Source organism: Callorhinchus milii, unplaced genomic scaffold (assembly GCF_018977255.1).
Source record: "Callorhinchus milii isolate IMCB2004 unplaced genomic scaffold, IMCB_Cmil_1.0 Scaffold2, whole genome shotgun sequence".
NCBI lineage: Eukaryota > Metazoa > Chordata > Chondrichthyes > Chimaeriformes > Callorhinchidae > Callorhinchus > Callorhinchus milii.
In genome coordinates, this window is record NW_024704743.1 from 72,140,635 (window position 1) to 72,428,992 (window position 288,358).

At 40.4% G+C, this 288,358-nt stretch overlaps 4 protein-coding genes across 11 annotated transcripts; 2 read left to right on the top strand and 2 right to left on the bottom strand.

The window, feature by feature from the left end:
• Positions 1–3,242: 3,242 nt before the first annotated feature.
• On the top strand, positions 3,243–15,570 carry LOC103181227 (lanosterol 14-alpha demethylase). Its single transcript, XM_007897543.2, is given in 11 exon segments — positions 3,243–3,583; positions 5,359–5,457; positions 5,918–6,094; positions 6,845–6,971; positions 8,179–8,292; positions 8,295–8,352; positions 8,805–8,924; positions 10,074–10,269; positions 10,762–10,857; positions 12,043–12,211; positions 14,388–15,570. Coding segments are annotated over 11 exon segments (1,500 nt in total). The 5' UTR covers positions 3,243–3,415; the 3' UTR covers positions 14,564–15,570.
• Positions 15,571–16,111: 541 nt separating this feature from the next.
• On the bottom strand, positions 16,112–134,703 carry akap9 (A kinase (PRKA) anchor protein 9). 5 transcript variants are annotated; one of them, XM_042332270.1, is made up of 53 exons: positions 134,530–134,703; positions 128,092–128,337; positions 116,459–116,503; positions 114,632–114,691; positions 112,107–112,277; positions 108,024–108,179; positions 106,891–107,088; positions 102,697–105,249; positions 99,719–99,772; positions 97,914–97,967; positions 97,495–97,708; positions 96,624–96,700; positions 95,384–95,531; positions 92,854–92,951; positions 92,445–92,556; positions 92,063–92,294; positions 87,023–87,107; positions 85,931–86,305; positions 83,151–83,612; positions 80,713–80,913; positions 79,271–79,411; positions 78,666–78,778; positions 77,392–77,564; positions 74,473–74,696; positions 61,458–61,620; positions 56,287–56,499; positions 51,775–51,810; positions 49,729–49,961; positions 48,890–49,009; positions 47,600–47,776; positions 46,920–47,024; positions 44,312–44,464; positions 42,779–42,958; positions 41,131–42,282; positions 40,391–40,558; positions 39,312–39,752; positions 38,211–38,262; positions 36,790–36,950; positions 35,396–35,584; positions 34,298–34,462; positions 32,486–32,642; positions 30,130–30,352; positions 29,326–29,476; positions 27,186–27,887; positions 24,879–25,129; positions 22,714–22,834; positions 21,951–22,133; positions 20,834–21,037; positions 20,345–20,577; positions 19,622–19,710; positions 18,401–18,545; positions 17,384–17,523; positions 16,112–16,630 (listed from the first exon to the last, which is right to left on the bottom strand). In XM_042332270.1, the coding sequence occupies exons 1-53, from the start codon at positions 134,575–134,577 to the stop codon at positions 16,587–16,589; spliced, it is 12,591 nt and encodes a 4,196-aa protein (XP_042188204.1). In that variant the 5' UTR covers positions 134,578–134,703; the 3' UTR covers positions 16,112–16,586. The 5 variants fall into 5 exon arrangements, with proteins under 5 accessions (XP_042188204.1, XP_042188202.1, XP_042188205.1 ...); XM_042332268.1 differs by having other exon boundaries at positions 77,344–77,564; XM_042332271.1 differs by lacking the exon at positions 114,632–114,691 and having other exon boundaries at positions 77,344–77,564.
• Positions 134,704–134,828: 125 nt separating this feature from the next.
• LOC103181225 (transcription termination factor 1, mitochondrial) lies at positions 134,829–152,495 on the top strand. 4 transcript variants are annotated; one of them, XM_007897536.2, is made up of 4 exons: positions 134,900–135,013; positions 135,976–136,122; positions 145,842–145,915; positions 150,998–152,495. In XM_007897536.2, exon 4 carries the CDS (start codon positions 151,036–151,038, stop codon positions 152,185–152,187), a length of 1,152 nt encoding a protein of 383 aa, XP_007895727.1. In that variant the 5' UTR covers positions 134,900–135,013; positions 135,976–136,122; positions 145,842–145,915; positions 150,998–151,035; the 3' UTR covers positions 152,188–152,495. The 4 variants fall into 4 exon arrangements, with proteins under 4 accessions (XP_007895729.1, XP_007895727.1, XP_042188327.1 ...); XM_042332393.1 differs by having other exon boundaries at positions 145,842–145,911; XM_007897538.2 differs by lacking the exon at positions 145,842–145,915 and having other exon boundaries at positions 134,829–135,013.
• LOC103181271 (leucine-rich repeat and death domain-containing protein 1) lies at positions 141,395–149,202 on the bottom strand. The gene is made up of 5 exons (XM_042346986.1): positions 147,802–149,202; positions 144,326–144,524; positions 143,580–143,741; positions 143,308–143,428; positions 141,395–141,656 (listed from the first exon to the last, which is right to left on the bottom strand). The coding sequence occupies exons 1-5, from the start codon at positions 149,200–149,202 to the stop codon at positions 141,473–141,475; spliced, it is 2,067 nt and encodes a 688-aa protein (XP_042202920.1). The 3' UTR covers positions 141,395–141,472.
• Positions 152,496–288,358: the final 135,863 nt, after the last annotated feature.

The window sequence follows — 288,358 nt, forward strand, 5'->3', positions numbered from 1 at the left end:
TGTGGGGTGGGATGGGGTGGCTGGTGGGTGGGATGGGGTGGGTGGTGGGTGTGTGTGTGTGGGTGCTGGTGGGCTGGGTGTGGGGGGTGGCTGGTGGGTGTGGGGTGGCTGGTGGGTGTGGGGGGTGGCTGGTGGGTGTGGGGGGTGGCTGGTGGTGTGGGGGGTGGCTGGTGGGTGTGGGGGGTGGCTGGTGGGTGTGGGGGGTGGCTGGTGGGTGTGTGGGGTGGCTGGTGGGTGGATGGTGGGTGGTGGGGTGTGTGTGTGTGGGTGCTGGTGGGCTGGGTGTGGGGGGTGGCTGGTGGGTGTGGGGGTGGCTGGTGGGTGTGGGGGTGGGCTGGTGGTGTGGGGGTGGTGGTGGGTGGTGGGTGGGTGGTGGTGGGTGTGTGGGGTGGCTGGTGGGTGGGATGGGGTGGGTGGTGGGGGGTGTGTGGTGGGGTGTGGTGGGTGGGTGTGGTGGGTGGTGGGTGTGGTGGGTGGGGGTGGCTGGTGGGTGTATGGGGTGGCTGGTGGGTGGGATGGGGTGGGTGGGTGTGGTGGGTTGGCTGGGGTGGGGTGGCTGGTGGGTGTGGGGTGGTGGTGGGTGGGTGGGTGGGTGGTGTGGTGGGTTGGCTGGGGTGGGGTGGCTGGTGGGTGGGATGGCAGTGGGTGGGTGTGTGCTGTGGGGTGGCTGTGGGTGGATGGGGTGGGTGGTGGGGTGGGTGCTGGTGGGGTGGGTGTGTGGGGTGGCTGGTGGGGTGTGCTGTGGGGTGGGTGGGTGGGGGTGGGGTGGCTGGTGTGTGTGTGGGATGGCTGGTGGGTGTGCTGTGTGCTGTGGGGTGGCTGGTGGGTGTGGGGGGTGGCTGGTGGGTGGGATTGGGTGGGTGGGGGTGTGCTGTGGGGTGGGGGTGGTGGGGTGGCTGGTGGGTGGGTGGGGTGGGTGGTGGGGTGGGTGTGTGTGGGGTGGTGTGGGGGTGGCTGGTGGTGGGGTGGGGGGTGTGGGTGGTGGGGGGTGTGTGTGGGAGTGGGATGGCAGTGGGTGGGTGTGCGCTGTGGGGTGGGTGGGGGTGGGTGGTGGGATGGGATGGCAGTGGGTGGTGTGTGCAGTGGGTGGGGTGGGGGTGGGTGGGTGGGATGGTTGGTTTGGGTGGTGGGGGTGGGTGCTGGTGGTGTGTGTGGGGTGGGTGGCTGGTGGTGGGTGGGATGGCAGTGGGTGGTGTACACCCTGTGACTGAGGTGTGCGCTGTGGGTGTGTGTGGTGGTGGGTGGGATGGCAGTGTGTGGGGTGGGGGTGGGTGGTGGCTGGTGGTGGGTGGGATGGCAGTGGGTTGGTGTGTGCTGTGGGGTGGGGTGGCTGGTGTTGGGTGGGTGGGTGGGGGTGGGGGTGGTGGTGTTGGTGGGATGGCAGTGGGTGGTGTGTGCTGTGGGGTGGGGTGGCTGGTGTTGGGTGGGTGGGGGTGGGTGGTGGCTGGTGGTGGGTGGGATGGCAGTGTGTGGGGTGGGGTGGGGGTGGTGGGGTGGGGTGGCTGGTGTTGGTGGGGATGGCAGTGGGTGGGTGTGTGGGGGTGGGGTGGCTGGTGGTGGGTGGGATGGCAGTGGATGGGGTGGGGTGGGATGGGGTGGGGGTGGCTGGTGGTGGGTGGGATGGGGTGGTTGGTTGGGTGGTGGGGTGGGTGCTGGTGGGTGTGGTGGGGTGGGGTGGCTGGTGTTGGGTGGGATGGGGTGGTTGGTTGGGTGGTGGGGGTGGGTGCTGGTGGGTGTGTGTGGGGGGGGTGGCTGGTGTTGGGTGGGATGGGGTGGTTGGTTTGGGTGGTGGGGGTGGGTGCTGGTGGGTGTGTGTGGGGTGGGGTGGCTGGTGTTGGGTGGGATGGCAGTGGGTGGGTGTGTGTGGGGTGGGGTGGCTGGTGTTGGGTGGGATGGGGTGGTTGGTTTGGGTGGTGGGGGTGGGTGCTGGTGGGTGTGTGTGGGGTGGGGTGGCTGGTGTTGGGTGGGATGGGTGGGGTGGGGGTGGCTGGTGGTGGGTGGGATGGCAGTGGGTGGTGTACACCCTGTGGCTGAGGTGTGCGCTGTGGGGCTGAGCCTCACTCAATGGCTGTGTCGCTGCTCTGAGCCCTGAGTGGCTGCTGAGCGCCGCCCCTGAGAGCGCCCTTTATGACATCATATAGTCAGACATCAGTAGAGCTCCACTCAGCCAATCAGCGCCCGATGTCATTGCCACGCGGAGATGCCATTGGCTTCGGATTCAAGTCCCGCCTTCCCGCCGCTAAACCACCAATCAGTGCCGAGTGCAGTGGTGCAGGTGAGGAAGGCAGAGCCACTCACTCAGTGAGTGAGTGTTGGGGCAGTGAGTGAGTGGCAGTGAGTGCAGTCAGTGAGTGAGTGAGGGGCAGTCAGTGTGTGAGGGGCAGTGAGTGAGTGAGGGGCAGTGAGTGCAGTGAGTGTGTGAGGGGCAGTGAGTGCAGTGAGGGGCAGTCAGTGCAGTGAGTGAGGGGCAGTCAGTGAGTGAGGGGCAGTCAGTGCAGTGAGTGAGGGGCAGTCAGTGCAGTGAGTGTGTGAGGGGCAGTGAGTGTGTGAGTGAGGGGCAGTGAGTGTGTGAGTGAGGGGCAGTGAGTGTGTGAGTGAGGGGCAGTGAGTGTGTGAGTGTGTGAGGGGCAGTCAGTGCAGTCAGTGAGTGAGGGGCAGTCAGTGCAGTGAGTGTGAGGGGCAGTCAGTGAGTGAGTGAGGGGCAGTCAGTGAGTGAGTGAGGGGCAGTCAGTGCAGTGAGTGAGGGGCAGTCAGTGCAGTGAGTGTGTGAGGGGCAGTGAGTGCAGTGAGGGGCAGTGAGTGCAGTGAGTGTGTGAGGGGCAGTCAGTGCAGTGCAGTGAGTGAGGGGCAGTCAGTGCAGTGAGTGAGTGAGGGGCAGTCAGTGAGTGAGTGAGGGGCAGTGAGTGCAGTGAGTGTGTGAGGGGCAGTCAGTGCAGTGAGTGAGTGAGGGGCAGTGAGTGCAGTGAGTGAGGGGCAGTCAGTGCAGTGCAGTGAGTGAGGGGCAGTGAGTGCAGTGAGTGTGTGAGGGGCAGTCAGTGCAGTGCAGTGAGTGAGGGGCAGTCAGTGCAGTGAGTGAGGGGCAGTCAGTGCAGTGCAGTGAGTGAGGGGCAGTGAGTGCAGTGAGTGTGTGAGGGGCAGTCAGTGCAGTGCAGTGAGTGAGGGGCAGTCAGTGCAGTGAGTGAGGGGCAGTCAGTGCAGTGCAGTGAGTGAGGGGCAGTGAGTGCAGTGAGTGTGTGAGGGGCAGTCAGTGCAGTGCAGTGAGTGAGGGGCAGTCAGTGCAGTGAGTGAGGGGCAGTCTGGAAGGGGCTGCAGGTTGTGTCCTGCACAGCCGTTGTAGGAACAGCAGAGGTTTCACAGCCAAATACCTGACAACAAATGAGAGAGTGGACAGTTGCCCTGTGACACACACACAAACATGTTGCTGACCCTGTTTGAGGCAGGGACATCTCTGATAGAAAATGCAGTGGAGAAGGTTGTGGAGGGGAACTTGACGTCCACAGTTCTAGTTACTTCAGCTTTTATCTTGAGTCTGGCGTATTTCACCAAAAGGACATTTAAACAGACTGAAAATGAGAAGGATGGGGTATGTATGAAAATACACATTTCTGTTATATTTCTGAAAATGTATATTGCTGAGACCGATTAATTTCTGCTGAAAACAAAGCTATTTACAATTTCTAGAAGAGCTATTGATATAATTTGCTGAACATTTTAATGAGAAGATTACCACCTTAAGTTGCTGTTTGATAAAGCAGGAGATCAATTGCAATAATTCATAACTATTTTGCAGCATTATACTAGTTTAGAAATTGGCTCAGATGAAATACTGCATTGATAATATAATGGGTTAATTTTGAAAATAAACACTGCATTTTGATTAACCCATTAATAGCAAGTATTTAGCTGAGATTTCAATAAGAATTAATGTGCTCTGAATTGTTTATTTTGCCTGAAAAAGACAATTTTTGAATGTTGATTTTTTTTTGACTGAGGAACTCAGACAATATTATTTGCTTCTCCTCCTGCTCTCGCATGGTTACTTGCAATGTTCATTGGAGCTCCTTTGGTCCTCTCTTATTCTGCATCCACATGTATCCCCCATCCCCCAGTGCCTTCGCCGCTTCCTCCCTTTCCTCCTTCAAGGCCGGTCTCAAGACCTTTCTCTTCGACCGTGCCTTCAGCTCCCCTCTCGACTCTCTACCCACTCCTCGCTCTCTCCCTTCCCTCCCATCACCCTGACCATTTCCCCACTGCTCAGGTCCTGACCCAACTGTCCAGCGCCTTGGGACGTCCTCCCGACGTGAAAGGCGCTCTATAAATGGAATCTTGTTGTTGTTGTGTATCCTCTGTGACTTATCTCCTGGCATATGGGGTCCACTTCTGTATGTAATAATCATTTTTGCATTTGTATACGTCTTTCACATCGGGAGGTTGACTCAAAGTGCCTCATAGGATTTCACTGTGAAACAGTGCCAATATTTTGTGGTGAACTCAGCAGCTAATTTGCGCAACAATATTCCACAGCTATAAAGAAAGTGACCATTTTTTAAAACCTTGGTGGATTATTGGTCAGGACACCAGGAGAAATTCTGTTTTCTTTTCGGATTTTTAAAATCCACCTGGAAAAGCAGACAGGCCCTTGGTTTATGACTCATCTGAAAGTTAGCACCTCCAACAATGCAGTGCAACCCCGGCACTGTAATACAACAACAAATTACATTTGTGTAGCGCCTTTCACGTCATGAGGACGTCTCAAGGCATTGGAGCGTCATCCTGCACGTGTTCAAAGACCCGACTTGGTACTTGAAACCTCAACTCTCTGAGTCGGAGGCGAGAATGCTACTAACTGAGCCAGGCTGACACCTAAATGTACCCAGACGGTATACAACTATACCTTTTTGTCTCTATCCTTGATTCCAGGACCACTACTTTTCTTACAATTCTGGCATGGCTCATGACCTGGAACTCTTTCACAGTCCCTCTATCTCACTCTCTGCTTTCAAAATCAATCTAAAGACATATTTATTTAACTGTGCTTTTGGCCACAGACAGCCCCGCCCACACCCCATCTGCTCCTACATCAGGACCTGATCCATCTTTGTGAAGCACTTTGAGACAATCTCCTTATGTGAAAGATGCAATATAAGTACAATTTGTTGTCGTTTGTGGTCTATTTAAAGAGAACGTCCATATGATGAAGAAAACTAAAGGAAAGTTATCTTGGTGGTAAAAAAAAAATTGGACCATTAGAATTGATGAATATAGTACAAACATATTGAAGATAAATGAGACTTTAAAAGGAATCCAATAATACTACATGGTACTATTTGTTTATATAATGTGATATCTTTTCTGCAGAAATACCCACCTTATATTCATTCCAACATCCCGTTCCTTGGACATGCAATCAGTTTTGGAAAAAGTCCAATAGAATTTTTAGAAAATGCATACAATAAGGTAAGTTTTTTTTATTGTTTACTCATTTCCACAGCCACCATGATATAGTTACCTTTTTGGCAATTTACTGCTCAAATCAAAGTGACACATGCCTATACTGTAGTTCTTTCCAATAAACTACATCCCATCTGATCTCATCTAGAACACCCACTCACTCTACCGTCCCCTCATCACAGCATCAAGCTGCTTTTTAAATGAGTCCAGTTTCTTGGCCTCTATCACCTCTCCTGACAAACTGTCAACCGGTTTCAATCATTGATGACCCTCTGAGTAAATAAAACAATTCCTGGTATCTGTCCTGAAATTGTCCTTTACTACTTAAAACCAATGTCCTCTTGTTTTATTTTCTTGTTGCATCTTGAAGTATTGATCTGGATGTGAATTTTATTTTAGTGTTAAATGCTGTTTCTTTGTCTCTTTGCACCATTCCTGATCCTGTCTTGTTTTCTCTTGTTTACAGTATGGCCCTGTGTTTAGCTTTACTATGGTTGGGAGTACATTTACATACTTACTAGGCAGTGATGCTGCAACTCTGCTCTTCAATAGTAAAAATGAAGAATTGAACGCCGAGGATGTCTACTCCAGACTTACTACACCCGTTTTTGGCAAGGGTGTTGCATATGATGTTCCAAATACAGTATGTATATTCTGTTCTAGTAATATCAATGTCTCATTTTCTGTATAAGATCAAACTACATCTACTTTCTGTTAAGAGGATTCCCAGTCTGATCCAGGGATCCACCAGCTCTTGGAGTCAGCCATGGTCGGAAGCTTTCCATTTTAGCTTTTTGCTCCTTATTAGAAGTGGCTCAGTTGGTAGCACTCTCAACTCTGAGTCAGAAGGTTGTGAGTTTGGGCCCCTGTTGGGACTTGGAACTCCTACACTCCAATACAGTGATGGTATGGGTGCTGCATTGTAGGAAGTGCATCCTTCGGATGAGATTTTAAACCAAGGTCCTGTCTGTCTGTCCGGGTGGGTGTAAATGATCCCATGACACTATTCAAAACGAGAAAGTTGTTTCCCCCAGTATCCTGGATAACAATCCCCCAATAAATTTGGTCTCTCACTCCATGGTGATATTGCTGTGCCCTTATTTGCTACCACGTTTGTCTCCAAAATACAGTTAGTCCACTTTACAGTATATCCTGTGAAGTGCTTTGAGAGATCTCAACGATGTGATAAGGCCCTATATCAAATGCAAGGATTATTATTATAGTGTCTTTCCATACAAAGATGTATGGTTTTGAACAGCGCTAATTTCTTTTAGGTACTGTCATCTTTCTCCTCACCCCACCCCAAACCATCACCATAAACCTAGTTACTTACATTACCTACACCATGGCTTCACTACTTTGCTAAATAGAACTTTCTGCTGCACCTTCCTAGGTCTTTCTGGAGCAAAAGAAAATGTTGAAAACTGGTCTGAACATTGCCCAGTTTAAGCAGCATGTCACTATGATTGAGGAAGAAACCCACGATTATTTTAAACGCTGGGGTGAGAGTGGAATTAAAAGTAAGTATTGTCCTAGGGAACAGCTCACACATATTCTCAGCCACAGCCAACTTTTTTTTAAAATCAAATGCATCACAGAGGGACTTCATTTGAATAGACCTTTTTTATTTGCACATACTATGTATGCATTTGTTAGATTAGGAGAATGCAACACCTTGTTAGTGGGTTTGTTTGGGTGCCAACTTAGAAGAAATCTGCCACCGTGAAGTGAAATGAAATAGAATAGGTTGGTTCGTCCTCAGGATGAGGGTTGAGAATTAGGTTATAGATTCACTTGGAATCAAACGATTTTGAGTTTTATTTAAGGTTTATACCAATATAGAGTGATTAATTGGAATATCTGTGAATGAGATCCTTTTGGAAACCATAGTTAATGAGCACAGTTTAAAATTCAGTTCACTGCATTCTTGTGCGTTTAATCTTGGAATTTATTTTGCGTTTTATAAAAGTCAGGTAAGTTGTACTATATCTAGATAATTATAATTGTACAAGTGTTTCAACGCTACACGTGTGAAGGACACTGTATAAATGCAAGTTGTTGTATTTCAATTCTTCGATACAAGCTGCAGGGAGGGTGGATGATCAGGATGGATTGAATGATGCAGATCAGATTTTAAGAATGGGCTTAGTAAAAATCTAAAACTTGTTTTGTGAAGTTCTGATTCTTCCTCAGTCATTCGGATGCATCCACTTACACATAGGATTATTAACCTGCCCTTCCCCTCCCCCACCCTGACCCTCAGCTCAGGTCCGTAACTCTGTCTGTCCAGTGCCTTGGGACGTCCTCTTGACGTGAAAAGACGCTATACAAATGTAATTTTGTTGTTGTTGTCCATCATAGCATCAGGTAAAATGATCTGAGAGCATCTGCTTTTCAGAAATGTGCACTTTCTACAGTGAGGGGATCTCCCCCACTCCCCGGTCTAACAATATTTTTTAAGTTGAGAGAAAAATGTGATTTGCAGCAAAAAATTAACCATCCCATCATGAAAATTGGACTTTGAATAGCAATCGTATTGTATCCCAAAATAATCCTTTTTTTCTCTAACCTTGATTTCTATGTTCATGCCTCCATTACCTTTTTTGATGATAGTGAGACTTGAAGAAGTCTAGAATAAATCTAGACTAGAATCGGAGTGTTTTGTTTTAATTTCCGCATGTAGTTTCCATCCACAAATATGCATTTTCCATTTTGTTTTTAATGTAGATCTGTTTGAGGCTGTATCGGAGCTCATCATTTTAACCGCCAGTCGCTGTTTACATGGCAAAGAGATACGAAATCTGCTCAATGAAAAAGTAGCTCAGCTCTACGCTGACCTTGATGGGGATTTACCCATGCTGCCTGGCTACTCCCTGGTTGGTTGCCTCTCCCCAGTTTCAGGTGAATACTGTTACACACAGGGTAACACTGAGATAAATGTAATTGTTAGACTGGCTCGCTTGGATGTCTCAAAGACTTCCACAGGATTTACTGTAAAATATGGTAACTATAGGTGAATGCAGTTTGCACACAGCAATATTCTATAAACAGTCATGAAATGAATGATCAAATTTATCTGGGAGAATAAGTATGTTGTATTTATGAACGGAATGGATTTATAGACAGAGTGGCATAGAGCACTTTTCACTTTGTAATTTGTGGATTACATATGATTCAGCTTTTCCGATTGCATTTTAGGCGCTCTGAGCTGCTATCCTATCTGAGGCACTGCTATATAAATGCAAGTGTTGTGTTTTATCACTTGATTTTTTTTGTTACATGAAACCAGGACATTCTGGATCTGTTAGTCTCTGTACCACACCAAAATATTTTGCCTTTTAATGTTACCGTAGGCGTAGGGATAAAGCACATAGAGAAATCAAGAATATCTTCTACAAAGTGATCCAGAAGCGCAGGGAATCTGGTGAGAGAGATGATGACATGTTGCAGACTTTATTGGACTCCACTTACAAGTAAGTGTTTTTTTCATCTTTGAAAGCATTACCCTTTGTGTCTGGTCAAACATTTGTTTCCAAACTGTAAAATAACTATGTGCAATTCAACTGTCATTTTCAATAGTCTGAGATCAAATTGAATTATGGAAATTGTGGGCTTTGGTCCTGTTGTGTCCTCCAGTTACCAACATTTAAAGAAACATTGACTATTGCAGTTGCCACAGCCAGCCACAGTACGTGATGTTCATAAACTGCACTAGATGAGCTAAGTGGCGCTTCCACCTTGCAATACCAAATGTTCACGAATGGCTATTGGGAATCCCATAAATTGGCAAAGTCTGACTGATTTATAAAGCAGGACAGCAAATTGCAATTAAGTGGCAATCTGTTCAGTCAGTGCTGCTGGCAGTAACCTTTTCTTTTTTTGCCGACTCATCCCTCCCTCCCTCCCTCCCCGCCCAGGCACTTCATCAATTACTTATGAAAAAGGCAGCATTAACTGACCATGAGGTGCAGACACATATTGTGACGTTGATGAGAAATGCATTGAGGAATGTCCTGAGAGCCCAACAGATTTCTGTATCATTTAATATATTTAGATTTATCATATAAAATATATTTTGCATTTCGCCTGCAAAATATACAGTTCATTCACTTTACAGTATAATTCTGAGAAGCGCTTTGAGATGTTTCAACAACCTGATAAGGCGCTATATCAAGTGCATGAATTAGTGTTACCAGACTCATTCCCATCCTGTTTTATGAAAAACTTCTAATTAATTTAAATTATTTGTGTGAACTGCTTCACTTCCTTTAATCATATCTAAAAAAAAAGCCCTTGCCTGTATGTGCTCTTTCTATGGAATGGCAAGGTACAGTTCTTCACCTACTATACTATTGTTAGTTCCTGATCTCTGATCTGTCAAGCAAAGGTCAAGTTATTCTTCGTATATATTATTCTTCGTATATATATATCATATTTATAAGGAGGACATATATGAGTGGAAGTCACTCCATGTTACTCTGCATTTCCTCGTGGTCAGCTTCAGAGAAGTCAAGCAGGTTCTTGGGCAACAAAACCTAGGTTAGTGAGACAAAAAGAAAATGTTATCCCCTAACTGATTCCATTGAAATTCTTTGTATGAATTTTGTGTCTAATGTTTCCAGGGACGGCTCTCCTTTGACTGATGATGAGATTGCAGGCATGCTCATTGGGCTGCTGTTGGCTGGGCAACACACTTCCTCCACCACTAGTGCTTGGTTGGGCTTTTTCTTAGCTAAAGATAAAGTGTTACAAGATCGCTGTTATGCAGAGCAGAAAGCTGTGTGTGGGGAGGACCTGGCAGCACTGCAGTACGATCAGGTACCCATTATAACCTAGCCTGGACTTAAAGTATAAACCGCTGTGAATCAACTTATAGTCGACCATTTATGCCGAGTATCCTGGCATGAGTAGAGTGATTTTTAACTCCCCTCATTTTCTTCTTATCACCATACACTGTGTATAAAACAGCTAGAACATGACTGGAAATTGTTCAATGACAATTAACAACGCTCGTGTTACAATGGAAGAGCCCTTTCACTCAAATCACATTGTTACCAGTTTGTATTTTGACCACTTCCAGACGTTTTGACAGTCTTGTGAGTTTGGACTTGAATCAGGTTTAAAAGTACAGTTAAATAACTGAGACATTGACAGGGAAGTAAAAAAACTGTAAAAATAATGTCCTTTTGTTCTACAAAGGCCCAATTAATTATTTCATTGCAAGAAGATGAAGTTGAATAAGTAGCGTAATGTGAGTCTGTTTGGTTTCCACATTATTGATACCAATCCTTGTTTTGGTTCCTTTTCCAGCTGAAGGACATAAGCTTGTTGGATCGCTGCCTCAAAGAAACTCTGAGACTCCGTCCTCCAATTATGACAATGATGAGAATGGCCAGGACACCACAGGTATTTTATTGTGTGTGGCTGAATCTTTACTTTGAGGGTAATCAACAACTGGAGCAGGTTTCCAGGAAATGTGGTCGAGGTGATGGAACACGAGAATCATTCAAAAGGCAGCTTAATGCTGTGATGGGTGAATGGTACAGTCAGATCTGATGGGCCGATGGGTCTTCTACATCCAAACGTATCTTGTGATTGCAGCTTTTATCCTGTAAAATTTATAACGCTGCACTTATTCAGGAAATATTTCCTTTTCTCATCTGTATCAAATAATATTGGTCAGAAAGAACCAGTGAGTAGTTACTGCTGGAAGAGTAAAGTTTGAGGTTGTAGCTCCTGCTTTCAGATTCCAATCAGCACATTCAGAAAGGAAAGTTTTTCTCTCTGCTTCTCACCATTTTGAGGTTAACTTGTGGCTTGGTTGCAGAGGTGTGTTTAGCAGCCAGCTGTCCACTAAGCTGCTCAATTTTGGTTTTGGTCTGACATAATTTGTTTCTCCATTTTTATTTTTTCCATGATTATGGAACGCCTAGGGGTCTAATTTGTGGTGATTCATAATCTAGTCAGTAACAATAACTCTATGTTGGTAATATCACCTCTCTCTGTATGTCATGACAATCCTCAGGAACTCTGCTCTGGAAGTCGATAGATTTGGAGCTGGGTTCCCACACATTCAGTGTTACAGGACCAATTACTGGAAGGAGTTGCTACTGTGCACTCTATTTACCAATTCCCATATAATGGACTCTTTTTGTGTTTCCCATCCCTCAGTTTTCCCTTCCTTTAAATACATGCTAAAGAGGTTTACAATCCAAGCTCCATTACCTGGGACACCTGTCCTACTCTTTCCAATCATGCACTGTCAGCGCTTCACTAAGGTTTCTGAGTGTAAAAACCCTCCATTTTATGTCACCCCTCGTGGTCAACTTAGGATATTGTATTGGAAAGGTAAAACTACAGAAAGTGTCAATTTAAAAAGCTGTTTGAAGCTTGAAGGAATGGTACTGTGCTTGGATGATGTAGAAACGCAGTCCCTCACCCATAATCCAAATAAGTTTGTCCAATTCACTCAATTGGGCGGACGGTGAGCGTGAATGTTACTTAGTTTGATCAATCCTAGAACCATCAGATTTAATTTGACAATAGGACAAACCCTGGTCCTGTATTCCTGAGCTGCAAACTCTCTTACAGACGGTGGCTGGCTACACCATCCCCCCTGGGCATCAGGTCTGCGTTTCTCCTACGGTCAACCATACACTTCACGATACATGGAGCGAAAGGTTTGATTTCAATCCAGATCGATACCTCCAAGACAACCCAGCTGCTGTGCAGAAGTTTGCATACGTGCCTTTTGGAGCAGGTAAGCCTCTCAGCTTTCAGGGTTCTTATTAGTGAGGGACCAGAAGGCGTGTGTGGTGCCCACTCCAACAACACAGATGTTCAGATCAGTGAAGACGGTTGGCCATCAGTTGGTGAAGTAATGCCCTCTCTTAGCTTTAACACTATTGCAAGTGGGAAATCTACTTCTTGCTCACCACATTGGACAGGGTTGAGAGTTTTGAGCAAGCACAACTAAATGTTAGTATAGACCTCTGCTTAGGAAGGCTACGTTTAATACAGTACAAAATTACATCTTTCACTTTGGGAGAATGTCCCAAGGTACTGAACAGTCAGGGATTGGGACCTGAGCAGAGGGTTGGGATCAGGGAGGGTGGAGGGCAGGGAGGGTAGGAGGGTGGCCAAAGGCTTGGTCAAAGAGGAGGGTTTTCAAACATGCCTTGAAGGAGGTGAGGTAGCGAGGTAAAGGGAATGTGAGATGGAGTTCCAAAGGGTGGGGCAGAGAGGCTGAAGGCCTGATCGCCGAAGTTGTGGCAGGCCGGAGCCCGCTGAGCATATAGGTTGATATGGTGTTAGCAGATCACAGAGGTAGGAAGGAGCAAGGCCTTGAAAGGCTTTGAAGGTGAGGACTTTGAATTGTATCCTCTGTGGGGTGGGGAGCCAGTGGAGCCGGGCGAGAGTGGGGGTGATGGGGTCATGGAGCCTGGTGCGGGAGAGGAGATGAGCTGCAAAGTTCTGGATGATCTGCCACTTTTGGAGGGAAGAGTTGGGAAGGCTGACAAGCAGGGAGTTGGCGTAGTCGATCCTAGATGTGATAAATGCATGTATGAGGATTTTGAGGGCCTGAAGGCAGTGGTGGAGCCGGGCGATGTTGTGGAAGGCAGAGCAGGTCATGCTGTTAAGAGAGAGAGAACCATTTCTGAGCTAAGTGGTGAAATAATTGCACTAGCTGCACTTATAGTGCAGGGGTTGAATTCATCTGCTGTCAAAAAGCCTCTGCTCACAGTTGTTCAAGGGGCACGAATGCCGAACATTCAGCAAACATTGTTTGAGTTGTAGGATTTTGACATTAGTGAGGCTGAGGTTCCAGGCTCATGGGGCTGAAAAGAAATCCGACTTATGAAATGTATCCCAGGGGACTTAGAGACAAGGTAGGAGATTTGTGAACCACTGACTGAGATTGTGAGGGAGTCTTATCACTATGGGTAAGTTGTCAATGGACTGGAAGCAAGCAAATGTGGTTCTCCTAATCAAGAAAAGTAACATAGTTCATACCTGGCAATTGCATCTCAAGACATCTCAATGACCTGTGAGCCTCACCTCAATAATCAGCAAACTGATGGAATTTTTGTAAAGAACAAAGATTAACTATATGAAAATAACTTTAATCAGCATAGCTTCAAAATGTTTTGAGAGGGTGACCAAATTGATTGCGGGAAACTATATTACAAAGTACATGTAGACTTCAGAATCACTTCTGACAAACTATCACAAGACTTCTTTTCAATTAAATTTGCAGATAATAAAAATGTATTATTCTGGCTGTTTGTGGGACATTGATGTGCATAAATTTGCTGCTATGTTCACCCATAAAATACATCACTTTAAATATATCCAGTGAAGCTCCTCAAGACATCTCAATGACATGTTAAGACGCTATATCAAATCCCTGCATTCACTTTTTGAATAATGTCAGGAGATCTCAGTCCACCTGCACAGGCAGAGGGGACCTTAGTTTTTCTCATTTGAAGGAAGGCACTGCCAATGTGGCACACTTCCAGGAATGTATTGGAGTCAGCATAGACTCCCATCGGTTCCAAGTCCCACAGAGTGCTTGAATCCACAACCTTCTGACATGGAGGAGTGAGTGCAACCAACTGAACCAGGGTGACACTAAGTTGATGGGGAAATGTGAAATCAGTGTCACTAAAGGAGAGCTTCAGAGAATGCATTAGGAGCAAAAGTAGGTCTGACTTCTAGGTCATTAGGTTGCCATTGTCATTTCCTGCACATTTTGTGTATTAATATGCAGGAAGTGTGAATGCTATGTACAAGAAGTGTTATCTTCAAATCAACAAACTGAATGTACTGCTTCATTTACCAAATGCAGTCCTGCAAATTTATAAAACCAGTTATTGTTGTGCAGATCCTGGAGTCTTGTATAATGTAAGAATGTTACCTTCTGCTCTGCTGTCTAGGTCGTCATCGCTGTATTGGGGAGAACTTTGCCTATGTGCAGATCAAGACTATCTGGTCCACTTTACTTCGGTTGTATCAATTTGATCTTGTTGATGGATACTTTCCGACAGTGAATTACACAACTATGATCCATACTCCAAATAATCCGATCATCCAGTACAAGAAGCGAATGTAATGAGATGGACAGGACACCATCAATCTGTCTCTGCTCTGCAACTTGCTTGTTTGACATATTGGCTTCAAATTAGTTAGAAGCCTCTCATAATAGCAAATCTGCAATTAAAGCTAACTCATTCCGTGAGTATTTGTAAATTAATAGCTCCACTTTTAATTTTTATGAGTGGAGTATTGCTGTGAATTAGTAATTTGAAGGTAATTTTGTTTTTGTAGATTTGGTGCACAATGACTTAATCGGTGGTAAATTCAGCTCCTTCACATCTGCTACCTATTTGACAAACAAAGCAATTGATTCCTTGCAATAGCAACTATCCCTTTATTTTATTTGGCACCTTAATAAATTGGTCAAGAGTATTGAGGGATATGGGGCAAAGGCAGATAAATTGGAGTTGAGGTACAGATCAGCCATGATCTAATAGAATGTCAGAACAGGCTCAAGGGGCTGAATGGCCTCCTCCTGTGTTTCTGTGAGCTATATGTAAGTAGCTGAGGTAACAAACTGCTTCACATTTGGGATAGTTTCTCACAGCTTGATATTTGTATACCATCTTTTTAATCAGCAGTACATTGTGCCAGCTGTCAAACCCCAATCTGATCTACTTTGGGAGTTGATTTTTCATTGGTCAGTGTGATATACTCCTGGTTACCTGGAAAAATTCTGCCTCAGTGGAATCCAGTTAAGTAAAGACCCATTTGTTTTGTGTTTTGTTTGTATTTCAGAAATATTAACTTGCTGTGAACACCATTGGAACTGTTGTCCTACTGTAATCTGCAAACATTATTCCATTTCTGTATTCATTAACATTTACATGAACCCTGTTTCACATTTATTGCTGCATAGTTTTCTATTTTTCACTGTTGAATGGCCTTTTCTCCTTCCATGGTGTATGTGAAGTAACTGGTTTTACAATACAAAATTACATTTGTATAGCGACCTTCACGTCCCAAGGCGCTGAGTTTAAATTACAAAATGACTGATAAAGCTGCCCATTTGTTTTTAAACAACTAATGGTTCTAAGTATGGTTATTGAAAGGATATTGGTTTTAAAATGAAGTATAAAATACAAACTGGTCCTGTGAAACTTTATGTAAATATTTTACAACAATGCGTTTGGTGTTTATCATCAACATTTTGCATTGAGCCAACTCAGGCTTTCAGCTCATGGCATTTCCTTCTTTACCATCACAACTAAAACAAGTACAGAAATACACTTAGGGGGAATTGCACAGAACATTTTCCAAAAATGTTTTCACAATGCCATGATTTTACTGGGAACACTCAGCAGCTCAGGCAGCATCTATGGAGAAAGGAAAGTGAGTCAACGTTTCGTCAGGTCGTGGACCCGAAACGTTGACTCACTTTCCTTTCTCCACAGATGCTGCCTGAGCTGCTGAGTGTTCTCAACAAATTCTGTTTTTGTTTCAGATTTCCAGCATCTGCAGTATTTTGTGATTTTTTTCCCCCCCCACGAGTTTACTGCTTTTTCAAATAGTTAACCCATTGTTCTCATAAATAACTCAATTGCCAAAATGAAAACTTAAGAAATTTCAACTTCAAATTCATTTTTATTCCAGTACTTTTGTTAAAATACCCATAAAATTCAAAACTTCTACCTTTACAAAAATAATTCCTCTACAAACAGTATACTGTCCACAACAGCAGAGCCATTTGTGGACCACATAGTGTAACCTTAGCAGTCATTTGCTGGACTGCAGTGCACTTGAAGCCATTTTAGTAAACAGATGCCTTCCTTCCACCTTTTAAATAGACAGTATAACTTATAATCATGTTTAAATTAGCATTCCACAAATATACATGTAATTCATTTAGACAAATTGCATTCTGCACACTGGAAGCTGACAATGTATATAAAGGAAAAAACATTTTAAACTCATTTCATCTGGACTTGCTGGCAAAGACTGCTGTTTTCAATATATTCATGATGGTCCCACAGTATACATAAAACAATACAAAAACAAAGCACAGCCTCAAAAGGCAATTTAAATTCCGTTCCAGGACATTATCTTCTGGTTCCGTAGTGGAGTTGGGTATAGGAGGTCGAACCTATGTATAAGAAGAAAAGGTGTTACTTATCAAAAGTCATTGAATACAAGTCTTTTTTTCTCTTGCAAAGGAGGTGGTTAAATAGATGGCATAGCCAGCTTCTGAGGGTATCATCATCATTGCTTTCTAGTCAACCACTGGGAAAAAAGCAAAATGTACAGTAAAGATTATTTCTCCCCCCTCCCCGAGAGGTCAGTAAAAATTGCATGCTAGAGGCCACATCTCTATAGCAGCGAGTCCAAACTAAAAACTTCAAAGAGTTAACAAACTGATTTTTTTTAAACAAAACATAACATACTGTAGATGCTGGAAATCTGAAACAAAACAGAAGTCACTGGGAACACTCAGCAGGTCAGGCAGAACTGACGAAGGGTTGTGGACCCGAAACGTTACTCACTTTCTCCACAGATTTTTTAAATATCAGTTCATTCACTTTCTGATTATTAAAATCCATGTTTGCCACCTAGTTTGATTTATACAGCCCAATGCACACATTAACAGTAGTAATAAACATACTAGATAATCATCACTATACTGCCAGATTGCTTGTACAAAAGATTATTTCTTTACATCAGATGAGGAAGCGGGTACAACTTTACATAGATTTTTTCAAACTTGTCTTGAGCAGCAGTCACCCTGGCTGCGGCACTTCCTAGAGACTCCTTCCCCCTCCTTAGGGGATAATAAAGGGCTTCACTCCTGTTATCCTTTTGAAAGACAGACAGATGACGATATACTGAAAACATGACTTACTTGATTGTACACTTCCCAGTCGTCTCTGCAATGCTTCCAGTCTATTAATATAATCAGTTAATGCTCGGTCCGGGTCATAACTTTGTAGGTGTGACGAAGCAAAGGAACCAGGACTAGAATCGGCTGGAAGGTATTGACACCTGGGAGATAATAAACAATTTACTTCAGATATAAAATCTGCTCATTGTATTGCAAAATATAGAGTCAATATACCTTGAAACGTTTTGAGATGTGTAGAAAACATGATAATGCAAGGATTATATATATTATATACAATATCCTACTAAGTCTAAATGATGTCTTAAATCTAAATACCTAGTCTAAATTATGTCAACAAAACAGAATTTGCAGCATAACGTGCAGATTAGGACTTCTCCTTCAAATGTTTTTTTTGAGGAGTCAGACTGGTGTCTGACACATGCGGAAACCCATCACCTTGCTTAAAAGCATCCAAACTATACGCGGAAATTCCAGAGATATAATGGAATGCACACTCTCCCAGGAGGGACGCATCCTGCTTTCCTAATTTTGGAGAGTATTAGGTACAGGCTGGCAAGGGCCAAGGCTTGGAGACTGCAGAGTGTGTGTTGGGTCACTGCTGGAGTTTATCCAGCTAAAGCCGCATAGCATGGCAATGAGGGCACTGTGGCAAGCTTTCCCGCTGCTTGTCTAGTAGGTACACCCAACTCGTTAGGGCTTTGGCTTACAGGGTTAACAGGAGCTGAGTAAGAAGAGCCCTGGTTCAAGTGACCGCTCTGCCTTTCCAATTCCTGCTGATAAGCCAGCCTGGCCTTGCTGTCATCAGCAGTGCCCTGATCCGCCTGGTTCAGGAAATGGACTACCGAGATACAAAAGGTGGGCTTGATTCTGATATTCCTTTGTCAAACATGTCACCTTGGAGCCAGTTCAACTCCAAGATCTCACTTACCTCCCCCTAAGGAGGATAATCCCAATTGGTTGGAGGGGTTGTTCCAACAAATACTCCTGTTACAGTATTAGCTTTATAAACTCAGTTACCTGGATTGAGAATTTGTGGTTGACCTGGGAGATTCTTGACCAGATCTTTGTCTATTTGCACAATGTCTACGATCCCCAAACAATTCTCTAGTCACAGATGACTCTGGAGACATTCCCCCAGGGCTCAGCAAAGTGACTTCATTACCTTTTTTAAAAAAAAATTAAAAGACGATTAATTGAAGAACTGGGTGACAAGTAATAAAGAACTCCATGACTATAGATCATTGCCTTCATATCATTAGTTTGACCAGTTTTTGGTTGAGCAGCAGGACTATGTAACACTATGGGAGCAGACTTCATCTTTGGGTGGGGAAACTAACATCATCTGCTTCACTCTGATACAATCTACTGCTGCTCTGAAGTACTGTGGATCTGTCTGACTCCGGAACTAGACGACCGAGAAATTGCTCTGACTAGTTATGAAGAGTCTACAAGATTGCTACAAATTTAAACCTGGATATAGATGAGTAGATTTGTGGGCAAATGTAAAGGAGAGTAACAGGCAAATAATACAAATACGTTCAGAGCCCTGAGTGTTCAGCGTCATGAAATGTAATATTTTGAAAGTTAAGTTGTCACTATTTTGTAAAGTGATTTTTAATGTGCAATTTACAAACAAATGCAGTATCTCTGTTTTTTGGTGTTCAGTATCAGCGGCTCCACCTGCTGGTTACAACGATTTCAACATCTATTTGGTGCTGACAGATCAAGGTAAACATGCTGAGATTATAAAACCTTAAAAGGAGAGATCTCATTTGAAAATTTGAATTTTAGCAATAGCATCAAACCTCTCTCACTTGTCAGTGTATAAGGGTAGTTAGCAAACGAGCAAATGGGGAGGTTAGGAGAATTTTTTTTCACGCAGGGTGGTTAGAATATGGGCTGCCCATCTACTTAAGGCAAAATTCATAATAGGTTTCAGAAAGGGAACTTGCTAAATATCTAAAAAGAAGTAAACTACATGGTATGAGGAAAGGGCAGGTAAATGGAACTGAAACGAATGAAACACAGACACAATGGGCCAACTTTTGCGCTATAAATTTCTAAGGTTTCTAATAATAATAATCCTTGCATTTGATATAGCGCTTTTCACAGTAATTTCACTTTACAGTATACTCTGTGAAGCGCTGTGAGACATCTAGAAGACATGATAAGGTCCTATACGAAATGCAAGGATTATTATTATTATTACTCGTCTCTTTGACATTGCTGTGAGCTCACCTGTCACTTGGCTGTGCCCATTCCTATTACTACCAGTCAATCCACTTGACCCAGCAGCTCGCAGCCACCTTCGTACCAAGAATCTCAACCTGCAGAAAAAAGGGAAGAAAAGTGTCAAAAAATATTTAAAAAGCCCAACCTTAGCACATGCACACCACCTAACAATATTCTAAACTAAAGAATATCTTTTATACAGTTTTTAACATCTAACACTGGTTATTATTGCTAAAGAATTTTTGTTGCAATCTATTGATGTATTGTTTTGGGTCAGACATCTGATTAGCTACCTGCAAAAGTGAAGCGCTGAACTCAAACACAGTTAATATATTTAATCCTTATATTTGACCATTTTTATTTAGGGGATTATTGACGAGAACACAAGGAGAAACTCGCTTCTCTTTTTGAATAGTGCCATGAGATTGTTAAAGTCCACCTAAACAGGCAGACAGGATCTCAGTTTAACATCTCAACCAAAGGACGAATATTGTTGTAAAACCCCATAGCATTCACCTCATTAACAACAAAATTACATTTGTAAAATGTTTTTCACGTCTGGTGGACGTGCCAAGGCGCTAGACAAACAGAGTTTCGGACCTGAGCTGCGGGTTGGGTTTGGGGAGTGCAGGGGGGGGAGCAGTCAAGCTACTTAGAAATTTCACCGCAGGTTGGTGCAGTAAAATAGCTCCACCAAATCACACAAATCCTAACATCTCTTCTGCTCACCTTGAGATAGCTATGGAAACCCTGACCGCAGAGCGGAATCTGGTGAATCCCCTAGAACGGTGGGTGATGAGCTGCAGACTAGTGTAAGACGGCTGACCTCCCATTCTTGCTATGAGGGAGAGCGTTGCTTGCTCACACTCTTGAAATCCACCCAGCAACAGTAAAAGGTATTTCTTCTGATAAACCAGTGCTTTTCGGAAACTTTCCGCCCGCAGATACTTTCCATAAATTCTCTGGAAAAAAAATAAACGGCCAATGTTAGAACACTGACTTGCAGACGTTCACCAGTGTTTCCTTCCTTCCGTTTACACATTCCTATAACTTTCACACTAAAGTAGTCGAGGCTCACGGAAAGCCACCTCCCCTCTCCGCGTCACTACTGTCAAAACTAATATTTGAACACAAAACTCCATAGAGAAGTGGAAATATATTTTGTATTTACTGAAACTGCATAGTACAGAACCATCTCCAAATCAACATGAGCATCACCTTTATAGTGATTGCCTCAGAATCTGATCCAAACAGGCTCCTCTGTAAAGCTTCACTTCGGGCTTCTGCTTTCATCTTGACTAGCTCTGCCTCTGCTTGCTTCAGGGCCTGCTGCAGGCCTGCCTTTTCTGTAGCCCAGGTTGTTCTCTCTGATTTTATTAGAGAATCAATAGTGTCCTGGTTATCCAAGGATCTTCTAGTTAACTGCAAAAGGGAAGAAGGCAGTATTATTTATAATGTATGCTGTTCCTGGAAATTAAAAAGAATCAGGATATTAGATGAAATAGATTTGTCAAGGGAATCTTGGAAAATGGATGGTAAAACAGATGGGCCAAACTCCTGCTGCTATGTAATCTGGAGTAATATGGCTAATGCTGATCACCATATTACAGTAGAAAGAAATCTGCATTTTTACAGCACCTTATTACATTAAAACATTTCAAAATGCTCCACAAGCAATTACTATGTCTTTAAAAAGCTTTTGCAAGCATGATGGGCTGCGTGGTCTCCTTCTGTGCTGTAAATTCCTCCAGTTGTACATTGTGGTGGTTCATGAAGGTAAACGCAACAGTCATTTTGCGCAAACCATGAGGTTTGCCATTACAGGTGAACATGGTCCAATCATAACATCCACATGTGTGTATCGTTTGCTGAGATCTCTGGATTTTGATCACACATGCATCACACAATTTGTCCCAACTGCATCACCATGCTCTGGATGAGATCAACCACTGCATTGCAGACCTGGATTCAAACAGGTGTTTTTCTGGTGTGTGTGAATTTAGTGCCACAACTGGCATTGTACCTCTACCAACTAGACTATTGGAGGAACCCAACTTTAAAATAGACTTTTTTTCAAAAAGGCATAATGAATTGCATCAATTTGCTGGGGAAAAAAGCTTCAGTGAATGATTTTCTCATCTTAACAGTATAAACTACAAAAGTTTTGTCTATCAGTGTGGTATGCGCTGATCAGAATGAATCTTGTAGTAACTGCACGCCTCGAGGCTAGTAGCTGTTTCTCATTTATTGTTTATATGCACTGACGCTAATAGCTGATGTGCACAACCTTTGATTATCATCATCTTGAGCAGGCTTTACTGTTCACGGCACATACCTGGTTGCTACTAGAACCTCGTGGGCGGTATTTGCGAACTTGCTCCTCCAGCTTCAGGAGACTATTGCGAAGCTCATTCTTCTCTTCTGTTAGTTTGCTGACGTAGCCCGTCAGGTCTGCATTTTGCCTCAGCAGTCGCTCGGTGAGGGTGCCAGTCGATCCACCAGGTGGAAATGCTATGTTCTACCGGAGAATCACAGATTCACTTTATTTAACAATGAATATTTCCTCGGCTAGTGCACAGCTGTTGACTTGAAAGTCTAACCTTAGGGCTGACCAGACATCCCAAACCTCCCCTTTGGTCTCATGTTTCAGAGCCACAAACTGCATGTAACCAACCCAACACATCAAAAATAGCCCTTCACCCTTTCAAATGGTTGGAGCAGCACTTCAAAACAATATCTTTCTGAGGCAATTAGTTAGTGGGGGATGGGAAGGAGGGATTGTGGGTCTCCTTGCAGGATATAGCTGACAAAGTTAGACAGGTCTGCAATAATCTGTCTGTTGTTGGTTGACCAACATGTTTGGCTAATAAACTGGACAAAAGGAGGGAAGATATTTGCTCAACTCTTCAAACCCACAATATAATAGGGGATTCCCAGCGACTTCTGTTTGTGTTACACAATAGGCGATGCTTGCCGCTCAAATGACATGAAACAAATCAGTGCTTGTTACTGATGTGGTGTGCAGGTATCCAGCAGGGATATACAGTATATGATCCTATTGGATCAGATTATATTTGAATGAATAGTTTCAACCTCACCTCTGGAAGCTCAGAAGCTTGCAGCTGCTGTAACTGAGAAACCACATCCTGAATGCTATTTTGTAGCCATATCAGGTCCTCATCTCCTGCAGTGCGGGATTCAGTTCCCGGCTCCAGCCAACTGTGAATGAAAGAATGTTTCAATGTAAATGGGCAATAAAACCAGCTTTTCTAATATTTGATGTTCTCCATACCGCAGTATACAATACTGCATACTGATACTTTTGTCCCTTGTTTTTAAACATTTTAGTTATTTTTTGTCACCCTGCACCACAGACTACGCCCCAGCAGAGAGCAGTCTGGAGTAAGATATTTTGCAATGCTGTTCTGCAATTGTCTGCTCGGGGAGTTATGTTATACCCATCTGACTGGACACAAATCAGGAAACTTTTACTAACTACAGAATAATGTACATTTTTTTTCCTCTATCTAGTATTCACCTGTTTGTGGTTTAAATGTAATATTATGAAAATTCTGAAAAAGCTAATGGTAAATTATACTTTGTGCAAATTTAAATTCATCTACAAAATACTGTCCCTACACTTTGCAGTAGTACACTTTGAAATGCTTTAAGATGTCCTCGTTATATGAAAGGTGCAACAATGATTATTATTAAATTGCAATATTTAACCATAAATCATAGGTATGACTTGAAGTCATAAGAATGCGAGTAAAGAATAAGTTTGTAGATAAACATATACTCATACACCCATGGTTCCTAGCACGGTTAGTTCAATACAGACCTCAGCAACTAACAAGGATACTTAAATCCCTATAAATTACTGATCTGATAATCCAGCATTAAGGATGATTTTTTTAATATACATCCTTTCAGTGGCTCTTTTGCTAAGCAATCCCAGGCTCTAACACGAGGAAGTCACTTGAAGCTTAGTAAAGATCCCATTGAGCATCACATATTTAATAAACAAATGTACATTGATATAACATGAATCTGTCCCAACCTCAGGTGAGCAGCAGAAGAAAGGAAAGAGGAAGAATTCTTAAACATGGCAAAAACAGAGTAGTCATTGTAGGCATGTTGATATCAAATATTAAAGAAAGTTATTACTATACAGTGAAGTTACTTACAGATCTCAAATTTAAAGTAATCTGCTCTCTTAATGCTACAGGATTAAGCATGTAGCATTAAGACAGCAGGACTGTGGAGTCCTGTAGCTTAGTGGTTAGAGCACTTGCCTCGCAAGCGAGAGGACCTGGGCTCGATTCCTGGCTGGTCGAAATGTTGGGCAAGTTTCCTTACTCTACCCACCTGTTTACCTAGCATTAAGTAGGAACTCTGGTGTTAGTCAATTGGCGGATCGCTTTTCCGTGGATAATAATCCCTTAAAAAAAATTATTTGGTCACTTAATCCACGACTGTTTGTGGGACACTTGCTGTGCACAATTGGCTGCCGCGTTTCTCCCACAAAATATACAGTCAATTCACTTTACAGTATATTCTGTGAAGTGCTTTGAGACATATCAATGACATGATAAAATGCTATATCAAATGCAAGGATTATTATTATTAAGTAAAGGCATTGACTAAAACGCACCAAAAGATCATAGGTTCAACTGCTGTTCCATGTGGTTAGTTAATGTCAGATATGACAGAGACTGGGACCCTCTAGATCTCTGACCCAGATGGAAGGGGATTGGGGGGTGGGTGGTGGTGGGGGGGGGGAGAGAAGACCAATAATCCCCTGGTTAGCGCTACTACTCTTGAACTGGGTGCAGTAATCCCCCTAGGGAAACACTATGCTTGGAGACTGTGGCTGACAATAGGATCATGCTGAGCTATAATGCCCCATTTCCCATATACCAGCCAAGGAAAAACAGCCTTCAGAATTTAAAATAAAAACTGCATTTTGACAGTAACAGAAAACTGCACCATTATTAATTTTTTTTTGAGAAAGCACCAATGTAACCACACAAATTCAAAACCCTATCACTCACAAAGCAGATCTGGAGTTTTGTATTCCACCATAGCTATTAAAAACATCACCACACTTTGTTGGTGTGCTTATGGAGCAGGAGGTTTCAGCTAGTCACCCCATGCACTAGCTCAGAGAATTTAAATAATGCTGTCTATTGTACTGTGGCACTTTGGGGCCCATCCGCATTGTTATGTATAGAGCTGTAGTTTGATTTCTGGCTCTTTTTACCTTCTAGAATCCTTGCTCCCCATGGCTTTTAGTTTGGAAATCATCATCTGCATCCTCTGACTGATGTTCTCCAGGTTCAGGTTTTCCCCAGATGCAGCATCTCCTCCGTTGACTTCAGAGCTGTTCAATGAGCGAGCGTAGGAGTGCTGGATACAAACTGGTGCACTCTTCCCGGTTGCTGGGGCGGTAAGCTTCTGCTGAATAATCCAGTTTCTTGTTCTGTCAGTTGACAATCCAATTTCCCAAGCGTTCTGCCATCATACACAACAAGGAAGTCACTTACATTAACTTATTTAACTTTAAGAAATTACTACTAATTCTAGCTGACATCACTTCCATCTCCAAATGCTAGCAACGGCACTTCATGCATATATCGTGCTGCACAGGAAGTCATGTCAGTTGCAGAAATTAGTTAACCACTGAACAGGATAGCATTGTATTTATCAACGTATCTTGTATCTATTCCTGAAAATATAACACCAGTAAACATTATCAACAATTAAACTAACAGTTACAATGATCATAATCACTGCTGGCTCAAAATCAAGAATAGTTTTGGCACTATTGTTGATTACACACAATCAAGATAAATAGAGATTTAGTATTCTTTGTGCCAGGACACAATTACCGATATGTGATAGCACGAAGGATTAAGATATCCAAGAATGATTTTATCTGATTTTTTTTAATCCTCATTCCATGGGATCTTGTCAGCCTGGCTCAGTTAGTCACACTCTCTGGGACCTTAAACTCATAGTATAGAGTAAAACTACAACTAGACCTACAATCGTAAAATTACAGGTTTACAGGGTCAAATCCTGGCATTGTATGTCTCAGCTAAGATAACAATTGCAACATTGACAATTGACATTGACACTGTCAAGTTAAAAGGGAAAATCAGCTAAGGAAGGTTCTTGATCCAGACTAGGGCATGGATGGATATTAGGTGAGTTTGGCTAGGATGCCCCCATTTGAAGAGCTAATAATCTCAAATCTAAAATATCCATTTGGAGAAATTGAGAAATTATTATTGGCAAGTCAGTAACTACTGGTCATAGATTTAAGGTAATTAACCAAAGTTGTCCTCCATCCAGCAGAAGAAAAAGTGAATTGAACAACTTCAGGAGAGATGAGGAGAAAGAAAATTGAGGAAACAAGTATAAAGTTAACAGACTATGGAACTACTCAAGTTATCGTAACCGTCGCCACTAATTCTATATTTGAACACCTTATGAAACATACATAAGTATTGAAATGAAAACTATTTCATAAAGTCAGCTTTCTTTTCTTTGGGAAACTGGGTATCGGAAAACCCTTATCTGGGTGACAATAACTTGTTAGAAGCTGCAGACTAATGCACGATTGCATCAAAATAATTCAACTGGTGATTAGGATAATGCCCAAACCACAAGAGCAAACTAAAACACCACAATGAGAAGGTTAAACTTTCTTCTAGTTGATCAGTGCTTTTCTGTCTGCATTTATGCTCATCAATTAGGAAAAAAACAAACCTTGTCGAAAGTATTGAGAAATGAAAAAATAGGACAAATTTAAGCTCCTTGGTATTTTTCTACCAAACGTTCCCCTTCCCTCCTCTCTGTAGACATTCAATTACTTTTTTCTTCCACAGTTCTACAGAGGGGTAGATCAAAGTGAGTGAAATAAACTAAGGAATAAAGAAACTTTGAGTAACAACTAGGCAAGCCAAACACCCAGGTCAAATTCTGTGTGTTTTGATGTTTGTAAAGAGACAATTTATGGAGACAGAAAGCATCCTATATTGTTTCCATATATCTGGCTTTTGGACTCCATAGAAAATCTAACAAATTGTTTTATTGTCTTTTTAAATGCTGTCCCAAAGCCAGTGCCCAAAGTGTGATTCTTAATCCAACAAGGCATTCATCATGTGTATGACCGGACAGCAGGTTACTTGACTGTGATCACCATCGCAATCAAGTTTTGTACAGCCTTCCCCTGGAGCTCACTTTAGAGCAGGGGAAACCCTGGCTGATTTTTCAGTCTTTAAAGTAGAGACCCTAAGATCTCCCAAGTTTAAATCAACTAACTCGGTAAAGAGCATCATTCAGCATTACAATACAAGTTACATTTACTAACAGATATAAAAAAATAAAAAAGTATTTCTGAAGGTAATCCTATTCGTGCCTTCAGATCAAATGGATCACTGAAAGGAAACCTATGCGTTTTTTTTTCTTTCGGGGGAGGGGTGAACTTAATGGTCTCTATAAATAACAATAGATTATGGTATATTTGCTGAGTTAAGTAGTTTCACTGGTTTGAAGGGCTTACCGCTGTTTGACAGTCTTTTTCGGTTAAAGCTACATCTCTCTCCAGTTGCTTTTCTGCCTCTCTTTCCATCCTCTCTTGTTCAATTTCCTGCAAGGTTAGAATGGTTTCCTGCAGCCTCTGCTCCTCTCTTTGCAATTTCAAGACCTTTTGATTTTCCTCCGCCAGCTGGTGCAGCAGCAGTTCTTCTTGACTACGCAGGGCGTCCACCTTCTGCTGCAGCAACCTGTGTGTCTCGTGTTCCTTCAACACAGCCTTTTTGTGAATCTGCTGCTCGTCCTCTAGGTGTTGTCTCAACTGAACAGACTCCAGCTTATACCTCTCCATCTCGCTCACCAACTCTACTATACGGTCATGTTTATCTTCCAGCTGGCTCTGCAGTTCCCGAAGCAGTGTTTCGGACATCCTCCCAGATTGCTTGGGCACCCCTGTTTGGTGCTCCTCTGCACTCTGTTGAAGCTGCACACAGAACTGTCGCTCTCGTTCAAGCGCACTATTTAGCTCTGAAGTTCTGGCTTTTTCAGCATCCATTGCAATCTGAAGTTCAGAGGTCCGCCTTCTTTCATGGGACAGTTCAGTTGCGTGCAGGGAGCTTTCAGAATCTAGTTTCTGTTGGAGCTCAGTTACTACCAGTCTTTCCTGTTCCAAAATGTTTCCCAACTGCAAACTCTTCGTCTTTTGATCATCGAGTGCAAGTTTCAAATCCTGAAATTAATCAGAGCATTTTTTCACGTCCCAAAGCACTTCAGTCAAACATAAAAGTTTTAACATTCAAATGTATGCAAGGGTTGAGTTGTTGCAAATCTTGAGGTGTTTGATAATCTACAAATCACTAATAAATAGTTTTAAAAATAAAAGCTGAGTATGGTCTGAATACTCCTCAGCATAGTGATGGGTAAAAAAAAATGCAGTTTTCCTTGGAATATTTGTTTGGATTATTTACTTAATTGAATTTAATTAATTGCGCATCACAAGATCAATTCTCTTGCCTACGACTAATGTCTTTCCAATATGGTCTAAACCAGGATTTTCATTATAAACTTTTACAATTTTCATGTAATTATTTAGAAAATATGTGATCCACTCAGGTGGCAAAAATAAAATTAATACAACTGTAACAATTCGTCGAAGAAGAGATCAAATAAATCAATCACTGAAACAAATACTGTATGAATGGAGTTGCACCATGGTAAACCAGCACTTTACAGTGGAAAAATATGTCTACCCTGGAGATCTTGAATACTTTCCCAGAAAGAGAATGAAATTAAAAATGGGCATCAGTACACACCACTTCTGTATACAATCCGGCATGTGGCTAAAGGGCTACTCATTGTGTTATGAAAAATTGTTACCCAAAAAGACATGGATAGTGTGAGAATTTATTCTTTTTTAAAAAACAACTTGCATTTATATAGTGCTCTTCATGTAGGACAACGGTTTGGAGTATTGAAAGTGACAGGGGCAGACACCAAGCAAAGGTGGGGGAGGAAGGAAGTGGGAGTGACAATAGGCGCAGTTGAAGAGGAGGTAGGTTTTAAGGCAGGCTTGCAGACAGATGGAGAAGGGAGAGATGGAGGGTTAGAGGAAGAGAGTTACAGAGGTTAAGCAGATTGAACTGAAAACTCGTAGTTAGGGTAGGGCAGCAGTAGGTCCGAGTTAGCCAAGCAAAGGGGGCGAGCAGAGGTGATTGGAGAGTTAAAGAGGTGCTAGGATGTCAAGGGATTTGTAGGAGAGAGTGAGGACCTTGAAATCGATCTGCTGGGACGTCCTCCTGATATGAAAGGCACTTTTCAAATGTAATTTGTTGTTGCTGGGAGACGCACAGACATTGGAGTTTATGTGGAGTTAGTTAGGTGTGGTTGAGGATACGTGGTAGAGTTTTGGTAAACCTTTCAGCAGTCACCTGTTCTTGATAAGCACTCTGGGACGCTACCCTGTGTGAGGGTTGCTATATAAATGCAAGTTGTTGTTGTTATTGTTTCTGCTATGGTCAAATAGTAGCAAGAGGTTCAAACACAACTTTATTTATCTTTCAATCCTTTGCAGCTAAATGTTATGATCCAAGCACCTAATTAGGAATGATGGACAATGGGAGAAAATAGTGCCAAAAAAATGAGTCAGTGGATCCATAAAACATACAAACCTCCAGTTGTTCTCGGTCTCTTTCTTCTTTTCTATCTAGTTTGCACTTTTCCTTTTCCAGTGCCCACTGCAGTTCCCGGATCTTCTTCTGTTCATTAGCCAGTGTGTCACTTACCATATCGAGCTCAGCTGCCTTCTCATTTAACTCCATTCTAAAAAAAGTCATTAAAGAACCAGTGAAGTGTTTATTCTTAGGGCCTGAATGTTTAACAGCAGCAATTTAAACTGTGCACTTTTACAGCTATTTGTCCACTCCCAAAAAGCAATCTTTAATGAACCTAGAAACTATTTTTTGTGCAATGCAGCTGTCACTTTATTTTCGTTCCAATAAGGTTCATGCATGAAATGCTAACCTCTCATCCCCTTTCAGATTCCCAACATTATATAAATCATTAAAATGTTTATAGCACAGTAGGAGGCCATTTTGCCCATTGTGCTTATGTTGATATTACCCTCCTCCCTTCCACACCATCTACCCTAATCCCATTCCCTTGCTCTTTCCCATATTCTACAATAGTATTTTCCCCACACTATTTATCCTAATTCTCTTTTGCTATGGATTCAGCTCGGACAATTATTGTAAGGTATTCCATAATCTAAAAACCCTTGTTGTAAAAGAAATTCTTGCAAATTCCGCCTTTATCTTCATTTTATTTTAGATTACCAGTGTTTACACATTTTTGTTTTATGCCAATTTAGTATACTGTTCCAGAGTTAATAAAAATAATAATTTTACAAGTCAAATTCTTGCAGAATTTAATCACTTTTAGAGCAATAAGACTGTGGGAGTTTGCTAATGAATTACCTCAGGGTCTCCTGCTCTTTAAAGTGCTTGTGTTGTGCCTTGAGTGTTGTTTCAAGTTCCAGTTTAGTTTGAGAAAGTTCATTTTTCAGTTCTGCCACCATCATCTTCTCAGAATTCAACTGCTCCTGAACTTCCATTCCCTTCTCTTTAAGTGCGCTCAGCTCAATTTGTAACTCCAGAATCTGAGATTGTTTCTGTTGTACGTTGGGCTCCAAAAGTTCCACTACAAAGGACAATAGGCATTAGATCCTTGTTACAAATACTGGTAAGATGGCATTTATAGTACACACTTTAAATACCAAGTATTCATCCAAGCCCTAGAGACATCCATGAATGTCTACTTCCATTTATTTAAGCTTTGATTCCCTGAACTGGTTGCAGAATATTAAAATGCAGAATACATGCAATAAAAAGAAATCATATGGTTAGTTATCAATAACCATAACCCCATTCTATCTCGTAATGTATAGGCATTTATTTACACTATAAACATGTCCATACTATAGTTGTTCAGTTTGCATTATTAAAATGCAACACTGAAAACCCAAATCTCTCATTTTTTAAATAGTAAGTATTACAATATAAGACTGCTTTTGGGAAAAGTCTTACATTCTTACCAAGTTCTTTTCAAGAATTGTAGAAAATTGGCTTCCTAACCCAGAATTTAAGATTATTCAAAAAATCTGCATATTACATTTTAAGATGAGGAATAAATCCTTAGAAATATTGAAAACTCATATTCAACATCTTAACCATTGCTTTGGCAATATTACCTTGAAAGGAAAGGAAAAAGAGAAATGATGCTTCTATTGCACATCCATACAACATTTTACGTATAAGCACTCATCATTTGGGAGTCATGAAAGTCCATCAGACACAAGAGGAATCAGCAAATTCGTGAATAAAACTAATTCTACTGAACAACAACAACAACAACAACAAGATTCCATTTATAGAGCGCCTTTCACGTCAGGAGGACGTCCCAAGGCGCTGCACAGTTGGGTCATGACCCGAGCAGGGGGGAAATGGTCAGGGTGAGGGGAGGGAAGGGAGGGAGAGAGGAGGGGGGAAATGGTCAGGGTGAGGGGAGGGAAGGGAGGGAGCGAGGAGGAGGAAGAGAGTCGAGAGGGGAGCTGAAGGCTCGGTCAAAGAGAAAGGTTTTGAGACCGGCCTTGAAGGAGGAAAGGGAGGAAGCAATGAATGGAGGAAGTTCTCTTCATCCATTTTCTCAAATTTCCTTCATGGATGACAAGTCTAACTAAGATATCCTTCATTGCTTTTATTATTCCATCCTTGATTGCATAAGCAACCTTCTTTACACTGAAGACAATCAAAACTGAAACAAGTTACCAAGAAAGGTGCTTGACACTAAACCACAGGATCCATTTAGGAAACATGAGTAATGTGGGATGAATACTCATCTAATTGATCTAATTTTTCCCAAATAGCATTCCTACTGTTTAATGATTATTCTTCAAGTAAATACATTTTAAACTTACTATGAACCTATTTAACCTTCTTTTCCTGCTGTCTATCAAATGGGATAACGCGCTTTCTTCAACCAACATCTCTTTTAACATTGCAAACCTCTATTATTCTAATCTGTCCCACGTAGCCAGTAGGGAATAATGTCAACTTCAATGCACTTGCATTTATACTGGTTCTCTATTCCAAACCTCTCTCACCAGAGACAGAGCTCTGCACATACATAACTAAGTGTCTGTGCTGAGCTCTCCTAGCCAGTGCCAAACTGGTTATATTTGTACAATTATCAGAGACAAGAGTGCAACTAATTCTTTACAAAAAATTGACGTTTAAAAGTTTGCAGTCAGTTCATTGGAGAGTCTAAAAATGTTAAACGATCATTTATACTCTGGCAGTGCAAACTGGTGTCCTGGTGTCTTGCTACAATCATATAATGAAGGTGATCTCATCTTAAATCGTTTGATGAAGTGTTAAGATGGATTTATATCTGGTTTCTGGCATTGACTCAGCACGATTTTCACAGTGAATTGATACAATAAACAATTTAAGCTGGACTTTGGAAGACCTGCATTTAAATTTGACCCAGAATCTGCAGTGGGGAGGATCTGCAAACATGTGCATTTTTGTCAGTTAATACATAACAGCACTGATTATAGTTATGGAGAAGTCTACAGCCCACACTAACTTATTGTTCATGCTAAAGCAAAGATTCAAGCATTAAAGCAAATAGAGAAACGAATAGTGAGGGTTTAATTCATTCTGATATCACATAAGCTATATTCCTGATTTGGGTATAGTTAAGCATAAACTTTAATAAACAAACATTTTACTCTGACATAGACACACAAATTACAAAGAAACTGAAATCTACCTAGATTTCTTTGTGGAACCTGTTCCTCTGCTGTTGGAGGCCCCGTCTCACCCTGCTGCATTCTATGCAGATAAGACCACAGTTCCCGAATTTCCATCATCATGCTATTCCTATCTGCAATCATTAAATGTTCCACATCTGCTCTCCTCTGCATTACCTGCAACAGAACAACTAACATTTATATAGTGTCCTTCATGTAGGATAACGAATCACTGAAGACATTAGACACTGAGCAAGGCACAGGTGACCAGAGGTGCAGTTAAAAAGGTCGGTATTAGGCATCATCTGAAGACAGTTAGAGAGGGGTTTACAGAAGGCTAAAGGGAGGGAGTTCCAGAGGATATGGGCTGAAGGCTCAGCCACTGAGGGGATGTGATGGGACAGACTCATAGCAGAGCAACGTTAGTTGAGAGGAAGGGGTGAGCAGAGGAGTGGGATATCATAAAGATAGGGAGCAGCTAAGGCATATAATAAAAAGTATTTCTAGGTGAGGTTGAGAACATTGCATCAATTCATTTGGAAGACAGTGGAGCTTGGCAAGGACTGGAGTGATGGGCATGCAGACTTTGGTGCGGGTGGTAGAGTTTTGGATTATCTTAAATTTATAAATATGGAACTAGCGAGACTGATGAGTAGTGCATTTAAATCAAATGGGAGGGAGCAAAAACATGAATAAGGATTTCAATTTGAAAAAGAACAAATTCCAACATCAGACAATATTATAGGTACACAAGAGATACAGGAGCTAGTTCATTTTCTTGGTTAAGAAATGAATAAAGCATGTAACCTTGATTGAGATTTAGCAAACGGTGATGTTCAATTTAAGCAAGATGTTGAGTAGCTTGCAATTAGAGTACTGTGTGTATTGTAGAAAAGACCATTGTAGAAAGGATACAGACAGTTGATAAGGATGATAAACTATAGTTATGTGGATAAGCTTGAAACACTGGAGCTGTTTTAATGTAATAGAGATTAGGAGATTATCTATTGGAGGTCTTAAAATTCCTGAAAGGATATGAAAGCATTAATAATGAAAGAATATTCCTGCTGCTCAATAAATCAATAATATGTTTAACAGTAATAAACTCAAGATTATTACTGTAAAAGTAATGTTTTCATAGAGAGGGTTATTAGAACATGAAATCCTTTGCAACAAGTAGCTTTTTTAAGGCTGAGACTATAATACAGTGGGGTCGTAATTCGGTGGTTTGGGAAAGCAAGAATTTTGGACGTGATTGGAATAAGCAACTCATATCCTCTTTGTTTAAACAGGAAATAGAAAATCAGTAACCTGTTAGGTAACACTTCTTGATACATTGTTTACTTTATCATCAGCAAATGTCAGCTCTTTATAGGGCTCAAACTGACTACCTTATTGGATTTGTGAAGTACAAATGAAACTTCAGTCACCTACACATTCAAGGACAAGTTAACCTTGGGGAAATTGGAACTGTTCGTTTTATAGCAGTATTTCTTATAAAATAATTTTATAAAATCATTTTGAAATAGTTCCTTCCAGTTCACAATTTTTGGGAAAGAGATTTTAAATGAGAGGACACTGGACTGAAAAGAAAAAACATGCTCGTGAGTTTTATTTATATTGCAATATGGCAAACGGCAACAATATTTCCTGAGAATTTCTCTGCAAATAAAATCTTAAGAGCAACTTACTCCACAGGCAAGGATAAGGTAGACTGAATATTTCAGTGGTTTTAGAGTGAAGAAACAGTATGCATCAAACAATTAAAATGCTCACAAGACCAAACAGACCTCCCAAACAAATTGATCTGAAATTTTAGTTATCAGAGATACCTGTTCTTGCAGTAGGCTCATTAGAGTCATTGCATCTGCAGGGCTCAGGGATGAAGATTGTGCATGAAGTGAGGCTATCAAGACATCATGTTCCTTGTCAAAAACAGCCTGTACAGCCTGAAGAAGTTCCTGGCGCCAATCAGTGATACTTTCAGGAGATGCACCCTGTAAGAGACAGGTCTAACATTTTACAATTTATACCAACTCTTTCTGGCAGAAAACACCTACTACAAGCTGAGAGCATAGATCCTTCAGTTTTGTTTTACCCTAGTCCCTTTCACTAACAGCAGATAATCCAAGATATTTTTACCTGCACAACATCACATAGATTTCCTAACAACTTGAAAGAATTGAAGGGTCTATTTTTCTGCGAACCCTCTTTTTATTGCTTCTCCATTTTATGCAGTCTGTTTCACCTCTCCGTGTCAGACATTATTTGCAGTCTGGAAGCGTCATTGTTGAATCAGCTTCCAGGATACACATGACTACACCCTGCGAAAATTCTTTCTCCGATCTCCACACATCAATATGGCTGACATGGAAACCTAGGGAGTAACTTTCTTCTATTTCTGTGGATGGGGAATAATTCCACCCTCTCTGTAGTACTGGGCCAAAACTTCATTTTACTTTGTTCTTTAGCACTATGTGTGCACAATGTAATTTGCCACCAGAGCAGAAGCATTTGCCAAATGCTTTTTAATTTTTGCATAAATATAATGTGAGTCTCTCTGAGGTTAAGGTTGCTCCAAGGAAGCATTCACTGTTGATAGCTGACCAGCCTGTTTAGTTCATCAGTGATTCTTGTCAGCGTAGACATATCCTCAACAATGCAAGTCAAAATCTAATGCAAATGGTGGTCTAACTCGTGGATTTAACATAAAAGGACTGTCAATGCCACCTCCTTGTGCCACAATAACAACTTGCATTTATATGGCGCCCTCCATGCGGGGTAGCATCTTAGAGCCTTACAGTACTTATGTATTACACTATACAATGCAGTACAGTATTTACATATCTACTGCACATTTGTTATGTAGACCTTGCGTGAATAATTTTCCCAAATCAAGTGGCTGCCTTTAAACATTATGCCTTCCTTACCTTTGTTTCCCCACTGCCTTTTGTTTTGGAAACCACATCTTTAAGTGACTGCACAAGGTCTAAAAGTGCCCGCCTTTCCTGAAGCCAAACATCTGGGTAGTTTAGAAGTTGTTGCGGTCCTTCCACAAAGGGCAGTTCTGTAAGGGACAGCACTTGCATACCCTCCTGATGGACTTCCCGCAGCAGAGTCTGTACAAAGTGAAAAAGTTGGTTAGAAATACAGTGGAGACCCCTGATAACATGGTGGTTGGGTTAAAATCCAAACCAGGCTGCAGAGAGCCACAATCATCAATTTCACTCGACATGTACGTAACTGGCCAGTTCACTAGTTGAACACTGGCTAGTTCCCTCACTTAAAAATTGACACCTAAGTCACCAGTTCGGCAGGAATGTCACATCCCATTTGCGTTGCATGTGTAAAGCAGGAAGGAATTATGTGTAAATCAAACCTGATAAGCTATTTTAGTGTGAATGTTGATCACCCTGTGTGCTTCCATAATGAATGGTACAACAGGGCTACACTATAGGTAGTCTTCAAAAGCAGGTAATTGTTGTTCCTTCATAAGCAAATCTAGGTGTGAACATTTTTAATGCAAGAATATTTTGTTGAGAAGCTTAAGTTTCTTTATGGTTTACAAGCCTGCCTCATTTTAAAATGGCCAGCTGTCCTCGTTTAGATTTCCAATACATCCATTCAGAGTCAGATAAGCTAGTTGCACCTCAGAGTATTGAATGGGAAGCTAGGGATGCAGTGTAGGATCTGTGGATATGTGTTGAATGATTCAGTGCAATTACTCAAAGTTTACTACTGCTTTTATACTTCACCCAGACACCGAGGCCTTCCAAAATAATCCATTGGTTGTATAAAAACAATGGATTCGTAAAAACACAGCAGAGCTTTCCCTCGTGATGCAGTTCCAGACGACTGAGCACTAAAATATGGGACATATGAGGAAGGTCATATCGGAGAAAGGATGTTTCTCCCGGTGTCCTGGCCAACAATGCCCCAAATAAAATTGGTCATTCACTCCACGGCTGTTGGTAAATTACTGGGCGTAAATTGGTTGTCTACAAAATACACACAGTCACACTACTTTATAGTGTATCCTGTGAAGCACATCTAAAAGGTGTCGATGACCAGATATTGGGCAATATCAAATATGAATATGAACCACCCATAAGTATTTAACACTACCAATTTCTACCAATGTAACCTGCTTCAATTAAAATGAACAAGTGTAGCTAATACAACGACTCAAGTATTCTTGTATTAAGCAATGTCATTGTGTTCAGGCTATGTAAGGTCAATCACTACTACGTTATCAGCTACCTAACCAGACTCTTATAAAGAACCTTTTCAGTTCCCTCAGATTATTAGTGCAATTCTTTCTCACCTTTATTTTGTCAGGAAACTTCTCTGTACCCTGCCCAAGAGCTGTATGAGCTATTTGCAACATGTTGCTCTCTTTCTTGGTTCCCTCTGGCATGTTTCTGTATTCTTGTCCTTCAGGGCTAATATCAAAATATGCTCCCTGGCTCCCTTCAGAGCTGCCATCTGGAAAGAGAATTTTAAAAGCACATGTCGAGGTGAATTAACCTCACAGAATTCTTTTTGCATACTATCCAATCCCATTTGGGATGCAAAAAAATGCAAATGCAAAATTCTGTCAGCTGCACAATTTTTTCGTACTAAAATCAGGGTCAATCCCCAGTGCGTGTGTTTTCAGGTGTTAAGTGTTTTAAATCATGCTGTTGTATTTCTCAGTGGATCAACTTCAAGATCCTCATTTGGACATGAGGTCTCACCCACCCAATCCTTCACTCTCCTGTCACTCAGGAATTAGGATGGTAGGGTGTCAACATCCCAGTGAAGCATTTTGTGAAGTTATTCTACACGAAAGGTACTATGTACGTGTATATTATTATTGCTGTTGCCAACACTAAATGTATGCGCTCACACATGTACTCATATGCATGCATGCAGGCACACACAAAACACAACAACAATTATCTCAATGCGAGACTAGGTGGGACCCCAAGCTGGGAGGGCAATTTGGGAGTTGGCTGAAAGCACAATCAAATAAATAGGACTTTGGTTGTGTCTGGAAAGCCAAGAGGGAGGGAGAAGTGGACATAATTTTAAAAGAGGATCCCAAATGGTGGCAGCAAAGTGTCTGGAAGCTTGATTGCTGATGGTGGGGAGGAACAAGATGAAACAAGCCAGAGTTAGCAGAACGGAGGGTGTGGCTGGGTAATAAGGCTGCAGAGATCGCAGGGGAAAGGTGGGGCAAAGCTGTGGTGACATATCGAAGCAAGGGCAAAAAGCTGATTAACTGTGGGACAGAGAGCCAGTGGAGCCAGGCAAGGATGGGGACGATAGGCTCACATGCAGGAAATTATGTGGGCTTCAAGTCTGAAGGTGATAAGAGTATTTTGTCAGTGCAGAAGCTGGAGAAGTTGCTGAGGTGGAGGAAAGTGAAGTTGGTCAGAACACAGACAAATGGTTTGAAGGAGAACTGAGAGTCTAACAGAACACCAGGGTTCTGCACAGGCTCAGTGAGTTGGTGTGAACAACCAGGGAGCTTGATAATAGTCACTCTGAGGTGAGGAGGTGCTGACAAGAACTGAGTAAGATAGCCTCAGTTTTTATTGACACTGAGTTGTAAAACGTTAAATTCATCCAGTACTAGATGTCTGAAAGCCAGTTGGCTGTCGTCCTGGAATCCAGGGTGGAGCCAGAAAAGTAAAATTATGTTTGAAGATTAACAACAAATGACATTTATTAATTAAGTACTAGCATGTTAGAAATTCTTACCACTGTCCCTGAGCTGTGGCCTGCCAGTTGGTGCTTGACTATCTAGATGACCCTGAGTGGACAAAAACACACAAAAAATTAAAGTGCAATGTTAGTTAGCTAATTCCAGAGAGTAATGGCTGCAGATTGACAAGATACAAGGCTTGGGGAGTCCACTTAAGTGTGTTGAGGTACTCCTGGGGTTTAACTAGCCCAAACCACATTGCTTGCCACTGAAAGCATTGTATGGCTAGCTATCTGCTGCTTTTCTAGCTGAGCTCACCTTATACATTAAGGAGTTTGGCTTACAGTGTTAATAGGAGCTGAGTGGGAAGATCCTTGCTTCCAGGAACCAGTCTGGCCTTTCAAGTCTTATCTGAGCATGCTGGTTGGGTCCTGTAGCTCAGTGGTTAGAGCACTCACCTTGCAAGCGAGACAACTAAAACCAGGGGTCACAACATTAAAATCAGAGGCCAGCCCTTTTGCACTGAGTTGAGGAAGAACTTCTTCACTCAAAGGGTGGTGGAGTCCTGTAGCTCAGTGGTTAGAGCACTCGCTTTGCAAGCGAGAGACCTGAGTTCAATTCCAGGCAGAGGGCGAAACCTTGGGCAAGTTTCCTTACTCCACACGCCTAATAATAATCCCTCCAAAAACAATAATGAATTGGTCATTTTTCAATCTACAACTGTTTGTGGGACACTGCTGTGCGCAATTGGCTGCCGCATTCGCCCACAAATATAGTCAATTCACTTTGACTTTTTGCCACAAAGGCTACCTTGATTCCGACATTTGTTGCCTAACAAAGTTACCCTGACGCCAACTGAGCTACAAGGAGAATCTGCTGACGTTCCCCTCCCTTGCATCCCTGGAGGACAATCACTAGTTACTCATTTGATATCTGACAAGCACAGGTTTGTGCCCATAGCAGCTGGATAGAGGATACCAAGACCTCCCTGCAAACTTCCTGGTGAGCAGCACAAATCCACCTCACTACTCGGTACTAGTCTTCACAATATTGTAGCTGTTCATAAGCCTGCACACTCAAGTTTATTCAATCACTTAAATGGCAAGTTTTCATATAAAACATCAAAAATCACCCTGGTGCAAAAAATGAACACTGACCTCTCTGGAGCTACTAATCACTGTTTTAACAGCACCGAGTTCTCTAAGTGCTTCCACCTGTACAGCATACTCTTTTTTCAAGGCCTCAGTTTCAGCAGAATGTCTTGTTTCCATGTTTGTTATTTCAGCAGCATGTAGGTCTTGGAGTTGGCCAATCTTTTCTGAGCACTGCCTTCTGATTTCTGCAGTATCTTCTGAAGAACTAGTGCACAGGGGCTCCAGATCAGTTTGTACTGCTGCATCTTTGTAAGTGCCCAGTGTTTTTATTGGACTTTCTTTGACCAAAGTACTCTTTGGTTCATCAGTGTCTATGTTTTCAATCTTCAAAGATGACTGCTGCACTCCTTGTTTAAAGGAGCCAAGCTTCCCTTCTGCTTGGGCTAAGGCCTCTTTTACAATGCCAAGCTGCTCTTGAAGATTGCTTATGGTGTGTTCTTTTACCTGAATAAAATGATCCCAATTCATGTTTTAACAAAACTTAGCTTGGCTCTTTACACTACATATACTAATATAGTTATTTCTATCTTTGCTAGATTAATTACAGGAAGGCTCCAAAAATTGCAACCAGTTTTCTATCATTAGAATCAATTTTACTATCCTCTCTTGAATTATTTGTTATCACGGGAAAATAGTGTATTTTCTCACAAAAACAGCTTATCCTTATGTATTGAGATAATCTTGCATACAAATTCATATACAATTGAAATTATCCTTAGCCTTAGTTATAATCTGCAGCTAGTTTTTGCTTATTGTTATAACATTATTTTATGAAGTGCTTATTAAGTACTATGGGAAAATGAAAATATTCAGCCATGAATATGACATCTGAAAATCTAAAAGCTGCATTTCATACCATTTTTGAATGGAAAGTACAAATTTTGCTAGAGCAGGATTTTCTAAGTAAGTAAAACCTTGGACACAACAAAGTATACAGTAGTTTGTGCGATCCAATTAGTGCCATCGTGAAATAACTAACTGGTCCTTGAGTTAAGCTAATTCCTATGTTACCGTTTTTAAATAAACTACTGTAATATGTGAAAATCTTTCAGTTTGGAATTTCTCTCCAATTTAGTTTATACCTGCAAGTCTTCTTGAAGTTTCTCTGTCCTTTCCCTGTAGTTGTTTAGTTCTTCTTTGGTGAGTGCAGCATCCACTTTAACCTGTTCTAGTTCTGAAACTAGCTCCACTACTGAGGCAGTGCTTTGTTGAGCAGAAATCTCAAGCTGTCTTCCTTCCTTTTCATTAAACTGCAAGGACAAATTGGATCAATAAATTTAGCAAAACGTATCTGAAGACATTTGTAGTTTATTTCCTGAGGTTGTACAGATCATTCTGCTTATGCACATCAACTACAAAACAAAATCCAACATATTAAAAATACAGGTGAAATTAGGAATTTGTAGCTTGTAATCTTTTCCCCCTTTACTTCATTATAGGATCTAAAAGGTGCTCTTGCGAGTTTACCACTGCAGGACAAGTGCAAAAGATCCCTGCGACTTGAAATTATTTTCTCCAGACAATCTCTCGCACATCACACAGATGTGCTTGACATCAGCTCAGACCTAAGGCCATATCACAATCAATCTCAATACACTAGGAGCCATAGGAATATCACATAAAAGTTCCTCTTTTATAGCTCATCAAAAACAGGTAAATACTCTAGATTTGTATTAGTTTTGTGATTTCTATATACGTATTTAGAAACCAAATTGACTGCAATGCCCTATTCCTCTAGTCTTTAATGCATCCGACTGTGCCTCATTATATTGCTCAAATTGCACATGACCAAGGGATAAAGTTGAACTCTTATCATACTCACGTGGGGAAACTTTGAACTCCCTCTACCAGGATCTTGTTCTGTTGAACTTTTCATCTCCAATAACTTGTGATTCAACTCTATCAACTTTGTTTCTTTCTCTGCAGCTTCTTGCTGAGTACTTGCTACCAGTTTCCTCTCAAGCTCAAGGTTTTTCTGGAGGTCTGTTACCTGCTGCAGCAACTCTGTTAGTCTCGCTCTTAACACCATCACATCTTCTGTTGCCTGATCCTCAACATGTGCTGCCTTGGTTAGGTTTTGTTGACTTCCTTGATCTACATCTTCTGATCCCCTGAAGAGCATCGATGGCTTTTCTTTAAAAGATTCTTCTGGGGAGGGTTCTGCCACTTCAGACTTTTTTTCAACACCATCAATATTTTTCCCATGTTTAATCTGGCTCAGGGGTTCAGCAGAGCTGCTATTTACTTGTTGTTGTACCGCCTTTAACTGGGCCTGGCTCACAAGAACGGTTGCCACTTTCTCTCTGATAGCTTCTTCCAGTTCAAGAACTTGCTTCTCATGCCCCTGCGCTTCAGTTTGGATTTGTTCTCTAAGGTTCTGTATCTGCTGATAACATGCTTCTAGTTCTCTGTCTCTTTTTTCAATAGCTGCTTGCAGTGCCTGAATGCTTATGTCCGCACTTCCTTTCAGATCTTTGGTGTGTTCAACAGGTTTCACTCCATCTTCACTTACTAAGAAACTTGCAGGCTTTTCCTGAATCATTTGCTCACTGGTTCCCTTCTCTAAAATTTCTGCACCAGGGTTTACAGCACCCTGTGTCTGCATATTTCGATATTTCTCTAACAGTGTGCTGTGCTCAGTCTTCATCAACTGCAGTTCTTGAGTTGTTTGCAACATTTCACACTTTAGTTCTTCTAGCTCCTTCTGTGTGTGATGCATGTCCTCATTTCCCTTGTCCATTTGCTGCTGCAGCTTTGCTTTTTCTCCTGTTATCACACAAAGCTGAGCTTTGAAATTTTCTGCATCCTCAGGAGCAGGAATGATTTTAGTTAGCTCTTGCTGCAGTTTTTCTATCACATCATTTAACTGTTCAACCTCTTCTTCATTACTCTTCTTCAGACACACTTGGTCACTCTTAAGACATTCAATTTGTGCTTCCAACTCCCGGATGTGGGTATCTTTTCCCTCAATTACCTAAAAAGGATGAAAAATATTGGTAAATTTCCTGATATGAACTTATATTAAGTTGAAAGTAATGCAACCCCTTCTAATTTCTTGTTTTTTTTTAATTGTCTGTCAGATTTTCTCCTTTTCAAAAAGTGGTTTGTGAAAGACAGAGCCTCACCCTTGGCTCTTTCAAACCTGCACTCTTTGGGTGTGTCCCATCAGAGAGGGAGAGTGCATCCCATTCCCCAGATGCAGAAAAATTTCTATGTGTAGGCGGCATACATGGAACTCCCAGTCTAATTTGGATACTCTTAAACACGATGATGGGTTTCCGCATGTCATACTCGGCTGACTAAAATAAGCCCTCACCCAACTGGGTGTGAAAGTGTGAACACTGGCAATCTGTTGGACCAAAGGGGCAATATCATTGCCAAGCTCACTCTGTCTTTACACAATGTCTGCACAAACAGCAGCAGTTGCTGAAAAGTGATAAGGTTTGGGAATTCTGGCTTGTTTTGCTGACCTTATTGTGAGAAGTGATATGAAGCTGTTGCTGTAACTTTATAAGCTGCTCATTGAGATGTTCTATTTCTTGGTCCTTTTCCTTGAGAGTCTGAGACAACCTCCTAGCTGATGAACGGTAACCATCACCAGATGATTCACTGGAGTCGTGCACAGACTGTTGTAAGCTTTCCACTTCATTCTGGTGAGTAAAAGAAGAGGACGGTTTAAGAACAGTTCTAATTAAAGAAGAAATATTTCACAACTATATGCATGGTTGTACATGTGATGTGTGGACTTTAAACATGTAAAATTGAATACAACAACAAGATTACATTTGTATAGGGTCTTTCACGTCGGGAGGACGTCCCAAGGTGCTGGACAGTGTACAGCATTTCAGACCCGAGCTGGGGTCAGGGGGGAAGGGAGGGGAGGGGAAGGGGGGGTGGCCGATAGCATGGTCGAAGAGGAGGGTTTTGAGGCGGGACTTGAAGGAGGCGAAGGAGAGGCTGAGGCAGAGTGATTGGGGGATGGAATTCCAGAGGTTGGGGGCAGAGTGGCTGAAGGCTCTCCCGCCAATGGTGGGACGGGTGGGTTGGGGGACGTGGAGCAGGCCTGAGCCGGCTGAGCGGAGGGAACCGGCGGGTTGGTAGAAGGTTAGGAGGTCACAGAGATAGGGTGGGGGCGAGGTCATGGAGGGCTTTGTAGGTGAGGACCAGGATCTTGAACTGGATCCTCTGAAGGATAGGGAGCCAATGGAGTCGGGCGAGAATGGGGGAGATTTGTACACTGAATGAGATTAAGAATAACTCAAGTGCCTTACACACCATCCACCACGTTGACCATGTTTTTACTCAGTGTTTTTACCCCAAGCCTTTAAATATTCTAAATGTTAAATAACGTTTACGAGAAGGCAAAGTAACGCTAAGAGATTACGAAAAATTTTGAGGTGATTTTCTTTGTCAGCTTTTCAATACCTTAAAATGGAAGAATTTTACATAATTTTTCAAAGCTGCTGAAATACTGCCACCTTCTTACTTTCTGTGCAGATCCAGTGGGAACCAGTATGACTGATTTGCAGACAGACATTTAGACCTCACAAAATAAATGTTAAAAAATACCTTGGAACAAAATCTTAAAGGGTCAAACAAGATGCATCATTGTGTTATAAAATAGACTGAATCTTTAATTGCCAATCTCCACAATACCTCTTTGGGTATAAATGAATGTCCCAGAGTGTTCAATCATAAAACAGGGGAAAGGGGACCTGATTAAAGTGCAAGCCAGTCTTGACCTTCAATCAATTAAACAAAGGCTGCTTACTCTATGGTTGAATGTAGTGGAAAGTTCATTATAATCATTAGGAGTTAAAATGTGATGGAACTACTGAGCTGTGACAACCGATACCAAGAATGCAGAATATTATACATTGATGTTTACTTGATCAAACAGCACAAACAACACAACTCTCAATTCAATTTTGAACAGGAAGGAGGGTTAAGAATAAAGTACATTTACACAAGAGTTAATGAATGCAGTGCAAGCACACACTAACCTGAAGCCGGCTGTGTTCTTGCTGAGCCTCTTGCAGCCGAGTACCAGATTCTTTTCTTTGAATTTCTAGCTGCATGTGCAACTGCTGAACTTCTTCATGTTTGTTTAACAGTTCTTCTCTGAACTGCTCCAACTGTTCTTCCAGGTTTGAAATCTGTCATCAGAAAAACCCAGGAATTAGTAGAGCACTGCTTCTCTGACCTGCATGTTTATTTTTTCACAAATAGGCAACTACCATGAGTTATCAAGGATGAAATTATACCAAAGTCATTTGGGAACAGTTGACAGATTCGGGGACCTTTTTTCAAAACAATTTATATGAGCTGATTCTTCAGATATAAATATTTATAACGTATTAAAACCATTATTGCATTTTCTTTACTTCTCATTTTTCGCCCACAAATATACGGTCAATTCACTTTAGTCTATTCTGTGAAGAGCTTTGAGACATCGAGAAGATGTGAAAAAGCGCTATATCAAATGCAAGGATTATTATTATATATTATATTATTATATATTTTTAGATCTAACAAGCAACAAACATTTTCTCCAGTCTGCACACTCACAAAATATACAGACAATTCACTTTACAGTATATTCTGTGAAGCGCTTCAAGACGTCTCGAGGACGTAATAAGGCGCTATATCAAATTCAATGAATATTATTATTTTATTAATGGTAAATATTATTAATTATTAATAACAGGTGTGATTTCCTTTATCAGAGAAATGTGGGTTTACAAATACATAATAGGGACTCTCAGCTGTGAGGGCCTGGGCTCTGATTTATCTCTCTGTCCTAACTTGGGTAGCTACCTTTTGTAAGCTGACCCAGTCTGGACCATCTGTTTGTGCGATGATATTAATTTTACTCTCCCTTTGACATATTTAAGCAAATTGCATGGGTTGGGGAAAGGCACCAAAAGCAGTGGGTGGGAAACACTGGCAGCAGAAACCTACCTCGATAATTGAAACAATAGTCAAAGCCAAGATATCAGACACTCTAAAAGTAAAAACATGAAACCAAGAGGCACAGTACATAAAGGAAACTTCTCCAACAGCAAGGTTGATAACAGTGACTTGACAGAAAGGAAAAGCCTCTGGCATGTCAGCTGAAAAGGAAACAATAGTCTGAAAGGAACGGCATGTTTCTTAGAATTTCACAATTGGGTAGGGTGGGTCACATCTTTCAAATGTAGTGAAATGAATGAAAGCAAAACAGATCCAGGGAAACAGTAAGAAACCTGCAAAAAAAAACTAAGATCATGTGATAATAATCCTTGCATTTGATATAGCACCTTATCACGTCTTCTAGACGTCTCAAAGCACTTCACAGAATATACTGTAAAGTGAATTGACTGTATATTTTGTGGGCGAAACGCGGCAGCCAATTGTGCACAGCCACACTTATCATCGTCACTACAAATGTCACTTACCATGTGGAGGCAATTTTTTTTCACAAAACAAGGAAATAAGCAAAACACAAGCATTATCAAACTACATTTCAACTTCTGATTTGTGCCAAAAGTACTCATAATGTGTAGCCAAATTCTTCTTTTCTGAATTCTGATCTCACAAAGAAAATTATGTTAGTAATTTTAGGGGCGTAAGAACATATTAGTCTCTATTTTCTCCTTTAAGGCCTGAATCAAGACCTTCCTTTTCAACCGTGCCTTTGATCATCTTCCCTCCTCCACCCCTCTCTGATCCCAATCCAGAGCTTGGGTGCAAACCCTTCACTGTTCAGCGCCTTGGGACGTTCTCCCAATGTGAAAAGCTCTATATTAATGCAATTTATTGTTGTTATACTGTATTTGGAGTATCAGTCAAACTGGATGGAATTGGGCTTTATAGAAAACTGGGGTATTCAAGGGAAAATAAATCTTTGAAAGATTTAAAAGAGAAAACTGAAATTCCTGCTTTGGCAAAGGAAATGTGAGAAGTCCAATTGTGATCAGAAGACATATTCCAACCAATAATTCAAATTAGATGGAGGTTTTAGAATTGTCAAATGTATGGAACGTACTAGCTGTTGTTTGCCTACAAAATAACCAGTCCTTAAACTTTACAACAATTCCTGTGAAGCATTTGACACATTGTGATGATGTGATAAGGTGCTATATCAAATGCAAAGATTACTATTATTATTGGCTAGATTTGGAAGAAGGAAGAACTGTGCCTTTGAGAACTAAATAAACTAACTGACCCAAAGGGAATGGGTTAATTAGAGTTTAGTGATTCAGCCACTGCCTTACAAGAAAAGTGAAGACTGTGTACATTGGTGGTTGATATGAAGGAAACCGATGAAGGCAAAGTGGAATCATCAGCAAAAGACAGGATAGGGTTGGTAGACGAGTAAAGAAGATAAGGTTTAGATGCAATAATGTGGGAGGAAGTAGAGTATTGGGGAATCCAGGGGTCGGTGAGGGAAAAAAGCTCAGGATGAACAAATGGAGCAACCTGTGAAGAAACATTAAATAGCCACACATATAACTTTACTGGTTAACCATAAGATGGGAAACTCTTTAGAAGTGGTTTGCATCAAATGGTAATGGTATCCACTATTTTGAAGACATTTAGGCGACTAATTATCAAAGGTGTTAAATATACCTCTTTCGCTTTTCGTTCCAAAGCCTCACGTTCTGCTTGAAGTTGTGTTTCAAGATTTTTGCCTCCTTTGACTTGTATGGTTGCAAATGGTTTTCTTTCTTCAACCTTTATAATTGCAATAAGATAATGGAAAACATTTATTCACGAGAAACTAGGTGCAATTTGTATCTGTAAGCTTCATAACTTAGCACATACTATGAAAGATTTTGTCAAACTGCTGATATTCAAAACTGTTGGTACAAATTAATCATAACTTGATTTTTTTCCCCACTGAAGGTAAGAAACACTGATGTGACAATTGTTTTCTAGGTGTACTTTTTTGTTTGTTTTCAGGGAATCCACATTCTAAGCTGTAGATATTTCATTAAGCATTTACCTACAAAATACATTGATTACACTTTCCACCCGACATGAAAAGTGCTATATCATATGTAAGGGTTATTATTGCTACAATAAAATAAACCATTCAGCCTGTTTTACTCCAATAGATAGGGACAACTGTTTTATATAGAAACGTAGTTTAATACCAATAAACTCACCAATGGATTAAAGGAGTCTTGAGCACCAATAAAGAGTAAAATTTGAACCTGCCCCACTAACAAATCTGAAAACAATTATTGAGCATCAAAACAACACGGCTACCCGCTCACCTCCACTTCACAATTAGCACAGCAATTTACCTTCTGTATAGGATCAGTGCTAATGATAAGTGCTTGCTCCAGTTCTCTAATGCGGTTTTCCAGTTTCTCCATTTCTTCATTGCGTTCTTGTACATCCCTCTGAAGTTGTTCTTTAGCAAGCAAAAGTTCACTGCACCTATCAGTCTTGTCTTTCAACTGATCTGACAAATGTGCAATCTGCAAGAATACAAAATCAATGAGAAGGCAAGAGATTTCAAATTTATTTTATTTTAATTCTTGGCTAAACTGAAATTTATTAAATTAAATGGAAAATAAAAAATGGAGAAACAAAACAATGAAAATTGCATTTTTTTCTCAGTATGGCCTAAATATTTGTCCTTCAACAGATATGTTTGGAGAAACATGAAAACAATTAAACTGGATGATGAAAGCGATTATGTTAAAAATGGCTGCTTGTCCAGCTAGGACCACGCTAAAGGTTTGGCCTCTGGCTTGCAGGGTTAAGTGGGAAGAATACAGTAATGCTCCAATGCCAATTCTTTCCACCATAAAAGTACTCTGTAAAGGAATAATAGTCGATATGATCATCTTCACCATAACAAAAGACTCTAACACTAGGTCCTAATGAGGGGAGAGTCATCCGATGATTTCAACTGCTTTTTTTCACTACACTCCTTAGCGGAGTGCGCTGGATAAGAACATTTCTGCAGATGCCACAAAGCATCTTTTAAAAAAGACAAAGATAAAATGCTCCTTGAAAGAGTAGTGTTGAACACTTAGATTATTTGAAGATAGCTTCTTTTAAGGAGTGGTCTGGAAGAAATTTCAAGCTTGTGAATTAAAATCCACGCAAGTACAACATTGTTTCCGATGGAGTAGGAGTTGAAGATATATAATGCATCTTACAATATGATATTGGAGGGATGTCTAGCACTAAAACAGAAAAGCTAAAATAAAGTTCTTAACGTGTGTTCTAAGCAATGCTTACAAAACAAATGCCCTAATTACATTGGAATGATTTTCATGTGCAAAACAAAACCACTAAGTTTACAAAAAGCGATGATGAACAACTAGGAAAAGCCTCTGCAGAAAGAAAAGCCATGAAGTGAACAAAAGCCACGTAGTTTAGCAAAAACAACCTGTAAGGTGAAAGAACTGTCAAGAATCCTTGGGCATCTTATGACTGGAATGAAGTAGATGGTGATAAGTGTAGAAGTGAGTAGGAAAAAAAGAAAGACTACCAAACACTGCAGCAGTAATACATTTGAAATCTCCAATTACTACCCTTGAATCTATGGAAAAAATGGTGAGTTTTATTTCTAAACTTACTTCTCTATTTCGTTGATCAGTAATAGGTTGGAGCCTTTGTGGAGTCTTCAGTTGTTGCTCTAATTTCTGAATCTCGTGCTGAAACACATCTCTCTCCTGTTCTCGATCGATTGCTTGCTCCTGAGTGGAACAAAACAGGTGTATTATTTAGAAAATTTCATCAGCATTCTCTCCATCTGTGAACAAGTTTCCTTTTGTTCTCCTGAACCTCTTTGCTGCCTTGAACACTGATGATCACTCTATCATTCTCCTCCATCTCTCCTCTCTGTACCACCTCCAAAGTTCTGTCCTTTCCTCGTTTCACTCTTACATATCCCACCATCTTCATTTTGTATCTTCCAATCACTTCTCCTTCCACTCACACAGTCATATGCAGGGTTTCTCAGGGTTGTATCTTCGATCCTTTTCACAATCTATATGCTCCCTCTTAGTGACACTGTTCCGGCTACTTGCTCCACTCACTAAACACCATCCTGCATCATGTCTCTCACTGGCTCTCCCCCATCAGTGGTGGGGAGACCTCCAGCCATTCTGCCCCACTCTCTGGAACTCTATCCTGGAATCTCTTTATCTTGCTCCTTCTGGCCCACCTTCAAAACCCACCGTAAGACTTTTCCACCATGCTTCTGGGTATCTACCCCCACCCCTATCCATCCTGTCCTTTGAAACATCCTCCTGATGTGAAAAACGATACATCAATGCCAATTATTCAGAACTTATTAAACCACCAAGTTAAAAATGTGAACATATTGTACTCAAAAAAACATGGTAGATACTGTACTGATTTTCACTGGCATCAATTAGCAGTCTGAATCCACAAAAAGCTAGACAATACATACATCCAGGAATTTCCGGTTCTTCTCCAGTTGTTTTTCCAGAGCAACAATTTGCTGCTGCAGGTCTAGAATCTCAACTTTCTTCTCCTGTTCCAATTCTATGCTTTTGTTCACCTGCTCCTCTAACTCACTTTCCAGCATCTTCACTTGCTTTGCAAAGTCGCCTTGTTCTTTCTCTGCCTGACGCTGCACTTCCCGTTTCTCCTTCATGAGCTTTTCCGTTTCCTCCAGAAGTTCTGAATGCCATTAGAAAAAAAGCATCAAGTGTCATGTTTACAGTAAGAAGACAAACTGTGCAACCACTCCCAAGGTGCTCAATCCTGTAAATAGCATTTCCAGCAGTTTTCCTTTTACTCCCCCATCACCTGCTTCTGCAGCAAGATAAAGAACCACAACCACGGCAAAGCATTTTATATAATCAAACTGTTAGAACAGTGGAAGAAATTTGAACAAATAGTATCCATGTAAGTTAGACTCACAATATGCATCAGTTAGAATTACCCATTATATTTTAGCACTATTACATTGGATTATTTTCTTTTGTTTCCCAATAGTTTTTCTCCTCCAGTTGCCTTCCTCCTTCTCATGAAGCTTCACTAAGGTGGTAGCATTTGAGTCAAAATGTTGAGATTTCAAGCCCCACAATGGACTTGAGCTCATAATCTAGGCTGAAACTTCAGTGCAACACTGAGGGGTGCCGTATTGTCAGAGATGAAATCTTAAACTGAACTTTTGCCTGCCCATTCAGGTGAATGTTAAAGAGGATCCTTTGAAGGAAGTTTCTCTCTGTGTCCTGGCAACCATTTGCCAAATAAAATGGTAATTCACTTCATGGCTGTATGTGGAAACCTGTTGAGTATAGCATGGCTACTACATATAGGCAACAATTACCCATGAAGTTCCTTGACCTATTTATAGCTTATATTAAATATTTATATATATCCCATATTATATATATTGTTTTTAAAGAGTAGACTCCTTTTCTTCCTTCCGTTGGGTTATATTTCACTAACACTGAATGTTCTCTTATACTTCGTCTAAATGGCCATTATCCATATAAGATCCATGCCGGTGATTGTCAACAAGTTATTTGACTGTTGCGAGCAGTTTAGCCATGGCGTATCCTATCCCCACCCAATATCTACACACTTGCACCTTCCAGCAAGTGTCTGGATGTTTGGATTGTGATCAGAGCAAAAGACTTATCTGTCTTATTTGCCCCTCCTTAACGTAGAGTCACTAACTGAACCAGACACATCAACCAAATCAGCTCAGATGAAGATTTGAATCTACGACTTTAGTGACCCATATAGTTTCATGTTCTCCAGGCAGTACTTTTACCGACTAGATCATGGGGAATGGGATACTAAATATTCTATGGTGCCTGAAAAATGGTTGCCAAGAATAGTAGTCCTATGCCACTATTTCTTTTTAGATTTTAATTTATAAAATTCAATTATCCTATATAATGATAATGCTCACCTGTTACAGAGTGCAACTTTGATTATCCATGAATCTCAATTATTGACCGGGAGAAGGGAGCCTCCACTATGGTGGATAATCAGGATTCCCATTTAGAGGCTGTTTAGGTGTTTATAATTTTACATGCCAATGTTAAAATGTTGGTAAAACAAATTCAATGTATTCAAGAAGTTCCTTAGCATCTTGTGGATGTTGTGTTTAAATCATTCAGAGAATCAAAAAATAATGAGAAGATAAGGTTCCTTTAAAATATCCGTTGCGACAATTATTTGTCTTCATCCATTAAAATGCCTGATATTGATCCTTAAGAACCTATGAATTAAAGGCAATTAGTTCTCTCAGAAGCTCAGGGAATTGATTGGTTAGTATAGCATCACGCCTTTCAATTTATTATAGAGCATCTATCAGCAAATCAAAATCTATTGTAATTGTGTTATTTATTGCAAAAGATACAGATTAGTAGCGATCAGTTAGCCAAAGTAGCAAGAGTCCAGTGAAAAAGGATCAAAATTAATAAATCTCCAATCTCCAAACTATGCAACTTGGCCATGCAATATACAAACACACCTGCTTCTGGTGCTGCACCTGCAGCTTCAACTAGGCCTAGGAGAACAAAAAGGCACAATAATTCATATGCCATCTACAAAGCTTCTTTAACTTACAACATGGTGAGCTATACAGAAAAAAGTATAGCAGAAGAATGCTGTATAATAATGTATTATAACATGAAAAGTTATATTCAGCATGCAATATTAAGCATGAGCATTAAACTATTTAATGAACAACTGATTTCGACAATTGACATATTTCACAAAATTACTTGTTTTTGATAGAACATTGATATTTTATAATACCTCTCGACTACCAGGTAGAAACCAATCTAAAATAGCAACCAAATTAAATGATATTTCAAAATGTAATAAATTCCACAGAATTTTAATGTACTGTTTTCTCCAGATTTTTCATGGAAGTTAAAGCTTTCACCAGTCCTTAGTGCTCAAATCAATCAGTTTGAGGGAGATTTTCTCTTTTAGTTTCAACAAAATTATCAAGCCTTTGTGTTGATTTGGGATCATGAACGGCTTGCACAATGTCTGACTTCCACAGAATATTCATACAAATAAGGCCTCTTTTTAATTTCTTAAAATAAATACATAAAATAAATGAATATTAAAACAGCCTTCTTAGAATGCAACACTTATAATGTATTTAAATAACATCCGATATTTGATTCTCAAGTATGCATAAGAAATTATGATTAGATTTTTAGAGCCAAGCAACATTAATATTCCAAATATGTAGTGAATGCTGTACATGAAACAAAAAATCGCATTATTATAGCAGCGTTAAATTTTCATTAACTCTCACAGTAAGGGTTATTAAACAGTCGAGTCACTTTACAATATATTCTGTGATGTGCTTTGAGACTCTCGAAGATGTGATACAGCGTTATATCAAATGCAAGTTTATTATTATTCAAATACTAAAGCTTCTGTACTCATAATATGGGCTGCTGATTTGTAGTCTCAGTGGTTAACATCTTTGGTTGCAGAGAGGAAGTTCTAGTTTTAACAGACCATTCAAAACTGGCTTATAAATATAAAGCTAACATTCTTTAGAGACTGTATCATAGTTTGTGGATAAAATTTTTTACACATTAGCCACCTGAAGTTTAGAATACTCGGGTCTAAAACCAAAGTACACTTTTATGAAAGAATTTTATCTCATTCTTTTGTGTATTCAGCTGGAAAGAACGTCCCACTAGGTTGAAATGGTTGAACCCAGGTAAAATATTATAACGGAAACTGCTCTGGTCAAGGTCAGAAATGACATCCACCATATGCGACCAGGGCTCCCTCTGCCTCCTCATCCTCCTCGACCTCTCCGCCGCTTTTCACACTGTGGACCATTTAATTCTCTTTCACCGCCTCTCCTCCCACCTCAACCTCCAAGGTTCTGTCCTTGACTGGTTCAGATCCTAACTTTCACACCGCCTCCACTTTTTCTCAGCAAACGGTTTCTCCTCCATCCCCTGCACCGTCTCGTGCGGTGTTCCTCGGGGCTCTGTCCTTGGTCCCCTCCCCTTCACCCTCTACATGCTCCCCCTTGATGACATCATCCGCAGACATGGGGAAAATTTCCACATGTATGTGGATGACACTCAACTCTACCTCTCTGCCTCCACCCTCAACTCCAGGACTACTGGCGTCCTGACCGACTGCCTGTCTGACATCAAGTCCTGGACGAGGGGCAAATTTCTCCAACTCAACGTCAGCAAGACCGAGGCCCTCCTGATTGGCTCACGCCAGCGCCTACGCACCTCGGGCACTGGCAGCATCAGCCTCCACGGCTGCACACTCAACCTCACTAAGCCAGTCAGGAACCTGGGTGTCTTGTTTGACCCTGAACTGTCCTTTCTCCCCCACATCCGCGCCATGACCATCACTGCCTACCACCACCTCCACAACATTGCCAGACTCCGCCACTGCCTCACCCCTCAGGCTGCCAAAACCCTCACCCACGCATTCGTCACATCAAGGCTCTATTATGGAAACTCCCTCCTCATCGGCCTTCCCAACTCTTCCCTTCACAAGCTGCAGATCATCCAAAACTCTGCAGCGCGTGTACTCTCGCACACCAGGCTCCTTGACCCCATCACTCCCACCCTCGCCCGACTCCATTGGCTCCCCATCCCTCAGAGGATCGAATTCAAGATCCTTGTCCTCACTTTCAAGGCCATCCTTGGCCTTGCCCCCTCCTACCTCTCTGACCTGCTGACTCCCTACCGACTGCCCGCTCCCTCCGTTCAGCGGGCTCTGGCCTACTCCATGTCTCCCGCCTGACCCGCCCTACCATCGGTGGCCGAGCTTTCAGCCTCTCTGCCCCCACACTCTGGAACTCCATCCCACGGTCCCTTTGCCTCGCTTCCTCCCTTGCCTCCTTCAAGGCCGGTCTCAAGACCCTCCTCTTCGATCGTGCCTTCAATCACCCTCTCACCTCTCTGTCTTCCATCACCCCACCCCTCCCCCATCCTCAGGTCCTGACCCCTGACTGTCCAGCACCTTGGGACATGAAGGATGCTCTATAAATGTAATTTTGTTGTTGTTGTTGTACTGTGGCTCAGAGACTTTGTACAAGGATGTAATTCTTCAAAGTTGTTTGAACTTTCATATTATTCCAAGTGAATACTCTTCAATTATCCTGGTTACCTTATTATTTGCTCATGTATTATTTATTTCAATTGTTTAATCTTCTTAACTCATTGTTTAACTCATCTTGCTTTTATAGGCTAAAACCTGTCGGGATTTAAACTAATTCAGTTTTTTGAACAGACAGGGGCGTATCGTGAGACCACATAATAATACACAATACCATGGATCAAGTTCTCAGATCTAGTAAGAGGATGCTATACTGAAAGGTTTGCTTTACCTGAAAAGGCAAGATCTAGTTCATAAAATGACAGTTTGCTTATGTGAATTATGTGCACATCTTAGTATAAGAAAAGCTCCCAAAAGATTTGACAAATTTTAACAAGAGACATTTTAGAAGAACAATTTGTTAATAATTCAAACCTGAACACTTAAGCTATTTTAGATACTTTCTGAGCAAACAGAAAGTCATACTTCAGATGACTTTCTGTTTGCTTAGAAAATTATTTACAGTAAATCCTGGAAAGCGCTTAAGAGTTATCCTCCAGAAGATGCTATATCTCCATTATAAGGATTAGTTATTATTTAAGATCACACGTGGCTGTTCCCTTTCTGAAAGCACTTCTCTGATCAGAGTTTGTAGGTCAGTGGCTTTGTTCTTTTGTTGATTCATTTCTCAAATTAATTCTAGAGTGATGCTTATCCTTATGGAGTAACTGGCATGGTGTTACTCAGGATATACTTTACAGGACAACAATAACAACAACAAAATTACATTTGTATAGTATCTTTCATGTCGGGAGGACGTCCCAAGGCGCTGGACAATCAGTGTTTTGGACCCGAGCTGAGGGTTGGGATCGGGGGAGGGTGGAGGGCAGGAGAGGAAGGAGGGTGAGTGAAGTCACAGTTGAAGAGGAGGGTCTTGAGATGGGTCTTGAAGGAGGCAAGGGAGAGGGCGAGGCAGAGGGACTGCGGGATGGAGTTCCAGAGGGTGGGGGCAGGATGGCTGAAGACCCACTCGCCAATGGTGAACCTGAAGCAGACCAGAGCCCACTGAGTGGAGGGAGCAGGCAGGTTGGTAGAGAGTTAGGAGGTCTCAGAGTTAGGGTGGAGCAAGGCCACAGAGGGTTTTGAAAGTGAGGACCAGGATCTTGAACTGTATCCTCTGTGTCAATAACCTAGAAACCATGTGTCCTTTGGTGTTCTTTCGCAAGCTAAAAATCCTCCACAAATTATCAGATTTTAGAGTCATGGAGTACTCTAAATATCAAATGCAAGGATTATTATTATTATTACTTAATACGGCCAGAGAAATAAAAACCCTTTGCACTGCAAATTTTGGAACCTATAAGGCACACATTGCTTTGTTGTAACAGTTTCAGTAAATTCCTTCAGAGCTAAACCAAGTCACTTATGAACAGAGACCAACTGAAGCCAACATAGTTAGAGAAACTTTAGGAATACAGAATACATGAATAATGCTGGAATTATTCTGGTAGCAGGAGCCGAAAATGTAACTTATAACAAAGCAACTGAAAGGGAAAGGTAGGTTATCATTTAGAGAGTGCAACTTCACCAGAACTGAAATATATTGAGATGGAGAATGCTGTATTACCATAACAAGCGAAACACAAGGAAGTTAAAAATGTAAATTGGTCAAAGGAGAGAAAAATGTAAGGTAGTCAGAGTTGAGTTATATATACTGTATCATAGAATCATAGAATTATACAGCGTAGAAGGAGGCCAATCAGCCCATTGTTTCTGTGCCGGCTCTTTGAAAAGAGCTATCCAAATCAATCCCACTCCCCCGCTCTCTCCCCATAGCACTGCAAACTTGTCCTCCCCAAGTATATTAAAAGCGTATATTAAAATATATTCTCAAAATGGCAATGAAAAGCCACCTTGGTTAATTTAACAGGTTAATACGTACGGAGCTCCACAGTTCCAGCACTTTCCTTCATCGCATCTTGTTGCCTTGTGATCAACTCCCTCTCTTGCTGAAGCTGTTGTCTCTCTTCTTCCAGCTCATGCAGACGGCTGCTTGTGTGCTGGAGCTCCTGTTCAAGCTGATGTTGAATCTCAGCTTTCTCTCGAAACTGCTCCTCCAATTTAGCTTTCTCGTCTGTGTAACCATCAATAAGGCCTGAAACGCGCATTTAATGAGTCAAAATAAAATTGTTGGATAATAATAAGCTAAACAAATCAAATATGCTCAGAGGGGGGGAAAAGAGAACAGTTCATTTTAAATACTTAACATTTTATAAGAAAAAGTAGAAATGCAAATTTTGTGAAAATAGGATTCTCTCTGCAAAAAATACTTGAAAAAGGACTTCACAAACGAATTTAGTCAATGACAATCCAGACAACAGAAATTTACATTGATATAGCTCCCTTCACATGGGTCAGCATCCAGGAGAGAGGGAGGATGACCATAGGCATGGTCAAAAAAACGTTCTTCAGATAGGGTTGGAGACAGAGATCTATAGTCTCGGGGTTTAATATGTAAATGCACAGCTGGTGGAGCAGAGGGGTTAAAGGAAGTTCAGGAGTCCTGTAGCTCAGTGGTTAGAGCACTCGCTTTGCAAGCGAGAGACCTGAGTTCAATTCCCGGCAGGGCGAAACCTTGGGCAAGTTTCCTTACTCCACACTCCTAATAATAATCCCTCCAAAATCAAAAACAATAATAAATTGGTCATTTTCAATCTACGACTGTTTGTGGGACATTGCTGTGCGCAATTGGCTGCCGCGTTCGCCCACAAATATACAGTCAATTCACTTTACAGTGTGTTCTGTGAAGCGCTTTGGGACATCCTCCCGAAGTGAAAAGCGCTATATCAAATGCAAGGATTATTATTTAGGAGGCCAGAGCCAGCTAAAGATTGACATAGCTACATAATAGATATGACCATTCAATCAGCACACAATTCTTACTTCCAAAGCATGACATAAGAGCCTCAAGGAATTAAACTTGTCAGGCATTCATGCAAAGGAATCACACGCAAACATATTGTGAAATTTTAAAGGTTATGACTAAACTTTGCAATATGACCCAGACTTGATACAATATATTGTATTATTTTCAGAACGTCAGTATATTTTAGGTGGGGATAGATCATCCCTTTTATATTTCATTCTATTATCTACAAAAGTTCAAATTACTGTTTTCATAATTTATACTTATATATATCCTACTATGATCTGTCAGTTTAGCTCAGTGGTAGTACTCTTGCTCTGGGTGAGAAGGTTGTGGGTTCAAGCCTTATGTCGGAACTTCAAACTCACAGTCTAGGCTGACACTTTGATGAGGTGCTGGGGGTGTTTGCATTGTCAGAGATGACATCCTTTGAAGATAAACTAAGGTCCCACCTGCCTATTCAAGTGGACGTTAAAGATTCTATGGCACTATTCATTAAAGATTCTATGGTCATTTGTTTGATGACTGTTTCTGGCTCATTGCTGTGCATAATTGTACTGCTGCGCTCACCTACAAATACACAGTCACTCCATTTCACAGTAAATCCTGAGAAGCACTTAGAGATGTCTCCCACCCTCGCTCGCCTCCACTGGCTCCCCATCCCCCAGAGGATCGAATTCAAGATCCTCATCCTCACCTACAAGGCCATTCACGGCCTTGCTCCCTCCTACCTCTCCGACCTACTATCCCCCTACTTACCTGCCCGTACCCTCCGTTCCTCTGGCTCCGGTCTGCTCCACATCCCCCGCCCCAACCGCTCTACCATCGGTGGCCGGGCCTTCAGCCTCTCAGCCCCGAGGCTCTGGAACTCTATCCCCAGTGCCTTCGCCGCTTCCTCCCTTTCCTCCTTCAAGGCCGGTCTCAAGACCTTTCTCTTTGACCTTCAGCCTTCAGCTCCCCTCTCGACTCTCTACCCCCTCCTCGCTCCCTCCCTTCCCTCTCCCTGACCATTTCCCCCCTGCTCAGGTCCTGACCCAACTGTCCAGCGCCTTGGGACGTCATCCCGACGTGAAAGGCGCTCTATACATGAAATCTTGTTGTTGTTGTTGTAGTAGAGATGTCCTTCCGACTTGTTAAGACTCTATACCAAATTTTTTACTATGGAAATTATGTTATCTTATGTGAATATTGAGTGGAATGAAAACAATTTGGGACGTTTGCCCATATCAAGCCTCAAGAAGTAATTAATACTCATGGTCTCGAGCAAAGGTAGCATTCACAACAACACTCAGCTAGCTACACCATATTGCATCTTAATTCCTAATCTCAGTTAGTTGATCTCACCTCAGGGAGAGAACCAATTTCACCAGGTTCCCATTGATAACTTACCTAAAGACATCCTTCTATATCAAATGCATTTTTATAGCACAGCAAGCCAGATGGTACTCATTCTGGATGCTTTCCTTGATCTTGTGAAACAAAACAGATCCAATCCCCACATTCCCCCCTCCCAATCTTGAAATATCAAGCACAATAATTTTCACAAAGGTCCTGTTACATCAGTACAAAAAAGGGCACAAACTGCATTCTATTAATAGACAAAAATGTGGCTGAACTTGTACAACTGCTCACATGCATATAGATTACATTACAAAAGACTTGGATGTATAAATTGGTTCAAAATTTCGTAGGAGTTTGTCCTAACAATAGACTACTACAAAAAATCTTGTTAAACTCACTGAACCATGAACAAAATTTTAATATTTCTAAGGTAGATCTTGATAGGTAGAATTATTCTCAGTTTTGTATCTGGTTTTGCCGACAGGCAGCCCAGTGGTTAAAGTATCCTTCTTTGGGTAACAAAACTGGAGGGATAAGTTTGGAGGGATAAGGATTTGTATGCAGACAAAGTAATTTTCATGCTATAGTAACCCATTAACAGTGAATCACCATAGTGACTTGCTATGATAATCAACAGAACTGTAGGGGAGTTTTCACTGTAAATCTATTTTCCACAAATGTGATAGATTATTCATGCAGCCCAGTTGGAAAACAAATCTTCAATTCTACCACAAAGTGCATTGCTGAATTTCATTCAAGAAAATGAAGCAGTTTAAAATTAATATTCACCTTCCAACTTTGAATATATTTCTCACTGGCAACTCAGTATTTTATAATCTTTTAAATAAATACAATGTATTTTATTCGCTTCTTAAACTGGCATTATAAGTGCTCAACGACAGACATTATGTTTCTACACTGGAATACAAACATAAAAACTGTTTCTCAAATGTGAATAAAAGGTTTTATTTTAATCTTGACATCCTGGAAATAAATAATAATAATCTTTGCATTTGATATAATGCTTTATCACGTCTTCGAGACGTCTCAAAGCGCTTCACAGAATATGTAAAGTGCTGCATATTTTGTGGGCGAAATGTATTAAAAGTTACTATTTTCTATGGTCTTCACTCAATATGCATACTCTTCCTGATGACTATCTAGACACTATTTTTGGATAGGGATCAGGAAGAGGAATAATATCTGACATTTTCCACCTCAACTCAACAGAACAGGAGCTAATTCTCATGCCCTGAATGTGATCAACTAAGTCAGGACACATTTTCCAGGTTTGTATGGTTCAGTCCTATTCCAGACATTACAAACTGAGCAATGAAGGGGAGATATCCATATAATATAAAATAATTCAGCACCAGGCCACATAAGCCACAAGCTTCTAGGTTTGAATCTCGTTAAACAGAGTTAACTGATCTTAGTGGATTTGCATAGCATGATATTTTTTTCTTTACAATCATGGTTCCTACATAATTTAAGCCATTTTACTATGCATTCTTTTGATATTATTTGTTAAATATAAAACTGTAGATATGAGCAAGCCTGACCATAATTGAAGGCACCACATAATAATAGTCCTTGCATTTGATTTAGTGCCTTATCACGTCATTGAGATGACCAAAGTATTACTTTTTAAGAGTCCTGTAGCTGAGTAGTTAGAGCAATCACCTCGCAAGTGAGGGGACCTGGGTTTGATTCCTGGGCAGGGCGAAACGTTGGGCAAGTTTCCCTACTCCACACCTATTTACCCAGCAGGAAGTAGGTGGATCGCTTTTCTGGGGGTAATAATCCATTCAAAAAAATACTACTGCTAATAATAATTTGGTCACTTAATCCACGACTATTTATGGGACACTGCTGTGTGCAATTTGCTGCTGCGTTTCTTCTACAAAATATCCAGTCAACTCACTTTACAGTATATTCTGTGAAGCGGTTTGAGACGTCTCGAAGACATGATAAGACGCTACATGAAATGCAAGGATTATTTAAGAGATTATTAAACCCAAAAAAGCGATTCGCCAATCGACTAACAACCAGGTTCCTACTTACTACTAGGTAAAGAGGCATGTGGAATAAAGAAACTTGCATAAGGTTTCGCCCTGCCCAGGAATCGGACCCGGATCTTCTCGCTTAAAGGCGAGTGCTCTGAACAATACACTACAGGATACCACTTTATTCCAGGGACCATTAAGATCAAATTGGCTTTAATGGTCCCTGGATACTGTTCCTCAACAATAGGAAAGCATCTAAAGGTTTTAGGAGAGAAGAAAACAAATTGGCATGAAAACACAGGAAGCGCAATGAAACATAATGCTTCAATCATTATTTACAACAACACCGAAATTCCCACTGTGTTAAATTTGTTGCAATGCATCAAAAAGTAACTTTATTTTTATAGTTTCAATGCAGAGGACAGGGGGAATCCATTCGGCCCAGCTTTCAATGGAAATTTCCCCACCTTTTTACCATACCCTTTGGAGAAAAAAAGGCAAAGGTAACCATATTGAGCCTGTTTAATCCATATTGAGCCTTTTATACATGATGTACTGAACCTGCAGAAAAGGCTCAATATGGGTTGAACAGCCTTCTTCTGTTCCTGCACCGATTATTCAAAATAACATTTTGGTTCTTACGGTAAGCAATATTAAAGCAATTTTAAGATATTATTAAGAAAATACCTCTTGGCACAATAATTTTATTATTGTGAATATAGTTCAGTGCTAACAATTTATGATAATTTTCATTGCAAAGATTGAAGTGCTCCAGGACACTACCCCGCATGATGGGCGCTATATAAATGCAAGTTGGTGTTATATTTATTGTCAGTGTACCTTCTGCTTTGTGCAGTGCCAATGCCAGCTGTTCCCTGGCCTTAGTCTCTTCGCTGAGTTGCTCAGTGACTTCCTCTTGGTGCTTGCGGAGGTCAGCAAGCTCTTCTTTCTTTCTGATAGAATCCCGTACGAGTTCTGTTTGCGTGACTCTGGCATGATCAAGCTGCAAAACATTATTCAATTTCTTTTTTACAATTTTTAACAAAACGGTCATATTTTTGATAATCATGTGTATTTACATTAGTTTATGATAGCTAAGACATAAAGTGTGCATTAAGTATTAAGTTGGGCATCTAGTGCAAATGGCATATTCCTTTTAACAACAACAAAATGACATTTGTAAAGCTCCTTTCACTTTGGGAGGACATCCCAAGGCGCTGGACAGTCAGTATTTCAGTATTTTAACAATGAGAAGGAAAGGGAGGTAACATCAAGGGGCAGCAAGGCATCCAACTTCACCATGCAAACTGAAGCACTCACCAAGCAGAGAGATGCTGACTCAGGCACAACGAATGGTTGAAATGAAGAATGATGGCCAACTACACAGGATCAGTATTTATGACCCTTTAGAAATAATTTCTGAAGATGATTTGACTGCCCAAGAAATTGTTGAATATCACAGCAACACGGAAAACACTGAACGCCCCCAATTAAAGTCTAAAAGGGTCAAAAATAAAGTGAAAAAGAAGGAAGCCACTGTTCAGAATGCACGTGGAGCTCCACCACAGACAGCAAACACATTGTCAGAACCTAGGTTTAGAATAGTAGATTATCGTCCTCCTTCTGGTCCTCGTCGACCCTCATCTTATTACCGACTCATTGAGAAATCCAGAGGAACTTAATAGTGAAGTGGAATATGATATGGACGAAGAATATTATGCACGGTTGGAAATGATTAATAAAAAGTGTAAAACTGATGGCTTTAGTGCAAGTTCACAGAATGTGTTTGAGTTCCTGATGAATAAATTAGAGAACGAATCGTACTTTTAAAACTATAATTAAGGAGATCCTCAGTCTTTATTTGATGAAGATGCTGTTTGTTATATATGTTGTATGGATGGAGAATGTCAAAATAGCAATGTAATCTTGTTTTGTGACATGTGTAACTTAGCAGTCCATCAAGAATGCTATAGGGTTCCTTCTATACCTGAAGGACAGTGGTTGGGCCACCGGTGTTTGAGGCCTTCTTAATACGTTGATTGTATTTTGTGCACAAGTTAGGCATCAGGTTCGATCCCCAGCTTTCCTTTCTACCACACATCCGTCCCCTTACCAGGACCGCTTTTTTCCACCTCCGTCACATTGCCCACCTCGGTCCATACCTCACAACCGATGCAGCTGAAACCCTCATCCATGCCTTTGTCATTTCCCGGCTGGACTATTCTAATGCCCTGCTCGCTGGTCTCCCCAGCTCCACCATACACAAAATCCAATTAATTCAAAACTCCACCGACCGGATATTCACCTGCACGGAACTCCGTACCCCCAACACACCAGTCCTTGCCAGGCTCCACTGGCTCACAATCATCGAATGGATTGATTTCAAGATCCTCTCACTTGTTTTCAAATTCCGTCATGCCCTCACATCTCCCTACTTATCCGACCTGCTTACCCCTCACTCCACCACCCGCTGCCTCCGCTTGGCTGGCTCCAGTGTTCTGCTTGTCCTTCATGCCTTCGATTCCACCATCGGTGGCCGTGCCTTCAGCCACTACACCCGAAACTTTGGAACTCTCTCCCTCAATCCCTCTGCCTTGGCCCCTCATTCCCTACTTTCAAATCCTGCCTAAAAAGCTTCCTTTTTGATCGTGCTTAAATGTTGAGTAACGTTGTAATGTTGAGTGCTCCCCCGTCCCTCTCCCCCTGGCTCGTTGTCAGACTCTGCCACTGTGAAGCACTTTGGGACGCTACACCATGTGAAGGGCACTATATAAATGCAAGTTTTGTTGTTGTTATTTTGTGCCCAGATGAAGGTAGTACTTTCAAGAAGACAGATGATGGTCAGTGGGGACCAGTTGTGTGGGCACTGTGGGTGCCTGAAGAAGGGTTTGCAAACACAGAGCCCATCGATGGTGTTAAAACATTCCTGCGGCTAGTTGGAAATTGATGTGCTACCTAGTGCTTGCATCCAGTGCCCGAAGGCAAATTACTAAAGAGCATTCAATATAGCTTGTGCTCAGCAGGCTAGTTTGTACATGAAAATGGAGCCCATTGAAGAAACCGCACCCAATGGAGCAATAATATTCAATGTGAAAAAACTGCTTTCTGTGCTGCACACTCTCCTTCTGGATGTGTGAAGACCACTAAACATTTATGAGGCAGCTGAAATGAAAAAATGGCACATGTAGAAAAGACTCGCATAACAAGGCATCTGAAACAAAGTGTGAATCCGGGCAGAAGGTAAATAAGACTAGGAAACTCTCAGCCTAAAAATGTACTGCTGTACCTCCAGTATCTGCCTGATGTATTCAGCCAGTACAAAGACATGTATAAGTGTCTTTAGAAACCTGATGAATAATTGCATGTGCTTTATTTGGAAATTTGAAAAGTAAATGTCATAACAACTGCCTCAAAATACGAAACTTGCTTGCTTCATGTTCCCCTTCTACCCACCCCATCATCAGCTGGTGGGCTTTCAGCCTTTATTCCTCACTGTCTGGAACTCCATTCAGAGTCTCTACGACTTGCTCCTTCCTTACCTTGTTCAAGGACGGTCTCAAAACCTTCCTCTTTGTTCACCCTTCATCACCAATCCCCAGCTCAGGTCCCAGTCAGTAATGTTGACTGCTTTGAGACAACTTTCCAATGTGAAATGTGCTATATAAATGTTTCACAATGGAAATTTATGAAGATACCGAGGTCCTTCCTTCCACTTATAAAGAACCTGGGACTTTGTCCTACATTGATGGTTAACTGTGTTTGGGTTGATAAATTCAATATGGAAATTATATGGTCTAAGTAAAAAAAATACAAATTTATATTTATGTGGAGCCTTTCATGTTGAACTTACTTCAGTTAAAAAATATACAATATTTTTCTCTCATAAATGTAGTAATATTTGAGTAATTGATGGGGCAAGAAATATTGCATAATTGTAAAAATACTAGAATATTGCCATTAGCTATATAAATGCATGTTACCTGATACTCTGTTCAGTATTCTGTATATATTTTTAAAGACATTTAACTCTTCTGTATTGATTCAAAAGAAAATAGTGGTTTAGAAATAGACCAATCCATTGTGTAGATGAGTCATAGATTAATTTAAAAAGGTAATAATAAATTGGTCACTCAATCCACAACTGTTTGTGGGACACTGCTGTGCGCAATTGGCTGCCGCATTTCACCCACAAAATATAGTCAATTCACTTTACAGTATATTCTATGAAGAGCTTTGAGACGTCTCGAAAACAAGATAAGGCTCTATAATTAAATGGAAGTAATAATAATAATCCTTGCATTTGATATAGCACTTTTCACGTCGGGAGGACGTCCCAAAGCGCTTCACAGAATACACTGTAAAGTGAATTGACTGTATATTTTGTGGGCGAAACGCGGCAGCCAATTGCGCACAGCAATGTCCCACAAACAGTCATGGATTGAAAATGACCAATTTATTATTGTTTTTGTTTTTTGGAGGGATTATTATTATAATTATATCTAATATGTTTGGGTATTGTGTCTGAACATTAGGCAAAATGGTAAATGTAAATAGTTCAAAGATGATTAGATATGGACTATACTACTGGTCAATAAAAATGTGGCATATAAATGGTTACTCTACCTGATAGAGAACAACTTTGAGAAATGAATAAAGATGACATTTTAATTAAAAGTGGACTGTAAAAATGCAATTTCTTTATTTACTGCAGCATCACGCTAGCTGTTACCTAAATATTATAGTCAAAGGTAAAGTGCTACGTATCAGAAGATGTGGAATGCTTTTAAATCACCAGCAATGTATGATTCATTAAAAAATGAATCATACGAGTGCAGCTATTAGTAATGTATACTGTGAATTGTGCAATATTAAATAAATATAGTAGTTACTTTAAAGAATCCTGAAAGACTCTTGACCATCAGACAATTTAAGTAAACTTTGCTTAAGTTTAAATGATGACCTTAATCAATTTTATGGCCATTTTAATAGATTTTTTTTCAAAGTATGACTGATTAAAAGCACTCTTACAGTCTAAAGAGATCATATAACTTAATTTGGCAAAAGCCAGTATAGCATAACTTATTAAACAATGGATGTAGCAGCGTAGGCAGAAGATACTATTTACTTGACTCAATAATTGATGGAAGCTCTCCCATATCACAATGTATATACTTATATGGGCTACTTGGTTTGAGTTTCAAATGCACCAGTGTTTAACATCACTTTTATAATCTAAGGTGCAACTTTTTATTGAGATTGAATAACATCAATAATTGTGTACATTAGCAATCATTATTGAATGCTCTTTATAAAACCCAAATTGCAAAAAATGAAGATTAATTTTAAATACTTTATTTTTAACCTTTGTATTTTATAGTAAAAGTTGATAAAGCTGTATTCATATGCAAACAAGACCAGAATTAACTATATTTAATATAATTTAAATTCTTTGGGTCTGATTTAGACACAAATACTTGATATATAAAATCTGTAGTTAATTTTTTTTCAAGAAAAAAAAGGTTCCTCTGATAAGTTTAGCTGCATGTAAGCATTTAAAATGGGTTGAGCAAAACTTTCACAGGCAACAGAACTTGTATTAACTTTGGTTACTTATAAATGTGAACAGATAATTTTTAAATTATTTTCCACCTCCCCTGACTCCACTGGTTTCCCATCACACAGAGGTTGCAGTTCAAGATCCTGGCCCTCACTTTCAAAGCCCTCCATGGCCTCGTTCAAACCTACCTCTGCGACCTCCTAAACCACATACCAACCTGCTCGCTTCCTCCGCTCAGCGGGCTCCGGACTGCTTCACGTCCCCCATGACACCTACCATTAGCGGGCGGGCCTTCAGTCACTCTGCCCCCATCCTCTGGAACTCCATCCCGCAGTCCCTCCGCCTCACCCCCTCCCTTACCTCCTTCAAGACCCAAAGCAAGACCCTCCTCTTCGACAGTGCCTTTGGTCACCCTCCTTCCCCCCTGCTCTCCAGCCTCCCCAATCCCGACCCCCAGCTCAGGTCCAAAGCATTGATTATCCAGCGCTTGGGATGTCCTCCCGATGTGAAAGGCGCTATACAAATGTAATTTTGTTGTTATACTCTGCGGATCAAATGAAAAAATATGGAAATTATGGAAAAGATAGTATTCAATAAAAAATTTTAAGCAAGTTTTGTTTCAAAGATTCTTTGTAGGAACACAGGACACTAGGAATAGGAGTAGGGGATTCATCCCCTCAACCTGTTCCACTATTCTTTTAGATCATGGCTGATCTGTACCTTAACCCCATTTGCCTTTGCTCCATATCTCTTGATATCCTTACCGAACAAAAATCTATCGACCTCAGTCTTGAAAATTTTAATTGATCCAGCATCCCTTTGGGGGAGAGTTCCAGATTTCCACTACACTTTGTATAAAAAAGTGCTTCCTTATTTCACTCCTAAATGACCTAGCTCTAATTTTAAGATGTTCTTAAAATGTCCCTGTTCTTACGATGTCCCTGATGTTCTGCAATATAAATTTTTCTCAAATCAGATTCAGGTCTTCATCTGCAGCACAACACACCCATTTACCACACATCTGTGTTTTATCAGTTACTTTCTGTTTTGATTCAAGTATATTCCCCCTCCCCCGTCAATTTTCAGTTCAATCTCCAATTTTTAGCCAAAACACTTTACAAATACTTTACTTCCATGCATAATCTTGTAATTATCTAATGTCTCAGTAAAATTGAAAATTGTAATTAAATTGTGATTAAAACCCAAAGCACAAACATCCAAGGGATTCTGAAACATAGCCAGGTATTCTACAAGCATAAAAAGAAAAAAATGTGCAACAGGTCTATGAACATCTGAAAGCACGATGGGTGTGCCTTTTCATGAGAACAGTGATTAGATCTCATAAAGGGTCGCACCTTAAACATTTGCTTCTCTTTCAAACATTGCACATTTCCAGCATTTGTTTTAATTTCAGATTTCAAATACTCAGTATTTCTTTTAATCTATTCTAAAGGCACCAGTGATATTCCTAAATTACAATTCAGACCATTGAGAGTAAAGTGTATGTAATGATCAAGTGAGAAATCCAGTTCTCTTCAACCGTGCCTTCACCTCCCCTCTCGACTCTCTACCCCCTCCTCGCTCCCTCCCTTCCCTCCCCTCAGCCTGACCATTTCCCTCCTGCTTGGGTCTCGACCCAACTGTACAGCGCCTTGGGACGTCCTCCCGACGTGAAAGGCGCTCTATAAATGAAATGTTGTTGTTGTTTGCACAATATCTAATGGCCTATGGAGATAGGACAACAGCCTGGCCCAGTTGGCAGCACTCTCGCCTCTGAGTCAGATGATTCTGGGCTCAACAGCCTCAGGGCTGAGAGGCTGAAGGCCCGGCCACCGATGGTAGGGCAGTTGGGGCGGGGGATGTGGAGCAGACCGGAGCCAGAGGAACGGAGGGTACGGGCAGGTAGGTAGGGGGATAGTAGGTCGGAGAGGTAGGAGGGAGCGAGGCCGTGAATGGCCTTGTAGGTGAGGATGAGGATCTTGAATTCGATCCTCTGGGGGATGGGGAGCCAGTGGAGGCGAGCGAGGGTGGGAGTGATGTGGTCGCGGTGTCTGGTGCGGGACAGTACACGAGCTGCAGAGTTCTGAATGACCTGCAGTTTGTGGAGGGAGGTGGCGGGAAGGCCGGCGAGGAGAGAGTTCCCATAGTCCTGCCTTGAGGTGATAAAGGCGTGGACCAGAGTTTCAGCAGCGTGAGGGGTGAGGCAGTGCCGTAGTCTGGCGATATTCCAGACTTTCAACTCAACATCTTGGCCAACACACCCAGGCAGTCTTAAAGGTGCCATCCTTCAGATAAGACGCTAAACTCCTGTCTGCCTGTTCAGGTGGACATTAAAGATCCCATTGTACTAAGAGAAGGACGTTTCTCATGCTGTCTTGGCCAATAATCAATAATCCCCCACGTGAATTTGGTTATTCAGTTCATGACTGTTTGTGGAACATTGTTGGGCACAAATTGGCTGCTGCGTTTGCCTACAAATACACAGTCGCAACACTTCACAGTAAAATCCCGTGAAATGTCTCCACTACATGATAAGGTACTATATCAAGTACAAGAATTATTATCATTATTATTGTTAACAGTTCCCTAATTGACAAGTGTGAAGTGGAAAGCTATAAACTCATTCCTCAACTATGAGATTAAATATTTAAAACATGTTCAAAGGTAAAAATGTAAGTGAATTTAAGCACTGAAAACAGTTGAACTCTTTGATGTCTTTAGAAACTTAGTGGAATTCTACTTCAGAAATGAAAATTACTTCCCATAAGCTTTTGTGAATCGAGCAGCAACAATATCACAGTAACCTTGATCTTTACTTAAAGCAATTTCTGCATCATTTCCTCCCCTTTATTCCTGGGATAAGCAGCACTTTTGGTCTCTGATAATGCCTTCCTGAACTAGTTTCCACAATATGTGCAAGAGCAGCAAGCTCTAATATTACCTTTCCTTCCCCGCAGTGACTGAGATTAGTAACCCATTGGTATGCTAATTGTGGATGCTCAATGCTCACTATTTTGTAGTTCAATGGCTACAAAATGGCTCAATGTGCTGTACATTTTCAGAACCACAGCATACATTATAAAATGAATTCTATAAGGTTGACAGCAATAAATCTAAAATCTAATCTGAGTGCCAATAACATTTAAGCGCTCAGATTTGTGATGCAACCTAACTATCTACGGAAATTACAGCCTTAATAATTACATCAGATTATTCACAATTCTCCACATAAATCATTACAAAAGCCTTCCCCACTCATTCTAATTGCACGTGAATCATTGTCTCATTATTTCCACCACATTCTGGAAGCAATTTGGGAAAAAAAGTGCAGACGTTTGGAAAAGCACAGCGTGTCAATCAAGAAATGAGCGAAACCCATCATTAAGTTCTTAATTTCTGGAGAATTCAAATCCTCTAACAATCCTAACAAAACGCCCAGTGAACTGGGTGTCATTGCATTCAAATTATATCACATGATAAAGCCTGCAGTCATCCTCCCAAATACTGTTTTTTTTATCTCATGTGAAACTATGAGAAACCACGATGACTTCTGTCACTAATTAATTGGCTCTCTGCCAAGTATGTAATGACCTTTCAATTCTATATCAACTGTTATCATAGCACGCAATTATTGTGAAATATGGTGAAACACAGATTCCTAGTACACTTTTATTACATGTCAAACTATTCTTAGCATGTCATCCCAATCAGACCAAAAGGAACAGGAACAAATTGAAACCATCAATGAAAACACATCTTACAATTTATAACTGAGCTACAACCCTCATGAATTACAATATTCACTCAGCTCTGCACTGTCCATCCTCAACACTAAGGTATTCCTGCACTTAAAACATTCAACACTACCTAATTATCTTTGCAATGCAACTCTTCTAACGAATAAGCAACATTATTCCACTCATCGTTTTAAAAGTTTGGGTCCATAGAGTCAGAACTAATAATCATACTCAATTGATAGTATTCATCGAATAAACATTTCTATGTTGGCATTGAAATCCACCTCATTATTCCTAAATTTTATTCTATGTCACACTCAATCAAATGGTTTCCAGTACTCACTGTGTATGGTGGCGAAGGCAAGGAAATCTGCGAGATCACTTTTAAGATGTGTCGATTTTCCTCTTTTTTATAATGACTGATTGCAGTGTGCACTACCACTGAATTGTTTGTTGTTAACTGGGTTGGGTACCTTAAAGGTTGTGGTAATGGCACTCGAGATTCAATTTCATAAATCTCATCTTCCTCTCCTTCCAACCAAACCCCATCTAACAAATCTGTAGTAGAACATTGTTGAATAGATTCCATATCAGCAGGCATTTCATAGAACTCATGACATGGGCTTCATTTCAGAGCATACAAGGTTATACCTTCTTGTTGTTCCCAATGCTTGCATCAAATTAGCCTTTGAGCCACTAATGGGATTCAGCACTGGACCAGCAATTATTGTATCTGCAGGATCACCATACAAGCCTTTAGCAAACAGGCTAAATTCACAACATAGGCAGGAAGCGAACAATGAACAGATAGCGAATAGTATGTAGTTGTCACAACAGGTAGACACATCATCTGGGTTCAAAGTTTTCGTACGAACTCCTTTTTAACAAGTCCAGAAACGCTTTACAAAATAATGTACATTCTGCGGGCTATGCACAAGCAATAACCCAAACAAGTTTACTCAGTCAATCATGTTCACTTCAGATTAGAAACACATATAGCAGCAAGTCAGTGTCACCCCAAAGAACTCCAGCCAACGATCCTGTTCCAATAGAAAAACAGACCACTGAAAGCCTTTGTATAGCCTGTTAATCTGTAAACTCCTGACAAAACACAAGCATACACCATTCGACATTTTCTTCTCTCCAGCAGTTACTTTTTCATCAAAAAATGACTGTGCTTGCAGCAGTACAAGAGCAGACTGCTTCCGGGACTTCAGCATTCAAACGGAACAGAGGGAGTGGCCTGACATACCTCCAAGTAACTTAGCAGGTGATACTGCAAACAAAGACCCGCCCACCTACAACTGGAATAACACAACATCCACGTCACTTCAAGCTTAAAGTGCCATGTAGAAGATTCACAGAAATGAACTGACAAAAATATGCTAATGTTTCTACAGTTTAATGCTCAATGCTAAAAATAAGATTAAAAGTTTAATGTCCAATATGAAGGTTATATTTTAGAAAATTGCTTAAAGTTTACTTCTCATGTCATACAGCATACCACCAGCTGAGAAACGTATGCAGGCAAACAAGCCTCTGATAATGTTAATTCTTGATGTGGCCAAGAGACACACATGAAGGACTGGGAAAACATAATTCACTCAGATTTATTCTTTTTATAAGTAATAATCCTTGCATTTGATACAATTTGCACTTATATAGTGGCCTCCACGCAGGGCAGCGCATCAGAGCGCTTAACAGTGGTGGAGCCTGACTCTGAGCCGGGGAGAGGGGGGAGGTGGCCGTAAGCATGGTCGAAGAGGAAGGTGTTCAGGCGGGACTTGAAAAAAGGGAGAGGGGGCAAGGCGGAGGAATTGAGGGAGAATGGTCCAGAGTTTCGGGGCGTAGTGGCTGAAAGTGCGACCTCTGATGGTGGGGCGGAGGGTGAGAGGGACGAGCAGGAGACTGGTGCCAGTTGAGCTTAGACGCCGGTTGGTGGGATTGGGGAGTGAGGAGGTCGGAGAGGTAGGGAGGCCAGAGAGTGAAGGGACTTGAACACAAGTCTGAGGATCTTGAAGTCGATCTGTTCGTTGATAGGAAGCCAGTGGAGCCCGGCCAGAACTGGTGAGATGTGGGTACGGAGTTTGGTCCAGGTCAGTATGTGGGCAGCAGAGTCCTGAATGCCAGATATAGGCAGATATAGCATCTTATCACATCGTTGAGACATCTCAAAGTGCTTCACGGAATATACTGTAAAGTGTAGTGACTGTATATTTTGTGGGCGTAATGCGGCAGGCAATTACGCACAACAGAGCACAACAATTTCACATAATGGATTCTTGTAGCTCAGTGGGTAGAGCACTTGCCTTGCAAGTGAGAAACCTGGGTTCGATTCCCGGCAGGGCAAAATCTTGGGCAAGTTTACTTACTCCACACGCCTGATAATAAACCCTCAAGAAAAAAAAAATTTGGTCACTCAATCCACGACTGCTTGTGGGACACTGCTGTGTGCAATTGGCTGCTGCGTTTCGCCCACAAATATACTCAATTCACATTACAATATATTCGGTGAAGCGCTTTGAGATGTCTAGAAGACGCGAAAAGTGCTACATCAAATGCAAGGATTACTAGCTTTTCTTTCTAGAATCTTCCATTATTGTCTCCTTTTGTCTTGCACCATAAACATCTCTGATCTCGTCAACTTCTGTCCTCCACCTAAATTTTCCTCTGTCTTTCTTTCTCCGCCCCCTTCTCTGCTTGTCCTTATAATCTGCTTCCTTCCAATATCCCCCAGTTTTGATGAAAGGTTATCGACCTGAAATGTTAATTCATTGTCCTGATAATGGGCTAATGTGATCAACTAATCACTTGGTGCAGACATCAAGTCAAGAGTCAAAAACAAGTTGAATGATGTGCTAAACTAATAATTTGTTTCAGACGTAATTAAGGGTCAACATGTACAAGTAGCTTATAAAAGACTGGAAAGTGCTTGGCTGAGCTGAGCTGGAGACAATTAAGGAACAGTCTCTGCCAGCTTCCAGGACAGACATGTATTGTGTTGTTCTGTACTATTAATTGACTGTTACAAATCTATTGGACATAATACTGGCCAGGATCGTGATGATTAGAGAATGATTTATTAAAGATCCCAGAAGCTCAACATCCTGGCTATTCAAGATCTTTGTACTCTCAAGATACTGTACTTTTGATAACTAGTCAATTCTGGTAACAATAATAATAAAATAATAATAATCCTTGCATTTGATATAGCGCTTTTCAGGTCTTCTAGACGTTTCAAAGTGCTTCACAGAATATACTGTAAAGTGAATTGACTGTATATTTTGTGGGCGAAACGCGGCAGCCAATTGCGCACAGCAGTGTCCCACAAACAGTCGTGGATTGAGTGACCAAATTATTATTTTTTTTTTCTCGAGGGATTATTATCAAATGTGTGGAGTAAAGAAACTTGCCCAAGGTTTCGCCCTGTCAGGAATCTAATTCAGATCTCTTGCTTGTGAGGCGAGTGCTATAACAACTGAGCTACAGGACTCCACAGTCGTTTGAGCTATTTTTCTTGGGGTAAAAAGCTATCAGAGTTTTATTTTATTTGGGGGATTGTTGACCAGGACATCGGGAGAAACTCCCTTCCCTTTTCAAATATTGCCATGAGATCCTTAACATCCACCTGAATGGGCAGACAGAACCTTGGCTTTAATGTCTTATCCGAAGGACAGCACCTTCAACAATGTAGCACACCCATATATGTATGATATTGGGGAACTTGTTGAATCACTTATTAAGAATAATGGATGAAATCAACCCCCTTTCTCTGTGCCAACTCCCACAGCTTTTGAAATGTAACAAGTTTTAGCTAAATCAACACCAAAGCCCTTTGTAGTTTAAGATATCTGCTAATAAAAAACACGTAAGCATTCAATAGTAAGGCATTGCCCCCCTGTGGTTCCACTTGTGTTCTTAAATACAACCCAGCCTAAGGGGACTGCATATATGAAATATAAGGTAATCGAGGGGCATGGGAGAGGGGATTAGAAGGGACGAAGACTCACGTGGAGTATAAACACTGACATGGAGTAGTTGGGTCAAATAGCCTGCAGCAGCATTCCATGTAATTCTATGAAAAATATCCTCTGGTAGTGTTAAAGCCCCTAAATATTGTTTTGCAACCTTTAGGTAACTGTGGGCATGAATCTACAAAACAAAAACGTTCACAATTTAACACAGCTGAACAGATGCAGTCTTAGTCACAGTGACGTGTGAAGAATGGAAAAGTATGTAATGTTGCAGAGATGCTCTTCTGTTTTTGGAGTTAAGGTACATTATTAAGACTGTGCAGAGAATGTTATATCTTGATAATGAACCATATTCAAACTGGAAGTACTCAATGCTGTCCCAAGAATCTATTTTCTACACAAAAAAGGTAGGGCTGATAAAAACATAAAAAAACAGTCATAATAATCTTACACAGATCTAAAATTATGGCAATAGTATTACTGTGTAGGAGTGACCCCTGGTAGGTACACAATGAAAATTAAAGTTGGACACTCTGCTTATATTAAGCCATTCAAATGCAGACTAAGGTTCATGGAACATGTGTTACCTGGCTGGCAATTTCAGTGATGGCTTCTAGTAGTTTTTCTAAAGCTGCTTGCAGACGGGTACCAACGTTTAGTACACACTCTTCATTGTCAGGATCCAGCTCAGCACCACTGAAGATGCTCTGTGTGAAATGCTGCGAGAGCTCCAGTCCCTCATCTGTTCCTCCTGACCACATACTAGAATCATCGCCTCCTTCACTGTCATGATAGCTATCCGAAAGTTTTTCTGCAAATTAATAAAAGGTTATTTTCATCTGGATTGCTCAAAATATTACTTTACAGTTGTCTAGCTTTGTCTTAATTTTCCTTTGCACACATCTTTCGCTGAAAGCATCCGTCCTCATTGCAAGTTCATATTGGGGTAATCTCTTAAGCATCAACATTTGCATTTGTAATATTGACCTGTGATGACATTGGCCAGTGGTTTCCCAATTATGGTTAAATTATAGATAGATTCTAGGTTTATAAAAATCTCAATGTAACTTTCCAAAACCGAATGACAGCACGTCTTTGGTGCCCAAATTGATAAATTGCAGATAATTTTCAAAATTGTTAATCCCAACAAAGATTTCGTTTTGGTTACATTCATTCCAACAGTTTGAAGTAGGAGATGAAATGCTGCTGTCTGTTTCATTCCAGTCAATCAGATGCTCAGAATCAGATGAGAGAAAAAACAGTGTTCCACCAAGTATTCAACAATTATGTACTACATACAAGTCGAAACTTTTGTGCTATTAAGGGACAAGCTCAGTTGCTTACGTACCCAGTAGCCTTTACAGTGAATCCTGCTTATCTGGATACATCCAGGGTCAGAAGAAATTATGCAAATAAGCACCCATGTGTTAATCTGGAGACTGCCATGTTTAATACACACTGCAAGTTGTTTCTATTCAAATTTTAATGCATGCAAGTGTTTAACAGACAAGGGAGACTAATTGAAGTAAACAATTTAATAAACAATTTACTTGCAATTTACTGTGCTTGTATCATTCACAGTGGAAAATGTGTATAGAGTTAAATGCAGGTCTGCTTTGCTGACTTTCAAACCTGGGAATATTGCTGCCACTTGAGATTATATATATGCTCAAAGACAGCTTTTTCACCTGGCAAGTAATGTTGCTGGCACTCCAGGCCTCTCCATATAGTCCCAAGTCCTTCAAATTCTTGAAAACGTGGATTGTAGAGAACCTCCATCTTAACTTGGAACTGCCCTCCTGCTGCTAGTGAACAGGACTCTCTCTGAGGCACAGACTCTGTCAGTGTTCCAGTGTGTATTTGTGTTGCTATTTCTAATGAGACTGTGAACTATAAAGGGATCTCACTGATTTCAGTAGCTCTGATTTCAAGTGATGTTTTGGGTATCATTGCATATGTATTGCTCACATCGCAGGCTCGTGGTTTGATCAGTAAGGAACGAGCAAGCTCCCGTTCTTGTGAGGAATGTGTGGGTTGTCGCTTTGTTTGAGATCGCAGAACATGATCTGCAATCTATTTCAAAGACTGAGACTTATGATCGCTGCAGTCCAGTTCTTGAGCCAGGCATCGGCATTCCTCCAGGGTATTGCTAATGACAGCACAGCCAGCCTGGCTCATCGTGTAAACCAAACAAAGCCCTATTTCTCTACAATTTGCAATTATGATTAGTTTGTAGGTTCTGTATTATTCCCAGACTGTATATCTAAACAACAGAAGTCCTGTGAGGTAGGAAAAAGAGAAGACAGATGTTTGCCAGTCCAATCCCTGCATCAGACCTTTAGACCTTTATGCCACTGAAGCATGGATTCTTGGTAATGTCTATCATAGATAGATCTGTCCCAGTGAAGGTACATATAAATAGAGTTGTAATTTACTTCTTGGCTTTTTTAACTTCACAAAGCAACTTACCTTTAAACACCAATGTGCAGCTTGGGAATGGTCTGATAATAAAAGCCAGTTTCATCATAGTTGTAAAGGTTGTTGGACATCAGATTCCTCAACAATCTTAGCAAACATGATGTTTAAAGAGATCTTTTAAAAGCAAATTCTATTAAAGGATGCAAGCACAGATTTGGGAATGGCAGTCATGTTTAACTAATTCTCCAGTGTTTTTAAAATATATTATTAAGATGATGCACAAGGGATTTGATTTTACATGCAGAAACAAATACAATGAATAGGGAACAAGATATTAGTTTAACACACCCTTCCAGAGGTTAGCTCTAATCAACAAGGAATCCTCTTACTATTTTTGCCTTTTTGCTCGCTTGTCTCTGCCCTTGTTTTACCCTCTCTGCTACTAGGAACCTCATCTACGACTTTGTCACTTCTAGATTTAATTTTTCTAACACCCTGCCCATGAGTCTCCCTATTTCTACCCTTCACAGCTTTAGCTCACCCAGAACTCTGCAGCTCATATCCTCTCAACACACTGAGCTCTGTGTGTGCATTATCCATATCCTATTCACCAGCTCCCCTAACCAAAACTGTTCTAAAAACATTGATTATGTTTTTGAATAGCACTACCTTCCCACTTTGCTTGGTATCCTACAAAATATACTCTATATAAATTAGCCGGCCAACAGCCTCATAAAACAAAAGTTTGAGGGTGATACTAAAATAGAAGGCACAGCAAATCATGAGGAACACTATAACCAGATAGACAAGAATTTCCACTTTCAGGAAACTGAACAGCAAGTGCAGTTTAATATGGATAAATGCACAAAAATGAATGCGGAAGAAAACCCAGTATGTGATCAAAATACTTTCAGTCATTCCACTGAAGATAATTACAGTGACGGCATAATCCAATTGTATTTTATGGTTAACCTTTGTCAAATCATTGAGACAGTATCTGATGAAGTCATACACACGAATGTAAATCATAATAAACATACCTCCCCCTGCTCCCTGATTCAACAACAAGAACGACTTCTGTGGTTCACCTGACTCTTGTGGCGCTCGTTCCCACATAGATGATCTAGAAGACTGTGCCCTGCTTGCTCTCTGTATTAGGGCTGAAACATGTCTACTTATAGTTTCCTCTGCGGCCACCGTTGTCTTTGCAATCTCTGACAATACTTTTAAGAGCCTTTCATTGGCCTCCTGGAAACAATTTCTGTGTAAGTGGACACAATATTAACACAACATGATAGGGTAGAAGACAAAGAACACTTAATATGCAACACAATTATAACAACAATCTACCATCAATTGGTATACACTGTTCCTTAAAGAAAAGTGTGGTTATAATAAGTTAAAATAATTCCAATTCAAAGCTTTTTAATTTTTTTTGGAAATGGACAGTCACTAAACTTTACAGTATATCATGTGAAGTGCTTTGAGAGGTCTTGAAGATATGATAAGGTGCTATATGAAATGCAAGGATTATTATTATCAGCTGGCTCAGGTGATATCACTCACTTTGAGGTCTTTGACACCCCTTATCACGTCTGTGAGCTTAAAGTCTATACTGAAACTCCAATGCAGTGCTAAAGGAGCTCTATTCCAAAAGATAGTCCTGGCAAACAATCCTCAGATTGAAAAAAAATCACTTTAAGCCTTTTTATGGGGCTGTTTTATGCTTCTGTGATTGCCTACAAATAGTCACTATACTTGACTGAAAGCTCTGTAAAGTATTTTGGAACATTATGTTAAATGAAAGGATTATTACTGATACATGCATTGGTAATATTACTGAAAGCATTACAAAAGGTAAATAACCTTTTCTTAGAGGGAATATTTAAAACACATAAGAAAAGCAAATACTAGTCTGTAAAATCATCACTGTGCAGCAGTTGAACTTCGAAATTACACATTCAGATTTCCGTGCTGCCCACTCCCTCCATTCATCGGACTTTCAGCCTCTCTGCCCCCACGCTCTGGAACTCCATCCCACGGTCCCTTCGCCTGCTTCCTCCCTTGCATCCTTCAAGGCTGGTCTCAAGACCCTTCTCTTCGACCGTGCCTTTGGCCTCCCTCCCACCTCTCTGCCTTCCCTCACCCCTACACCACCCCTTCCCCATGCTCGGGCCCCAACATCCGACTGTTCGCTTTGGGACGTCCTCCCGACGTGAAAGGCGCTCTATAAATGTAATTTTGTTGTTGTTATTGTTGAATTTCCCTTCCCTACCCAGGAAAATTAAGTGTCAGGTAATTCATGCTTCACACAGCGTTAAGTAATCAAACTTGAAAAGAATAACTAATGCCTTCTGCTAACCTTTCTCTTGCGAGGACAGAGGAGTTTAATTCTTCAAATTTTCCTTGACTCGCTGAGTAGCCTTCCGGCTCACTGGACTGCTCTTCAGATTTTCTTCGGACTTCCGTATCATCCTGTGCCAGGTTATGTATTGGTAGAAAGTTAACAACAGACAAAAATCCTGTCATTTTACTTCCCCTCTTTTCACACCAAAATAATCTCCTTTTAACATAAAGCTCATACGCAATACCAGCTCAGGTGGTGTAACAGTTCTCAGGTGAAGTGGAATGAGCACCAAGATAACATTATTTTATATAACTATTTGATTGGATATGGTTTGCCAAGACCAGCAATCTGCAATATGTTAGCTTGGCAAAACAAGCCACATACGGGTTCTCGATGCATGCTACTATGACAACATAAGACTTCATATTAATGTTGTAAACAATTCCCCACCCATACCTGCTGCAGTCAACAACTTACACAGAACACACATTTAACAATGATTGTTTACTTTGATTTTTAATTGTTATAAACAAAAACTCAGTGCAGCAACAAGTTAAAAAGATGTTTCATTATATTGAAAACTCCAGAAAACCACAGATTAAGTAAGAAGTTTAGTTTACCTTGTCGGTCTGTGTGCTGTTGTTACACATTTCCTGAGGGAGTACTTCCTTTCCAGTAACATGGAGCTGTTTAAAGGTTTCCAATTCAGCTAGCATTCTTTCATTTTCTGAGACCAGGATCTCGTTACAAACAGGATCACTCTGCAATAAATCAAAACTTCAGGTATTTACTAACACACAGTTGTACAGAGTTGTAATGTTAATTCCTCAATTTTATAAAAATCTCAAAAAGTATGGATAGCTTATTCAAAAAGCCATCTGGCTAGACAAATGGTTATTTATTAATTTTATCAATTTTTTAAATATATTTAATAAACTGTTTCTCATTCTTTGAATTATATCAATCACCCTGAACGTACCACCGATGCCTACAAGCTGCCTTCCTGATAATAATTACAACCTTTGTTATTTCCAAGACTCAAGTACAGGAACACAATAATAAAAATCCTTGCATTTGTTATTGCACCTTATCACATTGCCGGGACATGTCAAATCACTTCACAAGATGTACTCTAAAGAAGATTGAGTGCATTTTGTGGGCGAAATGCATCTTCATTGATACTTATTGAAAGCAATGACTATAGGGAGACATTTTAAAAGTTTTACATTTTGCTCACAGAATTCTATTCAAATATAATAATAATAATCCTTGCATTTGATATAATGCTTTTCACATCTTCTAGAGTGTCAAAGCGCTTCACAGAATAGACTGTAAAGTGAATTGACTGTATATTTGTGGGCGAAACATATATATTTGGTGGCAACTGTTCCTTTGGCCTCAAATTTCTGTTGAGAATGTGAGACATTTCTATAAGCTATTCCTCCCCAGATCTGTTTTTTTAAGATCCTCAAAACCATAAGTTGGAGCTCAAAAATCTGACATGTCTGACCTCTATTTAAACACAGCTTGAAGGAAGAATTGCTGATGTAATAGAACCCCTGCAGCTATTTGGTATGTAAAGTTACCTCCTCGTCGTACACTACCCTAAATATTTGCTTGGAGAAAGCAGAAAAGGGAACACCGAACAACCTACCTTACAATACACAACTGTGTCAAATAATATATTAAGAGACTAAAAACTTGATTGTTGATTGAAAGTAATCCTTCCCTCCACATGTGAATTGGAAGTGTGTGCAGCCACAATAATCATTTCAAACACGCAAGTCACATAAAAAAATAACTGTAGTATGTTCATACAGGTGCACAATTACATAAAATGTAAACCTCTGTTTGATCCAATTAAGATTAATGTGCATTGAGACCATTACAAGCCATCAGATTGATAGTTTAGTTATTTTACATCTTCATGCAGTTAAAATGTTGGGATTTGAAAAAACAGCTCAGTCCAATTCATTGTATAGGTATGGCAGGTGCCTTTCTGTGTTTATCAATAAGGTGGATACCTTACAGTGCAAACCATACATTACATTGCAAACCGTACCTCTGCAAGCTGTGCCTTCAGTTTTCCTATCTCAGTTAACAACTGCTCCTGCTCTTCCTGCAGTCTTTCTAGCTGCTGCGTGTGGGATTGTCGTAAGGCTTCCACAGTTTGTTGGTGCTCCTGGTCCTGACGAACAAACTCCTGTCTCATGTCTTCCAATCTCTCCTGATAGACCCTCTCAAAGTCACTGTCTTTTCTTCCCTGCAAGATATATGATTTTATTTAAAATCTTGTAATATCTGGCATTCAATAGGAAATAACTTTTTTATTAGTATAATAATACATAATGATCATTACGGTGAGTTTTTCAATTTTGCCCTGTTTTCTTCATGCATCTTTCTACAGATATTACTTTAAAAAAATCAATCAAATGCAGCACTTAACACTGGGTTTGAATCTGAATGAACAAGTTGTCTTTACAGTTTGCTATCTTCACAAAACAATAATTTTACATTTTTTACCTTATTGTGTTACAAGGACTGTAAAGCTCCTAGCTCTATACTATAAACTCAATATTTGATCCAGATACATTTTAAAATGTTAAATGGTTGTTTCAAAAAGGAACTAGACAAGTGCCTAGATATTTCAAGCATTCAGAATTATTCAGCGTAAAAAATAAATAATAATAATCCTTGCATTTGATATAGTGTCTTATCACATTGTCAAGACATTCCAAAATGTTTCACAGAATATACCATAAAGTGAATTGGCTATATATTTTGTGGACAAAATTCAGCAGCCAATTGCACACAGCAGTGCCCAACAAACAGGTGTAGACTGAGTGACCAGATTTTTTTTTTTGTAAGGGATTACTCCCGGAAAGCGATCCGCCAATCTACTAACAATCAGGTTCCTACTTACTGTTAGGTAAACAGAGGCGTGTGGAGTAAGGAAATTTGCCTAAAGTTTTGCCCTGCCCGGGAATTGACCACATGCTTTAACTACAATGCTACAGGACTTCACAATATCAAAGGAATCTTTTTGAAAAGTTGGATGGGAAGGCTTAATGGGTCAATGGTTTACTCCTGCCTGAAACTGGCACTATGTTACTAGAAAGCTAAATTTTACCAGATTAAAGACATTTTTATTCTGATCTCTTAAACTAAAACAAGTAATTAGCATTCAGATGTACTTATGTATATATGTACATATTCATATAAAGTGTTATGACCTCAGGTTAATGACGCATGTTGCAACTGAACAGCTATAAAAGTACTTACATTTATGTTATAAGCTATACAGTGTAATGAACATGCTCCATTACAAAATATTCTAAAATAGGTTTTTAGGACTTAAACAGGAACTTAAGGAAAGGTGGAGATGGTAAAAGAAAAAAACGGTGTGAAGGAGCTACCGGTTGGCTGCAAAATCATAATCTGACAGAAAGGTAGAGAAACAAAATTAGGACAGATTAATAAAGAACTAAAAGCAGCAGAGACACAAAAGCAGAAAGGAAGTTCATGCAGTGCGAAACAAGGGAAGATGGTGAGATCCAGCACAGCTGGAGAGGAAAGGGTCAGACCATAAAATCATGCCATATGGAGATGTTGGAACATACAAAGAGCCGTAGTTAAAACTTATGTTCAACAGTACATATAATTACAAGAGTCAAAACATCTTTATACAATAGCAGTTGTTGCTAATAATTATGCACAAGTAGAGTATTATAAATTAGCACACAGCAACACATTACATTTGTATAGTGCCTTTCACATCAGGAGGACATCCCAAAGCGCTAGACAGTCAGGGATTTGGACCCGAGCTGGTGGTTGGCAATCAGGAGGGTTGGGGTAGGAAGACGACCGAACATGCAGTCGTAGAGGAAGGTCTTGAAAAGGGCCTTGAAGGCAAGGGAGGGTGCGAGGCAAAGGGAATGAGGGATGGAGTTCCAAAGAGTGGAGGCGGAAAGCCTGAAGGCATTCAGAACATATATTTATTTTATACTGTGTATATATATATATAATGCTTGTATTATAACTACATAATATTTATAATACAAGTTTTATAACTCAGAAGGTTGTTGATATTGTGATGATTACGTGGAAACACAAATAATTAAATGAATGAGAATGGGAATAGTAAATTTGGAATGAATTTATGGTATTACTTAGTTAAACCAACATCAATTTGAACATCAATGCAGCTCTGGATAAAAGCAGCTCTGACAGCATCTTTGCTACAGATACACAGTTCATAAGGGCATTGTTATGAAACATTGCAGAACTATTGTCTCCAGGGACTATTATAACTATTGGCACTCGTTCCGAATTGCTTCAAGGTGCACTTAAAAATGTACATTTGATTGCAAAATACACACTTCACAGCAGGTGTTGGGAAGGGCTTTGAGACATTCTTATCATGGAAGGCGCTATATCAAATGCAAGGACCATTATTATTTAGTTCACCACACCACATTATATCTGAAAGTGGCAACTTACCTTTTCAGTCTCTGGACTCTCCAAATGAATACATTCTGATTTATTTTCAAAGCTTATTTCATTCAAACCGAAAATATCCTTAGCCTGGTTTTCCCCCTGTAGTCCCTGGTTAGCTTTTACAAATTCCTCTCGCAGTGCGGTTCCTGACACCACGTCCTGCATTTCCAATTCATGTTTAACTGTATAATTTTGCAATCGCCTTTCAACAGTCGCAAGCTCTTCATTCTTCTGTTTCAGAATTCTTTCAAGCTCTTCTTTTTCTGCTGAAAACCGTGCCTCCTGCGTTTTTCTGTCCGCCTCAAATTGACACTGAAGATCTTGCTTTAACGTATCCATTCTCTGCTCCATTTCTTTTTCCAATTCTTCCTCGCTTAACTTGCGTGCAGGTTCTTCTTGCAGATTGCTATTTATCCTAGCCAGCTCAGTCTGCTGAGCAAACCCTACGGACATCTGTACAATCACCTACAAAAACAACAAAATGTATAAAATCTTAAAATCTTCAGACTGAGTCAATTTAAAGAGACATTAAAATTAAACCAATAAATCTTAACATAATGATTATAAGTCTGCAGGGGTCTCTATACAAGCCTACAAGCAGCATTATACAAGTTAATCCTGATTTAGGATAGCTATATGTATTGAAATCAGTGGTTGAGTTTAGCAGTAATTCACTTTGGGTCAAGATTGGAAGAGGTGGACAAAGAGAAAAAGGGAACAAGAGCAAGGCATTAATCATAAACAAACCACTGGTATTTTATTCATATTGCTGCTGCATTCACTATAATAATGGGAATAGTAAATAAAGAAACCATAATTGTGATTTCAATAATTATTGCATAATCTCAAAAATGTCTTTCCCAAAATAGGTCAATGGGAAATAATAATAATCCTCTTGTGATACAACCTTTCACATCAGGAGGACATCTCAAAGCACTTCATAGGATACACTGTACAGTTATTGTGCATTCTCTGGGCAACGCAGCACCCAATTTACGCATAGCAACTCCCCACAAACAGCCATGAAGTGAGTAACCAATTTTTATTTGGGGGATTGTTGGCCAGAACACCTTCTGTTTTTGAATAGTGCCAAAAAGTGCCACAGGATCTACAATGTCCACTGAATAAGCAAACGGCCTCAGTTTAACAACTCATCTGAAGTACAGCGCCTTCAATAATGCAGCACACTCCAGCACTGATTTGATGGTCAATTCCTGTACATAGCACGCAGAAGGTGACGTGAGTGCAACATACGATAAAGTTGAACCCAAAGTTCAACGTTATAATAAGGATCCCTGTACTCTGAGTGTTTCGCACACAAAATACAGTCAATTCACTCTACAGTATATTCTGTGATGCATTTTGAGATGTCTAGAAGACTTGATAAGTGGCTATATCAAATGCAAAGATTATTTATTCATTCTGCCACTGTACCGGGCAATACACTAAAATATTTAAAGCTGATAACAAAATATTCTCGATTGCCAAGGATCATGGAAACTGAACTCCCATATCCACTTATGTACTTGGTAGCTCCAATAATGCAAATAATTATGCAAATGATGTAAATACAACCCAGAAGGTGTGCATTTACTTCAAGTAATAACAGTAGCTTCACCCACAAATATACATGCAATTGATTTTACAGTATATTCTGTGAAGCGCTTTGAGACGTCTCAAAGGCGTGAAAAGTGTTATATCAAAATCAAGGATTATTATCATATAGTAGTTTGAACAAGGTTGGAAACTGATCTGCAGCCAGGCAACTCTGAAAAGTCTACAATTGCTGCACACTCACCAACACTATGCCATTCCGAATTCAGGAGTTTGTGCCGTGACTCTCAGATCAAACTGAATGGGCCTTTCCCTATAAATAAACCTGCTCTGGGATTTTTTGGGGTCAGTCAGCCGGGTATCTGACACATGCAGAAACCCATCACCATGCTTAAGAGTTTCCAAACCCTGCGGAGGTTTCCAGGCCTTCCACCTACACATGGACATTCCAGAGGTGTAGATTGTTGGAATGGAATGTGCACTCTTTCCCTGGAGGGACGTTCCAGAAACTATTAGGTGTGGGCTGACAAGAGCCAAAGCTTGGGGACCCCAGGGACACACAGTGATGGGTTCCTGCATGTATCTGACACCTGGCTGACAAAAGAATAGTAATTATAATGCGATTAGAAGACCATCCTCTTCGTGGTTGAGACTAAGACAATTTTAGGATAGTGGAAAGGGAATATTAACTTGCATTGTCCTGAGATTGCATGTTATATATATATATATTTTGGAGTCCTGTAGCTCAGTGGTTAGAGCACTCGCTTTGCAAGTGAGAGACCTGAGTTCAATTCCAGGCAGAGGGCGTAACCTTGGGCAAGTTTCCTTACTCCACACGCCTAATAATAATCCCTCCAAAACCAAAAACAATAATAAATTGGTCATTTTCAATTTACGACTGTTTGTGGGACATTGCTGTGTGCAATTGGCTGCCGCGTTCGCCCACAAATATACAGTCAATTCACTTTACAGTGTGTTCTGTGAAGCGCTTTGGGACGTCCTCCCAACGTGAAAAGTGCTTTATCAAATGCAAGGATTATTATTATTATTATATTATATATATTCAAATTGTTGTCACTTTGCTCTAAAGATGACTTTGCATAAAAACATTAAGAAAGTGAGAAAATCCTGAAGATGTAAGATTGAAAGAATGGTTTATGTTGACTATTCCTGGCTTAAATCAAGTAATATTGCTGCGCCTCAATCTCAATGTAGGTTTTTTGTTATACCTTGGCTATTTCTTCATGCATATGTTCTTCATGTTGTTTCTCTAGAAGCTGTATAATGTGAAGAGGTTCATCTTTTTGCTCTGTAATCTCCTCCAGATTAACAGGTTGCATTACTTTATGCAAATCTTGATCTCCAATACTTTCCTCAGGTAGCTTTGTAGTTTCCTTTTCAAACACGTCCATATCCTCCAGATACTGTTTGCTTAGCATTGCTTCCATTCGATTTAGTTCTTGTTTGTGTTGCTCTTTCAAATTAGATATCTTTTGGATATATTTGGCATACAAGGTCTTTTTCAATATTTCCATCTGTCTTGCAAGATGAGGACGTTTCATTAACCATTGCTGTTCAAAAGTGCTATCCAGTTCAGTGTCCAGCTGACAAAAAAGTAACATAGAATTTTGTTTTAAAATGCATGGCACTCTAATCACTAAAACTGATTTGTGTTGTACGGATGAAGAAAAATCTGTCGGACAAAAGATAGAGTCAAACCTATTCAAGCAACCACCTCCATTCAACAACCACACCGTTAACCATCCTGGAACAGCCCAGATAACCAGTTCACACATCAACAAACCCTTACTCAGAGGCCACTCTTATAAAAAGGCCATTTTGGCTCAGTCCCCTGAGTGGTTGTTGAAGACAGATTTGACAGTCAGCATAATTCTTTTTATGAAATTCTCTTTAGAAATATTTAAAAGTATTTGATAATAGCTGAATTGAAGATAATTGTGATTTAAAATATATTCAAGATCAATGAGGCAACAAAATGTTAGGCTGAGGGGGAAGAAAATTCATTTTTGATCTGATAATTTACTGTTTGGATTATGCAAAGCTCCCTTTATACCACATTGTAATTTGTGTGGTGTTGCTCAAGAAACAACACTGAATAAACACTTAGCAAGAAAACAGTAGCAACTAAAACTTTGATGACAAATTATTATTTGGGACTTTTACTATCTCAATACTAAAATGCTCCACCTGCTTTGTACACTTGTTCAGGGTGGAGAACTGCAACGCAAGAAGATTAAATTTACGCATTTATAATTTATCCATAAAGAAACATTAATATTTGTCACAAATATTCCAACTACCATTAGTTCTTCTGAATGTTGTTGTTCTACATCACCAACAGCGCAGATGTCAGCCATTTGTACTTCAGACACATTTACTTCAGACCTAGATAAGATTGAAGGAAAACAAAAACATCAATGTGAGCTTGATAATTTGAGTCAGTGAATTTAATTGCTGAAACTTTTAATAATTGCTTATTTTACTCTGACATTATCACCATATTTATTAAACATTGACAAATAATGTTCCAAGTTACCAGCATGCTACCTTATCTACTTAATCATGAAAAGCTTTTAGTTCTCCACAAATGTGACAGTATTATTCATTACTGCTAATGTGTTTGGTACATTTTCATCTGGCTTGGGAAGATAAACACTGAAAAAGAAACAGTTGAATCTATGTCTTTTTGGTTCAAACTCTACTGAAAGGGCTCTGATGCTAACCACTTTGGACAGGACAGATATACCTAGGAGCTATCGTTAGAACATTAAGTTCCTCCCTGGAGAGCCCACTGAGATGCTGCCCGCATGAAAGCTGCTATATAAATGCAAGATGTTGCTGTTGTTTTTGTTGTTGTTGAGATAGCACATATAAGCAGGAGAAGTCTGATCCAATATTAGTAGCGTCAGTGACTATGTTGTTCAGGAGCGAATACTCCTTCAACCCAAGCAAGCTAGGTTAGCAGTGTCACCTGGGGAAAATGATCACCCTGGAATTGTTTCACGTTCTCCAGACACAGTTCCCAGGCAAAATAGCAAACTCGTAATGAAAGATTTGCATTAAAGTTCCCATATCTGCATCTTTCAAATAATCAGCTAGATTCCTGTTGTTGACATGCAAGAATTTACATCGAATTACACAAAATGTATGGAAACAGGCCATTTGGCCCAACTAGTTCATGTTGGTGTTTATAATAATAATAATTCTTGCATTTGCATTTTGATATAACTCTTTATCACACTGTCAAGATGTCTCATAGCACTTCACAGGATATACTGTATATCTTGTGGATGAAATGCAAAGAGGAAAACAGTACGTTTTATGAGTTAACATAACATTGAATTGATACTGTTGTCGTAGTGTTTAACATCCTCAAGGGGGAGACACGCACTTTCTGCACATATCTGATACTTAGAATAATAATTTAAAAGTGTTTTTGGTAGGTTTCAAAAGTGTAATCAACCTCCTGTGTACAGTAGCTGATTATATATATCTATCTGCTTCCCTAGTACTTGTAATTGTTTTCTGAACTCGCTGCCAGTGGTCTGTTTTGTAAAGCAGTTAAATAAATAGAAGCATTAATTTTAGTGCATTTTTCTTTAATTTAGAGAAGTGTCAGCTTGGCTCAATCAGTAGCTCTGTGTGAGAAGATTGTATGTTCAAGCCCCATGATGGGTCATAGACTTAGCTGACACGACAATGACTGCTGCATTGTCAGAGGAGCCATCCTATGAGTTAAACCAAGTTCCCATCTGCCTACGCATTGGTTTCTCTCGGTGACCTTGGCAACAATTTTCCACGTAAAATTGGTCATTCACTTCAGGGCTTTTTGTGGGACATTGCTGTGTGCGAATTAGCTGCCGTGTTCGAGTATAAATACATGGTTACTACACTTGACAGAGAATTCTGAAGTACTTTGAGATATTCTTGATGTAATAATGTTATATTATTATTTAGCATTTCAAATTCAATCTATTTATCGTCATAATTCAGTCGTCATAATTCAGTGTCCTGGGATCATCGTCATGACTAGTCATAGGCCCACAAAATTCGAAAACTTTGACTGATTGCAGGAGTTTGAATTTGTCTCAACATCAAATTACGTTTATATAAGCACCTTTCACGTCAGAAGTATGTTCCAAGGCGCTGGACAGTTAAGGATTTGCACCTGAGCTGGGAGTTGGAATCAAGAGGGGTGGAGTGTAGTGGGGTGGGAGGGTGGCCAAAGGTACGATCAAAGAGGAATGTCTTGAGACGGGCCTTGAAGGATGTAGTGGAGGGGGCGTGACAGAGGGATTCCAGGATGCAGTGCCTGACGAGTGGACATGATGGTATGGTGCTAAGAGGTTAATAATAATAATAATCTTTGCATTTGATATAGCGCTTTTCACGTCGGGAGGACGTCTCAAAGCGCTTCACAGAACATACTGTAGAGTGAATTGACTGTACATTTGTGGGTGAAACGCGGCAGCCAATTGTGCACAGCATTGTCCCATAAAGAGTCATGGATTGAAAATGACCAATTTATTATTGTGTTGGTTTTTGGAGGGATTATTAGGCGTGTGGAGTAAGGAAACTTGCCCAAGGTTTCGCTCTGCTTGGAATTGAACCCAGGTGTCTCGCTTGCGAGGTGAGTGCTCTAACCACTGAGCTACAGGACTCCACAGGTTGCAGAGGAAGGGAGGAATACGACTGGGTGGTGGGGGGGGGGGGGGGGGGCTTTAAAAGTGAGATGAGGATTTTAAACTTGATCCTCCAAGGAATTGGGAGCCAGTGCAGCCGGGGGTTATCGGTTCACAGAGTTTGGTACGGGAGAGGATACGAGCTGCAGTTCTGAATAATCTGCAGCTTGTGGATGAACAGGGAGTTAGCTGTTCAGCTTTCCCCCACCTCTGTAATACTGCCTGCCTCTGCCACGATCTCTCCCTTCAACCTCTAAGACCCTCATCCATGCTTTCATTACATCCAGGCTTGACGATGCTCACTCCCTGCTCGCCTGCAGAACAACTCTACAGCTTGTGTCCTTTCCTGCACTGGGCTCTACAAGCCTATCAAACTTATTCTCGCCCAGTTCCCCTGGCTCTCCATCCCCCCACAGGATCGAGTTCAAGATCTTCATTCGCACTGGCCTGCTTCACGTCGCCCGCTCTGTCCACCCCACCATCAGCAGTAATCAGGCGTTCAGCCTTTCTGCCCCCACTCTCTGAAACTTCATCCCGAAGTCCCTTCGCCTCGCCTCTTTCCTTGCTTTCTTCAAGGTTGAATCAAGATCTTCCTCTTTGACTCTTCTTTGGTCATCTCCTCATTCCCCCCCCCATTGGCCCCCACACTCCCGAATCTAATCACCAACTCGGGTGTAAACCCTTGACTGTCCAGTCCTTGGGACATCCCCCGACATGAAGTGTTTTATAAATGCAATTTGTTGTTGAGTTAATTTTGCTATGTTATTCAGCTTATTTTCCATAATATAACACCATGGAGTGTCGGCATACCTCTTATCAAGTTACTTTCTTAAGTGAAAACTTTCCTACCCTGGAATAGCCAGTACCTGCTCCTCATGCACTGTCAATCCTCTGTAACATCGCCTGACTCCGCCACTACCTCACCCCTCAGGCTGCTGAAACTCTTGCTCATGCCTTCATAACCTCCAGGCTCGACTGCCCTGCTTGTCGGCCTTCCCAACTCCTCCCTCCACAGGCTGCAGATAATCCAGAACTCTGCAGCCCGTGTCCTCTCCCGCACCAAACCCGGTGACCCCATCTCCCCCATTCTCGCCCGACTCCATTGGCTCCCTATCCTTCAGAGGATCCAGTTCAAGATCCTGGTCCTCACCGACAAAGCCCTCCATGACCTCGCCCCACCCTACCTCTGTGACTTCCTAACCTCCTACCAACCCGCCCGCTCCCTCCGCTCCACGTCCCCCGACCCACCCGCCCCACCATTGGCGGAAGAGCCTTCAGCCACTCTGTCCCCAACCTCTAGAATTCCATCCCCCAATCACTCCGCCTCGCCCCCTCTTTAGCCTCCTTCAAGTTCCACCTCAAAACCCTCCTCTTCGACCGTGCCATTGGCCACCCCCCTTCCCCTCCCCTCCCTTACCCCCACAATCCCAGCTCGGGTCTGAAATGCTGTACACTGTCCAGCGCCTTGGGACGTCCTCCCGACGTGAAAGACCCTATACAAATGTAATCTTGTTGTTGTTATGCAATGTTATTTTTCTTTCTAGAGCTCGATTTCAGAAATCATATTATACTTAAAATTTTGATACAGATAATGCTATTCAAAAAACAATTCAAATAAACTGATCACTTTGATGTAGTTTTCTGGGAAGACAAGTTACTTTAATTGCTTACTAGCTCCTGGGGGAGGCAACTGCTTTAGTATTTCTGAAGAAATCTGAGGAAATAAATTAAGTAATTGTAGTGATGCTTCTTTATGCGTGTACAACTGTCTCAATATGTTGTAAACTGCATTAAAACATTTTTTATTACCAAACAAAATCTTTCAAGACTTAACAAACCCACTCTTTTTTTTGGCTTCCTAACCTCATCTATCATTCTTATCCTAAAATTAAAATTGACTGAAGCAATAAGGTTAAATAGATTTGGACTGTTTTCTTATCTCCCATCAACTCTTTACAAAGCATTTTTGTCAGACCAACTGGCCTTCTCCTGTTTCTATGTTACCAATGGAACTAAGCATTTTATTTGCTTTTGTTTTTATTCAGTCAAGTACTGATAGTTACTTTGGATTATTTTTGACTTTTGTCACCAGCATCTGTGTGATGCATCCTTTAGCAAATAAAGACATTTAATTCTTTGGTCATATATTATTTACATTTATATATTACATAACTGAACCTACAGAATTCAAAAAGATTCAAATAATTATGAAGCTGGTTATTTATTCATTGTTCTGTCTCCCATTTTCATACCATTGTCAAATTTCGCCATTTTACTCATCATATCCACAACCATTATACAATGATCTGTCTGTAATAGCAAAAGTCCTAAGACAAACCCTTGGGCTGTCAGCTCCCCACTATGGGCTAATACTTTCTTTCTTTGACTCTTAGTTTTTCTCAATAAATTAGCAACCTTACAGTGAGTTTCTTTTGGATTTAAAAAAAATTGTTGCATACCCTCAATACTGTTCCTTGTATTCATAACTGCCCATATTCTTTAATTTAATTTTCAAATAGCCAGAATTCATTTAGTTTATAGCATCACTATCAGTTCCTTAAATAATTTGCACTTTTCTACTGCTGATCAACCAAGCGTTATTGTGCTCCAATTAACATTTCAACGTAGGGTGGTGGTCAAACTCAAATTGTTGCCTACCTGGATTGTGGAATTGAAGCAGTCACTTTTTGCAGCTCCTGTTGTAGTCCAAGGATGTCTGCAGTGTATTTCTCCTCAGTTTCTTTGCACTGCTGTTCGTGAGTAGCCCGAAGATTTTCTATTTCCTGTATATGTTGCTCCGTTAGCTGTGCCTGTTGTTCATTAAACTCCTGTTTCAGCTTTTCAATCTCTTGAAGCCGAGCTGACCGGACTTGTAATTGCTCCTTAAGATCTAAAAAACAGTTGCAGAAAAGCAAACACCAATTTTGTTTCCTTATGTGACACTTGTTTCCGAAGCGTGCTCATTATTCCCAACACAAGTTAGGTTTCAAACTGTCATTGTGATAGAAATTGTAAAATGCAAAACAAAAATAAGATTTACCATTAAGATCTCCTGAACTGGCACGTGCGCTTTCGATTTGAATTTGGAAGCTGGCAGTCTCCTCTTCAGTACGTAACTGCAAATTGACATATGCAGCCTGCAGATCTTCAATCTATAATTACAATCAGGATTCAAAAGGAAAGACTAAATGAGACTCTCTCCTTAGAATAAAATGACACTGTGCATTTTAGATCCATGCATATGCCCTGACATCACAAGAAAAACAAACATTCTAGCTTTGTAAATCTGTAATATTAATCATTATACAATTAAGCTGCCTCTGAAAATGATAGTCTTATTTGCCTGGCTTTTATTTTTTCAAAGATATTTCTAAAGAATAAATCAACAAAACTTTATTAAAAAACTGATCATAATTGGATATCATATCGCATACAGGACATTTGCTTACCTGTTGACGGTCATCAATGAGTTGTATTTGAAGAGCTTTTAGTCGACTATATTCCTCAACTATCTTTCTATGGAACATCTGCAGTTTTGTTTGTATTGCTATAACAGAAATAATGACTGATAATCAGATTTCAAATCTTTAATTATCAACCAAAGGAAACAGTTGGGATCTGAGCCATGTTAGAGACATTGCTCATTATTTAATCAAAGGTCATGAAGTCCTAAAAGCACCATATGCTTTATAATGCAGCCTTTCAATAAATAAATGATCTCTTATTAGAATACTTCAAGCTGTATTCTAATGGGAGCTTTATTACAAAACAGTTTTTAACGTTGATGAAATTGCTTACAATTTTGTTGCAACAGTCAAAGGTGGAGCAAAATCAATTCATCCCTCAAGAATTCAATGACCATTATGCACCATACATCCCAAGGTAATGATTTTTCATACATTATGCTGACTTCTGTGACTAGACTATTCATCATTTCACAATATATGTTAAATAAATCAAATGAGGAATCAATTTTTGAAGCAACAAATAGCCTCATCGTCTCCTTTAGTCCAACTTCAAAAGTGAATTGAAGATTGAAAGAAAAAGCTTCTCCTTTGTCTTGTAAACATTTTATATTCATCAGCATTTTCAATCACTTGTGTCATTTTGCATTTTGGTTTTAAAAATCTTAATGAGCATTCTATGGAATGTTGCAAAATAAAATTGCATGTAATCCTAATATTACAGAATATAGTAGCGAACAGATTAGCAGAACAAGAGCAAATTTCTACTGGATGGAACATTATAAGTTGGAATCTTTCACAATTCTGAAGATTCAAGGCTTTCGTGGAGCATTTAGGTGCCAAAGGGCTTACTCAGAGATGTCAGGTCAACACAGTAAAGCTTAGAAAAAGCATGTTAACTACTTAGGCCTTATAAATAGACCTCAAGAAACACCCACTACATTTTGGCCCAAAGATAGTAATCTTTCATAGTAATCTCCAGCTTAATTTTTTGGAGTTGATTTGATCAAAGCATTTGGAATTATTAAGGGCCAGACAAAATAAAGCAGCAAGTGACTTTTCTTTCCTTGAAGGACCCATTAGTTATGAAGGGAAAACTTTAAAATGAAGTCAAAATGGGTTAATCACTTATTCCCAATTTCCTGTTTCATAATCTAAGCTTCCCTGATAGTTCCTGCCAGCTCCTGCTCAAAGGTTTCTTTATCCGAGACCTTGCTTCAATAGGAGACAAACTGCACAGTCTGAGAAGCCGCCCTATACACCTGGTCCACATATATACTTAAAACAAGGATAGTTCCTTTTACTTTAAAAGGAATTTAGTGGCAGGTAAAGTATTGTAATCACTGGGATAAATTCAATAACGAAATTGGCATAAACAGGAATTTCCCCTTGCTTCTGTACTATACCAGTTATTTTGTGTATACAGCAAAAACAAGCAACTTTACAGTTGGGCCAAATGAGGATCAGTAGAATTACCAATTTAAGAAAAACAATGAATCTCTCTCAAAAAAAATCAATCCTATATGAAATCTTAACGAACCTAAAGGCAAGAACAACTATGTTTCCCCACATCCATTCAAAGGACTTGTATTTCTTCTTTCCAAATGTCATGAATGATCCACACAATTATAGAAAATGTGCCCTGGAAGCTTTCTTGCCAAGTTACTGAAAGCGAATCTGTGACCACTGCCTAAACCTGTAGAGCAGCCTTTTGTACTGTAGTGTTGCAGTTCCACCTCCAGATGAATGTGGTTGGACTTGTTCCTGTTGAGGGTGTTGCTACATTTGTAGGTTGTTATCCAGAATGGTAGGTGAAACGAAATTAACACCAGTACAAGATCTACATGATTTTGTGGCACAGAGCTGTTTTTCCTCGCTTCTTAAGTTACTGACGTACAAAATCACTATAGCATTTTGATTCACACCCTCAGAACCATTTTGTGAATCAGCCCTTAGAATTGATTACAAACAAACTACACAATTTAATGCTTGAGCATCTTTATGTGTTATGATTTTAAACAACTCATGTTAAAGTCAATAATCGATTAACTGACAGTGTTTGATTAACTGACCCTGCTTAGAATACACCACAGATTTGCTGGTGGTCTATAAAAGTTTCCAGGGTTGGTGTGTCCTGACTCCAAAGAGGCAGTTTCTTGAAAAGAATAATCAGTAGCCTCTTTTAAAAGTAAAGTTTTGAAACCAATGAAAGCTGGAAACTGGAGTTGTAGGTTAATTCTGCTCACCTACAATTTATTGCTGTACCATTGTACATTGGCTTTGGCAGACAATCCAATGGTGGTTTTAATTCAAGATAAAATAATTTGATACACACACAATTTACATCTAAAGATCAGCTTTCCAGTATGATTTACCAAAAGTTGGTCTCAAGCAAAAATAGCTGCTATACAAGCATACTAGTTAGCAACAACAATAACAACTTACATTTATATAGCACCCTTCAAGCCGGACGGAGCACTTGATTGTTAAGGAACTACTGTAGCTGCTAACTTACCTCTTGCTTTATCAGTGGGGTCTCTTTGCTTTTTATAATCTTCCTTTGCAAATAGGTCTGCATTGGCGAACTCTAAAGCTTCCTTAGTCTGCTCCTTATTCCCNTTTTTCTTTGCCAAATAATCCTCATCCAGCACATTCGTAAATGACTGTAAACCAGAACACAATTACCTCAGGTGATGCTCACCATGAAAAACACAAAGTATGTAGAACATAGTCAAACTGATGCACAACAAGTTTTTGCAAACACACAAAATGTATATTTTTTTGTCATGGTCTAATGTGTTTCATTACTTAAAATAAAGTATGTCAGGCTGACCCAGTGGTAGCACTCTCACTTCTGAGAAAGAAGGTTGTGGGTTCAAGCCCAACGTGGGACTTGGAATCACATAGTCCAATGCAGTGCTGAAGGTGTGTTACGTTGTCGGAGGTGACGTCATTCAGTTATTAGCACTCTAATTTCTGAGTTAAAAGAACGTGGGTTCAAGCCCCAAGTTGCAACATTGAGCTCAGTCTAGGTTGACGTTCCAGGGCAGAGCTGGGATAGCGATGAATTGTCAGAAGCGCTGTCCTTCAGAGAATAACATCTGCATATTCAGATGGACATTAAAAATCCCACCACACCATTTGAAAAAAGAGAGGTTCTTCTTGTGTTCGGCCAATAATCTCCCAGGTAAAGTGATCATGCACTTCATAGTTGTTTGTAGGATGCTGGTGTGCACAAACTGCCTGAAAAGGTGGTGGAAGCCCATTTGATAACAACTTTTAAGAGAGAAATAGATAATTATTTGGGAGGACAAGTTTGCAGGGCTATGGGGAGAGACCGGGGAATGGGATTGATTTGGATAGCTCTTTTCAAAGAGCCGGCACAGACTCGTTGGGCCGAATGTCCTCCTTCTGTGCTGTATAATTCTATGATTCTATGGACTTGAATATAAACAGTCACTAAATTTTACAGAAAAAATGTGTTGTGTGCTTCGAGACATTTCGATGTGCAAGGACGAGTTATCCGACTTATTTCTAGCATGGGATGACAGGTAGCCATGTATTAAGAGGAGTGACAAGTAAAATGGAGTCCCTGAATTAACATTCTTGGGAAGCAGCTGGGATATTGACAGCATCGTAGTGACAAGTTAAGTCAGGGTCTTATCAGAGTTTACTATATTTCAAAAGGTCCTCAGAGTTCATGCGACAAGGTTTCACTGTGCTTCTTGATGCTGAATCAGTTTTCATTACAATACCTGAGTGAGTTCCATACATTCGATAGAGATCTTCTCGTTGAGCTTGTTGATCAGTGTTTCAGAAGATTCTTCAGAGCCTGAATGATAACAATTTGTTAAATTCAAAATAGATGGGAAACAGCTTTCCCATGAACATTGCAGATTCTCACATTACTGGGACTTTGCTTCAGTAATTTTTACTACAGTGTTAAAATAAACCAAACATGATAGTATGCCTTTTGATTAAATTATCTAAAATGTATTGTGACTTTTTCATACGCTTACAAAACAACCGTAAAAGAGTAATGAATCAACAAATTAGGGCAGAAAGACACTTGTTTTAACCATGAGAGCAAATAATTCATGTCGGGGGCAAATGCAGATCTGACCAAAACAGTACTTCTGGCAAATTTAAATACTTTTTAAGTAGGATGATTTGTAGAGTGTTAATACCGCTGTTAATAAAACATACTCTTATTTGATGGTCTAAAACCATGTTTCTCAACCTTAATGATAGGTACTGACTCACTTTCTTCTTAAAATGTATCGCATTACTAAATGAGCCAGTTACATCACTCAAACTAAAGAGATCCCTGATAACAAATGGCCATAAGGTTATGCACAGTCCTTGGTTGTTTTGAAACACTATTTCAGAGGACAGAACTGTCATCAAAACCAGGAATCCATACTCCCACCCTGCCTTGTTGATCCATGAAAAACAACTCTATTGAACCTTGGTTGAGTGAAAGCCAGAAAATATGTATGTATATATATATATCTACATAAAAAAACTTAAATGGTGAGATTGTATATTTTCTTACAAAAGCAAATTCAATCTATGTCAAACCTAATATATGAACAAGAGCATCTCATTCTGTCTTAGTTTCTGTACCTTTCTGATGGGCTTCCAAGTCCTGTAATTGCTGCTGGTACAGTGTGTGAAGCTTTTCTACCTCCAAAGTATGGCTGGCTGTGAGCTTCTCCTGGAGACTGTCCAAAGCTCTTGCTTTTTCAGTTTTCAAACCATCACAGGTAAGCTCCAGCTGAGCAGCATGAATTTGAGTGAGACTTATGCGCTGAGCCTCTAAGTGCAGCCTTATCTCAGCCTGTCAAACAAACACAAAAGCTTAAAGATCAGAACGCAGCCATGTGTTTTTAAAGCATTATTTGTTGATGAAACTTAAAACATCATTCAAACCAATTGAATTTCCAATCTTATATCTCTTCCCTAGTCACTTAGGTTGGTGAGGCAAGAGGAGGTAAGAGAAAGGAGGCTGCTGTAATTTGCCCAGTAAATGCAGATAGATGTACCTCTATCTCCTGCTCTCTGTGTCTCTGCGATTTTTCAAGCTGTGCATCTTTTACCTGAAATCACACAGATGTCATCAAAATTACATTTTACATTAGTGTTTTTCTTCAATCTGAACCACCCTCAAAAAAGGCAGATTGGTTCAACTAAAGCCACAAGTGAATGAAAAAGTGCCCTCATTCACAACAAGTGTTCTTCAGGAATGCCAGGGTGCAAATATTAGTCAAGACAGATCTCTAGTATTCTCTCAATGGATGCTCAGAATTGGTATGGATTGTCAGGTCACTAGTGTTCTGAAACACTCGTGACCTGAAACACCAAAATAGCTCACTGTCATATGAGCTACTTCCCTTCAGGTCACTCACTGACCCGAAACCCAGGTCTGAAACACTGACTGTCCAGAGCCTTGGAACCTCCTTCCGACATGAAAGGCACAAAACAAATGTAATTTTGTTGTTGTAAATAACAGCCAACCCATTTAACTTTTATAAAAAATTGCAACAATTTATGTAATTTGAACCAGAATCTGTATGGACAGCTCACAAAAATTTAACACTAAATATTTCTCATTCTTAGTTCAGGAGAAACATATTTCAACACCGGCCCTTAAAAATATTATTTCAACTAAATTTAGAATGAAAAGTGGAACTTGTGATAAGTCGATTAACAATGATGATAACACATTGTTAAAAAATGCAGTCAATAATGTCTTAAATGATTCATGGTGGTTCCCCATATTTCCCTCCCTGTCCCCTCGCACATCATCGAAATGCAGGAGTCCCAACACACAGATTCTGTCTTAACTGGTGTTGGAGCTGCAGACCAGTGGCTAAATTATGACATTGACTGACCACAATATTTGGTGTTAATTAACAACAACCTGCACCTATAACGTTTCATGTGTGTAAAAAAAATGGTTCAAGGCACTTTAACAATTGGTAAGAAATTGAGAGAAATCTGTTCATCAGGCAAACCCAACAGCTAATTTGCACCAACATCCCTTAAGCGGCTTTGAAATGAGAAGCCAATTAATATGACTTTGCAAGAGAAACAATTTATTTTAAAAATGAAAGTAAAATGATCCCTTTATGTCCATCTGAATCACAAGGCAAACAAAACCTAAACATTAATACAGTGAAACTCTGATAACTGGCCCCTGGAATACGTGACCAACTTCACAGCCAGGATATTGAGTCGCTCACTCAATATCCTGACTATTTGAGTACTTTGCACTTGCGAGATACTGCACTTTGGATAACTAGTCAACTGTGATTAGTCATATTTCCCTTGGGGTGACGAGTTATTGGAATTTCACTGTAACACAATGAAAGAAAGGGATGATGATGATCTGGAAATAATAAAATTGCATTCAGTATAAAATGCTTCCCTTTTGTGGGACATTGCTTTGCGCCAAATGGCTGCCGTGCTTGCTTACAAAATACATAGCCCCTCACTTTACAGTATACCCTGGGAAGCTCTAAGACGTTCTACTAATGTGTAAAGTGTTATCGAATCTAAGGTTTATTATTATTATCCTGGTATAAGCAAATAATGGGTAAAGATAACAATAAAGAAGAAAGAAAAAGAGAAACAAAAGAAAAAGAAACATGAGCAAAGATGAAGGCAAATAAAATGGAAGACACACCAAATTAACAACAAAGTAAATTAATAAGCAATTTCGAATTTTCAATATCTCTTCCCTAGTCACTTAGGTTGGTGGAGCAAGGGGGTAAGAGAGGAGGGAGACTGCAGTAATTTGCCAAATAAATGCAGATATATAAATATATATATTTATATATAAATGTACCTCTACTTCTTGCTCTTTGTGTCGCTGGGAATCTTCAAGCTGTGCATCTTTCACCTGAAATTCCAGATGTCATCAAAATTAAATTTTATTTCCATTGCTAGAAAACCACATTAGTAAACAGGGTAGAAGTACGTTACAAAACAGGTTTCATTGAACCTATTTTGTTTGCCCCTTTTTTTAAAAAAAATTTAGTGATTCCATTGATTTTTTAAATCTTTGTATAAAGATAGCATTTGATGAAAGCAAATAATTAATTAAAAGCTGTATGATACATTAAGTCAACCTGGAACTAACATTAGTTATAAGTCAAAAATGTCAGTTCTGTTATTATTCTTAACAAAGAATTCTTAATTGCTATTCTTCTGAAACTTGGAAATGTTTTCAAAAATAAATGTAAAACAAATCAATAATTATTATTTATTGCCAGGAAGAGCACAGGATTCAAATCAGTGAGCTCTTGGTGTGCAATTGACAGATCTCTCCACTGAACCACTGGGGTTGCCCTTTGGTTGGAAAATGGGTGTCTAGGTCAGTACAAAGCTTCTGCTTCATTAAATGGCACTGCTTGGAACACTTCTATAATATATAGATTGATAAAGCAGGAGACTGCTTTCCAACCTTTTGTGGGGACCTTCTGAGTCTTTTGTCATCTCGTAAGAAAATACCAACCAAAATCCATAGTTCCTGTTTTGGGTCCTCTATTAAAATGACTAATCTATGTTCATTCTGTCAACCCACCACCTGCACATTTTTCTCCCAGACAGTATCCCACGACTTGGGTCTCTTTTCACTCATATTGAATTTATATTGGAGTGCTGCCTACACTATGAATGATGCTCAAGTGGGGGCACCAACACTGAAGCGTTGCACAAATATAGATTCAACTTTTCCATTTAAAAAGAACATCCTGTACGTTATACAATTTGTGGCTGGGCCTTCAGCCTCTTTGCCCCCATCCTATGGAACTCAATCCCACATTCCCTTCATCTCGCTCCCTCCCTTGCAACCTTCAAGGCACGTCTCAAAACCCTCCTCTTCAATCAAGCCTGTGGCCACCCTCCTACCCCTCCACCCTCTCCGTTCCTGACCTTCAGTCCTGTGGAGTCCTATAGCTCAATGGTTAGAGCACTTGCTTTGCAAGCGAGAGACCTGGGTTCGATTCCCGGCACGGTGAAACCTTGGGCAAGTTTCCTTACTCCACATGCCTGAAAATAATCCCTCAAGAAAAAAAATAAATAAATTGGTCACTTCAATCCACGACTGTTTGTGGGACACTGCTGTGCGTAATTGGATGCTGCGTTTCACCCACAAATATACAGTCAATTCACTTTACAGTATATTCTGTGAAACGCTTTGAGACGTCTTGAAGATGTGAAAAACGCTATTTCAAATGCATGGATTATTATTATTAAATCCCTGACTGTTCAGCACCTTGGGACGTCCTTCTGATGTGAAAGTCGCTATACAAATGTAATTTTGCAATTGTTGTTGTGTACATGTGGGATCTGTGGGTTAGTTCTTTTCCCCCTAGACAGCTACTAACATAATGGTTATGAAGGCTGGGAGATATCTGGCAATATTGCTCCTAGACTTTTTTCCAGTTACTTAAGCAGCAATAATAGGGGGAAAAGCTGTACTGTATAAACGTGAGGCAAACTGTTATTTGGTAAGTAAGGATATTAAGGGACATTGAGAAAAGCAGTGGAAAAAAGATTTTCCAAAATCCAATAAAATGGCAAGCAGACTAGCTGAACATCATCTGCCTGTTTATGTTTCTGCCAGTGAGAGAACTCCCCAGCATAGCCCTCTATAGGTACATTTGCTTCTGCAGCTGCAAACAACTCTTTTTGCAATATGCTTTTATTCTGTTTTATGCTCTACCAGCAAGTCACAATCTAAATATGCACATTCGGTATTCGTCACACTTTTGCAATGGTTTATCATTAAAATAGCTTAGCGCTCTTTCTGAATAGATTGCAAGGAAAAATACTATTATTTTTCTAAATGAGGCATTTTCACTTCCTCCTGCCTGGTATCCATCTATGATTATTCACGGCTAGCACCAACGGTAAACTGCTCCTGGGTTTTGGAAACAAATCATGGCTCTTAAACTGCACTGCAAATTGAAATGATAGTGAACCTCCTTAAAGGACAAACATTAAGACTGTCAGGGCAACGATAGAGCAGAACTCATGAAAATCCAGTTGACTAGTATTTTGTCTGAAAAAAAAGTTTTATTACTTTGTAACTTTATATACCATACCCAGGGCAGAGGTTGGATAGTCAACTAAATCTTTGCTTGGAAGTACACTGAAGGTTGGATGAGGCTTTCCACGTCCCCAAAATCCTATCAGTATACGTTCTGGAAAACTGGGAAACTCAATTTGACTATGGGATAGTATTTCAGCTATTTTTGTTTCCCAGAGTTTTTAAAAGAAAATACTACAGTGCAAGATGTTGAAGCCCCAAGGCGTTGTGCCTTAACATGGCAGGACCTGTTTTTTCACACAGTAGGGTATTGATCTCAATGATGCCATTACATTGGGCAGATAGAAGAGCTATGGCCTCTACATGCCAACTGCCAACAGCAGAATGACTGCATTCATCAAGTTCACCATGTAGATTACCATGGGATGGCCTTTCTATACGCTGCAGCAATACATATTGGAACATTTCAAAACATAATGATAATCTTTGCATTTGATAGAGCGAATTATCACACCGTTGAGACGTCTCAAAGCGCTTCACAGAATATATTACAAAGCGCAGTGACTGTATTTTGTGAGCAGCCAATTGCGCATATCAGTCGTGGATTGATTGGCCACATTTATTTTAATTGGAGGGATTATAACCCCCTAAAGGGATCCACCAATAGACTAACAATCAGGTTCCCACTTATTGACAATCATGAAGACACTGCCTTGGACCATCCTGACCATCTATTTGCTACAAGAGTATTTGCTACAAGATTCACATACCTCCGTTTTTTCCAGCACAGGATCGTGGGCAGAAACAGAACCTCCAATGTGTGCTGCAATTTTTTTCTCCAGTTCCAACTTCTCCTGCTGAGCAACAATCAGAATATTTTCCATTTCCTCCTGCTTTTTGTGAAGGGTTTCCTCCAGCAAGGTCTTCTGCTGTACAAGTTCAGCCATTCCCAGTTGTTGAGCGCGAACAGACTCCAGCTGCTGACGGAGACGATCTCTCTCAGCTTGTAGACTGGCTACAGATTCACTTACTGGTTTATCTTTGAAATGCTGGATTTGGGTCAATAGCACTTCTTTTTCTCGAATAAGGTTAATTTGATTTTGTTTGATCTCATCCCTTTCTAAAGCAATAACCTGGAGGGAGTTTTGGAGAGAACTTATTTGATCCATTAGATTTCCTTTCTGTTGTTCATGATCATATAACTCACACAATTCAGCAGCACAGTCTTTAACAGCTTGTTCTTGAGGCTCACGTTTAGTCTCATTTTTGATTAAATTTATGTGAGATACTCGGTGCTTTTCCTGAGACTTCACCTGAACAGCCGTGATAATTTTTTTCGTCTCTTCACATTTTTCTCCGGAATACTCTTTTATCGACTTTAATTTGCTTTTCAGTTGCTCAATTTCACTTTGTCTCAAAGTTAAAAGTTCTGAAAGATTTGAGAGTCTTTTAGAAAGCTCACTTTTCTCCTGTTGAGCTAGCTCCAGTTTTTCCATGAGCTCAGTTGAATCCTTTTCAATGAACTCTCTGCTTTCCAGAGTTTTTATCATTTCAAATTGGCCTTTGGAATTGTGAAGAGTTTTCTTCTTCCCTTTGCTCATTACTGTACGATTTTCAGCTTGTTTCAACTCTAAGAGCTGCAGTTGTTCATTTAAGATCTTAAGCTTAGTTTCATATTCAATTTCTTGTTTTATCATCTTTTCTTCTATGTCTGACTTCATTTTCAATAAACAATCATATTCATCCTGCAATTCTTGAAAGTTAACCTCAAAGTTTTTTTCTGCAAAAGAAAAAGTGTTCCTTTGTCTCTCTATCTCCTCTTTGAGCTCTTTCTCATGGACTTGAAGCTGTTCATTCTCTCTAATAAGTCTTTCTATGTGCCTTCTCATTTCATTTGTTTCTACCAGATTTTCCTTTCCTTCTTGAAGCATTTTAATTTGTATGTCCGCAGCTTCCTGCTGTTTCAATTGTTTCTCCAAAATATTATTCCTGTCTTGCAGTTCTTGGAGTTCTTGTTCCATCATACCCTTTTCTTTCTCATCTTTTCGTAATGTGTCAATTTCCATTTCAAGTTCACTTATCTGAAAAACCATTTCTTCTACTTTGGAGTTCTTAAGAGACAAATGTAGCTCCTCTTTTAAAATTGTTATCTCAGACATCAATTGGTTCTTTTCAATGATCATACAATCCCTCTCAGATGTTATTACTTCATTTTTTTGACCCAGCTCATTTTGCAAGTTTTCCAACTGTTGAGTCTGTTTCAAAGACAAATCTTCTTTAAGATTATCAATATTTAGTTTATGTTCCCTTTCTAGGTCTTCTCTTAGCTTGACTAGCTCTTCCTCATGGCTGAAGAGAAGTTGAGTCCTCAATCTATCTAATTCAGCCTCCTGAGATTCAGCCATTCTATCCAGAACCGCAACTTTTTCCCTCTCCAGCATTTCAAGTTTAATCTTATAATTTGTAACTTCTGATTCATGCTTTGACTCCAACTCTCTATGAGCTTCTGAAGCAGATAGCAGCTGGGCCTTCATTTGTTCAATAACATCTTTCAGTTCTTCCATCTCACGCATTTTGTGCTCCTGATAGTTAATACTTTCTGAGGTTTTCTGAATCTGATCCTTAGCAAATCTCAGCTCTACCAGGAGATCTTGGATTTGGTTTTGCAGCTGGATCTTTTCTTTAGAGAGTCTTTCCAGTTGTTGCGTCATTTCTTGCCTTACCTGATCTTTCTGAAAATGTGCCTCTCGTAATTTGATATTGAGTTCATTGATTGCAACATTTAGCAAAGTAATTTGTTCTTCATTAACTAAGTTGCTCACAGAATGATTTAAGGCTCTTTCCATTTCAATATTATGCTGTTCAGTAAGTCTTCCAATTTCTGAAATATGCTGTTGCTGCAATTCCTGTTTTATCTGTACAATCTGTTTTCCATACATCTCATCCAATTCTGCTTGAAGTTGCTCCATTTTCCGATGAGTTTCTATTTCAATCCTTTGTACAGTTTCTAAATCAGCTTGACTACCCTTGTGATATTGTTTCTGAAGAGCTTCCACACTACCCATTAGTTGCTTTATTTCATTGGATGACTGTCTCTCCCGCTGCTTTGAGTTAGTTAATTCAGTCCTTAGACTCTCAGTCTCTTGATTTCTTTGCAATAATTGGTCATGTAAATCTTTGACGAATTTATCAGAGCCATGTACTTTATCTTTCAGCAACAGTATAGTACTCTCATGTTCTTTTAGTGTTTTTTCAAGCTGTTCAATTATTTGATCTTGGTTCTGGAGCTTTTGTCTATCAGTATCAGACTTTTCTTTGTCAATCTGTTTGCAAATAGGAAATTATTAATAAATAAATGTACACTTGAAAAATTTATAGGTAACATTTGTAATTTTTTAATACAATCTTGTGGTCATAGGCAAGGAACACATTAAGGAACACTCACTCTTCTATTCCTTATCTTATTAGCACTGGCGTAAAATATTCTGATTTACCTTAATAATGATGGAGCTGGTCCCAATTTGTGATCAACACAATATGTATACTCTGACAATCTAACTGCCAGCAGGCTGGTAAATAAAACCATAAAGCGGTTGGGTCATAAACAAACAGCTGGATTGTAGGAGTGTGCTGCATGGATCAGAGACTAGGAACAGCAAACTCATTAGATTACTTTACCTTGACACTCGTAAGATATTTCTTAATATAGTCATTATAGTCATTACCACAAGCAAATCTTGGAATACCTCAATTTTTACCCTTTTTCAAAATTGTTTACCCAACGTTGGAAGAAGACAATCTTACTAAAATCGTAATGTTAGAACTACCATATTATCTTGAGTCTCAGAAGTGGGTTTTTCATTTAAAATACCTCCAAAAGTAGGGTGCACTTTAGAATTGATGGTGCCTTTGAATCTTAAGAGTTCTTTTTTTGATATATCATTAATAGAACAGGGTTGGGCAACAAGTCAACAAAGTAAGCAAAAGAATGCACATAGTGCAAAAGTGTAGCCAAAATATGTCTGATTGGCTGTGCTGAGCATGGCATATATTTTATTCATGAGTAACAGTAGTATTATGAAAATTGTCTGGATTCATATAAATGTTTAAAGGGAAAAGAATACTCCTTTGATCGGGGGGTACTTAGCTCAAGGCAAAACCCATTATATATGAATGAGACCTTAAAATAAAGGTCAGACTCAAAACAGGCAAATATACAGACGTGGCATAAATGTTTGCACTTATTTTCCATTAACCTGTTTTTATTATATTTGTTTATTTAATGAGCGGACCTGGTTCGATTCCCGGACAGGGCAAAATGTTGGCCAAGTTTCCTACTCTACACACCTCTGTTCACCAACAGCAAGTAGGAACCCGGTTGTTAGTCGATTGGCAGATCGCTTTTCCGGGGGTAATAATCTCTTCAAAAAATAATAATAATAATAATTTGGTCACTCAATCCACGACTGTTTGTGGGACACTGCTGTGTGCAATTGGCTGACGTATTTCTCCTACAAAATATATAGTCAATTCACTTTACAGTATATTCTGTGAAGCGCTTTGAGACATCTAGAAGACGTGATAAAAATCATTTGTACTAAAATTACTCAAAGCATATTGCGCAGACTAACATTTAAATTAAATCAGTAATTTCAAGCATATGCAGTAAGCCTGCAACCAATGTAATGATCAAAAGATTTTGAGTGACTCAAACTACTTTGTACCAACGAAAATAAATAGTTTGATCCAAAGTAATGAGAGAATGTTACCAACATATATATTGATTTTGTTTATGCTGATCAAAATTAATCATGGCACAACTGCACTGAGTTATTTGAAAAGCTATGAAATAAATTAAATGCTACATTTTCAGAATTGCTCGACAAATTATATGTATATAAAGGTGTCTGGCTGGGGGAAGAAAGGGGTTAGCTTTTTCTTTTTAAAAAGGAATTCTGCCATACCATCATCCTTTCTTGAAGCTGGATCTGTAAAAGATTTATTTGGTCAAGGTGTTCCTCGTTCTTTGTCTGTAATGTTTTCATTTGTTGCTCCAAGTCATCAATTTGCTGTTGGTAGGTGATGAGCTGCTGCTTGGCCTGTAATAAGTCGACTGCTGTGGTACCATGGCTCGTATTTCTTAAAGTTTCACCAGCTTGTAACTGTAATGCACAAAATAGAAAAAATACATGAAAAAGTTTGACTGCAGTTAGAATATTGTTAGAACATTGTTATAATATTGTGTCCAATATCAGTCATCCTACTTTAGGAAAGATTTCAAGGCAATAGAGGGGTGCAGATGAGATTTACTAGGATAATATAGTGATTGAGTGGTTTGACCTATGAGCACAGATGAGAGAATCTGGGCCTTTTTTTGTTAAAACAATAAAGGTCGAAGTTTGACCTGATAGAGGTCTTTAAAATCATGAGCAGTTTTGGTGGAGTAAATAGGGAGAAATTATTTCTACTGATCAGTGAGTCAGCAAACTAGAGGGCATCAATTAAGATAGCAAGTAAACTAGCAAATGGTGAGAAATGTTTTCATATATAGAGCAGTTATGATATGCCCTCCCGGGAGCTGCAGTTGAGGCAAAATCCATATTGACCTTCAAGGGGGAACTAAACAGAAACTTTAAAAAGAGTCAGCTACAGGGTATGGAAACGGGTAATTAAGTGGGATTGAAAAGGCTCGAGGGAGCCGGCACTGACACGATTGGTCGAATGACCTTCTTCTGTGCCATAAATTTCTATGGTTCACATTGCTAACGTGTGCAATAAGAAGATTTTCCGAACAACTATACCCACAAAATTCACATAATAAGATACAAATAATGGAGACACAAAAGCATAAAACATTGCATCACAAACTTTGAAAGAAGGATTGGATCACAAAGAAAATATCCATTTGTGTTCAGCACTGCAAATACAATATTTCATCCTATAAATCTAAAGCAGCAAATAAATTCACAGGTATAATAATAATAATCCTTGCATTTGATATAGCGCTTTCACGTCGGGAGGAAGTCCCAAAGCCAAACGTGTAAGTTGTAGACATAAAGGCACAGAGAAATTATTTTAAAATGTAAGCAAATCTTACCTGTTGGAACTGAATTTGTAGCTTTTGACTTTGATCTGTTAAATCCAAAAATTCTTGTCGAATTTCATCTTTCTCTTTTCTGGCTTGTTGTAGATTAGCAGTGAGTTGAGTAATAATGCCATCTCTCTGTTTGACTGCAGTCTCAAACTCCTGTAGCTGTTATAAAGAAGATGATTTCAGAATAAATTTGACCGATTACTCAAGTCCAATATTAATTTTACAATTAGAGACCTAATTTATTTTTAATTTGTTTTTCTACACTATTTCCTCTCCCTATTTTTATAGTACATTATAACCATGGGTACAGATGTATTAAACCAACAGTAAAAATCAGTGTAATGTCATGTCTCTTTTGAGATACTGATAGCAGGATTGGATCAAATCAATAATGACGAGCATCAAATACTATCAATATAAATGTAGTCAGCCCAAAATCGGCTACTAAAGTGTATTTGTCCATGTAGATGGACAGTGGAGGTTTGCAATCAGTTACTTGCAAATGTCAATGAATACAGATCACACACTATTCTTGGTTATACGTTCAACTATAGACTTTTTCCACTCTTACTGCATAGGTATGGAAAGAAAGTGTAAACATCTTCCCCTGCACAGTTCACATCAATTTGTCAGCCTTATTACAATAGAATTGATGCTGAAAGAATAGTATAAATTAGGTTTTAGAGGCATGAATTGGCTTCCAAGATTTGCTCCAGAGATTACCAGGAGATGATTTCAGGAATTCAATTTATGCTTTGTATTATAAATTAAGTCTGTACTGAAGCTAATTTTAAAAAGAGACTTCAATTTTGAATGTAAAAATTATCTGGGGGTGGTGAGAGTCCATTGCACATTCCTAAGCTTTTTAATGTTATAAAGCTGGACCTAAACACATTTTTAAAGCCCTGAAAACAAAACAGCATTCAGCTAAGAGCTGTGGCAGCCACAGTTGCTCAGCCCAACATTAAAAAAAATTAGAGTGAAAAATATGAATACTGCTTTCTACTCCTAATGGTTTCTAGAATTAGGTAAACAGTAATGTGTCCTTCCAGGGGGAAGAGTATGCACTCTATTCCAGACAAAGGGAATTTTTATGCATAGGTGATATACATGCATGGATCTCTATCTGGTTTTCAATACTCCAAGATTCTACTCCTTGTGAAGGGCACTACATAAATGCAAGTTATTGTTATACTCTTAAGCGTGGCAAAAGGTTTCCCACATATGTCATGAGACCTGTCTGAAAATAAATCTAATTCAATTCCTGAATCAACTTATCTTAGGAGCAAAGCTTAGAAATCATTCAATGGCTAATAAACATTAATAAAACTTAACAGAATAAAAGATGATGGAAAATGTATTTCAAAAACTGTATGAAGCACAAGTAGCTGAAAGTGTAGTTGATAGGTCTTAAAGTGTTTTGAAGCTGGAGAGGGAGGGAACAAGATAAAGGGATTATGTTCCACAGATTTTGTTTTTGGTCAGCTGGGTGTCTGACACATGCAGAAACCCATCACCATACTTAAGACTCTCCAACCAAACTGATAATCCATGCATCCCATCTACACATGGAAATTCTAGAGATATTGTTTGGAATATCCACTCTCTCCTTGAAGGGATGCATCCTCCTTACTTAATTCCAGAAAGCATTTGGCAGGTTGGTAAGTGCCAAGGCTTGGGGACCCCAGAGTGTGTATTGGAGTACTGTTGGAGCTAAAACCATATAGCTTGCCATTGACAGCACTGCTTAGCAAGCTCACCTGCTACTTAGCCAGCTGGGGCCACCCTATCTGTTAGTGGTTTGGCTTGCGGGATAACAGGAATGAATAGGAAGAGTCCCTGCATCCAGTGACTGGTCTGCCCTTCCAAGTCCTGCTGATTAGCCAGCGTGTCATCAGCAGTGCCCTGGAGAACTTTGGACGCTCCTGGCTCAGAACTGAATGACTGAGACTGCCACAGGGGGCAACATTCCTCTAATATACCTTAATATAATAAAACTCGAGGCCGACATTCCGTGGCCAAACATGCCACCTTGGAGTCAGTTCAACTCCAAGAAGACCCTGCTTACCTCCCCCAAATGCACAGATCGGGGGGAATGGCTTAAAATGTTTTCGTCATTATTAAAAAGATTTTAAATTAATGAAAAGTTTTTAGATTCATATTCATAGGTCAAGTACGAATAGTGACAAAACCCATGTAAATACTTTAACTATATTGTTTTCTTTAAAATAACCATAATCTTATGAGTTTAGCAGACCTTTTAAACAAAATATAATAGTCAACATTAGAAAGAATAACAACAACAAATTATATTTGTATAGCGCCTTTCACGTCGAGAGGATGTCTCCAGCCGCTGAACAGTCAGGGATTTGTAACTGAGCAGGGGGTTGGATCAGGATAATCCCACTGTTCAAATGACACTCTGCTCTGAAGTTTGGTTTATAAATCATCTGAACAAGATTAATTTACAGTGTTGTACATAGGGTATAATTGTTATCCCACCTCTACCCAGCAGGGTATGAATTGCTGCACAAAGACTCACACTATTCAAACTATTCTATCTTGTTTATTTGAATAGTTTAAATGCTGTAAGAACATGGTGGGGGGGGGGGGGCGGGGAGGGGGAAGCAACAGCAGACAAACAGCCCATGGAGACAAGGATTTATGTAGATTTATGTAGATCGGACAGGGATTATTTTATTTCAGAACAAATTCCCTATTCTGTGTTTAAACATTGGGCAGTATTTTAAATTAATATCTTGACTGAGATAGATACGAATAGTGGCTTTCAGCTTTGTAGCTCAATTGAGACTGCTCAAATTTCTTTAGTTAAATCTGACAGCACTTTGTAAAGCATAGAATAATACATTAACAGATGCCTATTTTTGTTATTTTATTCAGGTATATTAGAAAGTCATTAGAGAATACTGTGACTTGTATGCAGCTACAGCTGGAGTCTCATACTGGGTTATGCCGCTCCCAAGAGTCACATATTTTAATTTAGCAATTTGGCAGATTACATGCAGCAGCAAATGTACATCACTCTCAGCATTTAATTTGACTGGAATGCTTGTAAATTTACAATGGTACAATTCTGCATTAATTCAAAAATCGGATAATTTATGGATTATAAATTATTTTCTGGTCTTCTGTTCTTATCAAAGGTTTGATCACACTTGGTCAAAGAATTGCATGTTTCCTGGGTTAAATAGATTAAGCACAGTAGTTGAAAGTTCTAAATGTAATGCATTACAATTTTTACATTTATGTAACTCCTTTCACGTTGGGTGGACGAACAGGACCTGATCACAAACCAAATTCCTTAAAATGGGCTTCTGATCTCAAAATAGTTTTTGTATTTTTCTTTTTAAGTTCATGTTTATGCTCATTTACATAAAAATGAAGTGTGTGAAATGAACCCATATGGACACAGAAGGAAGGTTCCATCCTGCACCTGTACTGAGTTAGCTCTTCTTAGCCAAGGCAGCAATGATGAGTGAAGGGGGAAAACTGCTAAAATGTTTTGCAGCACACAATTAGGGTAAACTGATTATTAGCTAGCGACTGCTAGAATGGCTGTAAGTGAGTGGGTGTTAGATGAAATTGAGGGAGGGAGAGAGGGATATTTGTAGAAAGCCTCAATATTATACTGCAAAAAAACAAAACAGAATTTAAATGGAGACCAGCAAAATACTAATTAAGCTAAAAGAAATTCAGGTGACTCCAACAACAAGGAAAGACCAACATTGACAAAAAAATCCTATTCTCATGTCATTTGCTATTCTTTGTCCTTTTCCAAAACAAGGTCACCCAACAATGAAATATGCATAGAACTAGCCTGAAACTGAGATGAAATTGAAACTTGCCGTTGAAAATGCAAAAAGTTTGATTTAGCTCTCAGCATGAAAGACTTGTTTTAAAAATCTGGCAGCTCTGCATTGAACTTTTCACCGTATATTTTGTATAAACTTCTGTAAATTTATATATCGAAATGGAAACAAATTGGTCAATATTCTGAACTGTGAAGAATTTAAAAAATAAAGTAAAACATTATAAAATATGCAAATTAGATATATGGAAATGTACCTGCTGCAACCCTTCTGTACCACATAGACCCCTCAGCTCTTCAAGTTCCCTGCTCAGCTCTTCAATCTCTTGTTGTTTTGCAGTCAATTCCTCCTCCATCGTTTCCAGCCTTGTCTGAGTGGGCTGTGTGTCGTGCTCAGAACGAGTTTCTGACATGCTGAATTCATCTTCCTAAACCAATTTAAATTAATCAAACCTCATTGTATCACAATGGTTATCTTCAAAGTCAAGGAACAGATAGAAAAAAAATGCATTTCATATGAAACAAGTTTGCTTAACATTAAAACATGCAGCTACTGTCGATTTATCACTATAGCAACCACTGTTAGCAATTTGCACTTCAAGAACATTTATATGCATCTGTCTAGTTTGAAACCTGCAGGAACACCCATTACACTTTCTGATGGGTAATGCTAAAAACAGTCATTAATATTTCATCACTCCTGGATATGTTTAATGAAGTATACCAGCAAAATCAGAATCCTACCCCTAACCCTTCAAATGACTGCAGTGTACCACAGAATCATCATCGACTAGAAAGGTCCCCAGGTTGAATGCCTGATCTTTCCTGAGTTAGGGGAGCAGTAATGGTGCTACATTTTAGGCCGCCATTGCTGGACAAGGGAAAGAGAAAACAATAACTGGTCATGGCTTGCTCCTCTCTGTCATTTAATTATCATGCTGAAAAATGCACACGTGAATTTCAGGATCGACTATGATGACCCTGTGTCAAAAAGCCTATTGCCTAAGTTCATGCTTAAAGAATAAGTACTTGGGGGTCTCTCTGATAGTCTTATGGATAGAAATACTAACCAGTCTACTGTTAAGCCATAGAGTTCAAAAGATAACAGTTACATTTCCAGTTTGTACTGTGAGCTCACCTTGGGCAGGATAGATAGCATTTAAAATACTACAATCAACGATCTGTCCTGTGACCCATCCTAGATATTGCCCATGTATGGATGCCTGAAAAGACCGAATGAGGCTCAGTTGTCATGTCTGGTGTTGTCAAAAAATGTTCCGACACTCACTGTGAAGCCTCATGCATGGAACTATGGCCACTTGGGCCCTTCCCGGACCCCTGGAACCACAGTCAGAGCCCAAAAGAGAAGAAAGGGCAACAAAAGAATGGCCACTCAGTGAAGTACCAGTGGACTGCTGACAATGGAGCAACATCATCGCAGTATAAATCACCAATTGTGTGAAAGGTGGGAATGTAGGAAATGTTTATTTTTAAAATACAAGTTAAAAACCACTGTATTCTGAAAAATAAAAGCTGTAACTGCTGTTGTTGAAAGCTTCATCGATTTGGCTTTTATTCTTGGTGCTCACAATAGCCGCATTTTAGAACAATGCAGAATAGGCTTTTTTTAAATCATTACTTTTAAAATATTGAACCTACACTCCAAATTGTACAGACAGGCTATATCTGGAGGAAGAGCTTTTGTTTTCTGTAGCTTGCACTACAAATATAACTGCAATGTGGTCAGTGGTAAAATATTTGTAAAAATTACTCCTGTGAGGAGGAATTAAAGTCATCCCTATTGAAAGAAAGAGGATTGTTTTCCAAGAGTATTCTCCCTTACAAAAGACATCAAAACTTTGTACTTGCATATTAGGTGGTGTAGTGTGGAGCCCATTTATATACCCTGTTCACCAATGGTGTAGTAAAGCAGTTTAGTAGCATTGTTAATTATCTAGACAAATGATGGATTAATATCCTGGTAATATATTAGTTAGCTAGTAATGTAATAGGCCCTATTAACCTTCTGCCACCCAGAATGGCTAAAAATGATCACTGCATAATTCCAGAAAATGTTCATTGGGAACTTTGGAACAAATTAACTTGTTTTGTTTTTCACCTACAAAATACAGTCATTCCACTTTACAGTATACCCTGTGAAGCTCTTTAAGATGGCTCAACAATGTGATAAGGCGCAATATCAAATGCAAAGATTATTATTATAATTTTCTGGATGTTTACAACAAATTAAGAAAATTTAGCCAGAAATTATGGTTCACTTTGGTATCTAATGTCTATATGCCAAAATTAAGAATAGAAAGGCCAGGTGCAGAGCAAGTCTTCCACTCTGAACCAATATCACTGAGGTTACCCCAAACGCACCAGTGTGGAATTTCAATTTCTCAAATTGTGGTCATTAATGTTGAATTTTGGATAGTTTTGTCTTATGTATTGATGCACCAAGATCTGGACCTAGACTCTCATTTATGACTTACAGTTTAGACAAAGTGGAAACTTTGTCTAAAATGGACTTAGAGATGAAAGTACTCTATATAGTATTTAAGTCACTTGGCCAGTGAATGTTTAAATAAATCATATAACCAATTATATATTTTAAAACAGAAATATGCTGATGACGATTAATAAAATTGGACATTGAAGATTTATTTAGTAGATGATGCAGGATGTGGATTTTAGCTTTGAAACCAGCATAGCCAAACTGAAATCTCATTAAGTAGGAGCAGGTTAATATGCCTATAAGTTATATTATTTCATACTGTACCCTTATTAAATCTTCCAGTTTAAATATTGTTCCGTATTGTACTGTATAGCAACCATTGGTCTGTGCAAAGTAAACAATGTATTTTAAATAATTTTTCATCCATTTGTAAAAAACATTCTTTGGTCAACACAGCAATAATATTTAATACCAGATTGGATGTTACAGAAAATAAAACTACTGATAACTATCCCACAACATATATCTGTTTTCTTTCATACAATATGCAAAACGAAAGAACACATTTTTTGTTGACATTTAGTGCAATAAAATTCTTAATATATTCAATTAAGTTTTAACAAAAATAAAAAAGTCTATAAAAATAAACTTTCCATTGAAATAAAAATTGAGCAGTATTCTATATAGATACTCAGGGATGGAAGTGATTTTTTTAATCTCTGGAAAAGACATAAACATAAATTTATGACAAGCATCCCCTTTCCCATCTCAAAATACAGAAACAAAGATGTAAAATAGGAAAACACAAAAGTCACAACAAATTAAACTTGTGTAGCAATGCTCTAATTTTTAGGAAGCCATTCTTAACATTTGTTTTCTCACCAAGAGACATCCACAAAACGTATTTACTCCCAAACTGCATCTAACCTGAATTCTGTTTAGAAATTAAAACATAAGCATAAACTAAGATACCAATAAGTACATTTTGGATCATTAAATTAACCCTTTTTTAAAAAAATAATTACACATAGAAATATTACTTACCAAATCGCATGTGTTTAAATAAAATACTATCTAATGAAACAAAAGTTGATTCAGCCACATTGGAATGGGGCATGTCTACTAAGACACACTGAGTTTTATGAGACTGCAAATGCATTTTTTATTTTTAAGAGAAAGATGAGCAATTTTGAAAACCTTTTAAATTATGGAAAATTGCATTCATCTGCAAATTGTAAGTAATTTTTTGCTGTTCCAAGTCTGGCATGATATGATGTGTGACATTTGCATTCACAAAGATGAGACAAAATCAAGCCAACTGCTCAAAGCCATGTACACAAACACACACTAATTACAAATATCCTCTATGTCAAAACAATTTCATTTCTGAATAAATCAAGTGCAAATATAGTCCTGAACAAAATGTTTATCAAAACGCAAAATAAATTTAACAGGGAAGGAAAATTACCAATGCATAAAAGAAACAAAACAAATGAGTAACTGAGCATGTTGTTAACCTTATAAAAAGCACAACTACAAAATGGCAAGAAAATACACAAAGATATCTTAAACACACACAAGTTAGCACGGGAGGGAACACCAAAAAGAGTGACGGGATACAGGTTTGCTCCCAGAAATCTATTGCGTTTGCAATCTCAAGAGGATGATAGCCACCTCCAAACAAGAGAGGCACTGGTCACACTAAACAGCTTTTATCCACAGAACCATCTGTTATCCACAAAGCACCATTGGTAACTGGGGTAGGGAAAGAGCAAAATATTCTTATAAAAGCACATATTCCTTCTTTTTTCCCCAGAAGAAAATTCAGCTGCTGCCTGCATTTCTTCTTGTATTTAGGCGCAAGTACCTATGTGCGTCATCACTCAATTAGAGCACTTTATAGATACTGGATCTGCAAGCAGTAAGACAAGAGTGAATGAACTCTTGAACTGCATACCTTCAATCATCCCATTCGTCATTTCTAACACTTTGCGGCATCAGACTGGCAATCAGATGCTAATGGTGAGTATTTTTAAAAATATACAGAAGCTTAAAACACATTCACCCAAAAAACCTTCATTTGCATGTCATTCCAAGTTGTTTGAAACTCTAAAAGGTTACATTTCCTTTTTATTATGACAAAATATCTACCTCTGATGTATAGTCTTCAGCTGTTGTTGACACTTCACTCTCCGGCTGAAAAATAAAATATTTTTTTTAAAAAACAACATTTCTGTATGATGGAAAATAAATCTTAAAAAGACCCACCAAACACACTTTGATTTTTCACAACTGAATTAAACTTCAAAACTAAAATGTATGGAATTGGTATTTTAAAGTTAAATGGAAATTAAGAATACAGAATCAAATCTTCTGTTTGATAGTCTGAATTTTTGATTTTTAAACACGTGAATTTTAATGGCTAAGGTAATCCTGTTATTTTTATCTGCCCTATCTTCTCTGAACAGAACCATAGAGATTTACCGCAAGAAAGAAGGCCACTTGGCCCAGTGTTTCTGTGCAGGCTCTGTTAAGAGCAACGGTTTTATTCCCATTTATCTACCCTGTCCCCAAACCCCTGTAGTTGACTTTTGTTTTAAAAAAAAGTGTTTAACACGTTCCCTTTTAGAAGCCAATATGGATTCTGTCTTAACCACCATTGTCAGGAAGACATTTTACATCCCAACTATGCTGTGTGTGAAAACAATTCTCCTGTATGTTTAAAGCCATAACTCCTTGAACCAGAGAATACCATTCAGCTCAAGTCCAGCTCAAAAAGAACTTTTTTCTATGGGAAAGTTTTGAAAACTAAAAAAAATCATACATTATAGGTAGAAAATATTTTAACAATTCTTATAATCTTATAATTCTATAAATGAACAAGACAAACAAAGGTCTCCAAAATCAGGAATTTATTCAAACTGCGAGTACATTATGCAAAGATATTAAATCCTCATCTTAAGTTGTGTTTACGCCACTACAAAAGCAAAAACAAACATACCAAACCAAGGTCGGTAAAAACCACTCGATATGAACACACCTGCACAATAGAACCTCCTTTCCCAGTCATAGTACCTTTTCAAAATCATGATTCGACTACAATCTCTCTACAATAAAACTGCATAAAAAAGTATTTTAGAATAACTCGGGACTCTACAACATACAGAATGTTGCTGTAGCTTAAAATGCTGTTATTCCATTGAGACTGTAAGACGCACTTTGATCCAAACTTGGGTTATCAGAACCATTCACATAACCTTTTGACCATCATCTGTTATTGAACCCAACATCTGTTGTTGAACATAGTTATTTAAAGGAAGAAATTAAGTCAAAGGTAGACACCCTACACGGAGTAAAACTCCCTGCCCCATCTAGGGTAATGGGATTTAAAATTTAAAACGATGTCTGTGTTCAGTAAAAGAAAAGGCTTCATGATAGGAGGATGAGGACAGCCGTTGTAACAGCTGACGGCATCTATTACTGGAAAGGAACTGCAAAAATTCTGTCTCTAACTCCAGCAACACTGTGTCAGCATTTTGTCAACAGTGGTTGAAACATAGACTTTGCAAGTTTGACAATCAGCTGTTTGTGGCACTTTAGTAACTGTTACAAAGAAGCAATTTATAACAACACTCATTTATATAGTGCCCCTCATTGGATGCTATTTGCCCCATGGCAGGAGCAGAAGTTCTGTTGTACCTCAACCATGGATCTCAGCTACTGTAACAATCAAGTAATCAGGACAAGTAACTCTTATCACGGTTCACAATTATACACAGAATTTATTTACAAAGAAGGTGATCAATACTTGGAGGAATTAATAGGATTGGCTGTTCAATGCCAACAGTACCGGACTTATTTGATGCAGTAGTTGGAAGAGAGTAAAATTCTTTCTTGCAATCTTGTGCAATTTGATTCTTGTTTTTACTGAAACACTTAAGAGTAACTATACCGGGGTCCTAACTGGCCAGTCACATTACCAAAGCGAGTCATAAGGGCAGTAATCCTGTTTTAACAAGTTACAACTCCGTATTTGAACTTTTGTATTCCAGAAACAACGTTTGCTGTTACAGGTCCTTTCCAAAGGCAGAAGGGAAGAGTGAAGCTTTGATGCTGACCTTCTCTGCACATATTTTTAAGGATATCACAAAATTACAAGAAAGTTTCAGATAAAAAAGGCCTTTTAACTCATTTGATCTCACCCTTCCAGAACACTACCATGCCATCCTCCGATTTCAGCAACATGCCTTTCCTTTATTGAGTCCTGCATCCTAGCTTCAGTCACGCTTCTTGGTAACCTCTTCCAGTCATTAATTACCCTCTAAATAAAGAAATACATCCTGGTGTCGGCTCTGAAATTGCTCTTTGCAAACCTGAACTTGTGTCTTCTTGTTCTGCTGCCTTCAGTGTCTGAAATTATTGCTCTAGGCTTACTTTCTTAATCCTATTTATAATCTTATATCCCTCTTAATGTTTCCTCTGAGGCATGCCGTTTCAATGCTGAGGAGCCGTAGCTTGCTTAACTGTTGCTAAATATAGGATTTTGAGGTATATTCTATAACATCACATGTGCTCCTGCCATAAATGTAGTTCTGCGTTTCATAGCGCTGCTCATTCATTTAAGAGTTTAATATCTCTAACACATAATACAAGTAGAGATTGGATATCAAGTTAATGACGACATTAATAATTATCATACTAAGAAAATTATGAATAAAATATCTGGTTGATAGAAATCTGTATATTTTAATCATCACACTTCAGTTACATTCACATTTAGAGTGCTGTGCAGGTTTTACAACAATAATGGGCAATCTATGATAGCTACATAGTTATAATTTTAAGAGCAGTGGAATTTTACTCCAGGAGTGGAAGGGAGATGAGTAGTTCCTGTACATTTGTTTTGATAATTTTTATGGTACTGACAGATCGCTGACTGACAGATAATACTGTCAGCATTTTTGTAGTAAAGTATCAATGGTCACAAAATAATTGGTTAGTTGTAACTTTCCAGTTATAATACGTAGAATTATATATTACATAGACTATATAGCTCCAAAACAGACCGTTTGTCCCAACTAGTCCATTAGTGTTTATACTCCACATGAGCTTCCATCCATCCTAATCCCCTCTCCCTATTCCCCATCATACCTCTCTATTCCCTTCTCCCTCGTGTATGCATTGTGATTCCTTTTAATCGCATGATGCTGGCACACAATCCGTTATGTTCTACTAAACTCTCTTTTAGATCTGCTAGAAGCTATCTTATATTTAAGCCTAATATAATTTGGGGACCAATATTGTTCTAGCGTCTAATGCTAAATGTGTATGTAAGAAACTGCATGAAGAGCACAAATAAAACTACCACAATAATAATTTAGTAATAATATTTGCATTTGATGTAGCACCACATCACATATGTCAAAACATCTCAAAGCGTTTCACAAGATTTATTGTAAAGTGAAGTGACTGTGCATTTGTAGGCTTGCAGCTTTACTGGATGAAACTTGCAAATATGTTGACAAACTTGATTTCCTTTATAACTTGAGTATGAAAAATGTTAAAAGATTTAAGAACAGGTGCACAGATGTGTTGGAAAGCAACCTAATGTTGTTCCAGTGCGTATTGCTAAATGTCTGTAAGAAACTGCACAAAGAGCACAAACAAAACCATCACAATAGTTGTTTTATGACACTAATTAGCTTTGCATTTGATATAGCATCATTCTTTTACTGCTAAAACACTGGCAAGATAGATCAAATATAGACTGCAAATGTAGCCCCAGGAATGAATTAACATTACTCCAACACTGGAATCATTCCAGTAAGAAGTACAAAGACATCTCCTAACTCATAACGCCACTCCCCTATCCTTCATTACTCCTGCACTTACCGGCTGCATTGAATCCCAGGAAATGACGTCCTGACCCATTGACGTAGAAGAATTTCATTTCCAGTGATTCAATGCGATTCCAATGCTTGATGGTAAGTGTACATGTGACGATGGTTCAAAACGCATTAAATTATGGGAAACATAGTCTTAAGCGTCCAAATGAGCATTCACTGCCAAAATGACCACTTACAGACTTCTGATATCAAAGTGGATCACTAGTGTGAGGAGAGTCTAAAATGACAGGGAAAATCTAGGCTCTACATTTCGGCAGAAGATTCTAGTTGGCATGAGTTTACAAACTAAAATTGCTCTTAATACTGCACAATGGGGCTGCAGTACGGCTGCTGTGGGAAGTGAAAAAAATCTCGCACAGAGACACGAGTGCTCATCTGAAATTGAGGTTTAGGAGAACAAAAATTATACTGCATTTAAATGTGCTTGTTGTCTTCACACAGTACCTTACTTATTGCAATAACAGGATTCATTCTACTTACCTTCACTAATATCCCTCAACTTGAACAAAATGTCCATACAATCGATAAATAAAATAATCCTTGCATTTGATATGGCGCCTTATCATATCTTGTCTTTAAGACGTCTCAAAGCGCTTCACAGAATATACTGTAAAATGAATTGACTGTATATTTGGTGGGCAAAATATTTCCAGCTAAGGAATTCACTATTGAGTTTGATGCTCATTACATTCTTTGAGGAAGAACAACATGCTTTGGACTTAGTACAACAATGTTCTCACTCCATTTTTTTTTGATCAGCCAGGTACCCGACATACGTGGAAATCCATCACCATTCTTAAGAGTATCCAAACCAGAGAGTTCCAATCGTGCCACCTACACATGGAAATTCCCGTGTTTGGAAAGGAATGTGCATTCTCTCCCCAGAGAGACATCTCTTGCTTACCTAATTCCCAATGCATTGCATAATTGCATTTTTGTTAGAAAAATGGGAGAAAATCTATTCAATGACTCATGTTTAGCTGAACTTTGCAATTTATCAAAGCCCTGGGCAAAGTGGCAAATGACATTCTGGCCATCTGCGACCAGGGCTTCCTCTGCTTCCTCGTCCTCTCTACTGCCTTCGACACCATTGACCACTCTATCTTCATCCACTGTGATGCCCTTGAATGGTTCTGATCGTACCTCTCACACCGCCTCCATTTCATCTCCACAAACGGTTTCTCCTCTAGCTCCCCCCGCACCGTCTTTTGCGGTGTTCCTCAGGGCTCTGTTCGTGGTCCCCTCCTCTTCACTATCTATATGCTCCCACTTGATGACATCATCCGCAGACATGGGGTCAACTTCCACATGTATAAGGATGACACTCAACTGTACCTCTCTGTCTCCACCCTTGACTTCAGGACCACTGCTGTCCTGACAGAATATCTGTCAGACATCAAGTCCTGGATGAGAGCTAACTTTCTTCACTTGAACGTCATCAAGACCGAGGCTCTCCTAATTGGCTCCCGTCAGCGCCTCCTCACCTCAGGCGCTGACAGCATCACCATCCACGGTTGCACACTCCACCTTACTGAGCCAGTCCGGGATCTTGAGGTCATGTTTGACCCTCAACTATCCTTTCTACCCCACATTCGCGCCATTACCTGCTCTGCCTTCCCCCACCTCCGCAACATCACCTGGCTCCACTATTGTCTCAGACCGCAGGACACCGAAACCCTCATACACACATTCATTACATTGAGGCTGGACTATGCAAACTCCTGCTTGTCGGCCCCCCCAACTCTTCCCTCCATAGGCTGCAGATCATCCAGAACTCTGCAGCTTGTGTCCTCTCCCGCACCAGGCTCCAGATCCGACTCCACTGGCTTCCCATCACACAGAGGATACAGTTCAAGATCCTGGTCCTCACCTTCAAAGCCCTCCGTGGCCTTGCTCCCCCCTACCTCTATGACCTCCTAACTCCCTACCATCCTGCCCACTCCCTCCGCTCAGCGGGCTCCGGCCTGCTTCACGTCCCCCGCATTGCCCACCCCACCATTGGCAGGTAGGCCTTCTGCCACTCTGCCTCCACCCTCAGAAACTCCATCCTGCAGTCCCTCAGCCTCGCGCCATCCCTTGCCTCCTTCAAGACCTATCTCAAGACCCTCTTCGTCGACTGTGCTTTTGATCACCCCCTTGTTTCCCCCCTGCCTTCTACCCTCCCCATCCCAACCCCCAGCTCGGGTCCAAAACGCTACTGTCCAGCGCCTTGGGTTGTCCTCTCGACGTGTAAGTATGTTGTTGTTGTTGTGTCACCATCCATTGGAATTATCTATACTGTACTATTGTTTAAGATAAGTATGTTTAGTTATTGTGAAGCTTGTGTGGCCTTTGTGGTTGGCCAACAAAATAATCATAGAAAGAACAAAATAGGATAGATTTATGCTATAATTCAAGAGAATTCAATCAAGTAACATTTATTTTGTTGCCACCACTGACTGAGACTGTTACTGTTGATGTAAAGAGCTGCTGTTGTTGTATATAACTAGTAAAGTTCACACCTAAGATTAAATGATGGTGATTGATCAAAAGTGGACATAATTTGGGCACAAACTTTCAACCCTTAAGTGAATATTACTTAGGCACTGCTTCAAATATAAAAACAGTGCAAACATTTATCAAAGCCAAGGAGAGATAGCCAATGTAAGGCATGAAATTAGAGATAAACATCTCTTAAAAATGCCAAATTTCATTCAAAAAGCTCACTGAAAGCAGATTTTAATCTATGTCCATTACCTTAGCAGAATGGATATTGACTAAAATAGGTTTCTCAGCATGTGTCTGGATTAACATTTCAGAATTGGATTTAGAAGTGGTGGCAGAAAATCCTACTTAGAAAACAATTCGATTTAAATTTATAAGCGGTTTAGGTGGAATTATTTGGAGTTCTTTATGGGAAACATAAACATTAGCTTGATTACATTACAAAAACAATTGTCATCTTATTCCAAGAATTTCTGCTACAGATTATGCAGCTCAAATATTGTCAGTTGCACAATGTTGGAATGGTCATTTCAATTTTGTGAAAATCCAATATTGATCTTGCTATATTTGCTGAATTCCATGGAGGTCGCACAGATAGATATTGTAAAATGCCATATTTATACCAATTGGAAATTGATATAATTGGAGTTGGAAAGTGGAGTAAATTTGATTAAATGCAGACTGACGAAGAAGAGGCTGACGTGCAATTTAAACATTGGCACGGACTAGATGGGCCAGGTGGGACATTTTTATGTTGTAACTTCTCATATAATTCTATATAATTTAAGTGTCAGCCTAGCTCTGTTGACAGCAGTCTTGTTGTGGCAGTCAGAAAACTGTGGGTTCAAGGCCCACATTGGGGACTTTAAAGTTCATACAACAACAACAACAAAATTACATTTGTATAGCGACTTTCACGTCGGGAGGACATCCCAAGACGCTGGACAGTGAGAATATATCCAGTGAATATACTTAACAGAAAAAAAGTAATTGATTAGGGGCTTCTATCACTTAACGTCAATTCACTTTACAGTATATTCTGTGAGGCGCTTTGATACGTCTTGAAGATGTGAACTGGCGCTATATTAAATGCCATTATTATTATATCACAAAGAACAAACTTCCTTTTTGCTAAAAATTAGTCTTTCATTTCATATAAAATGGATTTTGTTCAAAATGAATGCTGTTAGCACTGGATTATTGTAACCAAACATTCAAATTAATTTGAAAGATGTGCACAATTAGACAGTAGAAACCAGACCTTGGTTCCCCGGCACTTTATTTTGATATCTAACATATTTGAACGAAGAGAAATAACTTGAAGTGTTCCTCCAGGGACAAAATGTTGTCAAAGGATTTGAGAAGTTATTGTACCAAACGTCAGTTTTAACAAGAACAGAAAACAAACTGTGCATTATATGTTCTTCAGAAACATTAACAATGGAACATGTGTGGAAGGCAGAATGTCTAAGAACAAAAATTCAGTAAAGTTGTCTGGGCTTTGTGAAATGTGAAGGGATCAGACAAAAGGCAATACTGCAGTCAACTTTGGTCATCGGTGTAGTCCTGTAGCTCAGTGGTTAGAGCACTCACCTTGCAAGCGAGAGACCTGGATTCTATTCCCAGCAGGGCTAAATGTTGAGCAAGTTTCCTTACTCCACACGCCTCTGTTTACCTAGCAATAACTAGGAAGCCGGTTGTTAGTCAATTGGCGAATCGCTATTCCGGGGATAATAATCCCTCAAAAAAAACAATAATAATTTGGTCACTCAATCCATAACTGTTTGTGGGACACTGCTGTGTGCAATTGGCTGCCGCATTTCACCCACAAATATACAGTCAATTCACTTTACAGTATATTCTGTAACCCTATATTTTGTGAAGCGCTTTGAGACGTCTAGAAGACGTGAAAAGCGTTATATCAAACGCAAGGTTTATTATTATTATCTTGAACACTAGTTCAGTAGCTAAAAAGCTTTGTTTTCACACTACTACTTCAGAACAATATTCAAAAAAATGTATACTCTGCTTGGCACGCAACAGTCATTAGGTCAAGTGATTCAGAAACCTCTTGAACATCGCTAACAATTATCATGCCTGCTGAATTACTCAAGTATGTGACAGTTTGCAACACTCTCAGCCAATGTTTATACTCCAAAATAATGAATGCTGATATATTCTCTTCAATAGCAATTATGCTGCAGTATCAAATGTGCATGCAATACACTTAGGGTACCATGAACAATCTGGCAACATTGTGCTTAAAATTTATATCTTGCTTAAAAGGGAAGTATGAATAAAAATGCTGACCTTTTGTAAACAAAAGGAAAATTCTAACCAACAGCAAAATAAGCACATTCCAAATATGTTAAATCTGCATTTATTAGAGCCCAGTATGGCGTTATTATTGAGTCCCTATGTTCTTGATGTATAATAATAACAATCCTTGCATTTGATATAGTTCCTTATCACGTTTTCGAGACGTCTCAAAAGTGATTTACAGAATATACTGTAAAGTGAATTGACTGTATATTTTGTGACCAATGTTTTTTTTTTGAAGGAATTATTATCCCCGGAAAAGCGATCCGTCAATGGACCAACAACCAGGATGTCAGAGACGAAGTGGGCAGCCTTTGCCACGTACAGTATTCTGGACTATGCAATATTAGGATTGAAGTCCAGAGGTTTTTTTTGAATTCTAGAGATCAAGCACAACAGGGATTAATATTGATCTGAATTCAATACAATATTTATTGGGAAAATATATTGCAAATCCCTATGGCCATGAATATGAGCTTAATGTTCATTAATCTTCCATACGCAGCTCAGTGGTTAGAGCACTCGCCTCACAAGCGAGAGACCTGGGTTTGATGCCCAGTAGGGTGAAATGTTGGGCAAGTTTCCTTACTCCACACACCTCTGTTTCCCTAGCAGTAGGTGGGAACCCAGTTATTAATTGATTGGCAGATCACTTTTTCAGGGTAATAATTCTTTCAAAAATAATCATAATAATTTGGTCACTCAATGCACGACTGTTTGTGGGACACTGCTGTGCGCAATTGGCTGCAGCATTTCGCCCACAAAATATACAGTTGATTCACTTTACAGTGTATTCTGCGAAACACTTTGAGATGTCTAATTACTATTTCTGACACTTTTTTTATTAACTCAACCCATTCTGCTCAATCTCCCCTCCCCAAACAAATCATACGTGGAGACACATTTGCTTTGTACATTTTACTTGGTCTTAAGAAAACGTGCAAATTAAGGTGTATTTGCGATTGGCAATTACAAAGGATAGCTAATTAGTTTTGTCTCCTGAACTGCATATCTTAACAGTCTCTTAGCAGTAACAAGAACCAAAGAGATAAAGGAAGATCAAACAATTCTTATGTGTGTTCAGTGATACAAAACTCTTGATCATTGAAACTCAGTGAATTTCTCTTAAATGGCTGAGGGCCCTAACCTGGAGTGTGGGTGGTAGATTAATAAACTAGAAAAAGCATTTAATTCACCTCAAGGCAAACGTCACTTTCTCCTGCAGTTTACTTGCCACTAAGTCAAGATTTCTTCTCATAGTAGTTTATTTAATTTATAAATATCTTACTGATATGGCTTATTTTAAATTTGTAATATTTTATGGACCACTATAACTGACAAAGCATTTGTTGAACCTTTTAAAATTTCACACCATGCAATGTTTATCAAATAAACATCACAGCAGGCAGTTTCTCTTATTAAGCAAACTTAGAAAACAAGGATCTTAAGGTATGATAGAAAGGTTTGGGGAGTAAACACATGCCATTTGGTGAAAGATATTTTGGGAATTTTGCACATGCCGTTGGGTGCTTTGCTTTCATCTTACAATTTCTCAGAGCTTTTTTTAATCTCAGCTGTTGTGAAACACTGACAGTTTTATTTTAGAATCTGATACACTTGCTTGCATGTGTGTAATTTCAATCAGTGACATCAGCTAGCATGCAACCAACAGATTTTTTTAACTCAAACATAAAGCTATTCATATTACAATGATGCTATTACCCAAATAAAGATGATTAAATTCCAGTAATTCTGTTGTGATTATTTCACAAAATATCACAAAGGCGAGGTTGAAATTGAAGAAAGCTTTTCAGTAACTGAATCTCTTCTTTACAGAATCCCACCCATACTACCCTTCCCATTGCGACATCAAGCAGTTTCTGAAATAAATTGCAAGAATAATAATCCTTGCATTTGATATACCACCTAATTATGTCATTGAGACGAACAGTGCCATGGGATCTTTACTATCCACCTGAATTTACAGACGTTTACTGTCTCATCTGAAGGATAACATCTCCAACAATACAGTACACTAAACATTGCATTAGAGGTGGCCAATCACTGGCCATGTGTCACCAGGTAGCACACCATGTTCTTGGTAGTCTCTCGCAACACACCTTAACAATAACTCCATTAACAATTACTAAATCCCTCGCTGAGGTGATGGCATTGCCGCATAATCTCACCCCCAAAGCCAACAAGCTCAATGCCAGTCTGTGAGCTGCAGCCTTTGATTCAAGTGTGTTGAAGTTTAATTGTTGATCTTCTAAGTATTTGATTTTTACCCCTAAACATGTTGCTTAGTCAGCCCAGTAGGTCAAAAAGAAAATATGAAGAAGACATTGCGTTGAGAGAGTTTAATCCATTTTGGAAAGTAACAGTTCTTGTTTACACAAGAGAGAACTTCAAAACCAGTGTGCTTGGTTTGTGGTGCTACAGTTCCTGTGCCTTAACAAATTAATTTAGAGCTGTATTTTAGGCAAACACATGCTGAATTCGACACAAAATGTCCTGTTGGGTCGGCTTTGCATGCAGATTTTATTTCCCAACCCAAAAAAGATAATCCTCTTTTTTTTATTAAAAAGAACTACGAAATTACATCTATGGTCAAGGCATCGTGTGAAATGTCCCTACTGCTAGCTCGGAAGAAAATAATAATAATAATCTTAATAATAATCCTTGCATTTGATATAGCGCCTTACAGCGGTAAGAGTTAGAAATAATTGTACACATACTTTATAGATGGATCATCTCCACAATTCAACAGTAGCTTTTATTCAAAAATATGTTTTATCCTTTCGACTGTTGAAAATAAGTTTTGCACTGAGCTCTAGAATCATCATGAATGCATTGCTTCTTGGGGTGTTATACAAAACTCAGTTTTTAAGCATTTTAGAAACATTAAAAGTTCAAGTGTATCCACCTAAAACCCCAATTAACCGAAGAATGATTGTTGCCCCATCATTCTGTGGATGAACAATTCAAAGATACCTATCCATACTTATGAGCATTAGTAAGTGTTTTTAATAATTCAGTTTGCTCAAATAAATCAAATAGTGAAGAAGCTCCCACCTCAATTGTATAGGTCTGATCCTGTTTGATCGTATCTCCACTGCGTAAAGTTCTGGTAATTATGAACTCTGCACCGTCACTTGATGGTCCTTTCCCTGCACAAGTCTCATCACTTTGCAACTGATCTTTATCTTTGCCACCTTGTACTTGTTCCTCTGCTTTATTGCTTGCCTTCTTTTTCTTCTTCTTCTGCTTTTTCACTGGAATTTGATCAGTTTGAGCTTTCCTTTGCCGGAATTGGGCAAGCTGCAAAATATAAACGTTTGATATCCTTTTAATGTAATAACAATGAATTCTAAACCAAATGCTTTCAGTTTACAGAAACTGAAAATAAGTGTTGTATAAAAAAATGGAAATGAACGAAAATGATAGCACTATTTGAATGAGCTCCTTATACTTTTGCACCATATTTAAAACAAATTACACAGTTGCTGTACACAGTAATATAATGCTAGAATTTCATGTAGCACCTTATTGTGTTGAAATTATCTCAAAGCATTTCACACAATGAGATGTTATTTCAAAGTAGAGAAATGCAACAATTAATGCTACATCAACAACATCCCACAACCAACAATTAAGGTAAATTTGGATGAGGCAGGAATATTGTGCAGGTTAGTGACCTGCAATTTGTGAAATACAATTTCTGTAATCTCTTCAAATTACAGCAACATAAACAACAGTGCTGGATACTTTACAATTTAGAAAATCTTCAACATATGCAAAATAATACAAGAGTTAATGGTGAGCAAACAAAAATGTTGATTTGATTAATTGCAATGATCAATAAATTGCCTGAAAACATTAGAAGCAGTTTTCCAATGCTATTGTAACTTCCAAATACAAAACCTATGCACAACTCTATTACTGTTGATTCAAGACAGTACGCATCAGAAACTATGGCAACATTTATTTAGCAATAAATGTATTTTCTATTTACTAAATTGTTTCATATTATGAATAATAAATTTGCATAATAGTTCTGATAAGACACCGATTGAAATTAAGTGGCTCTGATGAGCTTCACTAACACAGATTAACAGCCCAAGCAGTTTACAAATGTTAGCAGCACCTCAAGGTTACAGTCTTATTCTCATTGACAGCTGGTGGTGTTATTTGTTAATTGTCTTCTCTTTATTCCTTTACTAAAAGTCCAGACACTTGCTGGGTTCAGCGCTGCAAAATACCTTCGTCCGAGTGTCCATTCTTCATGCACAAGTCTGTGTGTGTTGGCAAGCAATTCGTATTTGATCATTGCGGGGCGGGGGGAGAAAAGGAATCACAGCCAAACTCAATCCCGTTCTCACCAGCTGTCTGTGTGTATTTGCCACCAGGGATCATTGGTCAGAATTTAGGAGCAGGAACCCTAACTGAATTTTCTCTTTAGTTCAGAACCAAAAAGCAAAATTGTTGCACCGCAACACATATCCTAGCTCCCCCGCTTAAGTTTTTTTATTCAGCAGAATCTGGGAATTGAACCTAGGACCTGGTCAATACTGTATTGCTTAGTGCTATTCAAGGAACTGTCTTTGCCCTCTATAAACATTGGGGAAGCTTCTTAGTTTGTGTTTCATTATGTAATGTCTCATTTTTCTAGTACTATATTATCGTGATTTTCCAGCATACATTCCAAAAGTAAAATATGGTACAATAAACAGTCATAATTACTGAATTTTTCATCAACAATTTCATTCACCTGTGAATGACAAAGCCGAAGAAATACCCGTTACCTAAAGTCAATTTTTTTTAAGCAAGCAGAGGAGGACGACACGTATTGGACAGATGGTTTAATTATTAACATTTAAGCATTTATTATGTTTCTAGTATGTGTACCGTGTGTAAGTATAGTTTCAACAAAAGGACTGAAGTGCAAAATAAACATTTTTAAGGTGAAATTTCCAGCTAGTAAAAAATTTATACAGCTTAGAAAAGCGACAACTTGAACAAAATAATTAAACCTTTTCCCCATCCCATCCCTCCGATTAAATATTCAAGCTCAGATGCTGCTGTACTACAACATATTGTGATGCATCCAGTATACAGATTCATTAACACAATGTGACAGGCATGTTATTTCATTGCTTAAACCAAATAAAGAGAACATGCCTGATCTTGTTAAACTTGCACACTAGAAATTAAAAAGCTGAATAGAAGAGAACATGTTCTCCTTTGAAAGGTCATTTAGTTCATCATTTACTGTGAGTGAGGAGAATCAAGCACTATATGATAGACAGAGCAGCAAACTGTTTCAAAGTGTCACATAAGGTTTGGCATAAATACATAAACATTTGAGACATTGCTGTGTAGAAGCTTGCTGCCACTTTCACCTACAAAATATACGATTACTACACTTCACAGAAAATCGTGCGAAGCAATTTTGAGACATCCCAACATGAAAGGCACTACTGTATATTAAATGCAAATGTTAGGTTTTCAATCAAGATAGAAACCTTCTTGATATGAAGATAGATTTACTTAATGACAAGAATCTCTATAATCAAGTAGTATTTGATTTTCCAAATGTAGTTAGAAGCTGATGTATTCATTTCCTATTTTTCAAATACTGTGAATTAATTGTGTGAAAGCAATGAGCTAAATGAAACACTGTAAATGAAATTAATCTTAGAACATTTGAGGTTTACACATTCAATACCCAATCACTTTTACCCCTTGGAGGTTTCCCCATCTACCACAATGGATAATAACCTCAAACGTACAAGGAGGGAGAAGAAAATGCTTTGTAGGAAAAACTTTATAAGGGACCAAAATATTCCTATAATTAATAATAATCTGTGCATTTGATATAGCACCTTATCACATAGTTGAGATGTCTCAAAGCACTTTATAGAATACTGTAAAGTGAATTAACTGTATATTTTGCGGGCAAATCACACCATAGTCATGGATTGATTGACCAAATTATTATAANTTTTTTTGAAGGGATTAACATGGGTCGCCTCACTTGTGAGGCAAGCGCTCTAATCAGTACAACAACAACCTGCACTTACATAGCATCCTCTATGCGTCTCAGAGCGCTTAGCAGTGGTGGAGCCTGATCTGAGCCAGGGGGAGGGGGCCGTAAGCACGGTTGAAGAGGAAAGTTTTCAGGCGGGACTTCAAAGAAGGAAGAGAGCGGGCAAGGCGGAGGAATTGAGGGAGTGTTCCAAAGTTTTGGGGCGCAGTGGCTGAAAGCGCGATCTCCAATAGTGGAGCGTAGGGTGCGAGGGACGAGCAGGAGGCTGGTGCCAGTCGAGCAGAGGCACGGGTTGTGGATTGGAGAGTGAGGAGGTCCGAGAGGTAGGGAGGTGCCAGCTAAAAATAGACAAGAGTGGACTAACAGTTCTGTCCACTTCACATTTCCTGTGGTAAGCTATCAAATGTTCCTACCTTATAATATTACTTCAAACTCAGAAAAGGAATATTCAACTGGTTATGATTTTGGGAAAAAAGCTGGATTACAATAAAATTACAACAGTTTACATTTATATAGTGCCTTTCACGTCAGGAGGGAATCTCAAAGTGCTTGACATGTCTGGCTGGACATCTGCGCTAGGAGTTGAGGGTGGGGAATGGAAAGATGACTGAGAGCACGATCAAATAAGTCATATGCCAGTTACACTCAGCCTTTTAACATTAACATTCTACAAATGTTTTGTGTATAAATGCCATCACTGAATACAGGCTGCTCAAGTGATCCACTGGGAGTCACTTTTATCCCTAGCCTACAATTGCTGGAAATTCCTTGGCTACTTTCTGCTCTGGATTAAGTATAGATCTACAACTTCAAGAAATAACTTTACTTGTAACTCTTAATATAGTAGCAATCAAGATTCTTTCCTGCTAGCACTCAATTTACCAGAAATTCCCTAAATTCTGTACTTATTTTATCTGAAGCCCTACACAGTACAGCATTTTGAACTGTTTTTATTAACAGAATGATTATGTGTTCATTTTCCTCTCATGGGTCCAAAATATCTAGTTTAGCAGTTGGCAAATCTCCTTTCTGATCAGTTCACCTACTAATCAATGTGCATGTATGAAATAAATAAATAAATAGATATATCATTACATAAGTACGCAGACCCAAACAACTTTACACTTTTATTTTGGTCAGCCAAGTATCTCTTCCACGCACACAATCACAATGCACCAACAACACTATGCACCCTACTCATGTAAATCATCCACCTTAAGACAAGATCCTTTGTCCATGTTTATAGGCATCTTACCCTCTCCACCCTTTTCAACTTGCACCCCTCAGAATGGTTGTCCATCCAGCAGCGTAAAGCATTTTGAGGCATCCACCCAACAGGAAAGATGATATATAAATGTAAAATGTACTGTAAGCCTGAGAGTTTAGGTGCAGGTTAGCAAGATCCAAGATTTGGGGACCCCACAGTGTGCCACTGCGAATCCTGGCAAGCATCTCGCTGTTTGTTCAGCTATTAGGATTTTGGCTTGTAGGGTTAACCAGAAATAGGTGGGAGAATCTTAAGTAACTGGTCTGCTCCTCGGAGTCCCCGGAATAAGCCGGATTGACTGACATCATCAACAATGCCTTGGGAGTATGCAGACCTACCAAGACTGCCAGAGGATCCATTTAGCTAAACCTTGTGAACACTGACTGGCAAGTTTCTTTTCACTGCTTGTCCACCTAAGAGCATTCTACCCATCAGAACTTTGGCTCGCAATGTTAACTGAGTGGTGTGAAGAATCCTTGCCCCTGGTATCGTCCATCTCTCCAATGAGCCAGCCAAATGGTCTGTCATCAACAGTGCCTTTGTGTGTTACAGACCTGTCTGGCTCAAGACCCAGAATACTGAGAACACCATAAAGCATCACATTGATTACCATCTTCCATTGTAAGACGCATCACCTCAGCTCCAACTCCGCTCATTTTATCACTGATTACTACAGTGCATTGAACTAAGTGGTGTGAAGTAAACACTTTGTTGTGAATACACATAAACTACATCGGAAGCACAGAACATACTTGGAGATCTATAATGTTTTGAAGTTCAGTAAACATTTCAGTACATAAAGATATGTGGAAATTGGGAGTTGGTGTATGCCATGTACACTGCATGGCTTCACAATTTCTTAACAGTAGTAGCACCTCAGTGCCTTGGGACATCGTCCCGCGTTGTTGTTGTGACAAATATAAAGGGAAAGCTGCTGTGACAGTGATGCTGTCATTAAACCTGTTCAGGTGGATGTTAAAGATCCCTATCCCAAAGGCACTATTTGATCAGAGAACGTTTCTCCTTGTGTCCTGGACAACAATCCTCCAAATTAATTGGTCATTTATCTTGGGGACATTTATGGTGCTTTGCTGTCACCAATGTCTGCAATGCTTACCTCCAAAAAGTCACAAATCTTAGCAGTAATTAAACGTTAAGCTCTTAAATACATTGATGTATGAAGGTGCTATAAAATTTAAAATACTTTTGAGGTGGTGGACACAATAATTCAACTGCTGAACTTAACCAAACACCCAGGTCCTTCTATGAAACACATCCACCTCTGCAAGCTATACTGGTAAGAAATAAATCTCAATGTGAAAATTTGAGAAAATGCACAGATGAATTTTGTGCGGTTTGGGTGGAAAATTCTTGAAGACTTTGAAATGATATTGGTCAAGGATTGTATGGTATTGTGACCCTTGCACCAAGTGCAACACTTATCAAACCGTGTACTGGGTGTGCATGCTGTGAGTAAACACGGCTGTGCAGTGTGGTTGGAAAACAAACATATATTTTGCTTTGCTTTATTTTTAAACCTTAGCGTATTCTCCTCCCTCCCCCCTGGCTGTGTTGACTTCCCTCTCCACACTGAGCAGCCGGTGGCTCAGCGGGTCACTCCGCACACAGCGGGTCACTCCGCATGCAGCCGCTCGTTTCACTTGTGTGTTTGGTGTTGACCCACAGCTTCGGTCTCCTGTCGTCTCCGCTCGTCAGAGACCAGAGGCCTGGGAGCCGCCTGCAGCCTGGGAACGAGCGGCAGGAAAGCGTGTGTCTCGGCAGCTGGAGACGGGGTCGGGCAGGACAGGCTCCCGCTCCTTCCCTCACACCAGCCCTGCCCTCCCTGCCCAGCCTTGCCCAGCCCTGCCCTCCCAGCCTTGCCCAGCCCTGCCCTCCCTGCCTTGCCAGCCCTGCCCTCCCTGCCCTGCCAGCCCAGCCCTGCCCTCCCAGCCTTGCCAGCCCTGCCCTCCCTGCCCTGCCAGCCCAGCCCTGCCCTCCCAGCCCTGCCAGCCCAGCCCTGCCCTCCCTGCCTTGCCAGCCCTGCCCTCCCTGCCCTGCCAGCCCAGCCCTGCCCTCCCAGCCTTGCCAGCCCAGCCTTGCCCTGCCGGACAACAATGCCAACCATCGACTGGAGACACGGGCGCGGCTGGGCTCGGGGTGGCGGCGGTGGCGGTGTTGGCGGCGGTGCAGACCTCACCTTGGCTTTACCGGCCTCCAGCTTCTTCTGTCTCTCCTCGTCTTCCATTCCTGTCACAGAGCAGCACTGAGGTCAGTGACACGTTAGCACCGCCGAGCGCCCGCCCTCAACAGCTCCTCCCCGCGTCATCATGGCGACCGCCGGCGCCGCACCACGCGCGCTCACTGCGCATGTCCGGCCGTGCGACCTCACCCAATCACTGCGCATGTCCGGCCGGGCGACCTGACCCAATCACTGCGCGTGTCCGGCCGAGCGACCTGACCCAATCACTGCGCGTGTCCGGCCGAGCAACCTCACCCAATCACTGCGCATGTCCGGCCGAGCGACCTCACCCAATCACCGCGCGTGTCCGGCCGAGCGACCTCACCCAATCACCGCGCATGTCAGGTAGCGGCGCCGCGCGGAGCTGCCGCTCGTGTTCGCAACACGGTTTGGCCTCTCGAGCTTTTGGCTAAAATGAGCGTTCACAGGGCCCGGTGTTGAGGTCAGTCTGACTGAGGTGTTCATGAGAGGGGCCGTCATGGAGGGACATCGCGCCCTGCGCTGCCTGTTGGTGGTTAGAGTTACGACGTCTTTCCGACGTGAAGGGCGGTGGCCCAGTGTGACTTGTTGTTGTTGTTGTTGTTGGAGGCCCGGGAGCCGGGGATCGGGGGCCCCGAGGCCCCGTGTGGTTTGCCGACATTCGGGGCAATTCCTCGCAGCGGCAGTTAGGCCGATTCTGACCTGTGAGGGGCGAACTCGCTCATCATTAAAACATACTGCGCTGTGGCTGAATTATTTACAACTCGTCATATACGGCACAACATTTCACTGCAGGAGTTGAGTGCTTGGATTCAGCAGCAGCTCTCCCCCAGTCTGGACTGTGAGTGAGGATTAAAACACAACCCTCAGACTCCGAGCCACACTATGTATATACATATATATATATATATATGCAACCATTCTGTTGATTTTGACCATGAAAGCAGAAATACAGGGCATAGGATTGGGATTCTCAATCAGGACGAGAGATGGTGAGGATGTTTTTGCCAATTGCAAAAGCTGGAAACTACTGAGATATGGTCAGGAACCAGCACCAGTGATCTGCCGTCCTGGAGATCTTGGAAGATTTACAAGATATGAGGATGTTTATTTGGTCAGCCTTGGGAGAACTCGTAACCGTGCTTAAGGTTATCCAAATCAACAACGAAAACAATAGCTTTAAACTATACGGTATCATTCATGCAGGATAGCGCCTCAGAGCACTGTGCGCTAATGGGGTTGGGCACAGAGCAAGGAAGAAGGGAAATGACCATAGGCTGGGACTGAGTATTTTTTGCCAGTACAGTATCAGAATTGAGACTTTGCCTCTGATCCCGAAAAACATGGGATAGTGGAATGTTAGAATAATGATAATCCTTCCATTTGATATTCAACAACGACAATTTTCATTTATGTATGTTTCAGCTGGTTTGTGGAAAGGTAGTGGTGCAGACGGGCGATGTTCCAGAATTGAAAGCAGACTTGGTCAGAATTTGGATGAAAAGTTTAATGCCTTATTACGTTGAAGTGTATCAAATTGCTTCACAGAGTTTTCTTTAAATTGTAGTGAAGGTGAGTATAACAGTCAATTTGCATACAACAACAACTTGCGTTTATATAGCGCCCTTCATGCAGGATAACGTCCCGGAGTGTTTGACAGTGATGGAGTCTGACCCTGATCCAGAGGGAGGGGGGAGGTGACAGTAAAAATGCTGAAAAAGCAATGATCCACAAACTGCCTTGAAGTGAAGGACAATTTTATTTGGAAAATTGTTGGCCAGGACACTAGGAGAAACTCTGTTCTCTTTTGGAATAGTGGCCGTGAGAACTTCCCAAACAAAATGCAGTCATAGCACTTTACAGTAAATCCTGTGAAGTGCTTTGAGATGTCCTTCTGAAGTGAAAGCTGCCTTATCAAATATATGGATTATTATTATTATAATCTTATTATAATCTTCAGGTTTCACGTCAACCTGAACAGGCAGACATTATACTAATGCTGAATTATTATATGCGGTTTGTAAGAGAATTGTGTGTAGTTCTTACATTTTGTAGTGTTGATTCAGGTCATGTTGCTTGTTTTATTTTAGAATTATTTTCAATAGTAACATTTTAAAATGTTAAGCCAATTGCTGAGGTGTTTTTTTCCAGAGGAAAATTTCCTTTATGCACAATTACAAAAGGTTTCATCTTTGCAGAGGATGACAGAGATCTTCAGATAGATGAAGGTAGTGATACAATATTGTGTAACTTGTGATGTTGGCATTACTTCTGTAAACCACTAAGTTGTTCTCCTTTGCTGAATCACAATGAGTACTTTTCATTACATTTATGAACGTTTTAGGATTAGTTGGTCAGATACATCCGGTATAAGTTACAAATGAATAATAATAATAATAATGAGATGATGCAGAATGATGCAGGTTGCAATTTTACAGAACATTTTATAAAAACTTAAAACCTTTTTTCGTTAAACCAAAATTGCAGACCAAGAAGGCACAGGTCAGGATTGTGATGTATTCTTACATACACTGCATAATTCATAGCTGTAATGAATGTTTGAGATGATTGAGACTAGGATGTTTGACTCATTTTTAGCGAATGACTTGATGCTGTGATGGGTATTATGGAAGAATAAATTCATATAGGCAGTAGAGTCTTCTTCAGATAGGGCCTCTCTTATGATTAGGACAAACAAAATAAGAGTTCAAACATCCAAGCATTGTCAAAAAGGACACAACAGAGAAAGGAATTCTATATGGTGCCTAAAGTCAAAGACATGCAGTACATTACCAGTGTTGGTGGATTGCTGCTGCCTCCTGGAAATTGGTGTTGTACAGCGGATCGTCTGGCTAATTTTTAACTCAACACATCGCCTTTTGGACATGATCAAGTCCTTTTATCTTCTGTAGTTAAAGGCTGTCTGCTTCTTAAGGAGTACTCATCTGCAAATGCTCTCGAAAGGCACTGCAGAACTGAAAGTTTAAGCGATTTAATTATTCATTTCAAAGGAGTAGTATGTCACAATTTGTAATTTAAGTAAGTGATGATCAGGTCATTACAGCTAATTGCATGACCTCAAAAAGCATTTGTTTGCATCTCATCAACTGAACAGAGTGTTATGTGTACGTGAAATGTTTCCGCAAAAGTTTATTAGACAATCTCTTTTGAATTGACATAAATATGTAATATTAAGAATATTTGATTGAAAAAAATCGCATATAGGAAAGACAGCCCATGTCCATAGATTGTTGGTGTGAAGCCCTGCTACAGTTTATTTTTCCCAAGTGTCAAAATGGGAATGGGATATATAAAAAATAATGCGACAGCAACTTTATTTTTTTTCTCTAATTTTCTTCTCTTCTGAAGGCATTTTTTTCTTCAGTTGTACAGTTCCGTATTTCTCAAGTCCTGTAGCTTGGAGCGTAAAAGCAGTCAGCTCGCAAGTGAGAGGCCCTGGTTTGATTCCCAGCAATGCGAAACGTTGGGCAAGTTTCCTTACTCCACTTGCCTCTGTTAACCTCGCAATAAGTAAGAATCCAGTTGTTAGTCGTTTGTCAGATCGCTTTTTCGGGGCTAATAATTCCTCAAAAAAAAATATATTGGTCACTTAATCCACGACTGTTTGCTGCATGTAATTGTCTGCTATGTTTCGCCCACAAAACAGTCAATTCGCTTTACAGTATGTTCTGTGAAACGCTTTGATACACTTAGAAGACATGATAAGATGATATATCAAATGCAATTATTATTATTTCACCTTGGTAACCATTTTTATGTGTAAGGTTTGGCAGTGAGTGTACATTGTTGTGGTATTTTAGTCAATCTTCATTCTGTCTTTACTAATTTTGCACCATCCAGCAAGGAGGTCTCTAGAACAGTTGCATTTATATATTGCCCTTCAAGTAGGATAACATCTCGAATTGCTTCATAAATCAAAGGGGAAAGTGACTGTACAGCATGGTTGAAGAAAGGCTTTTAGGTGAGATTTAAAGATGGAGAGTGGGAGAAATGGAGAGAATTCTAGAGGAAAGTTAGCGATGTGGTAGCTGAAGGTTCAGCCACCAATGGTTGCTCAGAGCTGTCGTGGGCTGAGCAGGAGGTCCATTAGTTGAGCTGAAGTGGAGTGGACGATCAGAAGATTGGGGTAGGAGAATATCATAGAGATAGGAGGGTGAAGGGATTTATAGACAAAGGTGAAGAACTTTTAAGTGGATCCATTGGGAGACAGGGAGCTAGTGGAGCCTGGCGAGGATTGTGGTAATGTTCATGGGGAGTTTGCTATGAGTGAAGGTGTGGTTAGTGGAGTCTTGGATCAGCTCGAGACTCGTGCGATCTCGAAGTGTTTTAGAAAAGTCTTGTCGATGGTTTTTTTTTAAAAAAAGCATAAGGGTTTTGGTGGCATTTAGTGTGTGAAAGGGGACTAGGCAGGCAATGTGGCAAAAATGAAGAAAAGTCTTGGTCATAGACTGCATGTGAGGAAGAAAGGAGATCTGAGGATAATACTCAACACCAAGGTTGTGCACTGGTTTGGTCAGTTTGAGAGAGAGGCCAGGGAGGTTGAGATCAGAGCTTGAAGTTTGGAGACCATGGCGGAAGCCAAGGAAGATTAGTTTTGTCTTGTACATGATAACATGCAAGAAATTGCATGCAAATCCTCCAGGCCTTGATGTTTGACAGGCAGGCAGACAGAACATCAGTGGACCTGGCTTCAAACATAGAAGTGGAAAAGTAGATTTGTGTGTGATCTGCATACACATGGACATTAACCTCACGTCTACCGATGATGTAGCCAAGAGATGAGGAACAGGAGGGAACTGAGGATAGAGGCTGAGGGGACCATGCAAGCACAGCAGGGGAAACCATCAGAGGAGGAGACAAAGTGGAAGCAGTGCCAAGTAGTTTTAGGAACCTATCTAGAGATTGGCATCTTTCAAACTTTCTTTCATCTGGTTACAATGCATTATCCAGAAATTAACAATAGACACATGTGAATAAACAGCTGAATGCAATATGGATTTAACAACTAGAGAAGAAAAAGCATTGGGTATTGTGCTCAACATTAACAGAACCTAATTATAATTTCCTTATAAAGCTGATGGCATTTATATGGTGCCCTTCACATAGGATAGTGTCTCAGAGTGCTGTACTGAGGCAGGGTTGGATGCCTAGCAAGAGAACAACAACAACAAGATTTCATTTATAGAGCGTCTTTCACGGCGGGAGGACGTCCCAAGGCGCTGTACAGTTGGGTCAGGACCCGAGCCTTGGGGGGAAATGGTCAGGGTGAGGGGAGGGAAGGGAGGGAGTGAGGAGGGGGTAGAGAGTCGAGAGGGGAGCTGAAGGCACGGTCAAAGAGAAAGGTCTTGAGACCGGCCTTGAAGGAGGAAAGGGAGGAGGCGGCGAAGGCACTGGGGATAGAGTTCCAGAGCCTCGGGGCTGAGAGGCTGAAGGCCCGACCACCGATGGTAGGGCGGTTGGTGCAGGGGATGTGGAGCAGACCGGAGCCAGAGGAACGGAGGGTACGGGCAGGTAGGTAGGGGGATAGTAGGTCGGAGAGGTAGGAGGGAGCAAGGCCGTGAATGGCCTTGTAGGTGAGGATGAGGATCTTGAATTCGATCCTCTGGGGGATGGGGAGCCAGTGGAGGCGAGCGAGGGTGGGAGTGATGTGGTCCCGAAGCCTGGTGCGGGACAGTACACGAGCTGCAGAGTTCTGAATGACCTGCAGCTTGTGGAGGGAGGTGGCGGGAAGGCCGGCGAGGAGACAGTTCCCATAGTCCAGCCTTGAGGTGATAAAGGCGTGGACCAGAGTTTCAGCAGCGTGAGGGGTGAGGTAGTGCCGTAGTCTGGCGATATTCCGGAGGTGATGGAAGGCGGTGCCAGTTGTGGCGCGGATATGAGGGAGAAAGGACAGCTCAGGGTCGAAGAGAACCCCGAGGTTCCTGACGGCTTTGCGAGGTGGAGAGTGCAGCCTTGGATGCTGATGCTGTCAGCACCTGAGGTGCGGAGGCGCTGACGTGAGCCAATCAGGAGGGCCTCAGTTTTGCGCACATTGAGCTGAAGAAAGTTGTCTCTCGTCCAGGACTCGATGTCGGACAGGCGGGCTGTCAGGACATCGGTGGTCATGGAGTTGAGGGTAGAGGAGGAAAGGTAGAGTTGGGTGTCATCCGCATCCATGTGGAAGTTAGCCCCATGTCTGCGGATGATGTCACCAACGATATTTCAAGAACATTTTTCTCCAAAAAGAATGATTTAGGATTTTGTTCTGCTCACAGTGGAGGCTGCCTAACAGTCTGGGTTCTCTTCCCAATTTGCAAAATTTCTGGGTAAAAAATTCCACTTTAACCGGTTTCCAAAGAGTGAAAGCTATGTTGCCTTAGTGAAATTAAGACTCTTCTGTCTAAAAAAAATTATTACATTTGATGTAGCACATGTAATGTTGAGATATCTTAAAACCCTTCACAAGATATAATGTAAAGTGCATTTTGTAGATGAACGCGTAGCCAATTTGTTGTGCACAATAACGTCCCACAAACAGCCATGAAGGGAATAATCAGTTTTATGATTTAATTGGTCAGAACACTGAGAGAAACTTCATTTTCTTTCCAAATAAAGACTCTTTAACATCCACCAAAGCGAATCTCAGTTTAACAGCTAATCTGAAGGACAATGCAGTGCTCCCATGGCACTGTTTTTGAGTGCACAAAGTACAGATGTGTGTCTTAACATGTTGTACTTATTGTACTGTTCATTAGATTTAAAAAATGTTCATGTAATTTCTTAAAATGTGACCTACTAATTAAAAAGGATGCTACAAAAACATGTGATGACTTCAACTTCAAATTCTTTTATTATTGCACAATGGATCTTTTTTGACATTTGCGTTGCAACTCGTTGACAGAAATGTGTGCATGGAGCATGCTTAGAATTTGATAGCTTGTGCATATATTCGTATGGCTTTCACCATGTCTGCCAGCTTTTGCAGGTCTGCGATGTCCAGAGTTCTTATTAAATTAATCGTTAAGTCCGAAGGTTCCAGTGAAGGTGGTTGTTGATTTTGCCACCAGATCAGGGCTTGCGCTAGCTTATCTTCCAATGTAAGTGATCTATATGAAAAGAAAATACCTTCTCAGCAATAGTCACATAGCCAAGTGCTCATTTTTTTCCTTTTACCAAATCAAGTAAATCTTGTTTTAGTTATGACTATTTTCCCTTTGTAACAGGTCTCTCTGCCCTGCCTTCTTTTCTTCCCCTCCTCCTCCTTCTCCCCTGCCCCCTCACCCCAAGTACATTCACCTTCCTTGAGTGAGAGGTCTTGAAGTGAGCAACCTGCCAAAGGGTTCTGCCAATGGTAACGCTTAAGGTAACCATTGGGAGATGAGTAAGATCAAACAAAAACCTTCCTTCCTGTGGTGAAGAATGTAATGTCCACCCTGTGGCACAACCATGATCATGATGCTCAGCATCCAGTGAATCACAGATAGAAACCTGTGCCTTGCCCCATAACTTGACACAAACCTTTAGATCACTGACTGTGTTGTGCTGTTTCAGTTCTTATTAATGTCAATTTTGGTAAATCTAGATTGGAATTGAATGCTTCTCATTGTTGCATAAGTTATGATGTAAAACAGATGATTGTTGTTAGAGACAAATCAGGAAATCACACAGAGGTTTAGGATAGGGAGCGGAAGGAGCCTGAGAACCTAGAATAATATTGAAATCTTTTCAAGTTCGGAGTGGTTATTCGTTTCATAGCTGCTTGTGGGACATTGCTGTGCACAATTGTGTTGTCGTGTTTGCCTACATTATACGCATTTCACAGAAATTCCTGTGAAGCACTTCAAGATAACCTTTGAAGTAATAAAGTGCATTACCAAAAGCAATTATTATTATCCTGCCCTCACCCTGAGGTGCACACACAGCATAAGAACCCACGGCTGGTTTTCCCTTCCCTATACAGGTTGATGAAACCAATGCAGTTACCTTGTGCCATACTAGATAATTAGCTAACTCACTGGATCTGTGACGTTCCCTTGACTATGGCTCTTCTTTACTGTAAAGTAAGTTCACTGAGACATGGATTATAGACACCTATTGTCAGGTACACACTCAGTGATTTGGAATGTTCTCCCAATGTGAAAGGTGCTGTATAAATGGAAATTTGTATGGTAGTGTCTTTAGAATTCAGAATAAACCCTTCCACGTAGCAGGTTCACGCTTGATAGATACTAATTGTAAACAATTTGGCTGAAGAAACATTTTTCTTGAAAGCAGTAACCTATCTCCTCCCCACCCTCCTCGACTCCCATTCCAGCTCAGATGCCATGTCATGTTTGTTAAGCGGCTTGGAACATCCTGCAGACTTGAAAGACACTATATAAATATAAACTTCTATTGTAATTTGGGGCTTTTAATACAAAATAAGCAGGGTGTTGGAATTAGAGCAGTTAGCCCAAGCTCCTCGACATAGGTATGATTAACCAAATGGCTTCTTCACATGTGTTTACATGTACAGGACAAGAGTGTTCAATCCCAAGCTTGTCATGAATCTTAAGGATAGTTTTTCAGGACACATTAGAACCACATTTCTGGTCCACTTGAAAATTCATATTTTCCCCCATATGTATTTCAGGAACATCATCTTGTGATGGAAACCATCTGGATGCAAATCTTAGAAAGTGGGGGAGCATTACCAATCTCTCCAGAGAATTACTTATTTTCTCAACAAAGCAGATGCGGAAGCATGAAATGTCAAACCTTGCTTTTGACAATAACGCAACATTTTCGTGTGGCAGATGTAGCTTCTTGCAAAGATGTTCGAAATCCTCAGAAGAAACCTTTTGTGTTATAACCTTTATGATTTTTTCTAGTAGCTTTTCTGAAAGAAAACAACACACACAATACTGACACAGACATTGAAACAGTATGTCATTAACCACTTAATACTGTAACTGTATTCTGTGCTACTGATACTTAATAATCATGATGGCTTGCAAGCAGTGTTAGCTGACATTACTACATATACTTACTGTCCCTGATTGCTGTACACCTCAAGTATTCATCTATTGGAAAAAGCTTTTCTGCTTCGCAAACTTGAATTGGGGGTTTTACTAGGGGATTTGCATCCAGCTGTATTTCTTCCAGAGCCTTCAGACGGCCAAAGTCTCTTGGGAGAGAAGACAGCTTATTTCCTAACAAAGTAGAAAAAAAATTATATTTTTAAATAATTATGTATCCATGCCAACTATGAGTTTTACACTAATTATTATAGTACACAACTTTCAAAAATTCTTAAACTTCCACTTATTAAGGAACAACTACATGTGGCATAGTGGTTAGCTCGCTCATCTCGCAAGCGAGAGGACCCGGACTTAATTCCTGGGCGGGTGAAAGCATGTTTGCTTATTCCACACACCTCTGTTTACCTAGCAGTAAATAGGAACGGTTGTTAGTTGATGGATTGCTTTCCACATGAGCCAACCTAATCGTATGCTCCTGCTCAATATCTGTACTTAATATTCCCTCTCTTCAAGAATCTAAACAATTCCCTTTTAAATTGATTTAGGGACTCTCAATTATGGTTTTAGAAATAAGGCTATTAAGAGATATGGGGAAAAAGAAGAGAACTATGTTTAGAAAATAAAAAACAGGCATGAAATAATAAGATGGACCAAAATGCCTTCTATTCTTACCTTCCTAAGCCTATGTCAAGAATTTCATGACAGACAGTGCTTTATAGATTTTAGAAAGAGCTTAAAATTTACAGACATCTTACCTTTCAAGTCTAAATGCTGGAGTTTGGACAACGCTGTAATGAAATTGGGGATTTGGCGTATTCTATTATTTGCAGCTTTAAACGTGGTTAGATTCCTCATTAATTCAATATTGTTTGGAAGTAATGGAATCTCATTGTCTTCTATGTCAAATTCTTGTAGGTTGACAAAATTACCCACTTCAAAAGGTATATCTCTCAGCTGTAAAAGCAATAAATAGCCAAACCAAAGGTAACATGTTATGAAGAGTTTTGGAGATATCCGGCATGAAGAACATAACTTCATGGGAGTTGCACAAAAATAACTAGGAAGTGACTACTGGAATATAATTTTTTAAAAAAATCTCAACAATACAATGGATAATTGAAGATAATGTTCTACCTCAAGGAAAGTTATAGTTTGCATGAATTAACTGATCGACTAGAAGTTCAGATGGAGACTTTTAGCTTATTTAATCTTATCCTTCCATATTATTAATGCTACAGTTTTCAAATTACATCATCAAAATGTTAAATAAAATAGTGTTTAATAATGGCATAGTTTGACATTGAGCCGAGAGAAAGGGAAGGTGAGCAGAGACAGAGAATTCCAGCGTTTGGGCCTTAGTGGCTGAAAGCACAGCTGCCAATGGTGGAGCAGGGGACTTGAGGGACATGAACACAGTTTATTTGTGATCAACCCAATTATTTACTCCACTTTACAGTATATCCTGTGAAGTGTTTTGAGGCATTCTCCTGATCACTATACCAAATATAAGGATTATTATTATTTCCCAGTGTTCTTTGTAAGATCTTGGCCGCCTCCTCTGAATCTGATTCCACGGTTCCCCCATAGCTTGCTGTCTTTTCAATCATGCTTTTGTCACTTTAACCTCACTCACCCTCACCCTCCTCAGCTTCCCCATTCCCAAGTCGGGCTCCCAGTCAACTCTGAAACAATTTGAGACATCCTCCCAATCTAAAAGGCGCTATATAAATGTAAAATTGTTTCTGTATCGTATGAAAATGTAACTACCTGGCACTGAGTCTGAAAATCCACATCATTTATGTATACTAGATACAGAAAGGGATCCAGTCCCAGGTTGGACCCCTGAAGCATCCCATTCAATAACCAATATCTCACTATTTTGAACAAGCTCCCCTCGCTCTTCACCTTTATCTAAAAACTCATCAATCAATTTAGGGCTTGAGATTCCTGTCTTTTCTATTATGTTTGTAACAATTTGGCATTCTTATACCAGATTGAAAATTTGGAGTTTGTACTAATGGAAGAATTTGCCTTTATCATTCCGCTCAGTCTATACTGTCTCTTTCAGTTTGGCAACTTTGCAGCCGATTTTCTCTTTCTTTTTCTAATGAAGTTTTGACTATTTCTAATTGACCTGTGTTTGCTTTTCTCACACTGTGCCACACTCCAGCACAAATATTCTTCCTGCAACAATTTTTAAATGTACTCAAACTTTCTGTAACCATGGAAATCCATCACTGTGTCTCATCTGCTCCAATTCCACCTCCCCAGAACTACCAATGAGGAGCAGTTAAAGATGGGAGACTACTAAGCCCCTTGCTCTGTGTGGAGAGTGCAGGAAGTAGGTATGATATATTGCATGTTGTGACAGAATTAACATGAATTTCCAAGGGTACATAATTCATGATAGATTGATAAGTGTTAGTTTCATCTTAAGAAAACAACTTGGATTTGTATAGGAACAACTTGAATTTGTATAGGATTATGGTTTATTATAATAATAATAATCCTCGCATTTGCTATAACGCTTTTCACGTCTTTTGGACGTCTCAAAGCGCTTCACAAAATATATTGTAAAGTGAATTGACTATATACTTGTGGGTGAAACGTGGCAGCCAATTGCGCACAGCAACGTCTGTGGATTAAGTAAGCAAATTATTATTGTTTTTTATTCTTGTAATGAGTCACTCACTTTCTAAATTGCCCAATCTTTTCATTACCTTAAATACCTCAATCAAATCATCCCTTAACCACCTCTGCTCTAAAGAATATAACTCCAACCTAACCAACTTCTCATCATAGCTAGTATGATGAGCTAACATCATACCATTCATGTAAAATGAACATCTCATAGTGCTCAACAATGGGGGAAGTGAAGCATCAATCAAGAAGTGGGAAGCATTTATCAGTGACTGAGAACATCCTTCATACTTTGAAGACCAAGTATTGTATCTGCAGCCTAATGTAAGCATAATGGGATAATGTTGCTGTGTTTAAAACCTGTTGTTGAAATCAAAGGAGTTAGAAAAATGTAAAAGGTCACAGAACGCTTCTTCATGCATAGTTGAATAACCTATAAAGAGAAAAAAGTTAGAGCAGAGAATAAGAAGTTATAAATTTGTTCTCTCTGGTCAAAAAATAACTAGTTATTTTTGGGATGGAAGTTTTGAGGGGTAGTCTTAGTTTGCTAAAATGTTAATTTTCATCCAGAGAAAATATGACTTTAACCCCTCCTCACCAAATCAACATTGAATAATAAATATGAAACAAACAAATTGACTCTGGGGTCTTCAAGTTCCAATTACGCTCACCTTCAATTCAGGAAAAACACTTGGTGGTGGATCTGTAGAGGACAATTTCATTTCTCAGGAAAGGAACACTGCCACTTAGTGGCCATTTATGTTGCCACAAAATAACCCATTGCAAAGTTTATCCACCATATATATTTTTTTCTCCATAATATTTTTGAATCTGCGTGTGAAGAAATGTTCTGCATCTACATTTCATCTAATTCTGTTTTTATAACAAGCACCAAACAATCCCAAACTATAACGAAAATGTGCTAAAATGAATGCAAGAGAGGTTTGGATGAAGAAAGGCCTTCAGTACATTTGATCTCATCCTTACAGAAAAGCCATCCTGCTGACCTCTCATAGCATCAAGATGGTTTTATTTCAAAATGAGATCAGTGTCCTGGTGCCAACCATCCTTTCCTGTCATCTTGTTCCAGTCATGAATTGCTCTTTGGGCAAAGATATACTTTCTGGAGTCCTGTAGCTCAGTGGTTAGAGCACTCGCTTTGCAAGTGAGAGACCTGAGTTCATTTCCAGGCAGAGGGCGTAACCTTGGGCAAGTTTCCTTACTCCACACAGAGCCTAATAATAATCCCTCCAAAACCAAAAACAATAATAAATTGGTCATTTTCAATCTACGACTGTTTGTGGGACATTGCTGTGCGCAATTGGCTGCCGCGTTCGCTCACAAATATACAGTGAATTCACTTTACAGTATATTCTGTGAAGCGTTTTGGGACGTCCTCCCTACGTGAAAAGCGCTATATCAAATGCAAGGATTATTATTATTATTATTCTGATGTCTGTTCTGAATTTGCCATTTGAACTGTAAACCTATGTTTCTTTTACTATTTTAGTGCATCCTAAAGTATTCTGTTTTTTTTCAATTCCATTTTTTAAAAAAACAGCCTCATTGTTACACAGTGCTATTTTCTTACCTTAGCACCAAATGGCTGGCTGATTTTCAATTTTTGCAAGCTTGTTAGTTGACATATTTCAATTGGAAATGATGGAAGTTGGTTGTTAGAAAGGTTGAGTTCGATAATATTGGTCAGATTTGCAATTTGAGTTGGAATGGCCTTTATTTGATTGTTTGAAATATCAAGTACTTTCAGATCCGCTAAATTGCATATATTTTTATTAATTTCCTTAAATTCATTATTTTGAAGATAAAGATTCACAAGGTTTCTCAGTTGAGAAATATCGTTTGGAATATCCTTCATCCCATTTTCGCTAATATCTAAATAGGTCAGGTTCCAAACTTTGCACAGATGAATGGGAAATGACGAGATCTTATTTCCACTTATATTAAAGTACTGAAGGCTCTTCATGCAGCACACATCAAAGTTTAAATATGTAATTTGGTTGTGACTAAGATTCAAATTCAGCAAATTAGGCATTATGCTAAATGCAGTTGGAAATTCTGAAAGTTTATTGTTGCTCAAATTGGCGCTGACTATTTGCGAACAGTTTTTCAATTCAATAGGAATGTTTTGCAGTTCATTGTAAGAAGCATCTAAAATTGTAATGTTTTGGAGATGCGACAAGCCAAATGGCAATTTTTTCAATTTATTCTTGCTGACAGAAAGTTCTTTTAGATTATACAGATTACCAATGTGTTTATGTAAGTATGTTAATTGATTGTTATCAACTAAAAGTTTCTCTAGTTTTACACAAGTGAAGAGCTCTTTGGGAAGACTTTCTAAACAATTTTTGGAAAGTTTTAGAACCTGCATTTCTTGCAGTTTCTCTACTCTGTCTGACAAGTTAGTCAACTGATTTTCACATAAACTTAGATGTGTCAAGTTAACCAATTCAAAAAATTGTATAGGCAAAAATGTTAACTTATTATTATCCAGACACATTTCATTTAAGCTTACTAAATCAGAGATCTGCATTGGTAGACTATGAATATTGTTATCTGCAATCTCAAGTTTTATTATCTTTGGAATGTGGCATATTGGTTTTGGAAAAATATTGATCTGATTAGAGTTCAGATTGAGAGTTTGCAAATTCTTCAAGTTGACTATGGTTGCTGGTACACTGCTTAGCTGGTTTGAACTCAAATCCAGGACATTTAAATTAGCCAACTCATCAATTATAATAGGGACATGAGAAAGATAATTTTTGTGAAGGGAAAGCTGCCTCAAGTTGACAAAGTTAACAATGTTGTCTGAAATAGCTGTGATACTGTTGTTACTGAGATCTAAAACTCTCAGTTTAACAAGATGGTTAATTACAGATGGAAATGCGGTCAGATTTTTTCCTTGAAGATTTAATTCTTCAATATCAGGGTCACTGATCATATTTTTAATACTGTCTTCCTGTAAATGTGTCATATCAGAAGAGGAACTGAAAGTACTGACAGATAGATGCTTAAATCTGGTAGGGTGACTTGAAATTTTCGAAATGCCCTCCATTTTCAGGAATTTGTTTCTTAGTGAATGCAGCACACTAAAACATAGAACAAATGTTATTATTCAAAACTGTTCTTGTAAAATAGTATTACACTCAAAGTCAATTTAAATTTACAAAGCGGTGGAGTGGCGAAATTACAATTTTGAAAAAAAACTTTAATGCAATTTGAATTTTTTTTTAAGCCAGTTCAGCTCTGAGGTGACATGTTTGGCAACGGAAGTAAGAAACATGGCAATTGAAATGTAATGCAGACAAATGTGGGGTTATACATTTTGATAAGAATAAGGAGAGCAAGTGGTAAGATTTTAAAATTGGAAATAGCAGACGATCCTAGATGAACATAAATCCTTAAAGATTGAAGGTGTGTGGACAAAGCTGTCAAGAAAGTAAATGGAATTGTAAATTTTATAAATAGTGGTATAGAATGTAAAACCAGGAATTTCGGGGTATGGAGAAAAGCCGGTCAATGGGACTGAAAGGATTACTCTTAAAAGAGTCAGCACAGACAAGATGGAGCCTTTTGTGGTGTAAATTTCTATGGTTCTATTGTATGTTGTAAATTGTATATGATAATTCAATTTGTGACAATTTTTAAAGGTGCTATTGGAAAAAATGTTGACATGAGAAACAAAGCCAGTTTTATATATAACTGCCCATTTAAAAAGAACCCCCTCCCCCCCAGCAAAACAAAATCAAACTAGAAAATCTAGTTGTCTCTCTTTGTTTCTCCATATGGTAATTTTCCTTTCAATAATATTTTCTAGTGTTACTGCTCCCTCACTGTACACAATGCGTATGGTTATTAGTACGCTGTTTGTTTCCTGGTTTGCTGTTCAGTAAAAAAAAATCTGCTTTGCACTAACCTCCCACTCTATTTCCAAAGTCTAGTGATTGCGTTGCCGTGGCTGCAGGTAAACAAAGCAGATTCCCCCACACCCTCACCAGCTAATGACAATATCCCTGTGTCTTGGGTGGTTCCTATTATGATGCGATTTGGAAAACAAGAGAGGAAAAAATAATCAAAATAATAATTATTTTATTATTATATGTATATTTTAAGCCTAGGTATTTTGGACTGCTGATGTTTAATTAAAAGTACCATATTTGGAATCTAATGATAGAGAAACTGATGCCCTATATAATAATCCTTGCGTTTGATATATTATTATGTCTCGACAACGTCTTAGCATGTCGTAGAGAATTCTCAAAGTGGTGTAACTGTATTTTGTGGGCAAACTTGGCCGCGTTTCACCCACAAAATACACAATCAATCCACTTTAGAGTAAACTCTGTGAAGCGCTTTGAGACATCCTGACAATGTGATAAGGCACTAAATTACATTCAAGGATTATTATTGATGGGCCTTTCTGAGATGCTCTGAAATGCCAGGTTCATAGAATAACTCTAGATCTGTTGAACCTGCAGATGTCTTTATTGCGCTCTCAGAGGGTTGTCTACAACAACAACTTGCACTTATATAGCGCCGAGGGGTGTCTGGGGCGAGGGCTGAGGGGTGTCTTGGAAGTGGGACTTTGGAAACATTCATAGTAGCAACTACTGGTTAACTAAAAAGTTGTGAAGCTACCCTATTATCTAAAAAAACATATATCTTCATTTCTTTAAGACGTATTAGACATTGTAATGGTGCCACGGCTTTTTGGTCACCTTGCAAGTGGATTATAAACACCTGTAACTTGTTGGTTTCCATCCATGTAGGTCTGAAGGAGCTGAGGCACCATTGGTATCAGAGAGACATGACACCGAGACGAGTGCTGCAAGCCATGCACATATACCTGCATAAAACAAGGATTTACCATTTTCCACAAAATGGGCTTCCTGCTGCACTGTTGAAAATATCTTGCCTGAGATTCTGCACTGCCATTCAGAATGACCCAACCAAGAGCACCAAAAGGCCAGAGAATCGGATTCTGTTAAACAATTTGTCTTTCTTGGGTGTGGACATAAAAATGGCAAGAAAAAGGCAGCCGGGAGTTTTGAGAAGGGAGACAACAAACGAAAAAGGACTTGTACAGTTCTTGAGAAACAAAGGAGCTGATCACAAGACAATTGCCAGTATCATTTCACGGTACCCCCGAGCCATCACGCGTTCCATTTGCCACCTGGAAGAAAGGTGGCAGTTGTGGAGAAACATATTTAAGGTAGACTCAGACATTATAAAGATTGTCGAACGTTCCCCAGAGTCCTATTTTCGTTCAAGTGACAATGAGAATCTAGAAAAGAACATAAATTTTCTTTGTTCGCTTGGTCTGACAGCAAAGGACTTGCATCGCATGTTCACAACTGCCCCCCGCACATTCTCCAATAGCTTGGAGCTGAACAAGCAGATGGTGGAGTTTCTGCAAGAACTCTGTGTGTGTTTAGGTGGTGATGATCCCAATGATTTTGTTAAACGGATCATTACCAAGAATGTGTACATACTTATACGAAGCACTAAACGGGTCAAATCCAACATTGAATTTCTCAAAGAATCTCTTAAACTGACTAATGATACCATCTTAAAGCTTCTTCAAGGCCAAGGTGCTGATCTTTTGGACCTCTCCAATCACTACATTACAGTAAATTTCAATAATGCAGCTAAAAAATTGCGATTACTAGATTGTACAGATGAGGAGATCAGGAAGTTTTTTACTACGTATCCTCCGGGACTCTATGTCTCATCTGACAATCTTTCCAATAAAATCGATTGTCTCCTAGAAGATACAATATGTATTGAACAAATACTGAAGTCACCAAGGGTATTGGAATGTAGTGTGGCCACTTTGAAAAGTCGTCTAAATAAGTTAGCAAAGGTTAGATATAACTTTGAAGATCAGGGCATCTCTATTTTGGAGTACAGTAGAAAGCGATTTGAAGCAAAATTAGAGAAACTAAATGAAGAATTGTAGAAGTTTTAATTTCCTTTCATGTTTGCCTCGAAATGACAGTCTCTACACTTTACACTATGAAGTGCTTTGATTACGATGCATAATGTATAATTCTTTATATCATGTAATATGTATCTTTTTCCATGTATCTGATTGAGTTTCACTTACAAACACTTTTTTTTCTATTTCCCATTATAAGTTGTACTGAACTACCTAATCATTATTGAATGAAAACATTGTGGACTGTATGGTTACTGTACTGATTTGGTCTTTCAAACATTTATAAAGTAGTGAATACAATCAATTAAAACTAAAACTCTTTTACAATGCAAAAGTTAATTGTTTTTACTACATAGAATTACATATAATGTTACAGCACGGAAATAAGCAATTTGACCACTAGGTCAACTACTCTGTACTGGGGTTTAGAGAAGTGTCAGCCAGGCTCAGTTGGTAGCACTTTTACTTCTGAGTCAGAAGATTTTGGGTTCAAGCCCACGTTGCGACTTTGAACTCATCGTCCAGTTTGACACTCCAATGCAATGCTGGGGGACTGTGGCATTGTTGGAGGTGCCTTCCTTTGGATGAGTTGTTAAACTGAGGTCCCATCTGCTGTTCAAGCGCATGTTAAAGATACCATGAAAGGCAAAATATTACAGATGCTGGAAATCTGAAATAAAAACAGAAGTCGCTGGGAACAAGCAGCAGGTATCTATGGAGAGAGGAAAGTGAGTTAATGTTTCAGGTCGATGACCTTTCGTTAGAACTGGGGGATGTTGGAAGGGAGCAATTTATCAGGACAAGCAGAGAAGGGGGTGGGGAAAGAAAAACCAAGAAAAAATTTAGGTGGAGGACAGAAGATGATGAGATTAGAGGTGTTCATGGTGCAAGACAAAAAAAGGCAATAGTGTGAGATTATAGAAAGAAAAGATGTCTGAGACCCAGAGGATGTGTGAATGGTTATAAAAGAGGGGGAGGCAAGGCCAAGAGAAGATGATGGAGCTGTCTTTAAGATCTGAAGTGGTTAAAATCAATGTTGAAAATGCCTTCGGCCCATTGAATCTCATCCCTCAAGAACACGCACTCTATCATCCTGCATCAAGCTGCTTTTTAAATGAGTCTCGTGTCCTGGCCTCTACCACCTTTTCTGGCAACGTGTTCCAGTTGTTAAATACTCTTTGGTTAAAGAAAAACGTCCTAGTATCTACCCTGAAATTGTTCTTTACGACTCTAAATCTGTTTCCTCTAAGCAACCTAAAGTATTGTTCTGGCTTTACTTTTTTAGTGCTGTGTTAGCATACAGCATATAAAAGGTAGTTAAACCAAGCAGAATTTGATTACAAATCTTCAGACTGAAATTTCATTTTAAGCTGCTTCCAAACAGACTTTTGGAGCCATCTAGTGAACATTGTAAGTAATGCAGTTACTGAGAGGAATATATTCGAACATCAAGAACTAAACATGTAGTTAATACAGTATAAACCGATTTTGTAAAGTGACATTAACTTAATGAAACGCAAAATACTGTAGATGCTGGAAATCTGAAACAAAAACAGAAGTTGCTGGGAGCACTCAGCAGGTCAGGCAGCATCTATGGGAAAAGGAAAGTGGGTCAACGTTTTGGGTCCACGACCCTTCGTCAGAACTGGGTCTAACCTAATGAAAAACTGGTGAACATGCTTTGTTTCTTTACAAACTTATGATACAACCATGTACATCTTAAAATAATGCATCACTTTCGCCATTGTCACCAATTGTTCCTCGATTCTCTGGCCCTTCTTCCCCCTCTGATTAAATAAAGGTGTATGAAGATATTGCCTTTCAATACTATTATAAAAAGTGTGTACATATGTACTGTACTGATACAGCTTCTGTGATTAGGTGTGAAATTCATTAGAAATAGATCTTAATTGATTGAATTTAATCACTCAATTACTTACATTTACTATTGTTTTAAATGTGACTCAGAATTTATCTTCCCTCATTTGCTGACTGCATTTTAATTCCCTTTTCCTTCTACTAGAATGTATGGTCACTGGTACTGTTTTTCCCTCTGTCCAGTAACTCATTCAAATAATACCCTAGGATCTGTAATATCCACCTGACCCTGAGCCACCAAAAGAAAGCAAATAAGACCTTGGTTCAACATTTCATTTGAAAGGCAAGATCTGACCTAGGAGGCTTTGATGTTTGCATTAGATGCCAAAACCTCAAACCCGCTGACATCTCTCAAATATTCAACTTTTTAAAAAAAACATATATATAGGAATGGACAAATTTAAGAGAGATTGGGCATATTTTTGACTGTTTTAGAGAATAGAGGAAAAGATAGAATATATAGTATAGTATTTCATTTCTGCTCGTGAATGCTCTCGTAATGTTTTGATACATGCTAGCAGTTTTTCTGATTTTTCTTTTTACAGGCATTTAAATAATTTCCCTTCTACTGGTGGAAGGCTCCACAGTTATCAGTTGCCCTTTGTTAACCCAACTAGGACGTGAGTCACCAGGGTGGCGCCTCCCACCTCACATACTAGTTGAGTTAACAAAGTCAACTGATAACTGAATATACTGTAAGCTCCTGATGATTTGTCGCTCCAGGATGTTGTTCAGTGAAAAGGGCTCAGTGACGAATTATCCGGGAGTTGCGAGTTAGGCATATGTATAAATAAATGTGACTGAGATATTAGCAGCATAATGACTGAAGTGGTGGTGACAAGTTACGCCAGGGTTGAGTTATCAGAAGTTTACTGTATATAATACATATGTACATATAATATGTATATATATATTGTGTAATAAAATAATTGTATCTTACTTTCGAAATTTGTATTCACAAAGTCCAATTGATCCAAAAATCCATGAACCATATCCTCATCCATACCAAACTCTGCATCCACATCACCCTTGCGAAAAGGTCACTTCCTTTACTTCTTCAAAGCTAAGCAGCAATGAATTTCTTCACTGCTGAATAATGCATGTGTCTGGGATTAGTCTGAACACCTGGTATCTGTCATTATGCGGTGATGCAGACAGTGGTGGATTTAGAAACTCAATCTGATCATTAATCAGAGCCCTGTATTAGTCTTCATGAAATGATGTGGGCAGTGCTGGCGAGGGAATTAAAATGTGCTCTGGATCTACACCTAGGAATCTTTACACTATCTGCATAGCCATTTGGTGCTAGCTGAGTTATTCCCACACTTGGCTCCACAAGTTTATCACCCCCATTTCCCAGGAGATTGAGTTCAAAATCCTCGTCCTAACGTTTAAATACCTCCCTGGTCTTGCCCCACCATAACTCTGTGACTTTCTTAAGTCAAATGAAATTGTACAACCTGATCGCTCCCTCTGCTCAGCCTGCTTCATATCCCCACCAACGGTGGTCAGAATTCAGCCTGTTTGCCCCCACTCCCTGGAACAACATCCTGGAGTGAATGACTCATTTCTCCACTCACCTCCTTCAAAATTAGTCTTTTAAAAAATATATATAGTATAGGCAAATTTAAGAGGGGTTTGGGAATATTTTTGACTGTTTTAGATAATGGAGGAAAAAATAGGATATAGTACACGGTATTGAATTTCATTTCTGTTAGTGAATGCTCTTTGGAATGGTTTGACACATTCTAGCAGTTATTCAGATTTTGCTTTCTTTTACAGGCATTTAAATAATTTCCCTTCTCTATAAATGTAACCTCAAAATCTTCCTTTTTGACCTCGAATTCAAATAGTTACCACTATTTAAAAAGAGAAGGGAGTTTCTCCCCATGTCCTGGCCAACAATTCCAGATAAAATTCGTGATTCGCTTCATGGCTGTTTGCGTCCCGTGCATTCGGCCATCCTCCTACGTGCACCCTCCATCCTCCCTGATCCCCGCTCGGGTCCTAATCCCTGACTGTTTAGCTCCTTGGGACGTCCTCCCGACCTGAAAAGAGCTTTACAAATGTAATTTTGTATTGATTGTATTATGTCAAGTTTCCACAAGAACAAATTACAGCAGTATTTCTTCTCAAAATAGGGTGAATTTAAAAACAAACTATGAATGTAATCTTGTTCTGATATTTTTGCTTTCGTTCATTTAATAAATATATTCACCATTTTACTTTTACTGCACAGGACACTAAATTCCATTATGCTGATTTACAAATAAAAACACATTCTAATTTATTATCAGTTAATTTGCTGGAAATAATAATTGGTTTTGTGGAATGCCACCGATGTAATTGCTGTGGGGAATGTCCCAGATAGTAAGACAGGCTTTACAGCTTATGAGACTAATGCAGAAAAATGAGTGGAGGCCACTTGTGTCTGAGGTCTTGAAAACTCAGACACATACACTTGTCACTCAGTTTATAACACAGCCATAGAAATCCTAATAAACTGGAGGAATATACAATGACTAATTTATATGGGTTTCATTAAACTTTCATCAGTTAGTCATTTTATCCTATAAATTGCTCATTAAATCTTTTTTACATTACTGATTCCTATCAACACACCAAATGACACAATGTGAATAATAATTCCTTCCTTCATTCACTATGAAGTTAATATGCAATTAAAATATGTATATTTATGAAAGGACTCATTTCAATTTGCGTACATATTGTGTGAGATTGTGCAGCTTGCCCTATTTTAGTTGTATCGCATTCAAAATTTATGAATTTCATAATAAAAATCCCACTTTGCATTGTGTTATCACTTTGCTTTACATTATACAAAAGTCTTTGCTGATTCCATATCACATGATTGCTTGGAAAATTGTGTTGCATAGTGTTTTGATTCCATTTTGCTCAATATTATGAAGTCAATTATTGTTTTCTTAGTTTGCATTGCAAGTTGTGTTTGATCATAACATTTACCATGCTGATTCTGAAGGATAGTGAAATAAAATACTATTTAAATACAAAGTTGAAAGTACTGAAACTGGTTGTATTCTGTTACAGAAAGTCTGAACGTAACACTCATTCCTGGATATGGTTCCAGAAATGCCATCAACCCTCAATATCTCGTTTATGGTGGTGATTTTTCATGCATGAGCTTTAGCAGTGACTATTGGCATTCTTTTTAGTTTCAAGCAATGATATAATATAAACCATTTTCATTGTTTTCATTAATAAAACTAATGTTATCTTGACATTGAGGAATAATGGTCAAAATATTTTATACTGGATGATCCTTCTCAACACAAAGGAGTCATTTACTTATCTTCAAGGTGATTTTCTGTACTGCTCGCGACCTACCAATGTAGATCGCTACATTGCAACAGGAACAGGAGGAGACCATTCACTCATTGAGCTTTTCCATTACTGTATTTTATTACATCAGGCCATATGGGATTTTGATCGGGTAATTTGGGAGACTCTATTTCCACTACTTGGGGAGTCAGTGCCGAGAACCCAAAGCTATGAGAGTCACAAGAAAAGTCAAAGGAGATCTTAGGGGACATTTTTTATTCAGAAAGTTGTTGGAATGTGCAATGCCCTGCCAAGTAAGGTTTTCTTAAAGATTCTTTGAAAACTGCTAAGAAAGAGGCTGCAAAATTATGATTTGCAAATACAACACTGATGATGAGTAATAGAATGAATATATAAGACCTTTTGCAGCTGATGGTTGAAGATTTGAGTGATGTACACCATGTATTTAGAGGCTCATACGTTCCTTAATAAGCAACTATATTAAGCATGGTGATGAGTTTCCCCATAAGTGTGAACCCCGGCTGATCAAAAGAAATGGGTTTCTTTACAAACTTATCACCATGTTCAACAACTACTGGAAGTATGTGTATGCTTGAATAGTGACTAACATTTCATGTACTGCTGTGGAAGTGGGAACAAACCAAGTTGTGTTTGATTTCGGAAACAAAGCCTTTTGTCAGATAGTGTAGGGAAAGTCACAAGGTACAACTGGAAGTAATCACTTTAAAAGAAAAACTGTTTCATGATTTCAATTTTTTTAAGCTGTTCAGTTGAATGTGGAGGCTGAACATGTTGAAGGAAATAAATGGCATTTACTAAACATTTCCTCTAGAGGTCACCATTAGTGCAAATTACAGTACTGACGCAAAACTGAGCTTCAACTGTTAACTAAAGCAAGATTTCTGTTTATCTTTTCCCTCCTAAGGTTTTTGCAATGTATATCTGGAAATGGATTATAGGGCTGGGGGTAGTGTAATTTAGGGTCACTGGATTATAAAACAGAAGAATAACGCGAGTCTACTCCTCACCTTTTTCCAGAAGTTACCTCCCTTCTGGTCAAAATTCCCCTGCACTGAATTACAAGCCACAGCAACTCAGCCTGCCTGGATCTCCACCCCACACAGTTACTCCTGCAGCTCCACTTAATTCAGGACAGTGTTACAATTATACACAGTCCCTGCCACCTGGCTGACAATACATTATTTTCCTGGTAATGATTGTGGTGGACATACTTTACACAACGACTGCGGTTTAATAGCCTTCTTTGGTCAGAACTCCTTCAATGTCTCCTGGCTTGTTTCTGGAGTAAAAGTCCAAGGGAAGAGTAAATAAATATCTACCATGTCTCCATGTTATTTATTTGAATTTTTTATGAAGATGGATTTTGAGATAGATTTCCTCTGTTTTTTCCCTTTGCATGACTTACTGCCTATATTTCTCCCATAACCAACAGGATGTGCTGTACCACCCAAACATGCCTCTCTGATTTACCCATCCTTTAACTGAGAGATGCTGCAACCTTCACTCCTTTTGGACAAGTGTTAGATCAGGACCTCCATCACATTGGGCATAATACCAAGCAGCAACTTTTCCAAGTCACTTCTGTAAACTCTCCACAACTGAGGCACTTTCTTTTAAGGGGTTATCTTTCTTACTTTAAATCATCGAAATATTTGTGATTATTTCCAAATACTTACATTTGATATAACACATTTGATGTTGGGAGGACGTCTCAAAGGGCTTCACAGGATTTACTGTGAAGTGTAGAGGATTTGAGAAGATTTAAGGGGATACAAATTGAAGGCCCGATATTGAAATTCTAACAATTCAATTTTAATAATAAAAACTATCACAAGCACATGCAGAAATGTGTGTTCTCTTCCAGCTGCTTAATCACACTCAGCTTCACACATATGCTACAAAACTAATTATGGTTGTCATTAGCTCCTGCACGGAGTTTTTTCAAATAGTCCTCTCTGATCGGGAGACCTAGCTCCTAGAGCAATAATAATCCTTGCATTTTTCTATTGCGACTTACACATCAGAGGATATCCCAAAGTGCTTCACAAGATTTACTGTAGAGTGGAGTGATTGTGTATTTGTAGGCAAATGTGGCAGCCCAATTGTGCACAGCAATGCCCCACAAACAGCCATGAATTATTCATGGAATTGCTGGCCAGGACACCAGAGGAACTCCATTCTCCCTCCCTTCTCTCCAACAATGCAACACACGTCCAGCACTGCATTGGAGTGTCAGATTAGCCCAGTGCCAGAAAACTAAAGCCCATGGGCCGGTTCCAGTGGGACCATCAAGAGGCGATCTAGATAAGTCCGTGTTTGATTGGTATTGTGTTTCCAGGTTTTTCTTGATTGAATACTGTTGATTTATGGTGTAAGTCAAGAAATATTCAATCAAGAACATTTAAGTATAAACAAAATGCAAAATACTGCAGATGCTGGAAATCTGAAACAAAAGAAGTCGCTGGGAACACTCAGCAGGTCAGGGAGCATCTAAAAGCAATTTACGTGTTCTACCACCACTACCAACAACAACAACAAGATTCCATTTATAGAGCGCCTTTCACATTGGGAGGACGTCCCAAAGCGCTGGACAGTTGGGTCAGGACCCGAGCAGGGGGGAAATGGTCAGGGTGAGGGGAGGGAAGGGAGGGAGCGAGGAGGGGGAAATGGTCAGGGTGAGGGGAGGGAAGGGAGGGAGCGAGGAGGGGGGAAATGGTCAGGGTGAGGGGAGGGAAGGGAGGGGGTGAGGAGGGGGGAAATGGTCAGGGTGAAGGGGGGGAAGGGAGGGGGTGAGGAGGGGGTATAGAGTTGAGAGGGGAGCTGAAGGCACAGTCAAAGAGAAAGGTCTTGAGACTGGCCTTGAAGGAGGAAAGGAAGGAGGCGGCGAAGGCACTGGGGGATAGAGTTCCAGAGCCTCGGGGCTGAGAGGCTGAAGGCCCGACCACCGATGGTAGGGCGGTTGGGGCGGGAGATGTGGAGCAGACCGGAGCTGGAGGAACGGAGGGTTCGGGCAGGTAGATAGGGGGATAGTAGGTCGGAGAGGTAGGAGGGAGCAAGGCCATGAATGGCCTTGTAGGTGAGGATGAGGATGTAGTTTACTGCATTTGCTGCTCACGATGTGGTCTCCTCTACATTGGGGATACAAACCGCAAATTGGGTAACTGATTTGCCAAACACCTCCATTCTGTCTGCAAGCACAACCCTGAGCTTCCGGTTTCTTGCCACTTCAACTCTCCCTCCCACTCGCACTCTGACCTCTCCATCCATGGTCTCCTACGCTGTTCCAATGAGTCACAGCGTACGCTCGAGGAACAGCACCTCATTTATCTGCAAGGGACCTTACAGCCCTCTGGCCTCAATATTGATTTCAATAATTTCAGACCATAACAGCTCACCTTCCCCCTCCCCCTTTCTGTGAACATTACCACATCATCTGGGTCCCAGACACACCTTTTCTCTCTCTGGTCTGCCTATTTTGTTGCAATTTTCCCCCTTTTGTTTTGCATCATTAACACCTCTTTAACCCATCATCCCCTGTCCTCTACCCCATTTTCTCCTTTGTCTTCCTTGCTCTGCCTCCCCCCTCTGTTAGCCCTTAAAAGCCTCTCCCTCCCAACGTGCCCCAGTTCTGACGAAGGACCGTGGACCCAAAACGTTGACTCACTTTTTTTTCTCCATAGATGCTGCCTGACCCGTTGAGTGTTCCCAGCGACTTCTGTCGCTGTTAAATAAAGAACATTTAAGTGTTGGCCAACCAAAAATATTTGGCCACCACTGGCTTAGACTATGTAAGTTCACGTCCTGACATGGGGCTTGAAGACACAGCCTCTGACTCAGGCAAGAGTGCTTCCAACTGAGAAAAGCTATCAGCTTGGAAGGGGCAAATCCACATGATTTACTGTAAAGTGTAGTGTCTATATATCTTGTGGACAAAACATGGCATCTAATTTCTGCGCAGCAAAGTCCCTTAAACTGCCATAAAATGATTTTTTTTTAGGAATTATTGGACCCGGGAGAAACTCCCTCTTCTTTTTGAAACCTTGGCTTACAATACAATACAAAATTACATTTGTATAGAGCCTTTCACATCAGGAGGACGTCCCAAAGAGCTGGAAGGTCAGAGACTTACGCCCAAGCAAAGGGTGGTGGGTGGGATCAGGAGGGTGGAGGGTAGGGGTAAGAGGGTGGCCGAAGGCTCGGTCAAAGAGGAGGCTCTTGAGTTGTGCCTTGAAGGAGGCAAGGGAGGGAGCGAGGCAAAGAGAATATGGGATGGAATTCCAAAGGGTGGGGGCAGAGAGGCAAAAGGCCCGACCGCTAATGGTGGGGCGGGCTGAGTGGAGGATTTGGAGCAGGCTAGAGTCTGAGCGGAGCGGACAGGTTGATAAGCAGTTAGCAGGTTACAGAGGAAGGAAGGGGCAAGGCTGTGGAGAGCCGTGAAGGTTAGGATGAGGATTTTGAACTCTATCCTTTTAAAGTCTCATCCAAAGGACAGCACTTCCAACAATGCTCTGGTCTCCCACATCATTTAGTTGGGGGATATTTTGGCTTCTCAGATGCTCACAAAGTTGCTCTATGATTAGTAAACAGTTCTGCTCCTATGAGAATAACAGTAATGTAAGTTTCTTGCAGTACGTTCTCTCCTCCCCCATGAAAACTCTGCTGTTGGGAAGTGCTTCAGACATCAACTAAAATTGTAGCCAAGAGGAATGAAGTTTAAATGGCAGAATGATGCAAGCCCACATTGACTTGAGTGGGAGTCTAGGGCTCAACCAGTCTAGGGCTGTCTGTATACAAAGATCGGAAATTGGCAGCCTTATTGAAATTGAGTAAGAAGCATAGGGAATTGAAGACAGTGAGTCAAAATGTCTCGGAAATCATTCCTCATGGTACTGAATAACGCAATGAAGAAGCAATCAAGTTTATGATGTATAATTCTCAGTCCAAGAAGAGGCAATTTTTCAAAAAACACCATAGCAGTAAAATATCTTATTTTACAATTTAATATTTTTTATTTTGCCTGAATGGTTAAGTGAACAGACTCGAGTGGGCACGGAGGGGAGGATCGCCTCTTAAATGGAGTAACCTCGATGTCTTTAAGTCAGAAGGTCAAAACCCACATTGGGACTTTCAGCTCAGCACTGGAAAAGCGCTGCATTGCCAGAGAAGCTGCCATTCAAATGTGACATTAAACTGTGATCTTATCTGATGTTTTGGCAGATGTTAAAGACCCCATGGCACTATTTGAAAAAAGATGTTTCTTTTGGTGTCCTGCCCAACAGTCCCCCAAATTTATAAAAAATTGGATCATTCATTTCATGGCTTTTTGTGGGATGTTGCTATGTGCAAATTGGCACAGTCACTAGACTTTATACGTAATCCTGCGAAGCTTCGATTTGATAAAGGGTAATATCAAATGCAGGGATTATTATTTTTTAATGGAAAAATCTGATTTGAGCTCATAGCTCTAAGGACATTAAATGCATTTACCTTCAAAGATTATGACAAGTATAACCACCAAGGTGAAAATTTAGGGAAAGAGGAGAATTATTCCTTATTCAGAGTAAGATTGAAGTAATAATAATCCTAATTACAATCCATGCATTTCCTGTAGTATCTTTCATGTAAAAAGGTTACCTCAAAGCGTTTCACAGGATTTTACTGTAAAGTGTAGTGACTGTGTATTTTGTAGGCAAACGTATAGAAATGGGATTGTTTGACTAAAACCCGTGTTTGCCTTGTGGACGTATACTGTGCATATCATCTTCACTTGAAAAGAATGTACAAGCAAATCTTTCAAAATGTTGTAGAGATCAATAAACTGTTGAGAATTACAATGTCGCCACTTCATTCTGCGATTTGTTTTTTTTATCCTGACATAATGCTCCCATTTCCTTCCCACCCTAATGCTATTTTACAGAATGTGTTGTGCCAGATTTATTTTTGACTCTTCAGATGAAGGTTGTCTCCCTTATGACATAAAATCATGAAATAATGCTGCTTGTGGTTTGGACAAATTTATTGGAGAGCAAGATCAAAGGAGCCCTATCAAAATGGCATCCTTCTTAAAAAGGCATGTCAAATCTGAATGGTTTTATCATCTGTAAAAGATTCAATGCACTGCATCGCTGAGAAGCAACACATGGCTTCCAACCTGTGATGAAAGTGACTCCCTGATCTCAGCTCAGCCTCCTGGGGAGGCCCTGAGCTGTGGTGAGGCACTTCTACTAGGGGCTGATGGAAAGGTAATTTGAGGGTTACTGGCAGAAGTTGGGAAAATATGTGAAATGTAATTTCTTACAATAAAGATAACAATGGTTCAGGCTATGCTCTGATGCCCTCAACAATTAAAGAATCTACTGATTTCAGTGCCTTGCGACGTCCTCCTGATGTGAAAGTCACTTTACAAATGTAATTTGTTGTTGTTAATGCTTACTGTCTAGGCCAATGATGATAAACAACAACAACAACAAAATTACATTCAAAGAGCGCCTTTCACGTCGGGAGGATGTCCCAAGGCGCTGGACAGTCAGGGTACAAGACCAGAGCATGGGGGAGGGAAGGGGTAGGGGTGAGGAAATGAAGAGAGGTGGGAGGGTGACCAAAAGCACGATCGAAGAGGAGGGTCTTGAGACTGGCCTGAAGGAGGCAAGAGAAGAAACGAGGTGAAGGGACTGTGGGATGGAGTTCCAGAGTGTAGGGGCAGAAAGGTTGAAAGCCCGGCCAACGATGGAAGGGTGGGTCAGGCAGGACACATGGAGCAGCTGGAGCCTGCTGAATGGAGGGAGCGGGCAGGTTGGTAGGGAGTCAGCAGGTCAGAGAGGTAGGAGAGGGCAAGGCCAAGGATGGCCTTGAAAGTGAGGACGAGGATCTTGAATTCGATCCTCTGAGGGATGGGGAGCCAGTGGAGTTGGGTGAGGGTGGAAGTGATGGGGTCACGGAGCCTGGTGCGCGAGAGTACACGAGCTGCAGAGTTTTGGATGCAGCTTGTGAAGGGAAGAATTTCTGCACTTGTGAAGGGAAGAGTTGGGAAGGCCGATAAGGAGGAAGTTTCCATAATTCAGCCTTGATGTGACAAATGGTGGGTGAGGGTTTTGGCAGCCTGAGGGTAAGGCAGTGGCGGAGTCTGGCAATGTTGCAGTGGTGGTGGTAGGCAGTGCCGGTCATGGCGCGGATGTGGGGAAGAAAAGACAGTTCAGGGTCAAACAAGACACCCAGGTTCCTGACTGGCTTAGTGAGGTTGAGTGTGCAGCCGTGGAGGCTGATGCTGCCAGTGCCCAAGGTGCGGAGGCGCTGGTGCGAGCCAATCAGGAGGGCCTCGGTCTTGCTGACGTTCAGCTGGAGAAAGTTATCCCTTGTCCAGGACTTGATGTCGGACAGGCAGTCGGTCAGGACTCCAATAGTTCAGCATCAGCCTCCAGCTTTTTGAGCTTAGATACCGTCATAAGACCTCACAGACCTCACATTCCTCAAAGTGAAATTCATTAACCCTAATGGCAGTGAAAAGGGGAGAAAAATCAAAGGAAAACAAGTACTTGTTTACATTTTTTTTGAAGATCATCTTTAAAATTGAATTACTCACTAAATAACCTGCTAGTTAAGTTGAAGGTACTTGTTTTTTTTAAAAAATGCTCTGTATCTGTCAACTGGCTTTGTCTTTTTACTGGCTATATGTGTGCTAATGCAATGTCTTTTGTTTCGTGGTTTGAACCTACTTGTGTCTCTTGCCCTATAAAGGGGCATCTCCAGATCACCATCTTTGTTCTGATGAAATGTCATGCCTAAAATGCTAACCTAATAAACCAGAAAGATGTGGAAACTTTTTTCACACTGTGGGTTTGCTGAAATGTGGAGCATTTTAATGTGGAATACTGCCTCAGACTGCTGAAAAGGCAGAATCAATTTGAATATGTAAAAGGGAGATAGAAAGATAACAAAAATAGAGAGAGCTGGGAACACTCAGCAGGTCAGGCAGCATCTATGGAGAAAGGAAAATGAGTCAATGTTTCGGGTCCACGGCCCTTCGTCAGAACTGTTCAAGATCGAGTTTTCCCAGCTCTCTCTGTTTTTATTTCAAATTCCAGCATCTGCAGTATTTTGTGTTTTGTTCAGATAGAGAGATAACATTTGCATTTGATATAGCTCCTTAACAAATTGTCGAAATGCCTTGAAGTGTTGTGACTGTTTCAGGGCGAAACCTTAGGCAAGTTTCCTTACTCCACACACACACACACACTAGTGTTTGTTTACCTAGCAGTAAGTAGGAACCCGCTTGTTAGTCGATTGGCCGATCTCTTTTCCGGGGGTAATAATTCCTTCAAAATAAATAAAAATAATTTGGTCACTTAACGATTATTATTATTTGTAAGTGAAAGTAGCAGTCAAGTTGCACACAGCAATGCCCCCAAAATAGTTATGACCAATTTTATCTGGAGGATTATTGGTTAGGATGCAGGGAGAAACTCTCTTCCCTTTTCAAATAGTCACTTGGTATCTTTAACATCCACTTGAACAGGTAAATGGGACCACAGTTTAATGACTGACCTCCAACAATGCATCGCATCCATAACACTGCATTGGAATGTTAGCCGAGACTGAGCTCAAAGAACCAGATCACAACCGTCTGATTCAGTGGCAACAGTGCTACCAACCGAGACAGGCTGACATACACTTCCCTGTCTAGTGAGAAAGGTACAGAAAAGGTTGAGAAATGAGATTAAAAGATCGGGCATAATCTAATGAGCTAACAGAATTGGCTCAATGGGCTGACTGTCCTCCCTGTGTTCCCATTAAACTTGTCTCTCTGATCCCAAACAAACTGCTGCATGTTTACAACATTCTCCAGTTTTATTAAAGAAAGTCCTTGGCTGAGCAGAGGGAGGAAAGGTTTAAGTGGCAGAAAGCAATCCTTAGACGTGTTGCTGTCTCACATGCCAGGTGAACAATGGCCTCTTGAGTGAGGCACCAGATGTGGACCTCCAACACAGTAAAGATCCAGTGTCCTTGGGGGAGGAGAAGTGAGAAAATAGGAAGGCAGGAAAGCTCAGCAGTCAAAGCAAACTAGGAAGATATATATAAACAACAATTACAAATAGCAAAGAGAGGAGCTGGTTAAAGTCACCTCAACAACAAAAGCACGTTTGAAAGGAAACCTGCAACTGTAAAACTTTTACAACCATAGAAAAGATTCCTTAACGATCAGTATCTCCAAAGGTTCATAAAATATCAATATTATATCGGGCAACTTGCTGCACACAAAGTTAGGATCCTGAAGCAGTGTTAAAATTAGTGTTAAAGAGGTGTTTGGGGCAGACCTAGAGCAGGACGGAGCCTGCTAAGCAGAGGGAACGGACAGGTTGATAGGGATGAGCAGGTCATAGATGTAGGAGGGGGCAAGGCCGTGGATGGCCTTGAAAGTGAGGACGAGGATTATGAATTCTATCATCTGAGGGATGGGGAGCCAGTGGCGCCGGGTGAGGGTGGGGGTGATGGGTTCACGGAGCCTGGTGCGAGAGAGAACATGAGCTGCAGAGTTCCTGATGATCCGCAGCTTGGGGAGGGAAGAGTTGGGGAAGCTGACAAGAGGAAGTTTTCGTAGTCGAGCCTTGAGGTGATGAATGCATGTATGAGGGATTCGGAGGCCTGAGGGGTGAGGCGGTGGCAGAGTTGGGCAATGTTACTCAAGTGGGGGAAGGCAAAGCAGGTCATGGGTTGGATATGGGGCAAAAAAGGACAGTTGAGGGTCGAACAAGACACCCAGGTTCCTGACTGGCTTGGTGAGGTGGAGTGTCCATCCATGGGTGGTGATGCTGCCAGTGCCTGAGGTGCTGAGGCGCTGTCGCAAGCCAATCAGGAGGGTCTCAGTCTTGCTGATATTCTGCTGTTCAAAGTTGGCTCTCATCCAGGACTTGATGTCGGACATCAGTTGTCTTAGAATTGTGGGTGGAAGCAGAGAGATAGAGTTGGGTGTCATCCACATACATGTGGAAGTTGACCCCATGTTTGCAGATTATATCACCAAGGGGGTGCATGTAGAGGTTGAAGAGGAGGGGACTGAGGACAGAGCCCTGAGGAACAACACACATGACTGTGCAGGGGCTGGAAGAGAAACCGTTGGTGGAGACAAATTGGAGACGGTGTGAGAGATAAGACCTGAACCATTCAAGGACAGAACCTTGATGATTAAGGAGAGAGGAGAGGCAGTGGAGGAGGATGGAGTGGTCCATGGTATCGAAGGCAGCAGAGAGTTCGAGGAGGACAAGGAGGCAGAGATAGCCCTGGTCACAGATGGCCAAAATGTCATTTGTCACCTTGACCAGAACAGTTTCTGTGCTGTGAGTAGCACGGAAACTCAATTGGAAGGGTTCATGAAGGGAATGGTAGGAGAAGAAGGAGCAAAGCTGGGAAGCAACAATTCTTTCAAGGACCTTCAAAAGAAAAGGGAAGTTGGAGATGGGCCGGTAGTTAGAAGTCAGGGATGAGTCCAGGGAAGGTATTTTCAGGATGTATTTTCGGGATTGTAGTTGTGGGATGGTTAAGTGGGAATAGGAGATGAGGAGGACGGAGAGAGACGAGGTCAGAGTGGGGGAGTTGCAGGGATGGGGGCATTTTGGGTGAAGGACAGGACCCCTCAGGTTGGGGGTGGCAGCCAAGACACTCACACTGAAATTTGAGGCAGGCGGTTAGTAGGACTGGTGGGGGGGGGGGGGGGGGGTGCTAGAGGTAGTGCAGGCAGGGGAAAGGGGGCAGGGCACTCATTGTGTTATCCATCAGGTCCCCAACCTGGAAGATAGCACTGAGCAGCCTGCAGGGAAAAGTGCTTCACAGGAAATACTGGAATGCAATGTAACAATATGGGTTTGTGGGCAAAATCTCCAATTGTGTGTGGATATTCAAAATGCCTGGTATTTTCCATTCTGCCACTAGGAATGGTGGGAGCTAATAATCGGCGGTTACTACTTTTTCCTCACATCAATCCAACTAGTGGAACCATCTCTCAATAGGTTGGGCTGTGTGTCAAGCTGCAGGCAGGAGGATAACAATGCTTCCATGCATTTAATGCTGAGCTGCACTGCTCACCAGGAAGCTCATAGGGAGTTCTGGTACTTGATAACTACCCCTAGTACTTGTTTGCCACAAATCCACCTCACAGCCTGATCCTGGACTTTGCAAATTGTCTGAGGAAGCCTCTCTGCTGCATCCCCAGGAGCTCAGAACTATGAAGGAGACTTGGTAGCATACAGATCAGTACAAATGCTTGACCTACACTGGGATCTTGCCGTCCTTGAGGAGGCCAGAGTGCCCTTCACCCCTACTCAGTGCGGTACTTCAGGACAGTGTCCAAGCAAAGTTGGTGTCCATCACAACCCTCAGGTCCCAAAAAGAATCAAAGATTGAGACTGATGTCCCACGTATCTTCCAATCAATACCCTTGATGTCTTCTCTTGAACTGTGCAGGACCATGATTCGGCACTTGGGGGCACTCACCATCATGTCTTAGTGGATGACCCAGATGGCAGGTGCAATGCAAAAAGCTCCCAGGTGAGTCTGCCAGCAGTAGAATATCATCAGAAAGGCCTGGAATAGATACACCAAGTCAATCCCTCTCTTTGTCATCCAAAATATCATTGATGAATACATCAAATAAGGTGGGTAGCAATGGATAGCCTTGCCATCCCCCTCTTTCAAGAGAGATGGGCTCAGTGAATTAATGCTCACATGGATCGGGGAGCTGGAATACACATTCCTGATAAAATCCAAAATTTGGGAAGGGAAGTAGATGCAATCGCATATAATATCACAATCTTGTCATTGCATTTGCACATAGCATACGGCCTGGCCAACAATTCCCCAATTGAATTTGGTCATGGACTGTAAGTCATTGCTGTGTGCAAATTGGCTGCTTCATTTGCACAAAACACATAGTCATTGCGCTTTACATTAAATCGTGTGAAGCAATATCCTACACACAGCCATGAAGTGATTGAGCAATTTTATTTGAGGGGAGAATTTTATTGTTGGCTAGGGTACTGGGAGAAACTCCCTTCTCTTTTTCAATGGTGCCCATGTGATCTTTAAAGTCCTCAACAGACAGAAGGGACCCTGGTGTAACGTCCCATCCAAAGGATTTGTGCACGGCAATGTCCCACAAACAGCCATGAAGTGAATGACCAATTTTGTCTGGGAGATTTCAAATGGGAAGATCAAGAACAAGGAGGCAGAGGGAGCTCTCATAAAGATGAAGAGAACACTACACTTTATAGTAAATCAGTAGGTCCTATATCAAATGCAACTATTGTTGTTTGTTTTTACACCTAAGCTTTTTTTTAAACTTTTATTTAATGATAGCCCTTCACTTTGTAGTCATATTTACAATGTTTAGCATAAGTAGTATATTTTGTCATTCAACAGAAAATTTGGGTTTAGGTTGACATTCCAGAGTGCTGCATTATTGGAGTCCTGTAGCTCAGTGGTTAGAGCACTCACCTTGCAAGCGAGACACCTGGGTTCAATTCCAGGCAGGGCAAAATCTTGGGCAAGTTTCCTTACTCCATACGTCTAATAATAATCCCTCCAAAACAAAACAATAATAAATTGGTCATTTGTGGGACACTGCTGTGCGCAACTGATTGCCGCGTTTCGCCCACAAATATACGGTCAATTCACTTTACAGTCTATTCTGTGGGACGTCGAGAAGACGTGAAAAGCGCTATATCAAATGCAGGGATTATTAGTATTTTGTAAATATCGGATGAGATATTAAACTGCGATCATGTCTGTCCGTCAGGGGGATATGATACTATTTGGAAAGAGAAGGGAGTTGCTCCCAGTGTCCTGGGCAGCAATCCTGCAGATTGATTTCCTTTACTTCATGGCTATTTGTGGGGCCTTGCTGGCGCAAGTGGATGCTGGCTGGATTTCTCGACAAAGACAGCCACTACATTTGAGAGTAATTACTGTGAAGCCCTTTGAGCTAGTTCATCATGATAAAGTGCTAGAACAATGCGAGCTCTTTCTTTCAGATGAGAAAGCTAACTCAGCACAGGCTGGAGATTGAAACATGGGTTTTCTGGGTCAGCATAGTTCAGTTTCACTCCAGTCAGTGGCTTTACCAAATGTGCCTTTAGGGAGGCAGAGAGTTTACTTTGAATACCTTTATAGTGATGATTTATAAGTAGTGAGTGCTCAGCACTGATTTCTGGGTAGGCTACTGGCCACAGATGATCAGTTAGATCCATAACTAATCTCCAGCATAGATTTCCTTTTATTTTGCCAAGTTTATATCCAATTTACTGCTTCCTCCTTCATCCCAAGAGCTTTAGCCACGTCCCCAGTGAGGGATCTTATCAAATGCCTACCGAAAGTCAAGATATATAATCTCTACTCCATAACCCTTATTCACCACTACTATTAACTCCAAATAGAATTTCAATAAATTTGTCAGACATGACCTGCACTGCATAAATCTGCATTGACTCAGAATTCTTGTGGATACTCCTATTGAATGCTCTTCACTATTTTCTTTAGTTTCCAATATTTTTTCCAATCAGAAATATCAAGCTAACAAGTCTACACGTTCCAAGTATCAAGTTATCAACTGGGCCAATAGAAAAGTGCAGACATTTTTGCAAAAAGTTGAGGAACACTTTACAAATCTTGCAGGAAATTGCGGAGGCTTTCACTAAATTTTACTGGGATAGATTGGTGCTATTGAAGTATATTTTACTGCTACGTTTTTTCACTTTATTGATAAAAACTAAACATACGAAAAAACCACATATTAGATTGTTACAAAAAAAAATAATTGATACGTTAACAAAAAAACTGGCTGGCCTTTTATTTTGGGTGGGGGTTGTCACCAGTGAGGCAACAGGAGTTCATCACCTCCTGCCTCTCAGAGCCAGAACTGCACACAAACACAGAGACCCAGAGAGAGACATACACACTCACAGACAAAGAGTGAGACACACACACTCACAGAGACAGAGCGAGACACACACTCACGGACACAGAGAGACACACACTCACAGACACAGAGAGAGACACACTCACTGACACAGAGAGAGACACACACTCACAGACACAGAGAGAGACACACCCACAGACACAGAGAGAGACACACTCACAGACACAGAGAGAGACACACCCACAGACACAGAGAGAGACACACTCACTGACACAGAGAGAGACACACTCACAGACACAGAGAGAGACACACTCACAGACACAGAGAGAGACACACTCACTGACACAGAGAGAGACACACCCACAGACACAGAGAGAGACACACTCACAGACACAGAGAGAGACACACTCACTGACACAGAGAGAGACACACTCACTGACACAGAGAGAGACACACACTCACTGACACAGAGAGAGATACACACAGACACACAGACAATCACAACAGTGGGGTCTCTGAGTGCAGCCCACTGTACATGCGTGTCTGGAGTCACTCCCCTACCAGGTAAACAGGGCCCGAGCGGACCGCGGGCCAGAAACTACTTTTATGGCGTGTGTGTAGCGGGCGATGGTCGTTGTAGCGGAAAAGGTGTGGCCGCAGTTTTCTATTGGCACAGGTTATACTGCCCTCTCCCAACTCATTGGTGCCACCAGGAAGGGTGCCACTAACAGGTCGGGCGAGGGGCAAGAGGGGACTGGTGTGTTACCGTCTTGTGCGGCGTTCCTCAGGGCTCTGTCCGTGATCCCCTCCTCTTCAATAACTATATGCTTCCTCTTGGTGACATCATCTGCAGACATGGGGTCAACTTCCACAAGTACGCGGATGATACCCAACTGTACCTCTCTGCCTCCACTCTTGACTCCAGAACCACTGCTGTCCTGACAGAATGTCTGTCAGACATCAAGTCCTGGATGAGAGCTAACTTTCTTCAGTTGAACGTCAACAAGACCGAGGCTCTCCTGATTGGCTCCCGTCAGCGCCTCCTCACCTCAGGCACTGACAGCATCACCATCCACGGTTGCACACTCCACCTCACTAAGCCAGTCCGGGAACTTGGGGTCTTGTTTGACCCTCAACTATCCTTTCTACCCCACATCTGCGCCATGACCTGCTCTGCCTTCCTCCACCTCTGCAACATCGGCGGCTCTGACACTGTCTCACACCGCAGGACACCAAAACCCTCATACATATCTTAATTACATCAAGGCTTGACTATGCAAACTCGTTGCTTGTTGGCCTCCCCAACTCCTCCCTTCATAGGCTGCAGATCATCCAGAACTCTGCACACATGTCCCCTCCCACATCGGGCTCCATGACCCTATCACCCCCATCCTCGTATGACTCCACTGGCTTCCCATCACACAGAGGATTCAAGATCCTGGTCCTCACCTTCAAAGCCCTCCATGGTCTTGTTCCCTCTACCTCTGCGACCTCCTAACCACCTACCATCCTGCCCGCTCCCTCCATTCAGTGGGCTCCGGCCTGCTTCATGTCCCCCGCTGAATAACTTTCCACATAGTTTCCACATAGATTTGTTAAGGCCCAGCAAGATCTGCCGATGGACTTAACGGTCAATCTTGGAAGCCAAGGACAACCCCAGGCTCTTCTTCTCCATCACCTACTGGCTCCTCCACCCACCCTCTCATGCCTCACCCATCCTCACCTCCAATGTCAACTGCGAGGCAATGCTGGACTTCCTCAAATCCAAAGTTATGGAATCCGCTCAGCTGCCTCTGCCCTTCCACCTACTACGCCCTCCCCATCTCCCCCTCTCACCCCGGCCCCTACCCATCCCTCCCTCCACACCTTCGATCCTGTCTCCCACTCCTCTCTCATCACCACTATAACAACATGAAACCGACCATCTGCTCTCTCGGCCCAATCGCTACACCTCTCCTTACCTCTCATCTCCACCTCCTTGCCCCTCTACTCACAGACATCGTAAACCTCTCCCTGTCCTGGTACCATTCCTACCCATTTACAAATGGCCATATTCACTCCTATCCTTAAAAATCCCTCCCTGGACTCATTCCTGCTCTTAAACTACCGCCCCATTTCCAACACCCCTTTCCTCTCCAAGATCTTGAAACAAGTTGTTGCTTCCCAGCTTTGCTCGTTCCTCTCCTGCCACTCCCTTCACAAACCCCTCCAATCGGGTTTCCATGCCGCTCACAGCACAGAAACAGTCCTGGTCAAAGTGACAAATGACATTCTGTCCATATGTGACCAGGGCTCCCTCTGCCTCATTCTCCTTGACCTCTCTGCTGCCTTCGATACCATTGACCACCACCTCTCCTCTCACCTCAACCTTCATGGTTCTGTTCTTGACTGGTTCAGATCGTACCTCTCACACCGCCTCCACTTCATCTCCACAAACGATTTCTCCTCTAGTCCCCACACTGTCTCGTGTGGCATTCCTCAGGGCTCTGTCCTAGGTCCCCCCCACTTCCCACATAGTTTCTGTCAGTTCATTGGTTACCTAATTCTGAAGTGATCTTGCTTTACATCCTAGTACTTTCGTATAAATAAAGCTATTGAATTAAATTGGAATATCACCCAGAAAAACACTTTACAGGAAATCCTGTGATGTGTTTACACATATTTGAATGACATGACTTTCAGTTCACATTGTCTAGCAAACACTCCGATACAAAGTGGACTGCACTGGTTTTTAATGTTAAACTGTGGCACTGTCTGCCTGTCTCTCTGTGTCCGGACAACAACTTTTAAAACAGAATCACTTATGGCTGTTTGAAGGACATTGTTGTACGCTAATTGGCTTCTGTTTTCACCTACGAATACACACCTACTCATTACACTTTACTGTGAAGTGCTTTGAGACGTCCTCCTGATGCGAAAGGTGCTACATCAAGTGTGTGTATTATTATTATTACTACACAACAACAAAATTACATTTGTATAGCGCCTTTCCCATCAGGAGGACATCCCAAGGTGCTGGATTGTCAGAGTTTCAGACCCAAGCTAGGGGTCAAAATTGGGGAGAGTGGAGGGCAGGAGGGGGAAGTAGGGTAATCGAAAGCACAGTCAAAGAGAAGGGTCTTGAGATGGGTCTTGAAGGAGGCAAGGGAGAGAGCCAGGCGGAGGGACTGCGGGATGGAGTTCCAAAGGGTGGAGGCAGAAGGCCCGCAATAATATTGTTATTATAAGCAAGGTGGTTCAACACTACTGGTTTGCTCTTGGGAGTAAACATGGTAAATCAAGATCCAGCAATGTTTACTTTCTCTGCAAAAATATATCGCAAGCATTTTAATGCAACAGTATTTGTTGTTCAACTCATCTCTATGGTTGCACTTCATTTGGGCTCCATGAAATAACAATAAATGCCTTTCAAATCAGGTGGATGCCTCAAAGCGCTTCACAGGATTTACAATGAAGTGGAAAGGATGGTGTATTTTTGTAATAACAATAATATCCTTGTATTTAATATAGCGCCTTGTCATGTCATCAAGATGTCTCAAAGTGCTTCACAGAATATACGGTAAAATGAATTGACTGTATATTTTGTAGGCGAAACGTGGCAGCCAATTACTCACAGCAGTGTCCTACAAACAGTCGTGGATTGAGTGACCAATTTATTACTTTTTTTTCAAGGGATTATTACCCCCAGAAAAGCAATCCGCCAATTGACTAACAACTGGTTTCCTACTTACTGCTAGGTAAACAGAAGCATGTAGAGTAAGGAAACTTGCCTAACGTTTCGCCCTGCTGAGAATTGAACCCAGACGAGGTGAGTGCTCTAACCACTGAACTACAGCTTGGCAGCCCAATTGCGCATCAAATGTCCCCAAAACAGTCATAATACGAATGACCACAAAAGTTAAATGTGTTTCATATATCTTGCATGCATATTTCTCCCCTGTTCGAGATGTGCTGCTTCATTTTTTACAACTATATTCAAGAGAGAGCAAAAGATCTCTTTAAACATTCATGCCACCAATTAATCATTTGTGTTTCTTTGATTCGTTTATGTCAGTAATCCCTATTATTATTAATGTGATGGTCTTCTCAATGCATCATTGGAGTTTTGAAAAGCTTTCTTTTGGAAAAATAATATCCCTTCACTTTTTTAAAAAAATTCTCATGAGGCTTCCATCAAATACTGACATATACTCCCTATGTACCCACACCTTACATATATTGTCTCATTAAAATGGATTTTACCCCAGTTCATTTTTCATGGATTAACAAATTGACTAGCAGTAGAAGAGATAATAGTGTGAGACAGAGGGAAGAGGGTGTTGAATATGTAAGAAAAAAATACATTAGGCAAGAAAAAGGATTACTATTGAGAATCCCATATAAAATCTCTCAATAGTTGCCTTTGAAAGTGAAAGGAAATCTTCCAGTAGATTCCCAAAACTGGTGGACAGGGAAAGATGGAAAAAAAAGCTCAAATTGGGTGATGTCATGATAATGAACACAATACGCTGAATAGATGACAATAATAATAATCATTATGTTTGTTACAGTGCCTTTCACATAATGAGGATGTCACAAAGGGCTTCACAGGATATAATGCAAAGTGTAGTGACTTTGGGTTTTGTGGACAATATCTCTGTCTCCTTCTCTTGAAGGGGTATGTGGTGAAGTCCTCCTGACATGAAAGGTGCAATATAAATGTGATTTGTTTCTGTTGTTGTTATGTCCAGCGGCACAAATTGGCTACTCATTTACTCGTACCAGGACTTGCTTTGAAAGATTAAGGTTTCTCAAAGTTTTCCAACACAAATTAATAGTTTGGCTTCTTTTGATGATGGGGGAAAGGCTAAAATGACTAGTCAAGATTACTAGTTATAATTGTGAAATCATTTTGTGAGGTCAGAGAGGGCCTTTGATGATTCACTTTGTGCAGCAGCAAATCTATAAGAAGGAGGAATAGGGAAAGTTTTAGAGATCTTACTTCTTGATCTGATGGAGAGAAAAAAATGTTATTTTCCCCCAATATTACAGTACCTCGGCGTAATGGATCCCTTCACCAAAGAGAAGAGTTGTTATAAGTCTTATTTCACATAAATAAACCTTGCATTTGATATATTCCAGATAATGGCCTTCCTGATACTTGATGTATTCCAGATAACGTTCTTTCTTTTAAAAAAAAGTTTTTATTTTTTGCCCCTGTTATTTCTTGGTGGGGGGCTATTTATTACCCTCAGTGCAGACTGCAGACTTCACAGCTGTCATCAGTGCAGCTCAGTGATCAGCCAACATCTTTAACTGTCTCCTTCGAAAGTGAAATGCTGTGTAATTATTGCATATCTAAAGGCTTCAGAATCTCCAGCGCAATGAGTGCGTTATTTTGTTCTAAGGACCTCTTGGGAAGAGCTCTAGTTTTGCTTAAAAACAAAAAATCAGTGATTTAAAAAATTGGATCACAGTAGAACACCAATTTAGCAAACTTTCATTCATAATGAAAAATTCTAACATCCTTATCAGTTGTCTTGTGTCTGAGTGAGAATGAAACTTCCACAGAGTTGCAGATAATGTTAACTTCCCATTGTCTACCCCTTGAGGAGCAGTGCAAGCAGCAAAGGAAATTGGTGCCTTTTGTCATAAAGCACTTAATGCCTGTCTGTGCACTGACTGACCCTCTTAATTACAATTTTCGAAAAAAGTTTATTTAAGTTAAGCTGTAGGAAACTACCAGTCTCGGAACTGCAATCTTTTTCTAAGAGGGTCAGTTTCATATCAGGCTCACAACCAGAGGGAACTAAACATGTAGCATATTTTTGGTTCAATAATGACAGGAGTGCGTAATTTCCGGGTGAATTGAGTGCTTACTATAAACAACTTTGATGCGTTCTCTGTTTCATCAAACCTCCAGTCGATAACTTTCAATCAGCCAGATACTGTATTAATGAAACTGTTTGCTCCTCCCTATCTCTGTGACCTCCTAAACCCCTACCAACTTGTCCACTTCCTCCGCTCAGCGGGCTCCCGCCTGCTTCACGTCTCCTGCCTTGGCCATTCTACCAATGGCGGGCAGGGCTTCAGTCTCTCTGCCCCCACCCTCTACAACTCCATCCCACAGTCCCTCTGCTTCGCCCCTCCCTTGCCTGCTTCAAGACCCGCCTCAAGACCCTCCTTTTCGACTGTGTCTTTGGTCACCCTCCTACCCCTAACCTCCCCACCCTCCACCCCTCCTGATCCCAACCACCAGCTTGAGCGCAGATCCCTGACTGTCCAGCGCCTTGGGACGTCCTCCTGATGTGAAAGGCACTATACAAATGTAATTTGTTGTTGTTGCTGTGTAGATTTATGCAAGCAGGCCACAACCCTCTACAGAGAGTGTACACCCCATTCCAAACACGAGGCAATGTTCATGTGTCGGAGGCACGCATATCGAGAACTCTCACTGTGATCTGGATTCTTAAACACGGTGATAAGTTTTCACACGTGTCGGTCACCTGGGTGACCAAAAACAATCATAACAACTACACTGTCTAAATGAAAGTCACAGACTTCCCATCTGCCTGTTCAGATTGATATTAAAGACCCCACTTCACTACTCGAAAAGATAAGATAGATTCTCCCGGTGTCTTGGCCAACAAATCCGCCAAGTAAAATTGATCACTCACTCCATGGCTGTTTGTGGAACATTGCTGTACTCAAACTGGCTGCCGCGTTTTACCCACAAAATACGCAGTCAATCCACTTCACAGTATATGTTGTCTCAACAATGTGATAATGCACTATATCAAATGCAAGGATTATTATTATTGTACACTCGGAATACTAGAGATTGAAAAGCTGGATTGATCAATAGTAATTCTAAAACAGAGAGAGAGAGAGATTAAAATTTGCTTTCCTTCTCAGTAGGTTAGACATATTCTCTTTGAGGAACAATAACTAATATACCTATAGTTGCCAAGAAATACAGTGCATTCCATCAGGCTCCGTGCAGCCCCACTTGGAGTTTGACTGTGATTGGCCATCATGAAAATATTTCCTAATGGGAGTTTCATATAACAAACTTGGGTCTTAATTCTTATTGAAAGAAGATGCCCAAAGTTTGTTGGCAAATATAGAGTTCTAGAGATGGCATTTCAACCTCTCTAAACAAAGAAAAGAAACAGCAATGTTCTAGTGCATGGTCAGTTTAGTTTATAGTCCTAGTAAAATTTGTCAAGTTGCCTCACCAGCTGGTCATGGCAGTGAAATAATGATCTTGAAAGTAAATTCTTGCTTATTTATATTGGTATTATGGAAATTAAGGTACTCAAATAACGTCGTAACTGGAGAAATAAAAAATGACATTATAGCAATGAGGCATCTTCTGGGTGTGACTTTGTCATTATATTCTGTCTTTTACATTCCAATGTTATCATAAAATTATAAGAGAGGTTCTTATGCTCCTATGACTGAACAACATTTCACAAGTTGTGGATGACGAGTCAGGAGTAATCTATTAGGGCCTTCGTGAGTAAAATTATCTGAGTTTTTCCATTATTATTCAATATGAAATCTATTAATACTACAGGTTTAAACAATATATATACCAATCCGGCCACTCCCTTCACTCAGCACGCACCGGCCTGCTTTAGGCCGGTTCCCGCTGAACTTCAGCTCTCTCTTGTGAGTTGTTGTTTTAATTCTAATCAGCTCATGGGTACCGTACTCAAGGACAGTCTCAATTTGTTTAAACCAGCCTGCAACACCATCAGGGAGGTGAGAACATGCAGATTCACATGGACCATCCTGATGTTTGAGAAAAAGGACAATTATAAAAGAGGTCGAGCTAAGCTATACTTTATTCAGTCAGAGTCGGTCATTCCAAGTGTTCGGTTCGAGTTAGTAAGAGAATGACTACGTTTTCACTTCTCCAGGAAGGCAGAACTTCTTCCTGAAGTTCTGCAACTCAAGCCACTCGACATCAACTGTTCCAAGGTTCTAGCCATTTCAGCAACATCGGTAAAATGCAAAGAAGGACAGAAGAACTGTAACGATAAGAGAACACAGCTGCAACACAACTGCTAGAGATTCAACTTTGGTCCTTTGATTGAACGGCCGCTATTATCAACATTCCAGTTCCAGAGACGAGATCTTTGGTTCTTTGACTCAATGCCTACTATTATCAGCTCAACAGAAAGGTTAACGCTCCTACTGGCCATGCTTCCCAGGCTCAACAGAGTCGTTAATTCTTCTGCTGATTGTACTATCGCCTGGACCTTCGAAAGAACCCTAGCAAGAGATACTGCTTATGAACTTATGGACTTTGATATTGACTTTAATATTGCCAATAACATTGCTATACATGAGCATCACAGCAAATATTGTTTGTCGTAACCCTGTCTATTCTTACCATGTTATTGAACTCATGCAAAGTTTCTGCCTTATTGAGTAAACAAGTTCAAAATGTAAAATACAAGTGACTTTGGTTCCTCTGTTCACGGGTTCCTCATATCAAATTTCAGCTAACAAAATAAGATGGTCCTTACTGACCCAGATTGCAGGAAAGTGGTTAACTCCAATATTGACCATACCTTTGAAACCAACTTTAAAGCTTTAATAGGCATTCTCTCTTAAATAAAACACATTCACTGAACTTGTCTTCATTTATTTAGAGATATGTGGTAGATTTATGCATCAAATACATAACTTGTGCACACACTTGTGTCTGATATTATTATGGCGAACATAATACTGGGGAGAAATTCCATCTCAGTCTAACTTTTCTCTATGTTTGTAGCATTTCAAAGCATTAATTTGGCAAATTGTTGAATTAAGTCTTAATTTCAATGCTGATTTTCTGTGGTAATTCTTAAAATGAACCTACAAGCAAAAAACACTTCAACAATTAAGGTTTATTTACAAATTTGCCAAATTCTGAAATGCTAAGAAAATAGAATAAATCTACACCCAGGTGGAATTCCTACCTCAATATATGGCTGTTTCAGCTTTCTCTGACCCCGCAATGTTTTTCCAAACAATATTTCATGAATCAATGCTCCTTTAGTGCTTATATAAGATATTGCTTCTCTCGTTCATAAAGCATTTGCTGGCAATAAATAAAACCTGGCACTTTAGATCCTTTGGAAACATTTGGCCCAATTACAATCCCAAATATAAACTATTTTCACAGTTGGTCATTGGTCTAGTAAAAATTTTATATGAAATAGAGTTCTGCATTTCACATCAACATTTTCATTTTTGGAGGCTTTTCAAGATTGTTTTGATCTTTGTTTCTAACTAACTTGTTTGTTCTTGCTAGCTCCACCATTCACAAAGTCCAACTGATTCAAAAACTCTGCAGCCTGTATTCTCACCCACAACAAACTCCACACCCCAATCGCCCTTGTCCTTGCCATTGGCTCCCTGTCATTGAACAAATCAATTTTGAGATCTTCATACTCATCTACAAATCATTTTATGTCCTAGAATTTCCCTACCTCTGCCCTACCCCACTCCTGTATCCACCCATTTTGTCTGGCTGGCTCAGGGCTTCTGCACGTCCCTCAATCCTTCTGCTTCACCTTCAGCGCCCATGCTTTCAGCCACTATGCCCCGCTCCCGATCCTGAGGCATGAACTTCCTGCCTCAGTCCTTCCGCCTTGGCCTCCTCTTTGCTTGTCTTCAAATTGTTCCTAAAAACTTTCCTCTTCAACCATTCCTGCTGCTACAACAACAACAAATCTACACTTATATAGTCCTTTTCACGTTGGGGAGGGGGCCCCATGCACTACACTGCTTCTCCTCTGCTTGGACTCAAGCTTCACCATTGTTAAGTGCTCGGTTACATTTTTGACATACAAAAAAGGATCACACAGCAACAATTACAGAAGCAGCTTTAGATCTTGTTGTGCAATCCACAGTAGGATTAGACTGAGTCAAACATGCATTAGCCATGCTCTGTGGGTCATTAACTTGTATGCCAGACACAGAATGATATAGAATCATTATTTTTCATTACAATCAGTCTAGTTGGCTTCAATTTGACCAGCAAAGCATAGACTATTGCCACATACGAGGCTTGTAAGCAAAATAGAAGCCCATGGTATTAAAGGGACAGTAGCAGCATGGATACAGAACTGGCTGGGAGACAAAAATCAGAGTGGTGGTGAACGGTTGTTTGTCTGACTGGAAGAACAATAGACAGACTGATAAAATGGACAGACACGTTGCAGATGAAGTTTAATGTGGAGAAATGCGAAGTAATGCATTTTGGGAGGAAGAATGAGGAGAGGCAATATAAGCTGATGGTGCAATCTTAAAGGGGGTGAAGAAACAGAGAGACCTGGAGGTTCATATAAGTATATCTTGGAAGGTGGTAGGACAGGTAGATAAAGATGTTAAAAAAGCATATGGGATACTAGGCTTTATAAATAGGGGCATAGAATACAAAAGTCAGGAAGTTATAATAAACTTTTCTAAAACACTGGTTAGGCCTCAGCTAGAGCACTGTGTTCAGTTCTGGACCCATACTTTAGGAAGGATGTCAAGGTATCGGAGAGAGTACAAAGGAGATTTACCAGAATGGTACCAGGAATGAGGGACTTCAGTTATCAGGAGAGACTAGAGAAGCTAGGATTATTCTCTTTGGAGCAGAGAAGGTTAAAAGGAGACTTAATAGAAGTTTTCAAAATTATGAGGGGATTCAATAGGGTGAACAAGGATAAACTATTTCCACTGGTGGGTGGGAAACAGAGGGGAGGTGAGGAGAATTTTTTTCGCAAAGTTAGTTGTTCGGATCTGTATGCATTGCCTGAAAGGGTGGTGGAAGCCGATTCGATAGCAACTTTTAGAAGAGAAGTAGATAATTATTTGGGGAGGACAAGTTTGCAGGGCTTGGGGAGAGAGCGGGGGACTGGGATTGATTTGGATAATTCTTTTCAAAGAGCTGGCACAGACACGATGGGCTGAATGGCCTCCTTCTGTGCTGCATAATTCTATCATTCTATGAAAACAATAGCAATACAATTTTACATTTATTCAGCACCTTTCACATTGGGAGGATATATCAAAGTGCTTGACAATGCTGGCTGGACATCTGGCACTGGGCGTGGGAGCTGAAGGGAGTGAGGAGGGGTAAGATTACTAAAATTGCGGTCAAAGAGGTATCATAACTAAATACAACTTTTAATTTTCAAGTCTGCCTGCAAATTCATATGGTAATAGGAGTATGTTTTAAGGCTGTAATCGAGCTGTATGGTTTACTGACTTCAAATAGTGCAAAAGCAGAGCAGCAGCAATTTATGAATGTCATCTCCACATTGATCAGTGAAGAGACTGCAGTGTCTAATTCATTCTGTACAATCTGCTGTAATGCACATTGTCAAAGTATTGGATGTTTTGTGAAAGTTATAAGATTTCATTACTGGGGATGTTGTGGAGCCGAAATACACTCAGTACAAACTGAACAGCAGGCTGATCCTTTTTTATAGGTTCATTGATGGATATTTATCACAAAATAACTTGAAGTCAATTGTAGGAGAATTAAACATTCTCATTGTTCCTGAAAAAATTGAGAAACAGTAGAAACATTAATGAGGCAACAGCATTCGCAATAGTACATAAAAGCAAAAGACCAGAAGTCTGGTATTCCTAAATTTATTCTGTTGCTTATCTGTCAGTGATAATTAAAAAACTGTAAAGAGTTTGCCTGCAAAACACACAGTCACTACACTTTACATTATAACCAGTGAAGTTGGATGTCCTCCCATCATGAAAGATGCTATACAAATGTAAGGATTATTATTATATTATAAAAATAGCAAAGAAATTGCAGTTAGAATCATAGAATCACAGAAATTTATCCCACATAAGAAGCACTCAAAGACGCTACCACACGTGAAGGGAGATATATAAATGCAAATTATTGTTGTTGAGGCCATTTAGCCGATCGAGTTTGCACCAGCTCTCAAAGTAAGCTGTTCGTTCATTCCCACTGCCTGTCCTATGCCCTTTAGTTAAAAATTGTCCTTAACACCTGTCTTATGACAGGTTTAGAACTGAACACCTCCTGACTCTGGGAGAATGTGTTCTCTCTCAGGCTTCTCACAGTGAATTTGACAACCACCTTTGTTAAAATTTTAGCAAGAATCAATTTTGTGATTCTCAATCACTAATTTTTAATTTTTTCTGTAAGAATCATATAGTTTTAACCGATGTATTTGTAAGCCAGTATCTCTCAAAAAAGCTTGAACACCATGCTCTCCGTAGCAAGATTAGAGACCTTCCTGATTATTTTTTATCATTATTATTATTATGTAAGCAATATTCATCCTTATATTTGGTACAGCAGCTTTGACATCGGGAGGACACAGCAATGAGGTGAACTTGTGGCAAACATGGGAAGTGGCTGCAGGGAGGGAGAGCTCCAGCCTATACTGTCCTGCCGCTAAGCACCATGGAGTCTGCTTCACAACGGGCACGTCTATTTGCCAAGGCCCCTTACATGAGGACCTGGATTGAGCAGCTGGTGCTGAGTAGAGCCTGCTGCATGGCATTGGACTTGGACCTCGAGAACATCGAGGTGGCTGGCATGTCACAAGCTGTCCTGTAAAAGTGTGTTGGTGGGATTGTTAAAATCCAGATTTCGATTTGCGATTGCCCAAAGATGTTACATTCCCACACTTTCCACAGGATGCTTGGAATTCTCAGTTTGGTAAGGATACTCTTAAGCATGTTGATAGGTGTCTGCTGATCCGGTCAGCCAGGTGTCACGGCTGACCAAAAAAAAACAAAGATTGGGAGGCCTCAAAGCGCTTCACGGGATATACTGCAAAATGTGTTTTGTGGATAAAGACAGTAGACTATTTGCACACAGCAATCCCCCACAAAAGATATAAAGTTAATGGCCAGTTTTATTTTGGTGGATTGTTGTCCAGTACACCGTGAGAAACTTGCTTCTCTTTTTGAGTTTGATTGTGGGATCTTTAACATCCACCTGAACAGGCAAATGGGGCCATCGGTTTCACCCACAGGACAGCACCTCCAACAATGAAGCACACCCCCAGCACTGCATTGCAATGTCAGTCTAGAGTTCCAACTTTCGACATGGGCTTGAACCCACAACACTCTGACTTAGAGATGAGTATGCTTCCAACAGAGGCAGGCTGACGCACAGGAAAATGTGACCATTCAAGTTTCTATGTGTGAGTCTTTGGTTTAGTTTTACCCCCTGCTTATGTCTCACTACCCACTTTCCCCATTCCCAAATCCTTATTAATATTTTTCCACTTTAGTTTCTGTTTAATTTGGCTTAGCTCATTTTCGGTCTGTATGGCTTTCTCATTTCTTCAACTAACAAAATATTTGTGGTTATTTTTAAATAAGACAGTTTTTGTTTTTTAACTGAGCTGCGAGACAGTTTATTTCAATGTCCAGCAGCCCTCTGCGTAAATTCCGTGTTGGTTTTATTTTTCTTCCAAATCGTATTGTTCCATCCTGTCAGTCTGCTTCCTTCACCCGCGAAGAATCTTATTGGTGCCAGGGTTTATTGCTTTTCAGTATCACAAGTAACCTCAGCACTCAGCTAATGCTCCCAGCATTTGATTATGCACAGGAGAGTTTGGGAACATATGGAAACAATTAAAATGGCCAACCCAGTCGAGGGAGTGTAAATAATATGCGCATTCACTCTGTACATGCAGTTCACCATAGTTTAAGGATATGCCTGAACAACTGTAGAAATTACACTGGATACGAAGAACATTTGGCTTACTGGGTACTGCATAGCTGAAAACTCCTCTAGTCTTAGTCTGGAAGACTGCTTCATTTTAAGATTTAAGATTGTGGAGAATTGCGGAAAATTCTCAAATTTAGCCTCAATTTTCTTTTTAAGCACTGCAGAAAACTGGCTTCCAAATTCAAATCTTACTCTAAATATTGCAGCAAACCAAACATCCATTGAGAAACCCTTTGTGGCTATGATTAGTTTTGGAATGCAGGGTTTAAATGTGAAGTGAGCCAGACAGAAACCACTTTGTCCATGTGTAATCCTAATTCTCTCCCAATCCCACTTGGCAAACAGTTCGGGTGCCTAGCCAGCAGTACTAAACGCTTCGGGATGTCCTCCGGACATGAAAGGTGCTATATAAATGTAAGTTTATATTGTAAATCTGTACTGTAATTCTGTAAGAACAGAACACAAATTACACGGGGAAAGGTTGTTGCGAGGACGAGCGATGTTGTGAAACTATATTTTGTAAAGCACTTTGAAATGTTTATTTCACATTCATTATAATAACTGCAAGTTATATAATTACTATCTTGTTGGGCAAGTTTCCGTACTCCACACGCCTCTGTTTACCCAGCAGTAACAACAACAACAACAAGATTCCATTTATAAAGCACCTTTCACGTCAGGAGGACGTCCCAAGGCGCTGCACAGTTGGGTCATGACCCGAGCAGGGGGGAAATGGTCAGGGTGAGGGGAGGGAAGGGAGGGAGCGAGGAAGGGGGAGATGGTCAGGGTGAGGGGAGGGAAGGGAGGGAGCGAGGAGGGGGAAGAGAGTCGAGAGGGGAGCTGAAGGCTCGGTCAAAGAGAAGTAAGTAGCAACCTGGTTGTTAGTCGATTGGCAGATAGCTTTTCCGGGGATGATAATCCTTCCAAAATAATAAATAAATATAATAATAATTTGGTCACTCAATCCAGGACTGTTTATGGGCACTAATGTGTACAAATAACTGTTGCGTTTCACCCACATAATATATAATTTATAGAATATTCTGTGAAGCGTTTTGAGACGTCTCGAAGACGTGATGAAGCGTTATATCAAATGCAAGTATTTTTATTATTATTGTCATTATCTTGCCCAAGATGTCACTCTTCATGTGTGAACTGGGCAGGAGGAGACTGAAAGCCAATTTTAGCACCTGAATTGCTGCCTGAACTGAGATCAGCTAATTCAGGGCAAATGAAACCTGCATCTATGAATTATTGCTACGAAACCTTTACCAATGCTAGAACCATAAAAATTTATAGCACAGAAGAAAGCCATTTGTTCCATTGTGTCTGTACTGGCCCTTTGAAAGAACAATTCATTCAATCCTATTGACTTGCCTTTTCTTCCTACTCCTGCAAATTATTACCTTTTAGATATCCATCTTGTTCCTTCTTCAAAGGTAACATTGATTCTGCCTTCATCACCGCAACCAACAAGACATTCCACATCCCAACAACTGTGTGTAAAATAAATCCTTCCAAACTCCACCTATGTTCCTTTGACAACTGAAATTGATGTCGTCAAGTCACTGACGCACCGACCAATGGAAATATTTTCTCCCTATCCACTTCATCAAAACCCCTCATCATTTTAAAGACATCTATCAGGTCACCCCTCAACCTTTTCTGTCCTAGTGAATGTAGGCGCACTGCCTCCAGTCTCTGCTCATAGATCAAAGTATTCGTAATAATAATCCTTGCATTTACTGTAGCGCTGTACTACATCATTGAGACTTCTCAAAGAGCTTCACAGAATGCAAAATACAATTACAAATTTACATTTGGAAAGCGCCTTTCACATCGGGAGGATGTCCCAAGGCGCTGAACAGTTGGGCGGGAGGGGATTGGGATCAGGGAGGGTGGAAGCCAGGGAGGGTAGGAGAGTGGCCAAAGAATAAAGGGAATTAACTGTATATTTTTGCGGGTGAAACGTGGCAGCCAATTGTGCACAGCAGTATCTCACAGACAGTCGTGGATTTGTGACCAAATTCGGATTATTTTATGGTATCCTGAGAAGGGGCATTGAAACTTAGGGTTGAAATTCCATTCACTGTTAATTTAGTGACTTTGGTGATCTGATATTATAAAGGGGGGAATCCCTTTAGCAGCCGACATCATCAAAGCTGCAATGTATATCACTGATCGAAATTTCAGTCCACATTAACTTTACCCTCAGTTTAATGATACTCTTTAATCAGTGGATAAAATTGCACCAGTGATGATGTATCAATATATACAAATGGTTCCAAGATCCCAGTTTTTCTCCATATGTACTCAGTAGTGGCAGTCAATCCAGTGCATCATTCTGATCAGTTATGGCTTATTGGATGTAACAGAGTGTAAAGAGAATATAAACTAGGGAACTGTAATACATAACATGAATATGCTTTAAAACCCTGATCAATGAAAATCCACTGAGATTCTGCACCAAATACAGAACTAAATTCTGCTTTAAGGCTTCCTACATCCTGTGGCATGATTTTGTAAAATCCTGCTGCAAAAAGACATAAATTTTACACAAGGCTTCTGTTACTAAATTAACACTGCTTTCGATTTTTAGAAACAGGAGAAAACATGAGGTCTTTGGAGAGTCACTTTAGTTCACAACATACCTTTTATCCCTTCAATCTTTCATCTTCTTTCATCTTGCTATCTTGTTTCATCCCTTTGAATTCTAACTTAATTCATCTTTTAAAGGGGAAGTGTGTTCTACTGAACTGTTATGAAGGGAGATACCTGAGTGCTTCTTGGTCTCTTTCAAATGTCCTCTTGACCTCATTTTGCTTTTGAATGGCTGACTGTAGGTCAGCCTGACAGCTGCTATTTTATGTTGCCACATGTGTAGGAATACCACCATTTTAACCTCAATGTCATTTATGCTGCCGTGCCACTTTCTTAACATTTCTGGGATGTTTTTAGGATAGCCGTACAATACTAAGTGCTTTGAGACGTCCTCCTGATGTGAAAGGCATAGTACAAATTGTACTGTATTTGTATTGTATTCTATTGCAAAACTGCTTTTAAAAGGGCAATGACTTCTAGCAGAATTCCCTTCATAAGAAAGCTGGAATCCCTTAACCTTAGCTTGTGGGAATTCAACTCCAATGTAATCTACTTTTGAAATGGAGTTCCCATGGTTCAATGTGACATGCAGAATTGTACTTCTGGTTAACAAAAGAAGTTGTTATTTGAATTTCTTATTAAATAATATCCCATTAGAAATCATCCCATATTAGACCTCAGTGGGTTCAGTGTATAGCAGCACCTGTCTGAACAGCCCTTTGAAACAATTCAGGACAATTCAAATTCAACAATTCGTTATTAAAAGATCACAGCTAATTTGTTTTCCTTTCTGTTAAAAGCTGGTCTCCCAATAGAAAAAAAACCCTGCTTTCTTCCCAGGGTTACTATGCTCCTTTAAAATGTGTTGAAAGCATTTTCCTTCACTCACTCACTGCATCTTTCATCATATGCGAATGCCTCACTGACATGGTGGTTCATTTAGGTTACACATACGATATTGATCTTTTAATGTAAATAGTCTGGAGCACACTATATAACAAGCATTAATATTCTCTTCAAAACTGGTTGCGAATAAGGATATATCCATATGAATAGAACAGAAAGGCTTCCTTTGCAATGTGCTGGATTTATTACAATTTACAGGCTGTTGATGTGTGACAGCTCTCATTTACAGCACTATGATTTGGAGGATTGTTTCATACAATTTTGCTTTGAGTGTTCGAATGCTAGACTCAAAACCAGTGGCTGGCTGATGTTGCCTCTGGCAGTTTGATAAATCTTGTATATCTCTTGACAACATGTCTTGTGCTCAGAATAGGGCTGAAATATGACTGAAGTCCTCTGGATACATTCATTTGAGGAACTTTTCTTTGTTACTTATTGCTTGTGTGACTAGGGATGCAGAACATGAAGGCAACATTAAAAGTCAAACAGAAAATTTCAATATAGTGTCCAGGATTTATATGACAATATAGAATTCAGTTACCACACTATTTTAATACTTATTAATATTTCAGGGTATGAAAAGACTGCTAGTATTATGAAATCAAATTATTACAAATGTAGGTTATTAGTTACACACACACACACAGTATTACCATTACTTATAAATAAAGTCACTCAACCAGGGAAACTAAGGAGAAGGTGTGTGTAGAATATGATTTTGTAGAAAAATGTAGGTTAAGTTAAAAATGTATTTAAATAATGGAGGCATAAAACACACTGATTTCAAACATATGTCCTTAATAATAATCCTTGCATTTGATGTAGCACCTTTCACATCAGGAGAACGTCTCTAACTGCTTCACAGAGAATATCTCTAAATGTTTATAAAGTGCAATGATTATGTATTTTGTGGGTAAATGTAACAACGAATTTGTGCACAGCAATTGTCCCGAAAATAGACATGAAGCCATGAAGGCGTGCGTTTCAGCCTGGCTCAGTTGGCATCATTCCTTCCTCTGAGTCAGATGGTTATGGGTTCAAGTCCCACATTAAGACTTTGGCTTCATATAGTCTGAGATGACACTCACATGCAGTGTGGATGATGTGCCTCATTGTTGCAGATGCCATCCTTTGAATGACACACTAAACCAAGGTCCTGTCTACCTGTTCAAGCCATTCCTATTTCACAGTTTGGCACTATTTGAAGAGAGAAGGGAGTTCCTCAAACATGGAATAATGAAGCGCCTAGGGAAATCTAGGTGCGTAAGAGGGACCTAACATAGGAAGGAAATTGTGGCTGAAAAATCTACTGTGGAATTTTTCTTATGGAGAAGGGGAGGTCAGCAGAACTTATATACTGTATTTAATTTATTGCAAAACATTTTATAGTGATGCATTTGTCGATGAGGTTGATAGTACAGAATTTGTTGGGGTGAGATTCTGATATGGATCGGAAATTGGCTAACTATTTACAGCACGGAAGAAGGTCATTCAGTCAATCATATTTGTACTGGTTCTTTGAAAGAGCGATCCTTTCAGTCCCATTCACCTAGCTTTTCCCAATACCCCTACAATAAATCCTCTGCTCTTTACAAATCTATGTAGTTCCCTTTTGAAAGTTAATATGGATTCTGCCTCCACCACTGTACCTGGAAGAACATTTCACATCCCACCAAAACTCGGTATAAATAAAATTCTTCCAATCTCCCCTTTGCCCTCCACTAATTATCTTACATTGAGTCATTGTAGTTACTCACTGACACGATCACTGGAAGCAATGGATAATTGTACACACAGCTGCATCAGTATGGTCGGAGGTGGAATGCCTTAATTATCCATGCTAGGCCAATGCTTTTAATATTGTACATAAATGATATCACCCACAAATACACTTTACAGTATATTCTGTGAAGCACTTTGAGATGTCTCAATGATGTGATAAGGCACTATGTCAAATGCAAGGATTATTATTATTATTATTGTCAGAATTTGAAAGTGGGAACAGAAATCATACTATCTAAGTTCGTTGATGATACCAAATTGGGGGTGAGGGTGGGGAATATCAAATTGGGATGCAAATAACAGGAAACAAATTGACCAAATGAAGAGTGATTTGGATAGATAAGATTGCTGGGTGAACAGGTGACAAATCCTATTTAATGTGGATAATTGCAGAGTGAGGAGAATAAAGAGAATGTAAGCTAAATGCTACTTGTCATAGAATCGTAGAGTCATAGCATTTTACACTACAGAAGGAGGCTATTCGGCCCATCGTGTCTGGGCTGGCTCGTTGAAAGAGCTACCAACTAGTCCCACTCCCCCACTCTTACCCCATAGCCATGCAAATTGTTCCTTTATAAGTACCTATCTGATTCTCTTTTGAAAACTATTATCGAATCAGCTCCACCACCCTTCCAGACTGTAAAAAATCAGGGCATAGTACATGAAAGGTGTCGGGGATATTGCTGCATGGATTGCTGAAACCATCAGCTACTGAATATATTTGAACAGTGTAGTAATACCTACATCTTATTGCTTTGCAGGTCACTCAACAGTTCACATCAGCTGCCAGAAGCAGACAGATTTGAGTGACAGGCAGACAGGGAGTTAATCCTGCAACCTTCTGGTTGGAAGACAAATGCCCTATCATTTGTATTAAGCAAAAGTTCTTTAACTTCAAGTGTAGCAGGGTTAGCCATACTTTAGTGCTTTAAATAGTACTGATTTGAACTTGCACATACCAACAATGAACTCTTCTCCAACTTCTGTGGATGAGTTCCTATCACGTTCTGTGCCGGAGCCTTTCTTTATTCTCAATCAGTTTCTTTCTTAGCCTAAATGAATGTATAAGAAGATGATTCTTAATCCTTTATTCATGAAACATTTTACTCTGTAATGAACCATTCAAATAACCATTGGTAGGCTCCTTATTGCCAAGAATTCCTGAAATTATATGCTGGATGCTATCTACTGTTGCTATATTCTAATTTCTTCACAGATGTAAAGCCCTATTTAGTTTTGTTCACACTGTTGCCTTTAGAAAGACTATTATATTCCTTTCAAGAGATGTATTATCAATTTTGGTTGCAGCAACAGTAGGAATACACATTCCTGTGAAATAGGAAACATAGAACTCTTTGCAAGTGAACATGCCCGCACAGTTTTATTTCTCACCCATTTTCTCCTGAAGGCAGGGTACGTTTCCAATTTGTGTTCAGCAACATCCCATAAACTATCATGGAATGAAATCAATGGATTAACTTATCTGGAGGATTGTTGGCAGGACACTGAGAAAAACTCCTTTTTCGTTTCGAATACTGTAGTGTCATGGGATCGTTAATATTTTCTAAAGTAGGTCTTCATTGAATGTTGACCAAATGGTGTCCTATATAATAATAATAATACTAATAATAATCCTTGCATTTGATATAGTGCTTTTCACGTCTTCTAGACGTCTCAAAGCGCTTCACAGAATATACTGTAAAGTGAATCGACTGTATATTTGCGGGCGAAACGCAGCAGCCAATTGCACACAGGAGTGTCCCACAAACAGTCGTGGATTGAAATGAGCAAATTATTATTATATTTTTCTTGAGGGATTATCAGGCGTGTGGAGTAAGGCAACTTGCCAAGGTTTCGCCTTGCTGGGAATTGAACCCAGGTCTCTCGCTTGCAAAGTGCGTGTTCTAACCACTGAACTACAGGACTCCATGACCAACAACAACAACTTGCACTTATAAAGCTCCCTCCACGCAGGGTAGGGTCCCAGAGCACTTTACTGACCACTGAACTACAGAACTCCATAGTTGCCAAAAAAAAATCTTATCTTAGTGGTTAGAGCACTCGCCTTGCAAACGAGAGGACCTGGATCCTGGGCAGGGCAAAATTTTGGGTAAGTTTCCTTACTCCAGACGACTCTGTTTATCTAACAATAAGTAGGAAACCGGTTGTTAGTTGATTGGCAGATCGCTTTGCTGGGGGTAATAAGCCCTTCAAAAAAAAATCATTTGGTCACTTAATCCACGACTGTTGGTGGGATATTGCTGTGTGCAATTAATTGGCCGCTGAATGGCATCTAACGTAATCACACAATTTTTTTTTAGCAGGGGTAACAGTAGTGTCTGTCTACAATGCCCATGGTTTCAGCCATATGTCTGAAAATTTCAGATTATGATAAATTCAGACCTAAATTTAAAGCTGTTTTTCCTTTGTTGTTTTTAAGAACTGGAATTAAGAATTTGTTAATATCTTTCACAGTCTGAAATTTTAAAACAATAGTCTTAAAGCTAAAGCCCAATGGAATTTCAAGCCTCAGGAGTGAATCCGTGGTTGATTCTTCTCTTTGCAAACCCAGGATTGGTGAGACGCCAATGAAAGCGCCCCCCTGCCACGCTGAGATCAGCTGACTCAAAACAGAACAAGGTGGGACCATGCTGGTGCTTTTACCCATTGTGTTATTGGGGAGTCCCTCCAGTTTGATTGAGAAGAGTTGAAGGGAGAGCTGGCTTTTATCAAACATTAAAATATGAATGGTGGCACAATAGCTGTCAGACCAGCCTTTCTTTTATTTTATTGACTTTTAAAAGTTGTTTTCTTGGGTAAGCTTCACCTCAGTTGCATTCATATTGCAGCCAATAAGCATTATTCGCAGTGCATGGCTGCCTTTCTATAATTTCAACACTGATATTTAATTTTTTACAATACAATACAATTCCCACTAATATATTGCCTTTCAGGTTGTGTAAAAATGCACCCCATGTCAGAATTGTAGCACCAGATCAGCCATAGAATATCAATTTGAGTAGATTTAACTAAGTGACAATCATATCAATATGAATAATAAATAATTCTTGGTTTTCATATACAGCCTGTAATGTTAAGACATTCAGAGCACTTCACAGGTAGTTGTTGTAAAACATAGTAATTTAAATGTCTTTTGTAGGTGAAAGCAGCAACCAATTTGTGTACAGCAATATCCCACAAACTATGAAATAAATGACAAATGTATCTGGGAGATTTTTGGCCAGGAAACCAGGAGAAACTCCCTGTTCTTTTCAAATATGGCCATAGGATCTTTAATATTCACCTGAACGGGAGCTCCATTTAATGTCTCACCCAAAAAACAGCATATCCAACAATGCAGCACTCCCTACCACTATAATGGAGTTTCAATGTAGACTGTGATTTTCAAAGTCCAAGTGTGGGAGTTGAACAATAACCTACTACCTAGAGTCCTGTAGTCCTGTAGCACAGTAACAATAGCGAGAGACCTGGGTTCGATTCCTGGCAGGGCGAAACCTTGGGCAAGTTTCCTTACTTTACACACCTGATAATAATCCCTCAAGAAAAAAAACAATAATAATTTGGTCAATTCAATCAACAACTGTTTGTGGGACACTGTTGTACTCAATTGACTGCCATGTTTTGCCCACAAAAATGCAGTCAATTCACTTTACAGCATATTCTGTGAAGCGCTTTGAGACATCTAGAAGACGTGAAAAGCGCTATATCAAATGCAAGGATTATTATTATTATTATAGAGGCAAGAGTACTACCACCTGAGCAGGCTGATGTATAAAGAAATAATAGTCAGAAATTTCCTTTTACAACCCTGATCCAGTACCCTCTTGTTTTGCTGCCTCAGAAAGTATTGTCTGGATTCACGTTTTGAACACATTTAGCAGCTTGTATACTGTACCTTTGTCTCAGACATTGAGCAACAGTGAGTGAGAGAAACAGAATCAGACAGGAACCCCATTGAAATGATTAGAGCTATGTTTTTTTTTACATTGGGACCAAAAAAAATAGAAGTGTTATACTTTTTCACTCACAAAAAAAATCGACAAATCTTATTGAAACTAAGTGAGACTTGACATGTCTGCAAATTGAGAATTGTGCTTCAGCAACATCAAAGACTTGCCCCTCAAATCCAAACCACCGCCTGACATCTTTAGTGAGCAGCTATATACCCCGGTTGTGGCTAGAGCTTTCCTTGAAATAACTGCTGTGAAACATGTGTCGTTTCTTATCATTAATAAGTAGTTTGCTTCCAGTCAATAAAGTGGTGGTGTCGGCTATGATTTAGGCAACTAACCTGCTTTGGATTGATGTGTCTGCTGAGCAGCAGGGGTGAGAAAATGCTAACTGACAAAATGTCTGGGACAAGGGCTTAGTCTGGATAGAAGCAGGAAGGTGTTATAGACTGCAATGACCCTTTGAGCCAAACCATCATAGAATTAAGGCTGAGGTTGGAATGTGCTTGAATAGCTATTTCAGACTTTAAGTTTCAAAACATTTATCTGATTCATTTAGTTTAATTTCCATCATGTACATATTGTGGTCAACAAGGCCGCAATACAGGCCTGGGGATAATAAAGCAAGGTCTAACTTGTGGTATTTCTTAGCAGATTTCTTAGCGATGTGTAATTATCAAATGTCTAAACCGTAAATTGTGCTGAAAAATCCATTTAGCATATTCAATATTTTAGAAATTTGATGATTACATGTTTCTTGTGTCAGAATATGTAATCAACTGTTTTATACAGTGGAGACTTAGGTGTGTGTTTGTGTTAATTTTGTGGGGTCAGTCAGGTGTCTGACACATATGGAAACCCATCACTATGCTTAAGAGAATCCAAACCAAACTGAGATTTCCATGCATCGCACCTACAGATGGAAATTCTAGAAATAGATTGTCGGAATGGAACGTGCAGTCTCTCCCTGGAGGGACACATCTGCTTACTTAACTCTGGTGTTACATCAACAGGTTTAGATAAGATAACATAAAGGTTGACTTTGAAATATCCTCTTATACAGTTACCACTTTCAGTTTCCTCCCTTCCTCATCTGAAGGTAATGGATAGCTTATGCTGAAGTACAGTACCACTTCATATGTGCCATTTGTCCTCTGATATAATAATCATCACATTTGATATAGCACCTTATCACATCAGGAGGACATCTCAAAGCGCTTCATAGGATGCAACAACAACAAAATTGCATTTGTATAGCCCTTTCACGTGGCAGGACGTCCCAAGGCGCTGGACAATCATTGTTTTGGACTCGAACTGGGGGTTGGGATCGGGGAGAGTGGAGAGCAGGAAGGGAAGGAGGGTGACCGAAGGCATGGTTGGTATAGTGTAAAGTGGAGTGTCTGTGTATCTTGTGGGTGAACTCGGTAGCCAATTGCACACAGCAATGTCCCAAAATCAGCTATGGCGAGAGTGACCAATTTTATTTGGCGGATTGTTGTCTAGGACATTGGGAGAACCCCCTTCTCTTTTTGAATAGTGCCATGAGAACTTTAACGTCCACCTGAACACGTTGATGGGATTCAGTTTATTGTCACAAAGGGGCCATTCTTCATCTATGACCCCACATGGTCCATTACCTAAGGTTAGAATATTCCCTTTCAATTCACAGTCTTTGAGATGTAACCTTGAATTTAATTTCCTTTGCTTCACATTATCTGGAAACTTACAGCAAATGATCAATAATCACATCCAAATTCCTTTTGCTTCATCTATGTTAATGTCCATCACTTCCTCTTATACATGTTTGCAGTTTCTTGTTCCAATATGTATTACCTTACATTCATCTACCTTAAACGCCACCAGTCTCTGCCTCACCCTTATGTTTATTTGGTCCAGATCTCATTGAATGTAGATTATCTCTATTGCATTTACCACTTGTCTTGGGATCATCAGCAAATTGTATACAGCAAAACTCGCATATGTCTTATCTTTATAAATCGTATTATCGCCCACGTCAGACGTACACTCAGTCATACATCCCATTCAGTTTCCTAATAAAACACTTAGATTTCTTTGCAATCGTTGTATTAATCATCTCCTAACTAGAAAGTCCTGCAGTTACAAGCTGCACTGAATCAACAACAACAAACAACATTTAACAGAATCATGTCAGGAGGACCAAAGCGCTTCACAGACACACTGTAAAGTGAATCACAGCAATGTCCCACAAACAGTCGTAGATTGAAAATGACCAATTTATTATTGTTTTTGGTTTTGGAGGGATTATTATTAGGCGTGTGGAGTAAGGAAACTTGCCCAAGGTTTCGCCCTGCCTGGAATTGAACTCAGGTCTCTCACTTGCAAAGCGATGTCTTGACCCATCAATGCATGCATACTTGAATCGTGGGAAACAGAGTCTTGATCCATTGAAGCATCTGCAAAAGAACTTATTACCCTGTGATTCAGTACGATTCCAATGCTTGCTGGTAAGTGTGCATGTGGCGATGGGTCAATTACCAGTTGCAGTGAAAAAGTATCACATGTGTACTGACTGGCTGCATTAATAACCATGTGCAGTGTAGATTAATGATTAAATCGTATTTTATATGACTTCTAGAAGTTTGCCTACAATTTGGACTTCGAGTAGGTCATATTAAATGTTATAGTCCCTACTGATACGAGTTATGTGAGTTTTACTGTAATAGGGTTGATTCCTACAAGCTGAAAGGTGCTGTACAAACAGTTTGTGAATGAAATTGCTATTAGATGTGGTGAAAACGTATTATGGAAAAAATCCTGTTCCTGGCAACTTGCAAACCAGGAAGCCCCAGACAAATAACCCATGTTTTACCGTCTGACCATTTGCCAGAGTTTTAAACCTTCTCTGGTCTGAGAAATAGCCGAAAAGAAAAAGCTGGTCATGATCACTTAGCAGAGGTTGCACGAAACCTTTGAAAAAAGATCATAAGCATAATTAGTCACAAAGCAGATTTTGCAGTCCCTTGGAATTGGAATTTTTCTGCAATTTTTTAAATGAAAATTTCACAGCAAATCTCAGAATTATATTTGTAAAATGGAAGTCTCTTCCAGCACAATAAATGTAGCAGTTTCAACCCCATGCTTTTCTTTTCCTTCTAATGCTGTTGGAAGTGTTTCTGCTCAAGCCAGCTGTTAGGAACCCTCTCTGTAGACTAGCGCAGTTGGGAGGTTGCACCAGATATCACATTGTAATATAGCATGTTTGTGAATCAGCACACAGTGGCTTTGAGCTTCATAAAGCTTGAGTTTCTTTCCATCAGAAGATATCCCCCTGAGAGCTTGCACCACAACAGTACAAACAAATGCCTGATGAAATTCAATCTGGAAATGGCTTTTTGGCATGGCCTATAGCGTTGATGATAAGATCAGCTTTCTGACCTCTGTGCTCATAGCTGAACCTTTATTGTGAAACTGATCAGAAGATTTTGAGCTGCTGTATGAGAGACAAAAAATCTTGCTGATAAGGATCATTTCTTTCACTCACATCCATTAAACAAAGCAATGGCCCACCTAATCAGAAGATACCATTGCTCCTGAGGAATCCCATCTGCCAAAATGGCATGCTTTCGAGATGCTGTCTTTAAAAGCATTGCAGTTCACTCCATTTCAATTTAGATGATTCACTGGCATGTGAAAGTTATCAAAAATCATTTCAATTTGGAGATGCTTGAAAGCCCAGTGGTAAAACAGTATTCTGTTCAGTAGAAAAGTGAGTCCTACTCTTCTTTTCAACCTGTTAAATTGTTTAGGATTTCAAAAGTAGTTAGTGAGGGCTCAAATCTGTGCTTGTCAGATATCAAATGACTAACTTGTGACTATCCTCCTTGGGGATTAAGCTGGGTGTCTTTGGAGCTGAACTAGTTCCAAGCTGATGTGTTTGGCAACCGAATATCAGAATGAAGTCAACCCTCTACGGCAGTCTCAGCAGTCCAGTTCCTGAGTCAGGTGGGTCCACAGTATTCCAAAGTTCCTCTGATGATCAACAACAACAACAACTTGCATTTATATAGTGCCCTTCATGCGGGGTAGCGTTCTGGTGCATTTGACATATGCAGAGACTGACCCCGAGCCAGAGGGAGAGGGCGGCTTTAGATGACTGTGAGCATGATCAAAAAGGAAGGTCTTTAGGTGGGATTTGAAAATAGGGTGGGAGGGGGCATAGAGAAGGGATTGAGGGAGGGAGTTCCAGAGCTTTGGAGGGTAGTGGCTAAAAGCACGATCACTGATGGTGCAGCGGAGAGGGCGAGAGACGAACAGGAGGCTGGAGCTGGCCAAGCATAAGGCAGTGGGTAGTGGAGTCGGGGGTAAGCAGATCGGATCTGTAGGGAGATACAAGGGCATGAAGGGATTTGAAAATGAGTGAGAGGATCTTGAAGTTGATCTGTTCAGTGATTGGGATACAATGGAGCCTGGCAAGGACTGTGTGATGGGGGTGTGGAGTTTTGTGCGTGTTAGTATCCGGGCAGCGGAGTTCTGAATTAATTGAATTTTATGTACGGTGGAACTGAGGAGACCATTGAGGAGGGCATTTGAAAAGTCCAGCCAGGAAGTGTGGACAAGGATTTTGGCTGTTAAACCAGTCAGCTTGTCTCATTGGCAGGGCTTGGAAGGGCAGCTCAGTCACTGGGCTTAGGGAGCCTTTCCACTCAGCTCCTGTTAACCCTGCAAGCCAAAGTCTTAACAGATAGGGTGATCGTAGCTGAACAAGCAGCAGGAAGCTTGCAGGCAGGGCTCTCAATGGCAAGCTGTGCGGTTTTAGCTGATTAAATCCCTGGAGTATCTGAATGTACACTCTGGGGTCTCTAAGCCTTGGCTTTGGCCAAACTGCATCTCCGAAATTGGATAAGCAGGGTGCATCCCTCCAGGGAGAGAGTGCACACTCCATTTCAAACACAGGAAAATTTCTTTGTGTAGGTGCAAACATATGTGGTATGCAGTGAAGCTTTTAAGAATGATGTGCTTTTACATGTGTCAGAAAATCGACTGAGCAAAAAAAAAGCTCCTCAGCTGTTGCAAACTTATTCTCCACCTTATCCCCTCCTGAACTGACTTGCCTCACTTCCCACATCATGTGGATCAAGCACTACACTTAACAATAATCACTGCACTTGACAATAATAATAATAATTAATCCTTGCATTTGACATGGTACCTTTCATATCAGCAGGACATCTTAAAGGGCTTCACAGGGTATACTATAATAATGACTGTGTTTTTCTCTGGTGAATAATTACTGAAAAGTTCTTCGAGATATTTTGTGATAAGGTACTATAAATTGCACAGTCTTCTTTCCTTACCCAGTGTTTACCTGGCCTCCTATCCAATATCTACCTTATCCCACCTATTCTTATACTGGGACTTACATGGCCTCCACTTTTATCTATTTTGGAATCTCTAGAGGCTTGCTCACACCCTAGCTGGAATTATTTTTTTTCAAAAAATATTATTTGCCTGGGATTCGCGAGTGACTGGATTGTAATCTCAGGACTTTCTGGTAGCTACATGACAAACTATTGTCTGTGTTCATCGGCTTCCTTCAGGAAGTTATTAAATAAATGAATTCAGATTTCTACAAGCCCTCTTGAGACAATAAATGAATGAGTATTTCTTTGGCTTCCCTAAGCCGGACAATAAATCAATTCCTTAGCTTCTCTCTGGAGGTCCCTCAATTGATTCCTCACTTCGATCAATTCAGCTCTCAAGGCGATATGGATTTATCTCTGGCTCACAGCTCAGCCTCCTTAGACTTAGAAATCTACCACACAGTAGGAGCCATATGACCTACTGCATATGGGCTATTGCAATGTAATTACATCAGGCTATGTTGAATGACACTATATAAAGATAATTATATTGTATTTTCAGGATAAAAAACCCTAACCTGTCCAGGCTTTTCAGAGAGAGATATCCTCTAATCTCTAGAAAATCTACACTGCACTCTCTCCATTGCCACAATATGTCAATCTGGCTCAGTTAGTAGCACTCTTGTCTCCGAGTCAGAAGTTGTGGGTTGAAGCCCCATGTCGGGATTTTCAACTCACATTCAAGGCTGACACTCCAATGCAGTGCTGGGGTGTACTATATTGTTTGAGGTGCTATCCTTTGGACGCTATCTTTTGCCTGTTCAGGTGGATGTTAAAGATTCCATGACAGGAAAAAAAATCATCCAGGATTCCAAACTGTAAAATGACACCTGCTGGAAAATATATATATAATATACTAAAAGAGGATTGGGCTCCCCTGTGATTTTCCCCATCTCCTAGCCTAGCAGCTTGCTGGAGGTACAGCACCTCTTTAGTCTCACACATACAAAATGATCATTCAGCTCAAGCACCAGAGCTCTGTGAGAACAGGAGGAATGTCCCAAATAACAGTTTCACGAGTAGCAGGAACACAATTGAAAGAAATATTTGTTCATTATTCATTTCTTTCACACCACACACAAACACAACAAATTATTCAATGCCAATCGCCTCTGAACTTAAAGTAAATAAATATTTGAAAATTAATCACTCACCTTCTGCTCCTGTTTTGGTGTAATAGGCCATAAAGTTACAACCATGTACTGGCAAGTCTAAATGTTTGAAAAACCGTCCACTCGCTCTTCTGCGATAAGTTATTAAAGTAATAATCAGTTTCACCTTCAGCCTGAAAATAAATAATCATTTGAAAATTAATTACTTCCTTTCTGTTCAACTTTCAAGCTACAAATTATTGACTAATGATTCAACTTTGCCCTGACTTGAACTCCCAGTTCCTGACTGAGTCAATCAGTGTTGTGAATTAGCCAACTGTGCTCAGTGGATCTATTATGGTGATTACCTTATACAGAATGGACAACTGTAAATTCCAAGTCACAAACTAATTTCCCAAGATTGATCCTTAAGTTAATTCAATCTAATGAATGAATCAATTCTCAAGTAATTAATGCCGTTGATACTTCACACCACCTGACAAACACTCGATAAAATATTCTATAATGAATTCCAAGCCTTTGACAAATTCAACTTCCCCTTTGTAACCTTCATGACCTCACCCTCCCTCTAGCCTTTTCCCACTTCCACATCTGTTTGCTTGTGCTCCATTGCTAATCCTCCGTGCTCCTGCTTCTGTTCCTGGCATCTCTGGTATGCATTTCACTTGATTTCTTTGTAATTAACCAGCTCTCCTCTTCTTTTTGTTGCCTGTGCCCCTAGTTGAGCAATTATTGTGCTCACTATTGGAATCTGATTCTGACTTGCATCACTTGCTTTCTTTCTCTCAGGTCCACCAACCATTTCCTTTCAAGTGACCCAGGGGAGAGAAATTCCTGCTGGGTCTAGATTTACTCTATTTTCTTAGCATTTCAGGGAGTCCAGAATTTCAACTTGTATTGAAGGGAGAAATGAAGTCTTCACAACACAGTCATTAATTATCAACAGGCTAATACTGTCCACAGTAACATAGGACTGTGGCAAGTATCAACACCAGATTAGAATAGTAATTAGAAAGCTGATTCTGTTTAGAGGTGTGTGGTGGTGTGGGTTCATTGGGACTGAGCTTGAACTGTATAATGGGAAATCCATCATAACACCGTAACAAAAAGATTACTCCCTCATAGCACATATGAGGAAGAAGGGAACTGAGGGCCATGGGAAAGTGATAAAGGAGAGGTGGAGGCTCATTTGTAGTACAAACACCGACACAGATTAGTTTGGTTGAATGGCCTGGTTTCTATGTTGTAACATTTTAAGTAATTCTATGTAAATTTTAGCAACCATGTAGGTAGTCTACTTTGTTTAAATTTCACCTCCGAAGTTTCTCTCCTTTAGTAGTACTGCTAAATATCATGACGTACACCAGATCCTGTATACCTTAACGTTTATAGGGCAGAAAGATTAACTGACATAGGCGAATTAGTATCAACATTTCAAAGCACCTTTAATGTTATTTTCCCATAAAAATATGCCAAATCCTTAAGATGAACATGAAACATACTTCTCAGTCAATCTGTCAGCCTTTGAAGTTACCATGTATAATATGATGAGCTGCATTAATAATAATCTATATATTTGTAGTATTTTGAACTATCGATTATAATTTTTAACTCCAAAATTAATATAGTTAGTGTTACCATTCTGAAACATTTATAACCTTTACAGCCTACGTTAAATGCGTGCAATAAATAAGTACTTTCTGTAACCCTTTTATGCTTTTAAATTTAAGCCCTTGCATTTGCCATACAGTTGTATTTTAAGCAGTTGTTTGAGTTGTTCGGATCTGGAATGCATTCCCTGAATGGGTGGTGGAAGCTGATTCGATAACAACTCTCAAGAGAGAAGTAGATAGATATTTGGGGAGGACAAATTTGCAGGGCTATGGGGAGAGAGTGGGGAATGGAATTAATTTGGACAGCTCTTTCAAAGAGCCGGCATGGACACGATGCGCCAAATGATCTCCTTCTGTGCTGTATAATTCTATGATTCTATGATTCTATTATATGACTTGTCAAGTTCAACTTTACTGTGGATGGAAGGGTGGAAGACAGTGGATCTTGGTCTTCTTTCGTTTAGCAATTCTTATGTTCTTATGTTCTTTCATGGTGGGAGGACATCTCAAAGCACTTGATCTCTCATGTTGCAGTGTTTAATCAGGCCTGAACCTAATACAAATGGTCCATGATAGAGGCTCTTCACCATTTTTCACAAACTGACTTTCTGAAAGTATCAGGGAGGAAATGAAGCATGAAAATTACTTCATTCTTTACCTAGAAACTTCCAACTACCACTGGAAAAGCAAAGTTTTAACATCATGTCACTTGGATGTTTTTAAGAAGATCACCGATTATATAGCACTTTTTAATAATGTTTGAATTATGTTTTGATCTACCGCTCCTGTAGTTGGATAAATAAACCAATCTGAACACATGGATTAGAATAACCGCTTAGTCTGTCACATTCTCCTTCATTATGTTTGAGAAATTCCTTGGATTATCAAGATTTAATGTAGCCCATTGTTTAACTGACACTTAGTATGTAAAGTATGTAAAGACACCTACATTTGTGAGGAAAAACCATCATAGAATGACTGCTACTTCACCAAGTAAGTATAATTGTTACTGCAAAGATAATACAATGAATATTTAACATGGATTAGGATGTAGAATATTCGTGAATGGAATGCATACTTGAATAATAAACTTAGCAAAGCTTTTGACCACCCATGTTCCTTATTTTATCTCAGCATTAACAAATATAACCATTACAATATTTCACATGTTAAATTATGAATCTGGGTAATGAAAGCTGAAAGTGAAGGAATCAGAGATCAAGAATGCTATACATTGAGTTGCTGCAATGCTTGAGTTGCAGGATTGTGCTCTTCTCCACTTCATCCTTGATCTTAGAAAATTCCACAAACAGCCACAAAGTGAATCTGAAGTATCTGAAGTACTCTTGGCCAAGTCACAGAGAAAAAACTCCCTTCTCTTTCCAAATAGTGCAAGAGATCTTTAAATGTCCACCTGAACAAGGCAGCTGGAAACTCAGTTTAACGTCTTATCTGTGGAGTCCCATAGCTCAGTGGTTAGAGCTCTCGCCTCGCAAGTGAGAGTACCTGGGTTCGATACCCGGACAGGACAAAATGTTAGGCAAGTTTCCTTACTCCACATGCCTCTGTTCACCAACAGTAAGTAGGAACCTGATTGTTAGTTGATTGGCACATCACTTTTCTGAGGGTAAATCCCTTCAAAAATAAATACAAATATTTGGTCATTTAATCCCCAATTGTTTGTGGGGCACTGCTGTGTGCAATTGGCTGCCTTGTTTCTCCCACAAAATATACAGTCAATTCATTTTCATTTTCTAGTATATTCTGCGAAGTGCTTTGAGACGTCTCGAAGACGTGATACGGCACTATATCAAATGCAAGGATTATTATTATCTGAAGTGCAACATTTATGACATTGTAGTGCTGTCCCCAGTATTGCTCTGGAATGTCAGCTTAGACTGTGAATTCAATGTTTTAACATGCGGCACCTCTTGCAGGGAATCCCATGTGTGACACACCAACTCAGGGCAACTCAGCTCTGATGAAATCTCGGGTTGAGCCGAATATGAAGTTGGGTTCTTGTGAGTCAGTGTGGCATACATGGGAATCCTAGCAGCAGGCACACTTTAAGACCCAAGGCACATTTGTTCCTTGAGGTGACATTTCCATTGCGATTTTCCCAATAAATGCTTTTTATTTGATTTTTATGCATCATCAGTGACCTAGCCTTCAGATTCTATTGCCCATATCCTCTGGAACTTCCTTCCTCTACCCTTCCATCCCACCCCTATTTATCTGTCTTTAAATCCAGCCTTAAAAACCTACCTCTCCAACTGCGCCCATGATCATCTCCCCTTCCCAACACCTCCTTTTCCCATGACCTTCCCTTCTCACCCCCTGCCTTTCTTCCTGATTCGGCATCCAACTCATCTTGGTAAACGGTTCAAGAAGTGCATTATAAATACAAGTTTTTGTTGTTTTAATAACCATAGAGGCCATCTTTACATGGAGCAGGCTGTCCTAACTGGGACCGTGGGCTTCATTATATACCATGTCTAAACTATATGCATATACATGTGTATTATGCACTATATGTAAACTATGTGTTAATGCATGTTTATCAAACCCCATGTGTAAACTTTGTATGTTTGTCTGTTTATTATGCATCATATGTAAACTATGTGGCCCTGAATGTGTATTATGTGTAAACTGTGTGTACAGGTTTACCAATGATTGTTAACTACATAATTTACACATGGTGCATAACATATACATGTTTATATGTAATTAACACAGGGTGCTTAACCGTCCCCAATACTGTGCATGACTTGTCAGCCAAAGGTCGTGATCTGTCTCACCTGTCAAGAACCAAGGCAAAGAACCTGCAAACAGGAAATGTGAGAGGGTGTACACTTTTTTTGAGGGTAAATATTGTCTTCAGGATAAAGACATTCAGAAATGCTAAGTAGCAGTGAATGACATAGGTGTGTAGGAAAGTAGAGGACGAGAAAAGTTTTAAGATAACTGGCAAAAGAACCAGAGGGGCGATGAGGAGAAATTTGCTTATGCAGCGAGTTATGATCTGAACGTGCAATTTCTGAAATGGTGGTGGAAGCAGATTCAATAATAACTGTCAAAAGCGAATTGGATGTATAATTGAAAAGGAAAAATTTGCAAGGCTTTGGGGAAAGAGCGGGAAAGTGGGATTAATTTGATAGGTGTTTCAAAGAGCCGGCACAGGCACAATGGACCAAATGGCCTTCTTCTGTGCTGTAGGATTCTATGATTCTACGATTCTCAGACCTCTGCAGTCAATCTGATTGGTTCTAAAGTCAAAATAATGTACACTACATCTCTCAGATCCTGATATGCCTTAAAATCTATCCAGATGTTCAAATTATTTGTCAAATACTGTAGCAGTCTAAAGCCCTCTTGAGTTTGCTGACACGATCTGCCTCTCTGGATGAATGGTGATCATAGGAAGCCAGAGTGCATGAAAAGCTATTTGCAGCACTTTCTTTCTTTTTCAATTTTTACAGGGGGATTACTTCCAGATTTGGGGGCACTGCTCACAAACTGAACAAGAAACTGAATTTACTCAAATCACGCGAATTTAGAATGATTTGTTTTCTGATTTGATTCAAGCCTCATTGTTGCTAAAACAATAGGCTGGTTAACACTTGGAGTAAGATGGTATTCAATACCCTCATTCTGCTTCTGAAACAGGAAAATCCAGATGCACCACAGCAGTGTCAGTCCTTCTATGTTCGCCGACAAATACACAGATCTGCATAGATTGTACAGCATGGAAACAGGCCCTCGGCCCAAATAGTCCATGTCAGTGATTATACTCCACGTGAGTCTCCACCTTACTCGCTCTCAAACTGTTCTATTCCCTTCTCCCTCATGTGTATATCCAATTCCCTCTTAAACCCCGGCTAGGCAAGAGGAGATTTGGTCTGGCAAGCTGGAATTTCCGGCTAAGTGAAATTACAATGCTGGAACGGAACCGCAGATAGTATAGTACACAGTCACTACACTTTACAGTAGTACTCGTGCAGGGCTTTGAGGCATCCTCCCAATGTGAGAGACACTATGTGAAATGCAAGTATTATTATAAACAGATTCATTCCTGAAGTTCACTGCCCCAGATCTGAATCTAAGGCCTGAAATTTCACCAAGTCTGAGCCTGTTAGTTCATTTTGCCTTGAAATTTAAAAAATGTGTAAAGTTCTTAAAATTCAATCTTAGTTTGAGACTCAATTTGAAAGCTGATCTTTTTAAGACTACAGAAAAAATAGCCTGCAAATTAAGGCTGAATTTTAAGAATGTTCCACAGTTCTGCCCAATCTTAAATTTTAAAGCAAAATGGTTTTATAGATGAAGTGAGGCAAGATTAGATTAGGTGAAATTTCAAGCCTCAGGTTTTTACGATGATGGATTCAGTCTGCAAGGAACTTGCAAGGTGTGGAATAGATTCTCTCTTCTTCTGTTATCCCAAAATCTGCAGCTTCAATTGTGTACTAAAAAATGCAAATATTTTCATAAAATTAATTTAATAAAAATATTTAATCTTTTGCATTAACTCAGTCTAACCGTTTGAAACCAAAGCATGTGCGTGCATGACTCTGCTGTCCTAGTTAGTTAGATGGCTCCAGTGGAGAGCAAGCATGACACAGGCACAATTAGCCGAATAGCCTTCTGTGCTGAAATTTCCATGATTCTAAGAATCCATAGAATAAATACTGAGAAGAGAATGGCAAAATGTCATCTCATATCTCCCGCTGGCCAATATAAAGTCTTCTCAGCAAGTAACTAATGAGGCAATATGTACTTATTTCTTTGGGTGTATCCTCTTGATAACTTGGGCTAGAGTAAATACGATAGATAAGAGTTTTGCAATTTACAATAATAGAATATATTTTTGAGGAAGATTTGGTCCTTTTACAACTTATAATAGCAACTATTGCAGTCAGGCTAGATCTAGGCAGGATTTGTTTGTGCCTGGTACCCAAGGTATATGGAATATCCCTTAGTAGTTCACTTCTTCATTAAGAAATGCATGCAAAATAGCCTCTGACTCCTACTGAAACCTGAGCTGAAGCCGAACAATGGCACACGAATTTATAAACAAAATAATAATAATAATCCTTGCATTTAATATAGCGCTTTTCACGTCCTCTAGATGTCTCACAGCGCTTCACAGAATATACTGCAAAAGTGAATTGACTGTATATTTGTGGGTAAAACACGGCAGCCAATTGCGCACAGCAGTGTCCCACAAACAGTCATCGATTGAGTGACCAAATTCTTATTGGTTTTTTTCTTGAGGGATTATTACCAGGCGTGTGGAGTAAGGAAACTTGCCCAAGGTTTCGCCCTGCCGGGAATCGAACCCAGGACTCTCGCTTGCGAGGCTAGTGCTCTAACCACTGAGCTACAGGACTCCACCACTGAAATTTACATGATTTCACAGGTCTCTACTTCAGTACAGATACAGTACTTATGGATCTGATCTTCGTTGAGCTAAAAACAGAGTTGTACATTCTCAGAAAATTACAATCTGCGTATGTTCCTGTTTGGTAGTCTTCAATGAGCTAGGCTTGAGTTATTAAATATGGGTGATTTCTTTCTAATTTGCTCTTTCCTCTTCAACCAGTAGGGACTTTGTAACCTGTGGTTAAAGGCATGTTTTATTAATAATAATCCTTGCATTTGATATAACACCTTATCACATTGTTGAAACATCTCAAAGAGCTTCACAAAATATATTGTAAAATGTATTGTGTGGATGACACATTTTTAAGGACAAATTTGAACCGTATTTCTGTCCAGTCGATAAAGCGTTCCTTAATTATTCCTGGCGTCAATTCAGGAACAGCAAGTGTTGAGGAATACTCCCATTAGCTTCTATTTGGACCTTGTAATTATGCTATAGCAACTCAAGAACGAAAGATGGCAACAACCAGAAGACAAAGTCCTTCTTCGTAAAACAAAGTTATTCAATTTCTCCGTAACTACAGGCTGCAGAATGCTTTAAGCTGAATGAACTACATTAACCTGTGGAGGATTAACTGCCCTTTCAACACAAATTTTCCATCACCTGACAGCTGACAATATATTTTTCTGTCTACTTCAATGCTAAATATTATAAAACACAATTTGAGAAATTCTTACTACAAAGCTTTTTCTTGACAAGGCAAGATTGCATTTATATATATATTTATATTGTTCTGTAGCTGAACATCTGTAATCCATTGTTCCTTAATTTGGTGCATAAATGGTTACTACAGTTATCGTAAGATTAATAGACATCCATGGCTAGTGAAATCATAATTTAATTCAAATCCTGTTTGGGTATTCAGTGGAATATGTCTGGAGATTAGACATCGAAATTTGGTAGACGTGGTTGAAATAATGATGAGACTAAAGCTTCAGGCAAATGTTTCACTGGCAAAGTTCAACGTTGCCTTGAAAATGCAGCAAAGTGGGCAGACAGGGAAAAATATTCAGTGATCAAAGTGATATTCAGCGTGATCAAAGTGATATTCACCTAAAAATACACAGTTATTAATTACACTTTATAATAAATCTTGTGAAGCGCTTTGAGATGTTTTAACGATGTGATAAGGTGTTATATCAATTACAAGGATTATTATTATTATTACATTGAGTTCAGAGGCTACAGGTTCTACCTAGTTAAGCCTGGGAAACTATTTTGCCATGAAATTTAAGAGCTTACATAATTGGCGAACAATCTCAAATATGGTTCTTTTTAAGAAGCTGGCTTGTTTTTAAGACCTGTGGAAAAACGACTTCCAAATAAGGCTGAATTTAGGAATTTTCCACAAGTCTGCATGATCTTAAATTTTAAGATGAAATGTTCTTACAGACTAAGTCTAAAGCTCGACTGTGTAACTGCTAAGAGCTTATGTGGTGGAGGGTTCATTCCCTGCTGAAGATGCTTTTATGGTTTGACATGGCAATGAATCTGTTTGGAACGTCCTCCCGATGTGAAAGGCGTTATACAAATGTAATTTTGTTGTTGTTGTTGTTATAAAGTGTGACATTGTTTACCCAGCTTTGTGTTCTACTGTATTTTATCTTCATTTTCAGTGGTGTAAACTATGCTTTTTCATGAATCTAGATCCTGCATCACAGAATGACGGTGCCTCTTCAATTAGCTGACATGCAAATGTTTCCTCCTGACAGCATGTGATTGCAGACAAACAGCAGCTGCTTTGGAGGCTGACTTCATCCATGTCGACCATGGTTTGACTGTCACTTACCAACAATTGTCCTGCCTGTCTCTTCATCGACACTGATAACAGTCTCACCAGCCAAAGGCAAGTCATTCAACAAGCGCCTGATAACATCCACATCCACCTTTAGGTCAGAGGGTGAAACACAGCGTTCAGCTGTGTAACTGAATGATAAGGACAGAATCAGCACTCATTCAAATTTTAAATATTTTCAACTTTATCTTTTAATGCCGAGTAAAGTTGATTCCTCTTAAGTGTTTAATCTATTTGCCATGCTGTTCTACACCTTATCAGGAAACTGCACATGGAGCTTCGAAAATGATCTGCTGGATTACTCCACAGATCGACTAAACGGTACCAGAATGAAACTCGTCCTCTGCAACAATGCATCTGGTTCATTACCTGCTCCAGGCAGTCATAGACTCCAAACCATGCTCCACGTCTGTTTGAGAACCTGCGGTTGCCTTGAAGGTATCATTTATGTTTAGCTCTTTTCCTGAAAAAAGACTCACTGAATTTATTCAAAAAGAGAAGTCGCTGGGAACACTCAGCAGGTCAGGCAGCATTCATGGAGAAAGGAAAGTGAGTCAACATTTCGGGTCCACAACCCTTCGTCAGAACCGTTCTGATGAGGGTCGTGGACATAAAACTTTGACTCACTTTCCGTTCTCCATAGATGCTGCCTGGCCTGCTGAGTGTTCCCAGTGACTTCTGATGTTGTTTCAGATTTCCAGCATGTGCAGTATTTTGCATTTTGCAACTGAATCTATTTACTGTCTACAACAACCTTATTTTGTGTCAGCATTTAAATTGGGTTGCTGATGTTTAGATTGTTTTCATAGACTGATGTCGGCAAAGGCACAGGCAGGCTTTGTGAGGCACAATCTTATGGCATTGTCTTTAGAGTTAATAAGACAGTAAAAAGGATCACCACAGGAGCTGGGAATTCATAAAGTGTTCTGAGTGGCCCAATAATGGAAGCCAGCAAAACCACCCACAATCACAAGATCATAAGATTAGTTTGGATGAAGGAGTACATTCGGCCTATGATCTTATCTTCCAGAACACCCACGCTCTGTCTGCCCGTCACAGCACAAAGCTGCTTTTAAAATGAATCCAGTGTCCTGGCTCATTTGGTGTTTTCTTCTGGGAATTCCCTTATATCAAGCAGATGTAAGTTCCTGCAAGATCTCAGGTGCGTGCCAAGGTTGCTTGATCTGTCATATGGAGGGTTTGTCTGGATAAAACCCTATTTATGTTGTGAACACCTGTATCAGCTGCCATACAGTGGTTCTATTGCTGGAGTGCTTTTTAAATGCACAGATCAATCATCAAATAAAGAAGAAAAGTATTTTAATTCTCGAAGCCTTAGTGAGAAGATTGTTGCCTTTAGTGTTGTAAAAAAAAGATAGTTGGGCAATACTGGTAAGTGTGCTTTGCCAGCTTGACCATCACTGTCAAGCCTGTTCTTCCCCAACAGTTACCAGGAATCTGGCAAATTGGGGAGATGAGGAGAATTTTTTTAATGCAACGAGTTGTTACAATCTGGAATGCATTGCCTGAAAGGATCATGGAAGCAGATTCAATAATAACTTTCAAAAGGGAATTGAAAAGGAAAAAATTGCAAGGCTAAGGGGAAATAGTGGGGGAGTAGGACTAGTTGGTAGCTCTTTCAAAGAGCCGGTACAAGCACGATGGGCTGAATGGCCTCCTTCTGTGCTGTAAGATTCTAAGATGTCAATTGTAGCACCTCCATGGTTTAGATCTTCCAGCTCCACACAGAAAATATAATTTTATAAAGAAAAATTAGAACACAAGTAAGCATGGAATTAAGAAAGACAATTCAGCCATTCAAAGGGATCTGATACTTTCAAAATCATGTACTGTACAGCCTTGGTTGACAAGGAGTTCATCCTACCCACTCTGTATCCTGGAATAATAATCTATCCCCACATCCGAACCCCAAAGCGCTGGCCTCCTTCCTCTCTAAAGAAATAACCTGCATTTTATAGCTTCTTCAAATTGTCTCAAAGGGCTTCACAAGAAATTACTGTTATGTTTAGAAATTATTTTTTTTGCAGAGGGACCTGGCAGCCAACTTGGTAAAACTCTGTTCTCCAGACATATATAATAAAGCCAATAACCAATTTTATTTGGAGGATTGAGGCCAGGACAGAAAGAAACTCCCTAATCTATTCAGATTGTGACATGGGATCTTTAGCATTGTTACACCAGGCAGACAGGACCTTGATTTCTGTTCGATCCTGAACTGTCCTTTCTTCCTCATATCCGCGCCACAATTGGCACCGCCTTCTATCACCTCCGAAATATCGCCAGACTACGGCAGTACCTCACCCCTCACGCTGCTGAAACTCTGGTCCACGCCTTTATCACCTCAAGGCTGGACTATGGGAACTCTCTCCTCGCCGGCCTTCCCGGCACCTCCCTCCACAAGCTGCAGGTCATTCAGAACTCTGCAGCTCGTGTACTGTCCCGCACCAGGCTTCGCGACCACATCACTCCCACCCTCGCTCGCCTCCACTGGCTCCCCATCGCCCAGAGGATCCAATTCAAGATTCTCATCCTCACCTACAAGGCCATTCATGGTCTTGCTCCCTCCTACCTCTCTGACCTACTATCCCCCTACTTACCTGCCCATACCCTCCGTTCCTCTGGCTCCGGTCTGCTCCACATTACCCCGCCCCAACCGCCCTACCATCGGTGGCCGGGCCTTCAGCCTCTCAGCCCCGAGGCTCTGGAACTCTATCCCCCAGTGCCTTCGCCGCCTCCTCCCTTTCCTCCTTCAAGGCCGGTCTCAAGACCTTTCTCTTTGACCGTGCCTTCAGCTCCCCTCTCGACTCTCTACCCCCTCCTCGCTCCCTACCTTCCCTCCCCTCACCCTGACCATTTCCCCCCAAGGCTCGGGTCCTGACCCAACTGTCCAGCGCTCCTGCAGCACTGCACTGGAGTGTCTGCCTAGTCTGTGAACATAAATTCCTGACAAGGATTTGAAACTCGCAATGTTCTGATTGAGGTAAGAGTGCTACCAATTGAGCCAGATTGATGATCTGGAAGATTGTAAGCCAGGACACCAATAGAAACTACCTTCTATTTTGAAATAGTATTGTGGGATCTTTGTTGGTTTGTAGAATTGTTTCAAAACTTAACTCTCCGCTTGGTTGACCTTTACATGTGTAACACATGTAGTTAAACAGCTACAAGTCATGTGCCAAAAGCTACAATTTTCATTGAATTCTTTGGAAAAATATTGAATCCAAGCATAATTATATATTTTATACATTTGACACAGGGTGTACAATGGCTCTCGTAAATCTCTACATTACAGATGGCAGGAATTTTAACCTTGGTACAGATGGGAACATTTGACCTTTTAATGCTTGTGTATTCAGTCCATTCACTTGTTCGTGCAACAAAGCAGAAAGTAAATGAATGTTGTGCACCACAGTTATTATGACATCCGCATGTGCAGCAGAAACAGATATTTTTTGTAAAAACAGTAGCCTGCAGCAGGTATAAGCCATGTGGTTGGCATATTAACATCACAATGGGAGAACCCTCCCCACTGAGAGCTGATCATGAATTGCCTTGAGAAACGTTTCGTCTGGACAGGAAATAGACTGGTCCAGAAACAAGTTGGGGAAATTGAGAGAAATAGAATGGGGGTAGGGTGGGGGGCAGATATGTGATGGGATAATTATCACTGGTGTTCACGGGATGCTGGGCTATATTGCTAAATCAGCTAAATTCAAGTCCTTAAAAGTCATGCTTAAGCTGTACTGGAGCTCAGTGGTTAGAGCACTTGCATCGCAAGTGAGAGAACTGGGTTTGATTCCTGGCAGGGCGAAATGTTGGGCAAGTTTCCTTACTCCACACGCCTCTGTTTACCTAGCAGTAAAGAAGAACCTGTTAGTCGATTGGCGGATCACCTTTCCGGGGACAATAATTCTTTCAAAAAAAATAATAAATTGGTCACTTCATCCACGACGGATTGTGGGACACTGCTGCATGCAATTGGTTACTGCGTTTCACCCACAAAATACACAGTCAATTAACATTACAATATATTCCGTGAGGGCGCTTTGAGACATCTCGAAGATGTGATAAGGTGTACATAAAATGAAGGATTATTATTATTATGAAGTGAATTACCATTTTTTAAACATCTATGGGGGATTACTGATACTGGGAGAAACTCCCATGTGTTCACCGGAACGGGCAAGACGGGATCTCATTTTACCATCTCACCTGAAGAACAGCATCTCTGACAATACGGCGCTCCCCCAGCACTGTATTAGAGAGTCAGTCTAGACTGTGAGCCCAACATGGATCCTGAACTCAGAACCTTCTGACTCAACAGTAACAACTTACATCCTTCAATCAGGGCAGCTTCTTGGAGCGCTTAACAGTGGTGAAGCATGATACCAAGTTACAGTGATTGATGTTCCAACTCAATCTATTTTCATAGCATTCTGTATGACATGTGTGGAATACTTCCAGTTGCAGAAGAGTCCCCACTAAAATGTCCCATTTTGAAATACCGTAAAATAGAACCCAATATATTGTAAATGACTATATGGCAATATGGTGACCAAATAAGCAATGAGATCACTCCAGAGGGGTATTTTTACATAAGGGAAAAGAGCAGAATTTAGGAATATAAGGCTATTAACCAATTTGGGCCATTCTCTCTTCATTGCAGGAATACAGAAGTTCTCTGTCCCCTGCTGGTCCAGGCAGTACAGAGGAAGCCTGAGGCAGGTTCACGCTGTTGCAGAGAAAGTAGACTGGCTGAGGAGTCTAGTGCCTGAGAGACTGAGCGAGACGAGGTTAGATTGTACCTGAGCAAGATCAGAACCGTGAGCGAGAGTGAGTTGTAAGAGGGATTGGAGGACACTGACTATTCAGCTCAGATGGCTGCCCTCCCCAGAGAGTCTGGTCTTGTTTGCCGTGGCGGCCGTGCGGCTCTCATCTCCCGGTCCCCTGTTGGCCTTTCCCCTTACTCCTCCGTAACCTTTCCCCTCCTTCGAACACCTTACCCTCTACCACCCCTCCAGGTTCTCCCTCAAAATCCTCCTTGTCTACCATCCCCCTAAGCCTTCTCACACCTTCCTCTCGGATAGCTCCACCCTTCTATCTTCCCTCTCCCTCTGCTCTGAACGACTCCTAATCCTAGGCGATTTCAACCTCCACTTCACCCCCTCATGCTCTACCTGTGCCGACTTCTCCTCCCTCCTCTCTTCCCTTGACCGCTCCCTCCTCATCCACTCCCCCAACCATGTTCTTGGCCAACCCCTTGACCTCACCCGGGGCCTCACCGTCTCGGACATCACCATCATCGATAAAGCCATCTCGGACCACCACTTCATCTCCCTCAACACCTCAGTACCCCTTCCCCTTTCTCAACCCTCCACCATCACATATCATGGAAAGAAATTTCCTCCCTCTACCTCTCCACTGCCCTGGAATCATCTGAACTCCTACACCTCTGGCCCTCACTGACCGATCTCCCCTCCTCACTCTCCTTTCTCCACAACTCCCTCTCCTCCATTCTGGACTCCCTTGCCCCCCTCACCTCCCAAACTGCCACATACTCCCGTAAATCCCCCTGGTACACAGCCATCTCTGTTCCCTCAAGGCACAAGTGCGAGCTGCCGAACGCGCCTGGACCAATTCCAAACTAACGGTCCATCGGCAGAACTGGCTTCACCACACCAAGATCTACCACTGCGCTCTTGCCTCCTCCAAATCCTCCTTCTACTCCAAGCTTAACTTGGAGGCAAAGGACAACCCCTGGCTTCTCTTTTCCACCACAAACAGTCTCCTCCGTCCACCTTGCCATGCCTCGCCCATCCTCTCCTCAAACTCCAACTGTGAGGAGATGCTGGATTTTCTCAAAACCAAAATCAAGGGGATACGTTCAGCCACCTCTGCCCCATCCACAGCCACCCCCACATCACCTCTCCCTCATGACCCACCCCCCACCCATCACCCCCTATACTCCTTTGACCCTATCGCTCCCTCCTCCTTCTCTGCGATTGTTTGCAAACTGAAACCCACCATCTGCTCCTCGATCCCATCCCCACCTCTTTCCTCATCTCCCAGCTCCACCTTCTGGCCCCTCTCCTGTCCGACATTATCAACCTCTCCTTGTCAACCGTTCAGTTCCAAGCCCCACTAAAAACAGCCGTCATCACACTCATCCAAACCTTCCCTGGACCCATCCCTACTCTCCAGCTACCGCCCCATCTCTAACGTCCCATTCCTCTCCAAGGTCCTGGAATGAGTTGTCGCGTCCCAGTTCCGCTCCTTTCTCTCTCGCCATTCCCTCTTTGAAACCCCTCCAATCCGGCTTCCATGCTGCTCACAGCACGGAAACAGCCCTGGTCAAAGTCACTAATGATATTCTGAACATCTGCGATCAGGGCTCCCTCTGCCTCCTTGTCCTCCTCGACCTCTCTGCCGCCTTTGACAGTGTCGACCACTCCATCCTCATACACCGCCTCTCCGCTTTACTCAATCTTCACGGACCTGCCCTTGCCTGGTTTGATTCCTATCTCTCTCACCGTCTCCATTTTGTTGCCTCTAATCGTTTCTCCTCCAGCCCCCACACTGTCACATCTGGCGTACCCCAGGGCTCTGTCCTTGGCCCTCTCCTCTTTAATATCTACATGCTACCCCTGGTGACATCATCTGCAGACATGGGGTCAACTTTCACACGTATGCGGATGACACCCAACTCTATCTTTCCGCCTCCACCCTCAACTCTAGGACCACTGCTGTCCTGACAGACTGCCTGTCGAACATCAAGTCCTGGATGAGGGCAAATTTCCTCCAGTTGAATGTGAACAAGACTGAGGCCCTCCTGATTGGCTCGCGCCAGCGCCTCAGCACCTCAGGCTCTGGCAACATCAACCTCCATGGTTGCACATTACAACTCACCGCCAGTCAGGAACCTCGATGTCTTATTCGACCCTCAACTGTCGTTTCTTCCCCATATCCAAGCCATGACCCGCTCTGCCTTCCCTCATCTCTGAAACATCACCCGACTCCGCCACTACCTCACCCCTCAGGCCACTGAAACTCTTGTTCATGCCTTCATCACCTCCAGGCTCGACTATGCAAAGGCCCTGCTTGTCAGCCTTCCCAACTCCTCCTTCCACAGGCTGCAGATAATCCAGAACTCTGCAGCCCGTGTCCTCTCCTGCACCAAACTCCCCCACTCTCGCCCGACTCCACAGGCTCCCTATCCTTCAGAGAATCCAGTTCAAGATGTGGAGTCCTGTAGCTCAGTGGTTAGAGCACTCGCTTTGCAAGTGAGACACCTGGGTTCAATTCCAGGCAGGGCGAAACCTTGGGCAAGTTTCCTTACTCCACACGCCTGATAATAATCCCTCCAAAACAAAACAATAATAAATTGGTCATTTTCAATCTACGACTGTTTGTGGGACATTGCTGTGCGCAATTGGCTGCCACGTTCGCCCACAAATATAAGGTCAATTCACTTTACAGTATATTCTGTGAAGCGCTTTGGAACGTCTAGAAGACGTGAAAAGCGCTATATCAAATGCAAGGATTATTATTATCATTATTATTATAAGATCCTGGTCCTCACATACAAAGCCCTCCAGGGCCTCGCCCCACCCTATCTCTGTGATCTCCTCACCACCTACCAACCCACACGCTCCCTCGGCTCAGCCAGCTCTGGCCTGCTCCATGTTCCCTGACCCACCCACCCCACCATTGGTGGGAGAGCCTTCAGCCACTCTGTCCCCAACCGTTGGAACTCCATCCCCCAATCACTCCATCTCGCCCCCTCCTTAACCTCCTTCAAGTCCCGCCTCAAGACCCTCCTCTTCGACCATGCCATTGGTCACCCTTCTCCCCCCTGATCCCAGCTCGGGTCTGAAATGCTGTACACTGTCCAGTGCCTTGGGACGTCCTCCCGATGTGAAAGGTGCTATACAAATCTCATCTTGTTGTTGTTAAGGTGCTGTGTTAATAAACCTCTTGTAAACAATGTCTGCCTCCATGTACACTCAGTATCTGTGTGGGTTGGACAGTTCATGACCACAGTCTAGTGGGGTCTCCATAGATCTCCGTACGAATGTTGGAATTGAGCTAGTTCTCTATGGCAGTCTTGGTAGTCCGGTTCCTGAGCCAGGCAGCTCTGCAATATTCCAGGCACTGCTGATGGCAGCACAGCCAGCGTGGCTCATTGGCAGGATCTGGAAGGTCATACCAGGTACTAGAGGTAGGGAGTCATCCCAGTGAATTCAGCTCCTGTTAACCCTGCAAGCCAAAGCCCTAATGGGTTGGGTGGTCCTAGCTGGGCAAGCAGCGGGAAAGCTTGCCAGACAGCGATATCAATAACAAGCAATGCAGTTTTAGCTGGTTAGATTCCAGCAGTACCCCAACACCCAATCTGGGGTCCCCAAGCCTTGGCTCTTGCCAACCTGTGCCTGATACTTTCCAGAATTAGATAATCAGGATGTGCCCCTCCGGGGAGAATGCACATTCCATTCCAACAATTTATCTCTGGGATTGCCATGTGTAGATGGAATGCAAGGAATTGTCAGCTTGGTTTGGATACTCTTAAGCATGGTGATTGGTTTTCGCATGTGTTAGACACCCGGTTGACCAAAAACAAAATGACCACAGTCTCACATGTGGTTATATTGGTGTCAGACATGGGAAGGCCAGGGGCTCACAAATCCTTACCCCATGGCCATGAGCAGAAAGATTCCCCGCTGAGCCTGTCAGAGGTGCTGGTACCTGAAAACAATACGGTGCTAACTGAACTAACAACCAACAAGTGGGCAAAGCAATTCTCCAAAAGTTAGAGTTATCCAACAGTTATCACCACTGGTAATTATAACATGTAGCATATCTTAATTTACCTCCATTGTACTATTCAATTTTCTCAATACTCTTTTCACTGCTCTGCTTTCACTACTCACCTCCTACGCACAACTTCTTGGTTTCATTCTCCAAACTAATGCCAAGCCTGAGCTAATTACTCACTTTACTGTTTCCTTTCAGATGTAGACATTTGGATGAGTTCTGCTTTAAAATCCTTTAACAAGGATTAACAGCCTCAATTGGTGCTTTTCCCCACCCTTTTTTTATATACAGACAATTGTTTGCCATTTTGCAAGAGGTTGGAATGCCAGGAGTAACTCTCTAATTATATGATAATAATTTGATGACAAAATAATAGAATTTCAAACAAAAATGTAAATGTGCAGAGCTTTGCACAGTCGGATACAGATCCTCATTCACTTTAATGCTACGTGACCTTTCAGTTCATCCCTAATGATAAGTGGGGTGGAATTAAAATGAATGAAGCTTTGTGTCCGACTGAGCAAAGCTGCTGGAATCTAAAACTGCAATTTGATCATTTGGGTTTTTGGACACAGATTTTGTACTGAAAGGTCACACACAGATAAACATTGACTTTCCTCATTGTAACTCCACCCAGACAGTATTTTTTTTAGAATACTTCATGTGGTAGCCAAGAACAAAAATGACTGTGGCTATTCTTTTCTGTGAGGTCTCAGTGGTCTGACTGTGGAGTCCTGTAGCTCTGAGGTTAGAGCACTCGTCTCGCAAACGAGAGACCTGGGTTTGATTCCCAGCAGGGTGAAATGTTGCGCAAGTTTCTTTACTCCACACACCTCTGTTTATTTAGCAGTAAGTAGGAACGTGTTTGTTAGTTGGTTGGCGGATCGCTTTTCCAAGGGTAATAATTCCTTCAAAAAAAAATTGGTCGCTTCAATCCGTGACTCTGTGTGTGACACTGCTGTGCACAATTAGCTGTCGCGTTTCGCCCACAAAATATAGTCAATTCACTTTACAATATATTCTGTGAGGCGCTTTGAGACGTCTCGAAGATGTGATAAGGCGCTATATCAAATGCAAGGATTAGTATTATTATCTCCATGTACATCACTCTGTGGTTTGTCCTCAGGAATTGTGAAAGTTAGAGGCTTGAATGAGGTATGGGCAGTGAGATTGAAAGCGCAACATGCTCTGAGAACACGTAAACTTCACTTTCAATCCCACTGCCTGCTTTAGCCCAAAGGCAGACATGATGGATTGAATGGCCTCCTTCTGCGCTGTAAATTTCTAGAATTCTTTCATCTCTATGTCATTTTGTCTAATGATAGAAAAGAAATGAGACTTGTGATGAGGCTGTGTTTCAGGGTTACACTTGAGACATTGGCCCATCTTTGTTGTTCAGATGCTGATTGACCTACCGCACATTTACTAACATTATCTGGTTTGATTCTGGGGAATTCCTGTCTCCCTGGGCAACCGGTTTGATTACTTTACAGATCACACAACATGATGCTGAAATAACCACAAATATAAATGAAGCTACTCAAATGTCAGCAGTTGCTTTATTACTGTAATCTTAACCCTAAACCACTGAAGAAAACGCCTCAGACTCAATTTTAATTAAAATCCCTTAAGCATTCTTAAAACACTGAAGCAACCACTAGGGCTTGATTTTTAATAAATCTTAAAGATCTTACTTTGGTTCTGTTTGCCTTGTTTACCTCCTTAATTTTCCATTCATTTTCAGTCCTCTTTGTATATGATTTTTCCCTTTTTTCCCGCCCAAATCGAACCTATCCTATCTTTTCTAACTGTGAAAAATACAACAACTTGCATTTATATAGCACCCTTCATGCAGGGTTCGGTCTTGGAGCATTTAAGTATATCTTCCATTTCCCTCTTGGCTCCCTGAATCCATGTTGAAAGCGGAAAAAACTCTTAAAAAAAACCATGATGATTCGCTGTTAGAAACACATCTTGCAGTGATTTTGCCTTGTGCTATTCAGAAACTGAGACAGGGCAGATTGACACACTCACCTATGGCTTCAACCAGGTTTGTGCTGTCCTTGACATGTGTCTGAAAAGAAATTAGGTTCTTGAATAGACATATGATGGCAGCCCAACAAGAGCATTCAGATGAGCAAATTTGACTATTAAATATAGTCAAACCTGTTCAGCAAACCAGTTCCATTCAGGAACCACCCCCTGTTAACAATCAGTATGAAACAGCCCAAACAGCCAAATTTCATACCAACGAACCCTTCCTCAGAGGCTACTCTTATATAAAGGCCAGTTTGGCCAAGTTCCCTGAGCAGTTGTTGACGACAAGTTTGAAACACTATTGTGTTTTTTTAATTCTATTATTATGTTACGAGATACTGTGATCCAACGAGTTTAGTAGCGTTCACTGATGAGAAATTAGGTCGCTAGGTGAAGAGTCTTTACCATTGGAACTATGACTTACTAAAAAGACCTGTTCACTGCTAATGGTCAGTCTCACTCCAATAAATTCCATGCAGAGCACATTGGAAACATTGAGTGAAACTGTGACAAGGAAAATTATCACTGTTAACAACCACAATTCAATCATTATTACAAGGTTTGTGGGTAATAATAATCATATGCATTTTGATACAGCACCTTTTACATTAGGTAGGTGTCTCAAATTGCTTCATAGGATTTGCTACAAAGTGCAGTGACTGCGTACTTTGTAACTGAATACAACAAACAATTTGCGCACAGCAATGTCCCACAAACAGCCATGAAGTGAGTCACCAATTTTATCAGTGGAATTTTTGGTCAGGACACCAAGATAAACTCCTTTCTCTTTATTCAAATAGTACCATGGGATCTTTAACATCCACCTGCACAGGCAGATGGAACATTGGTTTAACATCTCATTTAAAGAATGGCATCTCCAATAATTGTAGCACACACCCAGCAGTATATTGGAGTGTCCGCCTAGATTGTGAGATCAAAATCCCGATTTGGAGCTTAAAACAAATACCTTCTGACTCAGAGGCGAGAATACTACCGACTGAGCCAGCCTGACACTTTATCTGCCTGGCATTGTTATTGCTGCTTACCAGAACATTAAACCAGAATCCTGTTAAATGGCACTGAAATGCCATATACTTTACAATAAATGCTGCTGCCAGCGACTTCGGCAAAAATAACAATGGCTGGAGGGAACTTCAGCCAGCTTCAGACCAAACCATTGTCATCAAGACAGGGATCACTAACACCATGGATAAACCGATAACTATCAACTGGTTTGACGGCAATGTTCAGTAATATGATAATCATCACTTGTGCCATTACACATCACATTTTTCATCCCTTTGTCTTCTTCAAGCTCAAGTCCAAACGGTTTTGCAAAAGCAAAAACGGAGACTGTGACATTTTTGGAGGTTTGGAATGCATTGCTGCTCATTTCTGGCTGCGTAAAAAGCACTCAGAAAATGAAATGCTGGAAGAAAAGGTCACAGAAGAATATTTTACCCAACGTGCAAGAGGGCAGTTTAATGTTTAGTTTAAGGACACAGGTGTAAAGAAGAAAAGTAAAAGTTTCCAATAATAATCGTACCCATGTAGAACAACTGGATAAAGGCACAAAGCCATACAGAAGACTAGATAGATAGGCTGGGATGCCCCAAATAACTGAATTACCTTCTCGCACTCATTACCTATGCTCACTGAAGAGCAATTCTGGATCTGTACCTCAATAAGAGATAATACCTTCAGAACGAAAAAAGGAAGAAATCATTGGCATAAATCAGGATGGTCCAACTGATCGATTTCATACTCCACCCCCTTCCATTTCATCTGGACCACGCACCCCCTCCATAATCTTTAATGTTATATTATAATAAAATAATCCTTGCTTTATGTTTCTGGAAGCGAAACACATAACCATTGCTCATGCGGCCCATGGATGTTTCTCAAATAGAGCATCCGGCTCTCATCAGCCAAAAAGTTGGACCACCCTGACATAAATAATTAAAAAAGAGACTTGATCCAATTACAGTTTTAACACTAGATTTATGCAGTTGGACAAAATCGAAACCTACCTTTTAATGGTAAGGAGCCTTTCAGCCCATCCACAGTTTGTGGACTAAGAGTCTATATTTGTTTTGAATTCACTCTTGAGATTCAGTAAAACCAAAGTGAAAGAAGGAAAGCAAGAAGTTACAGTTTTATATTATTATGTTAAAACATCTTGAAGGGTTTCACAAGTAATTAGCATTGAGTGTTTATTTGTAAGTAAATCTACCTGAACTGACAAAGTCTCCTTAACATTCTTGGGTGCCTCTTTGTTTGTGGTGAATTGGCAAATCGCAGTATCTTGTGTTACTGCTAACCTGAGCGTAATAGAAGAAAATGTTCAACCAGTATTGTATAAACACAACAGATTTGAGACCGCTTCTCCCCACCACCACCACCATGTGAAGACGACGTGTATAAACAACACAGCATTCCATTAATTAGCTAATTTCTGTCTCTTTTAGTTTAACAACACATTGGATGGATTTCAGAATCTGATAAAAAAAATTTCAGCAGCGCAGCTGTGGTGACGGCTGTTTATGATATGAAAACAGACATTTAAGATCGAAGGCAGCCTGTGTGATGAAGGACGTGCTGGTCTGTCACTGCCTGCTGCAGCATTCCTCAAAGACAGCAAAAGGAAATGTTTGCTCACTGAATACAGGCTTACTTTGTGCTGCTTGGTTTCACTACAACAGTAAATCCTTTCTAAAAATAAAATTACTCAAATCTTTGACAGTCATTTTCAGTAAGTGCAATTTAATATACTGCCTAATCACCAAATAATAGTCTTTTGAAATAATAGTTAAGTATTGATGTGTAATAACTCTGTTTATCTGAACACCAAACCTTTGAAGAGCTGATTTATTTTTTCTAAGGATTTATGTGGTTAGAAACACACCTTCCTTTGTGTTTCTTATTTTACTTCTTCTGGTTGCTTAGATATTGGCCATTTTCATTTATTCTTGCAACATAATCTTCTTAACATCTCCATGGCAGGAGAAATACTCCCTTTTTACTTAAGCATTCTCATTTACTTAAGAATTCCCATTAAGCAGACAAACGAAAATGTTCAGGTAAAGAATCCGTTCCCTCAAAAATGAATGTTCGCTCTTGCATGCCTCACTTTAAATAGTGCACACTCTACTTCTACAGCGCCTTAAGCAACATCAATTGATCAAACCTTGGTCGACTTAGGAAATCTTAGTACCCCAAAAAAATCAAAGCAAATTAAGGCATAGGCGGGAGTGAAACTGATAACATAACAGTGGCTTTCAGTGAAAACCTTTCCTTCTTATCAGTCTGACGTTAATTTCACAGTGACTCTTGTTTTTCATTTTCCTCTAACTCATTTCCTAGCCCATTTTATACAATATATGCAGCAAAGGGCAGTTAGTACAAATCATGTAGATAAGTAGATAATAATTTGGGGAGGGACAAAGTTGCAGGGCTATGGGGAGAGAGTGGGGGAGTGGGATTGAATTGGATTGCTCTTTTTAAAGAGCTGGCACAGACACGGTAGGCTAAATGGTCTCCTTCTGTGCTGTATAATTCTATGATTCTATGTGCACGTAATGTTCTTCATTCCTCTTCCAAACACCTAAGTGTGTCGTGACCTAACAACCACAAAGACAACAATTTTCCATTGGAGAAGAGAAGACCTGAGGTGATGAAGGAATCATTGAGGGTTTCAGTAACAACAACAACTTTCACTTATATAGTGCCCTCCATGCAGGGTAACTCCTGTAGAGTTGGAAGGAGGTGGTGGCCAAGATAGGCGATGTTGTGGAGATGGAAGAAAGCAGACTTTTTCAAGGATTGGATGAACAAAAAACAGCAAATTTCATTTGGTTAGCGTCTTTGACTTCAGGAAGACATCCCAAGGTGCTGGACAGTCAAGGAATCAGGATGTTGGGCAGGTAGTGTAGGGGTAGGAGGGTGGCCGAAGTGTGGTCGGAAGGTCTTGAGACTTGCCTTGAAGGGAAGGGAGGGAGCAAGGTGAAGGGAATGTGGGATGGAATTCTAAAGGGTGAGGGCAGAGAGACTGAAGGCCTGACCACTGATGATGGGCCAGGCTGGGCGGAGGACATAGAGCAGGTCGGAGCCTGCTGAGTGGAGTGAGCAGACAGGTTGATATGGGTTTAGCAGGTCACAGAGGTAGAAAAGAGCAAGGCCTTGGAGATTTGAAATAGGATTCGAAAGAGATTTCATACTGGCTCCATAACCCGAATGAGCAACTCAGGAGGTTCAACACAGTTGATGCCTGAGGTGATGTGGCTTTGGCAGGAACCAAGCAGATTGACCTCAGTTCTGCCAATGTTAAGTTGAAAAAACTTAAGGATCATTCAGGAATTGATGTCCGACAGCCAGACAAGACAACAACAAAATTACATTTGTAAAGCGCCTTTCAAGTTGGGAGAATATCCCAAGGCGCTGGACAGTCAGTGTTTCGAGCTGGGGGTTGGGATTGGGGTGAGTGGAGGGCAGGGGCAAAGCAGGGTGATTAGAAGCACGGTCGAAGAGGAGGGTCTTGAGATGGGTCTTGAAGGAGTTAAGGGAGGGGGTGAGGCGGAGGGATTGTGGGATGAAGTTTCAGAGGGTGGGGGAAGAGTGGCAGAAGGCCCGCCCGCCAATGGTGGGGAGGGCGAGGCAGGGGATGTGAAGCAGGTCGGAGCCTGCTGAGCGGAGGGTAGCGGACAGGATGGTAGGGCGTTAGGAGGTCGCGGAGGTAGAGGGGAGTAAGGCCAGGGAAGGCTTTGAAGGTGAGGACCAGGATCTTGAACTGTATCTTCTAAATGATACAAATGACTAAATGACTGACAATTGTTTCATTTGTCTTGCTTTCCTCTTTTTACAATCTTGGTAGTGTTTTGCATTATAACCTTTGCTACTCAAGTAAATTTCTCAATAGAAAATGCTACAATGTTATGGGGATCCCATTGTTGAATACAGGATAACACAGACTGGGACATGTTGCAGGAGTTTTGACATACTGAGGGATATGGTTGACTCCACACACTGCAAGAGGGAAGCTGAAGCAGTTCAACACATACTACAAGAACAACTTCAAAAACAACTTGCCCTTCACAGCCCTTCACATAGGCTAATGTCTTGGAGCACTTAAAACCACTCCCCCCTGATCCATTCTGTCTATTATAGCCAGCTGGAGATCATGGGCTACATTCACTCAATTGTCAGCAGATGCACTGGTTTCTATTGACAGCTGTTATGTTGGATGGTGGTGGACTAGATGTGATTTAACACCACACGAACTGAAGCCTTCATTTGCCACATAATTTCAACTGAATCCCATTGTACCAAATGAATAGAACTGCAGTGATATTGGACCATATGGTTTTATTTATTTGCTACCCTTTAAAAATAACTTTACCTCCCTAAATCAAAAATGATCACAATTCCATTCCGTTCCCACACATATACTTACTTGTCTAGTTCTTCTATATCTGTGCTTGAGACCTGGGTCAAATAAATCTCTCAACATTTAAATATCCAGGATTACATTGCCGCTCGATGTTTAATAAAATCAGTCAGCATTCCAACATCATCTTTGGTAACGTCAACCATTAATGGGATTTCCCATTGTAACCACACATTGTCAAGGGCCTGTGCATGATACTGACTGGATATTAGAGCCCTAAAACCATCCTTTTTTCTTCTTCTCTGAACATGCCCTCAGGTGTCAGCCTGGGTCAGTTGTTAGGACTCTCGCCTTTGAGTAAGAAGGTTGTGCATTCAAGTCCCTTTTTGAAATGTGTCTAGGGAGACACTGTCGTCCTGGTGGGTGGGGGTGGGTGCAACATTGTCACAGGATGAAATAGTAAACCGAAGTCTGCCTGTTTAGGTAGACATGAAAGATCCTGTGGCACTATTCGAAAAGAGGAGGGAATTTCTTCAGATAAAATTGATTATGTCATGGCTATTTGTGGGACAATGCAGTTGCAAATTTGCTACCATGTTTGCCTACAAATACATAGTCACTGTACTTCACAGTAAATTCTGTGAAACTCTTTGCAACATTTTGATGTTATATCAGACACAAGGATGATTATTTTCCAAAGTTTTTATATTTTTTCGAATGCAGCTGCCCCAAAACTGGGTACGATATTCTAACCGTGGACTCGCTAGTAATCTTCATAAGATTAGAATAATATATTTTGACTCATGGTCAAATATCCTCAAGATGTATTTATTTATCTTTGTTATCAGCAGCTTGCCTGAATATTTGCAATGGGTCATATTAGATCTATTGCAGGCAATTAAAAAGAGAATATGTGTGTCAATAAGCTATGTACAGCATTTGTAGATGATTGATTTAGCTAGTTCCCAATAGTTTACTGTGCAGTCTGAAATTCAATATTCCCGAACCAGCTTTGTTGCATTGATTGAGACTTCTGTTTTCTGAAACTCCTAGCCAGAGGTTCCTGATTCTTTTTCAACATTTGAAAAATTATTGATATTCTTCTGAAAATGCTGACAATTCTCTAAACAATAGTACAGATCAGGATTTTTTTTAGTCTCACACTTTTTTTCTTTCTTATATATATTTTGCTTTCACTCAGTTCTGTCCACTGTTCTGCTAGCGTACAGGGAGCACGTACCTTCAAGTACCACCCAAAGGATCAGCCACTCTTAAACCACAGAGGATGCTGAGCCAAGGCTGATCTTGCTCTCACCTGAAATTCATACCTTCTGATATTAATAATAACATTAATAATAATAATAAATGCATTTGATAGAGAGCCTTATCACATCTATGAGACATCTCAAAGTGCTTCACAGATTATATTGTGAAATGGATTGAATAAAGTGGATTTTGTGGGCAAAACGTATCAGCCAGTTGTGCACAGCGGTGTCCCACAAACAGCCTTGGATTACATGAACAATTTTTTTTGAGAAATTATGATCCCGGAAAGCATTCTGATCAATGTAGGTCTTAGACAAGGTAATGATCCAAAGCGTTTTAGGATTTTGAACCAGCGACAATGAAAGAGCTCAAATTTTTCAATAAAAACAATCCTTGCATTTGATATAGCACCTTATCATTGTTGTTAAAACATCTCAAAGCGCTTCACAGGATTTACTGTAAAGTACAGTGAGTGATTGTGTATTTGTAGACAAATGTGGCAGCCAACTTGCACATAGGTATGTCCCACAAACAGCCATGAAATGGATAATCAATTTTATTTGGCACATTTTTGGCCAGGACATTGGAAACAACTTTCTGCTCTTTAATGGCCACCTGCAGATGCTAGTTGTAATATTATAAATATGGCACTAAATTGCATCAAAATTGCTCTGGAGAATTAGCGCATAGATTTTTCACATCTGTAGCATATCTTGTAAAGGGACCTTTACTGTGCATGGAGGATTTAGTTGCATAGTTCAACTCTGTGCTTGCCATAACCCTAGATATATTGTCATATTTGGAGGAGAACTACAGATCACTTTTTTTTATAAACAAGAGGTCTATTGAAACATAAGGAAAACAGCTACTTCACTTGTGCTGTGTTTATACCGATCAGCGTGAATGCATGTCACCAGCAGCAGGATAGTGATGTGAAGACTTTGTACGAACTTGCTGGTATAAATAGCTGTCTTGTTTGCCTTACAAAAAGCAGTCAATTACACTTGACAGTAATTACCGTGAAACACTTCACGATGTTTTGACGTGATAAGGTGCAATCAAAATGCAAGTTCCTTCCTTCTTCAAATTCCAGTGTATTCACAGGTTTATATCAACAATAATAATTTACAATAATACACACTTTACAGTAAATCCTGTGAAATGCATTTGAAACATCCCCCGATGTGAAAAGCACTACTTCAAATGCAAGGATTATTATTTTCATTTCTATCTATATAGCGACTTTCATGTACAAATAAGTTCACTCAAGTAGTTTACAAAATATAATGATTAGATATGAAATAAATGTTGTATGTAAGCAAACGTATTGGTTAATCTTCACCAAAAATGTCTCATAAACAATGTGATGAAAGTGGTGCTTCCCTTCAGGGAGAGTGGACATTCCATTCCAGACACAGGTAACTTTCAATATGTAGGTGGCCTACATCTGTGCAATCAGTCTGTTTTGAATCCTCTTAAGCACGTGTCAGACATCCAACTGACCATAACGCTCAGAGCACTTTATCTTTACCTTTCACATCAGGAGAATGTCTCAATGCACTTTATAAGGATGGAGTGGGAGTCCAAGTTAGGAGGGAGATGATGAGTAGGGGGAGGTAGCCTCGGGTTAAAGTACCTCCTGCCCATGATTTTGACTTTATATAAAAAAGAAAATTGATATGGTGAGATGGGGATTTAAAAGTGCTTGACAGGAAATAGGAAGTGTTACTCCCACCTCTTGCCAGGAAATATCTTGTGATGCAAACTGTGTTTTCTCCTCTGTATGTCAAATCCGCACACAAAACTCCAAGGAGATCTGAGTTGGATACCCTATGAAAAGCTGCAGTGAAATATATTCTGTTATGATCAGAGAAAAGGCTGATTGGATGATCGAAAGGGATTGTGTTTTCTTATTTTAAAAATAAAATACCTTCTGATGCCAATCTGAGCATTTCAGGCCTAAGGGGCTAACTATGACCAACAGTGCTTTGGGTTCACAATTAGTTCCAGTTCAAAATGTCTCCAGCTGGGGGAGACATTCAGTAGATTAACAGAATAATAAAATCTGTTTTTAGCATGTCCCTGCTCTTTCCAATCTGCTTTTTGCTTATTTCCTTCCATAAAACTCAACCGATCCCATTACGTAATCTGAGTCACTCCTTGATTTTACAATTATAACTTGCATTTATATAGTGTCCTGCATGCAGGATAACATCTCAGAGTATTTCACAAGAAGGGTGTCGGAAGCTGAGAAGGGATACGGGGGGAGGTGACTGTAGGCATAATAATAATAATAGTCAAAGAGGTAGATTTTGGGTGGGATTAAAAACAGTTGCGAGGCAATGGATGGGGGAGGGAGAAATAAGGTGTTCCAGAGGATGAGGACTAACATTGGTCAATGTATTAGCTGCCGTTTCTATTTACTAGGAGTTTGTACTAATTTTGTGATTTTTTTTTCTCTCCTAAACCAGCAACTATTGTGGTGAAAAGGAATTTCACTTTATTATCAAAGTGCAAAACTATAGAGAATCACTCAAAATATCTAATGTACAGGGCAGTGAAATAAATAATAGCACCTTCTTATGCAGACCGAGAATTTTAAATGTCAATCAGATCCGACAGGTGATAGAAGAACAAAACCTGGATGAGGTATTCAATTCATCTGCATTTTGCTGTTTCTGATTTCTTTATATATTTTTTTGATTACTAATGCATTAAGAACAAAATAATTCCTGCTTTAACCAAGCTCTAGGTTGGAATCATTTGACCTTTGGAGGTACCACATCTATTCAAAGCAGAGGTGGAATGACTTTCATCTGCCTTCATGCAGTTGTCATCTATAGCACTTCTGTCATCACAGACTCCAGAGTCCCTGCCATCACAGACTCCAGACTATAACTATAATTAAATGAAACATCTCTTCTGCACAATAGGCCCTAATCTCTCAATTTGTCCTCCCACTAACCTACCCCCACGCTCTGCAACTCCATCCAGGTTCAAGATCTGGCTCAAGACCTACCTTTCGGACTGCGCGTTGGTTATCGTTCAGTTCCCCACCCCTTCGACTTCCATCCCCAGCTTGCGTGCCAAGACAGTATTGGTACTTAACGACTTTGGGACGTCTTCCCTATGTGAAAGGCGAATAAATGTAAATTTGTCATTTGTAGCTTACATTGTACTAACCACTTTAAAATAGGCTACTCTCCTATTTAAATCCTACAGCTATGAGAAGAGACTTAGCAGTGTAAGGTCTATAATTGTGGTGCATGCATTGTGAAAAAGTTAGATGTTCTTAAGTAATTTTTGTAACTTTTTTTAACGCGGGAATGGTATCACAGCCAAATTCCACCATATGAAAGAAGCCTGTGGAAGGGTCTTAATTTAGCAGAAAAATAGTATCCAATTATAAAGAAGTGTCTACAACATAGTGGTTATTGACCACAGGAGATTATTTGGCCTCAGTAACATGCCTGGAGTATTTTAATGTAGATTTCAATAGAAAACATGGCATAAAGTTGAAGCTATGTGCTGGACTTTCAAATGAGGGGCCCACAATCTGAAAACGTTGATTCAAAGATTTACAAAGAATGTACAGCACAGAAAGAGATCATTTGGCCTAACCAGTCTGTGCTGGTGTTTATACTTCACATATTATTGGATTTAACCACCATTTCAGGCAGCGAGTTCTCACTACACTCTGTGTGAAGTATTTCCTCCTACATTGTCGTTTAGATCCCCAAGTTACTATCTGTGCTAGTGTTCCCTGGTTACAGATTCCCCAACCAGTGGGAAAAGCCTATGTTAACCTTTTTATAAATTTAAACACCTCAGTTAGATCCTCCTTTAAACTTCCCTTTTCGGATTCTGGGAGGAGGCTCAAATAATCCCAGCAGAGAAAGTCATGGGGCTTCAATCATGCCTTGTTGGCATGATGTTGATATTGGTATGGTCAGAAGAGAAGTACAGAAGGCAATAACCAGATAGGTGCCTGTGGCCACACCTAGAGGCACAAAGGTATTTTTTTCAGCCAAAGCTCTCTCGTACTGAAGCCACCACACATGTCCATTCTCTCTGGCAGAATATTGACAATCTCTCCTAACAGTGTTATTAGCTTCTCCTCAGAACAATGCTCAAGGTTTTCCCAGATGGACACATTAAGCTCCATCAATCAATATCCTAAGATTACCCTGTTAGACAAACAGAATAAATACTCTGGGTTTCTCTGAACAGTTGCCCAAATCGATGCTCTATGTGCTCCTGGTATTTTCTCACAGATCAATCAAGCTCCTCAGCTACTTATTTGAGCAGAGGGTCCAGCAATGATAGACTCTCTAGACTTCACTTTATGCAGTCTAATTTGCAGCATGTTTTAACAAATTCCTTCACTGTTAAATTAGGAATCATGCTGGAATTCCTGATGACAATTTGGAGCTTGGCATCTGAAATACATCATGTTGAAATGGTGTTCCCATGGGTTGGTGTGGTGTATGTAGTGTTACTGGAAGGCTTGGAATCCCATTTGGATTGCAAATCAGCTGCTGTATTCACTACAAGATTAGTCACTACACTTTACAATGAATTCTGTGAAGCACTTTGAGATATTTTCCTGACGTGAAAGGTGCTGTTATTATTATTTTAAGATTCTACCCCTTGTGAAAGATGCTACATAAATGCAAGTTGTTGCTGTTGTTAGGTTTACAATTTAATTCAGAGGCAATGGGATGGCTCACTTGGGATATGAAAAAATTAATTTGGCAGTTTAGTTGCAATTAATGCTCAGTTGCAAAACAGATATCACTATCAGAGCGGCAACACCTGGTTTATGAATACTATATTTTCAACTCCATGAATGTTCTGAAGGCATGAGATTGGATGGGCCTTCTTCCTTCAGACCAATCTTGTTATCTTGTGAGATGTTTTGATGAACAACAATAACAGCAATAACTTTTATTTTATATAACATTTATTTAGCGCCCCTCACGCAGTGAAGCATCCCAGAGCGTTTGAAAACAAAACACTCCTTCAAGGTGACATGGGAAATAGACAAGACACAAAATATTCCTTTAAGGCGACATGGCTGATCAAAGTAACAAATTGCATCCTCTCTCTCTGTGACCAGGACTCCCTCTGCCTCCTCCTCCACAGTTGACCACATCATCCTCCTCTACCGCCTCTCCTCCCTCATTCACCTTAGTGGGACCACACTTGCATGGTTCGAATCAGGACCACATTGAGACTTTGCACTTAAATCGTCTAGACTGACACTCAAATGCAACGCTGTGATGCCCTGCAGTGCTGGAGATACCGTCCTTCAGATAAGTTAAACCAAGGACCTGTCTGCTGTTCAGGTGGACATTAAAGACTAAAAAGAGAAGGGAGTTCTTTCTGAGTCCTCCAGATAAATTGATTATTTACGTCATGGCTGTGTGTAGGACATTGCTGTGCTAAAATTAATTGCTGCATTTGCCTCCCAATACCCAGTCACTACATGAACAAAAGACAAAATACTGCAGATGCTGGAAATCTGAAACAAAAACAGAGAGAGCTGGGAAGGGTCGTGGACCTGAAAAATTAACTCACTTTCCTTTCTCCATAGATGCTGCCAGACCTGCAAAGTGTTCCCAGCTTTCTCTGTTTTTGTACACAGTCACTACACTTTACAATGAATCTTGTGAAGGTTGATAGACATTTTTATGAAGTGATAAGGTACTATAAGAAATGCAAGGATTATTATTATTTCTTAGGATGCTTCACTTATTTTTAACAAACTGCAAATCTTGGGATACAACTAAGTTTTTGACTCTTACACCAGTGTGACCAATTTATTGAATTTTATGGTCGTCAGAAAGAAACAGTTGGAAGAATAATTTATGTTTGTTTGTCAGAACAGTGGTAAAGGTATGGTGGAAAACAATTGTGCTGAAGTGAGGAATACAAAGATTTGTCTTCACAAGCAGAACTCGCTGTTTGAAAGATGAAAACAATACAAGCTCCACTAAACCTGTCAAGAACCTCTGCTTGGAGAGCTGTGGGAAAGTGCATAGGATCTGATTTATGGTCACTTCTGTTATTTTACTATCACTGCCCACCATTGTCTGTTTTATTTGCTAACATCGCCATTCTTTTCAGCCAGATTCCCATAAAAAAATTCTGATTATTATTCTTTTGAGATCTGCAGTATTTGTAAAGGGAAACATAATGGTTCCCAGGTCAATCCATGACGGTTGTGGGATACTGCTGTGCACAATTGGCTGCTGCATTTCGCACACACAATATACAGTCAATTATCTTTACAATATATTCTGAGAAGCGCTTTGAGACATCTTGAAGATGTGATAAGGTGCTATATCAAGGATTATTATGATGATGATAATGATTACTATTATTATCATCATACAATTAATATGATCCAGCCAGTCTGAGAATAACCTATGCTGTGTTTTTCTGTCTGCATCTTTGTGCACTGATATTTATTGTGACTTTTAGATCATTGTGGCTTATTATGAATTTGGGTTTAAAGTTTCCAGTAATGTTTACATCAAACAGTATTATGAAGCTATTCTTTTTATCAGTGTATTGTGTGCCCATGGTGATTTTTCTATGAATGGGTTCAGAGCTCTAATAACCAGTTTCCATGTGTTTGGCTATAAGAAACAAAGGTACAGTATTTCAAAGTCTAATGCAATACCTGTGAATACAAGCTATAAAATGCAACCCTCTTCCTACAGCTGCAATTGAGAACCAGACAGGGTTCCTTTACTAAAGAAAGGGAGTGAAAATTTGCACAGATGCAGTACCTATTAGGATTTGCACACCATTTATAGATCCCCCCCAAAGGGATAACCTAAACTGAATTTAATCACCCAGAGTATATACAAAAGTTTCCCTCAGTTATTTCACGGACCAGGAGGTATTAAATTACCTTCCCAATGTATATCCTACCTTTTGATTAACAGGTGATTAATAGCTGAGAGCTACAGGAAATATAAATCAGATGTTTATACTAGCCTGGTACTAATATCCTGTACCACAGCTCCACACAAAACCAGCAGTGTAGTGCTGTGCTGAGCACTTTTTTTCCCAGCGAGAGCATTATAGTTTTACCCTAGTATGTTTATACATGAAAATATAAATAGTGATAGATTATTTCCATTGGTCAGCAAGTCAGCAACAAGAGGGCACAGATTGCAGATAATCACAAAAGGATCAAAGAGGAAGTTAGAAATAAATGTTTGACATAGAGGGAGGATAGATTGCGGCATTCTTTGCCTCACAACATTGTTGAGACAGAGGCTATATTTCTTTTAAAACAAAGCTAGATAGATGGATGTTTAATTAAAGAGGAATTTTAAAGGAGTAACTTTGCAGTGGATCTTGTGAAATGCCGTGAGACGTCCTTCTGATTTGAAAGGCTTTATGTCATATGCAAGTTGTTTTTTTAATATATATTTTTTTAATTATTCTAGGTGGATAAAACACCAGCACTGATGTAATGGGACATATGCCCATTTGGGCATGTTTCTATGTTTCCATGCTCTAAAATTCAAAGATTCTAGATACTATACTATGATGATAAAGTAACTGCTGAAGTATTTCTTATTTGCGTGAGACGAGAATTTGAGCCATGGTTCAGTAGCATTTTTCTAAGCTTTAAAACCAGCACAAATAACCGAAGAAGGGAAGAGGAATCCAAGAAATGAAGCCAAGGAGATTGCACAAGACGTACTTAAAACTGTCTGATAATAAAAAACAGACTTGAAAATAATTTATAAATAATACATAAAGCAAAGAATTCTGTTATGTAACAACAGAAAAAAAGTTAGCATTTTCCAAACAGCACACATGTTGTTTTGGGAAGAAATAGAACTGTTTTTAAGTGTGAAACGTGATCGAGGTTTGACCATTTATGCCAAACTCAAGGCTAGGGAGCAGATTGTCAATGGGAATTTGATCAGATCAAATGGATTTCTCACACTGTCAGAAGTAGACCAAAATATTTCACGAATGATCCAAATGAACAAGATCTACAAGACCACTACTGCAATAAACATGTAAAGCTAACAACAAGATTTATAATCCTTGCATTTGATATAGTGTCTTATCTTGTTGAGACATCTCAAAGTACTTAACAGAAGATAATGTAAAGTGGATTGACTGTGTATTTTGTGATCGAAATGCTTTCAACCCCATAGATGGCATCTTTGGTAGGTAAAAACAATAAAGGTTGCAAATTCCACAAAACTTACATTAAAATAATCCAATTGAGAATCCTTTGGGATGTCCTCCCAATGTGAAAGGCACTGTACAAATGTAATCTTGTTGTTGTTGTTGTTCACATGGCAGCCAGGGAGGTGTGTGAAAATACAACAGCATGAAGTTTAACAGATACAAGTTAATCATGTCATGACTTTAAAAAAAATGTTTGTGCTTAAATACCTGAACATCAGTTTCTTAAAAAGCAACTTCACTGTTTGATTATCTTTATTGAAATGAATTTCTGAAGTTTATTGTTTGTTTTCAATGTATCACTAAATTTGGTTGGATTTGATGGAGTGGCTGATCTGTGAAGGGAAGCTGGACATTGTTGTAAAGTGGAAATAAGGAGATGAGTAAAAATTCCATTCAGAGTGACACATATTGCCTTTGGTAGTTACATTCACAAAGGTGCTAATAATAACACTGAATTGGATTTTTACCCCATAATATGAAAACTGTCATATTCCTGCGATAAAAGCATTCTGACTTTGATTATCACTTGGGATAAATAAAATAAGGTTTATCTACTGGAAAATGTCCTTAATGACTGCTTTGGAATTGAATGCTCTATTTCTTGGGAAACTATTTTTTCCCTCCAGTCCTTTCAGGATTGAAATGCCGCTTTCTTATCTATTTGTTTATATTTTATTTCTATATTTTTTCTATTTGTTATAGTGAAAAAAATCTAATTAGGTGTGGAACTTTACATTTTTACCTTTTACAATGATTATCTCTACTCGCGACCGCAATCTTATCAATGTTCTGACTGCCAGCTTGTCTGACATCAAGCCCTGGAGGAGCATCAACTTTCTACAGCTGAACATGGAAAAGACAGAATCCAACCTCTTTGGTTCCCATCAATGTCTTCTCACCTGCGGTTCTGAACTCCTTAACCTTTGCTGCCTATCCCTTCATTCGGGTTTCCGTGCTGCCTATAGCACAGAAACTGCCCTGGTCAAGGTCACCAATGACATCCTGACCATCTGTGACCAGGGCTCCCTCTGCCTCCTCGTCCTCCTCGACCTATCGGCAGCATTCAATACGGTCGACCACGCTATCCTCCTCCACCGCTTGTCCTCCCACCTAAACCTTCAAGGCCCTGTCCTTGAGTGGTTTAGGTCGTACCTCTCCCACCGTCTTCACTTTGTCTCCACAAATGGTTTTTCCTCCACCCCCGCACTGTCTAGTGCGGTGTCCCTCAGGGCTCTGTCCTCGGTCCCCTCCTCTTCACCCTCTATATGCTCCCCCTCGGTGACATCATCCGCAGACATGGGGTTAACTTCCACATGTATGCGGATGACACCCAACTCTACCTTTCCTCCTCTACCCTCAACTCCACGACCACCGATGTCCTGACAGCCTGCCTGTCTGACATCAAGTCCTGGATGAGAGACAACTTTCTCCAGCTCAACGTGCGTAAAACTGAGGCCCTCCTGATTGGCTCACGTCAGCGCCTCCGCACCTCAGGCGCTGACAGCATCAGCATCCAAGGCTGCACTCTCCACCTCTCAAAGCAGTCAGGAACCTCGGGGTTCTGTTTGACCCTGAGCTGTCCTTTCTCCCTCACATCCGCACCACAACTGGCACCGCCTTCCATCACCTCCGGAACATCGCCAGACTACGGCACTACCTCACCCCTCACGCTGCTGAAACTCTGGTCCACACCTTTATCACCTCAAGGCTGGACTATGGGAACTCTCTCCTCGCCGGCCTTCCCGCCACCTCCCTCCACAAGCTGCAGGTCATTCAGAACTCTGCAGCTCGTGTACTGTCCCGCACCAGGCTTCGCGACCACATCACTCCCACCCTCGCTCGCCTCCACTGGCTCCCCATCCCCCAGAGGATCGAATTCAAGATCCTCATCCTCACCTACAAGGCCATTCACGGCCTTGCTCCCTCCTACCTCTCCGACCTGCTATCCCCCTACTTACCTGCCCGTACCCTCCGTTCCTCTGGCTACGGTCTGCTCCACATCTCCCGCCCCAACCGCCCTACCATCGGTGGCCGGGCCTTCAGCCTCTCAGCCCCTAGGCTCTGGAACTCTATCCCCCAGTGCCTTCGCCGCCTCCTCCCTTTCCTCCTTCAAGGCCGGTCTCAAGACGTTTCTCTTTGACCGTGCCTTCACCTCCCCTCTCGACTCTCTACCCCCTCCTCGCTCCCTTCCTTCCCTCCCCTCACACTGACCATTTCCCCCTTGTTCGGGTCCTGATCCAACTGTACAGCGCCTTGGGACGTCCTCCCGACGTGAAAGGCGCTCAATAAATGGAATCTTGTTGTTGTTGTTGTTGTTGTATCCCTCAGACTCACCGAACCTGTACACAACCTAGGCATCAGATTCAATCCCCAGTTATCCTTCCTATCCCACATCTGGTCCCTGATCAGGACTGTCTTTTTCAATCTCGTCAACATTGCTTGCCTTTGCTCCTATTTTCAATCATGACTGAAACCCTCATTCGTTCTTTTGTCCCCTCCTGCCTCGATTTTCCCAATGCACTCCTCACTAGTCTCCCCAGTTGCACTGTAAACAAGGACCAAATGATACAAAACTCTGCCCTTACTCACACCAGCCTCCACACTCAGCTCTTGCTAGGCTCCACTGGCTTCCTGTTGCAAAACAGATCGATTTCAAGATCCTGATTGTCACTTGCAAATTACTTCATGCCCTGGCATCTCCCTACCTCCTGAGATCCTCACACCTCACTCCACTACGTGTCACCTTCGCTCAGCTGGCTCAGGTCTTCTGCATATTTAATTTTCTTCTAAAGCAACCTATATACTCTGCCTGAGGAACAGTTTACTAGCTATCCATTTTTGCTAAGCAAACTATTTTTATGACTTCCCCTGTAATTTCGTTTCCGAATTATTTTATCTTCACTCATCTGCTGGGAATGCAAACCATCAAAAAAAATCTTGAGTTCATTGTGGGAAGGGTATGACTGTGATTGTGATGTATGGGATCTTTCATACAAGTAATAGAAGGTTTAGTCTACGTCAATCTTTCCATATGAAATTGTAGGCTTTTATTTTAACCGTGTTTTACTTAATTATTACCCAGGAGTTTCTCTTGCTCATTTCCTCGATTTAGATATCAATATTTCTTTTAAATGTATTAGCTGAGCACACTAATGATTAGCAAATCCACTTTGGCTACAAATTGGAAGGGACTTTTATACACAAGTATACCATATTGTACTTTCTTATCTGGTGTAGTTGTATTCGTACTGTATAATTTGCTTGGCTATTTTTCATATAGGCTATTTATGAATGACATGCAGCACATTGAGGAGGCCAAAGCCTCAGGTTGACATGGGAGCTGGGCCCTGCATCAGCATAGAAACTGGAGCCTGAGTTAATTTGGGACCAGGGGCCATGAGTTATTCTTTTTGGCAGCCAGTGTCTGACATGCACAAAGCCCATCACTATACATAAGATTTTTAAATCAGACTGAGAGTTCCACATATGTATGCCACCTATACATGGAAGTTTCTCATGTTTGGAGTGGAATGCATCCTCTTTCTGAAGGGACACTTAATGCCATGCCATAATTCCTGCTTACTTAATGCCATAGAATGTTAGGTGCAGGTTGGCAAGAACTAAGGCTTGGAGACCTCAGAGGAAGAATTGGGGTACTGCTGGAGTCTAACCAGCTAAAATTGCATAGCTGTCATTGCGAGCACTGTTTGGCTAATTTTCTGCTGCTTGTCCAGCTAAAATCAGCCTACCCTTTAAGGCTTTGACTTGCAGGATTAATAGGTGGTCAGTGGGAAGAGACCCTGACTCCAGTTACTGTCCTGCTCCTCCAAGTCCTGCTGATGAACCAGGCTGGCTGGACCGTCATCAGCAGTGCCCTGAAATATTGAAGACCCGCCTGACTCAGGAACTAGATTACCAAGACTGACAGAAAGTGTTGACTCAATTCCGACCTTCCATTGTCAAGCAGTCAGCTTGGAACCAGCTCAGCCCCAAGAAAACGCTACTTGTCTCCCTCAAACAATGGTAGTCAACTAGGTTAACAAGGATTCTGGGCCCAGAGTTCACATGAAGGGCACTATATTAAAAATAAGTTATAGTTAGATTGAAAATGATCTATCTACGGCGATTGATCTTGAGTTCATTTTTTGATTACCTTTAAGAGATCAGACAATATCTATAATGTTTCTCCTCGGAGATAGTGGCTGAGATGAAGAACATCATAAGAATAGGTTTTGGTTGTCTTTGGAACACTGGGATGATTGATGCCTATTGAGGTCAAGTTTGAAAAGTGAAGATGTGGGAATGAAAGTATGTTGTAGTTTGCCTTAGGGAATATCTACATGGAGCTTTCTTCCAGGAAACAGAGTGGATGGGGTGAAGTCTATGACAGGGAAATTCTGCGTGTCTATGGAAGGAGCAAGCTTGATAGCCTGAATAGCCCCTTCCATTCTGTGGTTATATTTTCCAGGAATTGTGACTGTTTCACATTGAAGTTATAACAAAAGTACAAACTGCTACAAATGTTGTACTATTACAGATCTGCAAGAAATGTCCATCCATTTGCAGACTTGTGCCCAAACATTCATAAGCAGCTTGCAAAATGCCCGTGACTGTTTCCGAATCACTGCCACCAGGGAGTGTGAACGACTTTGAAGAATGTGACAATATTTCTAAGCAATAAAACCACACACCATCTACTGGGAACATGATCATTAAATTATGAAATGCCACTCACATTTTCAATTTGAAAGACTGTGATGTGAGGATAACTTATTTCATTCTACAGTGTATTTTACTTTAATATACGCACAGTTCTGGTACTGAATGTATGTTTTCACTTCATAACATTTATGTTTGCAACACTGTGTAGATATTGCAGGAGGAGATTTCAATAAATGATGGATGTGTCTGGAGAATGAATTACATAAGTTTTACAGCTGTTGCTCATATTGGTGACCAGAGAGGTCTACTCCCTTCCAGATATTTAAAACAAACTTAAAACAGTTGCAAACGTCTACGATTTATAGGAATAAACAACAGATGGGAAGAAGGTTGGACTGATTCGCAGCTGGCAACCTGACATATTGAGGCCCGATTCACTCATTGTTCATACTGGCCTATTGAACTCTTGTTTCGATTGCTTCAACAGTACTACTATAATAAGCGGTTAAACAAGTAAATGGAGAATGGAGGTGCTAGGAGATTTTTTTTGCTGCACAGACTGGTTAGGATGTGGAATGCCCTGCTGGGAGTGGTGCTTGAGGCAGAATCCATATTATCGTTAATTCCATAAATATCTATAAAGGAGCAAAACACAAGAATATGGGGAAAGGGCTGGTAAATAGGACTGAAAGGAGTGCTATTTTTTTTAATTTAGTCAGCCAGGTGTCTGACACATGCAGATCCATCACCATGCTTAAAAGTGTTCAAACCAAACTGAGAATTCCATGCATCCGATCTACACATGTCCCTTGGAATATGACGGACCCGCCTGGCACAGGAACGGGACTACCGAGACTGCCACAGAGGGCTGGCTCAATTCCAACATTCTGTTGTCGAAAATGTCACCATGGAGGTAGTTCAGCTACAAGGAGACCTTGCTTACCTCCCCCCAAGGAGGATAGTCACCAGTTGGTCATTTGACATCCGACAAGCGAAGGTTTGAGCTTCACTAGGTGGATTGTAGGTATCAGGAACTCCCTACGAGCTTCCTGGTGGGCAACACAACTCAGCATGAAATTCGTAAGAGCATTGCCAACATCTTCCTGTCCATAGCTCGGACACGCATCCCTTCCCATTGAGCGATGGTTCCACCAGTTGGAGTTGCAGAGTTTAAGCAGCAGCTGCTTAACTCTCTGCAGGCCATTGCTGTCAAATGGCCTTCTTCTAAGGTGTATTTTTCCATTACGCCATGGAATGTTAAAGTGAGATATCTGGGTGGCATTTTCAGCTTTTTATGATTCATTGGGGAGTACAATTTTGCTCAGATATTCCAAATTGAGATCACAGATTTGGACTCTCTAAACACTAGAAATATCCCTGTCTGAAAATAATACTGAAAATCTACAAAAAGGAATCTTTGGAAAAAATAAGATTCAAAGAACGGTATAGTGGCATTGTTACTCTGTCACTTCGAAAGGATTGGGTCTTGGGTTCTGAACATCATAGAGTGAAAATTACAACATGTAATATGTTAGATATTGATAAACAGAGTTGAGGCAATAGGTAGAAACATTAGAAAAATGGGTCTTTACCAACGAGCAGACAGCGAATTAGATGGAATGTGTGCCAGAGACACAAAACTAAATCATCTGGGTTCAACGCATGAAGAATAGTTACTTGGGAAAGGCACTGGTGGAGCATGGAACAATACCCCAGGACAAGTCAATGCCTACTAGAGATGCGGTGAGAACATGGGAGAAAGAAAAGCCAAGAAACTTTAGGAACTATGCTTCTATTTTAGGTCTGTGTAACAATTCCCATCTATCATTCATTCAAACTATGTAATAAAATCACATCAAATGTCTTGAAATTATTAATAATAATCTGTATGAAATTAGTCATTCCTTAATAATCAGTCTTGCACAAAAAAAATTCAGTCTGATGAAAATTGCTACAAGCACCATAAATTTCACTTCTGTATCCATGAGCATTTTCTCTCCTTGTAAAGCCTGGATACACTATGAAATATTGATGCATTTATAACAGATGAAAGTGGTTGTCTTACCCAAACTGAATGTTAATTGGATTTTTATGCTACCAACACTGAAAACACAAAATTAAGAGTGTGGTTCAATCTCTCTTGTATCTAACTAAAATTCTCTTGGCAAAGTTATATAAAGTGTATTTAAATGGCTGGTTTATATGCACAGGTCAAAATGGGAAATAAAGATAAGCGCCTCTAGATCACTCTTGATTTAGTTTTTCTGCCTTTTTTTTCTTTTAGAAAATAAATTAGTTACTTCTTAGGCCAGAAGAGAACCACTTTTCACTAGTGAGTCCTGTTGAGAGCTGTGTAATGTGAAAAGTGAAGCCTAAATCCTATGAGGCAGCACTCAAATACCACAAGTGCAATGACAATTTCAGTGTCAGAGGCTTCAGATCAACTTCCATCTGAACTGTTTATTGCAGTTCAGGAATGGGGAGAGAAGGGTGGTCAAACCACTGAAAATTATCAGACATTGAAAAATTAACAGTCAAAAATGATCCACTATTTTGGTCCGCAATTTTTGGAAATGTGCTTATTATCGCATGATACCTTGTATCTTTCCCTCTCCCCCTCCATATCATTGTAATAAAATTACTGATTCTTGAATAACTTGACTCCCGTAAGAAGTATGTTTTTTTAATTTCAGTGCCACTCCTTATGAGCTGAAACTGCCCCCAAACTATCAACAAATCCCCCAGAGCTCCTCATGGTCTAACAGTTAAACACTAATGCTTAGATATATTCCTGAGAGTCAGTACAGGTCTCAGCAATGTCACAGCCACTGATTCCCTCCAAGGGCTCAATGAAACTAAAGTTCCACCACTTTCTGCTGAGCAGGTATTATGAGTCACCAATCCAATAGGGTGGGAGGCCCTGCTCTGGTATCTATGTGAGTAATTGAATACAATCTTCTTGCTGGCAGTTTTCTTGACATTACAGAAGCTTTTCCTGGCATCCTGCCAGGTTCTTTCATTGCTCGGGATCCTATTTAACTGTTCAGCAACCTCTTCCCATCCTCTTCTAAGGGATATTGGATTTGGAGGAAGCCGGCGGCAGTCCTATACATTGTGACTGTCTCCCTCAGCACCTCATCAATTTGGATCTCTTGCTCTGTAAACCTTGACTTCCTGAATCTCTTGAGTAAAGAAACCATCAAGGTCATTCCTAGCTTGCTAAGCTTCTTAAACAAATAATTGAAAATATGTTTTGGTTTGTCAGTGAGGGCAGCTTGGTGGTAATTGTGTGTATTTAGTGCCCAACTACTGTGAAATAATAGTCTTTACAGATCCAGACATAGGTATTCCAGAAAGTGTCTTTTTTCCAAAGTTCTTTTAATTATATTTAATTGGTCTATTCTAAATATAAACCAGTATTTTGCACAAACTGTGTTGTTGAACTACAGCAACATTTTGTATATTGAGTATCAAGGAGTTTCAACAATCCCCCAAAATACGATTGGTCATTCACTCCTTGGCTGTTTGTGGGACATTGTTGTGCGTAAATTGGCTGCCATGTTCACCCACAAAATACACACCACTTTACAATGTATCCTGTGAAGCCTTTTGAGATGTCTTGACGATGTGATAAGGCACCTTATCAAATGCTATATCAAATGCAAGGATTATTATTACATAGTTTATCCCAGATAACTGCATCCCAGTTGGTTATACACTTAGGAGCACTGTGTTATTCTTTATGATATTAATACCTCTGGTTACAGAGTTAGCATGGGGGCAAAGTAATAAAACAAATCCTCTGTAGTTAGAGATTTGGCAAAATAAAACTTCAAAGCTTTGTATGCTCTAAAGATAATATCACTTATGCCATTAAACATATTTCACTACGATGATAGCTGTTTCTTTTCCTGCCATGAGATTATTCATTTAAATAATACCCCAGAGGTATACCTAAAAGCTAGCAAATTGCCTAGGAGGTCATTCACCTTTGAATTTGGAAAACTCAAAGATTTGGGTTTAGTGCAAAGGCAATAATAACCTCAATACTGCAGTCTACCAGGGGATCAGAAGTCTGTCTGGTTGGGCAATGCAGTTAAAGTAATAACAATCTGGTTGTAATGAGTCATTTCCTCGAAAGGATTCTATTATGTGATTTAAACAATAGACTGAACCAAAATCAACCATAATGTACAGTACAGAACCCATAATAAAAGTGCCAGTAATACCCTATGTAGCACGAAACACAGCAAGCTTTTTTAATTCAATTATTCAAAGTTGTTTCCATATGCGATCCACATATTTAATTTTTTTTATATAAAACCCCCTCATAGATACCCAGAATGTTGAAATTTGTTATTTGTAATGCATCCAGTAACACAACCTAGAACATATTGAAATACTTTTTTTAAATAAATTTAATGTGTCCAATTATTTTTCTAATTTTCTCCCCACTGGCAGGCATATGCCTCTCTGGCCTAGTCTGGCCTCCTCTGGCTGGGTGCTGATTCACAGGTGCTGCTTTCCCTCTGGCACCTCACCTAAAAGATAATTATTTATGGGAGCAGTCAGCAGGTCACCCGTCTGAATAGGACATTAAAGCTGAGCCTGACCATTCCTCACCTGGCGGCCACACATCTGTACAGCCAGAGAGGGACCAGAAGCAGGGATTCAGGACCAATTTACCCTCCAGTCAGCAGTCAATGGCTGAGACCAGCAAACTCAGCATGGACTAGGATTAGAACCAGCAAGATCCTGGCCTGGAGGCTTAGCTCTATCCACTGACTACACCACTTGGGCTGCCTCTATGGTGGGATGTTTCAACTGCTATATGTAGCAGTTCAGGAAGAAAATTTAAACTCTCAATCACGTCTTATTTCTGTCCTGATTTCCCTCCTAGGCTGATTACTCTTAAATTGAATGCCCTTGTTGTAGTCTGAAAAGAACAACATCAAAAGTTCCTTTTAAGTTATCAATTCTTTCCAACTTTCTTTATAGCTATAGAGCAGCCTGCTGGCTTTCATACTTCAAAGTCTGCAACAGTGACTACTTCGAAAATTGCATATTAAATTTCTGTAACATATGCATGAGAATTTTTATGACCTGCGCACATTTATGTATTTATTCAATGTACTGTTACCCTCGTGTTACGAATACCACAGCAACAAAAATTGGCTCATTAAATGCTTTATGTAATTTTATCTTGTAACATGGTCTCCACTTTCTAAATTCTTTGAATTATCAGGATCTGGTGACTTATAATAAAATAATATTAATCCTTATATCAATATTTGATATAGTGTCTTTCCCATCTCAAAGCTCTCGCAACAATGTTATGTGGCAGTGAGTAAAGCAAACCAGATGTTGTGATGTATCAAAAGATCAATTGCAAGCTGAAATAGTGGAATAATCCTGCTTCTCCATAAATCATTGGTGAGACCATACTTAGAGTGCTGTGTACAGCTCTGGTCGCCACAGGACAAAAAGGATATTGGAGAAATTGAGAGAATACACAGGAGGGCAACTAAAATGATTGAGGGAATGGAAGGACTGGACTATGAGGAGCGACTAAGTAAATTGGGCATGTTCCCACTGGAAAAGAGAAGATTGAGAGGCGATATGATTGCTGTCTTTAAGATTATAAAGGGGCAAGACAGTATAGATCATGACAGGCTGTTTCAACTTGTCCAGAATAGTAAAACCAGAGGACACAGCCTGCGATTAAAGGGGGTAAATTCAGAACGAATCTACGCAAACACTATTTCAGTGAGCGAACAGTGAACCTGTGGAACAAGCTCCCTAGGGAGACAGTTGAAGCTGGAAATGGGATTATGGGATACAGTACATTGGTAGTTCGGGACATATGCATGCGAACTAGATGGACCTTGGTCTTTTTTGCATCTAGCATTTATTATGTTCTTATGATAAATTGCTTCACTTGTAAGTTTACTGACTATGTATTTTGGAGGTAAACACAACAGCAAGTTTGCACATAACAATATCCCACAAACAGCCATAAAGTGAATAATAAGTTTCATTTAAGGGATTGTTGGCCAGGACTCTTTTCAAATTGTGCCATGGGATCTTCATCAGAAAAGGCAGACTGGATCTTGGTTGAAAGTCTCATGAGAAAAGCAACACCTCGAACAATCCATCGCACCCCAAGCACTGTGTAAATTGTCACCCTAGACTATGTGAGTTCAAAGTCCTGACCTGCAGTTTGAATTCACAACCTTCTGACTGAGAGAAGAGACTGCTCCCAACTGAGCCAGGCTGACATGCAAAGTAAGAAGTCAGGTGGAATTTTTTTTGTTCCACTTTTTTATTCCTCACTTGTACAAAATTTATAGAAACCAGTCTTAAAACTAAAGGTATTGCATTGACACAAGTTTTTTTTACACTTTACAATTGCATACACCCATTAGTGGATCTTAGTTTTGTGTAATATTCCTTGCCAAATTCTTGAACACACAAATAATTCCTTTGAGGCAATTTTATCACAGGAGCTTAATTGTGCCACTGCAAGGATTCAATTTAGTGTATTTTTTTGTCACATTTCTTAATTAAGAAATGAATTTGACAAGATCCTCTTCTCAACTTCAAATAATTTCCGTTTCTCTAGTAGAGCTTGTTGTGCATTCCTCACCCCTTCCACCTTACCATTGGCAGCTTGTGTTTCAGCCATTATCTCCTTCTTTCCCGGAATGTCTCCACTTTGTCCCTTCTCTTCTTCCCTTCAACACCTGTTGAAAATCTCTTCAACCAGCAGTTCAGTGCGTAGGTTGACAAATCCAATGTGTTTATTGGCTGCTTCAAATCCCACCATCCTAATGGACTTGGGGTGGATTAAACCAACAGACCAGTCAATGCCTTTAGTTATTGCCAGGACGGAACATAGAATTATATGAAAATTAATACCAGGTGTTAATAAACATGTCAAAGATCACAATTTTCCTCCTAAAGTTTACAAATTCAAAATGAATAATAAAGTTGCATACAACGATTCCACTCTGAAATAAAAAAGTTCAGCAAAATGTTAATCAGACATATGTTTGTGGAATTCTTTTCCATTAACTCTGAAAACTAGAGAAGGGATTTTCTCCCAGTGTCCTGGCCAACATACCTCAAATAAAATTGGCCACAAATAAAATTGATTATTCACCTCAAGGCTGTTTGTAGGATATTGTTGTGCATAAATTAACTGCTGCATTTGCTCAAAAAAAGGCATAGTCATTGCACTTTACAATATATCCTACATCCTCTTGACATGAAAAGGCACTGTACCAAACGTAACGATTATTTTAAAACTGAGTTGTGTTTTGTGCCAGAGAAGGTCCATAGTGGGGATCTGTGCCTCGGATGAATCATCTCGGGAAAATAATAATAATAATCCTTGCATTTGATATAGTGCCTTATCTCGAATTCAAGACATCTCAAAGCACTTCACAGAATTTACTTAAACTGAATTGTAAACTGAATTCAGTTGAATTGAATTATTTTGTGGGTGGAACGGAGAAGGAGCTGGACAGCAACAAGCAAGTGAAGGATAGGGCAAGAATCCGTTATTACATCTCAGAGACATGGTCAATTTATTCTCAACCAATTCTTGATCTATGACTTCCTGCACACACACACACACACCAAACACGCAGAAATTTGTGAATTCCTTTTCCTTGCTAGGTTTAACACAGCAGGCACCTGAACTGACTTGATTTCCTGCCTAATAATTAAGATTTGGACAGTGTATTGAGCACCGTGCCAAATATGAGTGGATATCAATTCTGTCTTTTCTCCAAAGTTTAGAGGAGAATTTCAATCTTATGTGTCATTTCAAGCTGCTGGGCAGGCCACATGACCTCTATCAGCAAAATAACCAAGATAAGCCCTGCTTACCGTGCCATCAATCAGCCACCTTGAGTGTCTGGAGTATTAGAGATAGTGGAGTATCAGAATCAATCTTTACAATAATAACGGGATTATGAGCTTCCTTGTCCAGTAATAAACAAAATAAACCACTCCTACAACTTTATTCCCAAAGCTTCACTGTAGCGACTGTGTAATGGAAAATCAACATAAAATATCATATAACCTTTTTGTGAGAGCCTTATGTGCTATGAATAGCAATGATTAATGTTAGCTCCTTCCTATTTTAAAATGTTTTCCCCCTATTTTATTTCTCCAGAGTCTCTCACGACACATTTCATCTGCAAGCATGATTAAGAGAAACTGGGCTCATTCCAGCCCTCCACCAAATCTCCTCCATACCTCAGTAGGAAGTGAGCAGAAGTTTCCCATTTTAATTTCCTTCTTCTATAACAAAGCACCTGATTTCTAAATCTATCCTCCTCCATCCTGTCTGCTGCGTAGGTTCAGGTGCATGTGTAAGGAACACATGTGTATGAAGGCATCTCATCTGTTCTATGACAGATTGTGTTCTAATAATGTTAATTAGTATTGCCATTAATTCACTCCTCAAACAACAACAACAAATTATATTTGCGTAGCGCTTTTCACGTCGGGAGGACAGATCTCAATTCCAGAGTCCCGCTATCTCGTCCCCTTCCTCCCCACCTTTAAAACCTATGTTTTAATCTTTTATCTTTCAGTTATCTTCCCTCTCCCCCCCAACTCCCCCCACCTCCACCTCTCCTCCCCCATTTCTTCCACAGCTTCCCACCTCCTTTCTCCCCAGCTCAGATGCTCACCCAGTTGTGTGAAATGCTTTGAGACATCCTCCCAGTGTGAAAGGCGCGATATAAATGTAAATTGTTGTTGCTGCTTCTTCAATTTGGTAAGTTTTTTCTACCAAGCGATCCAGATGGACAGAAATTTGACATGACTGTCAGCAGATATTTTCGACCTCTTGTACTTCCTATTATGTTGCCAGTTTCTGTGAGTAGCAAAGTCATTTTAGTGACAATAGCTTTTTGTGGTCCTTTCCTTTAACACTATCCAGACAGAACTCAAGAGGATGCCTCAAATGCAGGCCCAGGGATTCCATTGCCAATTGCTAAAGAAAAGCATCAATCAGATTATTAGTGACATTCTCAAGGACTGTGATGGCTTTGATATTATTGTGCAGGCACCAGTTTTTCAGGTCAATCTTCACGGTACTCTCGGTATTTGATTTAGCTTCAGACTTAGGTTTTATCACCCTGTCCTCTGGGGGCCTGTGGCTGTTCCCACTGGTCCAAAAGTGTGGGCTGTCATTAAACAGTTTAACGATCCATACAGTCTTTATTCATGCTTAAAAATTCCTCCCTGAGGTGATCAACTGAGGAATTGGTGGCCCTCATTTCCATTAAGAAGAATTGGATTATCTCCTGGTCTGGCTGACTCCAATAATTTACCATTTTCTTAGTATGATGTGATTTGATCGCTGACACTGTAAACCTGTTGTATCATAACACTACAGGAATGCCCCATTGTGCAGAGCCAAAGTCACAGCCCAACCCTAACCCAACAAAGCAAGGAACTGGAGCATCGGAGCTGTAGCTCATAAAATCAGTGAGGTAATAAATGTCTTTACAAGCCAGCTCTGGGCGTTTGCATGTTGAGCTGGGTATTGATTGAGTTTATCACCACCACACAAGAAAGCTGCAGACTGGATGACATTTTACAACCATCTCTCTAGCTTGTACAGAGAGTTGAAAACACAAGCCATAGTATTAAGTCTCTGTGTACTGAAGGCACTTTTCTACCTTTGCACACTGGGACATTTTTCCTTCTATCCTAAATTTCCTTTGAATTCCAAGTGAATGCTGCAATACAAAATTAGGGAAAATACCAAGGCATTGAATGTTTCTTAATTTATAGAATTAATTGAATAAATGAATAATGGAAATCTTGTAATTCAAACCAAGTAATTGGATGCACATCGAGAGGATTAGATTACAAATCAGAACACGTTTTATTAACCTTGGAATCTAAATTACTGCAATTACTAAGGAGTTCCTTAATAGCGACTCTGAGTTGCAAATCGGGACTCCATGCCTATCATGCTCTGAATATAGATCAGAGTGAGAGTATTCACATGGTCGACATGACACATACTTCAGAATACTGGAATGACAACCCAATTTCCAAATGTTAGTCCCTGATGAGGAAACTTATTCTGAATCAACAATTTGGTAATGTCAGATACACTTCTGGTGCATAATGTGCATGCACACAGGCAGAAATGTCAGTGCACTTCCTGCGCTACCACACAGGACAAAGGAAGTGACTCAGCAACAATCCAACAACCTGGCAGTCACCCTTTTTTCACATTTCATTTTAACCAAGGGATCTGAGCTTCTGGAGCCAGACCACCATCGTATAATGGGGTTTCCCTGTACTAGAAAGAGTACTGTAGAGGGCGACTACATTTTAGGCTTTAGATAAAACTGAAGGCATTTAAAAGGATCAGTCCTAAAATATCTCTAATTTTTCCTAACATTAGAGTTTAGCCCGTTCTTTCCCCCCAACGTTAGAGTCATTTACTGGCCCTTGCCCCATATCCTTTGATAGCCTTACCTAACCCTTACTCCTACCTGCTGCTCTTAAATATGTTGACAATTACACAACAAGGTTTCTACGCGGTTGAGCCTGGGCTGGGTATTGATTGGCAAACTGCGCTGCAAATTAGCAAGAAAACAACTCGCAGACAACTAAATCTCAAATAACTATTACCTTCCATTACCTTCAGTAGTTGAACAGCTGAAAACAAGGCTGGTGGTATGAGTAATTATAATATGCTGAGCAGAAGCCGTGAACATAAAATTGTTAATTTTTTATTTGCATACACACATTTGGCATTGCTCACTAAAAGCTGCACGAATTGCAAAATATTAATATGATAAGTTCCCTGAAACAATCATGATGTGCCTAGATTGGGAGAATGCTGGGATTTGAAATCTAAATATTTTCGTACCAGGTGCATATCAGTATCATATTGCTCCATCTGTCTTTTCAAATGCCAGTACTATTCAGGCTCCTAAAATGTGATTCTTTTTAACTGCAAGGCATCTGCCTCTACCCTTTATGGAAATAATAGGATACATGGAAGTTTCTCATGCACCCTCCAGACAAGGATTTATCAGTCACCTTTTTAATGTTCTTGTTGGTGTCACTCTCGGTCGCTCACAGCCATTAGCTTTTTGACAAGATGAATCCAGTGGAGCTTGATCTCTAAGGATTACACAAATCCAATGGATAAACCTTCAAGCAGACTTCTAATTGAGATAAAGAACCTTTAGCACAAATTACGCCCATCATATATTTTGCAAATGATAACTGGTAAAAATATTGTATAGCTTGCTTGTAGCTGTCAGTCATTTAGTTACAAAGTGCTGCCACTTTCTTGGGAAATGTAGCAGCAAAGATTGTGTGCAAAGATCAAACAGTTGTGAATATAGGACTACTGTTCCCATGGGTATTGTGCCACAAGGCAGTAACATAATTGTCAGGTTCATGTGACGTCAGAAATTGTGACAACAAAGTGGTATTGATATCCATCTGAAATTTAAGAACATGTTGAAACCTTCTAACATTCTTTTGGGTGTAATAATAAACCTTGCATTTGATATAGCACCTAAAATGTTGAAACATTTCAAAGCACTTCATAGGGAATTGCTATCAAGTGTAGTGACTGTGTATTTGTATGCAAACATGGTAGTAAAATTGCACCCAGCAAGTTCCCACAGACAGCTATGAATTGAAGGATTATTGACTGGGACAACAGAAGAAACTCCCTTTTCGTTTTGAAAAGTATGATAGGATCCTTAACTTCTGCTTGAGCCTTGGTTTAATGTCTCATCTAAACTATGGCACCCCTAACAATGCAGCACTCTCCCCAGAATGTTATTAAAATATCAGAATAGATTGCAACCTATAAATCCCGCCATCTATCCTGAACCCACAACCCTATGATCAACTGAACTGGGTGTTATATTAGTTTGAATGTATAAAATCATGATCTTGTTTGTACATTTTTGAATTACTGCAGTATATAAGTTCCTTAGTGGGCAGGGTTAATAAGTGTGAGACCTAATCCCTTAGAATGTTGGAAACGCACACATATTATGTTTCCCATTAATGTGTTGTGCTGAAGCATTGTGATGTGTTGAAAGCAAGTAAGGTGATACCGATATTGGGGCCAAAACTAATAACACAATGTACCATCACGGCAATGTAAAGTTCTTTCTTGCACTTTGATCCAATTTATGTTTCCCTAATATATTACATACAGATTTTTAGAAGACGATGGTTCTACAACAGATGGCTCACTTAAAAACCATTGGAAGTAGGGGATTTCATGGGTCAAATTTCTTCTCCCAATCCATGTTTTCTTCTTATTATTTAAAATAATATGGTTGGATGTCTCAAAGTGCTTCACAGGATTTACTGTTAAATGCAGTGATTTCATTTTGATACGTGTATTTTATGGGGAATGTTCTTGAGTGACATTGAGCTCGGTAACTTATGAGCATTTACATTATTTTTTAGAAACATATTAAAGCCAAGACGCATTTTATTTTTACATTTTATAAATTAGAAGAGTTTATAGAATTGTGTGATATTTATTCCCATAAGAACAACAACAACAACTACAAATTACATTTGTATGCCGCCTTTCACGTCAGGAGGACATCCCAAGGTCCTGGACAGTCAGGGATTTGGACCCGAGCAGGAGGTTGGGATCAGGATGGTTGGAGGGCAGGGAAGGTAGGTGTAGGAGGGTGGCCAAAGGTGTGGTTGAAGAGGAGGCAAGGGTGGGAGCGAGGCAAACAGAATGTGGGATGGAGTTTCAAGGGTGGGGTCAGAGAGGCTGAAGCCCTGACCGCCGATGGTGGGTTGGGCCAGACAGGATATATGGAGCAGGCCAAAGCCTGCTGAGCGGAGGGAATGGACAGGTTGACATGGTGTTAGCAGGTCACAGAGGTAATAATAATAATAATAATAATCCTTGCATTTGATATAGCGCTTTTCACGTCGGGAGGACGTCCCAAAGCGCTTCACAGAAGACACTGTAAAGTGAATTGACTGTATATTTGTGGGCGAACGCGGCAGCCAATTGCGCACAGCAATGTCCCACAAACAGTCGTAGATTGAAAATGACCAATTTTAATTATTGTTTTTGGTTTTTGGAGGGATTATTATTAGGCGTGTGGAGTAAGGAAACTTGCCCAAGGTTTCGCCCTGCCTGGAATTGAACTCAGGTCTCTCACTTGCAAAGCGAGTGCTCTAACCACTGAGCTACAGGACTCCACAGGTAGGGAGGGGCAAGGCCATGGAGAGCTTTGAAGGCGAGGCTGAGGATTTTGAACTCTATTCTCTGGGAGATGGGGAGCCAGTGGAGCCGGGCGAAGGTGTGAGTGATGGCTCCACAGAGCCTGGTGCAGGAGAGGACATGAGCTGCAGAATTCCAGATGATCTGCAGCTTGTAGAGGAAAAATTTGGGAAGGCCGACAAGAAGTTGGTGTAGTTGAGCCTAGATGTAATAAATGCATGGATAAGGGTTCCAGTGGCCTGAAGGGTGAGACAGTGGCGGATCCGGGCGATGTTGTGGAGGTGGAGGAAGGCAGAGCGGATCATTGCACAGATGTGGGGTAGAAAAGACAGTTGAGGGTCAAACAAGATGCCAAGGTTATGGACTGGCTAAGTGAGGTGGATTGTGCATCCACGGATGGTGATGCTGCCAGTGCCTGAGGTGTGGAGATGCTGATGGGAGCCAATCAGGAGGGCCTCGATCTTGTTGATATTCAACATAACATCAATTATAGTTTGCAAGAGTCTGAAAAGATGTGTAACTATTTATATTGTTAAGTAAATGTCTATTATTTTACAATACAAAAAGTTATAGATCTTTGTTGAGTTTGTGAGACTTACACATCAGAGCATAACAGTATAGATGGTGCATTCAGCAAGAATTTAACCAGTTGCCACTCTTTCATTTAACTAGTCCTAGCAACTGGAAATCCCTGCCTCAATCCCACCATCTTGCCCCTTCTTAGCCCAAGACATCTGGCTGAACAAAAGCATCACTTTTGTTCATGTTCAGCACAAGGAAACCAGTGCAAAATAAACTGTGAGGAGAAGAACCAGTTTGCCAGTTGAGCAACTCAACACAAACAGCAAAAGTAAAGTTGGATCCCAATTCTACCAGTCACCCTTATAAGCAGCAGATTTTTGTAAATGCAATACATGATATTATTAGCAGCAAAATTAGTCATTGATACCACCATGAGCCTTAATGGAAATGTCATACCACTGAAGTTAGTCATAGGATCCACTGGTGTTCATATCATAGGATGTAAAGACCATGAGAACATAGAACATAGAAAATAAGACAAAATTGAAGCCTGCATCAATTAAACAATCAATTAAAAGCATCTATTTGTAGTAATATTGCCCATTGTATGTTGACAGTGAAATACAAAACACAGGAATGAAATATATTGGATTTTTTTTACGTCAATTAATATTCAACTTACAGGATACAAGGAATCTGAAGCAATACATTTGGCAAGTAAGTGTTGACTCTAGGTACTGTTGAAACATTTACACTAGAGGGAAACAGAGAAAACCCAGTTCAGACTTTGAGATGAATAAAGTTATAGTTCAAAATTTTTGGGTTTTTGCATGCAGAACATAACATCAAATTGTGAGACAATGCGTGCCCAGTAATTGAACCTTGTACCATTTGCCCTGACAGATAAAAGCAAAATGCAATGAAATGGGTGAAATAATTAGGGGTGAGTACAACAGCAAAAACTACTTGCATTTATTATTTTTATTATATTATTATTTACATAATGACCTTCACTCAAGTAGCATCTCACTTAACAGCAGTGTCTTTTGACGCTGAGCTGGAAAGAGAGAGAGGATGTGACCAAAGGCAAGATTGAAGAGGAAAGTCTTCAGGTGTGATATGGAAATGTGCAAAGAAGGGGCAAGAATGTTGGGATTGAGGCAAAGAGTTCCAGCGATTTAGGGCAAGTAGCGGAAAGAACAGCCACCAATGGTGGTGTGGAGCAGGATGTGCAGAAAATTTGAGGCAAATGAGCGAGCAGGGCAGGTAGATTCTAACAGTTAATAAACCCACTGAGTGCATTAACTCACCAGTGATTATCCAGGCTGATACTTTAATAGCAGTACTGGGAGAGTGCTCTTGTTGGAGGTTTCATCACTTGAATGAGAATTTAAACCAAGGTCCAGGCAGTTGTTAAAGAATATGAGGAGAAAGCATGAAAATGGATTCAGACGAGGTGGGCCAATGTGGAGAAAAACATAAGCAGACTTAGAACGTGCCAAATGATCTGTTGTTGTACTGTCAGAATCTATGATGCTTTTAACCAAATGGACAGAAAAATGTGTCATCATGATCTAACTCATCTGAATAAGACTGTACCTGAGAGAACATTAAAGATTAGCTTTGCACAGATAAACAATGTCAGGGTCTCTTGGAGAGGAAGTGTTTCCATCCCTTAGAAGGAGCCACATCAGTGAAAGGCTTGAGGAACTGGGCCTGTCCACGTCGGAGCAAAGGGGAACCTTGTTGAGATCTTCAAAATCCTGCAAGAAATCAATGTAATGATAAATGGCAAAATATTGATCATTAATACAGTATACAACAACATACAGGTATCAGCCTGGCTGCAAGTCAAGACTTTGAACTCACACTCTAGGCAGACACTCCAGCGCTGTGCTGCGGGGATTCTTCTTGAGTAGCACTGTTTTTCGGATGAGATGTTAAACTAAGGTCCTGCCTGCCTGTTCTGGTGGACCTTAAAGATCCCATGGCACTATTAAAAAAGAGGAGGGAGTCCTGGCCATTAATCCCCTATATAAAATTGGTCACTCACTTCATGGCTGTTTATGGGACATTGCTCTGCACAAATTGGCTGCCGCACTCGCCTACAACTACACAGTTATTACTGTGATTCCTGTGAAGTGCTTTAAGGCATCTGTAAGGATTATTATTACTATATGCTACTGCATCATTTACACATTGTTCAGCACTGACATAAGCATGGCTAAAATCAATGTTTCAGGGATTTATTTAGCAAAGTGATGTCATACTCTGGAGAGCACTAGAAAGAACAATCGAAAGTTTGTCAAAGACAAGGGTGTGTTCATTGCAGTTGAACTCACTTTAAAAGCAAACCTGGCCACAAAACATGGCATGAAATCTGACAGCAAGGAAACTTGAAGGAATGTTTAATTCAGACAGACATAAAATTAATAATTTGCCACAAAAAATCCCCAAAACATCATGAAAAAATGAATGACATCAGAAGGTACATTCCTGGGGCAGCTTTCAGATCAGTATCTAAATTAAAACTGCTGGAGGAAGAGAAAACACCCAGAATTTATGGTTAAGTTGGCAAGAAAATGGGTTAAGGGAGAATAATGATCATACTGTGCTTTTGTAATTTACGTACTTCATCACTTATATAAATAAAGATGACTGATATAATGTGGGAGTCGGTGGGAAAACATGTGTTAATTGTACACTCTAAATTTCTGTGAGCATTTTACACCTGATTATTGGAAATATGATGAGCCTGTGAAAACTATCAAAATAGTATAATTTTCAGTGGGTTTAGGGAGGGTTATCTCTCTTGTTGTGGCCGCTCACTTCCCTCTTAATCGTCAAAAATGTTCAGATGCTCCTTAAGGCTAAAGTATAAACATTCATGCTTTGGGGAAATTCTGGATTACTGGACTTAGAGAGGAACTCCTAGGGTTTAAGAGTAAAGTTTTCAAAGGCAGCAGAATTGTAATTCCTCACAGTCTCCGTGAGAAAAAGGTAGAGAAAATTCACATGGGGTGAGTTGGTTTAGAGAAGGCAAGTGAAAAGGCCCATGAGGCTAGGTATTGAACCAGAATAGAAACAATGTAGTGACGTAGAGTGAAACCTGTCTTCAACAACTGCTCAAGGCACTGGGTCAAAGTGGCCTTTATGTAAGGGTGGTCTCTGAGTAAAGGTTCACTGGGTGTGAACCAGGCTGTCCGGGCTGTTCTACAACAACAACAAAATTACATTTATAGAGTGCCTTTCACCTCGGGAGGATGTCCCAAGGCGCTGAGGTTCTACGATTCTATGTCAAATAGCTTACTTACATCTATATCAGCTATACCTCTCAACACAAACATATCTTCATATGTCATCATTCAAAGTCCATTTTTTTCACATCAATGCAATACATGGTAATAATAATAATAATCCTTGCATTTGATATAGTGCTTTTCACGTCTTCTAGACGTCTCAAAGTGCTACAGAATACAGTATAAAGTGAGTTGACTGTATATTTGTGGGCGAAATGTGGCAGTCAATTGTGCACAGCAGTGTTCCACAAACAGTCGTGGATTGAAAGTGACCAATTTATTATTGCTTTATTTTTTGGAGGGATTATTATTAGAAGTGTGGAGTAAGGAAACTTGCCCAAGGTATTGCCCTGCCTGGAATTGAGGTCTCTCGCTTGCAAGGCAAATGCTCTAACCACTGAGCTACAGGACTCCACGTACCAAATAATTAAATAAATTACTACAATTGTTAGGATTGTGACAGTGATTACCTTAACTTATTTTTGAGTGAGTGACTGTGAACACTTATTGATTAGTTGAAGACAGCTCCTACACTTTGATATATTGAGCACAGGGAGTCTCATTTTGATCCAAATAGTTGAGATTAGATTTAGCTGTACTTCGAGTCATGGAGAATGATGTATGTCATGTCAATGAGAGCCGCACTGTACTGCGTTCATACGCTTTTTTTTCATTTTAGAACCTTATACATAATTTTGAGCTTTTATGAATCATTTTTTGAAACAACTTCACAGATATTATGGGTGAGGTAATGTTCAGGTTGCTAATGCTAGAACTACAGTTTACCACTGAGGTAAATGGTGTCCTATATCCGGATACCTCATGTACATGTGGGCAACTAAAACGTCTTTGCCAATTTTGCAGCTGCATCTCACATTGGAGCTGAATGTAGATAAGCAGTTATACAGTTCGTCAGTGTACAGATCGAGTCCAATCCAATTTACATTCATGTCAGGAAAACATTCAGCCAGGCTGGAGTTGAGGGAGTGCCTGAAAACACAGTCAAAGAAGTAAGCCTTGAGCTGGACTTTGAAAACAGTGACTCCTGGATGCTATGTATCCTTCTGTATTTAGCACTCGTGAAGCAGGTGAGATCTGCATAGATTCAATGGACCAAATTGCATCTTTCTATGCCTCTAGCTCAGGGGTGGGCAAAATATGGCCCGTGGGCCATATCCGGCCCGCCAAATGATTCTATCCGGCTTGTCATTGTGTCTAGCAATAGAAAAAATTATAGTTCGTTCAGTCCCAGGAAGTCGCGCAAATTTTGCATTTGAATCAAACCGGGGATATCAGCCAATCACATGGCTTAGTTGTGTGCATGCTCCCTTAAGGGTTGAATTAAGCTGACGTCAGAAATGCATTGATCGGCAAATTTTCAAACCCGCGCGCGGCAACCGCGGCAATACTTTTCACTGAAGAGAATGTTAATTCAAAATGAGTTTATCAAAGAAGCGGAAAGTGGATGCTGAAGGCCGAATATTCAACAAAGAATGGACTTCTAAATATTTTTTTACCAGTGTGGTTGGAAAAGCTGTGTGCTTAATTTGCAATGAATGTGTGGCAGTGCTCAAACACTACAACTTGAATCGTCATTTTGAAAATAAACACGCTTGCAAATATAAGAATGTTTCTGCCAAAGAAAAAGGAAAGAAAGCTGATGAGATGGTTGTTCGAATGCAAAAAGAGCAAAGCATTTTCACAAAACAATTTGCGTCCCAGGTTGAGATTACAAGAGTGAGTTACCTGATTGCACACAAAATCGTCAAGAACAGCAAACTATTGCCTCGATTTTATGCCCAGACAAGAAAAACCAGTTCGAGAACATTAGTTTGTCAAGACGAACTATTGTGAGACATGTCGAGGATATCTCTGAGAACCTGTATCAGCAGTTACAAAATAAAGTAAGCAATTTTGCATGTTTTTCACTGGCACTCGATGAGAGTTGTGATGTCAAAGACACAGCCCAGTTGATAATTTTAATTTGAGGTATCACCAAACATTTTGAGCTCACAGAAGAATTGGCATCAATGCAGTCAATGAAAGATACGACAACTGTAGACGACCTTTTGGAGGCAGTAAATAAGTGTATCTTAAAATTAGGAGTGGAATGAAAAAATTTGTTGAATGTAACTACCGACGGAAGCTCAAATCTGACAGGCAAAAATATTGGGTTACTGAAAAGAATTCAAGATCAAGTCAAAGAAACAAAAAATCCAGAACAGAATATTGTTTTACTACACTGCATTATCCACCAAGAGGTCCTCTGTAAGAGTGTTCTAAAAGTAAGCAATGTTGTGGACACAGTTACGAAAATGGTCAACTACATTCGAGCAAGAGGATTAAACCATAGGTAATTTGTAACTCGGCTTGAGGAATTGGAATCTGAGCACATGGATGTTCTGTATCACATGAATGTAAGATGGGTTAGTTTAGGAAAGGTCTTGAAAAGAGTGTGGGAACTGAGAACAGAGATTGGTTTATTTTGGGGCATGAAACAAAAAGATTCAGATTTCCCATAGCTGAATGGTGCAAATTGGCTCTCTGATTTCGCATTTGCCATTGATATCATGGTCCACATGAATGAACTGAATTCAAAACTGCAAAGGAAGGGGGCCTTTCTGCACAATTTGCAGTGTCAAGTCATTTATGATGAAATTATTTATTTTATCGCGTCAGATAGGAAACAGGCTGTTCGCTCACTTTCCAACTTTGCAGCAGATTACTGTTTGCGATCAAAGCCTTAAAAAGTATATTTCGTCACTACTTGACTTACATGCTGAATTTTCTCGCCGATTCCAGGATTTCAATTTGATCGCAAATGACCTGTCTTTGGTCTCTTCACCTTTCTTATTTGATGTTGACAAAGCCACATTTGACCTCCAACTTGAACTTATTGACCTGCAATGTGATCCATTGCTTGCGGAGCAATTCAAATCAGTACGCTTCCCAGTTTTTACGCTTCTCTTAATGAATATACCTTTCCAAAAATAAAGGCTCATATCCGGAGGATGTTTGTGCTATTTGGATCAACATACATATGCGAAGAGACATTTTCTGTGATGAAATTCAAAAAATCAAAACATAGAGCTGTGATGACTGATGACCACCTTGCAGCAGTACTCCACATTGCAACAAAGGAGACGATGCCTGACTTCAATTGTTTGGGTAACGCACATCTTCACTTTCATTCTTCCCATTGAATGAGCTTCTACATTCTCATCAATATGTGAATAAATTAATAAATATTGAATAAATGTCTGCTCAATGAGTTGCTTTTATTTAACCTAATTTTGATGAATGTCAATTATATAGATTTTATTTTATGCATATACAAGTGTAAGACTTGATTTTGAGCTATTATTAAGCAATTGCATCTATATTAAGTGTGTGGCCGGTGAAGCTTACCAAAACTTGTGAAGTGGCCCACCAGCCAAAATAATTGCCCACCCCTGCTCTAGCTTCTATCATTGTATGATCCCATCACTGTAGCAATAACTAGCAGGAAAGTGTTTCAAACCAACCTGCTCTCTTGTCAGCCCTTGATGAGGAGACCCACACTGAAGTGAGCTGCATAACACAAACACAAATTACTCTTAGGAAAGCCAAGAGGGAAAGATAAATTATACATAACAGAATCATGATTGATATAGAATTCTTTTAGAAAAAAAAGGCAACAGACCAGATAGTACTATTTGACGAATAGACTAAAATCTGAAGTTATCTGTAACTTTTCCGTTAAAAAATAACATTTTACAGTAGAGCGGATTTAAAACACACAAGCTCACAATTGATTCCTTTGCAGAGATTGCAGAAAAAGATCTTTCCAGATAAAATGTATCACTTCTGAAGTTCTCAGGTCCTTGGTTGACCATTAGTTTTGAATGTCAAAGATCAGCAAATCTCAATAACTGCAGCTGGTGACCGACCCCTGTGCTACAAAATATATACAGGAGCACCAACTCAAAAGCAGCTAATATATAAAAATAATAATAATAATAATCCTTGCATTTGATACAGCACTTTGGTGGATTGAAAATGACCAATTTATTATTGTTTTGTTTTGGAGGGATTATTATTAGGCGTGTGAAGTAAGGAAATTTGCCCAAGGTTTTGCTCTGCCTGGAAATACTGTATATCTATTAGCTGCTTTTGAATTGATGCTTCTACTGATGATTTTAGGTCATTGCTTATAAAATGTTAAATTTAATTAAAAGTCGCTCACAGCCTTCAATTGTAAATTAACTTGGATTTATAAAGCACACTTCACATAATACGTGAGACAGTAAACAATAAAGAAAGATTTCAAAACTGTTATGTCCTTAGTTTGAGCTGAGCCCTGGATTTTTCGATAAGTACCATCAAGTTTTGCCCACAAGCTGCGGTTCTGACCTGAGGTTGGGTGCTCATAGGATAAGAGTGGTCCTGGCATGTTTCCTTTTCTCCATCATCCAGAAGAAATCACGGTTCTGGTATCCATTTAGATTTGTGTGTGTTTGTGTTGCTGCTAGGGTTGAAGAAACACTCCTCAAGCAGGTGGGAGCATCGCTGAGGACAGATCTTAAAAAGAATCGGCTTACAAATTAAGACGGATTTTCCACAAATCTGCACAATCTTAAACTTCAAGACAGTCTAGACCTAGGTAGAATTTGGGGTCTCAAATTTATTCACAAAAGAAGAACCCAGTAAAGTGCCTGCAAAAGCCCTAGAGTACCAAATGTGGCACTGCCTCTCATGTCTCTGCATCTATGCCACTTAATCACTACTGTTTTTAAAGTAATTTAACCTGAACTGTTCACTTTTCTGAGCATGAATCCTTATCCCCTTGTTCCAGAAATGGCAAATCTGGCCTTTAGCATCATTGCTCCAAATGCTGTTAAGTCCAGTGTTGCAGGTGGACGAATGCAGTGTGCAGCTGCATAAATTAATTTCTGCTAACATCTGCTACCAGTTCTGATGAAAGCTCATCGACCTGAAACATTAACTCACTTTCCTCTCTCCATATATATTGCCTGACCTGCTGAGTGTTCCTTGTGACTTCTATTTTTTATTTCTGCTAACATCTGCCCATCCTGTTAACCTATGTAGGTAATATTACCACACAGTGACAAGAGGAAATATCTGGTCCAGCTACTTTTAATTGGTTCAGGTCCAGCTAATTGAATGGAACAAATTTCCAGAGGCTTATACTAAGTCTTTTTATTTTAATATTATGAATGTTCATCATTATTCTTGATTTGGTAACGTGTGGTGTTAGGGGAGTGCAGTCATGCTGTTTCAGAAAGTTAATCTATTAAACTCTCCAGTGGATGCGTTTCAGCACATTAATATCAGGGGATACAAATGAGCCTCTGCAAACAAGAGGTGCAGTTGATGCCATGCAGAGGCATAAATAGAGGCTTGTGCTGATGGTGTGATTCATACAAATGTGCCTTTCATTCAGATGTACTGCCTCTCAAAAGAGTAAATCATAACTATAAAAAAATTCTTTTGCAATCAACATCTGATTGAAAACCTTATGCTTTTTGGAATGAATTTGACAAACACGAGCTAATGCCATTCCTGGCAAACACATTTGAGGATGCAGCCAAAAGCAATATATCTGTATGTATGCATTTATTTTAAAAGAAAAGAATGCACATTGAGCCACCAAATCTGTATAACATATTCAAACCTCTTGATAAACGAAGTCCATATGCTACTTAAATGTATCATTTGTGTGTTTTGAATTGATCATGGATCTTAAACAAATATGTTGTTCTACACCTGATCTGACCTCACTAAAAACAAAAACCTCCATCTCACGATCACAAGATTGGTCTGGATGAAGAAAGTCCTTTGGCCCATCTGATCTCATCCCTCCAGAACACCTACCCTATCAACACTGCATCAAGCTGCTTTTTAAATAAGTCTAGTGTCCTGGCCTCTACTACCTTTCCTGGTGACCTGTTCACCTCTATTAACCTCTACGTAACACAGAAATATAGAAATATAGAAACATAGAACAGGAGGACAATTCAGCCCATCAAGCCTACATGACTCACAGAGCAACAATATCGCTTCAATCCCCTACCCTTCCTCATCCCCATACTTCTTCAAGCCCCTCTCTTTTATATGTCTACTTCCCTCTTCATGGCTACAATGGAATCCACCACCCTACTCAACAAGGTATTCCACATCCCAGCTACTCTCTGGGTGAAAACAATTCTCCTAAGTTTCTTTTTGTGGCAACAACAACAACAACAAGGTTCCATTTACAGAGCGCCTTTCACGTCGGGAGGACGTGCCAAGGCAAGCCTGGTTACTGACTCCCCTATCAATTGAAATAACTTCTCTCGATTTATTCTAACAAAAACCCTCATGATTTGTAAACCTCAAACTCTCTAGAGTACAGAAGAATTAGGGGAGATCTTATTGAAACATATAAGAATATTAAAGAGCTGGATAAAGTAGACACTGAGGGTCTGCTTCCCCTGGTAGGAAAATCTATAACCAGGGGTCACAGTCTTAAAATTAAGGGTCAGCCTTTTAGAACAGAGTTGAGGAAACATTTCTTCACTCAGAGGGTAGTGAATTTATGGAATTCACTACCCCAGAAGGCTGTAGATGCTCAGTCCTTGAACATCTTCAAGGCTGAGACTGATAGATTTTTAAAAAATAGAGGGATCAGGGGATATGGGGATAGGGCAGGTAATTAGAGTTAGGTCTGAAGATCAGCCATGATCTTATCGAATGGCAGGGCAGGCTCGAGGGGCCGGATGGCCTACTCCTGCTCCTAATTCTTATGTTCTTATGTTCTTATTTTATGTCCAATTGGCACCTCTCAACCTTCTTTATTCATAAATAAAACCCTCCTGGTGTCTATCTGGAAAAAATGCCTTTTACACTTTTAAATCCATGTCGTCTTCTACTGTCTTGATGCATCCTAAAGCATTGATCTGGTTTACTTTTTCAATCGCATTTAAAATTTTGTACACCTCTTATAGGTACCCTTTGAGTCATCTTCCCTCATGACTGAACTGATTTGTCTATTCAACAACAAAATGACATTTGTAAAGCATCTTTCATGTCGGGAGGTCATCCCAAGGTGCTGAACAGTCAGGGATCAGGATCGGAGCATGGGGTGGGGCGGGCAGGGTTGGAATGGGGTAGGGCAGAGAGGTAGGAGAGCGGCTGAAGGCACAGTCAAAAAGGAGGATCTTGAGTCGTGCCTTGAAGGAGGAAAAGGAGGGAGCAAGGCAAAGGGATTCTGGGATGGAGTTCCAAAGGATGGGGGCAGAGAGGCTGAAAGCCTGGTCGCAGATAATAGGGCGGGACGGGCGGGAGACTTGGAGCAGGCCAGAGTCTGCTGAATGGAGGGAGCAGACAGGTTGATAGTGGGTTAGCAGGTCAGAGATGTGGGAGGGGGCAAGGCCATGGTGTGCCTTCAAAGTGCGGACAAGGATTTTGAATTCTATCCTTTGAGGGATGGGGAGCCAGTGGAGTTGGGTGAGGGTGGGGTGATGGGGTCATGGAGCCTGGTGCAAGAGAGGACATAAGCTGCATAGTTCTGGATGATCTGCAGCTTTTGGAGGTAAGAGTTGGGGAGCCTGAGAAGGAGGGAGTTTCCGTAGTTGAACCTTGAGGTGATTAATGTGTATGAGGGTCTCTGCAGCCTGAGTGGTGAGGCAGTGGCGGAGTCAGGCAATGTTTGTTGTCATATATTCAGTTGTCCTGGAATTGAGTGTTGGGGGCAGATAAATAGAGTTGGGTGTCATCTACATACATGTGGAAGTTGACCCCATGTCTGTAGATGATGTCACCAAGAGGGAGCATGTAGAGGTTGAAGAGGAGGGGACTGAGAACAGAGCCGTGAGGAACACCACACCAGACTGTGCAGGGGCTGGAAGAGAAACTGTTGGTGGAGACAAATTGGAGATGGTGTGAGAGATAAGACCTGAACAAGTCAAGGACAGTAGGGCCTTCGATATAGTTCCTCTTGAGAGGATGGTACTGAAAGTAACGAAAGTGGGAATCAATGGAGGTATAGTCCAAAGGATATACAATTGGTTGACCAGAAGAACCCAGAGAGCGATGGTACATGGAATGTCATCAGACTGGGAAAATGTTATCAGTGGAGTTCCACAAGGGTCTGTTTCGGGACCTCTCTTGTTTGATATTTTTATAAATGATCTGGAACAAGGAGTTGCAAGCATAGTGGCTAAGTTTGCAGATGATACCAAGCTAATGAAGGTGGTAGATTGCAAAGTTGAACAAGATAGGTTACAGGAGAATTTGGACAGACTTGGGAATTGGGCAGATAGGTGGCAGATGAAATTCAATGTGGAGAAACGAAAATACTTCACATGGAGACAAAAACTCCTATTATTTAAACGGAAGCAAAATAATACGTATGGAAAATGAAACTTACCTGGGGGTCCCAATTGACAATAAATTGAAGCTCTCTCAACGATGCAATGGAATTGAACCCAGGTGTCTCACCTTGCAAGACTGTTTGTGGGACACTGCTGTGCGCAATTGGCTGCCGCGTTTTGCCCACAAATATATGGTCAATTCACTTTATAGTCTATTCTGTGAAGCGTTTTGAGACGTCTAGAAGACGTGAAAAGCACTATATCAAGTGCAAGGATTATTATTATTATTATTATTATTAATGCTGTGTAGCAGTGAGTAAAGCAAACCAGACATTGGGATGTATCAAAAGATTAAAGCAAACCGAAATAGTGGGGTAATCCTGCCATTGTATAAATCATTGATGAAAACATACTTTGAGTATTATGTACAGTTCTGGTTGCTGCAGTACAAAAAGGATATTGGAGAAATCGAGAAGATACAGAGGAGGGCAACCAAAATGATTGAGGGAATGGAGGGACTGGACTATGAGGAGCGACTAAGTAAATTGGGTATGTTCATGCTGGAAAATGGTTGCTGTCTTTAAGATTATAAAGGGGCAAGACAATTTAGATCAAGACAGGCTTTTTCAACTTGTCCAGAATAGTAAAACCAGAGGACATGTTCTATGAGAAGGGGGTAAATTCAGAAGGAATCTACCACACAAACACTATTTCAGTGAGCGAATAATGAACCTGTGGAACAGGCTCCCTAGGGAGATGGTTGACACAGGAATTGTTGATTCTTTCAATCACAGATTAGATAGTTTTCTTTTAGGAAATAACATTATGGGATATAGTACATAGGTAGTTTGGGACATATGTGCATGCGACCGCCAGGAAGGTGAAAGATGAACTAGATGGACCTTGGTCTTTCTCTTGCATTTCTTACGTTCTTATGTTCTTATGAGTTGAGAGGAGAGGCGGTGGAGGAGGATGGAGTGATCCATGGTATGGAAGGCTGCAGAAAGGTTGAGGATGAGGAGTATGAGGAGGCAGAGGGACGAGGTCAGACGAGGAATCATTGATCATAGCTCATTCCTCTAACACTGGGAATCATTGCTTGTTGCTCTCCTTTGTACCATTTCTAGGGCCGGTGCAGCCCCCTTATGTCGTGATGATCAGAACTGAATGTACAAGTTTCAAGGTGGGAGCTGACCAGAGCACTGTACAGCATGAGAATGACATCTAGGATCTAAATTCAACTGATTTAGCAATATAGCCCAGCATCCTAGTTGCCTTAATTATTGTTGTCTCACTCAACTAACACTCCTAGATCTCTTTCAGCTCCCTCTTGGCAAGTTCAACCTCATCCATTGGAGTACTTGTGTTTCCTATTCTTAGATCCTGTATGTAGTACCTTGCATTTATCAGCATTAAGTTTAATTTGACAGACATCAGACCATGTGCATACCCCAACAAGTTCTCTTTGTAGAACCTTTGCTACCATAGTTTCCCCTAAAATTGAGGTCAGGCTAATGGGTATACAGTTGTCAGGTTAGTTTTGTCGCCCTTCTTGAATCTGGGAACGACTTGCTTCCAGTGCAATGGAACCTCCCCAAACTTGATCGACTCTCTCATAATCAGTGAAACTGATCCATATATTGTTCCAATGCACTACTTGAACTTTCAATACTTGTTTCAGCACATTGGGACGTCCTCCTAACGTGAAAGGCGCTATACAAATGTAATCTTCTTGTTGTTGTTGTTGTTGCACTGTCTGTAGATTCAATATTTTTTAACAAATTTAGACAGACTATAAATTGATGTGCTGATAAATTACCTTCACAGAATCAAGACAGTAATGCTTTTATAATCATAACAGTTTACATCTAACATGCTTTTGCCTTTGGTGTTTTGTACATAGTTATCAACAGGAAATGCTCCTGCATGCAATGTTTCTATGCTTTATTCTGTGATACTTAATGTGTAATGCAGATGAGTTTCTGCATACTTTTTTGTGGGAATGAGTGCTCCTAATTGTAGAATTGCAGAACCATACTAATTCCAGAATTCAAGCAATTAATTTATTTTTGTTTAAATACTTATGGGACTTGGATTCCGTTTCACAGAGGAAAATTGCTAAGTGGATGAGAGATACATATTATAATAAAATAATCCTTGCATTTAATATAGTGCCTTACACATCGGCAGGATGTCTATGGGGTTCAAAGCTATGGTGAATAGTGAGGTTAATCACTCTGCCCCAGCCTGGGACAAAGGTGTGGGCAGAAAAGAGCAGCTTATTCTTTTAGTTAAATTTTATAATAGGCACCCATGAACAGAGAAATGAAGGTCACTTATATTTTAAAGCTTGCTTGCTTAATAATGTAGAAAAGTTGCATTAGTTTGATAAAATAGTTACAATAAGCAGGGTTAGGACAAAAAATATTTGTTGTTATGCTCAAGTATAGCATATGTTATTGGCAATGACAATATCAAAGTCAATATGAAAGTTCATAGTTCATCAGCAGTAGGTGAACATCTCTTGCTTGGTTTTGTTCAAAGGTAAAGTCAGTAGTACAGCCAGCAGCAGAATCAACAACAACAATAAATTACATTTGTACAGTGCCTTTCATGATGTGAGGATGTCCCAAGGTGCTCGACAGTAAAGGATTTACACCAGAGCTGGGGTTTGGGATCAGGAGGGGTACAGGGCAGGGAAGGTATGGGTAGGAGGGTTACCAAAGGTGTGGTCAAAGTAGAGGATCTTGAAACAGGTTTTAAAGGACACAAGGAAGGGGATGAAACGAAGAGAATGTGGGTGGAGTTCCAAAGAGTGGGGACAGAGAGGCTAAAGGCTTAACCACTGAAGGTGGGGCAGGCCGGCCAGGGGACATGGAGCAGGCCAGAGCCCGCAGAGGAGAGGAAGTGGATAAGTTGGTATGGAGTTAGCAGGTCACAGCGATAGGGAACAGCAAGGCCGTTGAGGGCTTTGAGAGCGAGGACAAGGATATTGAACTCTATCCTTTGGGGATGGGGAACCAGTGGAGCCAGAGCAGAATTAATGACTCTGTTGAGCCTGGGAAGTATGGCCATTAGTAGCATTAACCGCTCTGTTGAGCTGATAATAGTGGGCATTGAGTCAAAAAACTGAAGGTCTCGTCTCTGGAAATGGAACATTGATAATAGGGGCGTTCAATCAAAGGACCAAAGTTGAATCTCTAGCAGTTGTGTTGCAGCTGTATTCTTGTAATGTTACAGTTCTTTGGTTCTTCTCTTTTGCTTTTTTCCGATGTTGCTGGAATTGCTGGAACCTTGAAACAGTCCAGGTCGAGTGTATTAAGACGCAAAACCCTTGGTAGAAGTTCTGCCTTCCTGGAGGAGCGGGAAATGTAATCGCTCTTTCATTAACTCAAACCGAACACTTGGGATGACCAACCCTGACTGAACAAAGTATAGCTTAGCTTGACCTCTTTTATAATTGTCCTTATTTTAAACATTAGGTTGGTCTCTGTGAATCTGTGTGTTCTCACCCACCTGAGACTTGTCTGTATCCATGAGCTAATTAGAATTGAAGAGCAATGCTGGACCGTTACATCAAGAACTAACAAGAGAGAGCTGCAGCTTTAATAAACATATTTTTTACTTCTGAACCAATTTAACTCTTCAAGACACACATACTGTTATTTTTCATAATATTTTATCTAAAGTTATACCAACTGCCCCATAAACATACATCACGTTTAAATATAAACTCTACAATTTAGCTGACTCTGATTAGGCTAATAGTGTCTACATCATTCCAATATGGACTAACGATTGCATAAACATTTCTAGTTGAACTAAAATAATAATATTTCAAGCAATAATATATTTCTGATTCCAGCATGTCTCATTGTGCTCCACAGGATTTACTGTAAAGTACAGTGGATCAGTCTGGCTGAATTGGTAGCACTCTTGCCTCTTAGTCCCATGTTGGGATTTTGTGGGACTTGAGTCATTACCTGGATATAGAAAGCTCTGCGCAGTTTGCCAATCAAATGTTGTTAAAACAACCCTTCTCCTAGAGTTAATTTTTTCAACTTCTCTCACCATAAATGAAGGGTGGGGGAGAAAGACAAGTTTAGATTGTGGGGTAACTCTGGGATGTTAATATAAGTAGAAGCCAGTCAGCCTATCTTTTGTATTTATCCCAACTACAAAATATCTTTTGTATTTATCCCAACTACTAATTAAGGCATGAGATATATTCGGCAGCCAGTTACTTAAAATCACTTATTGAAGAAAAAGGCTATAAAGAGAGCATTTTCAGAAGATAGTATTATCCTACCTATATAATTTTAAAAAAAGTTAAGAATGTATCTTTAATTTACAGAATAATTTTGGCTCCAATGGAAATTGTAAAGATTACCTTTACACAGGAGGAAAAATCACTCGATAAACTCAAGTTATACATAGTGGGAGGCACATTTTTAAATTATATGTCTTTGTAGTAGAAAATATTCCACACGAGCTTTCTTTTTCCTTTGACATATTATTGTCCTCTCAGAAAGACAAATCCTCAAACAAAATGGAGGATTTTAAAATTGTAACTCTGTAGGTATCAATAATCAGCATCGATAAACTTTCTAGGATCAGAATTATGAAGAAGACGTTAACTTTCTTGGATTGATTTTTATCCAGCTAACTATTTTGCCACGCTTTGACTTCTCATTTTCTGGGTCTTAAAACAACAACAAATTACATATGAAAAGCGCTTTTCACATTGGGAGGATGTCCAAAGGCATTGAACAGTCAAGAATTTGGAACCCTAAAAACCCTAGGTCAGTGCGTGATATTACTATCTTCCCAGGAAGGCTTGGTCCTTGGAGCATTACTCAGCTGATGATGTGAGAAACTTTTGTGGGAGGTGAAGACAGATCAATCCTTAAACTACAAAAGGCAAAGGGAATTCACTATTAGATGCTTTAGGAATCAAGGGTGATCTTATCTTATTAGGAATCAAGATCTTAAAGAACACTAATAATCCAAAACTTAATGTAGGTCAAAAATGTGACATTCACTTATTACCAGTGATATTTATGTCAGGTATTTTGCTCCTGACAACAGATAACTGACTGGGGGTGAGCCCTTCCCCCGCTCCACTTTAATGGTTAGGGCCAAAGCCACTTAAAGTTTCCATTGAGAAAGCGTGTGGCACCTTTGAACCAGCTTGAATCATAGAATTATTTCAGAGCTGGTTTGTGAAATACCAACTGAACTCAACACAATTGTGAAATTTAACACTTGTGTAGCACGTAACCCATACTGCATGTATCAAATACCCGGCTGACCAAAAATATGACAAGAAACGATTTTCACCCCATTGTTCTCTCAGTTCTGCGACAATACTTCTCCAGCCATTGGTAATAGTAGGTAGCTATGAGATCTATTTCCAACATCTCCAAGCATTACTTATGATGTTGACAGTGTTAGAGAAGTTCATTCATTTGACCAACCCGTGACTCCTCCTTGAGGGGAAGATAAGCTGAACTGGCTCCAAGGTGACATGTTTGGCAATGGAATGTTGTCATCAAGATCAGCCTCTCTGGTTAACTTAGTAATCCAGTTCCTGAGCCAGGCGGGTCCGTAGTCTTCCAGGGCACTGCTGATGAAAGCACCACCAGCCTGGCTCATCAGCAGGGCTTAGGAGGGAAGAGCAGTCACTGGCGGCATGGAGTCATCCCACTCAGCTCCTGTTAACCCTGCAAGCGAAAGCACTATCGGGTAGGGTGGTGCAGCTGGACAAGCAGCGGGAAAGCTTGCCAGACACGATATCAATGGCAAGCTATGGGGTTTTAGCTGGTTAGCTCAGAAATTAGGTAAGCAGCATCCGTCCCTCCAGGGAAAAAGTGCGCATTCCATTGCAACAAATATTATAATAATAATAATAATAATAATAATCCTTGCATTTGATATAGCGCTTTTCACGTCGGGAGGATGTCCCAAAGCGCTTCACAGAACACACTGTAAAGTGAATTGACTGTATATTTGTGGGTGAACGCGGCAGCCAATTGCGCACAGCAATGTCACACAAACAGTCGTAGATTGAAAATGACCAATTTATTATTATTTTGGTTTTGGAGGGATTATTATTAGGCTCTGTGTGGAGTAAGGAAACTTGCCCAAGGTTTTGCCCTGCCTGGAATTGAACTCAGGTCTCTCGCTTGCAAAGCGAGTGTTCTAACCACTGAGCTACAGGACTCCACAAATATCTCTGAAGTTCCTTGTGTAGGTGGGATGCATGGTACTCTTAGTTTGATTTGGATACTCTTAAGCATAATAATGGGTTTCCGCATGTGTCAGACACCCGACTGACCAAACAAAATCTTTTGAGTGTACTTCTTTCCCATTTAGTGTTTCCATAACCATAATCTGCACTCTGACAAGCTGCTGGAAAGGGAACAGGAAGTTTAGTTCCTGTGGTGCCAATAATTATTATTATTAAAAATTATATTGGAGTCCTGTAGCTCAGTGGTTAGAGCACTTGCCTCGCAAGTGAGAGACCTGGGTTCGATTCCTGGCAGGGCAAAACCGTGAGCAAGTTTGCCTACTCTGTACGCCTGATAATAATCCCTCAAGAAAAAAAAATAATAATTTGGTCACTCAATCCACGACTTTTTGTGGGATACTGCTGTGTGCAATTGGCTGTCGGGTTTTGTCCACAAAATATAGTCAATTCACTTTACAGTATATTCTCTGAAGCACTTTGAGACGCCTAGAAAACATGAAAAGCTCTATATCAAATGCAAGTTTTTTTTATTTATTATATTTAAAAAATTGTCCATTCACCTCCTGGCTAATTGCGGGACCTTGTAGATATAAATGGACGGTACTTTTGCCTATACAAAAGATCACTACACTTCACAGTAAGTACCTGAAGTCCTTTGACACATTTCAGTATGATAAGATACAATAGAAATGCAAGTTACTCTTTCCTAATGAAGCCAGTTTATCTCCTGGATAAACTGTTTAAATCATATGTAGCATAAGTGGCAATATCACCAGCTTAAATATTTTCTTTAAAGAATGTGTTGTGATATCAGAAATTCAGGACAGCCTGGAAACCTTTCTATTTGTTTAAGGTGTCAAAGTAAAGAAAGAGCTCTTTGTTTTCTTGGCCTAAGGAGACTTTTTATGATGAAACTTGAGCTCTTGAGACTCAGTCCTATTTGCTTATGACTTATTGTTGAGCAAAGCGTCTCTTGTGCTCAAAAATAGCCTTAAAGCCTTTGAGACATTCATAGCATGTCTTCTTTTTAAACAAAAGATTACGTTATTGAAATTATGGACGATGGGAAGGATGTCCTTTCGTGGCAAGGCATAATAAAAGAGCTGAATGAAGAAGAGAGCTGAATATTAAACTTTGCTGGAGGTCCAACACCTTGGAACAAATTTGTACAAGCCAACAAAGCACACAGCCAGGTTTACTGTCAAGCCGAGACTTCATGAATATTATAAAGTCTATGAAATACACAGTAATTTGTTCTCACTATAACGTAATGGTGAAATGTGGATAGTGGAGGGGTGGGGGTGGGGAAGGAAAGGTAATGCAATTGGATAAAATATATTTAATGGCATAATAATAATCCTTATATTAGATGTAGAGCCTTTCATGTCAGGGGAATGTCTCAAATGCTTCACATGATTTATTGTACAATATAATGACTGTGTATTTTGTAGGTGAAGTCCACACTGTGTTCCAAAATCCTGGTAAGAAATAATATGAAATTGATCTCTATATAGAGTGAAAGAGATCCAACAGATTTATTTTAACCAAACAACAAATTACAGTTGTATAATGTATTTCACATCGGAAGGTCATCCCAAGGCACCTTTAAACTTAAAAGTATATTTTTGAAACAAATCTACCCACTGAAATTATTTAATGGCCCAGTAGGGTGGATTTCAAATTATTAGAGCATTAGTGACAGACATTATTTGGACTAAATTGCCGTGCTTCGAATGAAACGATAAACTGAGTTCCTATCTGCCTGTTCAGGTGGACATTAAAGATCCCATGGCACTATTCGAAAAGAGAAAGGCATTCTGGCCAACAATTCCCTAAAATAAAAAAATGATCACTCACTCTATGGCTGTTTGTGGGACACTGTTGTGCGCAATTGGCTGCTGGTTTTGTTCACAAAATACACAGTCAATCCACTTTACAGTATATCCTGTGAAGTACTTTAAGATGTCTCAATGACATGATAGAGTGCCATATTAGATGATAGGATTATTATTTTTAATCTTGATAAAATTACAACTTTGAATATCTATTTCATCCTTAGTCAGCATTGGCAATGAAAAGTGCAAATTCTTAAATATATATTGGAATATTTAACAATGATATATAAAACTTTTGTTTGCAGTGTTTTTCTTTATATTCAACGTTTGGTTGAAATAAATAAAGCAGGAGAAATTTTACCTAGTCAAAAATACATATGCCTGAGATATGGATATTGCTGGCTAAAACTACATCGACTTTGCACGCTAAAAAACGTGAATTGAGAAGAGATGGCTTTTCAATCCCTTGCTCAAGCAGAAATTAATGTTAACATAGGAACTGGAGGATGTCATTCAGCCTGTTGAACTTGTTCTGCCAATAGATCATGATCTCTTAATCTAATTTTCCCATCTTCTCTCTGTCCCTTAATATATTTACTTCCTGAGTAAAAGAAGGTTATCTGGCAGTCTCATCTCATAAGAGGTGGCGAGTGTAGATACGGTTTCACATAATAGATGAGGCAATCCCAATGTTGTAATACTTCATTACTGTGAGCAGGCATTGGGCCTGTGAAGTAAGTGCAGAGTGCTGATGTTTGCTATTTATTGTTCTGCAGTACAATGTTAAACAAGCAAACTGAATTCTATAGTGAGAGTGTAAACTCCAGACATGGTTTTAGCTGGATAAACTCTATTCTGGGGTCCCCAACCGTTAGGTCAAGCTTTGGCTCTTACCAACCTGCACTCTGGCATTAAATAAGCAGGGAGCATACCTCTGGGGAGAGAGAGCACATTCCATTCCAGACTACAAGAATTTCCATGTGTAGGTGGCATGCATAGAACTGTTAGTCTGGGGTGGATGCCCTTAACCACAGTGATGGATTTCTGCCTGTGTCAAATACCCGGCTGACCAAAAAAAAGGTACTTAATTACCGAATACAGTGAGCAAGCGAAAAAGCTGTGAAGCGTGTGCAGGTCCTTAAGTTTGCTACTTGTAGTCGTACAATTTTGGAAAAGCTATCTTTGACTTCTGAAGTGACAGTCATTATTTTGACGGAGGTGCTGATACCTCATGGTCTCCTGGGGCTGGGTTGTCATAACCAGACCTCACAGAAGAGTACCAGCATAGGCTGAGGTGCTCCAATTAGACTGTGACAGATACCTGTGACAGGGAACTTTAAAGTGTCTTCAGGGGAATAATTATATTGCAGACATGGGAATTTGCATGTGTAGGTGGGATGCATGGAAATCTCAGTCTGGATTAGGTGCTCTTAAACATGGTGATGGGTTTCCAGATGTATCAGATACATTGCTGACCTAAAAAGTATTCAGGAGAATAATATTTTCATATATGCCAAAACAGAAGGAGAATAGGACTCTGTTTCAGGGTTGTTAGTGGAAAATTTAATAATAATTACTATTATTTGATATAGCGCCTTATTGTGTTGTTGAGCTTCACAGAATATATTGTAACGTGGGTTGACTGTGTATTTTGTGGACAAAACTTATCAAAACAAAATTTAGATTAGACATCTGGAAATATTCCTGCATATAGAGAGTAGTAAACAGCTGAAATGGTTTGCTAGGAAATATGTTTGAGGTCAGATCATTGGACTAATCTAAGAAACAGCTCAATGCAATGAAGATACTAAACAATTTGTACTCTGGCAGAATGAATCAAAAATGAGCCCCTTAAAACTTTCTTCATCCAAATCTTTCTTGTGAACTCATGATTCAGAGCAAGCTCTTGGAGTCGGTGAAGGTTAATAGCAACACTTTTTGGCTACAGTGGTTTTTTGGTCTTCTGGGAATCTTACGGATATGAGCCAAAGTTCTACACCCCATGCAATTAATTAGATGAAGGCTATGAAAAAATCCTTGCTGTGCAGGGCCAGAATGCTGATGGAGTTTCTGTGCAACAAACCTTTGCCATTATAGGAGTTCCTGGAGAGCTGGGAGTTGTTGACTGTGCCCACTGTGCATTCCTATGTTCCCAAGTACCTTAGTCAAAGGCTTTCAGTTCTTTAAATTAGAATTTGTATGATTCCACATGAATTCATGGTTCCCCAGTTTCAACTCACCGCATTTTTGTGTTGTTCTAGACATCCTCAGCAAAAGTTAAATATATAAAAATGCTGTTTTAGCAGTGTAGGAATGGCTGTATTCTATTAGATTTTGAACAAGGTGTTTCAGCGGTGATGAGGTGCTGCAACAACAACTTGCATATCTATACCCCTTTACGTGGGGTAGCATCTGCTATATCAAATGCAAGGATTATTTTATTATTCCTTTATGTATTTTATGGACTGACCTGCAAGATTTTGCTCATCAGGCTACTGGCTAAATTGCAGATGCAACCTTGCTATTGAATCACACTCTAAGTCTAATTAATTCTTTCTCAGGGCTTCAGTACTATGGAGCTATTTATCTGTGCACCTTACCAGTCCCTACAATCTACAACCCTTTAAAAAACAGACTTGGTGCCACTTGAGTTGATCACTTTAGAACATGCATGCACTCTGCCTGGTGTTTGCTCTAACTGTATCTGAGGTGCTTCCCCAAAATGCTCCCGCCCTGTCCTCTACCCTCCACTACTCTCACTAGGTCCTTCTCTCCCACCGCCCTCCCTGACTCCTATCCCTGCTCGACCGTCCCACAGCCTCTCTCTGCTCCAGCCTGTGAATCCTCTGTCGGCTCAACGTGGGAGATGCTGCTGGCAGTCCAACAGCAGCCACTCTGACTGCCATATCCCCATTCTTGCCGCAAGGCCATCGATCCCTGACGACGGGGGCCAACCTCTCCTCCCTCATCCAAATCTCCACCCTCCCTGTCAATCCCCCCTCTCCCCACATTCCACCACCAGCTGTCGTTCCCTCTCCAACAAAACACTTACCATCCAAGACCTCATTGTTGATGAAAACGTCGACATTCTTGCCCTCACGGAAACCTGGATCACTCCAGGTGACACCTTCCTCCTGATAGAGGCCACACCACCCAGCTACACTTTCCATCACACCCCATGACCTAACCTGCCATGGTGGCAGTGAGGTTCTCATCTCCCGGTCCCCGCTCGGCCTATCCCCTTATTCCTCTGGAACTTCCCCTCCTTTGAGCATCTTACCCTTTATCACTCCTCCAAACTTTCCCTCAAAATTCTCCTTATCTACCGTTCCCCCCAAGCCCTTTCCCAACTTCCTTCCCGATATCTCCACCCTCCTATCTTACCTCTCCTTCTGCTCCGAATGCCTCCTCATCCAAGGCGACTTCAACCTGCACTTCATCCCTCCTGCTCTACCTTTGCTGACTCCTCCTCCCTTATATCCTCCCTCAACCTCTCCCTCCACATACACTCCGCCACCCACTCTGTGGTCACTCCCTCAACCTGGCGATCACTCGGGGCCTCACTGTCTCCGACCTCACCATCATTGACAAAGCGATATCAGATCAACACTTCATCTCCCTTAACTCCTCAATCCCTCTCCCCACCGCCACCCAATCTACCTTCGTCTTGCTTCCTTCCTTTCCTCCTTCAAGGCCAGTCTCAAGACCTTTCTCTTTGACCATGCTTTCAGCTCCCCTCTCGACTCTCTACCCCCTCCTCACTCCCTCCCTTCCCTCCCCTCACCCTTACCATTTCCCCCCTGGTCGGGTCCTGACCCAACTGTCCAGTGCCTTGGGACGTCCTCCCGATGTGAAAGGCGCTCTATAAATAAATCTTGTTGTTGTTGTTTTTGTACCTCCATCTCCTACCACCCCAGAAGAAAAATCTCCCCCATTCGCTCTCCACTGCCTTGGCATCATCTGAACTCCTCCCCTTCTGGGCTTCCTCCCGCAATGACCTATCCTCCTTGGTCACTCTTCTCCACAGTTCCCTCTCTACCATTCTCGATTCCCTTGCTCCACTCACTTCCCGAACCGTCTACTACTCATGAAAGTCTCCATGGTACACTAGCCACCTCCACTCCCTTAAAGCACAGGTGTGTACCGCTGAACACACCTGGCTCAAATCCAATTTAACAGTCCATCGGCAGATGTGGCTGGACCTTATCAAACCTTACCCCTCCACCCTCACCTCCGCTAAATCGTCGTTCTACTCCGAGACAATTTTGGAGACCAAGAAAAACTCCATGCTCCTCTTCTCCATCACCATCCGGCTCCTCCACCCACCCTTTCATACCTCGCCCATCCTCTCCTCGAATGCCAAATCCAAGGCAATGCTGGACTTCCCAGCTTCGCTCTTTCCTTTTCCGCCACTCCCTTCACAGACCCCTCCAATCGGGTTTCCGTGCCGCCCACGGCACAGAAACAGCCCTGGTCAAAGTGACAAATGACATTCCGTCCATCTATGACCAGGGCTCCCGCTGCCTCCTTGTCCTCTTTTATCTCTCTGCTGCCTTCGACATTGTTGACTACTCTATCCTCATTCACTGCCTCTCCTCTCACTTCAACCTTCATGGTTCTGTCTTTGAATGGTTCAGATCGTACCTCTCACACTGCCTCCACTTCATCTCCACAAATGGATTCTCCTCTAGCTCCCCCCACACGTCTCGTGTGGCGTTCCTCAGGGGTCCTTGGTCCCCTCCTCTTCACTATCTGTATGCTCTCTCTTGGTGACATCATTCGCAGACATGGGGTCAACTTCCACATAATGCAGATGACACCCAACTCTACCTCTCTGCCTCCACCCTTGACTCCAGGACCACTGGAGAATGTCTGTCAGACATCAAGTCCTGGATGAGAGGTAACTTTCTTTAGTTGAATGTCAACAAGACCGAGGCTCTCCTGATTGGCTCCTGTCAGCACCTCCTCACCTCAGGTGCTGACAGCATTACCATCCATGGTTGCTCACTCCACCTTACTAAGCCAGTCCGGAACCTTGAGGTCTTGTTTGACCCTCAACTACCCTTTCTCCAGACATCTGTGCCATGACCTGCTCTGCCTTCCCCCACCTCTGCAACATTGTCCAGCTCCGCCACTGTCTCACACCGCATGCCGCCGAAACCCTCATACACACATTCATAACAACCAGGCCTGAATATGCAAACTCCTTGCTTGTCGGGCTCCCCAACTCCTTCCTCCACAGGCTGCAGATCATCCAGAACTCTGCAGCCGTGTCCTCCCCTGCACAGGGTCCATGACCCTATAAACTCCATCCTCGCCCAACTCCACTGGCTTCCCATCACACAGAGGATACGGTTCAAGACCCTGGTCCTCACCTTCAAAGCCCACCATGGTCCTGCTCCAACGTACCTCTGTGACCTCCTGACCCCCTACCATCCTACCCACTCCCTCTGGTCAGCGGGCTCTGGCCTGCTTCGCCCGGCCCACCATTGGCGGGTGAGCCTTCTGCCACTCTGACCCCACCCTCTGGAACTCCATCCCACAGTTCCTCCCTCACCCCTCCCTGGCCCCCTTCAAGACCCATCTCAAAACCCTCCTCTTCGACTTTTCGATCACCCTGCTTCCCCCCTGCCCTCCACCGTCCCCAATCCCGACCCCCAACTCCGGTCTGAAACACTGATTGTCCAGCACTTTGGGACGTCCTCCAAATGTGAAAGGGCCTATACAAATGTAATTTTATTGTTGTTGTTGTTGTTAAGTGTGGGAAATTGAACCCATATCATATCTAAATGGAAAAGCACATCACGGTTCAAAACTAGTTTAATTAAGGCTTACTCAAGGCTTTCTTGTTTATTATTAAACCGTAATGATTTTGTTGTGCTCTATTAATGTTATGCTGTTGCCATATTTTATACTAACCTTACAATGTAACCATAACTATCCTGCCATATCATTTATCATTGCCCAATAACTCTTGATAATGTGTACCTTGACTACTGTGGAAAACAATCGCAAGAAGTCTTTTGTGCCTATTGGAATTGGTACTGCAGTTTTCTAGTCAGCACTGACGTGAATACAATATGTAGGAAATTTATTGCAAGAGAAGGTAAATCGGCAGTATTGTGAATGAGGTGAAAGGTCACTTGGGTCCAACAAAACAATGCGACAAAGGAAGATGTATTCAGAACTGTGGGTAATTTTTAATAACAATTTACAGAAAATAACAGGCCAGATGTTAAGATTTTGTTGTTAGTATTTCTGGCAGTTCATATATTCCAACGTACACTTACCATCCTTGTTCAGTTTAATTTAATTTACTGTTCTATTCCGATAGTGGAACAGACAGAGTGGGGGATATGTAGCAGGTCAGTGCCTGCAGACTGGGGAGAGCGGACAGGTTGGTGAAGTTTTAATAGGTCACAGAGATAGGGAGGTGCAAGACTGTGGTGGGCTTTATAGGTGATATTATTTATGGTGATTTTGAACACAATTCCATAATAAGGAAACCAGAGATATGTCAGACAAGAGCATGCATGTGATATTCTGGCCAAAGATCCTCCAAACAAACCAGATAAACTTGTCATTCACTGTTTGTGAGGCCTTGGTAACATTTATTATTAATAATCATAACTTAGTATTATTATTTTTGGCAACATGGCAATAATAATAAATGCAAACATGCAAATGTAACATCTCAAAGTGCTTCATAAGATTTATTGTAAAGTACTCTTTGGTTCTCATCAATCTCTAAAATCTCACAGCTTTCACCTCCTCCACCTACCCAACCTCCCCCTAAAACTCTCCGAACCCGTACGCAACCTAGGCGTCAGGTTCGACCCCCAATTATCCTTCCTCCCCCACATCCGATCCCTCACCAGCACCGCTTTCTTCCACCTCCGACGCATCGCCCGTCTCCGCCAATACCTCTCCCCAAAAGCCGCTGAAACCCTGGTCCATGCCTTTGTCACTTCTCGGCTGGACTACTCTAACGCCCTCCTCGCCGGTCTCCCATCCAATACCATCCATAAAATCCAAATTGTTCAAAACTCTGCCGCCCGCATTCTCACCCGCACGAAACTCCGCTCCCCGATCAGCCCAGTCCTTGCCAGATGGCACTGGCTGCCTATCCCAGAGAGGATTGATTTCAAGATCCTCACCCTTGTATTCAAGTCCCTGCACTACTCTACACCCCACTACTTCTCTGACCTCCTCTCTCCTCAGCACATTACCCGTTGCCTTCATTCCTCTGGGTCTGGTCTCCTCCTTGTCCCCTGAGTCCTCTGCTCCACCCTCGGCGGCCGTGCCTTCAGACACTATGCCCCGAGGCTCTGGAACTGCCTTCCTCACTCCCTTCGTCTCGCTCCCTCCCTTCCCATTTTCAGGTCTCTGTTGAAGACCTTTCTTTTCAACCGCGCCTTTGGTCACCTTCCTCCCCCTCCCCCTGGCTTGGTCCCAGGATCTGTTACTGTAAAGCGCTCTGAGACGCCATCTGGCATGGAGGACGCTATATAAATCTAAGTTGTTGTTGTTGAGAGACAACAAATACACTGTTACTTGTCGGTAGTTATCCGTGAAGTGCTTTGAGACATTTTAACATTATAGACTTTATTAAATGCAAGAATTATTATTATTATTATTATTAATATTACATACTTCCAGTTACCTGAAGGAGCCCCTACTTGGATTCCTTACTGAAGAGTTCCATTATAAATCAAGCATAATAGATTCCATTGTTAAGAGAGTTTGAGTGATTTACCAGCAGAAAAGATTAAATTATTTTCAGACTCATCTGTACCAGTGAACACTGCTTCATTGTGTTTGTGTTTCATGTTCCAACATGCATTCTCTTTCATTGACCTGCATTAAAATCCATCTACCATTCTGTAGCCATTCTGATTAACTGGTTGATGTGTATTGGATCAACATATTTATATTATGGTCACATAGCTCGGCATCATAAGTAGATAATTCTGCAATATTACTAAGCCACGCTTTCAAATTTCTCATAAATTTTTCAATTTTTTTTATTGGTGAGCGAGGTTAGGCCTGCTCGCCCCCATTAACCCAAATTAGACCCAACACCTTGCAGACAAGCTCCTCCTCAGCCCGACCAGAAACATTTTTCACACAACAAGTTGTTTGGATCCGGATTGCATTGCTTGAAAGGGTGGTGGAAGCCAATTCGATAACAACTTTTAAGAAAGAAGTAGATAATTATTTTGGGAGGACAAGTTTCCAGGGCTATAGGGAGAGAGCGGGGGAGCGGGATTGATTTGGATAACTCTTTTCAAAGAACTGGCAGAGATACAATGGGCCAAATGGCCTCCCTATAAGCTGTATAATTCTATGATTCTATGGTCTCCATCAGCCCCAAATTCCATCTAGTTTTTGCCTGTAATGACTACTTTGTGGTAAATTGCTTCAACAATTTTTAGTTGAAATAGATTTATAGGCTAACAATAGGTGGAATTACAGATTTTTTTGTGCTTTATGCATTGAGAATTTATGGTACTTTGAATAATATTCACAAGCATTTCTGCAATACTATTTTAATTGTATTACTATTTACAGATCCATATCTAATTGCATAACTACATAATTGCATTTATCAAAGAACCTGCAAACAATTTAGATCCATCCCATCTTTTCCACTCCAGCTTAATACCCTCTACACCCAGCAGGAGAGAAATTCTATTTCTAAAAGAATTTACAGAAAAACTGCTTCAAAATTTAGACTGTTTCAAGAATCTGTCAAATTCTGACTGCTCAGAAATACCAAGAAAGGAGAGTAAATCTAGAACCACGTGAAATGTCTCCCCCAGTATCACTCTCACCCATAGTTTAGAGCTGGATTTTTAGTGCTGTGTTTAATTTGGGAGAGGGGGAGGTGAAAAGCAACAACAACAACATTACATTTGTATAGCGCCTTTCACGTCGGGAGGATATAAAGCAAGAATGATTTGAGGAGAGTTGGAACCCAGCATTCAGCATTCATAAAACAACAAACTTACTCTTAACAACTGACGTTTTCTTCCCTGTTTGCTTCAAACTCCGAGTCCTACTTCTGCCAATTAGATGTATTTCACTGGATCGTGTAATTTGCCCCAACGCTTTCTCCCATTGTCAAGATTCTGAAGCTCACATTGCTGAACTTTTTTAAAGTGAGATGCACTTTGAAAATGAACATCATACAGCTCTTTAAAATGATGAGAGCCATAGATAACCTAGATGTAAGTAAGGTATTTTCTTGGTTCATGAACTCAGAACTAAAAGCATAGATTTAAAATTGAAAAACTTCAAGTTATAATAATAATCTTGGATTTCATATAATGCTTTTGCACGTTGCTGAGACATCTCAAAGCACTTCACAGTATACAATGGAAAAACTGCATTTAGCCTTGAAATGCTGTTGCTAATTTGTGCACAGCACTACAGATACTGGACTATAGTATTACAGTACTGCAGATTGGAAGATTCTTTTTCTCAGAATAATGGATATTGTGGAACAGACTCCCAACTAAAGCGATTGATCCGGTGTGGATTAAACCCTTCACAAAAACCTGCTATTCTCTGCACTATCTTCCTTCTCATATCCATCACTCGAGCTTTAGTCTTAGCCTGTTTCATATCCACTGAATTCTCATTTGTAACCTTTCTGTAGTAAACCTTCATTCCTGCCACTCTAGATTTCTTTTTGTTACAACTTCAAAAAATATATTTAGGCTTGCAATTTTAATCAGTAAGAACTATTTATTCGTTGGGTTTTCCAATCTTCTCCAATTTGAGAAAAAATAATTTTTTTAAACATGATCACACATGAAGCAAGTTAATAGTATATTGGTGGCACACAGGAATTGATGTCAGGGGTGACCTTACAACCCAGAAGTCAGCTATTCATGTAGCTGAAATCATTGCTAAAAACTTAAAATAAAGGAAAAATGTGGATCTTGCCCATTAAAAATTAAATTTAAATCTAAAACTGCTAACCCTTATGTCAATCTGTATTTTTGCACAGATGTAGTATGTAGCAAAACATTTTTAATCGCTCTCCTCTGAATTACTCTGTCTCCACTGAACTTTCATTCCCTCACTCATTGCTTATCTTTTCACTAAACTTCTAGTACAGATTTCTGGACATTTCTTGAAATCTTGAAGTTTTACAGAAGCAACAACTGGTAAGATTGTAAAGCCTTTCCGAAACTATTCTTAAATTAATGTGAAGACACAATTCTCACACGTGGAACTTGAACCGTGGCTTTTTGAGGCAACATGACCTTTCCACGGGGAAAGGAGAGCCTTTAAATAGATCTAACAATGTCATCCTTGGTATATAATATAATACTACATAGTCCTCCACATGCTCTTGACACAATTTTCAATAAATTAAACCAAATGAATTGATTAACAGAGAGGGGAGATTTAAAAATATAAAGCTAGAAACAAATAACCCATAATCAGAAAGACCTTGAAACACTCTGAGATGTCATCCTACATGAGGGCACTATATAAATGCAACGTGTTTTTGTTGAAGTTGTTGTTATTAACCATTTCTAACTAAAATAATTAAATTGAGTCTTTGAATGAAATATCTGTGTATAACCAGATTCTTTGTTTCTCGGGAACGATGGCTCTCAAATCGAAACTATGGCAGGCTGCTTAAACATGATGGATTTTCCCTGAGATACATCCTCAAAGTGCCCCTTTGATCTAAGAAACGAGTAAACAACAGTTCAAAGCCAGTACCATTCATTGATCAGATCTTTGATTAGAAATACTTGCTTTATCGTACATCTTCAATAAAACGTCTTTTCAATTTGAAACATCTGTCTATTCATTCAATATGATAACACTAACAGTGTTTCTTAATTAATAATAATCCTTGCATTTGGTATAGCGTCTTATCATGTTGTTGAAATGTCTCAGAGCACTTCACAAGATTTTACTATAAAGTGTACTGATTGTGTATTTTGGAGATAAATGCAGCAGCCAATTCTGTGCACACCATTGTCCCACAAACAGCCATGAAATGAATGATCAATTTCATATAGGGGATTAGTGGCCAGGACACCAGAAGAAACTCCCTTCTCTTTTCGAATACTGTCATGAGATTTTCAATGTCTACCCAGACGGGACCTTGGTTTATCATCTTTATCATATCACAGGACAGCACCTGTGATAATGCAAGGCTCATCCATCATTGAACTGGAATATCACCCTAGATTATGAGCTTGAAGTCCCGATGTGAGGCTTGAGTCCACAACTTTCTCACGCGGAGGTAAAAGTGCTACCAACGGAGCCTTGCTTTTCAATGTGATAACTGTTAAAATGTAATACTTTTGCCTGTAATAATTATCATAAGGATAACATTTACAATTGTTTTGTGTTCAACAATAAAACTACTGCTTGGAGCAGAACACCCAACAGCTTCCAGAAAATGACCTCTCTCATCTGCTTATTTTCAGCTCAGTCTCTGATATTTTGAATTGAAATTGAAACAACAATTAAATTTGAAATTCGGGCAGCACAGATTTTAGCTTACTTTTCGGCACAATAATAATTTATTATCTGACAAAGAGCATGAAATTCGTACTCTCCCCGGCCCCAAAATATGATTTTCCTCATTACCCAGTGACCTGGGGCCGAAGATGGGGCCAATCAAATGATGCTATGTGTGTCAGGCTGGCTCAGTTGCTAGCACTGTCTTCTCTGAGTTAGAAGGTTGTGGGTTCAAGTCCCACATCAGGATTTGGAATTGACATAGTCTGAGATGACACTCCAGTGCAGAGGATGTGCTGCATTGTTGGAGGTAACATAATTCCTGTAGAAAATCATAAAATGCACATTTGTTAATAATTCAATATCGAAAACTAATTTATTCTAGTGTGATTTATGTAGTCCTAAAAAGTTCTATTCAAAATATGGATCTAATCCAGCAATGAGATAAACCAATTGCCTAGATAGAGTTGCAAGATATAATCCATGTAATAATCCTTACATTTGATGTAGCTTCTTTCACATCAGAAGGTTGTTTCACAGCGTTGCACAGGATACATACTATAAAGTGGAGTGACTGTATTTGTAGGTGAACACAGCGGCCAATTTGTGTACAGAAATGTCCCAGAAGCAGCGATGAAGTAAATGACATTAAAGTTCGTAGAAAACTAACATCAACAACTTGCATTCATGCTGGGTTGCGTCCCAGCCACAGAAGTCTCGAGAACACTGTAGGAGGTCATAGACCCATTGTAATAATGTTGCTCTTTCACACAAGCCTATTACACATCTGTTAAAGTTTGTAAAAACATCAAATATCTTGCATTATTTCCTAAACTTTGTCTTTTATGCTCATTCAGTATCGACTTGGCGCTTGTTTCAGAGTCTTGTTTCATCTGGATAAATAACTCTAATCACTTTTGTCCTGTAAACCTGTGATCTCTGGTAGTGTTTTTCATTTTTTGACGTAGCTTGGCACCATTGTAAAAGGATACTCTGAATCAAGTATCTATCCACTCAAACACTAGACCCTAGGCCATGTATTTTAATGGCTAACAGGAAACGGCTTTGCTTCCATCCTGTGAAGCCACTGTTCACTTAATAAAATCTCTTTTAGCTGATGTATCTCCAGCAAAAAGTGAATGTGAGCTTCAATTTGTAACGGATAAAGAGGAACATTTTTACTTGTAAAATTAAAAATGCAGAATGGGTTTCTTTTTTTCTTTGATGCCAACAAATCAAACACCTCAGAAAGAGACCTAACAATTTTCTGAACATACTGAGCAGCCGTTGCTAATTTTAGCCATTGTAGAATGTTTCCTATTTTCTTAGCCTTTTATATCCAAGTACAAAATATTTGCATGCTGCAGTTATCTTGGTTTATAAAATTGCAGCATATTTTGACCATTTACCACATGTTTCATTGTCCTTTCTCATAACCTTTTTACAATTGTTTTTCTTTTTCAGTGTTTAATAACAGCCATCCTGTGCCAAGAATCCAGTTTGATTGGTTGGCTCTCCTTAAATACGCTTCAAAGCTGTACAGTTCAGCAGATGCACTGCTGTTCAGAAAAATGCCATTTCAAAGCACGTGCTGTAAATCAAGTGTGGAATGAACAAGTCCTGTCATTATCCTGTGACTTAGCAGCAAACTACACATAGAGCAGGGATTCATTTATGCATTTAATTAAAGATGTTGGTCTCACAAAGACATAATCTACACCTCAACAGGCTATAGTGTCACCGGTTTCAACTAATAATGTTTAACAAATTGAGTACCTGCAAGGATAGCAACAATATCTAAGCTACATTGGTATACTGATTGTAAGGAGAAATCTAGCAGGAGCTCCCGGTAAGCTTCTGAAAAGTGGCATGGTCTTAGCCTTACGTCCATTATAGTCTTCAAATTTAAGATTGTGCAAAATTTTGGAAGATTTTTATATTCAGTCTTAATTTGGAAACTGTTTTTCTTTTTAGCTTAGCTAACACCATGCTGCATCAAGTCCACCTCCCGATCCACCCGACCATCGGTGGGTGAGCTTTCAGCCATTCTGCACCAGCTCTCGAGAATATGCTGAAGTCCTTCCTCCTTGCCTCTCTCTATCTCTACTTTTAAAGCCCACCTTAAGACCTATTTCTTCTTTTTTTTGTCATTCCCTATCCCAGTTAGCTCCACCATCTCAGATGCCCAGTCGACTGTGTGAAGCACGTTGAGATGTCCTCCCAATGTGAAAGACACTATATAAATGTACATTCTTGTTGTACTGGTGAACACTGCATTCTCAGGATGTCGACTCCAGATGAGATGCTAAACTGATTCCTGTCTGCATGTTCCATTTGGAAAGAAAGAAGTTTTCTGTCTTCTGACATCCTGGCTCAGGTAGTAGTACTGTTGCATCTGAGTCAGAAGTTGTGGGTTCAAGCCCAATGTCAGGACTTGAGTTCACGTAGTCTAGACTGACAATGCGGCCCAGAGCTCTGGAACTCCATTCTGCAGTCCCTCCGCCTCACCCCCTCCCTCGTCACCTTCAAGACCCATCTCAAGGTCACCCTGCTTCTCCCCCCTGCCCTCCACCCTCCCCGATCCCAACTTCCAGCTCGGGTCCGAAACTTTGTCGGTCCAGCGCCTTGGGACATCCTCCCGACGTGAAAGGCGCTATACAAATGTTGTTGTTGTTGTATATCAAAATGTAAGGATTATTATTATTATTAAATATATATTATTTGTATTATTATTGTAGAAATCCAAGACATAGAAGTAGGGCATTGTACTAATGTTGAAATGTACTCCTGCATTGAAGCCATTTATCTTTTCAATATCAACCTAAACGGTTAAGCTCCGGCAGTATCACAACACACATTCTGGATCCTCCAAGCTTTGGCTCTTGCCAGCCTGCACTTAATTCTCTACAAAAAACTTTTATTTTAATGGCTTTTTTTCATGAAATTTTTGTATTGAAACTGCTCACCATGCATTTATACAAGTCCTATTACTCACCACAATATCTTGGTGGGAGACATATTGAATATTTTTCTGTTCTGGTATAAGAAAATACCATACAGAAAAAAAATTCAATGACATTTTTATCAATGCAGTTATAAAGGACATTGGAGTTATAAAACACATCACTGTTAAACTATAGCTATATTTGGAAAGTGTTGTACCACTTGCAAAACTATGTTTCTCATTCAAATAAGTAACTTATGTTTCCCTCCTGCACACTGTGTCATTTCTGCAGTGAACCTAAAGCATTCCAGGCGTTTTAACATCCATTTGAAGTGAATTTGCTTGCAGCAAGGAACACATCAAGTA

Coding starts and splice junctions, on each gene's coding strand:
- LOC103181225 (XM_007897538.2), top strand. CDS start 151,036: ATGACACCGAGACGAGTGCTGCAAGCCATGCACATATACCTGCATAAA.
- LOC103181271 (XM_042346986.1), bottom strand. CDS start 149,202: ATGACACATTTACAGGAAGACAGTATTAAAAATATGATCAGTGACCCT. Junction 144,525..147,801: donor GCCAGCCATTTGGTGCTAAG/GTAAGAAAATAG, acceptor TTGCTTTTACAG/CTGAGAGATATACCTTTTGA. Junction 143,742..144,325: donor CCAGCATTTAGACTTGAAAG/GTAAGATGTCTG, acceptor CTACTTTGTTAG/GAAATAAGCTGTCTTCTCTC.